This window comes from Pseudonaja textilis, chromosome 2 (genome assembly GCF_049901715.1).
Source record: "Pseudonaja textilis isolate UNSWEBS1 chromosome 2, rPseTex1.2, whole genome shotgun sequence".
NCBI classification, from domain to species: domain Eukaryota; kingdom Metazoa; phylum Chordata; class Lepidosauria; order Squamata; family Elapidae; genus Pseudonaja; species Pseudonaja textilis.
In genome coordinates, this window is record NC_141991.1 from 218,211,156 (window position 1) to 218,499,513 (window position 288,358).

The 288,358-nt window shown below is 36.3% G+C and overlaps 2 protein-coding genes and 3 long non-coding RNA genes across 9 annotated transcripts in view; 2 read left to right on the forward strand and 3 right to left on the reverse strand.

The window, feature by feature from the left end:
• Window positions 1–24,477: 24,477 nt before the first annotated feature.
• Window positions 24,478–177,136, reverse strand: LOC148127367 (uncharacterized). The gene is made up of 3 exons (XR_015742258.1): window positions 177,000–177,136; window positions 49,253–49,390; window positions 24,478–25,223 (listed from the first exon to the last, which is right to left on the reverse strand). It is a non-coding gene; the product is annotated as an uncharacterized LOC148127367 (long non-coding RNA).
• A 108-nt stretch (window positions 177,137–177,244) lies between these two features.
• Window positions 177,245–191,981, forward strand: ARRDC3 (arrestin domain containing 3). 3 transcript variants are annotated; one of them, XR_015742257.1, is made up of 8 exons: window positions 177,245–177,782; window positions 181,851–181,932; window positions 183,875–184,022; window positions 186,065–186,167; window positions 186,751–187,007; window positions 187,119–187,275; window positions 188,106–188,295; window positions 189,522–191,981. XR_015742257.1 is itself a non-coding variant. In XM_026719028.2 (8 exons), the coding sequence occupies exons 1-8, from the start codon at window positions 177,503–177,505 to the stop codon at window positions 189,576–189,578; spliced, it is 1,239 nt and encodes a 412-aa protein (XP_026574813.1). In that variant the 5' UTR covers window positions 177,245–177,502; the 3' UTR covers window positions 189,579–191,981. The 3 variants fall into 3 exon arrangements, 2 of the variants coding, with proteins under 2 accessions (XP_026574813.1, XP_026574829.1); XM_026719028.2 differs by having other exon boundaries at window positions 188,141–188,295; XM_026719044.2 differs by lacking the exon at window positions 183,875–184,022 and having other exon boundaries at window positions 188,141–188,295.
• A 41,838-nt stretch (window positions 191,982–233,819) lies between these two features.
• On the reverse strand, window positions 233,820–236,823 carry LOC148127368 (uncharacterized). The gene is made up of 2 exons (XR_015742260.1): window positions 236,184–236,823; window positions 233,820–234,197 (listed from the first exon to the last, which is right to left on the reverse strand). It is a non-coding gene; the product is annotated as an uncharacterized LOC148127368 (long non-coding RNA).
• A 1,027-nt stretch (window positions 236,824–237,850) lies between these two features.
• Window positions 237,851–249,882, forward strand: LOC148127369 (uncharacterized). The gene is made up of 3 exons (XR_015742259.1): window positions 237,851–238,589; window positions 241,603–241,759; window positions 249,711–249,882. It is a non-coding gene; the product is annotated as an uncharacterized LOC148127369 (long non-coding RNA).
• A 22,390-nt stretch (window positions 249,883–272,272) lies between these two features.
• The window catches only part of ADGRV1 (adhesion G protein-coupled receptor V1), a 238,932-nt gene continuing 222,846 nt past the window's right edge, over window positions 272,273–288,358 (reverse strand). For all 3 annotated transcript variants that reach the window (XM_087927064.1, XM_087927062.1, XM_087927063.1), the window contains 3 exons: window positions 280,620–280,811; window positions 276,217–276,394; window positions 272,273–272,691 (listed from right to left, as the gene is read on the reverse strand). In XM_087927064.1, the coding sequence (XP_087783190.1) occupies window positions 272,573–272,691; window positions 276,217–276,394; window positions 280,620–280,811 (489 nt within the window). In that variant the 3' untranslated portion in view covers window positions 272,273–272,572. The remainder of the gene's footprint in view (window positions 272,692–276,216; window positions 276,395–280,619; window positions 280,812–288,358) is intronic.

Genomic DNA, 288,358 nt, shown 5'->3' on the forward strand with positions numbered 1-288,358 from the left:
CCTCGCCCGAGTAACTTGCAATTTTCCCTGCTGGCTTCCCTATTGACTTTCCCACTGCAAGCTTCTCATAAGCAAAGTAGTCTTTGCTACTGGAAAGACTGCAAGGAGTGTTGATAATCCTTATCAACTTTACAGTTCCTGCCAGATTCCCCATTGAATTCTGGGAAGCTATCAGAAAGCATGGAAAATGAGGATCATGTGACTTCAGATGACTGCAGCAGAAGCACTAAAGCAGCAGTAGTGTAGTGGTGCTAAAGGGGCCACAACATCCCCAAATTTCATTCAAATGGGAGTTATGGATCCTGACATCCTGAAGTTAGCCCATTTGAGTTACCTCAGTTTGGTAAATATTGTCTTATGTCTTCCATTTTTTCCCCAGATGAAACAGACAAAAATATTAGTAGTATATAGATTAACTTTTTACATTTCTTTGTGTTCATTATTCAGACAATGCACATTTTTTTCCTACAGTAGCTATAAGCCTATTTAATCTCATTGACTTCTGGGTTACTAAGTAGTGTTAAATCCAAACATTGTACTTTAACTGAACTGCACTTTTGGCTGATAATAATTGAGAAAGTAGCTTAAAAAGGAAAAAGAGGTGATGGTAATTTAGTAAGTAATTAAGTAAGAGAACTAAAACTCTTAAAGCAAACCTATTTTCTTGACAGTCTATTAATGCCTACTGTCATGTTAGAACTCAAAGTTCCTGTGTTTAATATTCAAGTTCATTTTCAAATAGTTGCCTATTAACATAATGTATGCTATTTTGCAAGTCTGGTCAGAGAATCTGTAACTAAATAATTTTCAAGTTTCTTTCATACAAATGGATTATATGCAGCGTGAAATTATTTTTCCACTCTGTCCTGTTCAGAACAGAAGAGTAAGACACAATGTATTTCATAATGTTCTTAAGTGTGGTTTGGAATTCCAAAAGGAACGCAGACCAATGTGTAATTGCTACTCTTGGGTCTTAAACATACTATTTTAGTTTCGACTTGCTATGCTGTTAAGTAATGTTAAAATCATACAACCTAAATAATATGTTCCTTCTTATTTTACCTTTTTTGAACATTTTCACATTAATAGATCTGTCTATTGTGAAACAGTCAAAAATGTATACTCTATATCTGGAAGAAAGAAATTTAAAAGATGGGCTTCAGAACTGGAAGGGCAGTTTCCTTTTAAACATGACACCTCAAGGATATCTGTAAATTTTTGAAATCCTATTTTGTAATCAGGACAAGTGAGAATTACAAGACAGTCCTTTTTCTTTAGTAACAGTAATTTTGCTTACCGACACTTCTGGCTCTTCAAAAAGGCAGCTTTATTTTCCATAAATGATCTGTACCTCTTTGTGGCCCTAAACAGCATTGGAGTACAAAACTGGCTGATGCTTCTGGTGAACATTTCCTCAAATAATACAGAATGGAAGAATTTGTGATTTACCCTGGGAAATATAGGAAAAATTCAATTTGTTTTAAAATGTACTACATTGTACCATCAGAATTTCCCTTAAAATTACATCATTGGGGAAGAACAAATATGAAGCATGACTTAGGATAATTTAAAGCAAGTATTTCAACACAGGATGTCCGTAACAAAAATTAATTTTAACTCAGTCTGAAGTTCTCATCCTTGCCAAATTCTGTTGCATAGCTCAGAAGAAGATATTATAAGCTTTAAAAAGAAGTAAAAGTTCATAGATTCCTCAATATGGCCACATTACAGAAGGAAAGAATACCCTTAAATTCAAAATATTCCAAGGACTAAAGTCAATTCAAACTTTCTAGGAGCTATTAAAGTTCACCTGACCAAATAATAGGGCATTTTGAAATATAACACATCAGATTCATGCATAGAAAAATCTCGCTAAACAAGAAAGGTAGGATTGTGCAGTGGTATTCATTGGATCTGATACCTTCATCAAAATGATGACAGCAATATTGTCCCATTGTAACACCAGCTGCAAGCAGCACCCTTTCATGCAAGCAGTACCACTGAGGTAGAGTTTACAACATGAGACTGTAGTTGTCATTGACCACCCTGTCCTCTATGGTCATCCCTGATCTCCAATATCGAGAAATTCCTTTTTCATACTTCTGACCAAAGGGGAATAATGAACGTATGATGATAGAGTGAAACAGTTACATAGAAAACCCCAAAACTCCCAATAATTATTGAAAATCCGGCTGTGCTGCTATGGAAGGAATAACTTCATGTATAACCTAATAAGTTATAACTAATCTTAGCAGAAAAACAATGATAAATCCTTTGGTGAAAAAAGGCAATCATGCAATCCTATGGAAAATAAGCCATTACAGAGACGAAAATGAAGGCCCTCCTTGATGAACAGGATAGAAAAAGAATATTAAAGAGTTGACCAAATGTCCTAGGAACTATAAGGTCAAGAGAATGATCTTAGTTTCACATAACAACTTTTGTTTGTCTTGCACAGATTTTGCAGGCATAAATAGATATGAGTTCTTGATAACAAGGGATGAGTAAGTATGGCCAGACTTTTAATAAAGGTTGTTAGAGCAGTAGGTATACCAAAAGGGGATACATTAACTAATAATGCTGTTGCCAACTGCAAACTGATGAAAATGCTTGTATTGTAGTGGAATGGTAATATAAAAGAATACTGACATTATAGCCAGAGCAGCATACAAATGTCTTCTTTGACAAAATAGACAATATAGAGAAGAGCAACTATGCATAATTTCACACTGCATATAAAACCATGGATGTTCCAAAAGTCTACTATGAACAGAGGTCAATGTTGTTCTTCAGTATGGCAAAATATTATGAATAAAAATTAGACACCAATGAGACATAAAATTGCCTCAGAATAGTATTGAGATATTTTCATACATTCTTATACACATGGAAAGGATAGAAGAGTAATTAGGCTGACAGCATGCAGAAAATCTCAACTCAAGGTTCCATGGATATAAAGTATGGTATCTATATGGATTTTCATAGCTAAGCTCAAAACTAGGTTTGGATTGTAAGTGTCTATAGCTCAGTGCACTTATAGATCTCCCTACCCTGGAATATTGTCTTAATGAATAGCCTCCAGAATCATTTTATAAATTCATTCAGATGTTCATGTGTACAATTTCCTATACACTCCAGGGCTTGGTGTGTGGAGATCTCAGAAGAAGTAGGCATATAGACACAAAGGGTTTGCCTGTGCTTTCCTATCATCATATTTTTAACTCTTGTATATGCAGGTTTAGCATTTGCCATGGAGTTTAATTTTTTTTTCCAAACAGTATTGCATTTCCAAAGATATACTTGTAATTCTAAAATCATATGTTACCAAGAAACAACTGGTAATATTTGAAGAACACCTGAGAATTTGAGCTAGTTTTTCATATAGCAAGAGAATCTATAATTCAGTGGTAAAAGGACTTTCCAAATACACACAGCAGAGAGCTAAGACCAGCTGTCATATTCTAAAATAAATACATTTTCAAAGTGGCGCTGAATGTGATCATTGTTAGCATTTGTTTTAATGTACATGTTCATTCATAGACATTTTTCATCCTGAAGAGACTTATAACAACTGTGTCAAGAAAGGTCATAAAAATGGGACAAAATGTACTTAACAACTGTCTCACTTAGCAACAGAAACTTTGGACTCCATTGTGGCTGTAAGTAGAGGATTACTTGTAATTACATATTATTGCTTGGATATTACTGTAAACCTATGGAACAGTTTTGCAGAGCTACATCTATAGTGTATGTTCAGGTATTCCCTGTTAGGAGAATGAGTGCACTCAGGGAAACATAGTGAGAGTGTTGTTGAATAACACACAACCAGCATACAGATACACTGAATAGTAAAATGTAGGTTTTACTTCCAGTAAATGGGTAAACAAAGTCCAACAAACAGTCCAAATCATACATGGTTAAAGCAGGTAGTATTCAATACAATCAGTCCAGGGATAATCTAAAAACGAAGTCCGGTATCATAAACAAAGTTCAGTAAACGGAGTTTGCTAACAGGTTGCAAGACTCACAGCAATCCAAGAAGAACGATGTTCAGGCAAATAGGGAAATGCAAGAAGAGAACAAACCAGGTTTCTGGCTCCATCTTATGGCCGTCAGAGGAACCTCAGCCAATCACAATTACAGCATTCTCTTAAAGATAAAACAGTATTAAATGACTATCCTGGTTTATATATTGCCAACCCAACTGTTAGGTGATTATCATTCCTAATGTTCTTCTCTTTGGGTAGGACAATATATAAAACCTTACAGTTTAAGTCCATATTTTTCACAACAAGCCTTATGTTATACGGTGCTTTAGGCTTTCATAAAATGATCTACAGTGTTATTCTCTGACATGCAATACTCCAGTGTAATCATTTTACTTTGAACACATTGTCTCACATTCAGATATCATAGATCGGTGTGTTTTGATCTTGTTTTTACGGCGAGATTGGAAGCCATCTGAATTGCCAACTGGTTATCTTCATATACAACAATAGGTTCCTTTACATTAATTCCCATATCTATCATTAGTTGTTTATAACATACTAAGTCCATACATAATAGAGACAAACATGAGAATTCAGCCTCCATTGTTGATAAGCTTAGATGTTTTTGTCGAATAGATCGCCATCCAATTAACAGCTTTCCTAATAACACTACAGTACCTGACGTTGATTTACGTGTAGGTACGTCTGTAGCAAAACTTGCATCGGCATATGAAGTTATCTTAGTTCATCCTTAGGTTCCAAATATCATGCATAATGCATCGTTTGTTTAAGATATCTCAACACACGCTTAGCAGCTTGCCAGTGCCTTTGAGTAGGCTCAGCATTAAACCTGGCTAATTGGTTGACACAATATGCTATGTCTGGCCTAGACCAATTACTAAGATAGGATAAACTACCAATCAATGATTGATAAATGACTTTATCAAAAACAGGACTTTGCCCATCACTTTGGCAAAACTCCTAGCTCATTGGTGTTTTAGCCGGTTTACAAAGTTCCATTTTAAAGTTCTTCATAACTGGTTAATTTTATCTGCCTGTGAGATTTTGTAGCCTCCCTTAGTTTTATCTATTTTCAAACCAAGATACTGTTTAATCTCACCTAAATGTTTTATTTTAAATTTCTTTTCTAACAGTGAAATAATCCCAGTACTTCTTGCTCAGTCTTAGTGATTAATGCTATGTCATCAGTGAATAATAGCAACAATGAAACTACACCATCACTTTCTTTTTTGAATAAACATGGATCAGCCATGCCAGCCAGAAAACCTATCTTTTCTAATTCCTTCACTATGCACTGGTTCCATTCATGGCCTGATTGCTTCAAGCCATAAACACTCTTTTTTAATCTTCAGCAGTTTTGTTATCAGTTTTTATCCCCAAAGGCTTCTTTAAATATATAGTATGTTGCAACTGGGCAGGTAGATATGCCATCTCCACATCCAAATGGTTTATGTGTATTTATTCTTAGCTGCCCACACTAATGCTGCTCGTAAAGTGGTAGCCTTCAGACTAGGTGCAAACACCTCATTTTAGTCATTGGCTGACTGATCAAATCCTTGTGCTACTAACCTGGCTTTATGGGTAACAGTCCCATCCACACCTGTCTTAATTTTATAAATCCACTTACACCCTATGGCATTCTCACCTGGTGGTAACCTGACATTTTCATACACCTCCAACCTTTGTAAGGATTTCAGTTCCTTATCCATTGCTTCCTGCCAAGCAGCCTGATCCTTAGCAGGATAGAGTTTCAGCTCATTATAGTTAGTAGGAACTATATTTACTTGGCATACTATACTAGCCTGATATCTATCTGGTGGTCGTGTTACACGGGTTGAACATCTAGGCAATTCAGGGCTTGGTGGACTCTCCTGTGCCACCTGCTCCTGTTCTTCTACCTCCTACCGTGCCTGTTCTTCCTCTTTAATGGCTATTGGTGGTTTAACTATCTCATCATTAGAGACTATTTGGATGTCGATAACATTTTATTTATTTTTATTTATTTATTTTTGTCAATTGCTTACAAGATAATAGGTATAAGTAAAAACATAGTTATGAATACATGGATACATATAAGAAAAATAAAATAAACAATAGGACAGGGACTGTAGGCACATTGGTGCGCTTATGCACGCCCCCTACAAACCTCTTAGGAAAGGGGTGAGGTCAATAGTAGACAGTCTAAGGTTAAAGTTTTTGGGGTTTGGGGAAGAAACCACAAAGTCAGGTAGAGTATTCCAGACATTGACCACTCTGTTGCTGAAGTTGTATTTCCTGCAATCAAGTTTGGGGCGATTAACCTTGAGTTTGTATCTATTGTTTGCTCTTGTGTTGTTATAGTTGAAGCTGAAGTATTCATTGACAGGTAGGACATTGCAATATATAATTTTATATACTATATGTAGATCGGACCAAAGGTGGCGTAGTTCTAGGTTTTCTAGGTCTAGAATTTCGAGTCTGGTATCATAAGGTATTCTTCAATGAGTAGAGGAGTGGAGAACTCTTCTTGTGAAATATTTCTGGACTTTCTCAACTGTGTTAATTTCAGATACATAATGTGGGTTCCAGACTGATGAGCTGTATTTGAGTATTGGTCTAGCAAATATCTTGTATGCTCTAGTTATTAGTGTAATATTATCAGAGAAAAAGCTATGTAAGATTAGGTTAACAACTCTTAATGCCTTTTTGGCTGTGCAGTTACAGTGGGCTCTAGCACTTAGGCCATTAGAGATGAGTACTCCAAGATCCTTGACAGAGTTTGGATCATCAACAAGGTCTTGACTATTCAGCCTGTATTTTACTTTCTGATTTTTGTTTGCCAATATGTAGGACAGAGCATTTATTTGTTGAGTTTTGAAGTTGCCATTTGTTTAACCATTCTGATACATAGTCAAAGTCTCTTTGAAGGGTAGCAGTATTGTCTGTGGTGTTGAATAGCTTTACATCATCAGCAAAGAGAATGCAGTTGCTCTTGATATGATCACAGAGGTCATTTATGTAGAGTATGGAAAGAGTTGGTCCTAGAACACTGCCTTGGCGGACAACACTGTTGACAGGTACAGAATTTAATAGGATGTTCCCAATTTTGACCATTTGTTTTCTGTTTGACAGGAATGCTTCTATCCAGTTATGCAGGTGTCCAGAGATACCATAAGATTTTAATTTTAGGAGTAGTTTGTCATGTACCACTGAATCAAAGGCTTTACAGAAGTCTGTGTAGATTGCGTCTATTGCTTTGCCCTGATCGAGTTGTGTAGTCCATATGTTTTTGCAGTGTAAGAGTTGCAGATTACAGGATAGTTTTTTCCTGAAACCAAATTATTTATTAGAGAGTATGTTGTTTGTTTCTAACTGGAGGATGATGGATTGGTTAATAATTGATTCCATGACTTTACAGGTGACGCAGCAATTTTCAACTAGGCTGGGGTCTCCCTTTTTGAAGATGGGGATGACCGTGGCTTGTGACCATAGTTCTGGCAAGGAGCTGGTCCTGAAAGATTTTTCAAACATTATGCTTAGAGGTTCGGCTATGGCAGTGGATAGTTTTTTTAAGAAGTAGGCACATATTCCATCCAGTCCAATAGATAGACATGGTTTTAGATTGCATAGTGCTTTTTCAACATTGTCTTCTGTAAAATCGATATGTATTAGATCATTGTAGTTGTCTGTGATTCGACTAGGAAATCCTGGGCATGATCCATTGCTGTTTACAAATACTGAGCCAAAGAATGTGTTAAAGAGGTTGGCTGTAATAGTTGGCTGTCGTTGTAGTCTTTACCATTAGGTCCTTTCAGGGGTGGGATGGACCTTGAGTCTTTTAGTTTGTTGTTTACAAAATTGTAGAAAGCACGGGTGGAATTGGTGCATAGAAGATTTTCTTCTTGTTTAATGTGATAATTGGTACATTCAGTTTTTATCTGGTGGCATACATTTTTGTATCGGCTTTTGAAGTTGGCAATGTGACCAGATTTGTTTTTCCACCAAAGTGATTTCTTTTTGGATTGAAGCTTCCTTATTGTTATGGGTAATTTGTTTTTTTCTGGTTTTGGGAGTTGTTGTTGGTACATATAGTTTGATGACTCTTTTGACTTCAAGTAAAAATATGTTGTAATGATCTTCTACAGTATTGTCTCCAGTGAATAGAAATTGCCAATCAAGGATTGAGAGATCATTGTTTATAAGATCATAGTTTCCTTTTTTGAAGTTATAATTGGTGATCCCAATCATTGTTAGATTCATTTTCTCGTTTATGCCATCCAACGTGCTCAAGAAATGGGAAGAAATCCAGTTCATACGTAGAAAATATACTTAGGATTTTAAGGGTTGATCCATGTTTCTTGCTTACTAAGGTGTAAAGATATTTCACTGACCACCTTGTTGAAGATATGAATAGACCACAGTAGCAGCAGAGGGAGAAAGAGCAGATCATTTCTCTCAACACCCAAAGCAGTAATGGTGAATCTGTGACATGTGCATCAAAGATGACACACCACAACATTTTTGTTGACATACAAGCATTCCCCTGATAACAACTATTCTGATTTATTCTCTGATTATTTTGGGAGGCTGCAAAGGTTATGTGAAAACGGAGTGTGCTCTCAGGTGGCCTCAACCTCCAAAACCTCCAAAACTAATGTGAGAAGAAGGTGCACTTTCATATGGTTTTATTTCCTGCTCTTCTCATGATGGAAGTGTTTCTGTTAGGAAAATTGCAAGGAAATAATTTCTTGTACCTGCTAACAGTTATCAAAATAATATCTGCAGGTAAAACTCAAAAAATTAGAATATTGTGCAAAAGTTCATTTATTTCAGTAATTCAACTTAAAAGGTGAAACTAATATATGAGATAGACTCATTACATGCAAAGCAAGATAGTTCAAGCTGTGATTTGTCATAATTGTGATGATGATGGCTTACAGCTCATGAAAATCCCAAATCCAGAATCTCAGAAAATTAGAATATTACATGTAATCAATAAAACAAGGATTATTTAGAGAACAATATCGAACCTCTGAAATGTATTAGCATGCATATGTACTCAGTACTTGGTTTGGGCCCCTTTTGCAGCAATTACTGCCTCAATGTGGTGTGACATGGAAGCTATCACCCTCTGGCACTGCTGAGGTGTTATGGAAGACCAGGATGCTTCAATAGCAGCCCTCAGCTCTTTTGCATTGTTCGGTCTCATGTCTCTCATCTTTCTCTTGGCAATGCCCCATAGATTCTCTATGGGGTTCAGGTCAGGTGAGTATGCTGGCCAATCAAGTACAGTAATCCCATGGTCATTGAACCAGGTTTTGGTGCTTTTGGCAGTGTGGGCAGGTGCCAAGTCCTGCTGGAAAATGAAGTCAGCATCCCCCTAAAGCTCGTCTGTGGAAGGAAGCTTGAAGTGCTCCAAAATCTCCTGGTAGATGGCTGCGTTTTTTCTGGACTTAATAAAGCACAGTGGACTAACACCAGCAGATGACATGGCTCCCCAAATCAACACAGACTGTGGAAACTTCACCCTGGACTTCAAGCATCTTGTAGTGTGTGCCTCTCCATTCTTCCTCTAGACTCTGGGACCTTGGTTTCCAGATGAGATGCAAAAGTTGCTCTCATCAGAAAAGAGAACTTTGGACCACTGAGCAACAGACCAGTTCTGTTTTTCTTTAGCCCAGGTAAGACGCTTCTGATGTTGTTTGTTGTTCAGGAGCGGCTTGACAAGAGGAATACGACATTTGAAGCCCATGTCCAGAATCTGTCTGCGTGTGGTGGCTCTTGTTGCACTGAGTCCAGCCTCAGTCCACTCCTTGTGAAAGTCCTCAACACCTTTTTTTTAAATAAAGTTTTATTTGGGTTTTCACACACAAAATACAAGTAAAACATCTTTTTTGAAAATAGCATGGTCCCGGGTTGAACTTCTTTATACAGACACAAAACTCAATTTCATGCTCCTTTTTGTGTTCTATTCCATATCTTATACTATTTTACATTTTCTATATAGTTTTTTCCCTCTTTTAATTTTCTCAATTTTATTTTGATTATCTCATCTCAATTCAAATCATTATATTTATACTTTTGTCTGTTCTGTTCCAATTTCATATTATCTTTTCTCATTAAACAAATTTTCTCCTGTAGTTACTAATTGAAGTATGACACCTTTATATCTTTTAATTACATCCATTCAACTCTTATTTAAACTTCAATATATACCTTAAGTTTATGACCTTCAATATAATACATAATACATAAATTCCAATCGAATTCTGCTTGGCACATTCTTATAATACACACTATATTCTTTTTTTAAAAAAGAAAGATTATAAATATATGTAATTATAAACCCTCATTCCATTCCAGTTCAGTTCTATCATTAATAATCATTAAAATCATAACATCTTTAACACTTCTTTTCAATTAAATATCATACTTCCTTAAAAGCATATATAATCTCCATAATTAATTTTTCCCTTATTTCTCTTCACATATGTTTTATAAATCATTAAATATACCTTTTGTTACATTTATTTATTGACAAGCATTCAACTGAATTACGATAGCTATTTTATCAGACATTTTAATCATACATTGTTTCATATTTTCTAAAATTATTTCTGCTTCTAATATTGCCATATTATCTTATGTACCTTTGCAGAATCCCTTTTTCCATTAAGTTTTCACCCATTATCTCTAAATAGACCCTGTTTCTCTATATTTTGCTTCTGTCCTTTATAACTTCTTTTCCTTTCTTTCTTCCCTCTCATCTTCTCCCTCCCCTTTTTACCCCTTGTCTCTTTAGTTCTAATTCTCTCTTCTGCATTTCCCTCTTCTGTTGCTTTCTGATTTTATACTTATTTTTCACTCTATTTTTGGGGGTTAGTTGTTTTTCCCAAACCTAAACTTTTCATTCTCTTTCTCCCCTTTCCTCCCCACCCCCCCATCTAAGATTACTTGTTCATTAAAGATGGCTTCTTTGTCGCAATCTTCTTGTTCTGCAGGCATTTCTTGTTGTTTCTCATAATTCCAAATTTCCATTTCTAAAAACTGAAATACAAAGCCAAAAGAGCCTCTCCCTTCTTGTGCATCTTCTTTGTACTTTTTAAGTTCCATTTTCAGTTCTTCTAAAAGTGGAGCCATTTTAAAAAGTTTTAAACAACCACCCGATTGATTTTAGTCATTCAAAACAATAACCAAGAATCCAGAAATCATCAAGTAATCCAGATAGTCCTGAGTTATATCTTCTTATTTCTTTTTCAACTTTCTCTTCCTGGGGTTTTTGTTGTGATATTTCAGTTAGAATGTATCTTTTGGAAGTCTTGTTGAGATTTTGCTGTAAGTTCTTTTTAATTCCAGGCATTCTCCTCCCTTCCAGATCCTGCCCTTTTATTTTTCCTCTCTCCTTTCCTCTTTCCAAAAGCTTTTAATTATCCAGATATCCCTTTGACTTTTTATTTTCAGCATTAAATGCCTATTGATGTCAAAGTGGATTTTTTTCCAATTTCTTGCTTAAGTCTCTTAGCTGTCAGTATAGGAAAAGGAGAAAACCAAATCTTTTCCCTTTTCTCTCTCCTTCGCAGCTTAAAAATCTTCTTAGGGAACAATGTTATTGTTTTTTAACAGTTTCAATTCCAGGATACCTTATTTGTTGCTTTTGCTGTTTGACCCAGTCAACCAAAACTTTCTTTTCTTATCTTCCTCCTGCACATTCTTTTCCGGTTGAGTTCTTTTTGGTGGCCATTTCTGACCACCGCTGCAACCGCCTTCGGGTTCTCCTCAACCCTGCTGGCAGTTTCCCCCCTCTTCACCACCTCTATGGGGTGACTTAGCCCTGAAACCAGCCGGCTCGGGATGCTCCAGCGGCCAGCACGGATCGAAGCCTCACAGAGACGAGGTTTCGGTCTGTCTCTGAAGAAGCTCAAAGTGGAAGTCTGAAAGTCCCCAACACTTTTGAATGGCCTTTTCCTGACAATCCTCTACAGGCTACGGTCATCCCTGCTGCTTGTGCATCTTTTTCTTCCACACTTTTCCCTTCCACATAACTTTCTATTCATGTGCTTTGATACAGCATGTCCAACTTCTTTTGCAATTACCTTTTGAGGCTTTCCCTCCTTATGGAAGGTGTCAATGATAGTTTTCTGCACAACTGTCAGGTCAGTGGTCTTTCCCATTGTTGTGATTCCTACTAAATTAGACTAAGAGACCATTTAAAGGCTCAGGAACCCTTTGCAGATGTTATGGCTTAATTAGCTGATTAGAGTGGGACACTTTGAGCCTAGAATATTCACAATATTTTCACAATATTCTAATTTTATGAGATTAAATTAAAAACTATGAGTAAAAAATGCCTGAATTAATGACCTGTCAAGAAGAGGAGGGAGATTCAAGCTGGAACCCATTGTCCAGTTTATTTTCATGTGTGGCATATATTAAGGGATTTGGGGTTTTCATGAGCTGTAAGCCATAATCATCTCAGTTATGACAAATCACACCTTGAACTATCTTGTTTTGCATGTAATTAGTCTATCTCATATATTAGGTTTACCTTTTAACTTGCATTACTGAAATAAATGAACTTTTGCATGATATTCTAATTTTTTGAGTTTCACCTGTAAGGTCTCCCCAAAGGAATTCTTGAGAAGTTTGAGAAGATAATTCCCCTAGTTCCCATGAAGGATACAGTTCTATCAAGTAAAGGCCAGCATTTAATTCCATAAAAATTAATCTCAAACCATGTTAATAATTCCCTTAAGAATTAGAATAGCATGGAGGTTAAAGCACCCAAGTAGAACTAGACGAACTTGCTTCAAATCCCTATTTTACTATAAATCTCAAAGTGACCTTAGGTCAGTTCAACTTTGCAGCTTCAGATTTCTAACAGAGAACAGAATCACATGGAGAATTTTAGATTGCAGTAAGAAAATATAACAGATTTACAAATAGCTGACAATATAACAGCCATAGCAAATGATAACAGATTGACATATTCTTCAAATTAAGATTTGCTGCAATAGATTATAGAAAGGGAGAGGAGAACAACTTTGAATCTCTCCATAATATCTGATCTGCAGATGTTACCAAGATTGTAGGAGGAGGGGAGGGGAGGGGAGGGGGAGAGGAGAGGAGAGGAGAGGAGAGGAGAGGAGAGGAGAGGAGAAGAGAAGAGAAGAGAAGAGAAGAGAAGAGAAGAGAAGAGAAGAGAAGAGAAGAGAAGAGAAGAGAAGTTCTGTATTACAAGTAATGCAATTCCATATCAAGTTATGCTCTTGCTTTTTTTTCTCTCACCCACACATACCCACACATATAAATTCATAGAGTGATAAGCACAACACCTAAATTGTGTAAACTAGCAGTACAACTGAAATTCACTAGAAAACTTCCTCTTTCTTCTGAAATCCCTTAATATATGCCACACATGAAAATAAACTGGACAATGGGTTCCAGCTTGAATCTCCCTCCTCTTCTTGACAGCTCATTAATTCAGGCATTTTTTACTCATAGTTTTTCCTGGGATGAGTCAACTTTTCAGAAAATTCATCATTTCCTGCTTCCTTCAGAATTTAATCAAACAATTTTTTCAAACTGTTTCTGTTGGGACTGGTGGTATATTTTCTTTCCTAGTTGAAATCAACTTCAAAGGAGGGTTCAACCGGAGCAAAAGCCTGAGCTGGATCTGAGAAGTCTGAGAAAGCCTGTCAGACATTACAAAAATGGATGCCACAATGGAAGCCAGGTGTCTGATTTGCCCTGCATTCCAACCCAATTATTCATGCAGAACAGTGATGGTAAGAGAAGGAGCACAGCTTTAGTAGTCTGAAATGATCAAGAATATTGGAAATTGTTGCTAAATTGTGTCCGACTCTTCATGACCCATGGATCACAGCAAACCAGGCACCTCTGTCCTCCTCTGTCTCTGGCAGTTTGCCCAAATTCATGTTCATTGCATCAATGACATAGTTATTTAACTATTCTTGTCTTCTGCCATTCCCTTCTCCTTTTGCCTTCAATCATTCTCAACATCAAATCTTCTCCAATGAGTCGTCTTTTCTCATTAGGCAGGCAAAATATTTGAGCTTACGCTTCAGTATGTGTTCTCCCAAAGAACACTCCCAGTTAATTTCCTTTAGGATTGACTGATCTGATCTTCTTGCAGTCCAAGGCACTCTCAAGAATTTTTTCCACACTACCACAATCCAAAACTATCAATTCTTTAATGTTCAGCCTTCCTTATGGTCCAACTTTCACAGCCATAACTATCCTTGTCAAGAAAGCCCCATGGACAGTATTCAAAGGCTAAAACTGGAAGAGTCAATGGCAGTTTGAAGTTCCCTCAGGTGTGAACTAGGCAAATCACACAGGCAATATTATGAGGACATGACATGTTCACATGATCAGGGAGAATGTGAGGCTGAACCTGTGATCACCATATTAGAAGAGTACAGGGTGGGAAGGAGCGGAAAGTACAGTGAGGAGCTTAATTTTTTATATATGTGTGCAGTTCAAAGTCAACCTATGTCTTTTGGAACTTTCTGTTGAAAAATAAAATATGTTCATATATGCCTTTAATCAAGCTATACCATAGGATGATTTTAAAAAATTAATTGACAAACTACTTCAGTAGCTTTCAAACACTCCATTTTAGTAATGTTCACTTCGGAAGAATTAAATCAGATTAAAGGCATGTTCTGAAAGGGCATGCAGGGATGTATTGCTCATATTTTAAATCCAAGCATAATTTAAGAAAACAGCAGAAGCTACCTTCTTGAAGAAATGCTGTGATTAAAAATAGTTACACCACAAAAAATAAGAGATAATACATAGAGTAATATCATTCACAGCTAATGAGTTAAAAGGATACCACAGTGAATTTATAAATCACTATATAGAACCATGTAGTTTATTTAAATTCATGGTGCCTCATTATAACTGATCTATGCACCTTTTGGTCTGAGTTGATTAGAAATGCTATAGCTCAGAATAGCTTTTAATTCAACGAAACATACTCTGACCTTTACCATAATCCTGCATGAGATGCGCTATGGTTTAGACATTAATAATGGTGCTACTTCTTCTTTATACTGATAAGATGCTACTTAAATTTTTTGTGTTATTAGTTAACATGCACGAGACAATTTATCAAAATGAAATTATCCTTCTGTGTATAGCAACAGTACTTAATTCAGGATTCTTCATCTCTCATAACTATTATAGACTCTTTAAAAATGCTAAAAACTAAAATATAATAGTGCAGTGCTAAAGTGATAATTCACAGATACATACTTACTAACTCCCTATGGATTTCCACTGTATGCAATTAGGAGACGTGTGCAAAATGATAAACGTATTACAAGCTCAAGTATCTCTTGTGTGTGACCTTTGTCTTCTTATTTAAGTGAAACATTTCCTTAAATCACCTTTGGTAACTCTGCCAGCTAACTAATGACTCCTTCTTTTGTAGAATATGAGTTCAGTCTCAGATTTTTGAACTAAAGGTAGGAAATTAAACATTGTTGTTCAATGACAGTTTATTCTAAATGAGGTGCATTTTGTTATGTGATAGGTTGAATTAAAGTATATGACAGAATTGTAGAATCCAAGCGAAACTCAGTATAGCTTCCAAAATCTTTCTGACTTTCCTTTTCCTGTAAAATAAAATAAAATAATCCAAAGAATATTCTGCAAGTTGATTGAAAAAGAGAGCTAGCTTGAAATAGTGGTTAAAACACCAGAGCAGAAACAAAGAGACAATGAGACCTATTCCTGCCTTAATCATGAAACCAACAGGTGATTGTAGCTAGTCATTCTCTCTCAAACCTCAGAAGAAGGCAGTGGCAAATCACTCCTGAAATCTTGCTAAGAAACCTGTAGGAACTTCTCCAAGTCATTGCCATGAATACTGATATTGTGAAAACCCAAAAAAGTATTTTTAAAAAATGAAAGTTGGCTTGGGAAAAAAAGAAAAAAAACTGAGTTATATTTCTTTTCCCAGCACTGTATTATTTTTCTCACTTTCTTATTATCCATTTTTGTATACAGTATAACCTAAATTTAAAGGACTATTTGGGACAAAGAGTGTCTGTTAACAATGAATGTCCGTTAAATTCCAAATGGCATCATTTGCATAATTACATAACTGCCATTATAAATCTCTTGTGTCAAGTTGTACTAGGAAAAGAATAAATTGACACAAATGATATATATAAAGCTGGCTTGAAAACAAGAGACTTTACCTTTTTTATATATAAATGTTTTTTAAGTTTTAATCAGAAGATAAAATTAATATAAGGTAAAGAAATAACAGTAAGGAAGGAAGGAAATAGAAAAAACAATTACCATCAACCTGCCTCCAATCAAGGACCTGTATACTGCACGACTCAAAAAGAGGGCTGTGAAAAAATTTACAGACTCCTCACATCCTGGACATAAACTGTTTCAACTCCTACCCTCAAAATGATACTATAGAGAACTGCACACCAGAACAACACAAGGACAGTTTTTTCCCGAATGCCATCAGTCTGCTAAATAAATAATTCCCTCAACACTGTCCAACTATTTACAAAGTCTGCATTGCTATTACTATTAATCTTCTCATCACTCCTTATCAACCATCCCCTCCCACTTGTGACTGTATGATTGTAATTTTGTTGCTTGTATCCTTACTATTTGTATTGACTGTTTGCTAATATGATTTGATTGCTTATTGTACCCTATGACTATTATTGTTATGATTCCTGACTCTTGATAACATATCTTTTCTTTTATGTACACTGAGAGCATATGCACAAAAAACAAATTCCTTGTGAGTCCAATAAAGAATTCTATTCTATTCTATTCTATTCTATTCTATTCTATTCTATTCTATTCTATTCTTCTATTCTATTCTAAAAAGTTCTAATGTTCTTTACAACAAATACAACTATATCTTTATAAAAAGAAATTTATAAAAAAAATAAATTTAATTTTTTCTATTATCTAGCGTTTTTTTTAATAATTAAACCTAGAAAACAAAAGACTTTGCTCATTGTCTGGGCTGAGCTTCACCGACAAATATTGTTTATTGAATCCAAAGTCCATTGAACAGTGACCTGGAAAACAATGATTGTGATTCACAAATTTTAGAATAAATTTTATTAATTAGTTAAAATTAATAAAATATAACAAAGGTTACATAAATAAGGATATCAATTATTGGTATTAAATGTTGGAGTCCTGTATATTCAATAGAAGTATTAAATGAGCATAATTTTACCACATTAATGAGATTTCAAAATATTTGGCTAATTTTGTTGTAGATATCCAGGTGTAGTGTATATGGATTAGATCCAGATTTTGTTAAAATGAACTCAAGATTCATTTGCTTTATGATGCATAAATGCACATTCTAAGTAACAAGAACATAGTTAGCATTGGCGAACAAAAAGAGAAATGGGTAACTTTCAATGATTATATTTCTTCCCTTAAAAATTCTTCTTCTTCTTATAGATCAGATCTGTCAAGCTCCCAGCCCATGGGCCAGATGCGTCACCTGTTGGCCATGCCCATGCCCGGTTTAGTGAAAGGGAAAAAAAGTCCCAATATGTCACATAATGATGCCCTGACAATGTAAGGTTGACACCCTTGTGATAGATGGATCATAATTTCTTTCTATTGGACCACCCCAAAAGGGGGGTGGGAGAAGCAAAGTACAATGTTATTAGTTTATTTATTTATCTATTATCCTTTCCCATTATGAGTCTTACTTCCAAATAAGAAAAGAACACAATATACAGAAATATTATGTTTTTTTATAGGACAGTGTGGTTAAAAATTAGTCTGGAGAACAGGTTTGAATGCTTCCTAGAGATCTATGAGTTCCTTGCAGTCAGTCATAAGGGTGAATGACTTTGGGGTACTGCAAGAGCTACAACTTTGAAATGGGATCATGGGTCTGTCATAACTTCAAATGAATACTAAGCGACTAGTTGTTCAGCAAGGGCTATCTATATTGTATGTAACATAAATTACTTACATATATGATGAAGATGGTAGTCAACCGTTATTTAAAGCATAAATATGCTTTAAATATGCTTTTAAACCTGCTTGACTGACATAATTGAAATTAATATGTAGTGTTTAATCAGTTGATATTTTCACTTGAAGATTTCCCTTCCCATAGGTCTCAGCAGTTTGTGTTACCATTATCCGATTGATTAGTGTAGATAATCTCTACCCATATTTAGGAAAGTAAAACATTGCTAAAAATAAATAAATAAAAATGCAGATATTAGTAAAACAATTAAATTCTGGCTATAATTTTGCTTATGGACACAACTATGTATTGTTTTGCCATTAAAAAGATCTGGCATAAATATTTAAGTCAATCAATTTCCCATTCACATTTTAGTGAAAAAAATAAGGTTAGGGCTGAGATATTTTGTGTCTGTACAAACACAGACACCAAAATATCAAAATGTGCTGACAGTACATGAGAAGGCAGGAACAGTGCTAATCATTGGGTTTCAGTTGTTATCCATTTCTTTTGTCTCCCCTCTAGAGTATTTGGTGGAAAATTCACAGTGAAGCTTTATTGTTTCAGAAAGGAAGCAGAGATGTGCTGGCTGGCAGGAGGTAAACTTTCCCTGCTTATTGTCCCAGCCCATCTGGTCTGGGAAAAGGAAATGAGCAGTTTGCTTGTTGCAGAGTTTAAAGCACTCAGAACTTCACAAGGTTTGCCTTGTTTATTGAAAGAAGAAGAAAGACACTTCTCATCACAGGAAATTTCTAACCAGGTGCTAGACTAAAAAGTATATTGTTTTGTTCAAATATGACTAGATTTTCTGCTGGCATTTGTACGATGTTCAGGGAGGTTTCTAGAACTCTGTCAGTGCTTGTAGTTTGAATGTTCTGCCTTAACTACTAATACGGGCACTTTTATTGTCCTTAAAAAAGAATCAAATTCTGCCCCAAGCACAGAATGCTTACATATACTATTATTGTTAATGTTACTTGCTCTGATGTACTTGTCCTTGGAATGTGTATGATCAGGACTTTATCAGGAGAGAAAAAGGCTTTCAACTTTTGTACCCAAGCCTATGTCAACTTTCATTATTGGTTTCACGTGCTTTTTTCTTATAGAAATAGTAAACCTCCAATTGGTATCAGCCTGAGCTTGCTAAAGATTATTATAAATGCACTAATACAGCTGGAGGCCATAAATATCTCTCAGTATGAAAGCTGGCTGATGACTTTGGGCCTGTGTCAGCCTCCCATGTAGTCCAGACAGGAAGCATGTTACATTAACAGAGTCTTGCAAATCTGAAATTACAAATCTTACAAAGTCTTTTTTTACTGCGTGATAAGTTTGGGAGAATCCTTTCTCTGCCTATGATTCAACTGTGGCTCTCTATGTACATGGGAAGATAAATAATGTGAATTCACATAATTCATTGAAAATACCAAATTTATAAATGACCTGAAAGGAGAAGAAGGTTCATTTGTTCACATGTCTTGATATCATAAATGACTAATTTTAACAATTCAGAATGAATCATGAACTGAAATTGAAAAGTTGCAGCCAAATCAGCTATGAATCATGTTATGAAGTCTGAGCCTGAAGATAAGTTGGCATTTCAACCAGTTAGCGTCTTAGGAAATACCACAAGCTTCTCAAGATTATGATTTACTTTATTGTATGTCATTTATATGCTGCATTTTGGTCCTACAAATGTTCACCAAGGCAGACTTTTAAAACCTAATACATGCAATACAATAAAATCCAACTTAATTGAATATGAGAGCAGGGGGGAAAAAAAACAGTAAATCAGGAGTCCATATAATAAAACTTCCCATTAGGAGGTAGCTTCCATGTAAAAGTCGGTTGTCATTAACTATCAGGAGTAGCTGTGGACAACTAAATGATATGATCACCTCAGATGAAATCAATCACACAATATTTGGCAGCTTTGAGTAGAAGCAATTTCACATGGGCAAAAATCAATTTTGGCAATATGGAGCAGGAGGACATTATCACTTTGAACAAGATCAACATTTGGCTCCAGTTAGCACAACAAATGTTTCAATAGGAAATAAAAATAAAAATTTGGCCCCAATAAGCAGAAACATATTTTTGTAAAGTAAAAGGACTTATTTTGCAATAGTTAATCACAGCTCATTGAGGAAAAGGAAAACAGACATAGAACCCAGATTTTTAGGATGGGAGAATTAGATTAAAAGCCACATGTAATCTACTGCAATGGAGGGTGGACTTTTGTCAATGGAATGGGGAAGTCTTGGTGTGATCCAGCTGATCCTCAAGAAGGCTTTAAGTTCCTGAAAGAAAGTATCTGAAATGCGGGGGGGAGGCCTAGAAACATTCATCACTAGGTGTGGGTGATAGTCATAGGTAGTCTGAAATATTTGAAGCCATGAACTGAATCATTGTCAATAAACTCAATCATAAGTAAAGGATTGGATCAGTTTATTGTTGATAGTTTAGATAAAAATGAAATTAAGTTTGGAGGTTCAAACTGAATTGCATGGAACCCTAGAGTTTGGTAAATATTTGAGTAGGTGTTACAAGTAAAGGAAGAACAAAAACTTATATGAGAGGGACAAAAGAGGGGCAGGGATTTTCAACAGAGGATTAAGCCTTAGTCTCTAGAAAAGTGACTTTCCCCTACTCCCTCTCTGATTTAGTCCCTTGTGATAAGAGCTCCTCCCTCACTTAATTACTTAGAAAGATTGCTATAAACACCCCTGAAGAAATAAAGCAGAGGCAGAAGTGCATAGCTGCAGGTATCTATGTGTTTTCCCTCTGGATACTTACAAACAGGTTTTTTCTACCCTTCTCTTTACCAGGATTTGAGGTGGGGGGAATTCTCCACAGGGGACTAAGTAGGGGAAACCTCAAATACACTAAGTGTTCCCATTTTGACACAATTCTTTGGGCCCTTCAATTCCAATGCCCCCTGGCATTCATAAGCCTCACCTATCTTGATCAAGAGCACTGGGAGTTTTGTTTTTAATGAACAAATTCCATGACCTGAAAAAGATTACCTCAGAGCAATAGATTTAAATCTTTTTCAGGTCATGGAATTTGTTCATTAAAAACAAAACTCCCAGTGCTCTTGATCAAGATAGGTGAGGCTTCTCATCAGAATAAAGAGAGAGGTTCCCTGAGGATGGGCTCCAGCACAACTCCAAAAGCTAGGAAAACAAAACCTCTGCTCCCAGTGACTGATCTAGATTGGGTCTTGCAATATTATCCTGGGGCGCATATATTTGCCTTCATCTGTAACATTATATTCTTCATTTATTCATCTGACCATGAATTATGAGTAGAGGACAGGGAGAGCTTTGCATTCCAAAAGTTAAAGTCTTCCCCAAAACTCTTCAGAATTTGGACTTCTGACAAAGATTGGATAAAACTTGAACCAGAAAATGAACAGGTAAGCTGTCTGGGAAAAAAACATGAAGAATCTTAACCAATTAAGAACCATTCATGTTGGCCCCAGACTCATAAAAATGTACAGTAAAGCTACATGAACTGGATCCCAAGATTTCTGTGAGGAGGAGAGAGGGAGAGTATGCAATAGTCCAAGGAGATTACTGGCCAGAAACTTGGCAGAATGACAAGTGGAGCAAGAAACTACATAAGAATTGACATCTGCCCTTGCAGAGGAAATGAACTTCTCAATCAGCAAATCATCTTGCTACACAATAAAAAGTTATTCACAAAATTAATATGGTTCATAAATAATGTTTTTTTTTTCTAGCAGGAAAGTTTTGATTTTACATTAGATAGTGGTTTTTTGTAGGAAACTAAGCTCCAGGAATAAGATTGATTGTGCAGTCACCAAATCAATGGGGAGCTGATCTTTGCTTCTCCTTTTCAAAGCACATCAGCTCAGTCTGCATATTTGGCAAGCAAATAAAGTGGGTGCACTTGCGGAAGAATAATGAATGGTGTTGAGGCTTGTCTCCTACAGAATGTATCTTGCATCCCAGGTATTAAAGCTTATATAATCCAGTCCCAAAGTATCTGTACATTGAGTCTATACCTATTGAGAAATGCATTGAGAAAATTAAATAAAATTTCATGGGCTCCTCCTGATTGCCAATGTTGTATTGTAAACTTCTATACTGTCTGTAATAGGTCATCAGCATATGAACAGGACATCAAAAGTTTCATTTCTAATGGGGGTTTGGTCATGCTGTGTAGCCAGCTCACACTAGAAGAGTCAGTGAGGTTACCTATAGCAAGGGTCACCAACCTTTTGGACTTCAGGGACCACCAAATTCATAATTTTAAATCCCGTGGACCAGAGACCTTGGGAAAATCCAAAAAAAGTCTGCAGGAAAATTTCCCACCCCATTTTCCTACCAATTGATCATTCTTTATTTGGGATTGCAGGATACCGTCTCCAGCTCCATTCTTGGGGAGAGAGAGAGAGAGAGAGAGAGAGAGAGAGAGAGAGAGAGAGAGACTTTTGGCTTCATGCAAGGAAAGCAGCAGAAGCAGCAGAAGTCTTTCTTTTTCTTCCCCAAAACTCCCCCAGAAATGAGTCTTTGTGAAACTTGTCATGCCAGTGCAGTCTCTTGGAGCAGGATGCCTTGCAGGGTTCCAAAGACTCATTTCCTGCAGAGTTTGGGGGTAAGAAAGAAAGACTTTTGCTGCTTTCCTTGTCTGCAGTCTAAAGCAGAAGAAGAAAGAAGTGGAAAGAAGCACCCTGGTGGCCAGTTGAGGCACGTGGGGTGTGTGGGGCAACTTCCCCCCCTCCACCCTTCCCCCCTCCCTTCATTGCCTTGTGTTGTTCACAATGCATGTGGATGGTGCAGCCTTGTTAACTGCTTTGAGGGGAGGATGCTTTGGAGGTGACATTTTTCTGCACACCACCAAAATTTTCTCGCGGACCACCAGTGGCCCCTGGCCCACTGGTTGCTGACCACTGGCCTATAGTGCCAATAGATGCTTGAAATCTGGAAGGCCACTGGATGGCTTCAAACAGATACAGTAAAAGTAAATCTAATGGTAATTAGGGGGAGTCAAGGAGTCAGTGCGTATGACAGAGGCTGTGTTTGTATAAGACAAGTATGGATTATGGGATTTGTGCTCATTTTCTTAGGCAAGTTGTGTCCAAGCCCCACATTCACAAAAAGGACACTTCAAACTGTTGTTTCTCAGCAGCAACAAATGATTCTGAGCATTTTATTTGCATGCTTATGTACAGCGGATTGTGCTGTGTCTATGTATATACATAGTTTTATATGTGTGCATGTATAAAACTGGAGTTTATGAAAGATGGGTAAGTGGGCAATACATCTTCAAACAAAAATGTAGCATCAATTAACCTTTTTTTCCCCTGAAATTGGTTTCTAGTGAAAAAATCATGGATTCAAACAACTGTGTTTTGTTAGTTAGCTCTACCAATCAAAATTGTATGGAGAGATGAAACCAAGGAAAACAATAGGCAAAGGCCCATTTATATTCTTACCAGCCATTTTTTTTTTAAAGATGAATGCATATCCTCATATGCTGAATTCAGAGCATAGGCAGAGATACCTGTGGGAAAAGAGGGTCCTTCAAATAAGCTCATCTCAAGTGATTTAGGTATTAGTAGATAATACTCAGCACTTTGAATTGTGCATAGAAACAAATTGGAAGCCAAGGCGGGTTATGTATAAAGCAGCAAGTGCAACTTGTCCTTTCTGTAAAGAACATTTCTCATACTAGAAATACCACAGAGATAAATGCTATGTACAACTGGCCTTCAAAATTCTCTACTGGGGGTAGGGATGAGATACTATTTCACAAATTGTATCTCAGAGAAAAACATATGTTTTCAGTTTGTCAAGGTGAAACTAAATATTAGCAATGGAAGTAGCTCATTTTTTCCCAAATGTTTTGCTACAGTGTTTCCAACAGCTGCTGCAGTTGTAATGAATGACAACTGAAAAAGTATTAGCAGCCTTTTCTTTCCATGATGCCCAGGCCACCTCTTCTCCATGTTCTGACTTCTAGACCAGTTAATCCAGTATCTCCATAAAGTCTGTAGTTTTCAACAGGAAAGGAAATATATCAGAAATCTGTTTTATTATATTACTGGATAAATTGATTCCGTAAAAAGTACCTTGGCTACTAGTAGTAAAAATGTAAAAGCCTTATATATTTTTTTCATCTTTAGTGGAAGATAGAATCATTTTATCTGTAAAGCTTCCCAAAATTTCTTCTTCCAGAACTTCAGTTTTTATACCTTCTTTAACGAGAATATGAAATGGAATGATTTTTTGCCTATAATTTTTATTAAAACACTTAAACAGGAAGATAAAAACTAACACAAACTAATATAAAGTAAGAAAGAGAAAGGAAAAAAATCAAAGAAATTGCAAGAAATGCAAGAAAAGAAAAAAGTTAAAGAAAAAATAGGAAACAATGAAAAGGAATATAAAGAAATAATTTCCTTTATTCTTCACAGCAATTTTAAGTATGAATATATTTTAACTTCTCTCTTTTAAGATTATATCTTAATACACATATTAAGTTCATTTTTTTTTATTTTTATGCAAAAAGTTGATAAGAAGCTTCTAGTAACCAATAAATGTAGTTTTTTTCACTAAAGTCATTTCCGCAAAATCTGTCAACTTCAATAACCATTCCTTCATAGTAAATAGTATCAAATTTTTCCATCTGTGCATATAGTAAAGAATATGAAATTAATTGAGTGATGTGGCATCAAATCATTTTCAGTTCTTTGTAATCGCATAGATAGATTTGCTCCATGATAATCTATCCCTAACCTGGCCTTTCACGTTTTTCAACTGTACCCTTATCTCCATTACCCACCTTACTGCTGGTCATCCTCTTCTGTTCTTTAACTTTTCTAGCATTACAATCTTATCCAGAGAGTTAGACCTTCATATGATATGTTCAAAATAAATTGAACTTACTCATTTGTGCCCCAAGTAAGAACTCTGGGTTGATTCATTTGATCCATTGGTTTGTTTTCTTAGCTGTTCATGGTGTTCTCGGGAGCCTTGTCCAATGTCCAAAAGCTTCAATACTTTTCCTATTTACTTCTTCCAAGTCCAACTTTTGCTTCCATAGAGGGCCACAGGGAATATGATGGCTTGCAATATTCTGATATTTGTAGATACAGACATCTCATGGCATCTAAATATATAATAGTTTTCAAAGTCTTCATGGCTGCTTTGCTAGGTGCTAATCTGTGGTATATTTCTTGACTGCTACTTTGTTTACTGTTAAGGGAACATGAAAAGTACAGAAGACATTAAGAAATTGATTGATTTTATTTTGGGAGAAAAGTAATGATTTAGTAGTTCTTTTTAACTCTATGAATGCTATACTGCCTGTTGTCCACTTCTGGGTTTTGTAGGAAACAGCTTACAGTTTCATCAGTTAAGTATATGTTCTATGATTTATAAATATAATTATTACCTATGTAGTCTTCATCCAAGCTGACAACAAAAGGATAAATATAGTGTATAGAGCAGTCCCTCTAGTTATACCATGAACATGACATATGTCATCCTGTGATAAATTGGCTCTGTGTCTGTTCAATTTGAAATCTAAAGCTCTGGAGGCAGAGGTGTTAGGAAGTAGGCATAATTCTGGCAAACAGAGGCCTCAGATGCACAAAATTAGTGTGCGTGGAGTAGATAACAGAGAGTAAGAGCGAGACAAAAAGGAAGTTTGCACACATTTGATGACTTCCTGGGGTCTAGATGGTATTGGCAGATGTTAGGTATGAAAAAACATCTGTAAGCATGATAATGAATGTTACCAGAATTTGAAGTGACAACTGTCTCAAGCACAAATGCTACCTTGTCTCTCCATTTGCATACCAATTAAATGAAAAAGTAAATATTGGGTTCAGAATTTGTTTGACAACTGTTTACACACTTCACCTGGATCAGGATTTTGGCTGCTCAACAGCTGCAGCATCAAATAATGATTCAAGTAGAAATAGGCACCCAGGCTGCTACTAAGTGTTTCACTTTAAACTAAAATTAGAGATGGGTCAAGGTGGTTAAGAAACATGTGTGGGGTCTGCCATGGGCTCCTGAGATCTTATTACAGTATGTCATGGTTGATTTGAACTGTCTCAGTCAGTTGGAAGTTGATAATGAGAGCATGAGTGTTTCAAAATACTGATGTGCACACTTTTTGGGATGAACTGTTTCCATGTTTTTCCCAACATTTTCAAAACAATGATTTATTAACTTTAGAAATATCCTTCAGTCTGCACATATGTGCATAGCATTACAATTGTTTTTTTTTCAGACCAAGAACAAATAAATTCGTATTCATTTTCTATCAGTCTTTCAAAGTAGACAGGATCTGCATAACAACTATAGAACAATATTTTATCAAGATAGGCTGCAATAAAAGAATCTTGCAAGTCTATCAGTGTTTTTCCTTCTTTCCCTCTTTGAAAAGTTGGCAGGCTGAGAGTCTCTTAATAACACAGCTTTTTTGGATTTAACACATTTCTTTTGCCATTCTTCTGCATGGTTTCTATATTCCTTCTTCAAGGTCAGTCTCCTGGCTCCATGTATTTTCATTCTGAAGCAGGTGTAGAAAGTAAAGTAGAAGAAAGCAAGATGGACTTCTCGTATCATGCAAACTGCATGCAAAAGCAGCACAGGTGCAATCATGCTAAACCTCACATGAGTTTAAACAAGCAATTGAGTATTTTAAATTTTAATTTAAGCAATAAATTGTGTTTTTTTCTAAGTACTATAGCAGGGAGTATCAAACCCTCAGCGTTACAGCGGCATCACAGCAGCATCATGAGACGTATCAGGACTTTTTCCCCTTCGCTAAACCGAGTGGGGCCAGCACATGATGAAACTGGCCCACAGACAGCAAGTTTGACACCCCTGTACTATAGGTAAGCTAGTGAGGAGCAGGCCATGGAACAAACAAAAGGGTGGTTTTCTTTTCTCCCTTATCTTCTCTTTGGATGTGCACCAGAGCATCCACTACTTTTGTGTGTTGAACAGCCTCAATAACAACACATTCTGTCTTTCTTACAGGATTCAGTAAGATGATTTCTGACTGTGTGTAGAGTCTGTGGGTCTGAAAGAGTGGCAACCATCTTGCCATACACAATGCCTTCAGTATAATTTTGGACTGAAATATCACCTATAGGAAAGATGAATGACATCATTCACTCTGGGCCAAATAACGGTGAAGACATTCAACAACTCCAAAGAAGCTTCTCACTTCTGGAACAGCTGACACATAGCATTGTTCAGGATGAAAGTGAGACTGTCAGCAGCACAATGGATGCGTGTAAGTCTTGATTATCTACTATAATTCTAGCTTTGACACCAATCTACAGTCCACTCATTGTTCCAGTTCCATTATAACCTTGGTCTATTTTGCTGTGTCCAGTCCATTATTTCCAAAGGTGCTTAAAATTCTATGTGTCAAGCAGCTCCTGAGTGATCTACTTCCAAAAAGCCACAGAAGGACTCTTTATACTCAGGCAATACTCACTTGATGGCTATCTGTAGTTACATTGTCAATCACCTAGTTAAGCTGACCTTTTAAATAATATCTTGGGTTGTAGACATGATTATAAAGAAAAATTGACCTTTCCTTATACATTTTATGATTCCATCCCTGACAGAGTTAAAAAGAACATTAATCAATTCATTTTGCATGTCATAAGACAGGTATGTTATTGTTCTCTCTTTCATACTCAACAGTTTGCCCATCACAGGATCATATTTTTCAAAGAAGCTAATAACTAGGAGTGTCATGTATAAGGAAGCAGCCATGAACACTGAAATTATAAATACATTATAAAGTAAACAAATTTCCTAGATCTACCTGAGTATATATTATACTTCTAGTGACTTCCAAAGGTAAGGTAAAGTCAAGTCAGGATCAAGATACTCATAATTGGATTGTATAGGACAGTAGTGGACAGGGAAAGAGACAAAGATCAGATTGCCCTGATCTTCTAGAACAGGGATGTCAAATGCAGGCTGACAGGCTGCATCCAGCCTGTGGGATGCTTAGATCTCATCCACAGGGTTGCCCTGGAAACAGCAAAGCACCTGACTGTGGTGCCTCTGCCAGAAAAATGGAGCTCAGGAGGGCCACGTGCTTTCTTCCTGGGCTTCATTTTCCCCGACAGAGGATTGCAGGAGGCTGTTGCAGCTGGAAATGGAGCTCATGAGGGCTGTGCATGGCCCTTCTCAGCTCCGTTTTTTTTCTGGCAGAGAGTTGCAGGAGGCTATCGCAGCTGGAAACGGAGCTTGGGAGCCCATTTTTGCTGGCTGAGTGCTTGGGCTGCCATAACACCACCGACATGAGTGTTGTCAAGCTGGCCATGTCCACCCTGGCCACCCCCCGCCCAGGACCCCAAGGTTAAGCACAACTCTGATGTGGCCCTCAATAAAATCGAGTTTGACACCCCTGTTCTAGAAGCAAGAATGAAATAATAGCAATAACCAGAAATCCACGAATAGAAAGTCAGAGACAGTCTACTTTACAAAGTATTGCATGTAGATCTTACTGCTTATATATGATAGAAAATTTATTGTCTTAGAGTTCATTGCAAATATTGTCTATCTACAACTTTCTTACTCTTCCCCTTCCTCTCAGCCCAGTCACTCTCCTTTCAAATAATTTGCAATTTAATTCTTCTAGTATTTCTTTTATTCTGGTCAATCACTTTTATAATCATTCCATATTCATTCAGCACCCATTCATTCTTGATTGTATCCCTTCTTGTTTTACCACACACATGCTTCTGAAGTTCCTACTGTAATCATACTCAGTTCTCATTTCTAAGTAGCCAGGAACACAGTCTTACATATACCTTTCAACAAACATTTATTTCTTGCAGAAGACAATGTACCTCCCATTATATTTCTAACATTTGCACATTCTAAAATATCCCAATTTTCCATATTTAATAAGCATTCTACTCACATATCAATTCTTTTGCTTTGCTTTTTAATGTTTATTTACAACTTGCAATTGTTCTCTTCATGTTCCCATGAAGCACAACTACCTTGAGTTTTGACAGACTAATTTTCAGGTTCTTATATACCTCTGCATTAGTCAGTTTAATAATTCTTTAAAATAACTCAGGTTATTAGTGAAGAATATCGTAGAAGGTTCATACAGTTTGGAAGCATTACTGCTTCAGACAGGAAGGAGGTACATAGAGTGGTAGGATGGCAGAGAAGATCATTGGCAGTTCACCTTCGTCTATCCAGGACATAGCATGTAAGCGATGCTTGAGCATGGTCCGCAATATTGTCTGGGACATTGTACGTCCTCTTCATGGCCTGTTTTCCTTGTTACCTTCTGGGAGGAGGCTATCTTATCTATCTATCTAAAGTTATCTACAGGTACTATCACATCCCAAATTAAATTTAACATCATCATACGCATTCACTGTATAACTATCCATAAACATATTAAACAGCCAGGTGGATATCACATATTCATGCCTTACTCCTTGCTCAGAATTTGCTATTATTATTTCTATCAAACTGCAACTGAAAAGATTCTTAGTGGCATCCAAAAACAAATAATTAATTGCTGTCCTTGCCCTCTTAAAGAGCTTCTCCCAGAGAAATTCATGGTATCCATGAGGTTCAAAAAAGCCCTCAAGACCTGGCTGTGTTCCCAATCCCGAGGAGCCCATATTATGTTTTTCTTGGATGTTTGTTTTAATGGTATGACAAGATTCTTTTTGACCAAGTTGCCTTGTCTTATTTTATGTGTTTTTAATTGTCATTCCATTATTGGTTGGATATTGAGTTTTTTTCTGGGGATGATAATGATGATGATGATTACGCATGCCCCACAACTATATCCTACCTGCATGCTATCTATAATAAATAGCATTTATTCATACAAAAAAGAAAGTATATATATATAAAAATTATAAAAAAGTTTATATAAAAAAGAAAACAAAAACCCAAACATGTAATTCTACTGTATAGCGCAGAAAATGAAAAAAACCTTGAAAAGCTACATCTATTTTGTTTATTTCAAGAGAGGTGCTTCATGTGTTCCTTCCTCTGAAGGATTTGCATAGTTCCAGATTGTAATCAAATACTATTCAAAATATGGAAAGGGGAAGAAAAATCTCATTTTATTTCCCAGTTTTTACTTGTTTCTCTATGTGTCTGAGTGTACATTTTAATATCTATAGCAAAGTGAATATGCTTTTTAAATATCTTAACATACCTTAAATGTTATGGAGGCAATCAACTTGAATACACCTAGATGTGTTAAATATGTCTGTATTCAAATCTTACTACAAATTAAGATAAACTATATCTTTTAAAAAGCGAAACAATAGAGATTAACTCATTTATATGGCACTTTACAAATCACAAAAAAACAATATGTCAGTGCAAAGTTCCAACAGTTTCATGATTTGAAAGCACAAATACTGATAACAGATATCTTGAATTTATTGTGAAAAGAGTCACTACTCTGTAATACATGCCAGCAACAAAAATGTTATTGTTCTTTTAGTGACTGTAGATCTTTGGTTTATTATTAGCATTTTGCATTTTCTAATGCTCTTTTTCCTTAACTCTTACAAAGATGTTGATGTCTTAACCATTTTTTCAAAATGTGAAGAATAAGAATTTCCTAGGGAGTTCTACTATATTGCAAGATCAGTGTAATAGACTGAGCTTATTGTAGGTGTGCATTATCTTTGCCTTAGTCTTCTGCCTGTTTAACCTTTCATTTACTCTAGTTTTTATTTTATTTTATTTCTAGGGATGTAAGTAACCAAGCTCAGCAGAATCATACAGAGAGCTGGGAATACACCTGAGGAAAGAATTCCATTAATAGCTGTTCAAATGTTTCAATGCATTTGCTTTGAGCTTTGCCATCTACCTCCTGTGCTCATATATGTTGTAAAGCATTTGTGATCAAACCAAGTAAGCAGAAACAAGATGTTAAATCAATGTACTTTAAAGATTCTGATAGATTTATTTATCATATTAATTCAATTCAAATATAGCATGCAACACAAAAAGATCCACTGCAATATTCATAAGTACCATTGATGACTCAAACATTTTTTTAACCACTAAATCTAAAATGTGACTTTGTTTTGAAGCCCCTGGTGCAAATTAGAATAATAGGGGTGTCACTATTGTGATAGCAGGCATTGTTTCGGGATTGCCATCTTTGTTCTGTAACAGTGTTGTGACATATCACTCAGAGACATTGAGATTACTTGAAGGAAGCCAATTGTTGCTATAGAGCAGGAGTCTCCAACCTTGGCAACTTTAAGACTTGTGGACTTCAACTCCCAGAGGGTTCCTTGGCCAGCTTCTGGGAGTTGAAGTCCACAAGTCTTAAAGTTGCCAAGGTTGGAAACCCCTGCTATAGAGGCCATGTATGTGTAAACTCTCACCATTTGGCACGCCAAGACAGAAGAAATTATTGTTTTTTGTAAAACGCATGTTACCCATCATAATCTAAACCAATTCTGAGCACACTGAAGCACTACAAACAACAGAGACTCAAAAAACCGATTGAGGAAAAGATTGTGCAATGCATCAAGGCAATAATGTTGTCTTCTCTGTACAGCCCCAAATCAGATGCAATCACTGAAAAAATTAATATTTTTTCTCTTCCTGAATGCTACAACATAAATTTTCAGTTGGCATTTTTATAATGTCTTATCAGTTTCAACCTTTGACCCATGCTCAAGCTGCTTACCATCAGGGTTCAGCATACACAATCATTCCTATATCATGGTACATCATGAACTTTCACAGAGGACAGGATTCTTTTAGGTGTAATATATCAAGCACATGGAATACTCTAATTCCATGCTTCTACCAGCATTAATGGAAATGCTGGTCAGGTATGAGAAAATCTCTCTCAGAATTTCCTGGAACTGACCTGGATTCATCTGCCTTTAAGGAAACAGGAAACTACTATAAGAATGTTACTTTACGTAGCCATTCAGGACAAGGTACTTGGATTGAAAATTTTTATACATTCAGTTAGTCTAAGGCAGTTTCTCAACCTTGGCAACTTTAAGATGTGAAGATTTCTTGCTGTCTGAGTAACTATGGGAGCTGAAGTCCACAAATCTCAAAGTTGCAGAAGTTAAGAAATACTGATCGAAGATATACAGTTAGATCCAAAGTTGACACCTGATACCAATCATTAATTGCATCATAAAAGCAAATTAGCTTTATGTAACATATAACATAACATATGCAAATTGTGAATGTGTTAGATTAATTGCCACTTGTATCTATACATATGAATGGAAAAGAATACAGCTTAAAAATGCAGAAAGTAACTTCAGAATTGACATTCGCCAATCAACAATGACAATGCCCACATGTTGACAATTGTCAACAAATTGTCAACATCTGGACATTGTCATTGTCCTACCAATTGTTCAGGCTTTATTCTCTGCATCTATTGTAGGTTCTTTGTTGCACTGATATTGTTCTTTTTATTATTTTTAATGTGTTACCAAGAGTCACATCAATGAAAAGAGCAGATATGTTTTAATAAATAAACCATATCAGTAAATCAATAAATATTATGGTCCTTAATTTGTTTGTTTCAGTCTCTGATCTCATTTATAAAAACAAATGTCTATGGGGTCTCAAAAGCAGCTTTGGTAGCCATCCAAACCAAAAGGTATTGAGGGCAGGGCAGTTATCACTGTTAATGGCCTTCGTTAGCCTTAACTTCCATGAATTGGTCCAATTCCCTCTCAAAATTGTCAATGTATTTTTTGGTAGTGCATTGTTTAATTATGCTCTCTTCATTTTTTGGATTGTTCTGTTTTATCCTTTTCTTGAGTCTGTTTATCCACAGTGTATGTTTACAACTATTTTCATGCCACTATTCCTTTAATAAACAGCACTCATATTGGTACCTGTAACACCAGAAGTATGACACTTGTCTGCTTTAATTCAGTTTTCTTATTTTAAAACTTGCTCACAAGCAGTATGAAGGTCATTTCAACATTTCAAAGAATGATGCACTTGGCATTAGGAAAAGAATTTTTTAAATGCCTGGCTTTTACAAAGTTTTATTTTCCTCTTCATTAAATTTTATGGCACAGTTATTTTCTGATGTAAAATACTTTCAAGCATATTGTGATACAAAAATATTGTAGCAGTTTCCTCTACCAATAGAGCAAGATGACTCAATAGAATCTAGTTATCGTACTGGTAGCACTAAGAGGTATAATACATAACATTTTTAGTTCAGTAAAAGTTGATTCCTCTTAAAGAGTAGATCCAACTGAGTGATCTTAATTGCATTAGGAAACTGCTCATGTGTGAAGAAAAATTTTCTTCATGTATGAAGAAAAATTTTCTTCGAGTATAACTTTTATAACTTCTATGCATTTTAAAATTATTGCACCCTGAGTCTGTTCACTAAATTCTGAATAACATTTTTGGGAAGACATCAGTATTCTAAATTATCTCGATAAAATATGCTGTTTCTAAACATTATTATTATTATTGTTGTTGTTGTTGTTAATCATTGCACAGTCAGCCAGATGTTCAGTAGTGGTAGTTATTATTATTATTAATATTATTATTAACTTTTATTCATTAAACATGAAACTCTATCAACTGAATTACTACTACTACTACTACTACTACTACTACTACTATTATTATTATTATTATTATTATTATTATTATTATTATATACTATATAATATAATAATGTGAAATTATAACTGCCATTTCTTTAGTTGGTGTTAGCCTTCATACACATCACATTCCTCCCAAGATATCATAATATTTCCTCACAGTATAATTGTGATTACAAGCAGTGAGGGTTTAGTTATTTTTAATTATTAATATTAGCAGTTAAGATATTATAACATACATTGAATTATTAAATTATAATTAGTAAACATGAATTATTATTATTTATTGAAAAGCTGATTTTCCAGTGTGGAATAAAATACTAAATGAATTGAATGGCTAGATAGATTATGGATAGATATCCATATGTGGAGGTATACACACACATATGTATACATAAGGCTTCTGGTTGTGTCCGTCTGGAACCAGAAGCCTGATAATGGCAGATGAGATTCTGCTGAAACGTTGCTACAACTTTAAAAGCACAACTATAATGACGTGGGAAAATACCCGAACAAAGCTGAATGCCATACATGTAAGTACCCGTGAAAACTTAAGAAAATATATTATAAAACACTTCTCTAGGACAGTATGCTAAGTGTGAAATGATATGCTTATTGTGTATTGTATATATATATTTCTTTTTATGAAGTACTTGTTGAAATAAATTCTTAAATGTAAAGAATTGCCTCTGTCAAAAGCCTATTCAGGGGGGTTCTGAATGATGTATAATTTAATCAATATGATAAAACATTAAAGACTTAAAAACATTAAAACATTAAAAACATTAAAGACTATCTATCATCTATCTATCTATCTATCTATCTATCTATCTATCTATCTATCTATCTATCTATCACCTATCCATCCATCCAAGTTCTTAACTTCCCATCTCCTTTACAGAGGAGTTCTGGGTGGTGTATAATTTAATCAATATAATAAAACATTAAGGACTGAATAATTTAAAATAATTTTTTTTAAATGTAAAACATTATAAAATTACAAAAGATGGAGAGTTCCAAGATGGGGAAATTAGGAATTATTAATACAAGTGAGGGGGGAGTTCTCATGGGGACTAACCAGCCCCATGTCTGTGTGGTCCCCGGTGTCCCCTGTGCAAGGTTATACAGCCTGGTTTTGACCTCTTTGCAGAAGGCCAAAAGATTGGGGGCTTTCTTCACCTGTGAGGGCAAGATGTTCCACAAAGTAGTGGCAGTGGCGTAAAAAGCCCTCTTCCTTGACCACTCCTGTCAAAATTCTTTTGACAGGGTCCATAGCATGCCCTTCCTGCCTAAATGTGTGGGACAGGCTGATGTGATAGAACAAAGCATTTCAGCATTTAACATTTGAAAAATAAACAGTTATGTAATCCTATATGTTATAGAATAAAAATTAGGTAGGTTTTTGTGTACTTTGTTTTATCAACTGATTAAAAGCTTTACTTTTTACTTCTACTATGTTAAAATTCATTACAAATATATAATTGATATTTTATAAAATTACACAGTGGAAATTGTTTTAAACTGTAATATTCATTAATGTGGTAGTTGTTTGCAATCTTTATTAATGATAAAACATTCAATAATTCAAAATTCACATAGTACTAATAATCTGCAAAATGATAAATCACATGAGTATAATTTGAACAGATTCCCCATTTTTAGTCTCTAAGGGTGCAACTGTACATGATATAATGTGCAGAATCATAAGAAAGTCCATATCCCAAATGGCATATTGATGATAAATGTTAACTAAGTCAGATTGCAAAACTTTATAAATGTGATGTGATTCACTGTAAAGATGTTCTCTGAATAGTGCAATCTATAATTGAATTGTGGTTAGTTATATCTGTATCCAGAAACATACTAGATACTTGTATTATCCTAGGCAAACTTAAATCGGTACCCTGAATTATTGCCAAAGGCAAAGTAATTATATGGTTCTCCACAGATTGCATTGATGGATGAAGTCTCTTGTCCATAAGAGATATTAACTTTTCTTCCTTCCTTCCTCATCTCTTGGATCTCCACCTTCCACGACTCCCAATAATAGAAAGTTATTTAGATGAAAACCAGAGCCAGTTGAAAAATTCTTCTGATTTTGGAAGTAAAGGGATAAGGGGGTTAGAATTTATTGAATAGACAATTCTTTTCTTTTTTGAGGGGGGAGTGATACAAGACATTTCTCACATTGGGAAGAAATTTTAAAGGCTTGAGTAAGTGCAAGAATTTTGATTTCATCTTCTAATTTCTCTCCCAAGAAAGTGTTTTCTCCTGAGAATGCCATCCCAAAGGACTATAATGTCTTCATTCTGAATTGACTGCACAGCAGAATGAAAAAGATCAAAAGAACTGAGTGGCTTCATCTTTTCTAACTTCAACAGAAAATATGTTATGAGATGACACCTAAATTTCTAAGCTTTTCTGTGTGATATTACAAAAGCACTGCTGAATAATATGTTTTGTTGTATTATGATATTTATTTTTAGCTAGATATTGGGTGATAGCAAAGGCCTGTGCATTCCACCATTTTAAAGCGCATAAGCTAGGATAAAAGTTGGATTTAGGCATGACATCTTTCTTGCTTTTTGCAAAACACACCATCAGAAGCAGGGAACAATTTTATGTTATTGCAGTGAAAAGATATCTTACAGCAAATCTCATCCTATTTTAGAGAGGTTCACTGTTTTAAACATTTAGCCATGATCTTTGAGAACTCAATATTATTTCCTAAAGCTCATTAATTCTGTTGTATCTAATGGACAACAACAAATTTAAATATACATACATTTGATACATACAGAACTGCATCTAGTTCAGTTCTGCTGTAACTCAAATGAAGAAATGTACATACATACATACATACATACATACATACATACATACATTGAAGAATGTCAGGGTGGCATTATGAATAAGTTAAATACTTATGTTTACATTCCAATAAATATTTTAAGGGTCAACCTCCAAATTAGTAGCTCTCCAAATTTGCATTATAAAGCATAGACTATGTATCTCAACTACATTAAAATTTTAAATAGCCCAAGAAAGAAGTAAAATAAATAAATAAATTGCTGCTACAAGAAAACTTTGTCACATAAAGTGGAAACGAAATAATAAACAGCTTGATACAGAGAACTTTTGATCCCATTTCCAATTCTCTGCTCCCACTTCTGCATTAGGATTTTTTAAATTTCTTTCTTCTAAATAAAATCCATTTCCATACCAAAAACAAAATAAAAAAAACCCAAAAGCTGCTTTTTATAGCATTCTCAATGTAAATATAGTGCAGTGTATATTAATTTTCATATACTGAAAATTCTAGTACAGTATGTAGTACTTACATTGGTTAGCTTTATTTCACTGTCTGAAAATATCACTCATTTACATCTTTCAAGCAAACAAATCAATCCTGTAACAAATCAAGTTTCAAATAATGTGATATACAGTATAATACCAGTATAAAAATGGAATACTTAGTACAGTAATAGATTATTTTTCTTTATTTCTTTATTTAGATTTATCAATCACTTACAAGATAATAGATATAAGTATATCATAGTTATGAATGCATGAAATGGGTACATATAAGAAAAATAAAAGAAACAATAGGACAGGGACGGTAAGCACATTGGTGCGCTTATGCACGCCCCCTACAGACCTCTTAGGAAAGGGGGTGAGGTCAATAGTAGACAGTCTAAGGTTAAAGTTTTTGGAGTTTGAGGAAGAAACCACAGAGTCAGGTAGAGTATTCCAGACATTGACCACTCTGTTGCTGAAGTCGTATTTCCTGCAATCAAGTTTGGTGCAGTTAACCTTGAGTTTGTATCTATTGTGTGCTCTTGTGTTGTTAAGGTTGAAGCTGAAGTACTCATTGACAGGTAAGTCATTGCAATGTATGATTTTATATACCATACTTAGATCAGACCGAAGACGGTGTAATTCAAGGTTTTCTAGGTCTAGAATTTCAAGTCTGGTGGCATAAGATATTGAGTATCTACAATGAGTAGAGGAGTGGAGAACTCTTCTTGTGAAATATTTCTGGACTTTCTCAACTGTGTTAATATCAGATACATAATGTGGGTTCCAGACTGATGAGCTGTATTAGAGTATTGCTCTAGCAAATGTTTTGTATGCTCTAGTCAGTCGTGTGATATTACCAGAGAAAAAGCTACGTAGGATTATTTCAAGGAAGAGCTTCTTTAAACTAAGAAGGAAATAATAGGCAACCATCTAACATCCCTTTCTGCTCTAAGTATAGCTCTTGAAAAAGGAACTTAAATAGAAGAGCCAACTTTGCAATGACGGGCAGAAAAATTCCAGTTTAGAATGGTTTATGGCTCTTCTGGTTCTACAACAAGTTGTTTCAGTCTATAAACTTCACATTTATTAATATGTGCTATATTAAACATACACAACACCTTCATTGTCATAATTCTGAGTCTTCCTGTCTGTCCATGAATGTACTACCAATTTTTAATGTGAGCCAGCTTTTAATTATGTGTCAAAAAAAAAAACTGCTTTGAGAGATTACTATTAAAATAAAGCTGAAGTGGATGGGAATCCACTTTTTAGTGACATTTTACTCCTTTTTGAGTGACAGGGAAAAAATTTTCTTTCTTACACTGACAAATGGATATAGTGAAAATAATACAAGGACAGCATTTGATCTCACTGATATTTTCAGCCAACTTTGGGTGGGACCATGATATTGTCCCATTTATTTTCCAGTTCTTCCCTCTTGATGTAGTTCACCGAGTGATGGTGCAAGATCCAGTCTACAGCAGGAAAGGGCCAAGGCCAAGAATTTTATTATATAATCCTATTTTACTACCAGTTTTTTAATAACTAGAATAGAATAGAAAGAGAAGAGAAGAGAAGAATAGAAAACAGAGTTGGAAGGGACCTTAGAGGTTTTCTAGTCCAACCTTCAGGCAGGAAGCCTTATACCATTAGACAAATGGCTGTCCAATCACTTATTTAAAAAATTGGAGCATTCACAACTTCTGGAGGCAAGTTTTTTCAGTGATTAATTGTTCTAACTATCAAGAAATTTCTTCTTAGTTTTAGGTTGCTTCTTCCCTTGATTAGTTTCCATCCAGTGCTTCTTGTCCTGCCTTCAGGTGCTTTGGAGAATAGCTTGACTCCCTCTTCTTTGTGGCAACCCCTTAGATATTGGAACACTGCTATCATGTCTCCCTTCATCCTGCTTTTCATTAAACTAGTCATACCCAATTCCAGCAACCATTCTTTATATGTTTTGGCATCCAGTCTCCTAATTAATTGTGAAATGCTCTTTACCAAAAATAAGTTTTATTAAGTTCAATGTAATTTACTCCTTGGCAAGCTCATGCAGCCTTTATTTCATGGCAATGCTGATTCTTTCCTCTTACTATTCATATTTCTGTTTCATTCATCCCAAAAACTAATGGACAGAAAATGCCCTTGGTGAATCAATTACTTTCACTATTTAAACAATAAACGTCTAACACCAATCTCCTCTATTTGAAAACAGAAAACTGTAAGGAGAAAATCAAGGTTTAGTCAAAAATCTCTGGGTCATTTTGGCAATCCAAAATCTCTCAATCTAGTTGATTTTCCATATCTTCTCAGATATGATTTCGGCCTGTTGGAAAATTACTAGTGAAAGAAGGAAACTATCTAAAAAGATATTATCTTGACTTCAATGAGATAAATGTATGCCCTTAATTTCCTTCCAAAATCAGTAAGACTTAATAAAATATTTTAACACTAGATTTATGCTTGAAGTAAGTATCCATATGAGGTCAATTAAATTACTTCACTGCCTATGAATCTCTATTCCAGAAAGCAGCTGAAGGTCATATTGTTTCCGTTATATTTAGAATCAACAATGTTCTAAGAATATTTATCAATAGTGAGACATTGAAAAATACTCAGCAACATTATAACATATGATATTCTGCTGAAGTTGAATAAACATTTCATGAACAAATGTTTTATTATATTATTACATTTTAGTTTTAATGTTTTTCATATATTTATTTACTTACCTTTTATACTGTCTCAACCACCCATTCCTGTATTATATATTATAATCATGAATCCTTGCTCTGTACTAGAATAGAAAAATCAAGTAAAGCTAATGAAACATAGCTTGCCTTTTCTCAACTTATATTTTTATGAATGTAATGCTAAAATATTTCTTAGAATTGTAACAATTTAAGAAAAAGATGTAAGTGTTTCTCTAGATAAATTCTTGGTATCTAGAGTATTTTGAAGGATTCACTTATATCATCTGATAACAAATTTTCAGTCTGACATGCATTTAGAAGTAAACTCCCTTCTGGGTTAATCAAACACTTGCATATTCCAGCAGAATGCATTCATTATTAATGCATTCATTTTATTTTTAAAAAGGTATAAAGCTAAAAATAGCAACTTCATTTCAATCAATAGAAGTTGCCTGGAAGCTTTTATTTGGAAGAAAAAATAAGTTGATCTAGCAACATTTTTAATCCTGAAAACATTATAACAATATACAGGTGAAACTCAAAAAATTAGAATATCATGCAAAAGTTCATTTATTTCAGTAATGAAACTTAAAAGGTGAAACTAATATATAAGATAGACTCATTACATGCAAAGCAAGATAGTTCAAGCCGTGATGTGTCATATTTGAAATTATGGCTTACAGCTCATGAAAACCCCAAATCCACAATCCCATAAAATTAGAATATTGTGAAAAGGTTCAATATTCTAGGCTCAAAGTGTCCCACTCTAATCAGCTAATTAAGCCATAACACCTGCAAAGGGTTCCTGAACCTTTAAATGGTCTCTTAGTCTGGTTTAGTAGGAATCACAATAATGGGAAAGACCACTGACCTGACAGTTGTGCAGAAAACTATCATTGACACCCTCCATAAGGAGGGAAAGCCTCAAAAGGTAATTGCAAAAGAAGTTGGATGTTCCCAAAGTGCTGTATCAAAGCACATGAATAGAAAGTTATGTGGAAGGGAAAAGTGTGGAAGAAAAAGGTGCACAAGCAGCAGGGTTGACCACAGCCTGGAGAGGATTGTCAGGAAAAGGCATTCAAAAGTGTTGGGGACTTTTCACAAGGAGTGGACTGAGGCTGGAGTCAGTGCATCAAGAGCCACCACACACAGATGGATTCTGGACATGGGATTCAAATGTCATATTCCTCTTGTTAAGTCACTCCTAAACAACAAACATCAGAAGCATTTTACCTGGGCTAAAGAAAAACAGAACTGGTTTGTTGCTCAGTGGTCCAAAGTCCTCTTTTCTGCAGAGAGCAACTTTTGCATCTCATTTGGAAACCAAGGACCCAGAGTCTGGAGGAAGAATGGAGAGGCACACACTGCAAGATGCTTGAAGTCCAGGGTGAAGTTTCCACAGTCTGTGTTGATTTGAGGAGCCATGTCATCTGTTGGTGTTGGTCCACTGTGCTTCATTAAGTCCAGGGTTGATGCAGCCGTCTACCAGGAGATTTTGGAGCACTTCATGCTTCCTTCCGCAGATGAGTTTTATGGGGATGCTGACTTCATTTTCCAGCAGGACTTGGCACCTTCCCACACTGCCAAAAGCACTAAAGCCTGATTCAGTGACCATGGGATTACTGTGCTTGATTGGCCAGAAAACTCACCTGACCTGAACCCCATAGAGAATATATGGGGCATTGCCAAGAGAAAGATGAGAGACATGAGACTGAACAATGCGAAAGAGCTGAAGGCCACTATTGAAGCATCCTGGTCTTCCATAACACCTCAGCTGTGCCACAGGCTGATAGCTTCCATGCCACGCTGCATTGAGGCAGTAATTGCTGCAAAAGGGGCCCAAACCAAGTACTGAGTACATTTGCTCATACTTTTCAGAAGTCCAATATTGTTCTATGTACAATCCTTGTTTTATTCATTTCATGTAATATTCTAATTTTCTGAGATTGTGGATTTGGGGTTTTCATGAGGTGTAAGTCATAATCATCCCAGTTATGACAAATCACAGCTTGAACTATCTTGCTTTGCATGTAGTGAGTCTACCTCATATATTAGTTTCACCTTTAAGTTGCATTACTGAAATAAATGAACTTTTGCATGATATTCTAATTTTTCGAGTTTCACCTGTATAACATAATGGATTAGTTCAGTTTATGGCACAATGGTTTTGACTGCTAATGCTATATATACAAGTAATCTCAATACTTATCAATGTATTAATTAAATTAATTAAATTACTTTTATTTATTTATATGTTGAGCTTATATGCCACACATTTTGCTGTCGAGCTGCTTTTAATAATTTATATGATGCAATTGTTCCCATGTTTAGGTATATTGAAATAAATTTAATGAGTTTTATGTGTATGAGATATTATATAATAGATTGGAATCAGAGTTATTTCTTTAAACTCTTAATGGACTATTTCGAAGTAAATAAACAGGATACTACAAAAGTGAGTCCATAAAATTAATTATGAATATTTTTCAAAAATTAAATACATTTTGAAGTTTGGTGATACCATGATTCACTGGAGAAATCATGTATATTTTAATAAAATATTTTCTACCTGTTATGAATGTAAATGTATGGAATTTTATAAATTGATAATTTGTAAATGTGGAACATATTATTGCTTCCAGTTTCTGGATATATTTGATTAAAAAGACAGAAGACAAAAACATTGCTTCACAGCTTTTTATAAAAAAGTCTATACAGTAGCAAATATTCTGATGCTAAATTCTAAACCTTTATTAACTATTTTTTATATACTATTGGTTTTGTCTTTCCCTCTAGAATTATATAACCAAACGATGATCAATTAATGGCCAAACTCTGAGTTTGCTTTAAGTCATTTGTATGTATCATTATTTTAACAATAAACTCCCCTTCTTGTTTCCCCTTGTCATCCCAAGCAAAGAGCTCCACTCTAGAGGTTGGATAAAAAGAAAGGCTGAATCAGTTTATACATTTTACTGAAATCCCAAATAAAGAGGGAAAGGCAATCTTTCTCATATGAAACTCGACAGTTGCTGTCACAGGTCATCCACTTTGCTCTTGATCACACAATTCTATAATTCCCAGTTGAGCATCTTTACATTTTTTGGCCCAGTGACACACAGTACTCTTGCCAACACAGCATTATCATAAAGCACCTCCATCTGCTAGTGAATTTCAGTTGATAGGACTCTTTCCACAGTTAAAAATTCAATCATGGCACTATACTTAAAAAGGATGAATAAGATTATTGTAGCCTTTCATTTCACAAACAATGACAACACATCCTTTTCTCATAGGAACTACTTGCCAATTTTAATAATAGAGCAGATACTAATGAACGAATCAGTGTTGCCATCTAATGGTGGAGGTATTACTTTTCATTCAGACCTCATAATGAGTAACATATTTGCCTCTTTTTTGGCCTTTGAAAATAGTTCTTGCTACTATATAAAATTAAAAGCTATTTTTCTATGTTTTGATTCCCAGAATTAGAGGGAAATGACCTAAGGCAGTGACCTAAGCCAAACTAGAGATTTAAAATGGAATTATCTTTTTCCTTTTCATACTAGCACATTTCTTTCTTCCTTCCTTCCTTCTGTTTTCCATTGTGTTTTTAATTTAGATCCATATTCACAATTTCATTTTTGAGTTTATTGAATGAAAGGGGCCATACATTTATCTTCCCACTATTGCAATATCGGTCTTTTGGCCATAATAAAGGCACAGAGAATCCATTTAATTTGTCTGATTGTCATATTCCATGTACTTGCTATTTGGTTCAAAAGAATATTATTCTCTGAGAATTTTAGATTTTGCCACAGTCATATTTATATAATCTACAACAATCACTCAAACATGATTAGTATAGGACACTGTAAAAACATGAGTTTTAAAGAAGCATAATCCTTATTACATTTCCAACAAAATGCTACTTGTGACTCCTTTTTTATACAAATGTAATGGAATGCAATGAATTCTAAATATTATTTTTATTGTATTGTATAAGTTATAATTTGAGGTCCATTAATATTCTTAATGTAGAAGTTAAGAAACTTAGCCACTGTCTAGGCTGTATAGGAATCTCTAATTCCTTATCCCACTTATTTTCTCTGTTTGCCGCCGCCACCAATCGCTGCTGCTGCCATTCGCTCACCACCTATCACTGCCACTGCCATTTGGTGGCATCAATTGGAGGTGGCAGCAATCAGCGGTGGCGACAATCGGCAGCAGCAGCAATGGTAGTCATGGGCAGCAATTACTGCTGGCGATGATGGCAGAGATAGGCAGCAGCAAATGGTAGCAGCAGAGAATGGCAAATGGCAGTAGCAGTGACAGCAAGCTATGGTGATTGGCAGCAGCAGTGATCAGTGGTGATAGAACAGTTGATCAGCAGTATTCCAGGAAGCCGATCCAACCGCCAATCAGCTACTCAGCAGCAAAGGGTCCAGCATACTTTGGCAGCATGAACAGCAGCAGCAGTGACATCCCACTCCCCTTTCCCCCACTGCAGTATTCACACTATAAGATGCACAGACATTTCCACCTACTTTTTTGCGGGGGAGTATATCTTATAATGTGAAAAATACAATATATATTTTTGGCATAAATCAACAATGCTAAATTAATTAAATACTTCCTTAGAGTAAGGCTTACTATATTCATTTATAGCACCAAACCTCAAACTTAAATATAAAACATTATTTATTTAATTTTAGCAACCAAAATAATAATTGCACAAAGACTGAAAAACTCTAGGTAACATGAGATATGAATGAACGAAGTATTTTCAATTGTCACTTTAGAAAAAAATGACAGATAAAATTAAAATATGAGACACAGAGGCAGAAAACACCATTTAATCAAATTTGTATGATTTATTCAATAACAATAGATTATTAATATGGCACATTTTACATATCAGATACCTTTGTATATGTGCCTTTCTCCATTTATGTTGCAGTATCTCCTTTTTGTATTTTGTACCATTTTGGAGTTTTTTTTATATACGTCTTGGTTTTATGTTGCAATTACTTGATACCGAAAATATATTTAAGAGTTAAAATAATAATAAGCAAGAAACAAATTGATGGTATACCAATACATTTCTGGGGATCTATTATCACTTTTGCCTTAGCAAAAAAAGAGAGAGAAAGAGAATCTGAGATTGTGTTGTTATGCAGCTGGAAAAGATGGTTGAAGATTCACTCTTGTTATATGCCAGAAACCCCACAGATGAATCATATCAAATATTAATAGCAGCAAAATTTAAACTGAAGCTACTACAGTCAGAACAATTTGAATATTCTTTGAAATGTTTTAATCAACACTACTGGAAATCAGGTAAGAAAGGTGGAGAGTTTGTCACTTATCATTTGAAACCACAGCAACCACCACAACATAATTCTATATCTGGAATTCAGAATAACAATAGACAGCTATTTACTGAGATAGAATATATTCATGATTGGTTTTATGATTTTTATAATCAATTTCACAAATTTCAGAATTCTGTCCAGGAACAACAAAATATTAATTTTCTGGAAATAATTAAAATGAAAAAGATTTTCAAGAGGATAAAAATAAACTGGCACAACTAGAGACAATTCAATGTATGAACACGGGAAAGCCTGAATTTCCAGCTGAATGGCACACAATTTTCAGAAACTTGGTGTTTATATTCTTAGATCTACACGAAATGTTTTCATTTGTCTATATTTCATTTATTTTTATGAGCCTTATAGCAATATTAAAGTCTAAAAAGACCCTGCTAGATATGTAAGTTATAGACCAATATTTCTGTGTGAGTACTAAAATATTAACTGCAACATTCACCATAGTTACAGAAGCTATTCATCTAGAATCTAGACAGACTGAATTTACTAAAAAAAAAAACTGATATGCCCTTGACAATGCCTAGTTATTTATATGCTAGATATCATAACAGATAGATTTCAATCAGCTATTCTAATTTCACTGGACACTGAGCAAGTCTTCACTGTGACTTCAGATTCAATTTATAAAGTGACTTTCTAAGAATTACAAGATTCTACTAAATTTTTTGTCACTGGATTTCAATTTGGTATCATTCCTTGGTACCTAGAATTATTACAAATGATTTTTCTCTTAACCTATGAAATTATATTATATTATAATTTATGAAATGTCTCTTGTTTCCTTTAATCTTCAGTTTGGTTCTTTCTATTAGACTGTTTCAAAATATTAAAAGTATAGTGGCATTTGGCATTGAGCATAAATTGCTTTTATATGATGCTGATATAGTTATTCTAAATAATTATGCAATGTCATTATCAAAGCTTATTGAAGTTGTACAGCAGTATAGTTTATTATTCTGGTTAGGGGTCATTAACTAGAAAAAGTTTAATTTTCTATCTTTGAGGGAAACTATATACTATAAGATATTAGCATCTTCGAGCATATAGTACTGTCTGATGGTACTCCTCCATTGGGTCTTTGGGACCAGTTTTGAGAATTGACTGTAGCTAGTTTATTGACTGTAGCTAACATTAGCTACTGTTCTCCATAGTGGCGGGGTGGCAGTGATGCTCCAGTTCCAGGGGTTGATTGCACATCAAATTGTTCTTCCAGGTTTTCTTGAATCTGCTATATAAGGTGAAGTTAGCCTATCTCAAGTTGTCAGAATAGCTTCCTCTTATCTGTTTTTCAGTTAGTGTGGATACAAGTCTTCTGTTCATTCATACTTTAGTCATACATTTCATATATCCCATCTCATTAAATCTACCATTGTATAGCATTCCATCAATTCTAGGTTTTCTTGTCTTGTTCCATTGATAAGAAATGTTAAACAAATATTTCTTATAATTTAAAAGTGACAAAAATATTGCTTATTTAAGTGCATGTTATTAATATGTGATAATAGCTGGAGCCTATATAGCAAGTTTGTGCATTTAAATATCAAAATTATCTCCCCATCCCTCCTTTTCATTCAGATAATCTTGGGGAATAGTCTTAAGTCTTCTTTCAATTCAGTCCAAATTTGATTTGGGCACAACTGACCTATTTATTTCCAATTCCATTTTAAGCCATCAAATTCAATGTAAACCTAGAGATTAAATAAAAACCAACTATTCCTTCTTACTGCCCTGGAATTCTTTGTCTAGTATGTAGCCCAGGGGTCCCCAAACTTGGCAACTTTAAGACTTGTGGACTTCAACTCCCAGAATTCTCCAGCCCTTATGTTAACTTTGGAGCCTCTGATCTAGCCTAATGAAAGATTAAACACTTGTTTCAGTTTGTTTGTTTTTTGAAAAAAAGAAAAAGAAAAGTTAGTTTAAAAATGAAATTGCCTCAATTTTTCCTAGAAACAAATGCTAGAGTATTTATACTTATTGAAAGACTTTTATACTACTCTTGAAGCTAATTCAGAATACTTTTAAAAAGATTCTTTGTAGTTTGATTTATTCCACTTCTTTTTCTATCTCTTATTTAAGGTCTGAAAAAAATAATTAAAATGTATATTACTTTTGGAAAAACAGAATTTTATTAACTATACTTTAAGTTTGTTATAAACCAATTATTTAACATAAACATCTAGAAAAAGTTTAAACCTCATATTCTTATTCTTTTCCACATAGCATTTGATCTAATGCTACAACATGGGGAATGGTAGAAAGAACTATAAATATAATCGTATATAATGTAATTTTCTATCAGCATTGGTAACTAAAATTGTAAGTGCAGGAAACATTCCAAACTGATCAAAAGATCTATCTACACTATACATCAATTTGTAATTTTAGCTTATTGTTTTCATTTTTTTCTGGAGGCATCATGCATAAAATGTATTGATACTGCCTTATTTAAAAAGTAGATTAACAAAACTAAAACAAAGATCTCAACTGTAAAATTGGAATGGAATACTTGAAATGCATTCTAGACCTTAGCCTAATACAAAAAGAGTAACCTGTTTGTTATCTATACAAATATAACTCAGTTAAATTAACAAAACCATCCATCCATAACATGAATCAGTCTCATGGAAAGAATATATTTATAAGCATTAACATATAGAATACACATACCAATACTGCAGTTTGCTATGGCCAGTAGGGCAATTTTAATTCTAACATTACAGTAATAATGTAAAAAGACAGAAAATACCAACTATATTAACATATATTCTATTAAGTATTTAACTTCTTACATTTACATTATATACTTATAATACTAATTAGTCATATCAAAACATCTTAAATATTAAGTAGGGAAATTACATCATCATTATCATTATTATTATTAAATATGGTACAGGAAAATTAGTGTTTGCTGCTTATTTATTGTAGATCACTAGTGCCCCCTTCTGCTATGAAATATAAACAAATAGAATCAGTCATTGTCTATTCGACAGCTTTCCCTTTTTAAGGCCGGTCAGGTTTTTGTGTTGCTCCCTACTTTATATAATCATCTCACCTTTAAAATATATATTGGAATAAAATGCTATTCTTGTATTATCCCAAATTCCTCTTACAACTTCTAAATTTCAAATATATACAAAGATTCAGTTGTCTACAGTATATGCTAAGTATTTCCCAAGCTGAATGATAGAAATAACAATTTGGCAGTATTTTCTTGAAGATTTACTGTAAATAGCAGAAATCGATATTCTTGTCTAAAATACATGTTTTCAGCTCATTGCTCAACATAAAATTTCATTTTATTTATATATGATACACCTATAAGGTAGCAATTGCATTTTCCATTTTTCCCACGTGGATTCTAATTCTTTATATTGATCATTGACCGGCTGTTAAGGCTGGAAAGTTTAGAGCCAGTTAGTTTTTTAAAAAGTCTGTAAAACAAACTAATATTAATAGATGCGTTGGCTGAAAAACAGCTTTTTAAAAGCATAAAATTAAAATACTTTGTATAGGTAAAAGACAAAAATAATATCTGGAATATATTTTCTTGATTTTTTTTTCCAATAGCTTCAAAATTTTCACTTACACTAGTTACTTGAAATCATTTACTTTTATCATATGAAAAAGACTGTATATCTGGATGTAGGAAGCATTGATATGCTGCACAAATCTTTTAATGAATTTTCAGAAGAAGATCAAATTTAAAGAAAAGATGAGTTACTTTCCCCAACCTCCCCAATGCAGCTCCATAGCTATAATAAGCTGTTTGGGTACCTTATGTTTTAGCAATTTTTTAGAAAATAAAAATATTTATTTATTATGTATTATTCATGAAATGTGCTTGGTTACATGAAATCATCTGGAGGCTAGAAGGCATAATTATTAACTCTTAAGGATTAGAGGGGAGAAATAAAATATAATATTCTACATGTGTTGCAGTGTAATAAATATTACCACCTGTGGAATCTGTGTAAAATGTTGGTTAAATGAGATCTGTGTATAGAAGTTTCCATAAAATAATATCTGAAATTAAATTACCATCAAATTTAGGTTCTTTATAAACTGACTACCCCATATAGATTTTTGGAGTGCAACAACAATTTATTCTACATTATATGATTATAATGAACTTTAATATCTATTGCTCAGCCAACTTTTTATCTTCCATTAATTAGTTTGATCAGAAAGACTGGATAAGCATATTGGCATAATATCATGTTATCATACAAGAAATTAGTTACCTTTACAGCAATTTTGAAAAATCCATCTCATAACCTATTTTTCTCCACTGAGTCAGTCTTGACTTCTGGCAACTGAATTAACAAATCCAAGCATTGTTTAGGGGATTCTTTGTGGTTTGCACTGCATTTTTCCTAAGGCTGAAAACACAACGATACAAAAAAAAATATGTCAACACTTGATGTACCTAATAGTAACAGTAAACAATACTTCATTCTTATTAATGCAAATAAGACTTGAACACTGGGCCCTATCTAACAAAATGAAATTCCAGCAGGGTGCAGAGGCAGCCAAAAAAGCCAATGCAATCCTAAATTGCATTAACAGAACGATGCAATCAAAATCAACCAAGGTACTAGCCTTAGTAAGACCACACCTAGAGTACTGCATCCAGTTTTGGTCACACTATAAAAAGATGTTGAGACTCTAGAAAAAGAGCTAAGAAGAGCAACCAGGGTGATTAGGGGACTGGATACCAAAACATATGAAAAACGGTTACAAGGACTGAGCATAGGTGGTCTAATGAAGAGAAGGACCAGGGGAGACATGATAGCAGTGTTTCAATATTTTAGGGGCTGCCACAGAAAGGAAGGGATCAAGCTATTTTCTAAAGCACCTGCAGGCCAGACAATGAATAATGGATGGAAACTGAACAAGGAGAGTTTTAACCTGGAAATAAGGAGAAAATTTCTGACAGTGAGAACAATCAACCAATGGAACAGCCTGCCTTTGCAAGTTGTGGGAGTGCCATCACTTGACACTTTCAAAAGATTGGACTGCCATTTGTTAGAAATGGTGTAGAGTCTACTTGGGCGGGGGATTGGACTAGATGACCTACAAGGTCCCTTCCAACTCTGTTAATCTGTATATCTACTTTTGTATCAATAGCAAATGTATTAGACTTGCACTTTACATTCAGTGATGATACTATTTGTCATCTATCCCCACTTGGAAATATTTATTTTAAAATGGAAAGCTTTCAATGTCTTAGAATCTTATGCCCGTGAAGTGCTTTTTTTCCAGTGCAAGAAGGCAGTATATAAATCAATTAAATAAATAAAAAAGATTGTAATAAATAAAAAGGTAAAGCCTGGTTGTTAGAACAAAATCAGTGAGTGTATTTGAAGATTAGTTATTAAGGCCCCAAGAAGAATGAAATACATCTAATCTTAAGATTTAAAAATACCCTGACGGATTCTCCTTAACAGTAATGAGAAGCTGCTCCTTACACTAATAACATCATTACCTAATACTATATTCTTTCTCACAATCTATTATTTTCTCCTGTTGAAGAACTTAGCAGATTGGCTACAGTGATAAGGAGCTGGGTCCCCAGTGGCAGTCCAATAAAACTTTAAAACTCACATCCGTGGTTTGTTTTGAGGTTCAGCAACCTATAATGATTGATGCAAATGCATAGGCTTAAAATGTGGGTTATCTATTAAAACCGGAGCTATTCCTTCTTTAATTATTTAATTAAATCTAGCATAGCATATTTTGCTATCGAGTCAATTAAACTGAGAGGGGCAGCTATAAATATTATTTCATTTCCACTATGGACATTTTGTGGACAATTAAATATCCCAAGGCCTTATTAGTCCTCGTTTTAATGTTCCCTTATGATATTTTTCTTCCTTTTGGTTTTGTTTTTATATTTCTGTAAATCCTGACTTTTATCTAACTTTGTCCTCTTGTTTCTCAGTAGCTTCATTTTTTTTACATTGCTGTTGGTACAAAATACCTGGAAACAATATTAGAAGGTTACTGTTGATAAACAGGGATAGAGTCTTCTGGGAATGAAGGTAGCTCAGGCTTCAGTTGAAAATACAAACAACTATGCAGAAGGATTCCATGTACACATTCTATCTTAATTATCATTGCTGAGTATTCTAGTAAGAATCTTGTAGGGAAAAAAGGTCCATACCTAATTAAACCATCATGTATTGGAAAGTGCTAACACTGCTAACACTGGAATGGTTTCCTTTGATGTGAATCCAAAGGCTAGCAATGAATAAGAGGAAAATAAACTGCGTATGTGTCCTAGAAGACAAATAAAGAATTGAAGTGATTAAGATGATACCTTTCATATTTTTAATAATATTTTCAAACACTATTGGCTTGATTTAAGAAAAGAAAAGCTGCAGTAACATGAAACTAAGGAACGTCAACCCACTTACAAATAGACTACAGCCGGGGTCTCCAACCTTGGCAACTTTAAGACTTGTGGACTTTAACTCTCAGAGTTGAAGTCCACAAGTCTTAACATTGCCAAGGTTGGAGACCCCTGGTCTACAGGACAATTTTGAACTAGAAAAAAAAGTTCTTTTGTAAGGGTGAAGGGATCATGGATGGGGTAGAGACTAGTGCTGCACACTGATACAATAGAGTAATGGAACAATTGAGGAGAAGAAAGTATCTAATGCCCCTAATAATGCCCAGAACATTATCTATATCTTAGCCAGCAAGCATTGTTGCTAATACTGAGTAAGAGGTGTTAGCAGTAAATAGTGTTGTTTCTGAGAAAGTTCCCATTCTTTTCTTTTCTGGGTCTCTGGAACACAGCACAATTTCTACTGATTATCTCAAAGGCAGGAAGAAACCAGTTATTCAAATATCATGGACAATATCCTTAAAACAGTTCCAAACTTACCACTACCCCTTTTTCTTTTCTCTGTAAATAAATTAGGAGGTGTGTTTGTTACTATAAGTTGGTCACATACTCCCACCTTAGCAAAAAGCCAGTAGAAAATTGTGGCTCTTTTCACAAGTAGTCCCATAGAAAGCATTAGGCAGTACACCAGATGTCAGGGGATGATGACATTTCATTTAAAGGCAAGGGAATTTAATTTTTTTTAAAAAATGGGAAACTAATAAATAACCTTCATTTAGTAACAGCCTCACTTAGTGACTGCTGTGGTTATGATAATGATGAAATAATAATAATAATAACTTCCCGATCAATTCTCATCTTTTGTAGGTCTGTAAAGCAAAAGAAAGCTGATATAGGATCATAAGCAACAGCCTCTTAGTAACCAATTATGGTGACTAAACAAAATTATAATGGACAAGAAACTGAAATACAAATCAGAAAGTTTCCTGTTCAGCTTTATCCCGATATTAACCTTTCCAGTCACACTCTGATTCTTATGCCTGCAAAAACAAGAAACAGTATAGAATAAAGTATATGGGGAGCATATTTTAGCATACTAGGATGCTATATACATTGTAATTTAAAAGAATGCCATTCAAACCTTTGCTTTGGTGGCATCACATATATTATAAGTTGCTTAGACTTCAAATTATAGCTGATACATGAAGATAAAAGCCATCTTGCTTTCAAAAGAACCTGTTCAATATATGTTTCAGAATAATATAAATGGAGTCCTTATGAGAACATGTCCAGGGCATCTGCAGAGGACAGGGGTCAATTTAAAAAGTTATGAGGGCATTCATGAACTTACCTGTTTTGTACATATGCCAATAACATGCATGTGCAAAGGAACAGGACTTCGGTCACAACTATAACCATCTTTTTAAGCTCTCTTGTGGACACTGCTGAATATGTCTATTAAAATTTACTACATTGTAAGACCAAAAGTTATTTTATGCCATGCCACATACTCAATTCAATAGTAAGCCTTTTACATATAACCTTGAGACTTTGGTTATATATATTGCTTTGAGATAAAATGGTATTTGGAGCATAAACCTGGAATTTAGTATATGAGGAAAAGTTCAACTATTCAGTTATGGATATGAAATTCTTGAATATTTTATTTAGTATGAATCTATAGCAAATTGTTTCTTCATTAGAACACAGATCCAATTCCTATTTATACTTGTCCAGATTTTGCAACATCAGCTTAAAATGCATAAAATCAATGTAAAATCTATATATTTAAAACAATATGTATAGCATGAGAGAATGGACTAAAATATACATCAGAATTTAAATGTGATTTTTTAAAAAATACAGTTGTATAGCTTGTATCTGGTGTAGAAACAAGATAGAATCTATTGTGACTACATGTAAATCTAACATCTAAAAACAAATTAGGTGTTAATTTAGGATATACATTAAAGATTATATCCTAAACTACTTTAACTGAATTAAACTATATTACATTATACCTAACAGTCTTTGAATCATGTTATTAGTTTATATTTCTTCCTACTACTATGCTATATACTAAAATGCAAGTATGCAACAGTTAACCATTCAGCAATCATGCAAAATGTCTGAACCATTTAGTAAAAAATTAATCTGTTTATTCTATTGTTTTTTTAGAATAAACAAGATATCCAAAAACAGGATATGCCTTTCCCTAAGGAATGGGTCACATTGTACTTAATTTTATTTAAACTACTTTGTCACTTTCCAAATTAATATTTTCTAAAAATAATATTTCTTTATAGATTATGATTTTAGAACCATCTACAATGTCACTCATCTAATTAAAATAAAGCAACACCAAAACTGAAAATATACTTCCCATATTTTAATCTATAATTGTAGATAAATACTTTGTAGGTCAAATAAAATTCTCATTGTAATGATGTAGGCAATTACTTAAAAAACCTTTTTAAGGCCATCAAAAAAAAGTTTCAAATTAACCTCTGAATCTCCTGTCCATATGTGGTAGTTACAGGAGTGGATGGAGGAAACGGTTATAAGGATAACTTTGTAAACCAAAATAAGAAATGGGTAGTAGAAATAATGAGAAATAAAAAAGCAAAATAATGTACTGCATAATTTTTCAACAAATAAAAGCAATACAGTTTAAAAATAACTAAAGAAAGATTAAGCACTTGAATCAGCTTTCTATATAGTAATTTGACAGGATGTCAGGAATAATCAAATTTGTTGCATTTATTAGCAATGACAGAAAGAACAAAACATGGCAATACAGTGCTCATCAGTTCAACTCACCTAAAAATTAATTATAGCCATCAAAGAATAATTTTAAAATATATTATTTCAATGTAGCTAAGACATGTGTATATTCAGATAACTCATAAGACATAAATTTAGAAGTAAGACATCTTTGCAACATTTGAGATTCCTGTTTAAATAGCAGATTATATTTTTATATTTGTAGTTTCTTTCAGTGACACTAGTGCTCTCTATTACAATAACCTTGGAGAAGGAGGTTAAAGAGGATAGGAAAGCATATGATGGTGAAAAAGAGTTTATGATGTACAATTGAAAATAATAATTAACTTCAATAAAAAATCTTAACAAGAGTTCAACACAGACTGGATGAATTAAATATTGTGATGTATAAACCTAATGCCATTGTTTGACTCTTCAAATCTCAGCCTCTTTTTCTTCCACATTTGCTGATTAGGCTAAAGATTAATATGAAATAAATCCTGACAGAAATATGATAGACAAATTAGTCCATATTCACAGAGGGCTAGTTTTGCTTCTCACAAAAAAGCAAACATAAATCTTTCTTAGGTGACTTTATGTTGAGCAAAGACAAGCTTGTGTCATCCACAAGACCATAGTTCCTATTAATTGTAAATTAGCTACAGCCAGAACATCTGGAAGGCACTGTTTGTTGATCTTTCTTACCATGCCCGTTATTCTTGAAGCACGAGCATTGTAGCTGAATACAGATGTCTATTGTTACTTATCTTTCACTACAGCTTCCCTTATTACAAAGATAAAACTACTGATTTCATAGTAACATCTCTCACCTTTTAAAATGTCTAAAATGCCCATATTAGTTTGCATTAAAAATGCTAAGTAAGTCTGATCAGTCTAATCAGAAGACTACTAGAAGCCATATGTAAGTTGCTCTGATTCTCAGGATACGTCTAATCATAGATGCAACTTGACTGCTGCTGAAGCCTCTACGGAGGGCTAAATTTGATAATATATAGAAGCATCAATCATCTCATTTACTGACTGGAACTGGTCAGTGAGGGCACATTGTTATTTTGTGTCTAAAAATATAAAGTGCTAATTTTAACCTTCAAAATATAAATCATCCTATCCTCCCACACACTTACTGTCAGAAAAGAACAACCTCATGATTATACTGTTTGTTCACCAATTCTAAATGGTGAAAGGCACTTAAGACAAGAGGGCTATTTGTGCTGGCCGATTTAATAAAAACTCCTGGCATTAACTTTTATTTGGAATAGTTAGTTTACTAAGTACAACTTGGATTATATAGTTATCTTACATGGTTTTAATTTATGTCACCCAAAATGAACCTTCAATTAAATCATTTCAAAAGCGCATAAAACTTTATAATTTTATAATCTAAACATGACTCTTATTTGTAGCTTATATGGCTATCTACAAAGTTATTCAGTGTAGTGCTGTGATAAAATGAAGGAAGGGAGTTATATAATAGAAACAAAAGTGGTGCCATAAATAGCCTATTACTATAATCCAAAAATTATTATGAGACCTCACATACACATGGAATTTCACAATGGAATTTCAAATGTAGATGTTTTCACATTTGAAATATAGGACAAATTGTCAGGCAGCTTCTGATATCACGAAAGAAACTTACAACAGAAAAAGAAGGAAAGCCAGTCTATATTACAAGAGCAATGTTTTCTTTTCCTGTATAAAATTTCTTTTATTTTTGGAAGGAACTCCTGGAACAGTAACTAAAATGACAACAAGTCAGATGCAAATTCATATTTATTTAGAATTGCATTGGCCATCTCTCTGACAGTCCCCATTCCCTGAAAATAGTATTTCTGCCAACAGTGCTCTGAACCATTCTAAATTCTAGTGATATTAAATTAATGGATTATTAATTTAACTATTCAATTATGTTTTAGCCCTCATGCTTGAATTCAAGAAGAAATGCTTAGCAATAACCCTGCCCATTTGTCCTTCTAACATATAGCAGATGGAGAAGTCAGAAGAGCATTTTCTGAGGAAAACCTTCTATTTATATTCCCTGTGAAATTTTATAGCCCTGAAAAAGTCACAATTCTTAAATCTCAATAACTCCAAGGTACACAAGAATGAGAACATGCTGCAGTAGAAAGCAGTGAAGCTAGTAATGTCAGAAAGGTTTCACTGACAAATGTGCAATGCTAACATTTCTGTTGTTTGGTTAAAATTTGATGAAAATTTCATTTAGCCCTATGTTTTAAAACACACTTCAGGTTTATGCTAAGGTTCTTTTTTTTTCCTTTTTTAAGGTTAACAATCTTCCTACCTTCATATTCTGAGAGAATTTTATCAATGCTTAATCTCAGGGAATTAAATGAGTTTGAAGTTGTTTTACAATAATTGGCCTAAAGGTGAAAACCAGGGTTTTTTGGGGTGGGGAGAGGTTGGTATCTTTATAGGAGATCTACACAGAACACCAAATTCCTATTCCCTCAAAAAGAGAATTTGTTTTCATTTGTACCAGAATATTTCAATTATAGCTTTTATGCTTTGAAACTTGAGAACATTAAATGAAATAGAAAGGTCACCTGGTTAAATCACAAATTCCTGTTATGTATTATTATTTTTCCTTCAAGCAGAACCTTAATTATTTAGAAACACCTGATTGCAATTATGGTACACTAATTGAAAGGAAAATATTTTTATAATTGCATTATTGTGAATACATGATCATAGCTTTCTTGTTGCCTTTTGGTTTGGAAGTATGACATATTATTCAGCCAAGGTCCTTTGATGTGTTTTTCTTCTATCCATCTCTGCTCCAACAATTCTGTCATACAGGGAACTGAAAATTAAGTTATTCTCACCAGCAATACTCCCTCACAAAGCATCTTTCAACCATAGATATAAACCACAGAACAATTCTTGCCAGGCTTCTCATGCAAATGCTGCAGAAAAACTTACAAGAGCACTTTAAAATATTGAGAATCCTTCAATACAGCCCTTTATAATAACTTTTACTTGCTAATTTCTATGGGTCAGTTGCAAAGGAATAGACCTGTCAATCTTTCTCAGATGTAGCAGAATTTGTCTGTCTACAAACAGGGATACTTTGTTGTTGCCATAGAGACTAATCCTCCACTTTCCTTCTGTTGACACAGCTAGTCACTGTCTAAACTACCTGATCACACTTTTAATAGGCAGCTGACTGGAGTACCATAAAACGTGCAAATCAAGTTTGGAACATTTGACACATCTGCTTTTTAAAATGTGCCAGGAATTCTTTCTTATTTGTTATAATACTAAAGTGTAGAAGGAGAAAAAAACATGACTTAAGTAACAATTAATTTGCCTGAGTTCTAAGTTAATTATACCGTTCAGACCAGCTAAATTGTTATTGTTCAGGCATTATTATTTCAAGCATCTTGTTTTAATGGACTTGAACAATCCTAGGCAATAATTCATCATAAATATGCACATTATTAGCAATATCTGTGTTCTCTTTCTCTGCCTTCATTGAGATCAGTAATGCGAAATTATCATTTTCTAATGTTTTGTTTCAAAGCTACGGAAGCAGGGCAATCTTTGCACACACTGATGGTCTGCAGTTGGGAGACCTTGAATAAATTGTCACTTCTATTATATTTCACAGAGTTTGAATCAGCAAACTGAGTTGTAGTCTATAATCTAAAGCCAATTAAGTAATAATATGATGTTTGGAATATCAAGTTCTACATATTAAGAGGAAAGTAAAAAAAACCTGATTAAAATTAGTTCCTCAATATCTTTACATGCACAGAAAAAAAAACCACAATGTTATTTGGACATGGGGGGGCAACTAATTCACAATACTGTCTGAAAATAATATAGTCCTTACAGAATAAGGACAATTTATATCCAGATAGTATGCTCAGAACTGCACATTAAGGATACAATGTCTGTGTATATGTCTTCCTATAAATACATTTTATTAAACTCACTGGGATTTATTTAGACATTCATAACATTCTGAAGTATGCCTTTTATCACCAGTATTACCAGTGTTAACTTTACGTCTCTTGCAAGCTTTTTTTTACTTCCCAAATGTGTTCATTATATTTTGTTTTTAAAAATATAATGCTAAATATAACATCACTAATGGCCTATGTTTTGCATCCTCACTTAATGTGTAACAGAAAAGAAGTTTCTTGTTGTGCCTCCTTCAATTAACAGGAAAAACTGATGTGTATCATTAATTACGTCAGTGAGAATCATAAATCATCAGTGAGTGCTGCAATTAATTATTTTTAAGTCATGTGAAGAACCATGACAGGCACAAGATAAATTCACAGACCTTTCATACTAGAACGATGAGGCAGGAAAAATAGAGATGGAGAGAAAAGAAGATTATCATCAGTTTATAAATTCTAGATAATGTTAGTACACTAAACAGATTTTATGGCATGCCAAAACATTCTGCTATAAGCCTTGGATGTCGAAAATATCCTGTTGAGAAGCCTGGGTTTAAAATACAATATGTTATAAATGCTGTTCTAAAACCAATTAGCTTCCAATAGAAATGAATATTAGTTTTCACTTATTTCAAAAGTAGTTTTGATTTTGAGTGATTTGTTTTGTGTCTATAAGTATGTAAATGAGTGATTGGATTAATTAATTAATTAAGAGCTATAGCAGACAAAAAGCAGTGTCTGTGTATGTGTGTGTAGTGCACATATATTGTGTAATACATAGAAAATAATTTAAAAACTAGACTTCTTTTCGGTTTAGTAACAGTTTTAAAAAGTAGTTGGAAGTATCCATGCACAATTATGGTAAATAATACAGTAATCATATCTGGATTAATTGAATTTGTGTAATTAAAAGAATAGATTTTTCTGAATTTTGTTTTTTCACTTGGACATATATTTACATTAAATATTGTGAACATTTTAATATTCTAATACATTTTAATTTATTTATTTCCTGTCCTTTTAACTGTTCAAGTCATAGTTTTTCTAATTATAGAACTGTCTTTAACACATTGTGTCCACTTATTCAAATTTATTTTTATAATGCAATTCTTCCAAAAAAAGTTAAATGCTTTACAATTTATATTTGGAAAATAATATTTTTACACACACGCACACACACCCCAAAAAAATATTTACTGTCAATGTGTTTTGAGCATGATACTTTATTTTTCAAATAGGAAATCCTTGAGTACTCTACTATAAGCTGACAAGCTTATGATATAATTATTAGTAGAATAGTGAGTATCACTATGTTTTCACAATAATATCCAGTCTGGTGGATGACTATTGAACATTGCATAATTATTAAATGTTGATACTATTTATTTGACACAGAAGGGGACATTTACAGGTGCAGCCCTTTTAAAGAATGATATACTGTAGAAATATTCTATTAAAAAAACTAAAAGGGTAAGGTAGCATTAGCAATATTAAGCAGAGACAACCAAACATTAAGGTGTTAAAAGTGTCCAGATCTTTGACCCAGAAGCATCTGCTAATCATCTATGGAGGTAATTTCTTCAATCCTTTTTATGCAAATCTATGCCTGGTAAGTGAAGCATGTTTAGTAAGGAAGAAATAATAAGGAGGACTATTGCAACATCAAGAGAGCTGGACATCCTCTTGTTTTTATTAGTAGGAGATGTGAGCCAGGGAGCTATAATGAGGTCTTCACAGATACTCACAGATACTTTATGCAACTGTTGTAGCTATAAGCATCCAAACATGTATACAACTATAGTTCCATGATCACACACTGGCTCAGTGGTAGCTGAATATTTGCATATATCTTGAAACAACACATCACCTGTCAGCAAGCAAGGATGGGAGTATACTTTTCCCCTTGAGATGTGACATTATCACCAATGGCATTAACTCACGAGATACTGTCTTGACCATAGGTATCATTAATCTAGATAGTCATAATGATAACAGATTATTTTTGAACCTGAAGAAGGTATATTGCAGATATTAACACACATTTCATATTCAAGTCTTATCACTTTGCAGTTTTCATCAAAACTGGAAAATCAATATTAGCCATGAAAAGTTTTCAATACAGTAGGCACTATCAAAAGCTTCTGAGGCTAGATTTCTGAAAGCTTCAACATGTCTGTGCCAGTCCCTTGCTTAAAATTGTAATGCTCCCATGGCATTAACAGTTACAGCATTTGCATGATCAAAAGCCAGATTCTAATCTTTATCCTAACATCAGTTTCCAGGCCTTCTCTAAATATTTGGGTGCCAAAGCTTACAGTGCACAACAGATCTAGTGCTAAGAAAATTGCAAATGTAAAAATACAACCAAGTACATTAATTAGCATCAACACAGACTTTGCCTATATCATTGTCACATCACACTGATGGTCTATTCCTACAAGCTTTTTCACCGTGGTCATTTAAAAAAAAAGACCATTTAAAATTCAACCAGTATGAAAGCAACATAGCAAAACCAAAAAGCCACAGAAACCTTTCCTTCTCAAAACCATAAGTAAAAAAAATATCCTGGGAAACACAAGATCTATATCAGAAACAGTAACCACTTCTCTACAAAAGGCAATAGAAATATCTGGAAGAATTCTTATTATTGTGTCTCTGCCCAGAACTACTAATTCTTCACTTATTTTGGAGCACAGCACAAGCTTTACAGATGTTTCTCTGCATCCAACGCATATAAAAATGTCATCTTGACTTTTTAGAGGCTTCCTATGGCTGCCTCTGCAGTTCAAAATTAATTGTGCAATGCCAGATATTCTACCACACATTTATCACTATGTAATCCCTGTCTTTCCATTTAAATTATATACTTCTCACTGTATGAAGTAATCTGAGTTTCATTGTTGGTATAAAACAGATATTGATATACTGTATAATCTCATAACTATCAAGGAGCGATACTTTGTAACGTTAAAAAAATGTAAAGGTTAAAGTTATCAGGATGAAAACAGGAGATTGTGAGTTCTAAACCTGCTTAGGCACAGAGTCAGCTGGCCAGTCATTCTCTCTCAGCCCTAGGAAGAAGGAAGTAATGGCAAATCTTTTCAAGAAGGTACCAATAAAAATAAAAATAAAAAAGGTTATTTTATATTCAGGTTAGTCCAGCTCATTATCTACATCCAGATCAAATCAAAGTAATCGTACAGGCTATTCTATTCAGTTACCAAAAATTTAATTTGATATTTATTTATTAAATATTAGCAAACATTTTAAAACGAAAAGTTAATAAGCAAAATGAAGATCAAAAGGCAGCAGAAGCAGAGAAGGAGAGAAACAAGAACAGGGGAGACATCTAAGAGATTGGTTATGCCAATCTTTTTTTTTTTTTAGATATATAGAGGAAGGTAGAACAACAAGTGATGTTCCTCTAGTTTCTTCCATGAAATATATAGTTTGTAGGATGAAAATCCTGTTCTTTAAACTCTAATAAACTGATATTGACTGCTCAATCTGAAGCATTTTCCACTCCCCAGCCCCAATACATGAACATGCAGTTTATTGTCAGCCAAAAAATATATATACCAAGAAAAGAGTCCTACTGCCACAGAATGTACAACATGGCAGATACTAGTTCAAAACTTACCCAAATAGCCAAATCATACCTTATTTATTATATAGATTTCTATTTATATTTTTCTCTTATTGCATCCTCTAATCTTAGTAATTGATATATATAGGCATGCATATAAATAATACATGCATGCACACACTTGCAAACTAGAAAATAGAAAATGTGTACAGAATATGCATATAATACACACATAGAGAAATGGGAATCTAAAAGAAAAGCTAAATTACTCCTTTCATATTTATGTTATGCTCTTAATTCAGTATTTGGTGACTGTCCCAAAACAGTGCAAAAACTGTTGAGATTTTTCTTTCTTTTGAAATTTAGCATAAAGGAATCCTTTTTCATGGTAATAGTCTATATCCAGGTGGTGAACACTAACAAATAACATAATAGATAACAGAATAACGGAAGGCACCTTGGAGGTCTACTAGTCAACCTCTACTAAGGCCTACAGATACTACTTTTCCTGGGCATATTCCAAATGTCCATGTAATATTGTCAGGGATGGGATCCGACCAGTATAACTACCGGTTCTGTTGCTCTGCATCATGCGTGCATGCGTGAGTCATGTGAGTGCAATTTACAACCTGCTGAGCTGCTCGGACAGCTGAGCAGTGCTGCGTGCAAGTGCGCAGCAGTTGGAAAAGCCCTTTTTTCCTGCTTTTTCAACCACAGCTGTGTCGCACAAAGCAGCTGTGGTTGAAAAAGCAGGAAATAAAGGTCAGGTAAGAACCCTGGTGGGCCAAAACAGCAGCAGACATAGAACCGGTTCTATGTATGCTCTCTTTTTGCTGCTTTTCAGAGCAACCGGTTCTATACAACCAGTAGAATCCCAGCCCTAAATATTGTACATTTTTATATTTCCAATTTGTGAAACTATAAGCATCCTTCCACATGAATTGAAAGACATATGATTTAACATAGTGCTCCAAATTCAGTGTCTAACAAATCAACATAGTTTCAATCTTTCCACCCCAAAACAGGTTACTAGTTCACAAAATAACAGAATATCAGAGTTGGAAGGGACCTTGGAAGTCTTCCAGTCCAGGGATCTCCAACGTTGGCAACATTAAGACATGTGGACTTCAACTCCCAGCTTTGCTTTGCTGGCTGATGAATTCTGGGAGTTGAAGTCCACAAGTCTTAAAGTTGCCAAAGTTGGAGACCCCTGTTCTAGTCCAACCTCCTGCTCAAGTTGGAAACCATATACCATTCCAGACAAATGATTCTCCTGTCTCTGTTTCATACTCTGTTTCATAAACTATTGAAACTCTATTTCAAAGTCTCATAAATTGTAGAAAACCTTAACCTTTCAATTATCCTAACTACTAACAAATTAGAACACATGTTATTTAAATGCTTTCACATGCTTCATGAAAAATAGTAATGTGGCACCATAGAAATAGGATGTAATCACAAATTTGTATCTAAATCTTCTTAGTACTACAATTTATTCTTCCCAATCCACTTTTCTTAGTATATAAATAGATGTGGAGCACTGAATGCATATCTCCTAATTTTTTAAAAAAAATTGAAACAAAACTATCACAACCATGCTAGAAAAGGAAATCACTTCTTGGTTTCGCAGTTGATGCTGTTAGAGTTCCCTGCAGCTATTTACACAATTAAAAATGAATTCGTAGATGAATTGTGTAATTAACAAAATGTCTCATCCCATCCTTCTGACCTTCCATAAGAGCCTAACGACCTGGCTCTGCCAGTTAAATTGGGGCCGAGTGGGATTCTTTTTTTTTTACTACCGGTTCTGTGCCGTGGCTTGGTGGGCATGGCAGGGGAAAGATACTGTAAAATCTCCAATCAGAGGTAGCATTTGCAGGTTCTCTGAACTACTCAAAATTTCTGCTTCCAGTTCTTCAGAACTGGTCAGAACCTGCTGAATACCACCTCTGTTGGGACCCCAATGGGGGGTGTATCACAATGGAAGTAGTTGATAAATTAAGAAAAGACCTCATCCACCTCCCTCCACCCACATATTATGTTCCTTTCTTCCCCGTCTTTTTGATTGTAATCTATATAGTTTTTAGAAATATTTACTCTTTATAATTTTATTGGCTTTTATTGTTGGAAGCTACCCAGAATCGCCTTGAAACAAGATGGGTTGCAAAATAATAAATAAAAAACATATAATCTAGGTCATTTATTTTTTTCCCCTTTTCTTGCACTTTGTTATGGTACCTAGAATTTTTTTTTCTCTTTAATTTAACAGCAAATAAGACAACTTACATGCGAAAATATAAGAAGTGACTGAACAACTCATCTCTTTAAATACAGGACCATCTTCTTCAGTCATATTGGACTGTAGAGTGCATCGCTAGGTCAAATTGTAATTCTGAAGTTCTGAACCTTTAGCATCCTTTTTAAATTACTACGTGCTTTCTTCTTAGATGTTACTCTATTTTTAATTTTAGCATTCAAGGAACAACTGTGTTCAACAGATAGAATTTCAAATTTTGCTTTTTAAAGAAAACCCTTTGGGATTAATTTCTCTAATTTACATCTGACATGTAAGACAGTCAAGTCAAGAATGAAGATCAAAATACATTAAATGGTGTTTAAATGCTATCAACCTACAACATCACTTAATTTACACTCACTTTTAAGCACAATTATTTAACTGGAAGATTTCTGTTTCACCTTTTACTCATACTTTTTACATACATAAGCAATTCATAGGAATCAATTCTTTGCTGTCTTCAAATCTTTTATTTTACTTGGTGTAAACTGAAGTGGTCTCATTAAGCAACTTTCCACGTGAAACAAGAAAAGATTTCCAAGATTAAAGAATATTGATCCTTATTCCAAAGTCAATGTTACATCCCTCAACCTGTGTATCTAGGATGACTAGTTAATTTGCTATTTGTCATGTGATACTGGCTAAAGTGAAATTTATTTCAACATAAAAGGGCATGTTTAATATATTATTTCAACAAATTGATGCATTAAAAATAATTATATTTGTAATTTTCTAGGTTTCTTTATTCTTGAATATTATAGTCAAACTTATCATATAAGTATAAAATCTTCTTAAAAGCAGCAACAGATGCAGAGGTTTTAAAGTTCATAACTTGCTCCAAAACAAAAAGTTATTATAGCTAAGTTATCAAAACTATGATTGGGAACTAAGAAATAACCCAGTTCAATCTAATTTCAACCACAATCTCAACAATTGACTCTTGTCAAGACAGCTTCCTTCAGGACAGGGGTGTCAAACTCAAGGCCCAGGGGCCAGATCTGGCCTTGGAGTACTAAGATCTGGCCCATCGGGCCACCCTGGCAATAGTGAAGGACTGGCCCACTGTGTCTCTGCCAGTGAAAACAAAGCTCAGGAGGGCCGCCCACAGCCCTCCAGAGTTCCATTTTTGCTGGCAGTTGGTTGCAGGAAGTCATTCCAGCCAAAAAAGGAGCTTGGGAACCTGTTTTTGCTGGCAGAGCGATCGGGCCACCACAGGTGCCACTGAAATGAATGATGTCATGCTGGACATGCCTACCCTGGCCACACACACACCCTGGCCCCCTGAGGTCAAACACAACCCTGATGCGGCCCTCAATAAAATTGAGTTTGACACTCCTGTTTCAGGGCATAGCTACACTTACCATTTAAGATGGTCATGTTTTGTGCTCATGCCCTCTTGAGCTTAAACTTGAGCTTAAGAAAATCCTGTCTGTACTGAGCACTTTCTCAATAATTAACATTAGGTTCAGTCTGGACTGCAGGCTACCATGCCCTCCCATTGGACAATTCCCCTACTGCTATGTCCGCCCACCTTTCTGTGGGAGGAATTTTAATTGTTTTCATTCCCATGGATAGGTCTTCCTGGACTTATCTCTGAAATACTACTCCCTGTTTGTATCTACAAAGTTAAATTAAGATTTTTTGTATGTACAGATGCCTACAAAGTTAAGTTAAATTTAAAATGAAAGTATGCAAGTACATACAGTTGCAACAAACAGATTTTTTTAAATCCTTCTTCCCAGCACTATCTATAATTCCTATGGGAGGCATGGTGACTCAGTGGCTTAATGACGCTGGCGATGGTCTCTGTTCTGGCAGTTCAAGCCCAAGCACGGCATGACAGGGAAAGCTTCTGTCACTTGCCTCAGCTTCTGCCCACCTAATAGCTCAAAAGCATGTTCGATGCAAGTAGATATATAAGGACCACTTCAGTTGGGAGATGAGCTGGTGCTCTATGCAGGAAGCCAGCTTACCCTCCTGTGGTGCACTTTGGGAAGTGCACAAGCATGTTCTGTAACAGAGATGGTACTTTGGCAAGCCAGACTACTACCTGAAATAATAGCATTGTGGTCTCCTGGCTTCCATAACAAGGCTATACACTAATATTAATAATAATATAGTTCCTTTTACCAGCACTAAGGGAATAGCATAATGGTTAAGATCTTTGATTATCATAAATAAGGCTGTAAGTTCAATTACATTTTTTTTAGCACATGTAGTTTTTCTTCTCTGTTTTTTTTAAATAACTGCAGATTTTTACCTTGTTTCCAGTCATCTGACATTGAAAGGTTTCATCCCATCTCTCAAATAATTCAAATGAACGTGGGCTTATTGGAATCTGGAGTAAAATTGATCTGGACTTTTTAAAAAGAAAAAAAGTGGATGGGGAAATTACTTATTCCAGAAAAATAATTAATCTGCCAAATTTAACTACCAAAGTAACTTTGATGAACCAAAGTAACCAATGAATTGCTAGAATTAGGCTCTAACCCAAACTGATATACAAGATAGAGAAATATACGTGTACTTGAAGTGGCACATGTTGAAGTTGCTTTGAGGAAGTCTGCAGCATCAATAGAAGGTGATATCAGCTATTTTGTCCCACTATCCACTGCTAATGTCAAGACTAGAGGTTAACTTTAGCCTTCTAATCAAATATTACCTTCCAGATGCAAGAATTAACCTTTGTGATAAAATTATACATGAAATAATGCTTTATCAAATACTTCCATGCAAAACGAAAGGGCATCTGCTGTATTTAATTCAAATTTCTGCCTTTTAACCAACCTATACTTTTAAAGGGAGTATTAATTGAGTAACCAACATGGTATGCTTAATTTTTTTTAAAAAAAAACCTGATAGTTATAATTTCGTTATGTGTGTGTATGCATTATATTTAATTAATCATATTCTGACATCAGTAAAACAGTAAAACAGTTGTCAGCTTATGATATCAAAACTGTACAATGTCAAATTTCCTTAAAAATCAGTTGATAGGCCTATTCTGGGATAACCAACATTTTAAACATCATCATTTTAAAAGCTCCCCTGTAGACAGAGTTGGTATTTGGCATAAATATAGAAGAGAAACTGATTATTAGTAAACAGAGCTGAAGAAGCTTCTTGGATGAGAAGCAAAACATCTTCAAAGAAAAACCATGAAGTCCAGTTGCCTCTTGAAAAAGCACTTTGGGGCAACCATGACCCGGATGACTGAGAATCTGCATAGACATTTAGCTATGTTTATTTGTAGGTTTATTTGTAATAGCCAATATAGGACATATGAAAGCCTATAATTTCCAGTTTCCAGGAGATTCTCAGACATAAACTTCTTGGATGAGAAGCAAAGCATCTTCCTCAAGGAAATAACAGTCTATCTAGTGTAGTTTATAGAGCCTTACTTTGTTTAATAAGATAGTCATGAAAATAATATTGAAACCAGAATTAAGCAGTGCTGAACTTCTAACTAGAACTTCTACACATACTGTAGTTTTTAAGCGATTACTCCCTTTGGCAAAAATCACAAAAGCTGTTACAGTCCTTCTTTTTTGTATAAAAAAACTCAACAAAAACCATATTCGTCACCACAAAATGCTTTTCAGAATCACTATGTGCAGTGATAGAGTTGCAATCCAAGATGCTTCTTAAATAGATAAGTGGCTATAAAAAGGTAAGATGTCAAGTTAAAGAATAGAGTGCATTTTGTAACCCTTTTTCAGCCATCTAATACTAATTCCAAGTTGGTGCAGACAGTTGAAGTACTAAAGTGTTGCTAAAAATAACACCCCAGATGATTGTGTTTATTGTAGCTTGTTTACAGAGGAATCTTTAGTATAGTATGTTCCACACACTGTGGACTGAAATTTAAATCACATACAGCATAGAATTTCAAGTCAATAATGGCAGTTATTTGTTTTTATGCAGGAAAGGAAGGGGACATTAAGCAATAAAATATATAAATCCATCATAATGCAAATGATCGGACAATCGCAATAAATGCAGATGTTTCTAAATTTAGGAAACATTAAATTAGTTGCCAACTGCACGTGACAAGGAAGCCTACTATTTTAACCACTGAAGAAGGCAATACACAAGAATCTTGGGTAACAACTACAGACCAAAACATGCCTATAAAGAAGTTGAAAAAAGTAGGTTGAAAAAGTTGAAAAAATATTTTATTCCTTTGCGCTGTTTCAAATAAATTTTTACCAAAGAGATTATTGCATTAAATAAAATTACAGATAGCTGATAAAATTGTGAATGGCACCATTTCTCACTGAAGGATTAGAAGGAGGTTACAATAAAATGTTTTCTTTTCTATTGTGCTGGCCTACATTTTTATACAAGGATAAATTTAACACTATGCACCCGGAATATAGTCCAGAAAATTGCATAAATTATTACCAACAATTTAGAAAATAATCCATTAACCTAACCCTCCCCCACAAAAGAAATAGAATAAAGTGTACAGATAAAAGTGCTAGTCCCTATAATTAAAGGAAGAGAATAACATTTGTGATTGTTTCAAATTGTATTTGTTTGTCATGCTGAAGGTTGACACAAATATCTTTATCTACACATTCCTCTCTATACAATTTAGAAAATAAATTTTAATAATCTTCAATTAAGCTAAATCCCTTAGCTCATGTATTTAGTTAGCAGTAAGCTCTTGTATCTCATACTTTTTGTACATTTTTATTTGATATTCTCCTTGTCTGTTTTCAGATCAACTCAATGTTGTTTTTATCAGAGAAAGTAAATAATAACCAAGCTTGAACATTTCATCTTGATAATTCAATGTTTTCAATAACACAATCTATATGCAAGAAGAAACCTATTTAGCTGATCTCTCAGAGCTTTAGCAAATACTTTGATTTCAAGTTAGGGTAGAGAAAGCAGCAAGAGAGATTAGAAAATAGTAGATATAAAAACACAGATTTTTTTTCTCCTTTTAATGTTGATTTTAAGATCAGGAAACAATTCATGCCTAATAGGTCCACCTCATTAGTCACAGCATCATGACCTCTCACCTTGAGTGATAAAGTACACAGGTCAGAATTGACAATACCTACTCATGGCTGATCATGGCTGCCAGTTATTGATCCAAGAAGGGAGAAAATCCTTTGTAGGAAAAATACTGCTCTGAATTACAAACATGCACTCTCCTGAGGTGTTGCAACTCTCTCAATATCTCCCTCTGGAACTGAAAAGCAAGGAGTGAGTTCAGCCAGTATTTAATATCAAGTGAATGTGGTGTTTAATCAATACTATTCTACTTTTGTCCCACGATGTGGAAAGCAGTGTCTATTCATTCAGTAAAGGTTAATGCCAAGGGTCAAGTGATTTCACACTCTCTGCAGGAACCACAACATTTCAGTAGTTAGATGCCTCGGACAATGATGACTCAGTTGGACTGATTTATTGCTACTCTAAGGCTCTACTTAATGCTAAAGTGCTATCTTATGATAATACCTCAGAAAATAGCAATGATAAAAGAGGAGGCAATAATTACGTTTTGAAGTAATGTCTTCATTTCTAACATTCCTATAAAGATGTAAGGACCATTTAAAATGAGCTGCTTCTTGTATTAGCCAGTCAGTTAAATACAATATTATCCATGCTCTCTGTCTATGCAAAAGAAATCTGCTGACTGTGTTATGAAAAAATTGCAAATTGGCAAGCAAATGCAATCTAGCACATGACTTAACATGGCTTTTAAAGAATAACTTATTTGATGCCTGCTTGCCCAGATGAAGATATCCTTTTTCCAAAAAGGAAACAATAACACCTGATGCTATGGATTTTTTTAAAAGGAAGACATTGAAGCTCTAACAAGTTAATAAGTATACCTGTTTTTCACATTTATAATATTCTTCAGCTATTTTTTTTTTGAAACGTTGGAAAGTAAGAAGACGTGAGAAAAAGAATATATTCTCTCTCAGTATGATACAGTGAAAATGGCATTAGTCAAGCTCATTGTCAAAATCAGAATACATTTGACTTTGTCAGAGTCTAATTCTTACTATGTTAGCATCCCTGATTATTATTCAGCAATGTCTTATTCAAGATGTGTTTTATATAATGAAAGAAGTTCAAATGTCACTGAGAAAACTGTGTGAGAAGAATTAATTGGAAGGCTTATCAGAGGAAAGTCATTTATAATCCAGCTCTACCTAATACATCCTTGACTGATGAATATACCAATCAATTAGTGCAATAAAGTAAATTCTGAAAATTTGACTGAAGATATCGTATTATTATAAGAAGGAAGGTATTTATTTCAGTTAATTATGCTTTGTTTTCTTCTTTTTCTTTTGAATGTGCAAAAAAAATCCTTTTAAAGAATATTCAATTTGCCACAAAGAAGAATATTTAAAATGAATTCAGAGGCATTTTGAATTGGCTTGAATTATACTTCTAAAACACTATAACTCAGAAAATAGTATTTTGTATGGTGGAAATAGTCACATTTGCTGAAACTGCACATTGAGTTATACAAAAATGACAAACTGTCCTAAAATGAACATACAGTATATAAAGCTTCTACATATCGACACATGGTAAAAAGAACAATGAAAGATACACAGATAGCATAACTTCTTTCAACATCAATAGAAAATATAGATGATAGATAAAATTTGAAGCTACTTGCCATTTTTCATTAATATAGATCTATTTCTCGTGTTGGGTTTTTTTTAAAAATAAAGCTATATATTTTCTATGAAGGCCTCCGGGAATCATATACTGTATGGAGTTTTGTAAATTGGGGATAGGCATCTTTTACGCTAATGTGCTTGCCGTGAATATTTGAGGAGGTACGAAAGCAGTTACTTCAAAATAACTGCAATGAAAGGATTATTTACAAACTCCAACCCTCCCAATTTTATAATACATTTTAAAATTCATTGGCATCCAAAATTAGTCTGTTTTCTAAATATACCTCATATTAGCTTTAAAAATTATTTTACTCTCTTCCCATTGTATTTACTATTTCTGCCATTTCAAAATCCAGCTTTATAATAAATGCAAAAACTACAAGAATGGAAGCAGTATAAGAAAGGCTGTTCTATTCTATGATAAGCTCTTCTGTTCTGTTCTGTTCCATTCCATCCATTCCATTCTATTCTATCCAAAAGATGACCACTAAATAGTAGCAAAGTTTTTTCTCCATTTTTTCCCTGCCATCTGCAGCTACCCTTGCAGCCAATACAGGGTAGTCATGCTGAAAGACAAGTGATAAAGAAGTGATATAATGATGATTGCCTGATTACTTTCCAATTTGATTTCAAAATATGTATTCTTATTCCACAGTTCCCTCTTCCAAATGTTTCAAGTAGCCAGTGACCCATCAAAACTGTGCCATCCTCACATATCCTCAACCTCCTCTTCACTTCTTCCAGGCTTTTCCTTGTATCTCACCATAATCTCCCTTCTCTAGGTCTCAGTGCAAAAATAAATGGCAACCCACTTAAATGTCTTTAAGAATGTCATTAGCCAAGCTATTGCTTCTGTGTCACCATGGCAGAAAATACACTCTGTGGAGAAGTTTCGGAGCCACAGTAAACAACTCACATATTGAGTAAGGAAGTGACAATAATCAAATGCAAAGGAGAAGATAGTTTTTCTCCATATTGAGAGAAAATTCAATAGGCTGTTTTTCTCAAATCTTCTTGAGAAGTTCCAATGAAAATACTGTCTTAATTTGCATACACATATACTTATCTGGTTTCTACCAGATGCAACAGGCAACTGCCCATTTCTGTGACTAAAAGATGTAGGCCTTATTTAGGACCACAATATTCAAACTGAAAGAGCTAGAATTTTTATATTAAAGAGAAATTTCCACCTCTCCGAGGAACTTCTGAACATTGTATTGAGGAAGACTTGCTGGGATATGAGGCAAAATGTCCATAAAGAATTTGCTCAATTTATTTTGATCTTGCAAAACCCAGAGAAACAACACTAAATATGTATAGCAATAACTCTTTTCTAAGAAATCCATTAAGAAAGCATATGTAGCTTCTTTAAATTGCTGCAGGATAATTCCTATAATCCCGTGTATTGCAATCTACAAAGCAAGGAATTTATACTGTTTATAAATTTCAGAGTGTTATTGTCCACAGAACACTTTATGTTGACAGTTGTCATATATGGTTATATTATTTCATTGTTTTTAATTCTCATTTTCTAAATGTGAAATAGTCAGAACAGAACTCTCCGGTATACTATAAAGATAAAGGTTCCTCTGCACATACGTGCTAGTTGTTCCTGACTCTAGGGGGTGGTGCTCATCTCAATTTCAAAGCCAAAGAGCCAGCACTGTCCAAAGATGTCTCTGTGGTCATGTGGCTGGTATGACTAAACACCGAAGGCTCAAGGAATGTTGTTACCTTCCCCCCAAAGGTGGTCCCTATTTTTCTACTTGCATTTTTACCTGCTTTTGAACTGCTAGGTTGGCAGAAGCTGGGACAAGTAATGGGAGCTCACACCATTACGTGTCACCTATGGATTTAAACCACCAAACTGCTGACCTTTCTGATCAACAAGCTCAGTATCTTAGCCAGTGAAACACCACATCCCCATACATATATTATACTGTAATTATTAACACTAGTACCGTGTTTCTCCAACAATACGCCCCCCCAATAGGAAGATCCAGCAGGTTTTCTAGGCATAAAATGAAATTAAGCCCCTCCCCCCCAATTTAGGCCTATTTTAAAACATGTGAAATTGGGGGGGAAGGCGGAGGGAAACTTGCCATTAGGAGTGCCCCGCAGGCAGCTACACCTCGCCATCAGCCACTCCTAACAGCCGATCATGGCGGAGTGTGGAGGGCTCCCTTACCCCTGCCTGCTGCAGACCTGGGTCAGCAGGCGGGCGGCGTTGGCTAGATAGGCGTCAGCACCGGAGGAAAGCGTGGAAGCTATGGAGGCCTGAGAAGCAGCTGAAATGCTGCCGGCAGACATCCCTGCCCACCCACTGACCCGGATCTGCAGCAAAGGTGCTTGGTGGGGGTAAGGGAGCCCTCTGCACTCCACCATGATTGGCCGTTAGGAGTGGCTGGTGGTGAGGCATAGCTGCAGGTGGAGCACCTTAGGTGAAGGTGCACGGGGGTGGGGGAAGAAATTAATTCACCCCGAAAAGACGTCCTAGCCATTTTTTCGGAGCTCAAAAGAAAAAAAAAAAAAGACCTGGCCTTATTATATGAGAAACACGGTAGTAGTACTACTAGCAGCAGCAGCAACAGCAAAACATGTGGTACTAGAAATTTCAATGGAGATGTCTTGAAAAAGACATCTAAAATATATGGAAACTGTAAGGCAATTATCTTTACTTATATACAATACCATACAATACCATTATGCTGTACTAAGTATGCTTCCTTAGAATTCTAGCTATAATATCCAGAATAAATTTAACAGCAAAATGCATATACAATTGTATAATATTTATATACAATTACATGCAGTGTGTACAGTTCAACGGATCTACATTCATATGCCGTTGATACAAATCATGAATGATCTTGAGCCTTTGCAATGTATTTGCTTCAATTTTGAACAGTAATAGCTTCTGCCATCTAGTTAATGTATTTATGAGGATTGGACAAACAGATTAGATTCTTTAATGGATCTTCTGGCATTGACATAATACAGCATTAAAACTCCAACTCGTCTAATGATAGTGACACAGCAATGTAAACAATGAATGTAAAATACAAGGCTGAGTGAAAGTTAAAGGAATATTATTTTGGTGAATTCTTGAAGCTACTTTTTGAAACATTCAGCCCCAACCCCAAGCATGTTGAACTGACTTTACTCTCCTTTGCAGTCCCTCCTCAGTGCCAAATCTGAACAGAAGCCTATCCAACTCTGACAAGTGCAGCAATGTAAAGAATGCTCTCCAATTGTAGCCTTAATAAGCAGCATTCCTAAACTGAAAATCTTTTTCAGCCCTTATGCAGCTCTTTCACCTTTTGTGAGTGAAAAAAAAAACACAGTGAAACATCAAAACAACACAGAGAGCTTTACTGAAGCCAATTGCATTGTCTCTTTGTTTTGATGAATAGAATCACAACACTAAACTCTTTGTCCAGGGAAATTAACGTTGCCCTGTATAGGCATAGTGGAATACAAAATACCAGTAATGATTACATTTAATTCCAGTGTGACAATATTATCTGATTTAGTATGTTAATGTCAAGAAAAAAAATTGGCTTATTTGCCAAACATTTATCTTTGAATCATTTGAAAAACTAAATTTAATCCACCTGATTTGATGTTTTGAATTGGAGCATGTGGTCATTTAGTGTTCACGTCTTTCTGAAGTGTCAATTCAGATCAAATCAGAACTAGTCTGTATAAATGATATACAGGTTTAAATAATGCATAGGATATTTCTTGCTGTTTATTTTAATATTCTACTTCTGGAGAAGGCTACCCTTTCCCTTCAGTATTTCTCCTTTTTCTCTCTGTTTATGTTACAATTGAAGAAAAGTGAATGCAGTTATTTTTTTCCTCTTATAGCAAAAATTACCATAGGCTCATAAGGATGATTCTTTTATATATTATTTATTTACATTTCATAATTCTAGACTTCCTGTTTTCATCAGAGGGATTCTGGGTGATACATGATATACAAAATAAAACAGTATATAAAAATTAAAATATTTAAAGTTAAAAATGTGAGTTATTTTTTAAAAATTATTAAAAAAGATTAACCAACCCCGCAAATGTCTGCACCTTTGGGCTCCCCATAAATGTCTGCACCTTTGGGGCCCCCCCACAAGTCCATAGGGCCATGTTTAACCCCTTTTTGGAAGACTAGGAAAGGGGTCCTGCCTTATCTCTGAGGAAAAATATTTGATAGAGAAGAAGCGATGGCAAAGAAGGATCTCTTTCTAGACTCTGCCAGCCCCAAATCTTTAACTGACGAAGTCTGCAACGTACTTTAGGATGTACTTCCCTGCTTGACTGGGTGGGATGGGCCAATGTGATGGAACAACGCCTGGGTAGCCTGCCCCTATATCATGTAACACTTTAAATTGGATCTGGAAGCAAACTGGCAGTTAATGCAGTTCACAGAACAGAGATATTACATGTTCCCTTTTTGGGGAACTGAGTATAGCTCCTTGACTGCACTTTGCACCAACTAATGCTTCTGGATACTTTACAAGGGTGCATTGCAGTCTACATTAGTCCAAACAAGAGATGACTGGGACATCAATGACTGAATGGAAAGCCTCCCTGTCCAGCAAAGGGCATAACTGGTGCAAACAGAAAGTTGAGCTAAGGTCTTTTGGTGTAATTAATACCAAAAGCCTAAAGCCACAATTATTAAACCCACACTTTATTCAATTTTTTCAATATTTGTTTTTTATTGTTGTTATTTTAACTGTGGACTATTTGATTTGATTAATGTTTAGATTCTGTACATATTTATCTATAAATTGTTAATTAACAAGAATTGGCTGACTGATGATCAAGTGTTGTCAATTTTTTATTTCCCTTCTCACTTCTGGGAAAGAACTAAAGGCAGCTCAGTGAAAAGCAGAGCTGACAACTGTGGTGGAACAAGGAACCAGTGAGCAGATTGTTGGAAGTAAAACAAAGGAATATAAAGGTGGTTTATTTTATCAACATTAAAATATATATGTATGAATAATCCATTTAGTAACTACTCCCTTGTCTTAAAATGCAACCAATCTTCCCATACCCCATCTATATTCTTTTTCTTTACTATATTCTTTATAATATGCAATAGATCATTGCAGTGATCCAACATTAAAAAGAAACAATAGAATACAACTTCTGGATGCAACAAAATATCTGTGCATGACTGTATCTATCAAGCTTCTCTCTCTCTCTCTCTCTCTCTGTGTGTCTGTCTGTCTGTCTCTGTCTCTGTCTTTGTCTCTCTCTCTCTCTCTCTCTCTCTCACACACACACACACATACACACACACACACACACACACACACACATGTAAAATTATTGTGGCTTGTATTGGAACCACCTGTAATATATTGATTAAATCTGTACTTAATATGTATTTCTATTATCTTTTTTATAATTCTACTAACCAGTGACATATGCCTCCGAATACTCATTCCCTTTTCCCTATTCCCTCAACCTAGCCAGAGCTTTAGAACCAGACCAGAAGACCCAACTTCTGAATGATGCTGTGCAGTTCCTACATTATAACAAAACAAAACTGAAATGCTTCTTTGACATTCTTGAACAAGGCCTGGACTCTATCCAAATTCTAAACCCTTGGTTGCAGGGCTTCTCTGTTCTATCCTCCTCTTGTTTATTTCCCCTTTCTGTCTCTCTCTTTTCTTATATGTATATATCCCTCTAAATTAATGCTATTCCCCACTGTGTGAAAGCACTATCCTAAATCAGCAGATACTATATTAAAAATCCACTATTTCAAGTTGTATGTGAAGGCCAACATGATCAAATGCATTGTTATATAGAAAACGGCATGTCAAGAAGGCATTTCCTCGCTTTACTTTTCTTTTTTACATATTCTATATATAGAATTTTTCAATAAGTGTGTGCATACAGTTCTTCCCTGTGGGTGAGAAAAATCAGATTAGCAATCACCCTTGAATCAAATGACTATGAACATAATATGAATTCTTCATATTATGGAGAAAATGTAGTTGTGAATGTTAATTAGTAAAGAGTTAACACCAAGAGTGAAAAACACAAATGAAATCTAAATCCAATCATTGCTCTTTACATAGAACAGTAGTTGTTATGTGTCACTGCTGAACAGCAGTCTATGTTCCCCCTTTGTTTCACTTGACAATTCAGTTCAGTTTCAGTTCTGTGGTTCCATGTTCACTTTTCTTTATTCCAATATCTAATTTGCTTCCTTCTTTTTCTCTTCTTCCTTTCCAACCATTAATGACTGATCTCTTAATCTTGGTGCTTTAGCAATCATTTTATAATGGTACACAAAAAAATGCAATCTGGTGGCCAAATGTACCTCTCTTTGTTAGCCTTGGTCACACTAAATGTGCTGATACATTTTAAAGGGTTTGGGTTTTAAGCAGTGAATAAATTTCTTTTTCTGCAATCTGAAGCTAAAAGAGTTCATGCACAAGGAAGCAGAGCCTACATTTTGTGAAGCATTAAGCCTCACCAAACGTACAGTATTTCACCTCCAGTTTTCTTTTTCCTTTTTGAACTCACTCACCTTTGCTTTTGTTGGCAATTTGTTGGTATATAAACCTTTCATGTTTTTAAGGAAACTATTGCCTGTTGTAAGACCTATTCTATATTGACATTTTCAATTTTTTTCAAAAGTAAATTATATTATCAATATTCTCATCAAATCTCCTTTTTTCCTATTTCTACCTCTCTTAGTCTTATAATTCTACTTATTCTTTGTTTTGCTCCTATAAATTAATGACTTTCTAACAATTTCAGATGCCCCACTCTTTTTAAAACCAAAGTTAACTTTATTCTACAGTCTTTATGTTTGTAACTTTCTTCTAATTCTGCCTTTCTTACTTATTTGCATATTTCCATTTATCCATGCAGTGAGTTTTATGCGCATACTTTACAGATGTTGCACACATGTGAATCTCATACACCTTTTAAAAAATTAACCGAAGTGGTGGAGGGATGGCTCAATAATATTGACTTAAAGGAATAAAACAGCTAAAAGTAGTGTGTGTGTGTGTGTGTGTGTGTGTGTGTATGCCTTCAAATCAGAATTAATTCACCAAGTTTTCTTGAAAAAGCTTTCCAGAAATGGTTTTGTCATTGATGAGAAAGTGATTAGTTCAAGGCCATCCAACTGGTTTTGTTCCTAAGCAGAACTAGGACTTACAGTCTCCTGGTTTCTAGCCTGATGCCTTGACCATTACACTAAATTGGCTGGCTATAGAGATATATCAATATGTAACATCAATCAAAATAGATATGCACCCAAAACCTAGAGACAACTAAACAATAACTCTTGATGACTTTGTGTCATTTTTTTTTTCATATTTTATAGCTTTCTGGTTTCAGAAAAGCAAATTATGAGCAATTTAGCACTGATTTGACACACAAACACATTTCAGAATATGTAAGGCCTATATACCAGATGTCATCCACTCATATAGTTTCCATTTTACTCAGGAAGGCAGTGAAGCAAATGGAAACTAACACTGCAGCTATTTTAAATTCAAGAAGCTTATTCAAGAAGTGAATTCTGTCGGTTATGATAGGTAAATGCCAAACAGGGAAATGAAGGGGGTGGCAAAACACAGGTAGGGGATGTGAAAACAGGACCATTTCACCATAATGAAAATCTCAATGAGAAAGAAAAATATTCAATGACAGATTTGCTTTAAGTTGTTCCATTTCTTGTGTTCTTGATCATGTCAGTTAATCTCAGTAAGTCTGATCTGCACTCAAAGCTAACATAACATTAGACAGGGGATATGACTATTATGGAGATTTTATTTAAAAAGACAAAACAGCAGCATTATTGTGCATTATTTATTGCTGTACTTTTCTTCCATTCTGATGTGGAGAAAATACACAAGAATGCAATTCTAATTCCTTTCTCAGAGCTTTACATAATGGAGGCTAGCCTCCATTATAGACTGAGGATTGAGGACAGATTGTATTTCCAGCATGTTGCTTTTCTTAAAAAAAATGAAGAAATACTAATTAAGTTCACATAGTCTCTCCATTTATATCCCAAGCCCATGCTCCTCACCTAAGCCATGTCATTCCTCCTGACCATCATTCAAACTTTTTTCTTTTTTCTTTAATCTTAAAGTTTCAAAAAATTTGGAAACCTGCTTTTACAAGCTTGTGAAAAAATAAGAGACAAATTCTTAATTTTTCAGCATTAAATAAGGACTTCTGGAATTCTATTCAAAAGATTATTCCATTTGCCTCCTGTCTTTTTTTCAGTATTAAGAAGAGATAAAAGGATATTTTTCATATTTAACGTATTTTTCATATCTAAGATTTCCTAAATGATAGTTGTAATGGCCTAGTCCAGCAAAACCAAAAGAAATATACTGTATAGGAGAGTTCATCTCTCAAGATAGTCTAGCCATCCTAACATAAGTAGCTATAGAAAAACATCGAATACTCTTAACAGTAACATGTTTTCCAAATTTGATCTCCAATAAAGACCTAAACTGTACATATTATATGGAGAAAAAAACATACTATATGTCTTCTATGTTCGGAATGAAGAAGAAATACATTATGATCCAAATTATAGGACATGTTCATATCCAAGACACAGCATATGTAAGGATGGAGAGAATAAGCTATGTTGAAGTCATATAACACTTCAATGCTGCTCCTTTAAATTGCTCTGTCTTATCTTATGCTAACATCTGGTCTATATAGGCCTTATATATTCTTTGTTTGTTATCGGGTGTGTTTTTGTCAAAAATTGGAAGTAAATGCTGTATTTTAGCAAAGGGTTATAAATCATGCTCATGTGACTGTGGGATGCTACAAATGGCCTTAAATGCAATCTAGTTGTCAAGTGCCTGAAATGTGATTGTTTGATGTGGGGGCAGCCACCACAACTTGTAACGTTGGAACTTCAAATGATCACTAAGTGACCTGTTGTAAGTTAAGCCCTATCTGCATATTTGTGATAGACTGTAGCCAAAAAGAGAACAAATCATCCACTCCTACCTTCCAGAAACAGTGAATGTCCTGTATTTATAATGGTTAATTTGGCAGTAATAAGAAGAGCTCTTTCACAGCTATATGAAAGCAGGTTAGCAAATAAATCCAGTTCTCTAATGCTGCAAATTTTGCTAAATAAAAAACAAAATGGAAGAGTAAGTGGCTATGTGAATCAAAACCACATGAAATTGTTCACAGAGCAATATCATTATTTCCATGACAGAAGATTATAGAGACAGTTATCCAGCTGTATTCATTTGTAAACTGTCAGATGTACCCTATAGTAAAATATAGAAGTATCACTTTTGCATTAGTGAAGTGGCATGGTAATAATCCAGAATTACTCTGAGTTTATCAACAGCCATTTACAGTGTTATGTTTAATTATAGTTTGATATTTTGAGGAATGTATTAAACAATGTAATTTAGAATAAAGATAGCTTATCTAGTTTGCTATCTTTCTTATTTAAAGCCTTCCAAGTCAAGCTTTCTCATCCCACACTTGTGCAAATATTCATAGTTAATGCATTAAGGTGGCAAATTTACAGTGTCCCATTTTCTTAATATTTTAACACATCATTATCACAATAATATTAGCTAGAGTGATGACGACATTTGTTATTTTTGAGGATTGCAAAACTGCAAAGCAATATGACTTAACAAAGCCAGACAACTGAAGAATAAATTTCTTCTGCGTTTCCAATGCAAGGATTATGGGAAAATTTATTTACCTATCACGCATGTGACAAAAATTTTCTATAAACCTTAGTGACAAGCAATGGCGATTGAAGTTCATCACTAACCTACATTAGTATTTGGTACCTTTTTATTTTCAAATGAACAAATTATGTTAATGAAATATATAGTCAGAATAATTACCAATATTACTAAAATCAATTTAAGTTTAGGGTCATTAGTATTAAACTTCTAAAATATTTTTCATAGCTGACACAGAGCTTTCATATGATTTTAATTATATTGGCCTGCAATTATACACACACAGAGAGAGAGAGAGACACACACACACACATATATGCAGGTCTTGGCATGTTTGGGGCTTTTCCCATGTAAGATTGACAGTATCTTGGTGACGTTTCGATTAGGTCCCACTCACCATCTTCAGGCTGGTGCTTTTGGCTTTCTGCTTGTGTGAGCAAAGCGTGATCTGAGCTGCTGTCTCTCTATAAATACAGGTAGGGAGGTTGGCTGTGTTGTCATTTCTTGATAGGTTGATGGAGTTGATGTTTGCAGATTGGCTGGCTTTAAGCTTTAAGCCCTAACCCTAACCCTAACTCAAAAGCAACTTGCACAAAGAGGAACTAAAAGCCCTGCAAGCCCTGAAGAACAACAGCAGCATAATCATACTTCCAGCAGATAAAGGTAATGCCACAGTAGTAATGGATAGAAAAGACTACAAAGCAAAATTGACAGACCTACTCCAAGACGCCACATACAAACCCATAAACACGGATCCAACCACATATCTGGAAAAAATAACCAAGAAGAAAATTATAACCAGCCACATGAGCAAAGAGATCCAGCAGACGATCATCCCAAGAGAAAAATATTCCAGGTGCCCCAAACTATACGGCTTCCCAAAAATATACAAAGAAGGCATACCTGTCAGACTCTATGCACCCTGACTAAAGTACTGACAGCCAACGGCTTCCACAAAAGCAAAATCACTGGCTTGATCCACAAAAACACACTGAGACATAATGGAGACCTAGAAGATGAACAGACCTATGGAACAGCTGTCCTGCCCTACATAAGAGGTACTACAGACAAAATCAGCAAGATACTACACAGGCATCACATCAAGACTGCCTTCAAAACAGACAGAAAAATAGCAGCCATCCTAAGAAACCCCAAAGATAAAAGTGACCTGGAAAACCAAGGCATATATGAAGTCCCCTGTGCATCATGCCCTGCCACATACATTGGACAGACCAATAGAAGAATAAGTACCTGCCTGGATGAACACAAAAATGCAGTAAAAAAGCTGGAACACACTTCCTCACTAGTCCAACACATGAAAGCAACAGGTCATAGCATCGACTTCAATGGCACCGAAACCCTAGCCACTTTAGAAAACCCCAGCTACAGAATTATCAGAGAAGCCATAGAGATTGAAAAAAGACCTGAAAGCATGAATAGAAGAGAATTAGTTCATGGTGTACAAATCAGGACACAAAACCACCAGACTGTCAATTATTTGGAAGCCTGAAATCACAAACAAAAAAATCTCCACACCACAAGCCAGGCAAACACCTGGGCACAAACAGATCCCCCCTGATACCTCCACTCAAACACACCCCAACCAGGCACTCAGATGAAACCTAGCTTCCTAATAAATGATAGCCATCCATTTACTCGGAGCCAAGCCGCACTAAAAGCCTCCAATACAGGAAACACAACGTTGCCATCCAATCAAGACAAAAAAAGCTACAAAACAGACAGAAGATATTAGAAACACCAATCAAGCAGAACACAGAAAACTCCAAAACCAGTAAACACAGACCAAGACTCCCAACCAATCAGGATGAAGATAAAACCATTCTGGCACAGCATCGGCTAGAACCAAATTTAAAACAGAAACGGCTGTGAAAGTCTGACTCACAGGCGAATGCAATACAGAAGCCTGATGCTGGCAGATGAGATTCTGCCGAAACGTTGCTACAACTTTAAAAGCACAACTATAATGACGTGGGAAAATACCCGAACAAAGTTGAATACCATATACATACATACATCATACATACATACATTCAAGTTATCATTATGTACAATTCAATCATGGTACATTTAAGAAATTCTACATCTGTAAGGTAGGGATGGATTAATCTTTCTTTTTATAATATACATATTTTGTCATCTCATTTCTGCAAAAATTCATAATATTCTTTTTAAAATTCTGCATAACATCTGAATGCAATTGATTAGAATTTTTCCAAGGAGCAGTCCCTAATATATGCAAATACATTAGAGTGCAAATTTGTATTTTAATCATAAAAACTACATTGAAATATTCTGAAAATGGAGATAATTTAATTTATTATAATCCAGTTAAATCCAGTTCACACATTAGTTCCTGGTGTACAAATCAGGACACAAATTCATCACATTAAAAGTTGAATGAAAAATATCTTTCCATTCTTTCCTACTGTTTGAGAGTTTGTCATATTAAAAATGCTTGAAATGAAATAAGGAAATAAGATATTTGTTTGTTTAAAAATGAACCACAGATAGAATAATACTCTTTCTCTTAATAGAAAAACTATCAGTGTTCTTGACAGTAAAACTACCTACAGGTCTATTGTATATGTTACCATTTATTCATTAAATGGAGAGCAAAAACATCTTACAGTTCTGATTATCCGGTCCATACATTTACAAATGACATACATGACATGCCAACCTCCTAAATGCATTTGAAATTCTGCACAGCTTTGAAATCCTGGGCATTTTCTAAGGGCAGATGGTGAGAGCATAGCTTTCAGAGCATTTCCAGTATATACGCCGTGGTGCTCATGATCTCTTCTGGATCGCAGCCAATTGAGCTAATTGTTTTAGAATTATGTAAAACTTCTAATCCATTCACCTGCTTCAGATTTATTCTGCAACAACACAGATAATCCTCAATGTTCTTTTTATGGCTTGAAGGGATCTCAGATTTAATAGCTAAATTACTCTATATTGAATAATCTGCAAAACAACAGGCCTCAAAGAGCCTGCACCTTTTATTTGAGAAAGGTTTTCAGATCTAATATAAAGGAGGTTTGGAATTAATTGAAGGCAGTATTGAAACATGACTTAAAATTCAGGAATCCCTGAACAATCTGCATGAAAGTCTTGAAAACTGTACATATGTATGTAAGTAGACATCTCAATTTAGCAACCAGACATACATTAAACAGCATTAATAGCCAGGCTCTTAATGGATCAATTCCCACTGTTTGTGTAATGTGGAAATAAAAAAGCCTTATTAAATGACAAGCTTTCCCTGGTTTGTGCTAATTAATTATACACTGCCTCTGACTGCTAATTTAGTGAGAAAATGCAGCCCTAAACCATGGTTTCTGTTTGAACTTCACCTCAGATCCACCTAATTCAACACAGAGTGCAGCTGCGACCCACGTCAGAACGATGACAGTATTAAATTAGAGCACAAGGCCATCAATTTAATAAGTACTGGAGGAGGTAATTTGAATAAGGACAGTATTAGTATTCTGCTGGTGCACGGCTAAAAGCAGCTGACCTTTCAGACTAGAAAGATCCTTGAACACATCAAGTGAATCACTAATAATCTGACCATGTTAAGAGTGCCCAAAGAGAAAAAGACTTCCATAGACTTAGTTACCATATATACCTTATATGTACTTTTCTATAATGTGTAATATTTTATTAATATAAACACACATGTGTGTGCCTGCGAAGACACAATATTACAGATTTATAAATAGAACAAGGACAATGCAAAGGTAACATAAGTTATACTGGGAAACACTCCTCATTACTCTGATTTATGGGGTAAAAATATAATTAATCAGTACTTACAAAGAAGCACAATGCAGTAGATTTTCATCACAAATTAAGTACTATGAATGTATTGCAGCATTTTGCAGCAAAAAGTGCACTCTTTGTGCATGAGAGAGTGTGTATTACTACAATATTTCTGAAAACTGCATGAAAAGAAAATGAGCAAAACCAGATAATGCTTTTCAACAAATAGGCAACTTTTCAAATGTTTACAGCTACAATATAATATAATTTCCTACAAAAAGCAAAATTCTGATGTGCAGATTGAGCAGTTCATGTAAGCATTATAGAAAACAAGCTGTTTTGAAATAACCATAAGCAGCAATTGGCAAAGCTACAAATTCACTACATCTACACTTGCTGCTTGAATTTTTGTCGTTGTTCCTTTGGCCCATCCCAGCCGCCAAATTACTCTTTGAACTTGAATGGGTACTGTTTATTGAGACAAGGAGGACTCGCAATAATATAGGGAAGCAGACAAAATAAAACCGGAAGTTGATTGCTTTTTCTTTGTATATACTTTGTACGTACATGTTTAAATTATCTTTCTGAATCCCACTATTTGGGGATACTTATTAAAAGCATTTATATTCTGCTAGTCATAATAAGGATAAAACTGAGTAACAAGAACACCAATGAGTCAATGAAATAGCCTGAACAAACTGACAATGGAGAAACACAGCTAGAGGTCTGAGGTTTTAATTATTATTATTTCTGTTCATTCCAATGGAAGAGTCATTGTATATGTATATAAAAACGTACTGCACTTGGAATGAATTACACGAAGCCCATATTTCATGCAAGGACACAGAATTTCTGGATCAGGCAAAAGAATTTAATTCCTTAGCATAAAGATGTTATTATATAACTGCCACAATGTGGGTGGACCCTAGAAATACAGAAGTGTAACAGGGTCTTCATATACCCCAATGACAGACTCCAGAAGGATTATCCTACTACAACCCACTGTAACCCACATGAATTCCTGCATGACTTTTAAATCCTAATTTCACACAGATGCTGATGTGTCTTAGTTGCCTGTAGCTAGCCAAGAAAAAGCAACTTTAGCCATGATAGCTAACATGAAAATGTTGGCCCTGTGTGCAGAGTTTATTAGGAAAGGTATTAAATAACAGTACTTGCATCATAATGCACATGGTATGACCCTTGTTGAAAACTTACAAATGCTTTAAGAAATCTGTGTGATTGGAAGAAGAATTGTTTTTTAATCAGAATTAAGAACAAAGACTTTTAGAAGTAAAATGAAAGAATATACAATTGGTTTATTTGATCAAGGTTAAAATAAGAGTATTGTGAGGTTCCGTGTATTTTTATTAATTTTTTTTCTGTTGTATTCTCCAAATTTAGTCTGTATTGATTTTTATTATGTAATCAAAATTATTAATAGCAAATATAAAAAACTGGAAATAATCTTTGAAGAAAGATTAAAAAGTTTAGTTCTTAGTTTAGAAAATGGGATAAAAATGATGATTACTATAATAGCATTGTTAAATAATTAATCACAGTACACTGATGACTAAAATTATTCAATAAAGTAGGAAGTAAAAGAATATCTGAATAAAATTAAGATTCACAATGTTGTTACAATGAGTTGTTCATCATCAGTTGATTAGATAAGAAATTGTGCAAATTTATAAAGGGCAGGCTGATATTTTGAGATTCTGAGCACCCAAAAAATAACAGTAGGAAAAAAAGAGTTATATAACTCTATATTTTTTTGTATATCTTTCTGCCAATACAACTGAGTATCTGAAAAAAAGAACAATAGCATCTTTATCAATAATAGTGTCCATTCAAATTGAAAAGCTAATCAATTCAAATAATAAATAAATAGTCAATTTATTTTTGTATCCATACTGCTTTACATAGCCATTTTTTCCTAAGAAAAAGTTGAAGTAAATAAAAGTTGGTGAGCTATATTATAGAACAGTCCAGATTATCCAATTAATTTATACTACATAATAATGGAAAGTAAGTGGGACTTGATTCATTCCTGAATAGGTGGCTTTCTAGCAATGAGCATGGTATTATATGCATAGTTATGACTAAGAATACATCAAATTATCTTTGCTGCAATTATTTAAATTCTTTTTTGCACCTTCCAAGTGATCTTAATTTCAAGCACCAGAAATCTCCCTAGTGAATCATTCCCATCAAATATTTCACACGTAAAATATTAAATATATCTGCTAAAAGAGGGATAGTACTAACAATTATTTTATGATTTCAGAACATACAAATATTAATAATATAATCACTTACTTTAATAAAATTTGGCAATAAAAGGCAAAATATTTATACGATCTGAAGAGAAACCAGAGATATTACACAAGACCCAGAAATAAAAGGAATGGAGATTAAAAAGGAAAGATATAAATTATAAGCATTTGCAGATTATTTAGTTTTTATATTAGAAGAAACATTTGAAACTGGTCCTAAATTGATGGGGAAAATTAAGGAATATGGAGAAGTGGCAAGATTGAAAATAAATAAAGAAAAAACTAAAATAATATTTGAAATGTTATGATAAACAAAAAAAAAAGAATTGACAGAGAAAATAGACCTTCAGATAGTAAAAAAAAAGTTAAATATTTAGGCACCTACTTAACAGCATGCAACAATCAAAGATGGTAACTATTTAAAATTAATGCAAAAAATTAAGTTGGATTTGGAGAAATGGAAAAATCTACATCTATCTCTGTTAAGGAGAATAGCCACTACAAAAATGAATATACTACCGAAACTACTTTTTTTATTTCAAACAATACCGATAAAAATAGAGAAAAAATACTTTGAAGAACTAAATAGAATAATATTGAAGTATATTTGGCAAGAGAAAAAAAGCAAGAAAAAAAGTGAAAATGTTACAGGAATCTAAAAGCAACGGGAGTTTTGGACCAGATTAGGAACTATATTATCAAGTATCTGTGCTTACATGGGTAAAAAAAAATGGATAAATCTGAAACACAGAAGATTATTATTATTGGAAGGACATGATCTTCAGCTAGGATGGCATGCTTTTTTATGGTATGGAAAGAGTATGATACATAGATACCTTCAAAGACACTATGTGAAAATGCTTTGCTTCAAGTATGGGGAAAAATTAAATCACAAAACTACTGTATATGAAAATACCAGTCTGGTTCTCTGCAATGGGAGCATTGAAACATCCAAATCTTATTAAATTGGAAAAAAGTTATTTTATAAAGATATTTTAAATGAGAATGGTGAACTTAAAACTAAACAACAACTACAAAATGAAGAGGTGAATTTGGTGGCTGCATCTGCAAATACAGTCAATCAGGGGTAGGATTCTCCGAGTGTAACAACTGATTCACTAATCGCACACTTTATTCTGTTATATTATTACTATTGTTATGAGTATATGTATTAATACTTCTGTTTGTTCTTTCTTTGTTTTTTATGTAAATGATATGCCTTGACAATACATTGTATTCAAAATGTTTATGAATTAAAAAAATATACTAAAAAAAAAGATTTGGCATAATACTTTGCTTGGCATGCTGCTTTATCCATCTAGCATTAGAAGAGTTTTATAGAACAGTTCTGTGCAATTGGAGTACAGCATACAGCTTTAATTGGGCCTAGTGCCTTTTTGTAACATTAAAGGTGTTTTAAACAGCAGAACAGGATGTTGCAATAGTATGAAAAATTGTATAAAATTGTCTTTTATTGAGGTGCTTCCCTGGTCTCTCTAGCTAGCTTGATGATAAAAGCATGAACAATTTTGACTGCATTGAATATTTCAAGATTTTTCCTTTTCTAGTCTAGCTTTCTGAGATGTTTTAATGAGGGATTGAAGCTAAAACTTAATACATAGAAAGCCTTTGGGCTAGTATTGGTACATCTCAATAAAGCTCAGAGGGATAATTTTAAAAATGTCCCATTTAGGCTTGATCGCCTGTACAGAGATAAACACCTTTAAATCCAATATTGTCAATAAGAAAAAAATAGTTTGATGAAATGAAGGGTGAAAATATATATTAATCAGCACTGCTCTATCTTGGCAACCTGGAAGGTATGTGGACTTCAAGTCCCAGAATTGAAGGCTGGCTGGGGAATTCTGGGATTTGAAGTCCACAAAGCTTCAAATTGTAAGGTTGAGAAACACTGCTTTTAGAAAAGATAAAAGTTTTTTTTTTCCTGCTGAATATTTCTCTGCTCCAAATCAACCCATACCCTCATCCCCAGCTGCTTTATCCCATAGGGATTCCTTATACATGTTTGAACATGTGTTTGGCACCCTAAAGAGGAAGAACAGATGGAGAAGAATGATTTGGAATAGAAAACAGCTTGTGGGGGAAATGTTAAACATTCCCTTCCTCTCCCACCATTTCTCCTATGAAAACTGTCCCCCAATTCTGCTTGTTTTTCTTATTAAGAGCAATCACCGGGCTTCAAATGTAAACACAAGAAGGTAATGCATAGTCATGTCCAAAAGATGTGAATCCAAATCTCAGATTGACAAAAATATTCCACATTTTGCAACCCAAAGTTATTATTTTTTATTCCCTATCTCGACAAACCAAGCACACAGCTTCAATTAATTAAGGACCAATTACATGTTATGCTAAACTGTGAAAATCTGGAGAAGTACAAGATGGCAGCAAACAAACACCTCTTTATTGCCACCTGGTGGTTATCTGAATATTTGCAGTTTGTAATTTTATACTAAATGCTCTTCTAAATTAAAATACCATTATAAGCAGGGGTGGGTTTCTACGGGTTCTGTCCACCTCTGTAGAACCAGTAGCTCTGAAGAGCAGCAGACATAAAACTGGTTCTATGTTTTTGCCCACCAAGGGTCTTATCTGACCTTTATTTCCTGATTTTTTTCAACTTCAGCTGCTGTGCAAGGCACAGCTGCAGTTAAAAAAGCAGGAAAAGGGTGCTGTTTCAAAGGCTGCTTCTCTGCACGTAGCATGCTGATGACGATTTACAGGCACGCGCCGGCAGCGTTCAGGGAAGCACATCATAAATCACCGAACCTCGTAAATGACCAAACTGGTAGTTAACCCTGTCGGATCCCACCCCTGATTATAAGCTCTTCAATCAAAACTTTAAGATTTAGATAACCACATGAATCAATATTGTGAATTAAATGTTACAAAAAAAACACAAAAATTCTTTTTTGTTCATTTGTTCCATATTCCAAGATCTTCCATTTGTAATTTAATGAAGAGGGGAAAATAACCTATTCCAAATCATGTATGTAAAAAATAGTCATCATTCCATACAAGGTACATGCAGTATTTGAAGCCAACAAGTTCCCAACCCCATAAACCCTTTCAGTAGACAAGCCAATGTAAGAACTCATAAATGTGAAAGATCTTAACTGCTCTGACCTAAAGCAAATTACACCAAACAATTTCTTCAAAGGTCAGAAATTGTGCCTTCTGCCTGACCTGTGACAAAACTCCTGTTATTCCTTCCTTATAATTCTAGTGGCAATAGTGACATGAGTGACAGTTATTTTCTGGTTGTGCACAAATGGGGACACAGGTAGAGTCCATGTTATTTTTAATTATAACCTCAGCTTAAAATTGGGCTTTGGAAATGAGACTGTTAGCAAACTACTGACACTGATAATACAAATGTGGATTTATTTCTTGTTCAGTTGAGACTGTAGAAAGTTAGCACTCATCCCTCTCCTAGAAGAATGAAATATCTAGGAAATATTAAAAAGGCAGAATATTATACCTCCCTGGATGAGAAAAGGAGGAACATGCTCTTGGAAAGCAGCCTCCACCTTTGTTAATAGCCCTAGAAAGCCCGGTCCATCCTATCTACAAGACAAAAGGCCTTCAGCTCCAGAGGATTTGTCATCACTCAAGATCCAAACCAGGACAAAGCCATTAAGCCATAATAGGAATTGCCCAACACAACAGGACACAGCCCTCTTCATTACATCATCACCCAGCATGATACAACCAAACCTGAGACACAGATAGCCTACAACTGTAATGGCGAACCAATGGCACACGTGCCAGAGGTGGCACGCAGAGCCCTCTCTGTAAGCATGCATGCCATGGCCCAGCTCAGCTCCATCGCATTTCTCCATCACATTTCTTGCTGTCCTTTGCAGGGAAACAAAAGTTTGAGGGACTAAAAAAAATGTGTGAAACAACATTCAACCTTCGTTGCGGTACATTTGCTGTTGCTGCCTCTATGGCCTGCCCCTTACTGTTACAGCACCTTGCGCAGCACAGTGAAATTTACCACGGAGCCACAATGCAATCCTAACCCTAACACGGATGTCAGTTGTTTTTCCTGCAGAGCTGCCTGTGTTGGGATGCCCTGCTTCCCTGCCGGCCAGCTGAGCTTTGGCACGCTGTTCTTGAGCTTGTTGGCCTCCAGATGTTAGATTCCCACCACCCAGCACCACTTCAGGGGTTTCTTCCCGCCCCCCAGGTGGAGGAGAGAGAGAGAGGGTGGGGGGAGAAAAAGAGAGACTTACAATGAAGAGGTGCTGTGTGTATATAGGAGAAATAATAATAAATGCTGCAAGTAAGCTGAAATGAGGAAATGCTTCTAGGGTCTGGAACCCAGATGGACATTTCTTCCAACAAGATAATAACAGAAGTATGGAAAGGAGTACAAGTAGACCACCATATTAAACTTCAGAAGATAACTCAGTTCAAAATGAGCATATGATCCAGTTAGAGTTCAAATATTTTATTTTCATTGCTTTCAATACAAAAATATAAAAGGAAAAGACACATAAATTCAACAGATTACATATGAGTTCATAGGAATTTTGGTCAAATTGCATTTGGCTACTATCAGTTAAATTAGATCATGATAACACACACTATTCCAAATGTGCATTTTTAAACGCCCACATATTGTATTTTTTTTCTAGTTTGTAACAGAATTATTTTATCATTTTTCTTTTGTGCCACATATCAGATACCCATATTGGTTTCCAAAATAAAATAATTGAATATCATTCAAATATGTTACAGCAAGAAATAAAAACAATATTCAATGAAAACTGCAGTAGGAAGTAGTTGGAAACAAAAACCAAATGTCAGATCCATGAAAATTAAGTTATACTAAACCTCTTGTCCCAGAGATGATCAATATTAAAATCTGTTGGAAAATTTCTGTAGGTAATTTATGCTTAGTTTGCACCCAGCATACTCTCAGTCAATTCCTATATTCCAATCCGAGAAAGCATAGATGCACTCAGTTCAGCTAGTAAAAATGTAGCTTGATGTTTATTCATGAAACTTCAGCAAACATCAGAAACAGTTAACTGATCAAAACAAGAGAAAAGTCAGGCAAAAGCAGAGAAATAGAGACAGGAACAAGAGACAAGCGATAAAAGGGAGAAGCCATGATAACAACAATCTACATTATCTATATCTGTACCTAATAAAAAAAACAGAACTGTCAGAGAGCCCTGGGAAACAAAACTGTGAATTGGGAGTTGGACTTGAATTAACTCTTTTACATACACAATGGCAACAGAATAGAAAGAGGGCCACCAGGTGACCATCCTCTAATTTGCACCATGAAAGTAAAAAAAAAAAAAGATGGATAAAATAATGCATCCAACAAAATCTAAGGATGATCATCTAAGAGAATTAGATGCTAAATTTCTCCAGCATAAGAGCCTTAGCATGGCAATGATTATCCTAAGATAATCACCTTAGGACCATGATGGCAAACCTATGGCACGCATGCTGGAACTGGCACTCAGAGCCATTTCTGCCGGCACATGAGCCATCAACTGGAACTGATCCACTGCGCATGTGTGAATGCATGCATGCATGCAACATGCCCCCTGCCAGCCAGCTGATTGTTGGGTATTCGCCATGCATGCGCAGAGGGAGATGTACATGTGGGAGATGCGTGCGAATGGACAGGGGGTGGGGCATGCTGGGAGGTCATGCATGCATGTGCAGAGGCATGTGACACGGGGTGTTTGTGCACACATGTGCATAGGTGCAGGAGGGCAGAGGGTTTGTGTGCATTGCATTATGGGTGCAGGCACATACATGGGCACACTCACGCAGTTTTGGCACACGATGATGAAAAGGTTAGCCATCACCTAAGGAACCCCTACCACCACAATTAGTGCTCCCTTATTTTAGACAGTTCAACTACTGTTCAAACTCCAACAACTGTCTTAGGGTTCCCTCAAAGCCCTCTGTGCATTACACCCAAGCCATTTGTGAAATAGGGATAGAAAGGGCCTTCAGTGGCAATGTCAATACACAGAAACCCATTTTCCAGCCTAAGAAGAACTGGGCACTCTCTTTCTTTCACCAATGTGTTTTGCCTGTTCAACTTTTTCTATCCCTTTTCAGTACATGCTTACAGTTTAAGGGTACTGCTTTACTTCTAAAAAAAAGTAAACACATGAGTTATATTTATATATTCTAAAGCTTCCAACTTTTTAACATCATTTATCTCATTTATGTCAGTAATTTTGGTGCTCTAGATGGAAAATAAGTCCAGGCCCAAGGTAAACTAGGCTCAATAGCAGTAACTGTAAGAGGGATCTTGGAGTCTTATTGGACAACCAGCTAAATATGAGCCAGCAGTGTGCAGCAGCAGGCAAAAAAGCTAATGCAATCCTAAATTGTATTAATAGAGGGATACAATCAAGATCAAGGGAAGTACTAATACCACTCTATAAAGCCTTAGTAAGACCACACCTAGAGTACTGCATCCAGTTTTGTTCACCATATTATAAAAAAGATGTTGAGACTCTAGAAAAAGTACAGAGAAGAGCAACCAGGATGATTAGAGGACTGGAGAATAAGGCATATGAAGAACGGTTACAGGAACTGGGCATGACTAGTCCTTTCAACTCTGATTATCTGTTATCTGTGAAACACATTAAGACAAACTAGTAGTTGCAACACGATGTGGAGTTTAAAGTGAGAAACTTGATGTATCATCTTGGACCAATTGTTCAGGTTCAGACAACACGTGATTTTGGCCAAGATTTTGCAATTGTTGTATTTATATAACATGGTATCCTCAACAGCCATATTACGCATTTATATTCATTATAAATAACTGTGACTCATACTAAGAGTCAACACAATAGAGGGGTTCCCTATGAATCTCAAATAATTTCAAATTATTAAACCTCAATTTAGCCTCATCATACATTTCATTCAAATTTTTGAAAAAGAGACACTAAAAAAGGAAGGGAAGCTTCCTTTATTATTTATTTTTATTATTTATATTATTAAATACATAATATTAATTAAATAATAAATAATAACATTATTTATCCTAATTAATAGTAATAAAATATCACATAACCTATGAAGATGTTCATTTAATGGACTGTCTTTGAGATGATGCTACTATGACTCTTACTGTATATGGTTGGATTGATATACAATATAATTATCATCCCTACAACTGAAGGTCTCACAATGAGGCCAGGAGAAATTATATAAGCTTGCTTGTATTTGCAAAAACATTCTACATAACCTTATTTATATTTATTGCATATTTATTCAAAATGGAAGCTGCCAGTTGAAGCTTTAAGAAACCACATTTCTAAATATAAAACAAAACACAGAAAATTATTTTCCAGTTAAATACACCAAAATCCAAAAGCACTCACTAACTTACCAATAATGGAATATCAAAATCAATATAAAAAAATCTGTTGGTATACAAGTTGTTCTAAAATACATTAAAACATATATGAATAACATTAGATTTCTTTTGCAATAAGCAATAATCAGCAATAAACTGATTAAAGCATATACAGTATTTGTCAATAACTCTCCACCTGTGAAAAAAAATCAACTGCTATGTTCAAATTTGGACTGATAATAAAAGTTTACTTGGAAATTCTGAATGTAGCCTGTCTTCAGTGCAAGAAAATCAGTGTTGATATAGCTAAAAATAGTGGCCACTTTGACAGATGAACACAATCCTGTTTGATTTCTCAGTAGCTTTTAATATTGTCAACCATAGTATTATCTTGGACCAACTTCATGTAATGGGAGGAGTTTTGTTAGAGTAATTCCATTCCATTCCTGTTTGAAGAAACAGTCACAGAGTTTAGTGCAGGAAGCCACAGGCCATTATTTTGCCTTCAATGCAATCTAACGATATGAAGCTGCTGGGGCTATCCTCAGTTTGAGGAGCAGATGTCATCAGTGTCTGAAAATATTCAGCTCTATTTCACTGTAAGATCTGAATCAGGAATGACTTCACAGGTTTTGATATTGTAAGTACCTGCTGAAATGATAAAGTAGATCAGGATCAATGAAAAGAGGTTGAATTTTGACATGATGGGATCCTAATGGGAAGATTGTTCCCACATATGAGAAATGGAAGGTTTGCCTGTTTTAAAAATTGTTGCATTTATTCAGAATGGACAAGTACTTAGTTTAGGATATCACTAAAACAGGAGTTCACAACCGTTTCTATGCCCTGCACCCCTAGAACACTTCTGTTACATTCTCAAACCCCTTAAAAATAAATAATTATATGCATATAATTATACATATCACTATAACTTTGAAAGTTCTAAACCCAAATTTTCGCAGCCCCTGGAATATCGTCTCACACTCCCAGTTGGGAACCCCTGCCCTAAAGTTACTGTTTTCATTGGAGAGCCAAGTGGTATCTGTAGCAAGGAGCATTTATCGCCTGCTTTGTTTGTAACACAAATTAGTCAAAAATACATTTATATACTGTAGTTCTAGCCCAGTGCTGTCAAATTTGCAGGCCATGAACCAGATGTATCACGTGCTGGCCATGCCCACGCCGGGTTTAGCAAAGGAGAAAAAAATCACTATACATCTCGTGACACTGCCGTGACAACACGAGTTTGATGCCCCTGTTCTAGCCCAATGTCATCTAGCCCACATTGATGGCAGGGATATTTTCCACCAGGAAGTCATGTGTTTATATTAGTCCCAGGAGACACTGTAAAAGATGGTTAGTTGTTTGAATAGTGTCATATTCGCAAAAGCAGTGGTTTTGTGGAAAGTTGTTCATATTCTGTTTCCACTTGTTTTTGTAAGCTGTCCAGAGTTATGTATTTGAGGTAGACACCTATATAAACTGAAATACTAAATAGTCATAAATAGCACAAAATATAATGACAGAACACCCAATTGTGTAAATGTTGCACCTTGGTTCATGCAGTTCTGTGGGCTGGTAGCTCCTGAGCTAATTTAAAAATTTGGCTTAAAATGTACAAAGTCTGAGACCAGACTGAGACCCAGGGCAAATGATGGATTTCTTTCATTCTTTCAAGAAGATTGCTGAGATCTTCGGGGATTGCCACCCTAAATTTGATCAAGGGCAGGTGTTTTCTGTAGTTGCAACTTTGCTGTGGATGGATTGTCTCCTGAGTTTCATGACACATAAAAGATTATTATTTTTAAGCATTAGCTTTCTTTTTTCTCAGGTCTTTTCTATCTGATTTTTTTTTTTCTTTCTGAATTATTTTTTTATTTTTCTCTCTCATTTTTATTGAATATAGTTTTATATTGATTTCAATTTATTATAGAGCATTTTGTAAACTGCTGGCATAAAAATATATCAAATATGTTTGTAAAATATGGGGCCATTTGTAAAATATGTAATTTTTTTGTTTTAAAAAAAGTATTTTTGAATACTACTGCAACTATTACAATTTATTTAAAATAAATCTTCACAATGAATCCCTAAATGCAAAATCTTCAGAACTGTGGCCATCTCCATTCAATCTAATTATGAAAGTTGTGGAATTACTATATTCTATATTATGGAAACATGGGATTTAAGATATATGTGTTTTGGTTTGTGATCCCTACTCTCAAAGATATATTTAGTGTGTGTTTGAGATGATCTCAGAGACCTTGACACAACTTATTTTTAGATATTTGAAGACAAAATGAGAAAAGGGAAGATTGGTGTTTTTGTTACCCTAGATGAGGAGGAGGAGAAGGAGGAGGAGGAAGAGGAAGAAGAGGAGGAGGAGGAAGAGGAGGAGGAGGAGGAGAAGGAGGAGGAGGAAGAGGAAGAAGAGAGGAGGAGGAGGAGGAGGAGGAGGAGGAGGAGGAGGAGGTGGATTTGCCATCAGATTTGTATTATTCTTAGTGATGACACAGATATATTTTCTTTAGGATGATCTGTCCCTAAGCTGGTCCTATAGTCCTTCCAAAAGTCCACCTATCACCACTGTAATTGAGACCATCCATCTTGGTACTGGTTGCCCTTCTGTCTTTACTTTCACATTTTCCAACAGTATAGACTTCTCATGGAAATTAAAAATGAACATAACGTGTACAAAATATAATAATTTTAGCCTGATTATTTTGCCTCAAGTGAGAATTCTGAACTGATTTGTTATATGATCCATAGAAAAAAGAATAAGAGTGGTAAGAGATCTTGGAAGTTATCGAGTCCAACTGCCTGTTCAAGCAGAGGATTCTATACCATTTCAAGCAAATAGCTGTCCAGTCTCTTCTTAAAAGCCTCCAGTGATGTAGCACCCACAACTTCTGAAGGCAAGCCTTTCCTGTGGTTAATTGTTCTCACTGTTAGGAAATTTCTCCATAGTTCTAGGTTGCTTCTCTCCTTGATCAGTTTCCATCCATTGTTTCTTGTCCTGCCTTCTGATGCTTTGGAAAATAGAGTGACCAACTGTACTTGTGGCAGCCTCACAAACATTGGACAATCTATTTGTTTTTCTTGACTATGTATGGTATTTTTAGGAGTCTTCTCCAACCCAAAATTCAAAAACATCAGTACTCTCCCCTTCTTTAAAATCCAACCTGGGATTTCATAGACTGTCATGAAGGGTAAAAAATCCTGTATAATTCTGCTTGCCATATGGAGACATCATGGCATCTGACTATTTTTTTCTGACTTTATTGCTGCTCTACCACAAACTTATCTATGATGTTGTCAGGACTCCGATACTTAACCCCATTTAAATCATGAATCTGTAGCCAAACTCCAAAAGGATTTATTGGGAGTTAAAAGATGTGGCATTGCCTGGGTGTAGCCGACTCTGAGAGCATAATTCATTGTCACTTTGACCTTGGTTTTCCCCCCACCCCCTCGGTGTATCATAATTCATATTCTCCAATGGGACACATCCATAGCCAAGAGTCATCAATCATACTCTCCAGTTAGAATTTTGTGCGGCATAAACCTTGGTCATCTAGAAACTATCTTTGAAAATATTTATGGAATACAAGCTGCCCACTGCTTCTCCCTCCCTTTCTGTTGGCAACTCTAAAAGACTACAGTTATATTTTATGAGTTGACAGATGTATTTATTTACCACACTGCTTTACTATTAATAGTCATTTCTCAAAAGCAGAAGTTTTCTACCACTTCAGTATCTTCACTGTCAGTTCTAAGACCAGTTGCTGTACCTGTTGCCAATTGTTTGGCATTTTTTATATTTAACATTAGTCCTAGTTTTTCACTGTGTTCCTTACTAGATTTTGCAGATAATTTGCATTTTTACCTCTGCGTCATTATTTATGGCAGAGTAGTATTAGTAGCATTCCTCATATTGACACTTCTTCCTCCAGTTTTTGAGCCATGCTCATATTTTTCTTACCTAACTTTCCTTCATATATATTCAGCCCTTAAGTTGAATAGATGTAAGTATTGCTCAAGTTACAACTGAAGTCAGCAACGGAATTGCCATTGCTAAGCAATGTGCACATAAAGAACAGGGTCACATGATTGCATCTCTTAGCAAGGGCAATCCAGGCCATCCTACTTATTATCATAACTGCATATGCATGAGTCATTAAGTGGGAAGCCCGGGCAGTCCCATGTATTGTAAAAAGTTATACAATATGTATTCCTATTTTAAAACAACTGCATATTTGAAAGACATTCTACAGAACAATGTCTTTCTACATTTTACTTTATAAAGCACTGCAGCACCATATATGCTGAAATAAATGACTAGGCAGAGATGAAAAAAAAGCGCTTTGTAATATGTTTCTGAAGTTTATGACAAAAGCTGCTCCTTGTGGTTTATTAAACCCTAATCATTTTTCTTGAGGATTAGTAGCAATTATCATTAAGGTTCAAGCATTTAACTGTGACTGCGGCAATAAATCTTACTGAAATAACGGAAACATAGTTTTTTTTGCATGTGGCAACCTGTCTCTGAATCACAACCATCTGTACATAGTTATTGCTTGATGCACACAGATGGCAGTAAAATCACTATAAAGCTATACTATTCTTTAATCATAAGTTCTATCAGTCCCAAACAAAATGAAATTGCAATCAGGCTATTAGCATTTGAAAGACTATATGATCACTGTAATTAACAAATATGTTTTTTGAATCCTGGTACAATATTTCTGCAGTAGTTTCTCAACGAACAAAAAATAAATAAAAAACCTTAAAACTTCAGAAATATTTAAAGTGGGCAACCCTTGTTTTAATCGCAAACAGCACATTAAAAATGAATGAATGAAAACAGATGTTAACAATAGGATAGCAGCCTTTGAAGTTTTTGCCATGCACAATTCCTCTGCAGATTTAAAATGACAGTAGATAGCAACAGGATAATTGATCCCTTCTTGCTCAAGGCACAGAATCATGACTACTTAAGATCAGCAACTGGGGGGAGAGGCTAAATCCTTGTCACTCCAAATCAGTTACAAAGAAGACTTTTGTATATTCCATTTAATTTTCAAGGAAAGAGGATGTCCACATGTCTTTAACAGGCCTGTAGTCTACAAATAAATGACTTTCTAAACTGGGGGAAACCGCTGATCATTTTCAACCCAAACAACAGTGTTGCAGTTTACACTGTGGTTGACAATCTACTTCATTAATCACTATATCAGCTTCTATCAACTGTCCTGCATGCATTCATTACAAGGGAAATCTTCTGAGGTTAAGTGAAGGACAAGGAGTAAGTGCATAGTGAGAAAGCTATGACCCTCCAATTGTTGATAGACAACAACTGTATCCTTGCAATTGGCCTACTGGTGGGGCTACTAAGAGATGTAGCAATACTAGGAAAGCCACATGTTGTTGCCTACTCTGGAAGTAGAACTGGGGAAGAAGTAGAACACTAAGTCATTTGTAAAGTCTAAGTAGGAAAAGGCTAAATGCTGATCTGACTGGGCTCATACGTAGCCAATTGAGAAAGAGAATATTGTAAAATTACTGGCAAAGTGCAACCTTCTGTTTACTTGATCTTGTCTTGTTCTGTTTGAACCACCTTGAAATCAAAGCTAGTTATCTTAAGACTGCCGACATTAATAGCAAGATAGGAAACAGCCTTGACTGCAGACTAATTAACTTATATTTATAGAATTGCATCCCAAGTTGCTTAGCTGATGGCAATGAATCTCCACTGGCGTTTTTCATACTGCATTAATAAGCTATAGTTTGGCCTGCAGTATGACTTGTATGCATAAACAGAAATTGAATTTGTAGATGCTGTAATTTGGAGCAGTGATCTTTCTCAAACAACTCTGATTACTCTCTAAAAATAAGGAATGTGATATATTCCTAATATATGAAGGGATTCTTATTAAGTTTTTGTAAATCTAAAAATAACTGCACACTGAATTTTCTACAAAAGAAAGCTCATTATGAAAATATTCATTGAGATGTGTATTCTGTTTTATGCTTGCTTTGTTTTATATTAAAATGTGACTTTGCATCTCAACTGTTCCATAAGTTTTGAATACCCACTCCCCCCCCCAAAAAAAAATATGAAACAGATGTGATGAATCTAACATGAATCTTACAGAGCATAGCTGTGCTTTTTGATGGGCTTAAGCAGTTGCCCTCCCTGAGGCACATGTTAACTGTTTGAGATTTGATGCTGCCAAATGCACAGCTTGCTATCTGCAGGAAAGGACAATTGGCAGGGAACAGCTGGTACCAGTCAATAGATGTGCCATTTCTATTTCTTCCATAAGAACTGTAGCACAATAAATTAGCATAGCTCTAGATGGCAAACCAAATTCAATGTCTAATTAAAGACCACCAAGTGCTATTCATATGTTTTTGCTTTTATTTTAACCTTTCCCCAACCATTCTGCCAGATACCAAGCATTCATTACTTTACCTTAAAAACAATTGTTAACAAATTGTTAACATAAAGAAAATCTCTGTCAAATTCCAAATTACTCAAGTAGTTTTTCAGGGTTTTTTTAATCTCCATATTTAATAAATTTCCACTGGAAAAAAACCACTAATCCCTTTCTTTCAAAGGAGACCTATTTTTTCTTAAGTTTTGACAGCAAGGGAGGATGACTCTTGGGTTGATTGCCATATTTTGTTTTTTTTGTTTTTTAAAGGCTGGAGAGAAAAAGGATGTCTCTGTCTGATAAATTACTTCAGCTTTAACTCATAGATAAATATTTTAAACATAGGAAATATGTAGCTCTTCTTCCAATTTACTTTCAAAATGTCCACATCCCTAAGACTTTCAGCACCTCTCGTTCCTATAACAGTCTCTTCCTTTCTTACTATTATTACTAAATAGAAATGGATTCTTAGGCTGATGTCCCAGATGACATTAATAAAAATAAAAGTAAAAAAAACTTGTATAACTCTAGGTAGCCAATATACCTGACTCTTTTGTAAAAGTCTTCTCTGATTTATTCTTTACCTTCTGATCCTCTGATTCAGCATGCAAAAACTTTGGTATGACTATTAGTCAGAGGTGCATAAAAAGGGTTACTGCTATTAGAAGAGGGATACATTCAAAATTAAGATTTTGTTATGAAGCTTACAACTCAGCCTATCTAGGAAGGATTCTCTCACATGAAGCTCTTTGCTATACAATGCTCAAATATAGAAATTATGTTTTAATGAAGAAATATTTCACTGGTATAATGAATTCAATGAAGCCAGTGGACAGTCTAGATCACTAATGTTACATAAAAGAGGTCCCAATCAGAATCAATCTGTCATTTTTTTCCCCTCAAGCTGCAGCCTCAGGACCATAATCAAAGACAGTTCCATATAAACCTGAATATAATGATATCCCACATTAACTCTATATGAATGCTGATTGGCAAATCAATCTGTAGGATAAAATGGGTGCAGTTTCTCTTTTTGATTAGATGGTTAAATACCAGTGTTAGAACCTGGTAGCTTTAAAAGGAAAAGTAACTTGGTTATAAAAGAGCACCAAAGTCTCCAGTTACAGAAATGCTATAAATATCCCCACAAATTTTAATCTATATACCTTTCAAATATGGAAGATTATAGAAGGAATACCCATAAAGTATGTCACTCATCATACTTTCAAGGTAAGAGAGGTAATACTATAACAGGTAATACCATATATAGTATAGGCTAAAAGAAGCAATTTTAAAAAAAACGAGTAAAAACAAGTAATAAAGATAAAGAGCAATAAAAAGTTTTGCAGTGATAAATTCAGATTAAGACATTTTGTGGGGAAAATAATGACAGAACACTCTGTAGGAGCCTTTTCCAATATGATGATTTCCTGATAGTGTGATAATTCATATCCTTTAACTGTAGCTAATGTAACCAAAAGGAAAGTCTTAGCAAAATAATACTTTGAATATATTGAATTCTAGAATATTGTTACTGTTCATGCAATCCTATTCTAATAAATGAAGAGGCAGACCATAATGGCTCAACAGACCATTGCTTACTTTTTATATTTTTCTTCTTATTGTAAAAGGTGCATATATGGGATATGAATACCTGCTGTAGTATCTGGTTGTATCTAGCTGACTGAAAAACAGAAGTAACTCAACAGAAAAGTCACCTTGTAGCATGCTAAAAAAAATGGACTTAGAACCAGTCCAAGGCATTTTGCTTGCTTACCTGAAGGATGAAGTAGTATCTCCTCCATTTTACCTCTGGAAACTAACAACTCACAGTTGGCTCTTACTTTAATATTGAAAGAATGTTCACATTTTTCATAATTGCTTGGCATTTAAGTTTCTGCAGAGCCCATATTTTTATTTCAACAGAAACTGAATCACTAGCATGGAACATTTGATACTGGTAAATTTTAACAATTTTTTCTGTTTTGTCAACACAAAGTTTAGCAGATATCCTTTATCACGTACACCAATTTCCACTCCTATCTATCTTGTCTTCCATAAGCATCTAGCCTGCAAACTGATACTGAATCGGTTGCATTTTGGACACTTAAATGAAAGATCAGTTTTTCTAATGCTCTGAGAAAAGACATGGATGTAAACTGGATGTAAACGTTTATAGCATGTTGCCTGAAAACAAATTGCCAATGCTTTCAAAATATCCTAACAGGCTTGGATAATGGACTATATTCAAAATATGCTAAATGGTAAGAAATACAAGGAAATATATCAAGACAGGAAAAATCAAACTTAGAGATACAGGCGGGGGTGGGATCTGACAGGGTTAACTGCCAGTTCGGTGATTTACGATGTGCTTCCCTGCACGATCCACGCGCATGTAAATCTTCATCAGTTTGCTGCCTGGACAGCTGAGGAATGCTGCATGCAGGGAAGCAGCATTTGAAAAAGCATGTTTTTCCTGCTTTTTCAACCATAGCTATGCCTCGCACGGCAGCTGAGGTTGAAAAAGCAGGAAATAAAGTTCAGGTAAGAGCCCGGGCGGGCAGGTGGGCCAAAACAGCAGCAGACATAGAACTGGTTCTATCTCTGCTGTTCTTCAGAGCTACCGGTTCTACAGAGCTGGACAGAATCAGTAGAATCCCACCCCTGGTACAGGGATTGGAGAGATCTTCCTTGGTAAGCAGTATGTGTGAGTAGTAAAGTATTAGTAGACTCCTAACAGAACAAGAAGCAAATTTGGGCTCTTTTACAGAGAACTGTACTCAGTACAGTGGTTCCATTTGCGGTAGCTAGATTGAGCTTGAATACTGTGTTCATTTTTGGACATGTGCCCATTAAAAGGACCTTAACAGGGTCTGAGGAGAGCTATCAAGATGTTCAGATGACTTGAAATAATGTTTTACAAAACAAGAAATCCAAGAAGAAACCAGCATGGCTGCACAAAGATAGTATGCTAGAATTCAACATAACACAAGCACAAGCAACAGAAGATAATGACACCAGAGTCTTGGATTTTAAAAGAGCTGATTTCAATAAACTCAGAGAGAACTTGGGAAAGATTCCATGGATAAAAATCCTAAAGGAGAAAACAACTCAAGAATCTTGGGAAACTCTAAAAAGTATGTTCACAGAAGCCCAGACCAGCACAATACTACTGAGAAAGAAAAACAAGAAATCCAAGAAGAAACCAGCATGGCTACACAAAGATCTCTCTGACAAATAGAAAGAAAAAAAGGACAAGTACAAAAAATGGAAAGAAGGACATACAACTAAGGCAGAATATCAGCAGATAGCCAGAATCTGCAAAGATGAAGTTAAGATAGCAAAGGCTCAGAATGAACAAAGACTTGCAACAAAAGTCAAAGATAATAAAAACAAGTTTCTTCCAACGTATAAATAACAAGAAAAAAAATCAAGGAAACAGTCAGTCCACTAAAGAGTGAAGGTGGCAAGGAAGTAACAGGCAACAGAGAGAAAGCAGAACTGCTTAACTCATTCTTTGCATCCGTTTTCATGCAAAAAGTAACTATAACTCAACCCACCAAAAACATAACTGTAAAAGACAGACCAGAAATAAAAGTTAAAATAAGCAAAAAAAGTAGTAAGAGAACACCTGTCTGATCTTGATGAAAATAAATCACTGGGGCCTGATGAATTACATCCCAGAGTTTTAAAGGAGCTGGCAGAGGTCATCTCAGAACCACTGCACCATATCTTTCAAAAATCCTGGAGCACCGGGAAACTATCAGAGGACTGGAAAAGAGCTGATGTGGTTCCCATCTTCAAAAAAGGAAAAAAAACAGACCCAGGAAACTATAGAACAATCAGCCTAACATCAATACCTGGGAAGATATTGGAAAAGATAATAAAAAACAGATCTGCCGTCATCTAGAAACAAGTAAAGTAATAACTAGCAGTCAGCACAGGTTTGTTAAAAACAGATCATACCAAACCAATCTTATTTCATTCTTCAACACAGTGACTAAATTAGTAGACCAGTAAAATACTGTGGACATAATATATTTAGATTTCAGCAAGGCATTTGATAAAGTAGACCACAACCTACTTCTTAGTAAGCTAGAAAAAAGTGGAATAGATAGCACCACCACTAGATGGATTCGCAACTGGCTGGAAAACCGTACTCAACAAGTAGTCCTTAATGGGTCCAAGTCTACATGGAGGGAAGTAAGCATTGGGGTGCCACAAGGTTCCGTCTTAGGCCCAGTACTCTTCAATATCTTCATTAACGACTTAGATGAGGGAATAGAAGGGGAACTTACGAAATTTGCAGATGATACTAAGCTGGCAGGAATAGCTGACACCCAAGAAGATAGGCTCAAGATCCAGATGGATCTTGACAGACTAGAACACTGGGCCATATCTAATAAAATGAAATTCAATATAGAGAAAAGTAAAGTCCTACACTTAGGCAAGAAAACCCAAAACATATAGACTGGGTGAAACCAGGCTCAATAGCAGTAACTGGGAGAGGGATCTTGGAGTCTTAGTGGACAACCAGCTAAATATGACCCAGCAGTGTGCAGCAGCAGCCAAAAAAGCGAATGCAATCCTAAATTGTATTAATAGAGGGATACAATCAAGATCAAGGAAAGTACTAATACCACTCTACAAAGCCTTAGTAAGACCACACCTAGAGTACTGCATCCAGTTTTGGTCACCACACTATAAAAAAGATATTGAGACTCTAGAAAAAGTACAGAGAAGAGCAACCAGGATGATTAGGGGACTGGAGGCTAAAACATACAATGAACGGTTGCAGGAACTGGGCTTGGCTAGTCTAATAAAGAGAAGGACCAGGGGAGACATGATAGCAGTCTTCCAATATTTGAGGGGCTGCCACAGAGAGGAAGGGGGTCAAGCTATTTTCTAAAGTGCCTGTAGGCCAGACAAGGAATAATGGATGGAAACTGAACAAGGAGAGATTTAACCTGGAAATAAGGAGAAACTTTCTGACAGTGAGAACAATCAACCAATGGAACAGCTTAACCTCGGAAGTTGTGGGAGCGCCATCACTTGAGACTTTCAAGAAGAGATTGGACTGCCATTTGTCAGAAATGGTGTAGGGTCCCCCGCTTGGGCAGGGGGTTGGACTAGATGACCTACAAGGTCTCTTCCAACTCTGATTATCTATTATCTGTTATAAGGAACAATTAAAGTACCACACAGGATTTGGTCACAAAAGACTGGGTGTATATATAGCACATATCTAAAAGACTATGCAGAAGAAGATGTTTCTGTTCTCTGTTGAAACCAAGAGAAGAATAAAAATTGAAGCTAAGTTACTAAAAATTTGACATGTTTTCCTTGACTTTGCAGTCTTATCAGCTACCAATGCACCATTTAGATGACACTGCTGTAAAAATATATTATTTATCAAAACACAGTAAAATAAATTTTAATTATTTTAATCAGTACAGGGAGTCCTTGACTTAAGACTGTTCTTAAGTTCTTCAAGACATTGAAGAACTATTCAATGTTCCAACAGACTCTCCAGAGCCACTTACACTCTGGTTTTGAAGTTCTAGCAGCCTCCCTCACAAATTTGGGTATTTCATAACCAGCCTACATTTATGGCCATTTGCAACATTCTGCAAGTCACAGATGACAATTTACATTTTTGCTGGAAACCAGCATTTAATTCCAGTTTGACTACTGAAATGTTTTATACAACTTTGCTTTAAAATGGCAAGTAAAATAGGAATTCATATAATAAAAGAGATCGTCTGGTTTTGTTTTAGTCCTGAAAGTGAAGGCACTTCAATATAGCAAAGTTTTAGGGCTGGCTTCTACTTATACTTCTAGATTGTTCGTGGCTTTCCTAAGGTGATAAGTATTTCAATTACTTAAAAGACAACACTGTGTCTCATTTCCATAGAATGGAGGGCAAAGAAATTATGAGCAATCACTATTGATTGACAGCTATACAAATAATACCAAAGAGATCCTTTTACTTCTATCTAACCTAGACTTTTCAAACCTCTACGCACATTAGAGCCACCATTATAAACAAGCCAGTCAATAAATGGGATTATATATAATATACCTTATAAGGATCTAAATACTTAACAAATTCTAAGGATTTCTGTAGGTCAATTCTTAACATAATTGCTAGAGCTAAATCTGCTGTTCTGCCTCAATGATTTTACATCTTTAAGAACAATATATGTACTACACCAAAAATTACCTGGCTTAAAGGATTAAAGAAGATAATTCACGTGTTTGTTTGTTCAGTAAATAAAGAGCATAAGAATTGTCAGGAACTCAAATTTGGCAGCTCATTATATATTGAAATTACTTCATAATTCAAAATGTATTTAGAAGCAATTATTTCAATAACTTATTCCTCAACTTTGAATCTCTTTAGGTATTGAAAATTGAGCACTGGATAATAAAATATAATATTTGGTATTCATTATACAAATGCCTTAATAATATCTAATTGATGTTGATATAAAAATAATAATATTTGGTATAAAAAAGCAAATATGTTGAAATGCAGTAAATAACATGAGTGGAATTTATTGACCATAATCAAAATACAAGATATACTTCATATATATATTTATCATTCTCTTGTTGTATTTTTCCTATTTCATGATACTATCTGAGTAATTGTTATTTCTTATATATCATATGCTTCATTATTCCAAAATTCCAGCTAAGATTCAAATAAAGTGCAACAATACTGCACCATTTTTAGCTACCTGCCAGAAATCTTCAGAAAATAAGACCTAACAGCTTGAAACACCCGCAATTTTACTAATTGAACTGAAAAATATCAACTAATGCTGATGATGTTATGCCTAATCCATTAATATAAATGCTTATTTAAGTAAGTCTAATTACTTTGGACCAGAAAAAAATATTTTTATTGCTTAGAAAGCCAGCGTCCCTTCATTTGGAGAGAGGAAGCCTAGAGCATTAGGCTCCCTGCAGTGAACAACAGCAGAAGGTCCACCTATATCTAGTTTTACCCGGCATATCAAAGGCTGAGAATAAAATAGTCCTGACACTGACCCTACAAAGACCCAGCAGCTGAAACAACCTTAACAAGGTATTAACACAGCAATATGGTCCATAAACTCTCTTACTAGCTATAGGGAGAGAGGAAGAAAAACGATAGAAAGGAAAAAAAAAGGGGGAGAAGGGGGAAACCTGTGGGAAAATGGAACAGATAGTTTTACAAGGAAAGTTTACAATAGTTATTAGACCTCAACTGGAAGTTAAGATCCCATGTGTATTTTTCATTTTTGTGGAAATAAACATCGCGAGGTTAAATGGAATTACTCTGTTGTATACATTAGACTGTTCCAAAGCTTAGTAATGAGCCCACATTTTCAATGTAAGATTAGAACTATGTTCTGAATTAAGTTTACTTCATTTTTCATGCTTAGGTTCCCTGAATTATTTCATAAATATAGCATAAATAAGTAACATAAATTTTGACCCTTGATCAAAGAATCCTCTCCTGAATAATTAATACGTTACAGGAAGGCCTTGTAACAGCTATAAACAGGTGCTGTTTATTACATACTGTATATGTGAATGGAATAGTTTCCCACTCAAAATGTGGTAAACTTTATTGAAATTTAGAATAACTAAATTCTGTTCGATGATGCATGTGTGATATGTATAAAAATATGGCAGGACCTATTTTGCTAATAGTATTTTCAGTGCCAACTTATTTTAGTTATTTATTGTACGGTGATGTTACATTATTCTAAAGACTGCAATGCTAATACAGAGGAGTAGTTTTGTTGCCTACGACTGCTAGCCCTGTTTGCTTGATGCTCATGTGCTTTCCAAGGTGCGCTACAGAAGGCAAGCTAGCTCCTGACCAGAAAGAAAGATGACAGCATACTGCACTGTCATCCATGGTCCTCTCCCGATTCCAAAGCTGCATCACAAATGGGTGTCACAACTGGGAAGGTTCAGCATCAGTAGAATTCTGACCATCAACATGAAGCACTGGCTCATCTTCCTACCAAAATTAATTTATCAACTCACATATAAAATGCCTTCAAACTGCTAGGTGGGCAGAAGCTGAGGTAAGTAACAGGAGCTTACCTTATCATGCATTGCCAGGATTTGAACTGCTGGAGCCAAGATCATCTCCCGTGTCATTAAGTCACTAAACCACTGTGTTCTGAGCTAGGCTTTCCAAAAGCACAAAGCCAACTCCTCGTTCTGATAAAACCCCTTTTATTTAGTTTAAAGTAAATTCCTCTTCAGCAAAGTCCCGGCCAACAGTCTTTAAAGTGATTTCATAATTACATACCTTTATCAGGCTTGGAGAGCTTCGAGGCCAGGGGTGGGATGCAAATATTTTTACTACCGGTTCTGTGGGCATGGCTAGGTGGGCATGGCCATGTGATTGGGTGGGTGTGGCTTTTCTTAGCTCCTCCCTGCTTTGTTTTTTGAGGTCTTTTTTGCCTCCTGGGCCTAAGGGAAGCTTCCTGGGCAAAGCAATAAGACAGCGAGTGGGATCCTGGCACAGCTGATCATCAGAATAGGTGATCGTTGGGAGGGAAAAAAGAAATACTGGTTTGGCTAAACCAGTAGCTGTTTTTTTATTACTGGTTTGGCTGAACAGTAACATTTTTTACTACCGGTTTACTCAAACCGGGCCGAACCAGTAGAATACCACCACTGTTCCAGGCTGATACCAACGCTACTCTATAGCAGACAATACTTGGCAAGAAGTCAGGAACAGATCCTCACCCTAATGAATTGAACTAATTGTCTCCTGCAAACACCACCACCCTTTCACTCCTCTTTATTCCCTATGGGAGGGACCATTCACCATCTACCTGTGGCTTTACTCCCAAGTCGACCCTTGTTCTTTAGTTGTTCCCTTCTCCTGGCAGTTCTGCAAATGCACACACTGGGAACAGGCTGCAGATGTTCTTCTGCCCCACTGATGTCTGACTCTGGAGGCAGCTGATAACTGTTATATGGCCCTCAGAACATTCATCAGAGCCTTTCCCAGACTCCAGGACTGACCCATGTATTGTGATCCGCCAACAGCCTATGCAGACGGCAGCAGAATTGGACAGTGGGGAGGAACGTGGGCCAGTCCGGGAGTCTGGGTAGGACTTGGACGAGGGTCCTGCATTCGATACAGAGATAAGGACAGAGATAGGAGTTATGTGCTGACTCCATAGCCTCCAGAATCTGATAGCAGTGAGGCAGAGGAACAAGGGAAGCATGTTCCCATGTGCATGTGTGCAGAGCTGCCAGAAGGCAAGAACAGTTAAGACAAAAGGGGCGACTTGGGAGTAAGGGTTGGAGGTAACTGGCCCTCCCATAAGACATAAAGGAGGAGCAAAGGGACATGAACCTTTGCAGAAAACAACTTTGTTCATACTGGCCGGTTTGAAACCTGAAGCTCTGTGTTGAATTTATGCTCCGGTTGGCCTTGTATAACTAATTGGAAATTTAGTCATTTCAAGGAAGATAAAAGGTGCGTGCTTATCAGACCTATCCTGAAGGACTTTGACAGACTTCCATGGCACTATTTCAAATTGTTTGAGACTCATTACAGGCTGTGAATGACTAAAATTCACAGTTGTTGAAATAAAGGGGAAAGGGTATTGGGACTAACGTGTGTTTGTTAGTGTCTCAATAAGCCGTGGTCAGGACAGCATGTTCCTCCCCAACCTCCTCACTGTCTGAGTATGCTGCCAGCTCTGCTGGCCGCTGGCAGGCCACAACACACTTTGCCAACGAGTTATGTTGCACTTGGCTTTCTGGCATGTGAATGTGTGCCGGCCAGGTTTCCAGTGCTCTGCTGCATGTGAAGTCCAGCTGGCTCACATGCATGTGTGCACCAGAACCCAAAAGAGCAGCCGGCAACAGCGCAAAGGCCATAGAGAGGACTCTGCGTGCCACCTCTGGCATGCGTGCCATAGGTTTGTCATCACGGAACTATTTCTTATAAAGTGAACAGGTTTGAATTTTGATAAACACAGTAGTCCTTGTTTAGTAGTCACAGTTAGGACTGGCAATTTGGTTGTTAAGTGAAGCAACCCCCCTTCTCATCTGCATGTGATCTTATTTCAGCTTTCTTTTGCTTTGCAGACCTGCAAAGGCTGTAAATGTGGGGTCCCAAAGATATATTTTCATCACCATCTTAACTGCAGTTGTTAAATGAGGATTTCCCGTAGAACTTGTTCATATCAGGAGACTGTGAATTGGAACCAATCCAGTCTGCAGTAAGAAATGAACGTCCAAGCTTCCAACCTAATCTTCACATACAGTATACCTTGGATGTGATGTTGTTTGAATGTTATAGGTTATGCTGTTTATTTATCAAATTTATTTGCCACCCATCTTGCAGCTCAGGTGACTGTGAGAGGCTTAGTTTATAGAGCAGTTTTCTGCTCCTTTCACACGCGTTGATATCTGCAGGTCTTTAACGGTCTGCTTTTAAATTACAGTGCTCAGCTTTTGGTAGGAAAATCAGAAAATAAAAAGAATCTCTCCATAATTGGAATTTTGTTTTTAACATAATTTTAAAAATAAAATTCACTAGAAACAGCTCTTCCCACACTTGGTACCAGAGCAATGAGCTAGAATTAATGCAGAATTATCTCATCTGCATTTGCATGTTATCACTGGATTATTGATCAATTATTGCTTCACTGTATAAAAACAATTTAAATGTATCATCTAAATGGCACAGGATGCTATGTCCCTTAAATGCTATCACCACACAATATTATACTGCTTCATGATTCAGGTATCTTGCTGAAGATAAAAAGTTCTGAGTTTGATCGATTTCTGGTTTGGAAAAAAGATGAAAAACACATACATCTCACTTTAAGTTTTTTGATCTAAGCAATGTAAGTTAAAATAGTATATTTTACTATGTTACAAGCAATGAAAACTAGGAAGATATTCTAATTGCTCTCTTATCCTCTCATAGTTCACCAAAGGTCTTTTTGAAGCAGGGTTGTGTTGAGAGCCCAGGAATTAAATTTATATTGAATATTTTTAAATCTAGAGAACCAGAGTGCTGTAGCAGCTGGACTGCGATCAGGGAAACATCAGTCCAAATCTCTATTTGACTCTGGAGCTTGCTGTATAATATTAGCCTGTTAGCGCATTTCAGCTCAACCTGCCACACAGGATTGTTTTTGTAAAGATAAAAACATACATTATTTTGAGCTTTCAGAAAAACCACAAGGAATATAACTAACTATGCTGTCATGTTCTCAAAAAAAAATCATATGCTAAGAAATTGCAGCAACTCAATGAATCTGATTAGAGATTTCAGTATGCATGTATACAAAATGTACATTAAGAATGCACATACTATATACTGTATATTATGCTTAGCAAGACAGCATAAATTTACCTGAATATAATTTGAAACAGTTAGGAATGTTTTCAGACAAAAAATAAAGCTCCAAGCCATTGCTTCATAATTGCATTTTCAGTATATTAGTTTATACTTTTGTATCTTTAATATCATTTGAAATTTTTATTACTTGCCCAGTATTGAATTAGCTTCTTTAACAGAGCTCACATAGATGACACATTGCACTGATGCAGTCTTCTTCAAGAATTGCAGACTTTATCTTACAAATACACTGGCATTTGTTAGAGCAAAATATATATTCAGTGCACCCCCAAAAAATCAAATGTATATATATTATTGTGCTGCAGGACAACCGTTGTACAATGCTGTTAAATTTCAAAAGAAATATTTATGAAACACTATAAAAATCTCAAATATTCATTTAGTTATTACTCTACCTCATAGAAGATAACTCACTTTAAACAGAATTAAAGGAAACAGTTTCCAATCATCTCAATTTTTTTTTCACTGTACACATTATATAGATTGTAAAAACAAAACAATTGGGAAGAAAAAAATATTCATCATGAACAATATTTATGCACTAAGATTTGTTGACAAAATGTGCTGCACTGAAACCTGAGGCTGAAATATCACTAATAAAATATTAAAACTATACAATCAGATGAAGATGGTGAAAACAGCAAATACTCCTGAAATAATCATATATAGGAATGATGAAATTTAGATAGATGAAAGGAAAGTGGGAAAGTAAAGACATAATGAATTGTAAACTACTCAGGGTCACTGACTCACTGAGGTAAGCAGCTACAGGCATTTAATATAAATAAATAGATTTCTGTAAATAACAAAATCACACAAAAAAACTGGAAAAATTTGTGGGAAGACATAAACTGGTAAAAATAAATAAAACGATGTAAAGGTAATGTAATCCTACATTATCAGTATAATCATACAGTGTCTGAGAATATATTTTATAAGGACAAAGAACACAATGAGAATGTATCAGTAAAAAGAATAATGATATTGTAAAGGATAATAATGACTGAACAGCAATATAAAATGGTTTGTTCTTAAAATAAATCACCATTAAAACTTAACATTAGTTTTAAACTTGAATAATGTGATAAAATATAAGGTAAAATATTAAAATTAACACATCAGAAGTATAACAACTTGCTGTTTCTGAATAAATATGAATATAATTGTGTTGTTAACACTACTCTGAAGCAAATCAATGAAGGAATGTTATGACTATGGTGTCCTTAAACTAACATGGTGTTTTAGATTTAAATGTATCCTGAGAAAAATTTTACTGACAGGTTTTCTACTGAAAACATCTCCAATTTAAATGCAACACTTTAAAAACTGATGAGTTTTAGGCTACTTCTGTAATGTTGCCATTTCCATTCTCCAGTCCCTCAGTCTGTCTCCTCTCCTGCAGATCTCACAATGTTGAAAAGGAGGAAAGAAACCTACCCTGCCATCCTGAACTGTTGCAGGTCCTGAAGAAACTAAGACTCCCTTGCTTCTACTCTAGACAAAGACAGCTTATTTAGCTGTATGCAAATAAATCTGAGCAATATCTACAAAGTAAGCTAGTTTTTTTTTCTCCTAAAACACTTGGACAGCAACTAAGATCCTCAAGATTAAAAAGTCAAAGTTTTTGCAATGGATAAACAGACTATTCTACAGGGACCCAGCATTTCACAGCAGAGATTTTAACTGCAGTTTCAGATTCACAGAATCTGGATGAGCCAGAAATCAGCTGACTCACTTTTGATTACCATGAGTATCAAGGGCTCAGAGAAATCTGAGGCAGGTTTCAAACAGGCCAGAGACATTGTACAGATACTGTCTTTAATCACAATGCAGATTTGTATTAAGGAGTTACTAGTATCTGTGTATCGCAAACATCTTTAATTTCCATCACAGCACATGTACACGTGGCAAACAGACAGTGCAAACACTAAGGCAAGTTCCTACGGTATTTTTAAAATATGTGGTAGAGATTTCAGTTTATTATATTTTAAAAAGTCTAGATTTCTGTTTTTCACTGAAAATCTATTTTAGACATAATGAAATTGAGTAACACAACATCTGCATTTGCAAAAAAAAAAAAACCTGATTTTTTTGTCAGTATATATTTTATTATGATTTGTAGAAACGTAAAGCAAAAATTGAAATTCATATGCTTTTCAGAATGAGCTTATTTAAAATACTATGACTATTGCATGTACATTCTCTTAACCCAGCAAGTTAAAGATATCCAAGTGAAAAATTGAGGAATTTGCAGTGAAACTTTTAAGTGTTATTTCTATCCTGCACTGACACCTACTGTCAAAACAGGGGATACTGCAAGATGAATATAAACCTTTAAATATTTTTTCTTCCAAGTAAAGGTTTTTAAAGTAAAGTTTTTAAAAAATTAAAGGCTTTTGAGAACTAGATTCCTGTAATATTCCTATGGTGGTAAGTCAACAAGACAAAGAAAGCAGATTTCAGGAACTAGATTTAGGCCCTTTTCATACATTAAGACTAACAAGATACTAAAATGGTCATTTAAGCGTCAAATAACAATGTGAATAGCTTTGCTGCCTATCATTCTGGCCATCAATAAACATCATTAGAGTTCATGCATTTCTTAATTAATTCTCATTAAAACTGAGAACTTTTTCTTTCCTTTGAGCATGCAAGATATTTATCCAATGAAAAAAATCTTTGAATTTTATAATTTTATTAAAAGTTTTAAATATGGTAGTAAAAATTAATATAAATTAAAATAGAGGAAGAGGGAGAAGAAAAGGAAGAAACAAAAGAGAAAGTTAAAATGAAAACAAAATTGCAAAGAAATACAAAAGAAAAAAGATATAAAGAATTGGCTTCCAATAATTTTAGAGTAGTTATGTACAACTGTAAATTTATATCTTTCTCTAAAGTTACATTGCCTAATCCTTTCTTTCTATAATCTATCCTATCTAATTTTCAAAACCATGAATCATAAATTCTGTTCTTTCTCTATTATGCAAAGAGCCCATAAATGATTTCAAGTCAGCAATAAACATAGATTTTTCTTTCTCTAATCAAGTCAATTTGACCATCTGATCAAGTTCCATCATTTTTACTAACCATCCCTGTTTTTTTCATCTTTGTGTGTACAATAATCTTGCTGTAGTTATCATTATATAACCAACTCCCATGAGTTTTTCCAACTGTTTATCCACGAGTTCCAAGATGAAGAGTTCTGGTTGTATATTCATCTTTAATCTTCTAACTTTTTCTTCTTATTGTTTATATCCCGCCTTTATTATTTTTACAAATACTCAAGGCAGCAACATATCCAACACACCTTCCTATTCCTATTGTCCTCACAACAATACTGTGAGGTGGGGGCTGGGCTGAAAGACACTGAATGGGCCAAGGTTACCAAGATTGCTTTCATGGCTAAAGTAGAACTTGAATGCATGGTCTCTTGCTTTCTGGTCTGATGCCTTAACCACTAGATCTCTTTTCTGCCTATCTATTCAGCATGATAAAATGACCTTTCTTGTTCATATTTACAACACAGATTTGAAGCACCTTTATACATTCTGGATTATTTTTCTAGTGTCTTATATCAATCGTACATCATTAATGTTCTCCTTAAGATTATAACAATGTAAATTTCAATCCTTTCAATCACATATTTTCCTATTATTCCATCTGTATACTTTTACCAAAATGTTTAATCCATTTTACTATACATTGTTTCATTTGTTGTTCTTCTGTTTCAAATAATGTCAGCAATCACATTTGTCAACATTTTCTAAAAGATCTGAATTAAATTGAATGTTCTGCAGCAACTATGAAACCCTTGAGGGAAAATAATTATCTAGTTGAGTCCAAGATACTGCCTTCTTGTTCCATGCCTTCTCTCCAGAAAATTTCCAGGTAATATTTCTCCTATTTCTCTCACAAACTGAGTGTAGTGCCTTTTGCTGTTGCCCTCTCTAAGCCAAATCTTCCACAAAATCCATTAGATTCCATGCTTATTGTCTTTTAATGACTATAATAAAGCAACAAGAGCAACAATAATAGCAGTAATAGCAGAAAGCTAGAAATAAAATAAATATTTATTTTAGCCTAAGTATTATATGAATGATCAGATTTATATCTCTGAAGCTTATTATACAAAAACTAATGCATACTGGAGATATTTGTTGAGGCCAGGAGTACAAATTCTTAATATTTAATACTGACCCTATATCCATGTACAGTAACTTCTTTAAAATTGAAGTACACCTTGAGAACACAACCAGGGGTGGGATTCCACCTTGTCAGATTGGTTCAATAGAACTGGTTGTTACGATTCTGCGCAGTTCGGAGAACCAGCAAATTGCACCACTGCTGGCCCTTCCCTGCCCTTCCCCACCCACTCACTTCTTACCTGGCATGCGCGCCATCCAACTTACCTGCCTTGTGCCTTTGCCTAATTTTTGGTAAATTCCTATTTTTCCTTTTTTCCCCACATCATCAACTTTTCTATCAGCTATCAGCTGTGTCATTTAGATTAGCTAGAAAGCAGGAAATCGTTGGATTTCTTGCTTTCTAGCTAATCTAAAAGCAGAGCTGAACCTTCCTTAGGACTAAAACTTCTATTTTTCAGTGCAGACTCAGGCAATAGATTGCAGAAAGGTAGATCTCTGAGTGAATCTGTGATTTTGTGAGCAACTCAATCTGACTGCCTATTTTGCCTGATTTTGGGTAAAAGTTGCTCTTTTTTTATAACAAACTCAATATTTACATAAATATTTACAATATTTACATACAAGCCATGCCCAGCCAGTCATGTGACCACCGAGTCACACCTACAAATTAGGCCACACCCACAAAACCAGTTGTTAAGAAATTTGAATCCCACCCCTGAACACAACCCACCTCACAGGATTATTGTTGTGGGGGAAATAGGGGGAAGAAGGAGTATTAATTATATTTACTTTCTTTAGTTATTTATAAAAATAATAAGGTAGAATATAAATAAATACGTATATAAATATTCCACTCAGTATTATGAGTGACTAATCTTTCGTACTCTGTTATAAAATATAGAATTGTGTATTTGAATGTTTTTAATATGGAAAGCTTCCCTGATATGGATATTCAATATTGATAATCTATCTTAAAATCAATATTGTACATAATATGTTGAACAACATTATTATGTTGCTTTAATCAATATGAATGCAAGCATTTAATGATATTAATAAGAATCCTGACAGATGAAGCTTTAAAATTAAATGCCTGAGGAATTACTCTTAAGCTCTAAATTGCTATTAGGAAACTTGCTGTCTAATTGGCAGTAACCATCATCTAAATTCACAAACTTAGCTTGATCTTTTAATAAAGCAAATCCAAGAACAGACGCCATAATGTATTCCACTGCATTCCATTACAATATTAATATCTATACTTTAATAAAGATACAAAAAATGTTATAAAATTATCAAAAGTTTTTTTATTTTAGAAGGTTTTTTTAATCAGCAAAGATCAGGGACATTTATTAGAAAGGCTTATGATTTTGATCAACATTTAAGTGTACAAGGCAGAACCATTGAGAACAGTAAATACTTCATAGCTGGCACTTTGTCAAAACTCTAAGTGGCTCTGCCTTAGAATTTTACATCATCATTGAATTTACAGTCATTTGATAAGTAGCACAAGGTAAGAATTCCTTCTTTCTAAATCTAAATCAAGCCATAAATCTAACATAAGGGTTCTTTTCAGTGTCCGTTATCGTCTGATGACAATGCCTTTTACCTTCATTGTCTTGACAGAAATATGACATGGAAAATTGTAATGTCACATCACTCACCGTGATTTAACACTATGCAGCCCAAACCATTTTAATCAATCAAAATAGTCATTTTTAGTGTAATGATTTTGTGGTAGGTTTTCTGTGTTTAATGTGATACATAAGTCAGATTAGTGACTTGATTTATTGTCTAGCACCTAGAGTTTAGTGCCCATTCTTGCCTCCTAAAGAATTAGAAAATGAGTAACAATTGAAATATTTTTAAAAAAGAGAGTGTAATTGTTGAAAAATATAAATCAAGGGGAAAACTACAAAATACAGATTAATTTTTTTAAAGAAAATGCATCAAATTCAGCCAGGAATTATTATGGTAGGTATGGCAACAATTTAAAATTAAAGCAAATGTTATTAAAAACAGCTTCTACTGAATTTTAGAGAATTTACTATGAATAAATGTGTGTGTGTGTGTGTGTGTGTGTGTGTGTGTGTGTGTGTATACTATATATATTTCTGATCTGTATCTCCAGATTTAACTACAGCACTTAGCATTCCATTAGTATATTTGCTGCTGTTAAAGGTACTCCTTGACTTAAGACTATTCACTTAGCAACTTCAAAGTTATGGCAGATGGGTCAGCTGTCCCAAAGCTACTTATGATCTGGTCCTGAAGGTATGGCTGCTTCAATGCCCTCATGGTTGTTTATCCTTACAACTGACTCAGGGATGCTGTAGTGCTCCCCACCTATCTTCCATCTCATCCTGATTGTCCACAGGCCTGTGACCTGTTGCCATCCTACTGGTCCCCATACCTTCCTTTTCATCTTTTGAAGATCTCCAAAACTTGTGGAAGGAGGACAGCACATTCTATTGCTGGGCCACATGGTGTGATCCCAGAAGTGGCTGCCATTTTCCAGGCAACTACATTAAATTGTAACTGCTTGGAAAATGGTGGCTGCTTCCACAATTGTGCTGTGTGGCCTAGCAACAGAGTGGTTTGCTTTGCTGCTGTAATGTCTGCAACCCTACAAATATTACTATTCTTAACCCAACACAAGATAAAGGAGACAATATACAATGCCATATTTGCCTCGAAACTCCTAACTGTTTCCAATCTTTTCTTAATGCAGGCCACTATAACATAATTGAAAGCTTTTAAGTTGTCATTGTAGAAAGCCACTGATGGTTCAAGCAAACTCTTCATAAATGCTTTTTCAACCTTTCTGCAGATGAACCAATGGCTTATGAACATTTAGCCTGCTCAAGGCTGAACATCTCTACCAGTAACCTGAAAACATCAAGTGGTTAAGTCAAAAGCTATCAGAATGATAGATAGGTCCAACAAAGAGGAAACAGTTTACTGTAGTATTTCTGGAGCTATGCCTCTACTTCACGTGATGCTATTTTGAGAGTCCAACTTTTGTAGGAAGCCTACAGAAAAGGTGACAGAATGCTATACAACCAGGCCAGAAACATATTAACAAGAGAGATCAGAGCAGCAAAAAGAAGCTACTCTGAAAAGTTAAAGAATCAATTCTCAACAAATGAACCAGCAAACATGTGGAAAACTCTTTAAAACATCACTGGCTTCAGCAAACCTCCTTCCCAGGCAGAAGGAAATCAACAACTAGCAGATGACCTGAATGTGTTTTACTGCAGGTTTGAAAAGAAACTACAGCCACCTATCTCCATAACCCACACCTCAAACACACCAACAACAGCCAAGCCTCCTCCAATTGGCCCCAATCCATTGGGCTCACAACCTCTGGTGATGACAGAAAAAGAAGTGCAGGATCTATTACACAGACAGAAGCCAGGAAAAGCACCAGGGCCAGACAAGATAACTCCTTCTTGCTTAAAAGTCTGTGCTGACCAATTGGCCCCCATCTTCACCCAAATCTTCAATAGATCACTAGATATGTGTTATGTTCCTTCCTGCTTCAAATGTTCTACCATCATCCCAGTGCCAAAGAAGCCCTCCATCAAGGAACTGAATGACTATAGACCAGTTGCTCTAACATCTGTAGTTATGAAAATCTTTGAAAGGCTTGTGCTATCCCACCTGAAAACCACCACAGATCTGCTGTTAGATCCCATGCAGTTTGCATACTGAGCAGATAGATCAACAGATGATGCTGTTAACATGGCTCTGCATTACATCCTACAACACCTTGAATCTCCAAATACCTATGCAAGGTTCCTCTTTGTAGACTTCAGTTCAGCATTCAATACCATCATTCCAGACATTCTTCTAAGTAAATTAAACCAACTAGCGGTACCTGAACACACTTGTAAGTGAATCATAAGCTTCCTAACAGACAGGAAGCAGCAGGTGAAGCTAGGCGGAATCACATCCGATACCTGTACAATCAGCACAGGGCCCTCCCAAAGCTGTGTGCTATCTCTACTTCTCTTCTCCCTATATACCAATGACTGCATCTCAAACAATCCATCTGTTAAAATACTGAAGTTAGCTGATGACACAACAGGATTGGTCTCATTCAAGACAACGATGAATCTGCATACAGACAGGAGGTTATATAATTTGTTCCGGTATAACCGGAACAATCTGGAACTGAACACACTCAAAACAGTAGAAATGCTGGTAGACTTTAGAAGAAACCCTCCTATAGTACCACCTCTTACAATACTAGACAATACAGTATCAACAGTAGAGACCTTCAAATTTCTAAGTTCTACTATATCACATGACCTAAAATGGACACCTAACAACAAAAACATCATCAAAAAAGCACAACAAAGAATGTTCTTTCCGTGCCAACTCAGAAAGCTCAAACTGCCCAAGGAGCTGCTGATACAGTTCTACAGAAGAATTATTGAGTCTATCATCTGCACCTCTATAACTGTCTGGTTTGGTTCTGCAACCCAAGGACAGAGGATAATTAGGACTGCAGAAAAAACAATTACTACTCACCTGCCTTCAATTGAGGACCTGTATACTGCACGAGTCAAAAAGAGGGCTGTGAAAATATTTACAGACCCCTCACATCCCAAACATAAACTGTTTCAACTCCTTCCCTCAAAACAACACTATAGAGCACTGCACACCAGGAAAACTAGACACAAGAACAGTTTTTTCCCGAAAGCCATCACTCTGCTAAACAAATAATTTCCTCAACACTGTTCAACTATTTACAAAGTGTACACTACTATTACTGTTAATCTTCTCATCACTCCTTATCACCTATCCCCTCCCACTTGACTGTTTCCTAGTATGATTTGATTGTTGATTGTACCCTTTGACTATCATTAAATGTTGTACGTATGATTCTTGATTCTTAATGAATGTACCTTTTCTTTATGTATACTGAGAGTATTTACACCAAGACAAATTCCTTTTGTGTCCAATCACACTTGGCCAATAAAGTATTCTATTCTATTCTATTGAGAGTTCCCTCCACTCTCCACTTTACAATCTAAGCCTGTGTGTCTAATTATCAGTATGCATATATCTTCTCTCCATTCATATCTATGAATGTGACTGCAAAGAGTCACCAATTACTTGATGGCACACAATCAATCAACCCTTTCATAGTCTCAATAGTTCCAGATGCCCGAGCAAGGAATTTTTATGCTATCATCAGTTGCTCGATGTCTGCAGCAGTCAGACTACATTCCCCAGAACCTCAAGGTTCCATGTGAATCATCCAGGGATTCAATGTGAACAGTTTCTGTTTATATTGTGTGAAATTTATTATTGCAACATTAATTGTAACATTTTGTTCAAATACAATGTATTTCATGAAATGTACTATTTTATGGGTTCTGTACTGATTTTTTACATTGAGAAGGGTCCCTTGGTATCTTAAATTTAAAGACCATCTGCCAAGGTGGTGATTTTGAAACAATTTCCTCCTCTAAATCAACTTTTTACAATCATACTGATTAATATCACCATATCATCACCTACTTTGACTACAAATATATTTGCCTCATTTTAATTGACTGCTCATCTAAGTTTGTAATATGTATATCTGTCACAATGAGCAATGTATAAACCAGTTAAGCAGTGCAAGAATATAGAAGAGAGAATGGTATTACTGTATAAATAAAAGCATTCCCCCGCTACAGACCACGATAAAAGAGCAGATGGATGAAGATAAGATCTGCTGGGCAAAATAATACACTCACATGACTTTGTTGAGTAGTACCTGTTGGCACTGTGAGACCAATACCGGAGAAGGAAAGTTTACACCTGGCACAAGATGAGATCATGCCAACTGGCTCTACCAATTTAGATACACACGCATAAAAAACCAAAATCTGAGAACATATTAAGATTATATGAGGAAGAACACTTCTTTTCTGATTCACAGCCTAGGGATTGATATCTCCATTACAAACATGCCATCCAGACCAAGGTTAAATAGGCTTAGTTTCTATCTTATCCTAGATACCAAATGCAAAGATACAAAATGTCTTTCAGGATCTATGTTGCTAAAGCATCAGCATGGACATCACTTATACAGGTAGTCCTCAAGTTACAACCACAACTGAGCCCCAAATTTATGTTGCTAAGTGAAACATTTAAGTGAGTTTGCCCCCTTTTATGACTTTTCTTGTCACAGTTGTTAAGTGAATCATTGTATTTGTTAAGTAAGTAACACGCTTGTTAATTGAATCTTGATTCCCCATTGATTTTGCTTGTCAGAAGGTAGCAAAAGCTGCCCTAGGACACTGCAACTGTCATAAATATGTGTCAATTGCCAAGCATCTGAATTTTGATCATGTCATCATGGGGATGTTGGAACAGTCGTAAATGTGAAAAACTGTCATAAGTCATTATTTTCAGTGCCATTGGAACCTTAAACAGTCACTAAATGAACTGTCATAAGTTGAGGACAACCTGTATCAGCTAGAGTAGGTAAACCATTACAGTTTAATAGTACAATGCCTGTTCTGAAAGGTGCCACAAAATTGATGGCCCAGAATACTGGAGATTAAGTATATGGTTGAACAGATTATGGCATGAATTATTAGCCAATTGCATGGTGGAGAATTTTCCTTCCCAACTAAAGACATCACTTCATGCATTATTTCAGAAGGCAAAAAGCACTTTCACTGTAAGGAACAAGAAGTTGGACTCAACATCATTATGCACTTCACCTCTGATAAATAATTAAGTCAGTTTCTTGTGCCTGCTTACCTCTTTATCATCACACATTGATGAAATAATGTGAGGATGTGAATCTGCTGCTGCTTATTAGTATCTCCATACTTCAGGACCATGTATATATATAGATATGATTGTTTATATAGCTTTTGGTTGGATTTTTCTGGGCTTTGGGAGATTAATACTACAAGGTAGCCTAATACCAATTCTATCAGGACATGCAAGAACACCATCTTTCTTCTGATTATGTAGCAGCTTGAGAAAGAGGTGGGATTATATGACATGTCAAGAAAACACTGATGTATCTCCTTAATTTTGAGGATATCACGGTATTTAAGTCATTCTAAGTATTTTGAACATCCTAAGTACTGAGGCATGTTTCATGGAATGGGATTCCTGCAAGCTTTTTCTTTGATTTTATAGAGCAAACTATTCAATGCCACCTTGGCAAGAGTCCCAGGCACTGAAAGCAGACAGACTGAGATGCAAATTACAAGTCTGTGCACTTTAATTGGCTTGTTGTAAATCTCTTATCGAAGAGGAGGAAAAGATAAGCCCTTGCTGCGGTTTCTTCCCCAAACCCTAAAAACTTAAACCTTAGACTGTCTACTATTGACCTCACCCCTTTCCTAAGAGCTCTGTAGGGGGCGTGCATAAGCGCACCAACGTGCCTATTGTCCCCATCCTATTTTTTCTTTTATTTTTCTTATATGTATCCATGTATTCATAACCATGTTGGAAACACCTTTTTTTGGTTGGACAGACAGTACTCAACATGGATCAACATATAACCTATTAAATTTATAATAAATTTATATTATAGGAATACAGGATGAATGGGAGGAAGGCACTTGTTTAAAATTCCCAGTGTTCCCTAATATGGAATACATTTTGTTCTGTTAGAATGGAGAATATTTGATACATGTATATATTGTTCCATTATATTAAGAATATTTCAAATGGGTATTTTAAATCAAAATCACAGTTATTAATTCATGGTCTATTGGCCATCTGACTTCTAAGCTAGGAGTAACTAGAAGATTGCAGCTTTTAAATATAGTAATTGGTTTTCTAAGAAGGCAAAGAAACACAGAACAACAAAATACAAACTACAAAATTTTAAAAAAGGGGATGGAAAATTTCAGTCGTACCTTCTCTAGTGAGGTTAATCCCTATTCCCTATGATTACTAGAGAATGAAAACAAAAAGGGTGTGCTACTCCTGTTTCTTTGTGCTCCTGTTTGCATGAATTAAAAACCCTAGTGGTTAAATTCACACAACACTATGCCAAAACAAAGCAAGCCACATTAAGTCATTGCCCAGTGTGCAAACCCATTTCTAGAAATATAGAAGCATAGAAAATTAATGGTAGAAAAAGCCTAATGGTCCATCAAGTCTGCCTTTTGAGTTTTTTTGGGGGGGGGGTTGTTTTCTTTTTAATTTATTTATATATTTATTATTTGTTTAATCCAATAGATTGAATTTGCAAGTTAGCCTATGATGCTTAAATTGTCATAGGGCAGGGCTGTCAAATTCCCAGACTGAGGGCCGGATGCATCATGCAAAGCAAAGGGGGAAAAGGTCCCGATGTATCATGAGATGTCGTTGTGATGATATGAGTTTGACATCCCTGTCATAGAGTAAGAGCACAATACCACAGCAGTGGAAGCCATGTTTAAAAAAAAAATCTGCAAAATCTTTGGAGACTATTATGGGAGTGACCACATTAATGAGTTCATAGTTGGAACAACTAAGCCAGATTCACCAGATAAGTCACAATTTGTTTTTCATGCAGTCTTTAATATAAATAGACTTAATAACCCTTTTAATTTATACTCAAATATCTCACTGATAACTCTGAATTTTCACCATATTTGTACACTGGGTTGTGCAGCTGGACTACTTGGAATATGAAGCTATGAATAGCTTCTAGAAAAAAATCATGGCTCAAATTTTAATGGGAATAATAGATCTGCTTAAAGGGAACTGAAACAGCTGTGAGCTTATGAAATGAAAATAAATAGTATACTAAAATATTGCACAAATCACATATATTCCAGCAATGACCTTAAAATAATTAAAAATTGATGCTTTGAGCATAATAGGGCTCTGCAATCATATTTAAATTTAATAACTTTTTGGAAAGAGGAAACTTGAATCAAAAGGTCATAATACACTTTAATTGCATGACAGTCTATTTACTCTATTCCCAAAGTGAAAAAAGTCTAATTTCTAAAAGACCAAACCAATAATTACATATTATGAAACTGTTTTACGGTAGTCAATACCTAATTTCTAGATATCGATTAGTATTTAGACATTTAAAAACATACCCTATAGCAACAATAATGTATTTATCATACTACTTCTCTCTCCTTTCTGATTCTTGTAAACATTAACAATATTGATTAGAAGCATGTGACCAAAAGGTCAAACTATTGGAATGATTATAGTATAGGACTACAATCATTTAGTTATTTCAGCAATGGAGTTATTTCTACAAATTTGGATTATTTGTCTTCTGGAATACTAGAAGCCTGATACAAAAAAACCCTCTTTACTTTAAAAAAATAATGTTTTAAAATGTAAAATTGTAGTATAAGAGTTACCAAGTTCAAGGACATTTCCACAGTATTTGAGTTCAACATACTTGGGGCAAGGGGTATGTTCAGTTGTACAAATTCTTTGTGTGAACAGTCTTTTGTAATAAATCCAACTAGCTTTAAATGTGATGAGAAAAATATTACAGCTGTTACAAAATAAATTAGGTCAACAAGTTTGATTGTACAAATAGAAATCTTGTTTATTGTGTGTTACATGAATAGAATTGGAGCTAATTCACAGGAGCAAATATAAAAACAGTGAGGAAGAATGGGGGTTTTTTTCTGTTCTTGCTGCACAACTGTTTACTAATCAGGAAAAAAAAAAAGTCTGCTTCAGTAACAGTTCTCTATTTTAGGCAGTGAAAACTCCTCCCAAGAACATGGGGCGGGGGCGGGAACCCTGAACTTCTGGTATTAAGGACAATGCATGAGGTGAACACAGATTTTGTCGGCCAGCATAGTAGCCACAGCATGGCAGTAGCCAAGTGAATCTTCCCTGCTATTTTCTGAAAGATATCTGGGCCTTGATGCCTTTTAATTTACAAATACTGGAAAGAAAGGTGAACTGGGAATGACCAACAAGCATATGCATACAAAATTCCAGAAAGTTCATGATCTGGATGGTTAGCTAATTCCATTTTCTCAAACAGTAATTTCTAAAAGATAATGGAGATAGCAAGAGATTTATTATCATAAAACAGTCTTTTAAGAAAGAGGGATTTGACTTTGAAATTCTATTTCAGTTTCCACTCTATCATTTGGCTTGGACTTTGTAGCCACTAAGTGTTTTTTTTAAGTGCCCCAATTAGCCCTTATTTAGATACATTTTTTTTAGTTTGGGCTTTAGAACCACATATACACTTAATAAGTCATAATATTCATCAATTAGCTTTTACCCATTATTGAGATGCGTTTGGGGGATTTAGCCTGCTCGCCTTTGACAAGTACTGCTTCAGGCTGTTACCTCTAGTAGGAAAGACCAGAGGAACCATCACTAATTTAATGAGTCATTTGCAGTCAGTGTACATACACATGCATGGCTTATTCTTTGAGATAAGCCTACTTTAGTGCCTGTTACCAATGCATGTGAGTTGGTAGGAATAAATAACATTATTACAGCATAGTACATTAAAAAAAAAACTTTCTGTTGAAATATGGTAACCATAAACCAGCATAGTTTTCTACTCAATCTAGATTTTGTGCACAACTTTTTCCATTAACTGAGTGAGTACATAGAGATTTATTTATTCCTCTGCAACTGAGGATAAAAACTGGATGGTAATACTGCTATGCTACGTCCATAGAATTTGGATCACCCTTTTTCTGGCATTGCAAAATTGCCTGTCCAAACCAGCCGAACAGGTTTGTTTGCTCCCATGACACACACAAGCATGGGATTGGACTGGTGGCAGTATTCCAAGAAGGCCTGCAACAGGAACAAACCTACTTTGGATTTATGTTGTTGTTCATTGTTGTTCTTGTTGTTTACCCTTATCTTGCCCTGTGCTGAGTCCTCTTTCAGTCCTCATTACTTTATCTCCACCACTTGTTTGTTGTTTCCCATAAGTCTTATTTTTCAGGCTACTGGTTACCATGTCTCGCTTATTCAACTATTCAGAACATGCAACATCCTTATATATGTGCTATTAATTTTTGTCAAAGTCCATGCTTCTTGTGGTTTAGTACATTTAGTGCTTGTTCTAGAAAAATTTCCCTACCTGCTCCTTAAGGTCCTCTCTTTTTTAGCCCACTCCTTTTCTATTCTCTTCTATTCTTTTCTATTCTATTATGACTTGCTTCACATTCTGGTGAGGGGGTGGGGGGGCGAGGGATGGAGGGAGAGAGAGAACAATAACAACAACAACAACATTAACAACAATAAACATCTCTTCCTAAATTTTGGCTTGTTTGCATGAGGTTAGCTCATGAGCTTCTGTTCAGAATACAGAATACCCATTGCCATGTTTTTCTACAATTCCTCATCTTTACTTCCTAGGAAAGTGACTCTTGCAAAGGATAGGATAGGACAGGAATGAAGTAGGAAGAGGCCAGGGGTCAGTCCTGGATTCATCTTTAGACGGACTTTACAGGGCTGCCACAATGGGGATGGGCAAGCTGTGGAATGGGAAAGTAGCGAAAGGAGTTTAGTCACAACAACATTCTTTTACATGAGCTCAAGGTCAGGCTACTGGAACCTGGAGAGGAGTGACTGAACTTTGGTGGCACCTGAGAAAGGAGATTGATTGGGCCATGTGATGTGGATGTCGCTGGACAAGGAAGCATGTGGGTGGGGGAAACTGCAGGATTTCAGATTCGGGTTTTCCCCAGATGTGCCAACATGACTTCTCTAATAAATTCTTACTTTGATGGACTTTGTCTCAGAGTTCTGAATTGTAATGAGGGGTTACTTGGAATGCTGACACCATGTTTGTTCCCTTCAGTAGGCCAGACATGTCTGAGTAGACCATATGAGGTTTACTAGATTTGTACTTTTCTGTGCTTTTCAACAGCACATTCAAATAATCACATATCTTTCAATCTAAAATATTATGTTTTGATCATGGAAAAGTAAGTGGGCATAGAGCTGTTGTTAACAGATGTAGAATAGGATAGCTGGCTTAGGGATACATAAATGGAAACAAATCATAAGTCAGCTAACAATTATAAAACAATTTTAAGAACTTTTTCTTGCTACCATGAGATTAGCAGAATGTAGTAAAATCATGCTGACATTAACTTTAAAGGTTAATGAAACATTTTTATACTAGCCAAAAAAGTTCAAACAATATGCCTCCCTACTTTGCACAAATATATACATAAATATCTGAAATAATATAAAACATGCTAATAAAGTAAAACTCATAGGGAATATCAAAATACTGTTATAGGTGAGTGATAAGATTTTTATAAAGTTTTATGTTTTGAAGAGCTAAGCGGAGATCACTAAAAGAATTATCAATTCACTGGGAGCATTTCCTTTCCAAAATAATCTAGAATATTTTAAAATAGTGGCATATTAAAAAGTAGAGAGAAGGGGTTTCGAAAGTGAGCAACTGACCACATAAATGGCAATCCAAGAAAGAAATCTTCCTCAACTATGGACTGAGCTAACTACATAGAAGACTCCCATCCACAGGAAGGCTGCATGTCACACAGCTGGAAAGGAAGCATTTGATAGTCACCTTGTCAGTCTCCTGAGGCAAAGGGGAAGCGTGATAAAAGCACCCAGTGGATTACACATCCAAAACTGAAACCAAAACCACAGAAATTAATGGTGAAGTATAAGGATAAGAAGTACTCAGAGACTAGTACAAATCTATAAGAAATAAAGCCACAAGGACACAATTCACATGTTAGATGTTTTTACACTAGTTTAAAATATAGGAAACCAACAGGTAGAACTTGATTTCTCAACATGGGAGATCAAATATGATGTCATAGACATCATAGAAAGAAATTGGAATATGTACAGGTAGTACTCATCTTACAACTATAATTAAGCTAAAAATTTAAGTTGCTAATCAAGACAATTGTTCAGTGAGTTTTGCCCCATTTTGCAACCTTTCTTGCCACAGTTATTAAGTGAATTGCTGCAGTTAAGTTAGTCACCCATTGTTAAGTGAATCTGGTTTCTCAAATGACCTTGGGACACTGCAACCATAATATGAACCAATTGTCAAGTATCCGAATTTTGATCATGTGACTATGGGGATGCTACAATGGTCATAAGTGTGAAAAATTATCTAAGTCACTTTTTTCACTGCCATTGTAACTTCGAACAATCACTAAATGAATGGTTGTAAGTCAAGGACTACCTGTAAATTATTTGAGTATGTTTGGGTAGGAAGAATAAAAGGAAAGACAACAATAAGTTTATTTTAATCTGGGGACTTCCTGTTTTGAGCTTCCCCAAAGACGGACCACAATAATGCATGGCTTTGGTTCATGCTTTGGTGTCAGAGAGCCCCAATCCTTTGGATTCGGGGCAGAAGCTACCTCGTAGGGGTGGCGGAGGAAGGGGAGACCATCAGCTGGGTAGAGGGGAGTCACAAATCCCTTCCCTGGCTTGGCAATTGCTCCCTCCCGAAGACGCCTGAAGTGGTGGACTAAAATAGCCACCCTGAAGGGGAAGACTAGACTGGAATAAGATTGTGCAGGAGAGAGAGAAAGAAGCAAACAGCAGGAGGAACGGGACGATATAATCAAATGGAAGATACCCCCAGGATTAACATTTCAAAGAATCTTTAAGAAAGGATCTAAGCAGCGAAGAGAAAGAGAAAAAAAAAAGGTGTGAATTGCTTTTGATAGCAACGGGGCTTCAAAACCACGAAAGGTAGAAGCTGGAGAAGGAATTATATAATCAACTTGGACAAGTATACTTTCATTTTATATTGGCACTAATAAAGCTGAACTATATACTGTTAAAGAGGAAATTTAATATCAACGGGATTTGATCTTTTTCTTGTTGGAAAATTGTGGTTTAAAAAGCTCTGAATAATAGAGAAGAAAAAAGAAAAGAGGGGGTGAAGAGTAATAAAGAGTGCCATCTCAGTTAAACTCAACTTTGTTTTTCTTTAAAAAAAACTCTTGTTTCTTGAAATTGCATGGAAATTGATACAATACAGGAAGAACTTTGAAAAATTGAAACATTGTAACAAAGAAAGAATTAGGAAGATTTTGCCTTTGGATTAGTTGCTGATTCTGACATGAATTTGGCACTGGATTAGCGGAGACTTAAAAACTTGAGAGGAAGAAAAGTTGACTGTTGGAAATAAACTTTAAAGATACTATTTGGATTAATTGCAAACCAGAAAGTTGTAAAATGGCAATTTTTCTTCTGGCATTAAAAATGGAACTCAGAAAAATGAAACAAACACTACAAGAATGAATCGCTGGGTTTTGCTTTAAAATTTATTGAAAATGCAACAGCAGAATATGAACAACAAAGACAAAAGGCAGAAGAGGAGGTGGAGCAAATCAAAGAAGAGACCATCTTTAGTGATCATCGAGAACCAAGAACTCTCGAAAGAAAGAAGAAAAGAGTTGGAAATAAATACAGGAGATTTAAGAAATTAAATAAAAAGGGGAATATCCAAAAAATTAAAAAAGGGAAAAAGAGTTAGCAGAAATTCAGAGGGCGAAAGGAAGCTATAAATAGAGGGATAAAAACTGGAGTGAAAGAACGAAGGAGAAAAGACAGGGGGAAAGAAGGGACAAGAAACAGGATTTGGAAACAAAAAAATATGGGAATTGTAAAAAAAAATGGGGAAATCCTTAATTGGGCAGAGAGATAATAGGTGATTATTATATATAGAAAGGGGATTCTGCAAAGTATTGAGGGGTAATATAAATAAATTTATAGTTACAAAATAGGGACATATAGACTGACAAGATGGAAAAACAGAATTGTTATTTTTCGGATAATGGAATCCAATGCTTTTCCTCTTTATGTAGAGAGATAATTGTAACAAATAATGGAATAAGTATATTAGATATATTGAAATATTTTTAAGATTGAAATGTTGGCTTTTCTGGTTTAAATAAGAATGGAAAAATTAATGGAATATGTGTATTAAAAATATGGAATTAAATGAAATGATATAGGAGGAGAGCTGAACTGCAATTACCTTTAGGGTTTAGGATTGTTTTACTGTTTGAATGAGTAGATTAATATGTCCTTTTGGGGGGGGGGGAATTTAATGAAATTTAAAAGGAGAAAAATCATGCAGGATCTGTTTTATATATGCTATGTAGTTTTAAAGGGATTATTAAGTTTAATGTTTTAGGTAATAATGTTAAATGTTTTAACGAGATTTAAAAGGGGTGAAAATAAATGAATTTATAACTTAGAGGTGGCGCACTTATATTGAGATTTCAGGAGGGAAACCAATTTATAGAAGAAGTGTTTTTTTTTAAATTAGAATATAAGATGAAATATACAAATGTGACAGTTAAAAGTACTAAGTATAATGATTATGAAGTTATCATAAGTGAATGAAATAATGAGATAAATATTTGGTAATACAATAAAATAGAAAATGTATAAAAGCACTCTTAAGATAAGGAATTGGGTATAAAAATTGAATATGTAACCATGGTCATATTTGTATGTATATGTGAAACCTGTAATCATGCTGTTCACTAAAAAGAGACCTTAAAATATGGAAAACTGAATAAAACATTTTAAAAAAATAAGTTCATTTTAATCCGGGCAGAAGATATGAATGAGGTCTTTATTCATTCAATACCTAAACTTCCAGCAAACTTCTGTACTTTCTTGCTGACAACTTCATTTGTCAGAGAGTGGAAAAAAAGAGTCTACTATTCGGGATCTTTTTCCTAAAAAGAAAGAATTAGTTAAAGAAGTAAAAAATGATTAGACTCTTGGGGAAAAAAGTGATCATGCTTTTTGAGTTTGTTATATCAAATAGAAGAATGAGGCCAAAGAGGACACTTACTGGATTTCAGAAGAGCAGATTTTGGTTAATTTAGACAAAAGGTAGATCATATCCAGTGGTTTTAAATCCTGACAAAAACCGGTGTCCAGAAAAGATGGAAGATGTTGAAGGTAAAATTTCACATAATTATTGCAGAAAAAATCTAAAAATAGAAATAGCAATAGCACTTAGACTTATATACTGCTTCACAGTGCTTTACAACCCTCTCTAAGTGATTTATATTGTCATCATATTTTCCTCATCAATCTAGGTCCTCATTTGAACTGCTGGCAGCCAGCAGTCAGAAGAAGTAGCCTGCAGTACTTCATTCTAATCACTGCACCACCACAGCTTTAACCACTGTGCCACCACGGCAATGTGGATGTGCACAAATATTATGAAATGCTGAAAAGAAAAGGGAATACAATATATACAGGAAATGGAAGGACGAATGTATAACCAAAGGAAGATACAACCAGTCATCAGAAAAATTGGATACTATATCAGAAAAGTTAAAGCTGAAAAATGAATTAAAACTTGAGAAAAGTGTCCAAAACAACAAAAGAAAAGCAGAGGTTGTAGGTCAGTTGTGAGGAGAAAGGGATCAATTGGTAATGACATATTGAGAAACTGTAGAGCATCTTAGTTGATATTTTATATCTAACTTCTCTCAGAAAGAAAACAAAAGACTAGCTGGAAATTTTGGGACCGCTACTAAAATCAGTGACCTGCACATCCTGACAGACAAAGTGAGTTAAAAGAAAGCATAACTACTAATAAATTCAGGACTAGATGAATTATATCCTAAGGTGTGATAGAAACTAGTAAAAGTGATCACAAAACAGCTAAGTACTGAGACCTGCTAGAAAATGGCAAAGTCCCAGAAGACTGAAAGCGACCAAAAGTTTATATCGTCAAGGGAAGAACGACCTGGGAAATTACTGAACTGGGAAATTTATTCAACAATATAGTAAACAGCATGTTTTTATGCTCATGTTGTAAGAGGAGAAGCTTGTTAATCTACTATGACCAAAACAACAACAACCAACCAGAAAGAGTCTGGTAACATCTTTCAACTAACACAACTGACACATTGTATTAAGCTTTCATGAGCTACAGTTCTCTCCAACTGATGCCTAGAGTGGCTAGACTGTAAAGTTTACATTCAGATGTAGCTGGAGGAAATGGAGGTAAAAACAAGGTTGGTCAAGTGCTAAAAGTTATAAGTAGAAACATAGTTAAGATATTATCAATTCACAATCAAGGTATTAAAAACCTATTGTATTTGTTGAGAACTGCTAAGATTATCTGAAATATTTTGTTATGTGTGAGTCCAGTTAGCATCTCACTGTCTTCTTGATGTTCTATAGATCTATGTTTATAAAATAGAGATTCCCTTGTCTATATAAAAATAATTAAATTTAAGCAAATTGTTGATACTGTGACATTCAGGCCACTAAATGAAGTACAAGGGTTGTCAAGAAATTTTGCTCTTTGGGCAAAATTTGAAATTATGATTGTCTGTTAGAACATTTTCCAGAATAAAAGAAAGTTGACCCAATTGCTAAATGTTGCTTTAAGGAGCTAAACAATTGTAAGTTTAGGCTAGCTCCAGAAATTTTGAATGTTTTATTGTCACTGCTTTTCCAGAGAAAGAGTAATCTAATGAGGCACATCATCCAGCATGATAATAAGATAAGAAGTCAATACCTAGGAGGCTCAATTCAATGGAGTCAAAAAGCTAAAGCCTATTAGAATCATAAGATACTGGTTCTTCTGATACCAGTCCTCCATTCAGATTTATAAATGTTTTCTGCATCCATCTTTTAAGTTCCAGAAGAGAACTGTATTTTATATCAGATGAATAGCTAACTGTGACATCTCTTTTGGAATTAATAATATAGATTAGATCCTGCTTAAATATTTCTATCCCTCCTTCATTATTTTTATAAATAACTCAAAGCAAAAACATACCAAATATTCCTTCCTCCTACTTTCCTCACAGCAGCAACCCTGAGTGATGAGCTGGGGTGAGAGACAGTGACTAGCTCAAAGTCAGCCAGTCAGCTTTCACACCTATGTTATGACTAGAACTCACATTCTCCTGATTTCTAGCCTGGTGCAAAGTATAAAGTTTTTTTTGGCTGAAGAATCAACAATATGCAAATTTTTCCCTGTAGTTACCAATTGGAGTATGACACCTTTATATCTTTTAATTTTATCCATTCAAACTCTTATTTAAGCGTCAATCTATACCTTTAAGATTATAGCATTCAATATAATACATAACTTCCAATCGAATTCTGCTTGGTACATTCTTAAAATACACACTATATTCTTAAAAGAAAAATGTATCTATATATCTATATATCTATATCTATATCTATATCTATAGATAGATAGATAGATAGATAGATAGATAGATAGATAGATAGATAGATAGATAGATATAGATATATGTATGTGTGTGTGTGTGTGTGTAAATAAAACACACATTCCATTCCAATTCAATTCTATCATTAATATTCATTAAAATCTTAACATCTTTAACATTTCTTTTCAATTAAATATCATACTTCCTTGGGAACACTTATAAACTTTCCATAGTTAATTCTTTTTTTTCCATATTTCTCACTTATATTTTTATAAATCATTACTAATAATTAAAATGTTTCCATTTAATTCTCTCAATCACTTTAATTCATTTATTTATTAACAAACATTCCACTACATTACAGTAAATATTTTATGCATCAGTTTAGTCATATTTTCTAAAATTATTTCTCTTTGTAATATAACAATGCTATTTTATGTACCTTTGCAGAATCCCTTTTACAATTAAATTTTCACCCATTATCTCTAAACAAGCTTATGGTTACAATCCTTATATCTTTTCCCTGTTTCTCCATGTCTTGTTTCTGTCTTTTACAACTTCTTTTCCTTGCCTTTTTCCCCCTCTTTTTCTCCCTCCCCCTTTTACCACTCATCTCTCTCTACTTCTAACTCTCTCATCTGTAATCCCCTCTTCTGTTGCTTTCTAATATTATACTTATCTTTCAAATTGTTCTTCCTCTTTTGGGTTGTTTTTTCAAGTCTTAAACCTTTCACTCTCTTTCCCCCCTTTTCTTTTTTCCCCCCACTTAAAATTATTTGATCATTAAAGATGGCTTCTTCTTTGTCCCAATCTTCTTGTTCTGCAAGCGTTTCTTGTTGTTTCTCATAGTTCCAGATCTCCATTTCTAAAAATTGAAATATGAAGCCAAAAGAACCTCTCCCTTCTTGTGCATCTTCTTTCCATTTTTAAAGTTCCATTTTCAGTTCTTCTAAGAGTGATACCATTTTAAAGACTTTTAAACAACCACCCGGTTAATTTTAGTCATCTAGATACAAAAACCAAAAATCACCAAGTAATCCAAATAATCCAAGGCTGTTTCTTCTTGCTTTTTTTTTCAGATTCTCTTTCTGGGGTTCTTTTATTTTGTTACCAAGTTTCAGTTAAAATGTATCTTTGAGGTATCTTGTTAAAATTTCACTGTTAGTTCCTTTTAGTTACAGTTCCATTCCTTAGTTCCAGGCAGTCTCCTCCATTTTTCCAGATCCTGCCCTTTTATTCTTTTTTTTTCTCCTTTCCTGCTTTTAAAAACTTTTAAATATCCAGAAATCTTTATTATCCCTTTGACTTTTATTTTCAACTTACATGCCTATTAATGTCAAAGTGGATTTTTTTCAATTTCTTGCTTAAGTCTCTTAGCTGTCAGTATAAGGAAGGGAAGAAAAAAAAAACCTAATCCTTTCCCTTCTCTCTCTCCTTTGCAGCTTCAAAATCTTCTTTGGGAACAATGTTATTAAATTTAAATTTCAGGGTACCTTACGTTGTTACTTTTTCCATTTAGCCCGGTCAACCAAAACTTTCTCTTCTTATCTTTCTCCTGCACATTCTTTTCCGGTTCAGTTCTTCTTTGAGGTGGCCATTTCTGACCACCGCTGCAACCGCCTTCGGGAAAGGGAGTAATGGCCAGCTGGGGAAGAGAGATGTGGCTCTCCTCAACCCTGCTGGCAGTCTCCCCCTTCTTCACCACCTCTATGGGGTGGCTTAGCTCTGAAATCAGGCAGCTCGGGGCGCTCTGGCAGAGAGCACAGATCGAAATGGGCATGATCGCAGATTTCGGTCTGTCACCAAAGAGACTCAAACAGGAAGCCTGATGAAAATAATTCTGTTCAACTGGGAATAAATCGGTACATAGTGATCAACAAGTATAATGTATAAATGTACATACTATTAAACATTCTGATTTCTATACTTTAGATAAGAAATTTGTAAAACATTTTAACATGTATGAATAATTTCCTTTTACATGCATATTATGGTGTGCAAATTTATACTTCATTTGGGAAAAACTGCAAAAAACATTTTTTTAAAATCACAGCAAGACAGAAACTAGAGGAGCATTGCTTGTGAAGTGGTATATTTCCCGCTTCATAGAATATGGCTGAGAGACCATCTGTCTGAAATGCTTTTGCAGATTCCACACTAAATTCCAACTCTAATGTTTTAAGAAGTGTGTGCTACTTCAAGGATCACAACTTGGCTTGTGCCAGAAGGCTTGGCTAATAAATTCAATTTCTAACCATGGTTTATTGATTGCTACGTGGTAGCTAAAAACTATGATTTGCTCCTTTTTTGACATACCAGATTCAGAAGTTAAATTGTTTCACATAATTTACAGATTAAAGATAGTATTATTCATTCTCAAAAGGTAGTATTCTTTATTCTTGAAAGCAGACAAAAGCATTATTTCAAAACATTAGATTTTACTTATAAGGATAGTGCTCTATTTATTTATTAACAAGTCTCCTTGAACATGACCATTTTCAAAAGGCTGACCTAGCCCTGATTGAGTCTGAATAAATCACAATGTGATCCTGAGAATTTGGCAACAACATCAATGATTTTATGTCTAGCATCATACATTGGCTGCAGTTTGAAGAAATGAAAAGATTTTTTTGGCTTTCTTTACCTCACCCCATTAATCATAGTGTGGCAATGCATGCATTATCATGTGCATCCATTCTGAAGCTCCCAAGACAGAAAGAAAGCCAGCAATGTTATAAAATTCATATATTCCTTGCTGTGCTACTGATTATTTTGCAGTAAGCTAGTAAGATGATTAACTCTTTCGAAAAATGCATCTATAAATGGAAAACTGCATATTAATATTGTATGTTTCTATAACCCTTTAAAAAACAATTAATAAAAGAGTAGCCTTCACCTGTCACAACCACAATATCAGCATGTAAATCATTACAAGGAAGGAAACAATGCATCCTTTGCCAAAGTGGAGTCCACAAACACTTTTCAATTAGCTGCTAGATGAAGCAAATCTATGTAAAGAGCCATGTGATTAAATCATTTACACGGGTTTCAGAAACTGCATTCTGAAACAAAGAGATGTTGTTTAATATAAATGCAAGGATTAGCATATTTAATAGTCAAACTAAAATCTTATTTCATGGATCAAACCCCACCCCCATATTTCTCAATCCAGTAACTAAATATTCAAAATACTTAATGAAATGTTTTTTAAAAAAACATCTTAAATATCCTTTTATGGACTATTAGATCAGATCAACTTAGTTCTCATCTGGAAACATAACTATTATTATACTTTTCTGTCACATTTCATATTCTTAATTATTAGTAATGATTTATAAAAATATAAGTGAGAAATATGGGAAAAAAAGAATTAACTATGGAAAGTTTATAAGTGTTCCCAAGGAAGTATGATATTTAATTGAAAAGAAATATTAAAGATGTTAGGATTTTAATGAATATTAATGATAGAATTGAATTGGAATATGTGTTTATATATATATATATATATATATATATATATATATATATATATATATATATATATATATATGTTTTCTGAGGTTCTCATGGGTATTTGTATGTGGATCTTTGGTTGTTCGGGTTTTCTCCCGCGTAAGATTCAAAGTATCTAGGCAACGTTTCGATGAAGTTGATGAATGAGACTTCATCGAAACGTTGCCTAGATACAGAAGCCTGATGATGGCAGATGAGATTCTGCCGAAACGTTGCTACAACTTTAAAAGCACAACTACAATGACGTGGGAAAATACCCAAACAGCCATACATGTAAGTACCCGTGAAAACTTTATATATGTGTGTGTGTGTGTGTATGTATATCTGAGAAGCATAGAGCCGAAGACACAAGCCTGAAGATGATGAATGAGACTTCATCGAAACGTTGCCTAGATACTGCCAATCTTACGGGAGAAAACCCGAATAACCAAAGATCCACATACATACATACATACAGACAGACAGACAGACATACAGACATATATATAAATTTTCCTTTTAAGAATATAGTGTGTATTTAAGAATGTACCAAGCAGAATTCGATTGGAAGTTATGTATTATATTGAATGCTATAATCTTAAAGGTATACATTGAAGCTTAAATAAGAGTTCTTGTTCTGCCAGCGGGTCTGAAGAACCCAGAGCAAATGGAGCCCATTAAATGACTTGTATGATCTGCTTGTTTTATTGTACTATATTAATTTATTTCAATTTTTTTTGTTAGTTTTATTGTTTTAAATGTAGTTTTATATTCTGTAAGCTTCCTTGAATCGCCATGGGCAAATAGGAGGCAATATGAATTCAATAAATAAATGTGGAGCAGACTATTGAATAGAATAGCAATGGAAATATTGTAGCACGGTTCCAATATTTATGCAGCTATCACAAGCTTTTGTAAAATGTTACCTTGAATGAACATATACCAGTAGGTAGTATATATTACCAGTAAATGGTCTGGCACTCTGATTTTTTTCATGAAAAAACCCTCTTCTAGCATTTGTTGTAACTGTACTCAGTAAAGTTTGTAGATGACTTTCCTTCAATTATCTGTGCAGAGTAGAGCTGTGTGTCTTGTGGCTCCAGAAAAACCTGGCATCTTTCCAGCATCTTTACACTGAATAAAGCTTCACAGCAGGTGTTTTATTTTCACCTGCTGCACTATATGATTATCTCCTGCTAGTGATGAGAGACCTTGAATCTCTGTTCCTTAGATAGGAATACTTTTGAAGTAATATTGTTGACTTTATTGAATGTGGTTTTTTTATTACATATACACTGGAAGTCCAAGTCCCACAGACAGAATGAAAATTAAATCTGGCTGATTTAAGCTAGAGATTTTCAAAGCATGTTCAATATGTTGTTTAGTATGCAAAGGGTGGGGTTAGAGGGTTTTTTTTCACATCTATTTCCAGTGAACTAAAAAATTGCTTGATTGCACATAATCCAATGATGAGTAATACCTTAAGCAATTGTGCCAATATTTGTCTCACTAAATTTAGAAGGGCAGGTAGTATTTTTTGATGTATGTTCAACGAGAATCTGTCCTGTTCTTTTAAAACTGCTCTCAAATTACAAGATTGACGTCCAGGAAAGAAACAGTGATAAGGCTACAACAGTTATGCCAAGCCACCAAGACTAAATGAGTTTTTAGATGTGCAAGAATTGCAGTGGTTTCTTAATCATGCAAATTTGAAAATACAATCATAGTAAATGCTGTAAGAAATCATAAAACCAGAAAAAATGGTTTGAGCTTCTTCAGTATATCAATAACTTTGAAATCAAAACAAGTCTTCTTTTCCCTTTTCAGATCCAAGCTAGAATGATGACAGCTGTTAAAATGTTAACACTCTCATAAACTGGATAATACTAGTTCTAAATAATCTTTAAGAAAACCAAAGCAGCTTAAAAATCTAAAGGATCTTAGCACCAATATTTATTATAATTTCCAGAATTTGTGCAGGGATACACTGGCATCTATGAGACAGGATAATACTCATTGCAACATCATGACAAAGAACTCTGCTGTTTTAAGTATTTGTATGTGTGGCAGTAAACAGTACTTCCTCCCCAATATACATGTGAGTTGCATTGACTACCAAATCCCCCCTTTCCGCATACATCACACCAAAGATATGTAAGGTCTGATTCTGCCTTCATTCATTAAGTGCCAAACCTTTGCTAGGAGATACCACAGAGACACACACACGCGCGCGCGCACACACACACACACACACACACACACACACACAGATATTATTGATTACATGCTAATAACATTATGTTTTATTTTCAAAGTAATTTGGTTGCTTTAGGTGAAAGTGAGAGAGTGAAGCTTATGTCATGGCATCATGAGATCTTTCAATGTATTGGTGTCAAGATAGCTGGGAAGCAGAGGGAGTTACAGCAATTAAATAAAGCAGAAATTGCAGACATCTGTAATCGATTCTTGCAGATCTTAATTTTCCCTTTTCTATTTTTTTTAAATCTATTTGATGTAACTACATAATTACCATCTTCAAGGTGTTTCTTCCACCTTTATTGCACAGGCAGATTGCACAAAAGCTATCTACCAGTCATGAGGCTATTATTCATCAACAGAAGAAAAACAAACAAACAGATAAATAATCAAGTAATTAAGATTGGAACACAAAGATATCAAATGCAATTCCTTCTCATTTAAAAGCAGCTTTATGGGACAGTTGTACTATTTTGCTTTTTCCAGAAAAATGTAGATTTTGATATCCTTATCTCATGTTTTCAACAAAAAGATACCCAAAAGGATTCTCATGAATATATAAAGTATGTACAAATGTTGTGAATCAGAAAATTAAAACAAGAAAGAAAAAATTAAATGATTTGTTTAAAAAAACCCATTGTTAAATAAAAATTATATAGACACACACACCTTCACCGAAACTGTTACAAATAATTCATCATGCCAGGTATTTTTTAGGAAATATATTAACACCACTTGAGTCTAAATAGACTATGCTATAAACCTCTCTTTGGACAGTTAATTAAAATCCATCTTTTTAAAAACTCAGAGGAATTTCAGCATTTTTCCAATCTCATGGGAAATATTAAATGGGGGTTGGCGGGGAATCACAGAATGCCACAATACTTAACATTCAGAAAATGAGTCACTTTAAAATAGTTTGCATGGAATAAATATTCTAAGATACTTGAAATCCTTGGGGGGGTATGGGGGATGTAACAGGGTATAACCATAGTGTGAAATTGCTATTGGAGTGGTGAATACCAATTATTTGTGATTTACAGTAATTTACTTGCAAACCCAAGGGCTTAACCTAAAGCAGTTGATATATGTATTAAATGAAGCATCGAGGGGTAGGGAAGGGAAATAAACTGGAATGTAGAAACATTGTATCGTTAAATATTTCCCACATTTATCCAGATACTATATGGAATCCAGCATACACTGTTACTAAAAGACAACCATAAAAAAATAAACTGGCTTAGAGAACGCATTTCCTTTGATCCAAGAGACATTACGCTGGCCACTATACTAGAAAATATAAATTATTTCCAAGAACTGAGGAGGTATGGGTGCTGAAAAACAGCCAATGTAGAAAAGGAAGAGAAATGCCAAGTAGCTGATTTCAGGGCTAAATTAGACATGGCACAGATATTTATGAATAATGCCTTATATGCATTTTAGACACATTTATAACTTTTATTGGTCAGGAACTGAGTACTCTTCCACCTTCAATTTTTGTGGGCCTGCAAACTATGACCAACAGAGAGTAAAACCAGTCAAATGGTTTTCCATGTCACTTGCATTATTGCAATCCACAGATTGGAAGGCAAGACATGTGGATAATCAGCTTCTCTAACTGGAAAGCAAAATCATAGATAAATCGGAATTCTCAAGTTCTGAGTATTTAGGGCAGGGGGTAGAGATACCTAAGTCTTAACTAGAAATAAATGTATATCATTCTGAACATTCATTCATTTATCTAACCTGACAGTTAGAACAATTAATCAGTGGAACAACTTGCCTCCAGAAGTTGTAAATAGGGGGTCTCAAACTCAATTTCATTAAGGGTTGTGTTTGACCTCAGGGTACCGGGATGGGTGGGCATGGCCAGCCCAACATCACTCATGACAGGGGTGCCTGTGGTGTCCTGAGCACTCTGCCAGCGAAAAAGGGCTCCCAAGCTCTGTTTTCATAGCCTCCTGCAATCCTCTGCCAGCAAAAACAGAGCTCAAGTGGGCCGCGTGTGACCCTCCTGAGCTCCATTTTTGTTGGCAGAGGTACCATGGGCCAGTCCTTCACTGTTTCCGGGCGGGGGCAGATCTAAGCAACCTGTGGGCCAGATCTGGTTCCTAAGCCTTGAATTTGACACCCCTACTGTAAATCCTCCAACACATTTTAAAGAAGAGATTGGATAACATTTATCTGAAATGGTGTAGGGTTTCTTCCCTAAGCGGGGGGTTGGACTACAAGACCTCCAAAGTCTCTTCCAAGTCTATAAATTCTATTCTATTCTGTCTAAGGTAAAGGTAAAGGTTCCCCTCACACATATGTGCTAGTCATTTCCGGCTCTAGGGGGTGGTGCTCATCTCAATTACAAAGTCAAAGAGCCAGTGCTCTCTATGGTCATGTGGCCAGCATGACTAAATGCATGTTTCCATCTTTATCTTTCCACCAAAGTGGTCCCTATTTTTCTATTTGCATTTTTACATGCTTTCGAACTGCTCGGTTGGAAAAAGCTAGATCAATAATGGGAGCTCACTCCGTTACATGGTGCTAGAGATTCGAACCGCTGAACTGCCGACCTTTCTGATCGACAAGCTCAACATCTTAGCCACTGAGCCACTGAATCCCTTTCTATTCTGTCTATTTACCATCAAATTTAAAGTGCTGTGGAAAACTGGCTAGAAACAAGAATTTTATTTTTATTTATTTATTTTTGTCAATTGCTTACAAGATAACAGGTATAAGTAAAAACAGTTATGAATATATGGATACATATAAGAAAAATAAAAAAAATAAAAGAAACAATAGGACAGGGACGGTAGGTACGCTGGTGCGCTTATGCACGCCCCCTACAAACCTCTTAGGAAAAGGGTGACGTCAATAGTAGACAGTCTAAGGTTAAAGTTTTTGGGGTTTGGGGAAGAAACCACAGAGTCAGGTAGAGTATTCCAGACATTGACCACTCTGTTGCTGAAGTTGTATTTCCTACAATCAAGTTTGGTGCGATTAACCTTGAGTTTGTATCTATTGTGCGCTCTTGTGTTGTTATGGTTGAAGCTGAAGTATTCATTGACAGGTAGGACATTGCAATGTATGATTTTATATACTATACTTAGATCGGACCGAAGGCGGCATAGTTGTAGGTTTTCTAGGTCTAGAATTCCAAGTCTGGTGGCATAAGGTATTCTGCAACAAGTAGAGGAGTGGAGAACTCTTCTTGTGAAATATTTCTGGACTTTCTCAACTGTGTTAATATCAGATATGTAATGTGGGTTCCAGACTGATGAGCTGTATTTAAGTATTGGTCTAGGAAATGTTTTGTATGCTGTAGTTATTAATGTAATATTACCAGAGAAAAAGCTATGTACGATTAGGTTAACAACTCTTAATGCCTTTTTGGCTATGAAGTTACAGTGGGCTCTAGCACTTAGGTCATTAGAGATGAGTACTCCAAGATCCTTGACAGCATTTGGATCATCAACAAGGTCTTGACTATTCAGCCTGTATTTTATTTTGATTTTTTTTTTTTGCCAATATGTAGGACAGAGCATTTATTTGTTGAAATATGAAGCTGCCATTTGTTTGACCATTCTGATACATAGTCAAGGTCTTTTTGAAGGGTAGCAGTATTGTCTGTGGTGTTGAACAGCTTTACATCATCAGCAAAGAGAACACAGTTGCTCTTGATATGATCACAGAGGTCATTTATGTAGAGTATGAAATGAGTTGGCCCTAGAATACTGCCTTGGGGGACACCACTATTGACAGGTACAGAATTTGATAAGACGCTCCCAATTTTGACCATTTGTTGTGCTTGACAGGAATGCTTCTATCCAATTATGCAGTTGTCCAGAGATACCATAAGATTTTAGCTTTAGGAGTAGTTTGTCATGTACCACTGAATCAAAGGCTTTACAGAAGTCTATGTAGATTGCATCTATTGCTTTGCCCTGATCGAGTTGTGTAGTCCATATGTTTTTGCAGTGTAAGAGTTGCAGATTACAGGATAGTTTTTTTCTGAAACCAAATTGTTTATTAGAGAGTAGGTTGTTTGTTTCTAAGTGGAGGATAATGGATTGGTTAATAATTTATTCCATGACTTTACAGGTGACGCAGCATAAAGAGATTGGTCTATAATTTTCAACTAGGCTGGGGCCTCCCTTTTTGAAGATGGGGGTGACCGTGGCTTGTGGCCATAGTTCTGGCAAGGAGCTGGTCCTGAAAGATTTTTCAAAGATTATGCTTAGAGGTTCGGCTATGGCAGTGGATAGCTTTTTTAAGAAGTAGGCACATATTCCGTCCAGTCCAATAGATAGACATGGTTTTAGATTGCATAGTGCTTTTTCAACATTGTCTTCTGTAAAATCGATATGTATTAGATCATTGTAGTTTTCTGTGGTTTGACTAGGAAAAATACTGGGCATGATCCATTGCTGTTTACAAACACTGAGCCAAAGAATGTGTTAAAGAGGTTGGCTTTAATAGTGTCGTCATTGCAGTCTTTACCATTAGGTCCTTTCAGGGGTGGGAAGGACCTTGAAGTCTTTTAGTTTGTTGTTTACAAAACTGTAGAAAGCGCGGATGGAATTGGTGCATAGAAGGTTTTTTTCTTGTTTAATGTGATAATTGGTGCATTCAGTTTTTATCTGGTGGCATAAATTTTTGTATAGGCTTTTGAAGTTGGGAATGTGACCAGATTTGTTTTTCCACCAAAGTGATTTTTTTTTGGATTGAAGCTTCCTTATTGTTATGGATAATTTGTTTTTTCTGGTTTTGGGAGTTGTTAATGGTACATATAGTTGACTCTTTTGACTTCAAGTAAAAATATGTTGTAATGATCTTCTACAGTATTGCATCCGGTGAATAGAAATTACCAATCAAGGGATGAGAGATCGTTGTCTATAAGATCATAGTTGCCTTTTTTGAAGTTATAATTGGGGATTACGTCATTGTGATGATTTTTGTGTGGACGTATGTTGAGACAAAAGTCTGTCATGTTGTGGTCACTGTTGGAAAAGGGTTCTTTAATTTGTATTCCGTAAATTGAATTCAAACTATTGCAGAAGATGAGATTGAGGAAGTTGTTAAGTCTAGTGTTCTTGGTTACTAGTTGTTCTAGTCTCAGATTTGTTACTGCATTGTAGAAGGTTGCATGTGTGGGTTCGGTTGTACATTCGTTAAGGGTCCAGTTAATATGAGGTAAATTGAAGTCACCAAGAAAGATAAAGGCGTGTAAGCAGGATCTGCCCATGTTAGTAGTGGATTTAGCTTGTTTACATGTTCGATGTCATAATCAGGGGCTCTGTAACATAGTAAGAACCAAAATGTGATATTTAAGGACAGTTCACAGATGATGGTCTCAGGAATAGCAAGCTCCTGGGTAACTTGGATATTTTTTAGATGTAGGGACTTTTTATAGAAGATAGCAACACCACCTCCTCTACGGATTTCACAACCTGATCAGTAAACATGATAGTCTCTTATTTTGGTAATGGAGTCAGGGAGAGATGCATTAAGCCATGTTTCACAGACAAATATGTCGAATTTAGCCGTATTTAGTAAGAGGAGAAATTCAGGTATTTTATTTACAAGGCTTCTTGCATTGAGTAGCTTGCATTTAAGGCCTAGTTTTGAGTGATGTTGGATTGGATGGGGTGGGGTTGGATGCAGAGTTGTGGGTTGTGTGACTTTCTTTTGATGCAATCACCTCAGTAGTCAATGTATAGATCCTTTTCTCCATTGTCTGGATGGTTTTTAAGTTCTTCGCAGAGTTCACAGGAGCAGATTCTCTGCAGTATGGATAAATCTGGTCTTTTTTAAAAAAAACAATTTTATTGTTTTTTTAACAAACAAACAAACAGACAAAACATAAAAACATCAGCTCTCCCGTATTTATATACAAACAGTGAGTCGGTTGGTTCATCAGTTTTGTGCATTCATTTCGTAGTCGCAATTACAATTACCTTATATAATAACTCTTATTATTAATCCAAACTTATATATCCTCATATCATTATTAAAGAAAAAAAAATTGATTATACTTTTATTCAATCATGCCTTATGAGATAACTATAATTTAAGTAATTTATTCTATAACAAATCATATAGTCCTACCAGTTCTATCCTAAATAAAAGAATAAAAGAAAAGAAAAACCATTTTATAAATATAATATCAAATACCAAAAAAAAAAAAGAAAAGTGAAATCAACATTATTCCTTATTGTCTAACATTCTAAATATTCTATTTTTGTATTTCATCATTCAGCCATTGATAGAAAAGATCCCAAATTATATAAAATTGTTTATCTTCTTGCTCTCTAATTTCAAAAGTCAATCTACTCATCTCAGCACATTCCAATATTTTCTTTATAACTTCTTCCTGCAATGGAATTTTCTCATTTTTCCAATTTTTTGCAAATACAATCCTAGCCGCAGTTAATACATTTACAATCAAATATTTCAAATCTTTACTATAAACATCTGGTAAGATTCCCAATAAGAAAAACTCCGGTTTCAAGTCTATATGCTTCTTTGTCATTTTTTCCAACCACATGCAGATTTTAGTCCAATATTTTCTAGCATCCTCACAAGTCCACCACATATGGTAGTATGAACCAGGTTTCTGATGACATTTCCAACATTTTTCCGATTTGTTCTTGAACATTCTTGCTATTCTTGTCGGGGGAAAGTGCCACCTGTAAAACATCTTATACAAGTTTTCTTTATAGGCTGTGGACATTGTCATTTTATAGTTTTGCAACCATAATTTCTGCCATTTCTCTAGGTCAATCCCGTATCCAAAATTCCTCCCCCAAGCAATCATAGTTTCTTTAACTTGTTCTTCCTCTAGCTTAATTTCCAATAAGTAACCATATAGCTTTTTAATCACCTTTTCATCAGTACCCATCAAAATCTTATCTAAATCAGTCTGTTTATCATAAAATCCCTCTGTTTTGGAATCCTCCTCATACCTTGAGTGTATTTGCACATATGAAAACCAATTCATCTGTATACCTTGTTCCTCTGAGTTTTGTATCGATTTAAGTTCACCCTTTTCATCTAGTAATTCCCCATAGCTAACTGTTTGTTCCTTTTTATAAATTATAGGGTAAGAAAACGCTTCTATCGTCGATAACCAAACTGGAATTTTCAAATAACGTTGTTTTTTTGTCTTCTCCCAGTTTAACCACATAGACTCCCGTATATAATGTCTTCTAAAATAACCCTGTGTTTTGGTTCCCTTATACCATAGAAAAGCATGCCAACCCAACAACAAATCATGACCTTCTAGTGTCAACAATCTAGTCTTCCTTAATGTTATCCATTCTTTAACCCACATCAAATTTGCAGCTTGATAGTACAACTCCCAATTAGACAAGCCAAACCCTCCTCTAGTTCTAGCATCCTGTAAGAGCTTTAGCTTTATCCTTGCTTTCTTGCCTTGCCATATATACTTCAGCACAATTTTATTTAAGTCCTCAAAATAGTCTTTTCCAAGCCTAATTGGTATTGTTTGAAACAAAAATAAAATTCTGGGTAGAATATTCATCTTAATTGTTGAAATCCTCCCTATTAATGACAGTTGTAGGTTTTCCCATTTCTTCAGGTCTTGGGCTATCTGTTGTTTAAGTTTAATGTAATTGTTCTCTTTTAATGTACTACATCTTGGCGTCAAATATATCCCCAAATACTTAACCTTGTTTGTAACTTGGATTTTTAACAATTCTGCCAATTCTTCTCTTTGTCTTAGTAACATATTCTTTGACAAGATCTTTGTTTTATCTTTATTTATTTTCAGACCGGCCACCTCACCATATGCCTCTATCTTTTCCAGCAGCTTCAAGGCTGTTTCTATAGGATCTTCTAAGATAAAGACTAGGTCATCTGCAAAAGCTTGTAATTTAAATTCTTCCTTTTTAATTTTCATTCCTTTTATAGTTTTATCTTCTCTGATATTTCTGTTCAACACTTCCAAAGTCAATACAAATAGCAAGGGAGAAAGAGGACAACCTTGTCTTGTGCCTTTTCTTATATTAATAGGATCTGTAAATTCTCCCTCCATCATTACCTTAGCTGTTTGTTCATTGTAAATTGCTTCTATTGCCTGGATAAATCTTCTAGCAAAGCCCATCTGTTCCATTAAAAGTAACATAAATCTCCAATTCACGTTATCAAATGCCTTTTGGGCGTCTAAAAATATCAAAGCCATTTGCTTTTCAGGATGCGCCTCATAATATTCCAAAGTATCCAGAATTACTCTCATGTTGTCTCTAATTTGCCGCTTTGGCAAGAACCCATTTTGGTCTGGATGAATAAAATTATTCAAATATTTTTTAAGTCTTTCTGCTAGTATTGAAGCAAAGATTTTATAATCTGCCTTTAATAAAGAGATCGGTCTGTAATTCTTAATTTGAAGTGGATCCGCCTCCTCTTTTGGAATAAGTGTAATATAGGCCTCTGACCATGTTTTAGGTATCATCTTTTTTGACATAGCTTCATTCATAACTTCTAACAATGGAATACACAGTAATTCTTGAAAAGTTTTATAAAGTTCTACAGGAAACCCGTCTGGACCTGGTGCTTTTCCGTTATTTTGTTTCTTAAGTGCTTGACTTAATTCCATCATTGTTATATTACTTTCTAGCATTTCTTCAATCTCTTTAGGTATCTTAGGTAAATTTGCATTCTGCAGGTACTGTTTAACTTTCTCCTCATCAATATCTTCTTTCTTATATAAATGTTTATAAAAATCATGAATAATTTCTTTTTTCTCTTTGCTGCCATGACAAATTTGACCTTGGTCATCTATTAACTGCAATATTTTCCTCGACTCTTTCTCCTTTCTCAACTTATATGCTAGCCATCTACCTGGCTTATTTGCATCTTCAAAATAATTCTGTTTAGCATTCCTAATTTTCTGTGCCAGTTCTTCTTTCTCTATTAAGTCCATTTTATGTTTAGTTATATCCAGTTTCAGTTTAACGTCTTTTTTCTGTGGCGTTTTCTGCAGTTCTTTTTCAAGTCTTTTATACTCATCCTCCAAGGCTTTGAAAGCTTGCCTTTTCCTAGTATTCTTTTTTCTTGTATAGTCTATTATCAAGCCTCTGGCATAAGCCTTCATTGTATCCCAAACATTCTGTATTGAAGTGTCTTCTTTTCTATTTTCTTTAAAAAAAAAGGCCAGTTCTTTCTCCATCCATTGTATAAATTCTTTCTCCTTTAAAATAGTATTATTTAACGTCCATCTCGATCTTTTTTTTTGTCCCTTCCATTTAATTGTCAATGGGTTATGATCAGCCCAAGTACTTGTTTCAATATTTACTTCTTGAACGCTAGATATTAAGTCTGTTGAGATCCAAATCATATCAAGTCTGGACCATGATAAATGTCTATTTGAACAGAAAGTATATTGCTTAAGTTTAACATTTCTTTCTCTCCATATGTCTTTTAAAGTTAATTCATCTATCATTTTAAAAAAAGATTTAGGAAGAATTTTTCTATTATACTTTGCTGTTGTTGCAATATAATCGAGTTTATTGTCCACGATTCCATTGAAATCTCCCATCATAATTATATTAACATAGTCCAGTCCAGCCATTTTAATATGTAATTTTTTATAAAATTCTTCCTGTTTATCATTCGGGGCATAAATTGCAGTCAAAAGTATCTTACTATTATTGTCCATTATTTCCACCATTAATATTCTCCCATCTTCATCAGCGTAAATCAGTTTTGCTGGGGTAGCCTCTTTGATATATAAAACCACCCCTCTTTTCTTACATTGAGTCAAAGAAGTAAACAATTTCCCTAATTTTGGTTGTACTAACAATTGTTCATGTTGCTTTTTAATGTGTACTTCTTGTAAGCAAATTATATCAAACTTTAATTTCCCTAATTTATGGAAAATCTTCCTTCTCTTAGCAGCTGAATTCAGTCCATTTATATTTATTGTAATCAGTTTTTTCTCTTCCATGGTTATATTTTATATTTAGATTTAACCACTCTCGTGGGTCTTAATTCACGCTGATCTTTAATATCCACCTGTCCACCTACTGCGCCTTCTTCTTTTCCAATCTCCATTTGTTCCTCTTGAGGTTCAATTAATGAGACCTCCTTTTCTGCCTCTTCTTCTCTCCCTCCAAAAAATTCTGCGTAGAACAGTTCTGCTTTCTCAATTGAATCAATTCTATGTCTCTGTTCTTGCCATGTAAACATCAATCCTTCTGGGATCAGCCATCTGTAAGTCACCTCCTTTTTCAATAACATTTTGGTCAGGAATCGATATTCTCTTCTCATCTCTCTCACTCTTCTAGGTATTTGTTTTAAGACCAAAATTTCTTTGCCTTTATATTTCAGCGTCTTCTCTCTTGCTGCTTGTAAAATTCGTGTCTTCATGGATTTTTTAGTAAATCTAATATGGACTTCTCTGGGCAGGTTATTTCTCATCGCGTATCTTGTAAAAACTCGATATATCTCATCTATTCCATCCATCATCTTCTCTTCTGTTATTTCCAAGGCGTCCGCCAAGATTCCTATCATTATCGCAGCCAAATCTTGCCCTTTTTCTTCTTCTATATTTTGAAATCTAAGATAAAATTCTGACCTCTCCATCTCCCACTTCAGCATCCCACTTTTTTCTTGTTCAATCACTGTTAATCTGTTATCAATATTTCCAATCTTCTCCTCTCTTCGTTTACCCCCTTCTTCAACTTTTTATAGTCTCTCCTCATACTTTGCCATCATCTGTTGAATATTTTCCACTTTTTCCTCCATCCTCCCTGTTCTTTGTTCAATGGTATCTGTTTTTATCTTAAGATCTTGAATTCCTTGCATAATCATCTGTAAAGTTACTTTTTCTTGTTCTTTTTCTTTATCTTGCTTTAACATTGCCTGAATTGAACGTTGTCCAGATGGTGGGGAGGCAGAGGTGGACACAGAGGCACCCGAAGGTATAAGTTTCCTACTCATTTTAGATGGTTCCAGATCTTCAAATTCTTTCAAATTTTAATCCAATTTAAAAAAGAGTGGCCAATTATAATCCAAAATAAAAAAAGCCAATAATAAAAAACCCAATAATAAGGGAAAAAGAAGAAAAAAGAGAAAGAGAAGCAGAAAAAAAATATAAAAAGAAATTCTTCAAGTTCTTCCTGACCTTAATCCAATTATAAAGTAATCCACAAGAAAAAAAATAATAATAATAATAATAAAAAACCCAGTAATAATAATAATAAACAAGACTAAAGCCAAAAAGAAGAAAAAGAAAAAAGAACAAAAGGAATAAATTTCTTCAAATTCCACACCTTAATCCAGCCAAAAAAATCTCAATTGAGAAAAGAAAAAAAAGATAGTCCACTGGTATACATTAAAAAGAAAAGCAAAAGTCCCAATGGAAAGGAAAAAAAGGATCAAAATAAAATAAAAATGAAAAATTCAAAGGCTTCCCCTTGCAAATAAATAAAAGTTAAAAATAAAAACCTTACTAGAATAAAAATATAGAGTAATGCTGGTGGAGGGGGTGGCGGAACTAAAAAAAGATTAGAAAAAGAAAGTAGAAAACAATACATTGCACTCTGCTTAGTTGTCCAAGGCTCTAATTATGACTCCCTTCTCTTTCCCACAAGCTTCAAAGCTAAACCATAAATATTTAATTATAGACAGAAATCCAGAAAGGCACCTGTAATAATATTCTACAGGGCTCTTCCCTCTATCTTATCATGAAATGTCCTTGAGAAGGAGTCTTTCACATCTCTCTCCAGTTCAAGTAAAATATTTCCAAGCCTCTAGTTGGCAGTGTTACAAAGTTTCTTAGTTCTCACTTTCCCCCCTCCTCTCAGGACAGCATAATTAAAATAAAAAAAAGCCCGCGGGAAATATATACATATATATATAAAAAGCAAAAAGGAGAAAAAAGGAAAAATAACCAAAGGGAGCCTCTAGCCTTAAAAAAATTAGAATATAAAAAATCCAAAGGAGAATAATATATATATATATATATATATATATATATATATATATATATATATATATATATATATATATATATATATATATATACATACATACATACATACATACATACATACATACATATATATATATATATACATATATATATATATATATATATATATAAAGGAACAGTCCAGTTATCCAGTAAATAACAATGAAGTCCGGTAGCAAAGAAAAAAAAAGCAAATAAAGCCTCGCTTTGACGTCTCCCTTGGAAAAAACGCCGCTTAATCAGTTTTGTCAAAAAATCACACAGGTTTCTTCTAATAATCAGAGTGACCTTTCAAACCTCAAAAAATTAGAAAAAAAAAAGTTTCTCACCCAACCGACAGACTTTCTTTCAGACCCGTTCTTTCTGGAGCTGCCCCGACTTCAGCAGCATGGGGGCTGCCTCTCCGCTGCCAGCAAAAAGAGCTTCTCCCGGGTCATCCAGGGACTTTGCGGTGTCCCCGGAGTCCACAGGGTACGCTCTTCACAATAGCCATCCCTACGGGACGGTTTAGGTCCGTTTGGACCGGCTGGAAACGAAGATATCGGCTGCAATTGAAGAGCTCGATTGCAAACTGTATCATCACGGCGCCAGCTCCTCCCAACTCCGATAAATCTGGTCTTGAGCGAAGTTTTTTGTGGTTGGGATTGGTTTTTGCAATGGTGTTTATTGTATGAATGAATATGCGTTTGCTGGACTCATTTTTGCATACAACTCTACAAAATCTTGGGGCCACAGAGCTGTCATTGTATTTATACCCAGGGCCCAGCAAACAGCGAGACTAGTAGCACTCTGGCAGAGGAACTAAACAGCTTTTTTGCATGCTTTGAGACCACCAAGAACCTGGACATACTGCCTCACGAGGACCACGACGCTGCACCTCTTTCTCTTCAGATGCATGAGGTGAAAAAAACACTGAGAGCAGTAAATCCCAAGAAAGCTGCTGGGCCTGATGGCATTCCTGGTGCAGTAGGTAAAGAGTGTGCTGGCCAGTTGGCAGAAATATTTACAGAGCTGTTCAATCTATCTTTAACACATCCCATCATCCCATAATGCCTGAAGGCTTCAACCATCATCCCCATTCCCCCAAAAACAAATATAAACACTCTCAATGACTATAGGCCCATAGCATTAACAAGCTCCATTATGAAGGTTTTTGAGCGACTAGTTTCACAGCACATCAGAGATTGCCTCCCACCCTCCTTTGATCAACATCAGTTTGCTTATAGAGCAAACCGATCTGCAGAGGATGCTGTGGCCATCATACTTCATAGAGTGCTGAGTCATCTGAAGAACAAACAGGGCTATGTGAGGATGCTGTTTGTGGACTACAGCTCTGCATTTAACACTATCATCCCAGATATACTAGTAACCAAACCTTATAATCTGCAGGTCCCCATCCCCATGTGCTCCTGGATTAAGAACTTTTTGATAAACAGACCACAGTCTGTTAGACTTGGCCCCCACCTTTCTTCCACTATTACACTCAGTAGTGGTTTCCCCCAGGGTTGTGTCTTGAGCTCCCTGCTATATGCCTTGTACACCTTTGACTGCTCGCCACGCCACACAACAAACACCATCATAAAGTTTGCGAACGACATGACCGTGATTGGTCTCATCTCTGGAGAGGATGAGACAGCATATAGGGCAGAAGTAGAAAACCTGTCTATCTGGTGTTCATAGAACAATCTGTCATTGAATGTCTATAAAACCAAAGAACTGATTATGGACTTCAGGAAACATGGACAGGACCATGCCCCACTCATCATCAATGGAGAATGAGTGGAAATTGTCCCTATGATCAGATTCCTTGGCATCCATATTTCAGCTGATATCTCCTGGTCCCCTAATACCCAGGCCATAGTGAAGAAGGCTCAGCAGCTGCACTTCCTGTGGGTTCTTAGGAAGAACCATCTGGATAAGAAGCTGTTGCCGGCTTTCTATAAAGCCTCTGTGGAGAGCACTCTGACATATTGTCTGGGTGTGTGGTATGCAGGCTCCACAGTTGAGGACAGGAAAACTGTACAGAGGGTGATAAACACAGCTCAAAAGATCATTGGTTTCCCTCTGCCCTCCCTGGAAGACTTAGCCAGATCCTGCTGCCAAAGCAGAATCAAGGCCATCATAGAAGACCCCTCACACCCTGGCAATTATCTTTTTGACTTGCTGCTGTCTGGACAGCATTTTAGGTCAATAAAATCCCACACCACTAGACTAACAAATAGTTTCTTTCTCTGGGCCATTTGAACTGCAAATAAACACTAAGTCACTACCTTATTAAGATGTGAAAAGATGTGAAATCTCAATACCCCATTCAGATGTATAATAACATATTACAGTACAATCCATCTCTTGTGTATTATACTCGGCTAAGCATTACAGTCAGTGTTGGATGTATATTTTGTGTATATTCGTAGATATTGTACTCTCAAATTGCAAATGGAGACGTGGGTCCTCTATTTTTCTTATCTTCATTTTTAAGTGCTTTGGTTTTATTGTATTGCGAACAGTTGCTGGAGTGCATCCACAGTTTCGCTGTACTTGTACAGTGACAATAAAGTTCTTCTAATTCTAATTCTATTTCAATGATATCTTCAGGAGAGATGTTTGTTGTATTTGAGTTGCTTATGATATTGTGAACTTTGGTGATGTCGTCTGATTCGTTTGTGTCTTCAAAACCAAATAAGATGGCATTTGGATGTTTCTGTTCACGTTCCATGGTGTCTCTGATGAATAAGGAGATACTATTTGTGGAATTATTTGAAGGGATAGTAATTGTTTGTGGCTGTGGTTTGGTGATTATTTTTGGTTGTAGTTGTGATTGTAGTTAAGGTAGTGGTTGTGGTTGTTGTGGGATTTGATTTTGAGCTGATAGGTACTCACTTATCTGTGCTGTATTTTTTTTTCAAGAGAGATTAGGCTTGTTTGTATTGTTATTTCAAAACGTGTTGCTAAGTGTTCTTCTATTGAGTGAATGAGTGATTCTATGATTTCAACTCTGTCAGGTAGGGTACTCAGTTTTTTTAGCTTAGGAGAACATGATGGACATAAATAAAAGAATGTATCTGAATTTTTAACCATATCAGCTAGGCTTTTGTTTGTGTTTAAGCAGGCACTTTCATTGATGGTGTGGATCATTTTTCCACTTTGCACGTATAAGAAATATGTGTGTAGGAATGGTTATTTAGCCATTGTCTGTACCTTAGCAAGCTTTGTATTGCAATTTTTTTCACATTTGCACTTAGAAAGTTACTTAGCAAGCTTTGTGGATTTACCATTGTGTTGTTAATTACTTTTATATGTATTTCTGCTACAACGTTTACATTACAATTATATTTCTACACTGAAGGTTCTTGTTTTTAGGGGGAGGGATTCACTTTTTTTTTTTGAGCCCATTGACTCTGAATCCTAAAAACCATACTGACTTCTGATCACCAGGATGCCAACATACATAGTCAAAATGCCCAGCTCCTTAATGATTCATGTGATTTTTGTAATGTGTAGTGATGGTATAAAATATAACAAATAAACATCAGATATCAGAATGGCATATGGCACTCACAATGCAATGAACACATTTAAGATTGCAGCTCGTTTCTCTTTGAAAATATTCAGCTTTGGAGGACACTTGAACATTGTTAAATATATTTAATAAGAACTGAGGCAAATAATAAAGTTTTTCAGGTTTTTTTTAATCTGTTGTCATGAATGTTCCATGTTTCTTAGGAGAAAAATAAATTTGTATCCATTAGGGTTGCAAAGATAATCTTGAAACTACAATAGAAAGAATTCTTGATGCACCAAACAGCTTTCTTATTTGGGGATTGAGAAAAAAATGCTGCTTGAGAATCTGTCCTTAATAGAATACGAATATAGCTTTGTAAATAGAAATTGTACAATAAATGCACTGAAATTTTAATAAACACTAGGCTTCAAATAAACCTCTGCTTTATTTTCAAAGTGATGTGTGGAAGTATATAGCAGCACCAATATGTATATGAATATCAGGAATATAAATGCCTAAGCAAAATAAAAGTAATTATATGCACATCAGTGATAGGTCTTTGTTTTCCTTGTTCATAATTTTGTTATGATAATTGGAAGCTTTTATGGGAAGGCAAAGAAAATTGTGCTAATTACAGAAAAAGAAATGCAGAGTAGAAATTCAAACAAGGTTACAAAAAGGCTATTTATGCATAGTCACAGGTGGAACTGTGATATATTTTGCCAATGATCTACTCTTCTTGGTTCTACTGAAATTCAGTGTGACTCTATTTAAGAATGATTCCTTAACTAATCTTGATTAATTTAAAACATATCTAAATAAGAGCTTTTTCTACAATGCTGTACCACAATGCAGTTTGGACACAAGGTATGTAAAATAGCTACTTGTGAATGGGAACTTGTGAGACATAGAATAGCCCCATTTGAATTCATAACTGCCTTTGCCCTTTTAATATTGAGAGAAAGAAGACTTATGCAGACTAATGTATGAGTATTATATTTTATATACCGTATTTATCGGCGTATAACACGCACTTTTTCCCCCTGAAAATAGGGGGCAAATGATGTATGCGTGTTATACGCCGATGTCCAGGGAGCGGAATCCTCTTAATTTCCCTCTTAAAATGAAGATGCGTGTTATACGCCTGTGCGTGTTATACGCCGATAAATACGGTAGATTAAGAGTCTACAATTGCTACAATTGGTATTGGAAGGACAATAGTGTTTAGGCTACAACTGCTTTTTCACCAGGCCTAATATTCGATAACTATTTTTATGAATTGTGCAGAAAAAGGATTTTCAAAAAGTGAATTAGGCAAATCTAACCTTTTGAAATTCCTGGCTGCTCAATGTTATTAAAAATGCAAAGTTCTGTACCATTTTGTATGTGCCACTACAAAGATACATAGAGCCCAAGATCTATTAAATATCTAAATGGTCACATGGAGTTTGGTCAGAAAACTGAACAATGATTAAATCTGAACACAAATAAAAATACAAAAGTATACAATTAAAAAAGATCAAAGGTGTGTCTAGGATTTCAGCTTACACTGCACGAAGATTTGCATATATTCAAAACTAAATCCACGGAGTTGGCTATCATACAGGTGAGAAGAGAACTTCAGAGTCCCCTAACAAAAAAGATGCAAGAGGACCAGGTTCAAATTTCTGTACCAAGTGCAAAGGAACAATTACTTATGAAAAACTCCATTGAGAGACAAAGGACATTCTTCCATATAGTGTTCTCAACCTTGGAAATTTTAAGACAAGTAGACTTTGACTCCCAGAATTTCCCAGCCAGCTTCCATTCAATGATAAGCAGAATTTTTCAACAGGCCCATGCTATTTAGCCGTTCTTAACTAGCTCCATCTGAATTTTTTCGCTATACACAAACTAAAAAGACCTGGGAGATTTAGCTGTCATCTGGAAATTCACACATGTATTTTAATCTGAACAACATAACTTGTGGTTGGGCTTTCTAAGCTTCAGAAGATCAATACCTCATTATTAAGCAGGATTTGGGCGTGTTGTTGTCTCCATTTTGATTGGCCATTCTCAAGACCTATCTACTGTGGATGTTTTGGATTAGAGGCCTGAAAAGTAGATTGTATCCACGTCAATGGATTTCTCTGAGTGCTAATTTCAAAATTTTTTTTGGCTTTCTTGCTATTTGTGTGATGTATGACTTCAGTATTGCCCGTCTCAAAATGTATTAGTTTTAAGGGAATAGGTAGCTGTTAGATATTGTCCATCCTGGTTCATTATTCCAGTTTTGTCTTCTTTAATGTTTGTCTAATGTAGTAAATTTTGGATACCACATTAATTCTGTCTTGATGTGGTGTGCCATGTTCGATTGGCACAGAATTCTTTTTAGTGTTTTTGTGAGCATCTGTAATTGCCAGTCATTGATGTTTATTTTATTTTATTTTATTGTCATTGCACCTCGTACAATGAAATTAAATACCATCTTCAGTGTACATTATGACTATGAAAATAAACACAAACATTTATCCTTCACATTCTATACATTGAATTGAAAACCCCTGATATTGGATTAATATTGCACTATACAGTAGAATTCAGCAGTTACTGCCCTGGGATAGAAGTTGTTTTTCAGCCTATTTGTCCTTGTTTTTATTATCCTGTACTGTCCACCAGATGGTAATAGTTCAAAAAAGGGGTGCCTAGCAGATGGATCTTTGAGAATATTTTGACTTTCTTAAGGTAGTGGGAGCTATAAAGCTCTTCCAAAGAGGGGAGAGGGCAACCAATGATCTTCTGGGCAATGACGTTAACCATCTGGAGTGCTGTCCTATCTGCCACTGTGCAATTGGCAAACTGTATATTGGTGAAGTAAGTTAAGATACTCTCTATGGTGCAGCAGTAGGTCACCAGCAGTTTTTCACTCAGTTATTGTTTGCTGAGAAGCCTCAGATACTATAATCTCTGCTGGGTCCTTTTGACCAGTGCTGCAGGTCTTTTATGGTAACACCCAGAAACTTAAAACTGGCCACTTGTTCTACTCGGTCTCCATTGATAAGCAAGGGTTGGATATCTGATCTGTTCCTTCCATAGTCCACTATAAGCTCCTTGGTCTTATTGGTGTTGAGGACCAAATTATTGTCTCCACATCATGAAAGCAACTGGTCCACCTCATCTCGGTAGGCAGACTCACACCTTCCCCAGAGATGAGTCCTACCACTGTTGTATCATCTGCAAATTTAGTAATAGTACTACTAGCGTGAATGGGAATGCAGTCATGCACATGTAGTCTACTAATGTGATCTGATGGATTTTATATATATATGGGAGCGTTATCTTAGATGTTCTTGAATTGTCTCCCTGTTTCATTTTTTTAAAATGAAATTAGGGAGATAGATACTCGAATATTCTGAAAGTAAAGAATTGATGAGGTACAGCATCTTTCTGCTTTGTTGTTGAGGGTTCTCTGCAGGGGTGGGATTCTACCAGTTCTATCCAGATCTATAGAACCCCTGGTTAACTTTCTAAGCATTTTGGAGAACTGATAGTTAGAAGCAATCTCCCTTTGTTTTTTTCCACCCTTATTACATTCTTGGCAGACAGCCTAGACTTCCTGTCTCTGGAGCTTCTGAAGCTTGGCTTTCTTAAAGGGGAAGGGTTGTTTTAAGATTTTTACACTGCTTTTGAGAGGGAATACTTCCCTGGACAATCAGCACTTTAAAGAAATAATTGAATAATGAAGCAAAGCTTTTAGTGACAGGGAACCAAGATGAATGACATTCAGCAAGACTTCTTGGCTAGCTAGAAAGATTGACATTCAAATGTGAGTTTACATATCCTTTTTGAATTTTGGTCTAAAACTGGTTTTTGGTGAAGGTTAATTCTGTGCTTGGTGAAGTTTAATCCTGTGTTTATTGATGGGATAATTTTCCCTATTCAGCTTCAACAAGCAACAGCTACTGTTGTGATTTAATTATTTGTATTGTGTTTGAATTTTTTCCTGCCTCATGGTTTCTTTTTCTATCTGGGCAGGGGGTCTTCCGCACTGCTTTAGTACTATCTGGCACTGTCCTTTGGGGTATATTTCCAAGAGGCAGGATGCAAGTTTGGCACTGATTTTTTTTATTGCCTTTCTGGGGGGCATGTGACCTTTCTTTAATCTGGATGGTTTCCTTAGGATATCTTGTGAGATAGCTTTAAGTGATGCAAATGGATCTAAGGATTGCTTTTCCTGAGTGTGCTTTTTCTGGAGAGCTTAAATGACCTCTCTGCTAAAGGGTTTCACTTTATGAGCAAGAGTTGGCTGCTTGATAGTTATCACTGCATTTTAACTATTTTCATTCCTCAAGGTGCTGTGGCACTCTGCCTGATTTGTAACTCTGGCTTGCAGGTATTTTTAATCTAATTATTAATATTTAGGGCAGCTTTTTGCAAGCAAAGAAGCTTTTTGTATTTTTGTACAGGTAATCCTTGACTTACAACAGTTCATTTAGTGACCATTCAAAGTTACAATGGCACTGAAAAAAGTGACATGACCATTTTTCACACTTATGACTGTTGCAGCATCCCCACTGTCATGAGAGGCCAGGCGAGGAGAAGCACCCTTGACATGAGTGATGTTGAGTTGGCCATGTCCACCCAGTCACATGACCACCAAGCCACACCCATCAACTACACCACGGCCACAGAACCAGTTGTTAAAAAAACTGAATCCCACCCCTGGTTTTCTGCACTATAGCAAAGAAAGTCCACCTCTTAGGACCTGCCAAGTTCCTAAGTTCCTAGCAAATGGGACCCGAAGCATACCCTTCTGCCAGATCTAATAGTATAGGCAGGTGTAATTAGACAGAGGCAGTTCCTTAGATAATTAAGGATAATTATTTTCCATTTGATTGAGAAATATAGTTAGCCACCAGAAATAGCTCATTTGTTGGTTTTAAGCAAGTCTTTGATTCTATTTCCAGGGCAGTTCTCTGGAAGAAATTGAAAGCTTCTATTACTTCCACCAGTAGATAGTTAGTTACCATACTACTCTGGGAAGTGTCTTATGCTGATTGTTCAGATTGCTTCAAATACCCAGAGCAGTTCAAGCGCAAATATTTCTTTCTTCTTCTGTAGATGTATCCAATAATACCAACTGCCCTCAAGCTTTTTGAAGCCAAGACATTATTGCAGCTGTGATATGGAGCCCAATTAAACCCAGGAGTTAATTATCAGTACAGTCAAATTTCATAAGAATACTATTCTAAGCAGCAAAACATGTGCCTAATGTTGCCCTGCAGTCAGAGGCAGAAGTTATTAAAGTTGACAGAAAGGCATGGTTGTCTGGGTTTAAATACTGATTAAAGATACTCATTTCATAATGTTCATAAATAAATTTGCAGTATCTAGGTCTGACACAGCTAATATTAATTGATAAATATGATTCCTCCTGGATACTCTAAATTGAGAAAAAATATATAAACTGGGCTTTTCAAATTCTCACACCCTTGGAATAGGATTAGGGAATGACTGTACTTAACCAAAGATCCTTGATATAGAATTACAAACAGAATGTAGTAAACTCTCACCCAGAGTATAACTGGGTTACAGAAATTCATGCTTCGAATAAGATGGTATTTAGATCAATTTACAAACACTAAATTTCAGCAAGCATCTACATTACTATAGTTTAATATTATGCCATCAGCAGAGCTGGATGAGGAAAGGTCATGTGCCTTTGTAAAAATGGTAAATATTGAAACCTCAACTCTCATTTGTTGCACTGTAACTTTTATAAAGAGCTACTAACACTTATTTTAACTCATTTTCCGGGGCTGAATCAGAAATTTTATGTACAAATTTTACTGGCAGTTAAGGATAAGAAAACTTTGCCATTCAAAGTTTCTTTCTGCAACTTATATATGCAGCTGCTAGAAAAAAATAATGTAGATGTGATTATTTTTTTAAAACTTGTATGCCTTTTCTTTTATTTCGTATGATCTGTTTTGTAAGTTTTATTTAGTAAATTTTATTTTGTCTGGAACACTGATTAATGTGACTTCTTCAAGGCAGACCAGACTAGAACGTCATGCATGCTAATACTACTTGTATTATAAGTTTATAGTAACAGAATCTTTCAAGTCTAAATGTCCTTCCCTCTTCCCTCTCTTTATTTTGTCTAAGGAGGCAAGCATCCTGTCAGTGTAGGAAATCCAATATAAACCCAGATTAGAGGAGAAATATAAAGTTCAGCACAGAACAGAGCAAACCTGTCATAACCAGCTACAGCAACTAAGTGCAAAATACAGCAACATAAAGAAGTCTGTAACAGAATAAATAAATAAAAGAAAATGGCCAGTAAAAAAGCTGAAACAAAGATTTCAATTGTAAATCAGACAAACCAAAACTACTTGGAAATTCAAGATAAAAATGCTGCTAATAAGAGAACATGGGTGGAAGGCTATATGAAGCCAGAACATCCTTCAGATAGACAGACAGACAGACAGACACACAAAAGTGCTAAAGAAATGTGGGAAGGATTACAAACAGTGCATGAAAGAGCTAATCTCAGCAATTAACTATATTTTATTAGAAAGCTAAACCAAACCAAACTGATAAAAGACCAGAATATGCAGGATTACACAAGGCATACCTTGGAAATGGTTGAATGTCTCAGAGGTATAGGAGAAGAAATAAAAGATTTTCATGTCACAGCACTACTTAGCACTACTTACCAGAAAGTTGTGAAAGGCTTGTCACTGTGCTTGATGCATGTCCAGATGATGAATTAACATTGAATAAGTTAAGGACAAACTTAGAGATGAATATAAGTGTAAAACAGAAAGCATTAATAGTAACATGCTTCTGTCACATGGGCAAGAAAGACGTGAATACTTTTGTGCAAGAAAAAAGGGTCATTTAAAAGTAGATTGCAGAATCTGGAAAGCTAGAATGCAAAAACTACAAAAAGCCAAAAGTGTGAAGGAAAAAACGGATTTTTCTTCAGATAATGAATTTATTTTTTCAATACAAAAGTCTTTGAAAGTATGATGTGTTAATTCAGGAGCTGAGTCACATGACGAATGACAAAAATTTCTTTACTCACCTTGACCAGAGTAAAACAGAAAAAATCACCACAGCTAATGGGCAAATAATAGAATCAGAAGGAATAGGAAATGGTTTTCTTTACTGTGATATTTCTCAGAGTATCACCAGAAAGAACTTGTGAAAAATGTATTGTATATCCCTGCTCTTGAAACTAATATTTTTGTCAGTGAAGAAGCTCACAAAACAAGGCAATGTAGTAACCTTTAATGGGAACAGTTACATCATCACAAAAAGGAAAGGCTAAAATTTCTGCTACCGGTTGTCCAGAACTGGTCAGAACCTGATGAATACCACCTCTGGCTCAGATGACTTGGAAGTCTGGATATAATAAATAAATTAACTGAGAATGACTATCCAAGAGGAATAAAAAAAGAAACCAGGCCACAAGAGGATTCAATCAGGGGAAGAGGTTTCAACCAGAAGCAATAAAGGCATCCTGACCAAATGTCTGTCCTATGTTGCTCACAAAGCATTAAAACCCAGAGATACGAAGGAGAATCCAAAAGAGACTACAGCTGTTGCATTCAACAGACTGACCCGCAGTCTTCACTCCAGTCCGTGCTTCTGGCGGGAGTGCGGACCGCTCCCATTGGTCAATGCCGTTTGACAGCCGGCTATAAAAGGAGCTGTCAAACGGCATCAGCTGTTGCCACCAGCTGACTGCCTGTTAGCCCGGTAGCCGTGGCAACCCTTTATTCTTTGAAATAAAGTTACTTGACGTTCGCTCCATGTCTGCCTCAGTGATTACCGCCGCTCCACAACACTGGTGACGAGGGCGGGATACAAACAAGAGGCAGCCAGACAAGAACAGCTGAGCTCAGTCACTTTCAAAAAGAGCCGAAACCACTACGAGTTGACTGTCACAGCCACAGACGCTATTTGCAAGCGCAAAATTCAACCTCCCCGCTGAGGAGACAGACACCGCCGATACGAGATGACTTCAAATCCTGCATTCCCGCCTTTTAGACTAATGGCTGAGACTTGGGAGTCCTACAGGAACTGCTTTGACTGCTTCCTGGACGCTATAGACCTCGCTGATGCTACAGCCCATAGGAAAAAGTCCTATTTCTTAAGTTTTTGCGGAGCCACAGTATTTGACACTGCCACAGCGTTGGTAGCTCCGCGTTCTGTCAGGGCTATCCCATGGGAGGAATTACAGGAGATCCTCTCCAGTCACTATTCCCCATAGCCATCCCAAATTGCCAGAAGGCATGCCTTCAGGAGATGAATTCAGGCTGAGGGAGAATCTCTCAGTGAATACATGGCTGCCCTGGGGGCAGCTGCCTTGCATTGTGGATTTAGAGACTATCTGGAGGATATGCTTTTAGACCAAATAGTCTGTGGAGTCAGGGACTTAAGGCTACAAAGGTGACTATTAGACAAACGGGACTTAACCCTGGCAGTAGCCATTGAAGAATCACAGGCTGCTGAGTTATCTGCGCTTTCAGCAGCAGAAATCCAGGGAAACCCAATTAGACAGGGTAGCTCAGCAATCCATTATGACAAGGTTTCTCTAGAAGAAGGCTCTGAGGAAGCTAACAATATAAATCGCCTCAGGCAGCAGAAACCCCTTCAGGAGGAAACAAGGCCAAAACCCAACCTACCCCCCTGCCCCCGGCAGCAGCCCATCTGCCTAAGCTGTGGAGGAAACCACCTCAGGGCATCCTGCAAGTTCAGGAATGCCATTTGCTTGAATTGCCAGAGGAAGGGTCATTTAGCCAGGGTCTGCCAAGCAGGGAAAACTTTTGCACAGAGGCCTCAGACAACCCCCATCTTTCAAAGGCAAGTTGAAGACTGTTATACCTGTTACCACTCCAACCAGACAAACAAAGGCTCTAACAAAATCAGTATTTTTGTTTCCTTAGAAGGTTAACCCTGCAAGATGGAAGTTGACACAGGCTCTGCACTATCCATCATTTCCTGGGAGACCCTAAAAAGGCTACTTCCAAGACTGACAAAGAAGCTCCTCGACTGCCACCTGACTCTGCGTGACTACCAAGGCAGAACCATCCCAGTCCTCGGAAAAGGCAAGTTTTTTATTCAATTCAAAAACTTTAAAGGTTACTTGCCTTTAGTTGTAGTGGATGGTGTCCTCCCTAGCCTATTAGGATTAGACTGGTTCCCTGCTCTTGGCCTCCACGTAACAGGCATCCACTCTATTTCAAATACTGAAGTGGATACCTTATTCAAGGACTATGCTGATGTATTCAGCCAGGGGCTGGGATGTTACTCAGGAACCCCAATATCATTAAATTTAGATCCTCAGGCAGTACCAATCCACTTGAAGCCTCGTAGGGTACCCTTTGCAATCCGCCCCAAGTTGGATATGGGACAAATTAATCAAACAAGGGGTATTGGAGCCTGTGGACTTTGCAAAATGGGAGACCCCCATAGTTACTCCACTAAAGAAAGACGGTAGCGTGAGAATCTGCGCTGATTACAAGACGTCCCTGAACAGATATCTGCAAATCAGCGCTTATCCAGTCCCTGTTATCCAGCACCTTCTGCATTCTTTCGAGCCTGGAACCATTTTTGCTAAACTAGACATGTCACAGGCCTATCAACAGTTCCCTGTAGATGACCAAGCTGCAAAACTGCAGACTGTAGTAATGCACAGGGGTGCTTTTAAATGCAGGCGCCTCCAGTTTGGTGTAAGCGTAGCCACTGGGATTTTCCAATCTTTAATGGAGAGGCTACTCCAAGGACTCCCAGGTGTAGTCCCCTACTTCGATGATATTTTAATTTCAGCCATAGACAAACCCCAATTATTACAAAGAATCAGAGCAGTCCTTGATCCTTTCAGACAGCAGGGCCTCAAGCTTAAAAAAGACAAGTGCACCATTGCCACTAAACAAGTAGAATTTTTGGGTTATAGAATTGACGCCTCTGGTATACACCCAATTGAGTCCAAAGTCAGGACTATCCACAAGGCACCCACACCTTCCAACAAGACTGAGCTCCAGGCCTTCTTAGGGCTTCTCAACTTCTATGCTGCATTCCTGCCTCACAAAGCTTCCATTGCAGAGCCTCTACACAGACTTTTGGACAAACAATTCCCCTGGCATTGGGGACCTAGGGAAGCCCATGCCTTCCACGCTGTCAAATCATTACTCATATCCAATGCGGTATTAATACAGTTCAATCAACAGCTGCCTTTAGTTCTAGCTGCAGACGCTTCTCCTTTTGGCATAGGGGCTGTTTTGAGTCATAGACTGCTAAATGGTTCTGAGGCACCCATTGCCTTTTTCTCTAGAACCTTTTCTTCAGCCAAGCGCAATTACAGCCAGATTGACAAGGAGGCTTTGGCTGCAGTTACTTCTGTCAAAAAATTTCATGAGTTCCTCTATGGACACCATTTTGAATTGATCATGGATCACAAGCCTCTGTTAGGCCTTTTGTCTGGTGAAAAACAAACCCATCAGATTTTGTCTCCAAGGATAACCAGGTGGACTTTATTTCTGGCTGCCTATTCCTACACACTGGTTCATCGTCCTGGAAAAAACCTTGGCCATGCTGACACTCTCAGCCGCTGCCCTCTGCCTGTTCCTGTTGAAGATCCTGCACCAATTAATGCTGTTTTTGAGATCAACGATCTCAATCTTCCCATCACTGTCCGTGACATTGCTACCCACTCCTCAAGGGACAAGATAATTGCCCAAGTTCTGGACTGGGTGGGAAGGGGGTGGCCAGCAATTCCATATGCCCCTGAATTCCTGCCCTTCAAGACTCACCAGCAAGAACTATCATCTTTGCAGGGCTGTTTACTGTGGGGAACAAGGGTAGTTATCCCTTCCAAGCTGCAGGGCACTGTTTTGAAGGTCCTGCACGAAGGCCATCCTGGCATTGTCAGAATGAAGGCTCTGGCTCGCAGCTACATGTGGTGGCCAGGCATGGATGCCCAGATCACTAGCTGGGTGAGCGCCTGCCAGCCATGCCAAGCTACCAGGCCTGCTCCACCCACATCTACTCCTGGCAGGTGGGAAGATGCTGGGGCCCCTTGGTCCCAGCTGCACATTGATCTAGCTGGCCCTGTACATGGGTGAACATTCCTGGTAATGGTAGATTCCTTCTCAAAGTGAATAGACCTGGCCTTACTGAACACAACAACCACACAAGCTGTTACAAAGGCCCTAACTAGGGTATTCGTTACCCATGGCCTCCCTGACACCATTGTGTCTGACAACGGCCCCCAGTTCACCTCCTGTGAATTTGAGGTTTATTTAGCCAACCTGGGGATCAGGCATGCCCTTACAGCCCCCTTTCATCCTGCCAGTAATGGGATGACTGAAAGGGCAGTTGGGTCAGTTAAGGAGGGCCTGGAGAGGTTTGGCCCAATTGACTGGCACTCCAAACTTTCTAGATACCTGCTTACCCAACACACAACCCCCTGTGCCACTACCAACAAATCCCCAGCCGAGCTCCTTATGGGCAGACGCCTAAGAACCACCCTGGATAGGCTCCATCCTCATTATGCCCCATTCAACCCTCTGGGATCTGATAGCCAGGCCAGGGAGTTTGCCCTGCATGACCAGGTCTATGCAAGAAATTACACAGGCCACCCCTTATGGGTGCCAGGGCAAATCGTGGCAGTAACTGGGCCTAAGTCCTACAGGGTCTTGCTGCAAGACGGTTGTACCTGGCGCCAGCACATTGACCAGCTAAGAAGGCACTGGAGCGTGGCTACCGACGACCCCAGTTACATGCCAAGTGAAACGGACCCACCGACGCATGCTGAGGCTTCCCCGGGGCATTTCGAGCAAGGGAGCCTGCCTGGACTGCCACCTGTCCCTTGGCCAGAATCACCCAACAAGGCTCCAGTTCCTGCAAGTTCCGAAGCGGCTCTGGAAGCGGAGGACTTCTCCCCTACGGCAGATCCACCCGGACTAAGGTGAGCCGGCCGCCTGCGCAGACGCCCGGCCTACTTGAGGGACTATGCATGCTCCTTGCTAGGGGAAAGGAGTGTTGCATTCAACAGACTGACCCGCAGTCTTCACTCCGGTCCGTGCTTCTGGCAGGAGCGCGGACCGCTCCCATTGGTCGATGCCGTTTGACAGCCGGCTACAAAAGGAGCTGTCAAACGGCATCAGCTGTTGCTGCCAGCTGACTGACTGTTCGCCTGGCAGCCGTGGCAACCCTTTATTCTTTGAAATAAAGTTACTTGACGTTCGCTCTGCGTCTACCTCAGTGATTACCGCCGCTCCACAACAACAGCCACCATCCTGGTCCCCAGCCCCGCCCCGCCCAGCCTAGCCAGAGCCAGAACCAGAGCCCCAACAGCTCCAATTCCAGCCCTTTTGGACAGCCAAGACCAAAGTTGCAGCAGTGCCAGCTCTGTGGACAGCCAGGACAGCAAGGAGGAGGAGTGGGAAAAAGGACAAGAAAAATTATAAGAAACAGGAAACAGAACTAAGTTCAGAAATGGGACTATTATAAGGAGTAGTTGAGTGTTACAATGTATTTTATATATAAGGAGTACAGAATTACTCAGCCAGTAAATGAGTGTTTAGTTTGCCTCTACAGTTATAAACTATGATTCCTTTATGTTATGAGGACAGTTTCATTTTTGACAGTTGAAACCGTTAAGCAGCAAGGCCCATGGTGACTGTACACTGTACATTTTATTTGATCTGTTCTGTATGGCTATGTATCCATCCTCTGCTACCATTTTTATAGAATAAAACAGAATTATTAAGAGTCAGAGCTGCTTTTGCTTAGGTTACAGTTCTGTGCCAGTCTCAGGGTTTCTTTTATCTGACTGTTGTCTTGGTAGTAGCTTTTCTTCCGGTTTCTCAAGGTCATTTTTTTCTACCCATCTGTAATGTCCTATACATATATAAAATCATTAAACCAGAAAGTTTTCCCCATAGGCAAGACCTTCATGCTTTGAATTTCTTTGGAATTTGATTTCTGATAATTAACAAGAATGGTCAGAACAGATATTATAAGCATTGCTTGTCTTTTTTATATAATGTTTGGGCCTCTGTTTATTAAACTAAAATATTTTTGTTATTATTATTGTAAATGTCAAGTATTTTGTTCAATCTAAATATTTATTGGATAGTTCTTAAAAGATGTAGTTCTGATGGAATCAACTTGTGTATTAAACTTATTGTTTGCTTCCATTTGGCTGGGCTTATTGTTTTCTTCTACAGCTCTTTGTGTTCAACTTGTTTTGTGATTTGCTTCTCTTTATTTTCCTTGAATTTGCTTCAATTTCTCCCTAAAATATTCAGCAATTCTTCTGATTGTTTTCCCTTTTTGCATTGTTTCCACAATATGCAGCACTTGTTTAGCTTGAACCTTTTGTTGATCCGGAAGTCTGCAGGTTTTAATGTTTTCACTTTTCTTGATTTGATTTGCCTTTGTAATTAGCTTTGGATTTTTGAATGTTTTTATTGTTTTCTAGTTATTTCTATTTCCTCACAGTCAAAACTGGGAATATGGGAATAGCAAGTAGTATTAGCATTAATCTTCCTATCACTCCTTATCACCCATCCCCTCCCACTTGTGACTATGACTGTAACTTTGTCACTTGTATTCTTACAATTTATATGGACTGTTTCCTAGTATGATTTGATTGCTTATTCTACCCTATGACTATTATTAAGTGTTGTACCTTATGATTCTTGCCGAATGTATCTTTTCTTTTATGTATACAGAAAACATTTGCATCAAGACAAATTCCTCACACTTGGCCAATAAAAGAATTCTAATTCTAATATGCCCTACTGTAACTGATGGATACTTCACTTGGATATCTTCCTGTTTGTTCTTTTCCATTTATTATTTAAGTGTTAATTCCATCAAACTTTGTGGAAGGTTTCTACATGCTGATGAAAAAGATTTATTCATGAAGGTTTGTCTGTTTAAATCCTGTGGTTGTTTGCTAAATATATTTGTTAAAATTAGCAAATTCAATCCTAATATTTCATTAGAATTTCCAATTAGCCCTGGATTTGGATTCATTCATATCTTCAATATCTTCACCTCCCACCAAAACTCAATTCCTCTTTATGGGAGTATCATTTATTGTCCATTCATAAGATTGTTGTCTTATACATAATTTTACATAATACATAATTATACATAATAAATAAGCTTGTTGATCAGAAAGGTCAGCAGTTTGGCAGTTCAAATCTCTAGCACCATGTAACAGAGTGAGCTCCCATTACTTGTGCCAGCTTCTGCGAACCTAGCAGTTCAAAAGCACGTAAAAATGCAAGTAGAAAAGTAGGAACCACTTCGGTGGGAAGGTAACAGTGTTCCATCCGCCTTTGTGTTTAGTCATACAAGCCACATGACCACAGAAAACTCTTCAAACAGCGCTGGCTCTTTGGCTTTGTAACAGAGATGAGCACCGCTCCCTAGAGCCAGAAATGACTGGCACCCGCATGTGCGAGGGAAACCTTTAACTTTACCTTAAGATTGTTAGTTTATGAGGACAAATCCTTTGGTTAGGTTTACTTCATTTTCAACCAGCTCTGATGTAAACATGTAAACCCTGTATTAGTGTTGTGGGGACCCAAATAACCAGACATAAGATGACTTCACTATAGAGCCTTCATTTGCAATAATTGAGCCATTATCTAATTAGGTGACCATCTTGTTGGAGGGGAAAAAATCTGTAATTGTGGCTTCCACTTCTTTATAATGTCCTACTACTCTAATCTCTGGCTCTAATCCTAATCAATATAACCACCTCTTGTGAGAACCATTTTAGGTACTTAAATAATAATAATAACAGCCCTCTTATGTTCTTAATCATTCTTCCAGCTACTTGCAGCATATACCCTCAGCTTTACTAACTGGCTGCAATATAGTCGGGAGAGATAAAATAAGTTTTTTTAAGATAAGACTCTTGGAGTTCCATGTTTCGTTTACATTCTTTGTTATCGGCATGCCACACTTCTGCAGTAAACATAGCTGTAGCAGTCAAACCATAGCTGATAATGATGCTGTGCACTTCAATTGAAAAAAAAGCTCTTACCAAATATTTATGGAATACATTTTAAAATTATTACATGGAGCTGACTACATGTACCCCCCTGCATCACCATCTCACTGGAAGTCCTGAAAGCCCTTCAAAATCATATGCAATAGCTAATTTCTTATATCTAAACGTTTTGTTAACATAAAATGCATCATTTAAAATCTGAGTAGTGTGAATCTTTTGGTAGTTACAAAATCCACGTAGCAACACCATATATGTTGCTGAAAAATAGAGTAGACTCGGTTCATAAGTTTTATTTCAGAGATGACAAAGAATTGCAGACTAGAAAATGTAAATGTCTTAATTCCGTATAGGCAATATTATCAACCATGCAATCAGGAGTTCGAGTCTCACTGGCTCAAGGTTGACTCAGTCTTCCATTCTTTTGAGGTCGATAAAATGAGGAGCCAGATTATTGGGGGCAATATGCAGACTCTGTAAACCACTTAGAAGATTGCAAAGCTCTGTGAAGCAGTATATACTTATATACTGCTTCACAGTATATTAAGCAGTATTGCTATAAGTACTGCAGATCACAATTGCCAATTCCTTGCCATTCATCTTCATTTCTTTTACAGCACCATCAGCAAGAAAGCTTTTTATTGCTTTTGTTGTTGTTATTCCTTTCTCCAACACTCGGATTAGCAAAGTCTACATTTTTTATTTATAGAATTCCCCACCAAACCTGCCAGGCAAAGCCCTATTAGCTCTTCTATTTTATTTAAAGTATGACTATTGTATCATATATAGATTTTATTCTACTGAAATGATTATTCCAGCAATGTATAATAAACTTGGTGTCTGGAAAAAAAAACTAATGCCAGCAATTCACCACAAGGTGGCATTGCAATACAATGGTTAAGTGAGAAGGAATGAAACCAACCGAACTATCAAAATGTATCTTACTGTGTTATCAAGAGATGTATCTTACTATGTTATCAAGAGAAGTAGTACTATATATTTCACTAAAAAAAATATTTAAAATACTTATTCAATCAAGTAAGCTGCATATGACTATATTATTTAGCACAAAGATGTCAAACTCGCAGCCTGCGAGCCAGATGTGTCATGCGCTGGCCACGCCCAACCCCGGTTTAGCGAAGGGGGGAAAAGTCACGATACATCACATGACGACATGATGATGTGAGTTTGACATCCCTGATTTAATATATATTTCCTATAAAAGATAAATGTCCCATGTAGGCAAATTCAACTGTTGCTAACTGCATAGAAATAATCATGCAGTATTCACAACAACAGTACGAAAGTATTTTGCCACTGCCTTTTTTTAGGATATTTTTTTGGGACTTTGGGTTAGCCTACAGTCCTGATATTCTTAAGTTGTCTCCCATCAAAGTACCAAGCAGGATTAAGTCTAATCAGCCAGGTTAGCCAGATGTATCTACCAAACTAAAAGTGTAAATATTTTCTTCGAAGTGAGCACCATGTTCATGTGCTAAAGAATATTTGGATTATTTAACAACACCAACATATTAATGTGATACTGCTAAGATTTTCAATCTTGCCTTCATCTGTGCAGAAGAACTAAGAACTGCCAGAAGAACTGCAAGTTGGATTCAAAAGTGGCAAAAACAGATTATATTGCTAACATTTGCTAGATAGCAGCAAACACACAAGAGTTCCAGAAATATATTTAATTTTGCTTTATTGGTTATAAAGGAATTTGACCCCAAACCACATTAAATGGTAAATAGCTCTTAAAAACATTTGACTATAAAAGAAATCGTATAAAAGAACAGGAAGCAGCAGAATGAAATGATGAAGTTTGTATTTGCTAAATGTATGTGATTATTTTAGGGCTCTGGACCTAGTTTGCTTACATCTGGTTTGAATGAAGTTATTTACTGGAATTGCCTATAGCTAAGACTTGTGTTACGGGGTGAAGAGCTCTACACATTTGTTAATTAAGAGGAAGTGAAATGATAGTGAAATTGTTTATATTTGTTGTGATGAGGATAGAAAGTTGTTTTCTTAGAATTTTTTTCTTTTGTATTCTCTAATCTTTTTTTCACCTTTTATTTAATCTAGATTTAGATTTAGCTTGGATTATCTCATATTACAGTACTTAAAATTTCAATAAAATATTATTTAAAAAGCAGCAATAACAACCTTGCAAAATAATGCATTTGAATTATGCAGGATAAACATATTAAGAATATTTTGGATAAAAAGAATGAATAAATCCGCATAGGTAGACCTCAAGACCATAAGGGACTCTCTTTAGTTATAAGTCGTGAAGGTCATTAAATGAAGTGACATGTTCATCTCATATAACCCCACCTCTGTTCTCACTGATGTGGTTCTTAAATGACTATGCAGGTCTTTAAGCAGGGCATGCAGTGACTCAGGGTTAGGGGAGATCCTGGGAAGCCTTGTGCAGGACCAGACCCCACCTGCCCAAGGACTCTTCCAAGATGACCTGCTACTTGGATGACTTGCAAAGACGTTTAGCCAAATTCATACAATATAACACTTCCACTAGCTACTATAAACTACCTCCAGAACAACTGGAGGGCCCTCTTTGAATTCCAGTTAATAAAACAATCAAAGAAATACATTATTTTTCTATTTCTGTATTTAAGATTCTCTAAGTGTAGGAGGCACCTAGCTGGTCACCATAAAACAGACTGTGAACTGGGTGAGCTTTCAGCCTGATTCAGCTTTAAGGTTGAAAAAAGTCATGTTCATACTCCCTTGCTTTGAAATCTAACTTAAAATATTTGTGTTTTAAAACTTATAAATTCCACCCATTCCATTGATAGAATTTTGTGCATTCTAAATTGAAATGTGCATGTTTTATATTATCCACAAGATGGCACAAAAAGACAAAATATTAGTATATGCACCAGAATTTAAAAGAAAACAAGAATGACGTTTTTGACTAATTATATGCACATACTATAACTCACCCTTAAATTTTTTTACACATCTGTCACTGAATTCAATGAAATTTGTTTCCTCATTTGTATAAGCAGAATTTCAGATCTGCAGGATGATTTCTGCGTGTTTATTCATAGGCATTCATAAATAGTTATTTTTGAATAAGCTCAATGAATTCAGTGACCCTTGATTAGAGTAAACACTAAAATAATCCTTCACTGGAACCAGAACTGTCAGTTTCTTGGCCAATATCAATTTGCATCCCCAGACTTCAGCCACCCTTCCTTTATAATCTTACAAATTACAATGTATGATTTTACAAAACCTGCACTAGACATTTACTTACATATTTAGGGCATGTAAGTTTTAGTACTATCATTAATTCTTGAGGTTCATAATTCTTGCAGGAAATGACATATGAAAGCAAATAACTTCAATAAATCAAAAATATTAATTTTAAAATTAATGAACCAATAATTTAACATATGCCCCCTTTTCAATAAAGGTCAGTACTTCTCCTTGTAGCTAATGGGCCATTGTTAAAAGATATGAACAAAATGTATCTTTTGAGATAATTACTATTAAGACAGCTCCATCCCATCTGAACCCTGTGTAATTTTTTTTTAAGGATATGCAAAACCACAAAAATGGGCCTGCTTGAGTCCTGGTGACTGACCAGATTGGATCCTGCAGTAAAAATTCAGGTGCTGCAAAGCAATTGAAAGAGAATCAACATCATACTAGAAGCCAAAGTTCTCTATAGAAACATTCATAAGAGGAGGAAGAGAATACTCCATACAGCAATGGAGAAAACCATCTTGGTTTATCTATATTGTCCCTGTGAAAAATAATGTTGATTTGTCCTCTTGGCACTTAAAGATGAATTTTCATTTAGACAGCAGCTCCCTACATATTCAAACAGCTCAAGAATAGTGAGATAGGAAAACAGACAGATAAATATAAGCCCATATTAAATATAAGTCTTGTGGTACTGACGAAAATTTGGATTTCTTAGAACTAAGCATATGCCAATTATCTATAGTTGCGAATTAGTTTTCTCTGAATTATGAATCGACACATAACTTGCCAAGTCAGAGAATTTATACTGCCTTAACATAACTTCTATTTGACTCCAGTAGTACAGCATAGCAATGAAATACATTTCCTAAATATTTTCAAACAGGATCTGTAGTTTAGTCTCATTTTTTTCTACTTATCCTAATAGGATTATAGTCTGGTTCCAGTAAACTGCAAACGCCTCTCCCTATTCCGCAGTACATAACCTTAATCCCAGTAAAACAATACTGCAATAAATTTCAACAAGTATGTTTAAGTTCCAACCTGCAAAACTATTTGCAAATATCCAGAGTAGATACATGTCTTAACTGGACAATGGAAAACAAATGGTGATAAAATGATAAAATAGTTAATGTTCAGTCATGAAGCTAAAAATCGTGACAATGAATAGCAGTTTCTTTTGACAGTGAAAATGAGAAATTGTATACATGAAACAATGTTCTTTAGTACATTTAATCATTTTAAACAGGGTCACCAGAACTGGGCTACAAACACCAAGCAGTCACTAGGTGGCAGCAAACATACAGAAAATTATATATTTAGTACCATCCCATAGACTTCTGCATTTTTGCAGTCTATATTTGGCAGGCAATTCTATTTGAAAACTATCTTACCTTCCTGGACCATGCAGAGGATAGATTAACTCTGAAATCCCTCCCACCTCCAATTTTATTTCAGTGAGGATTTACTTCAAGTAGATTTGCCTGAGTTTTCATTGTAACAAAACAAACCCAAGTGAATTTGACACTTCTTTTCAGCAGGGAAAAAACTATCAGCTGCATCTAATGTATTCATGTTTTAAAGAAGGCAATGGCCACATCGGATGGATTATAAATGTAGGCAGAATGAATCCTGCTACCAATCCCCCAGTCAGAAGGCTTTCTCCAGATTTCCTCTTTAAATTGAATTGTTATATATAACAATTCAAAGTAATAGTAAAGGAATTGTAGCCTTCTCAATGTTGGTTAGGGTTATCAGAAGTTGCATATCAATCGCATCTGGAATGGCAGGATCCCTAGTCTCAATCAAGAAATTAGATGGTTTGGCTTCTATTGTCAGAGTGTCAAAGATCTCCACAAAAGACTAAGCTGGATTTTTAATGGGAGAAAAGAAACATTGGAAAGATCACCATTTTATATTTTTAATTCATTTATTTCAACAGGTTAAATCACAGATTAATCATAGGGAGAAAATGGTTCAGAGACCTTCTGGCATCCATATTTCTTTTTTTTTCTTTTTCTTTTTTGGTTATACCCTACACTACCTTCTAAAACAACATAAATAGGAGGTAATTGGTTTTTGAACCAAGGTAATTGGTTCTTTTCAGCCATTATTTTGACCTAGCTATGTGTTGCCATTCTATTTAATGAATTGATAGTGATGTTATAAAAATGTTAGTTCAAACTCTTTAGGACCATTACACAGATCTGCTAAAATATTTGCCCCAGCATCTCAATCTTGTCTACAAAGAATGGCAAAGAAGCAAGGAAGCTGGGGGTGGGGAAGAGGAAGAAGAAGCAGTTCAACATCAGCTTGAAGCAAGTGTGTCTATAATTATGGCCAGTGGCTTCATACTTACACACAAATGAAAAGAAGTGGGGCTTCAATCACCCAATGGTTATCATCATTATGAAACCAATGACCATCAGGGCAGCTGTCCTTGGCCTGCATATGTTGCATGGCAGCATTAAAGTGCCACCATGCAGTTCCAAAGCCAACAGAAACCATGTTCAACCCCTACTCTAATTCAGCAACAAAGCAAACTAGAGGTGTATCTGTACTAGAAATTGGGGAAGGAGAAAAGCAGAGGTAGGAGAGCTCTCCTTTGATGCCATTTAGTGGCAACAGATGTATCATCAGGTCTTCAATCCTGGGCAATTGCTCCTAGGAATCAAAGAACTGGTTGCACAGGAGCTGTTTTCCCCAGTTTATTTCACCCCCAAATCTGCCAATCAATGACTGGCAGAAGCAGGAAGAAGGGGAAGATGACTGTGTGGATTGAGGATAATGTCATGCATTCCTGTTCTAGAAAAAAGTTAAGTTGGACACCTTTCTGCTGGAACAAGGAAGAAGGGTTTATAGATCAAATTGATTTGATTTGCATTTTGGGAATAAACATGATTGTATCTCTCTCTTCTTTATACTGAAAACTCCCAAACTATCACTGTGTCTTATGTCATAGGTAAAACTCAAAGGTTTTGATTAATGAATCTTTCTTTTCCTAGTATTGATTCTCTCTTTGTAAATTCTAGTCCTCTTATTTCCAGTTGTTATAAATCGGATTTGCTCATTGCTCTGTTGGAAATAGGCACAACTAAAAAATGACACAAGAGCTGAAATCGTAAGAGAATTTTTCAAATTAGTACAAATTTCTAATGAATAGCACTTCTGGATTTAAAGACCCCTTCCAACAGTGTGGTGTTTTAACGTAAGTTTGAAGCCATACACTAAATAAATACAGATTTGGAAATTTATAGCACCAGTAGAATAAAGTGAACAGTTCCTAATTTTTATCAGTCTTTTTTTTCCTTTGAAATTCCAACTAAAATTTGAACTAAATGAAGATCTAGCTGTGGCTGGTTTATGCCTCCATCTGCTAAACTGATGCATTCTGCTACAGTGAATTCTTTCGTTACTTTCCAGTTAATTTTAGTTAAATCGTTACGGGGAGGGGGGGAGGGAGACTGCAAATGTTATACTCACTGCACCATGACACAATGTCCCCCAACTATTTCAGAAGATCCTTTAGAAGAGATTTATCCCTTTACGTTCTTCTTTCCCCCATCACCCTGTTTGGCAACGCTGAGGTTTTTAACACGTACCACCTGTTTGGAGTTCAGACTGCAAACCGTGATTTGATCAATGATTGCTTTCACATTCTAAAGCAAACAGCGATTCTTTTCTCAGCATTATAAAAGGCAAAGCACCTACGCTGTGAATCATCCTCCTTCCACCAAGGAACTAGGAGAACAGTAGCCCTGTTACGCTAAAGGAGCAAAGCGCCACGCATGCGCACTGGGGTTGTTTTCCACAAAGCTTAAAATGAGCTGGCAGCAGTAGACTACTTGTCTTTGTAGAGAGACCACAGAGCTGGCGGGTAGCAGCTGCGAGCAGCATCTAATGCTGGTACTTTTGAAGAAATCCCCGATGAAGTGCTCGTAGAGATCACACTGATCCTGCCTGCAACCTTTTTCGCAGAGCAGAAAAACTGATCAGTGTCAAGTGAAGATCGCATTTTTATATGAGATCTTCACTTTCCTTCCCCTTTTTTTCTTATAGTGTATTTTTATAGACTTTTATTATTAAAAAAAAAAAAACTAGTAACATGGTGCTGGGGAAGGTGAAGAGTTTGACAATAAGCTTTGACTGTCTTAATGACAGCAATGTTCCCGTCTATTCTAGCGGGGATGCAGTCTCAGGAAGGGTGAATTTAGAAGTGACTGGAGAAATTCGAGTCAGATCACTTAAAATCCATGCAAGGGGACATGCGAAAGTACGCTGGACTGAATCTAGAAATGCTGGCTCCAACACTGCCTACACACAGAATTACACTGAAGAAGTAGAATACTTCAATCACAAGGATATCTTAATTGGGCACGAAAGAGGTAAGTCTTATTTTTTAATTATTCTTGAATGTGAAGTTCTGACAACCTTGGGAGACTGTTTAATCCTGAGCGTAATTATTCAAAAGAAGCTCCTTAATGCAAGGGAATTTTTCCTCCTCCAGCATCGAACTTCAGAATAGAGCTGTGAAAAACATCAAGGTTATATTAAGGAAGGAACCCCGAGATCGTTGGTGCAGCTGCAAAGTGCTTCCATAAAGACTTTTTCCACCCAACTCACCCCCCCGCCCCCATTTTCTTTTTATGGAGATCCTTTCACTAGAAGATGAAGAGGGCTGTTGGGGTGGTTTTTTTTTTAATGAATTGATTTTGGAAGGATGTATGTTGGAATTTGTTCTTAAGTATCTGATGACCTCCAAAAATGTGGAGACTGATTTATTAATCCACTTTTGAGAGCTTGCGAGTAGATCAGTGATGTCTTTAGGTTAAGAGAAGTGTTGATAGAGAAAGGGCTCCCTGCGGCTTATTTTGACACTTGCTTTCAGCACCCCACGTGTAGATCCGCGTTCCCTTTTATCCAGAGGCTGGAAAAGTTGGTAAATTTCGCCGTCTTCTTCTGTAATGCTTCAGCCGTCGAGGCGTAGGAAAACTAATTGGGGGGGGGGGGACCCCACTCTTAAATGACCCTCATATTGAATTAGTAGGGCATCCTTTCTAAGTTGAGGAGTTCTATGATGTATGAACCTGACAGTGCCAATGCAAAGAAATCTGCAAATGGAAAGAGGTTAGCAAGGGGAAAATACTTTATCGAAGGGTAAATTAGTCTCCAGATTGTTAATCTATTGTTTGAAATGGTGTCAGTATAAGTATAGGAGAGTCTAACGTTGTTTTTCTGAAGTTTCCACCCTTTGTTAAAAGCGGTTCAATCCTGTTTGGGACCGGTACTGGGGAGAAGGGAGGGGTGGTGCTCCTCACAGCAGATTGGTTAGGCGCGTCAGGTGGTGGCGATGACTTAATTCCTAGCACAAGAAAATGTTAAAAGCAGGTTATGTAATTTTGGCTTGTTCTTTTTATATTTATAGATATATATGCAGAAAATTTGCTGCAGATGGGAGAGAGGTTAGACGATTCATCTTAATTCGGTAGTATGATAGGTTGGATGGTTTTTTTGTTTTAATCTGAAAGAAGTTCTATGAAATTGCTTCCAATGCAAGTGATATAAGGAGGGCACTTAGCTGAAAGGTACAGAAAGCAAAAACTTATATTGCGAATCATTTTTGAGAATAAAATACAGCTTTCCTCCAGCGGTTGTGCAAAACGCAAGCCCTTCCATTCATAATGGCAGGCTTAAAAATGCCCTCCCCCACAAGTCACTGAACTGCACAAATACGTGTGCAGTGTTCCCGGGATAAGTAAGGTTAGAGCCCAGGGAAAAAACAAATTTTCAGTTGCTTTTCAGATGCCCTTGTGATTGCACCTGCTTCTATGACAAATAAGGGTAAGGTTTCAAATCAGTATTTATTTGTAAGAAACAAAGACTGATGGTGGTGTACGCTTCGTAGGGTCGGGACCCTTGACCCAAGCGCGTACTTGTAACCGAGATAACTCGGCTGACTTGTCCTTCTGCGGAGCGGCTCTATTTCTTCCTTCTTCGCCGCATCGCTATCCCGACGGCAAGCGGCTTCGAAGGCTTCATTTCCCCCAACCCAGAGCGGGGGAGTTCCAATGGCTTAGCTGAGAAGGCAGACGGGAAAGAACCCGGCAGCCTAGCATGCTCACCGAAGCCACGCCCAGCGCTCATATACTCATTGGCCCGTAGAGGTTTGTTAGGCTGTTGCTAAGGCAATGCCACTTTTTGATTGGGAGGTGGGGAGCCGATAAGAAAAGGGGCGGGATTAAGAGGCGAGGTTCCTTGCTCGCGGAGCTTCTGTTACTCCTCAAGTGGAGTTGCGCGTGCTGTCGGAATGTGTGTTCTTGGATGGCTTTGGTGGAGGGCTGTCCTTTGTCCTCGGCCACGCGAGGCTGGCGTTGCTGTGCGCGTGCAATCCGTGCACCAATATAATAAACTCTTGGCCCAGCGTAGTAAAAGCCTGGCCCTTACTTGGGAGTTAGTAATGAGTCTTCCTCAGGCGCTACCTCTGCTAGTTGTGACTTCCGTTTCTGGATAGCACTGGGTGGAGGGCTGCCTAGGTTTCATTCTCTCTTGCCTCCCTACTATGGGGTTTATTTTGGAGGAAGCGTGCGTGCGTGCATAGATGTGCAGCAAGCGCTTGGTGCCACGTCGTTTCAGTTGGGTTGAAAATTGGACCCGACTTGAAAAGGGGACCCCATGCGTGGGAGCCTGTAGGAAAGGATGTGCATAACCCAAATCGGATTGATTTTGGGGAGGGGGGGTGTTCAAAATTCTTTATAGCAAAGGTCATCTTATTTCACCAAGGAACAAGTTTATTAACACATTTACCGCAGCAACAATGAAAAATGCCCTACATTTTGCTCGGACATCGATTTCGCCATCCTGAACCCACAATCTGGTATCGTAAACAGCGGGTGCTGGCTGGGCATTAAAGCCTGTCGCTCCCGAAAGATACCCGTAGTTTGCCCTAAGAATTGCCAGCTTTTCTTCCCTGTTGCCTAAAATGGGAAACAGATCGGAAAGTCGATCCTCGTTGCAGAATCGAGTCTCATTCCGTAAGATCGTGACTTTGGAACCAAGTAAATGTAAATGGGAGGGGAGTTAGATTCCTGCATTAGCCTGCAATAATAGATTCCTGCAATAGCCCCAAAGCAAAAGAGCAGGCTTGCAAAAATTAACCTCGGTCCCTCGTATTTGTACTTCTTTACGTTTTTGTGTAATTTACCAGAGGGCAAATAGACTCTTTCCAAATTCGGTCGCGTTTTCACGAAACGGCCAAACCGGTCTTGCCAATCCTTGCCCAAGGACTGGCACCCAGAAGGCGAGGACTCCAGAGCAGTTGCTTCTTCCTTTGCTCCTTTCTCTCGGTCCTTCATGACGCCTGCAGCTAGCAAGCGGGGCGGAGCTGCTAAGCAAGTAGGCTGGCCGAGCGAGCAATGTATACTGTATGCATATGAGCGGCTGGCTGGGGTTCTGCTCGCACCGGTTTAGGCCGGTCCTCTCCTGCTCTAGACTAGTCTGTGATTGACAGCCCAGCAGTTGTTTACCTCAGCCTGGCGGCGGCGGCTGCTGCTACTCCGAAAGCTGAAGGGAAACTGCTGAGTTGGCAGAACGAGAGGGAGGAAAGCGGAAGGGTTTTTTCTTCTCAGTATTATAAATGGGGACAGGGTCAGCGTGAAACAACCGTCAAAAAACACGATTTTAGGCATCTGTATAGTTGGCTTTTTTTTAAAAAAAATCCGCATGTATAATGAACGGTGATTTTGAAGATGCCTTCAGCTATACCAGTATGAATGAAGTCGTGTGGCTAGTGGTGGTCCAGATTTTCACAGCCCACATCTGTAAGCTTCAATTAGTGCCAAATCCTATATGTATAATTTTTGAGAATGGGAAAGAAGCAGCTCTTCCTAAAGCTGTAGAGGAAGAGACCATTGTCACATTTTATTCACTCCCTGACTGAATAATTCAATTCCAAGACATTAGTAACAGTGCTCTCTGGCTTGTTAACTAGTGTTCTCTTTTTTATGTTAACAGGGAGAAGTTATTTACTGGTCTTGCCAATGCTATTATTTTCTACTAGGACATTTTCTCATCTTTTAGGACTACATTATATAGGTTTGGGCCCTGGCCTGAGAAAAAAAACTATATCTGAGGACAGGATAGGATCTGGATTTGCAGTGTAATTTCAAGAAAAAAGAAATAACAGCTCACAAGTGTAGAGCAGAAATTTACCCATCCCTTTATGGTAATGCTAAGGAATTCTAAGACAGAAAAAAGTTCCTTTTTAAAGGAACCTTGGATCTTTCTTTGGTTTGTGAGAATCAAACTGAAAAAAAGATTTTTCAGATATTTATGTACAATATACCAAGTGTACTACTGTTAAATATCTATTTTCAGACTCACCAGTGACAAGTATATGGGATGATTGGAGAAAAATGCTTAAAGGTGAATTAGAATATTGAATGTTTTCTTTCTAGATGATGATAATTCTGAAGAAGGCCTCCATATCATTCATTCAGGACGGCATGAATATGCATTCAGCTTTGAGCTTCCACAGACGTAAGTATATGTAATACTCAGCTGTGACTTTTGGGGGTCACCCTGCAATAAATCTATAAAAAGCAGCTTATAGAAGGAAATGGGATAGAGGAAAAAAAAACCCTTTTCAATGGTCACATGGATTGCACTAAAATATGCTGCAGGGACATCGTCCTAATAAACAAGAGGTTGCTTTGATTCAAAGTGGCAAAATCATGAAAAATCTGGACAAATACTGTCCTGCCTAGTAATGACCTTAAAAACATGGTTCATTTATTCAGTTATTACATATTTAATTTCAAACAGGATCACTAGGCTTTTAGAGAGGTTGGTATTGCTGATTGTTTCTATTGAACATACCTGTTAAAAAGATGTAGAACAAAATAGTATGAATAATATGGGAAATTTAAATTTAGCAATGGCTCTCGATTTGTAAAGTAACATATAAGAGGCAAATGGAGGGGGGAAGGACTGTTACATCAAACAAGAAAAAGCCATTATTTCAGCATAGATGCGTTCTAAACATTCTAAAAACATTTTAAATTAGTGATATACTGCAAAAGAAAAATAGAATGAGAATGTCATGGAAATATACACATTTTTAAAATGGAGTTATTTGACAATTATATATATATATATATATATATATATAATTAAAATGAAAGCCAGAAGGTGGAAAGAAGGAAAAAGTGACTTCTGTTAAAGAAGTTGTACATTGATAAGAGATAGAAAATGTTTTAGCAATATGAGACCTCATTGTCACACATTTTAAAATTATGCAATGGGTCTAGTGACCTGTGTAGAATTTGCAGGGTGCATTTCTTCCTACTGGGTTTTTTTCCCAAAGAGGCAGTGTGACAAAATTTAATTACCCCAACTAGAATATTTTACAAACTCTGGAGTTTGATTTAGATATAATTATCAGTAGCAAATATATTCAGTGAAACTATCTCAACTAAGACTACTTATGATATTAGAAGTTGTAGAAATATATACTTTTAAACTAAATGTAAGCATAATTTATTTAATTCATATGTTTCTGAATTAGTATGGAAATAATTGGAAACAGACTTCATCATTTCATAATATTTGTTTTTAATAAATATGTTTTAAACATAATTATGAACTTAAATGGATAGAATACATTAGTGCATTAATTTGCAGAGAATGCAAATAAATTATTTTGGACTGAGCACATATTTATTTTTAATAAAGACCTGAATATAGAAAAGTTTGCAGTTCTCAATAATGATTGTCATAGTAACTTTCATTTAAGAATACTAACTGAAAGGAAGTAAATAAAATAACTTTGTAAACCTGAACTCTGTTCTCTTCTGCAATGAAAGGCAGAGATCTGGAATATTAAAAGATGCCATACATTACATGAATTAATATTTTTTGTACATTTTTATACATGATGTCAAAAGCATCTTGAAAAAGTTAGTTCCTGGTTTAATTCTCATATATAAATTGAGACCTTTGGAAACTAACTCTGCAAAAGCAATTTATGGACCTGCTTTATATTTCATGGTTTCCCTTTTTCTAAATTTAAAAAGTGATCTCTTCTAAAATTAACATATATCTTAACTTGATCCTCAATATATTCAAGCTGGAGCACATTAAATTCAATTACAGTTCCCAGTCAGCTAAATGGGACTTAGAGTGAAAATGTAAGTCCTCCTGCTTAACCAAATTGTATTGGGCAGTTGTATCATTGTAGCATATTTCAGTGCAATTCTAGTACAAATATGGTCATACTTTGTAAGTCTGTTTAGCAATCAGTTTAACTACAGAGATATTTCTCCCAAACAAATTTAACATGAAATCTTAAAAATAAACATTTCATTATATGATGCATTAACAGTACAGTACAACTTACTAATTATTACTTTGACTGTATATTTACGTTAAGCAACAACAGAGCTAAAGATTTATTTAGTTTTGACCTTTGTGTCCTGAACAGACCACTTGCTACCTCATTTGAAGGCAGACATGGCAGTGTGCGCTATTGGGTGAAAGCAGAATTGCACAGGCCTTGGCTTCTACCAGTAAAATTAAAGAAGGAATTTACAGTCTTTGAACATATAGATATCAACACTCCTTCATTACTGGTAAGAATTGATAGAATTACTAATTCTTTGTTAGTAGCATTTTAAAAAATAACATCACACATGGCCCTTGAATTATACATATATAGATAAAAGTAACAATAATCAAATCTATGGAATACTTAAAATATATGCAATGTAATATCCATAATATGGTAGCATATTGAGTAATAATTTTTAAGCTGCTTGTTTTTAACATACTAAACTGTTCCAGTAAAGATTAACTTTTTTTCGATGTGGGACAGTTTTATTTATGAAACAAATTTCACCTTAGAATTTGCAGCTTGGCAAAGCAGTGTTCTTTTTTAAAAAATGTACTGCAGTGCATTATTTATCACACTACTGATAATTTACATATCAAGTGGGGAGAAATAATCATAATTCTGTATGTTATCTTAACATACTTATTTTAATGTATCAGGGATTTAAGATTCTTTCAATCTGATCAAAAACCATTATTTTTCTTTAAAAATATTCAAAAATGAAACAGAGAAAATGTCCATTGAAACAGGGTTCTTTTGCTTTGAATAAAAATCATATTTGGGATGATATAGGGCCTTGTCTAAAACCAAACACAATCAGCAGGAATATTTCTGTGCATTGTGTAAGTTTGAGATAAAGCCCATTTCATACATAATTTGAAAAAAAAAAATAGTACTTTGGAACCACCCAACCATTATTAGATGATGCTACTAGTTTTGATGGATTTAGAGCAGGAATTACAACAACCTTAAATTAATGGTGTTAAAGAATATGGACCATTTGGAGTACTCTTCATATGATAAATGCTTAAATGAGACCAATTTCAATTATGATTTAAATATTTCAGGACAAGTCTGTGATTATAAGAAGTAAGTCCCATTGAAATTTAGCTTTAAGAAATATATCTATAATTTGGAGCTAAAGATTCACTAAAAATTTAATTGACAATTCAATTTATGATCAGTTAAACTAGTTTGTGATCCTAAACTTAATAGTTTAAAATATAAATCGAAGATATGTACTTCCATCATGTAACAGTATGGTCCAAATGTTATTAGTCCAAAACCAAGTTCCACTTGCTCAGTAAGTTTTTACTTGACTGGTAATGCAAACATTTCTGTGTAAGAAGCCTTTAGTGGAATTTATTCTCAGATGGCACCGCATCACAGACTGATTTAGCACTGTGGAACTTCTGGGTAGATACGAATAGAATCTGGCGCTGTTCAAAATAAAGTCCTTTAGCTGAACCCCACTACCATACTGATTTGGGATTTTCAGTGACCCTATTCTAAACCTACATACTTGGAAACAGATCTTATTGAAGTCAGTGAAGTTTGCACTGAAATAAATATAGTTAGGATCATGCTGCAACTGGTCTGTATCTGAATTCTTAGGCCAGATACTTTCAATAAGACAGGAGGCTTCAGTATTTCGAGTCAGACTATTAATTTATGAAGTTTACTTCTATCTATATAGAATGACTGGTTCTATAGGATCCATCTGGGGATAACATGTTGAGCAAGGTGTTTTGTTTTTTCAGTGCTAGTATGCAGACTGCAAAAACTTGAGGTACTGAATAATTGAAAACTAGAATTTCAATTCTAATAATTGAATTTCAGTACATTAAAGAATTGAAAAACTACTAATTGAGGAGTATTTTTCTGACTTAGTTCCATGGTAGAATTAATAGGTGATAAAGTTCATTTTACTTATATAGATATTTTGTATGTTGGCTTATTCATAAAAAAAAAAGCCATAGAAGTGTTAAGATACTTCTAGACAATGATTTTTTTTGTTTGTTGTTGTGTTAATAATATAATAGCCAGGCAGACAACAGGTCTGTCCATCTCGTGCTGTTAGCTGCTGATTGGGGTCCACTGATAGAATCAACAACCCAAATCACAGTGGAACCAAACCCTGATGATAGGTTATTGGGTTTTTTTTCTTTTGGATATCTGAGTTTACATTATCTAACAGGAAATTTACTATGTCAAAATCACCCTTCAAATCACTTCATTTACACGAAGCTAAAAATGTAATTACTGTTTTTGTTTTTTTTTCAGTCACCCCAAGCAGGCACAAAAGAAAAGACTCTCTGTTGCTGGTTTTGTACCTCAGGCCCAATATCCTTAAGTGCCAAAATTGAAAGGAAGGGCTATACCCCAGGTATGTAACATGAGTTCTAAGGAAATAGGGTTTATGATTTTTTTTTCATTTAATTAATTTAAATCAATGATTGTTTTTTTTCTGGGATAAATAAAATGCAGTGGCCTACTAATGGGTGATTTGCATGTTAACATCAAATGTTATGATTATCTGATTATAAAAATACATATGATAGTTTTTTTAGTAATTAAAATACAAAATTTGCATGGACACATATAATGTTGGCTTGGTATTATTCACATTAAAATTATTGAGTTGTCTTGGACTCCAGTCAAACTGAGTTCCTGGCGACTTAATGAAAATGTCCATATTTTTTCTTAGATACAATATAGAAATATTTGCCCATTATCTCCTGGAGAATTTTTTTCAATTTCCCAGCCTGTAGCCCTAGGATTTTCAGAGGGTATAGATGTACCAGATGGTTAGTGTTTGGGTCAGTCTACATTAAATGGGTGGTTGCCATTGTTGTGGCTTCTTGTATTTCCTTAATTATTGAAAATAGTATAATCAATGTGTAGTAATGCTTACATTTTAACAGATTCGTGATTTCCATCTGATGTGCTTATTCTTGATTTCATTCAAGGTGAACCAATTCAGATCTTTGCAGAGATTGAAAACTGCTCATCTCGAATGGTGGTGCCAAAGGCTGCCATTTATCAAACACAGGCATTCTATGCTAAAGGAAAAATGAAGGAAGTAAAACAACTGGTTGCCAACTTGCGTGGGGAATCTTTGTCATCAGGGAAGACAGAAACCTGGAATGGCAAGCAGTTAAAAATTCCACCTGTGTCCCCATCCATTCTTGACTGTAGCATAATCCGTGTAGAATATTCTCTAATGGTAAGAACTTAATTTAATCTTTTAATATTTAACATAGAATACAATATATAGAGAGAGTAGATGACAGGTTTTCATTGAGTTTTGAATAATTTCTTGTTATTTCTTTTCAAGGTATATGTGGATATTCCAGGTGCAATGGACTTGTTTCTTAATTTACCACTTGTCATTGGTACTATTCCTTTACACTCATTTGGCAGCCGAACATCAAGTGTGAGCAGCCAGTGTAGCATGAATATGAATTGGCTTGGTCTGCATGAAAGACCAGAAGGTAATTTAACCATATATTCTGTATTTGTGATTTTCTATAGGTCTGTTATTCTAGTAGTATTGTAGTTAATACTGCCCTAAATAATAATGTTGCATAAACAGTATAGAAATAGATTTTTTCATTAGGTAATCCCAAAATATTATTCCAGATGATCGAAAACCCAGACTTTCTTGGGTATGGAAGGACAGGGTAGAACAGGGTCCCAGATCTGTTAAGTTATAACTATATAAAACATTTACAAAATTTCAGTGGCATTGCAGCATTGATTTTTGTCATGAATACCACTAAAACTGGTCACACCTGGTATAACTTGATTTTATTGCTTTTTCTTACCTAATATTGCTGATTTGACACAGGCTCAGCACTTGTGGCAAGTGGTTTGTTGATTTAGATTACTGTTTTTGCAAACCAGCCAGTTATGGTTTAATCCAGGAATGTCAAACTTGCATCATCAGGTTGTCGTCATGTGACATATCAGGACTTCTTTCCCCTTTGCTAAATCGGGCAGGGCCAGGGCCAGCAGAGGACGCATCTAGTCCTTGGGCCATGAGTTTGACACCCCTGGTTTAATCAGTAAGCTGTGGTAATAAGCAACAAGGGTTTTAGCAATGTGGGAACTCACCAAATCTGTAGCTAGTTTCTTCTTAGAGAGCCCTCTAAATTATAAATGGTTGTACCATTATAAAACATGATTTTTTAAAATTATAACCTAATTATTACTTACCAAAACTACCAGGTAACAGTTGAAATTATTGTTGTCTCTGCCTTGTACAAATCATATAAACAAAGTTTAATATTCCTGTCATGTTATATGTTCTGACATGCATAAGAACATAGTTCGAACTGCGTGTAATTTTCCCTTCAGCACCTCCTAGCTATGCAGAAGTGGTCACTGAGGAGCAAAGACAGTCCAGTCTAGCACCTGTAACTGCTTGTGATGACTTTGAAAGAGCACTTCAAGGACCATTATTTGCCTACATCCAAGAGTTTCGATTCCTGCCTCCTCCACTTTATTCTGAGGTGAGATAACAAGTAGTTAAGGCTCCAGGATTCTATTTTTAAATATGTTGTATTATCTCTAATTCTTAAATATCTCCCACTACAATGAACTAATGCATATTACATGATTACATAATATCTACATATCAGGTGGTTTTATGTTATCTATTCCAAATAGTTCTTGCAGAGTTATATAAAATTGGTTCCCCTTCCTAGATTTATCCCTATCTTCTATCTGATATTGCAACTTTTATTAAATTAGAACAGGATTTAAATCAGTAGAGATTATTTCTAAAAGTGTGTACTTAAGAGACTTTGTATTTAATCATTGTATAATATACAACAAGTATGTATATACTAATAAAATACCAAGCCCCATTTAATTTTACTACATCTTCTGGTCTGGTCTGGTAGATAACCTATTATGAAAAAAATCAAAGCAAATAAATGGTTCATGCTTGCTTTTAAACTCTTTTACTGTAATTGAATGTAAAATGCTGTTTTAAATACTATGTATGCTAGTTACTTAAGAATTAGCATTTTTCATGTCTCATTTATTGAAGAAGCCAAATTGACAGTTGGACAGTACATTTACTATACCATGCTAGTTGTTTTTACTGAAGGAGTTGACCAACTTAGGATTTGGTCCTAAAATGATTTGGAACTTTTTTTTTAAAGTTGCAACTGTCAGAAGAAAAAGAGTTGGGTAATATTTTATTATTCAAAATGATCCTACTATACACATATTTTCTATCCATTTTGGATTTTTTTTTCCTAACAGAAGATCCTACTGTATTGTTTATTGGAAAAAATGGTTTTGTCTTTTTGCTTTAAAAATATGCATTATTTCATTTTATTTCATTCCAAGATATATCAATGCCATTGTCTATAAAAGAATGGAATTCAGTATTTCTTGAAGATCTTTAGAAAAGTAATGATTACATTAGGATACTTAATATTAGACACAAAACATTGAAATTTGCTATTCTCTTTCACCCAACTGTTCCCCTGCTTGTTCTATACAATGCAAAATGTTTTGTGTATTCTAAAATACATATAAGTTAAAAATAAAAATAAAAATTCTGAATATTTTGAAATAATTAAGGGTTACTGGGAATCAGGCAGCATGTAAATTTAAATCATCATCATCATCCAATCTCAACATCTGTGCAACCAACCATAATAAGTATTATAGTTTCTTCCTTGTTTTTAAAGATGTCTCCTTTTTTTGTTTCTCTTTCACTTAGATTGATCCAAATCCAGATCAGACCTCAGATGACAGGCCATCCTGCCCCTCTCGCTGAAAGAATGTCTCCCAAAAACATTGAGATGGGTCTGAATCATATTTTAACTGTGTTCAGGATAAAGATGTCCTATAGAAACAGGCTTTGAAAGGAAGTTGTTGCCTAAAAGAAACGGAGAAATAATGAAACATCCTGTGATTATGCTTTTGAAGTATACAGCAAACATCATAGGACTGCTCCACATGCTTGAAGACCTGGGCTTTCTCTTTCTGTTCTATACTGGCACATACTAAGAGCAGCCTTAATAGCCTACACATGTGTCAAAATACTTACCATGTTGCAAGAGGGATAACATTCTCCTTTTATTTGAAAATTTGCACATGCTCAATGCTTTTGTTGTGCAGTTCGGTGTCACTACAGCTTTTTCTCATTTATGTTGGACTGTTAACCTCTTCTAACTTGTTTGTGGTCTGCACAACAAGGAGCAAAAGAAAGCTTTGAAAACTTTGATACAGATGCACTGACTTTTTTATTTAGATAAACAATATAGGTTGGACTTTTTCTGCATATGCACATGCTCAAAATTTTCCCAATAAGACTGATCCATGCATCACCTCTTCAGCTTGGATCCTCTTGTGGATTTATTACAAACATCAAATGCCTTCAATCAATCCTTGCTGTATGTTTCACAGCCTACTATAGTAGACAAGCAACAGATTTGAGGGGCGAAAGTAACAAAAGAAAACAATAGGATTTTTTGTCAGGAGTGTGTATCTTAATTCCTTTATAAGCATTTGTTGCCTTTCTACTATTACTGCAAAGAAGAATTTTGTTACAGACTGCCTAAAATCACTTAATCTCAGGTGAACTCATCACTTGCCAAAATGTTGAAATGCTACTTGTGTTTATGTTGCACTGTTAAGATCTTTTTCCCTCTTTTGTTTTTGTTACTTTGTTTTCTTTCAAAAGGGGGACTTGGAAAAGGGACATACATATATTAAGACATCCTCATTTCTTATTATCTAGCCAAAACATGAAACATAATTAAGAGTTTGCCCAAATTCCTAGAAGACCCAGCTAGGCAATAGCACCAAACATCAGCAAGAGTTGAGGAGGAAAGTTGTACATGATTTATAAAATTACTCACATAGGGGTTTCTTAGCTAGGTGGTATGGGTAAGGAAAGTGAATTTATTTTTATATATAGTTAGCCCATGACCAGAAACTTGTAAAAAATTTATAATGAAACTAGTAAGATTAGGGAGGGCATCTCAAGTGAGCAGTTTGTCTTTTAAGATATTTTAGAACCTCTTTTCTGGGGACTGCTATTTCAAATACATTCTCTACTAAAAAATGAAAGTGACTCAGTAAAATAGTTGATATAATTAGCAGGTTTGCTTTGCTTAATTTGGGGATGGATAACACATTACAAGGAACTGACTAGTAAGTGATTGGGGTGGAATCTCAGCACAAATGCTAAAATATTTAATTTTTAAAAAGTCACAGCTATCACCTGGAAAACTCAACTCATTTTTTTACCAAAACAACTATTGTAATTTTCAAGTGGCAAGAATTGAGTTCATGTATTGCTGATCAAGTATTGATTTTATCAATAGATAGGCTTTGGATTGGTGCAGCTCATCCCAAAGCCTGTCTTGAGGATTAGAGCAAGGAGGATAGGCTTGTGCACAAGTGGCCTTTAAGAAAACATGGACAACAATTCATGTTTGCATATTAACAGGGTGAAAAATGAACAGTATAAAATGAATCGCGTTTTAAGTGATTCTTTTAAATGAGTTTGACCTTTAGTAAGCAAACTTCTTATGATGAAATAATAAGAAAATTGAGTGATGGAACTTTAAAAAATATATTGTGAATGTCCCTCTTCCATAGAAGATTAAAGTATACTTTAACAGGATAAAGACATAAAAGGGCATTTGGTGGGCTTTTTGTTGTTTTTTGTTTTAATCAAAGAGGGAACAATTGTTATGCATAGCATTACATTTATCACAGTACGATAGAAGGTTCTATATTGAAGCAGGATTGACCAATATTGTAATAATTGGCATTTCAATGTACCACTATTGTGATGAGATTAAAATTTGCAAACACTAATTTTTTCACAAAATATTACATGTGCGGCATTACTATTATCTCTGACTTCAGAAATATTGGTCATTGTCTGGACATTGTATAATATTGGATTTTGAGCTGTAGTCCAGTATTCAAAATAACAATTAAAAAGGGGGGATGTCCAAAATGTTAAACAAAGTGCAATATTTAATGTTTGCTTTATAGATTATATTCAATGGCTGTTTGTACTTTATTTTCTTTCTTTTTTTCTGTTTTTAGTTTGGTGCTGAATATGTCTCTGTAGATTCTGTTCAAGAAAACAAATTGTGGAAAACAATTTAATTTTTCCTATTGCTCTTCCTTGTGGATAATAAACTTTTTTTTATATAAAGCACATTTGACTGTTTTCATCAGAAAAAATAAAAGGCACTTTCTCTTGAAATTATATGCTGCAGTTGTAACACTCGCAGCAAAGAAATCACAGAGTTTGAACCTTCTACTCATCTTGGATGTAGTAGACTGGTCAATACATAAACCTGACATTCTTTAAAATCCTCACTGGGCTTTTAAAGAATGTCAGGTTTATGCACACATTTATTTTATTTTACCAAGTTTCTCAGTACATACTAGCTTACATAATAAGAGTAATGGTCTAGCTCAGCAGTCCCTAATCTTTCTGGCACGAGAGACCAGTTTCATGGAAGACAATTTTTCCACAGGCCGGGGAGGGGGAATGGTTTTGTGTGCAACCTAGCTCCCGCACATGCGCAGATGAAGCTTCACTTACTTTATCCGCCACTTGGGCAGCCCAGTTCCTAACAGGCCACGGACCTGTCCATAGCCAGGAGTTGAGGACCCCTTGTCTAGCTCATGAATATCTAACATAAACCTCTTAATACCTTTGTAATTCCCATCATCCATTAGCTATGGAGCACTGAATTGAAAAGGTTTTATGTTGCCAGTTTGGATTTAATGGGAATTTGAAAAGAATATGAATACATACTGGCCTTGCAATGTTATTTATGTTTGGTTTTCTGTAGGTACTATATTCTGCATCACTATGAGAATGGAAAATAAATAATCTGATGCAACTAGCTCACATCAAAGTAGTTTATTTGAACAGTTTAATATGTATAGCCATTGCATATATGAGCGAGAAATATAGGGGACGTAAGAAACTTGTACTTTAAAAAATTACTACCGTGTTTCTCATATAATAAGGCCGGGTCTTTTTTTTTTTTTTTTTTTGAGCCCCGAAAAAATGGCTAGGCCGTCTTTTGGGGGGGGGACTTAATTCCCCCACCCCTTGCATCTTCCGGCGACGGCTTGGATGTTGACCTCGGCATTGGTGGGGCACTTTGTATCAGGGTCAACGCAGGCAGCACCATATCCAGGTGTGCAACAAAAGTACTTCCTAACAGCAAGCCCCCCGCCATTTCCCCCCCATTTTGCATGTTTTAATATAGGCCTTAATTTGGGGGGAGGGGCTTAATTTCATGCCTATAAAACATGCTGGGACTTCTTATTGGAGGAGGCCGTATTGTTGGAGAAACGGTAGCAGTAAAATAAGAGCAAAACTACATATGTAGTAAAAAATGGTCCCACAAATATTTGAAAACAAGACCTCAGTATGAGCAATCCAAAATAAGCATAGTTTGAAAAACAATGTAAAAGAATTTTAAGAAGCAGAAGGTACTGAAAACAGCGTGGTCTCTAGTAGGTACTGAAAGTACTGAAAACAGCATGGTTTTTACTAGTAATTTTTTAAAGTACAAAAGTTAGCTAAAGGCTTGGAACAAATTCCTTAGTATTCTGGAAGCAGCTGTATCTGGCTGACATAATGTACCCTAAATATTTTATTGCAAGTTCCAGTTGCACTTCAGATTTATGATTCTTAGGAACTCTAAAAGTTGATAACTAAAAATTGATAGTACTATTGCATGGTCATGCAAAATTTCTTTATAAATGTGGCAGTTGATAAACTACTGATTTATATAAAATTCAGAAATGACTGAGCATTAAATTAAAATTGGGGTTGTATATGCAGCTTATATAAAATACTGAGCACTGTTATAAACAAAAATGATCTTTCTGTCATTAAGATTTTAAAACATTTCATTTAGAATGATCTCTAGTTTAAACTGACACCTATATTAAAGCTGAAATGAGCATTGTTCAATGTAATATAAAATATAGTTGTATAAGATTAAAATGTGCTATTAGATTATTCATTTGCTTTAGTGGATTGTATGGAAGTATTTTCATTATTAGCCAGATATAATTATGCTATAGAGAATTTGATTACAAATTCCAGGGTAATTTCATTGCTTTTTAGGGTTCTTTATAATTAATTTTCAGAGTTTAACAACATTAACAGCGAGTAGAAAAGAGAACCACCCTTCTTCCCTTCCTCTTTTTTATGCAATAAGTAACAGGCAGATAATATTATAAAGTCATGAATTGCCTAATAGGTCACATGTCAAGAAAGCAGTTTTTGTACAGTGTAACCTAATTCTAAATAATTCTAAAGTAATGCACTGTATGCAGGGCTGGGAACACAGGCAACTACATTAGTAGAATGGTGGGGATTGTGATTTTGTACTGGTGCATTAAAATAAACACAGGAGTTTGATATCCGAGAAATCAAGTGGAGCTGATCGAAGATCATACATCAGTGAAGTGATTGATTAATTTTTTTAAAAAAACATGCATTAGTGCAAATCCATCTCACTAAGTTTTGCATGCTGTTAGCATCCCCCATAAATTCCCTCGATATCTATCCTTCATATAGCACTACTGCTTCCATTGAAAAAGAGGACCAAACATCTCACACAGAACATGTAATAGAAATGCTATGCTAAAGATATGTACTAGCCAGGTACCAATATAATCTGATATGACCTAATTCAAGTGCCATTGGAATGTAATGTTTTTTTTCCACGAGGCAGATTATTAGAGCCATTTTACACAAATAAGAAACCTGCTTGTTTTCTTGTGTGGCTGATAATAGTGAATGTGCATAACCTGATTTTAGAAGTCTGAACTTTTTGACCCCCCATCTCCCCACCCCAAGGTTATTTTCAGAACCTTGGTTTGACATTACCAATAGTGGCAGGAAGACCCAAATAATTGTACATTATTTGTGTTCTATTGTGGAGAAATGGATGAATGGATAGTTGGATCAAGGAACAAAGAGAGAAAGAGAAATTGTTCTAAGAGAGAATAGTCTCTTTTATTCTTTTTTAAGAGAAAGAGAAACTTTGATTACATGATCTCACAAAGCCCAACTTTTTCATTTTCTAGTATACTAACAATTTCACTATCTTTAATTATCAAAACCGTAGCAAAACTTACAAGTGAAACTTATATTTTTTTCCCAGGAAGTTAAAAAGAAAACTAAACTTCACTTCTCAGATGTAGCCATTTTGTTTCAGGCGTGCTTTTAAAATCTCAGGCTCCTAGCATTACAAAAAAAAAAAACCCTTAATATCTTCTTGAGCAAAACAAACACAGCTATATACTCACCAAAGGTTGCATTAAATCTTGTCTATTCATTTAAGATTTCTTCTTGTGTTTCCTAACAGCAATGATAGCAATTGATACTGAAAGCTCTATTAAAAAATACTGTTAGTAACACACTTAACATTTTATGGCAGCTAAACTCAGCAGCATTTTCAGTTGCCCCAGCTGCTCATTTACTGTACTTCTTTTACTTAGCTTTGCTTACTTTTGTCATTCTATCCACTGTTCTTACTCCAGACACTGTTCTTTTCAGATATAGACAGATATGCTATTAACAATTTCCCCCTCAGAATATAAAGGACTGAATGAGAAGGGCAGAAACTGGCTTCTGAGACAATCTGGAAGCTTTGACAAGGAAATTGAAAGGAAAAATAAAACATCAAGATAATGGCTGCAACTGCACAATAGAAGTCCCACCCCATTCCTACATGTGTAAAATGTTCCTTCTGTCAATGGGGTTTGTTAACAAATACTGTCTTTTTTATTACTTTTTGGAACTTGGCACCATTCTGCCATTTTGCCTATTATTTAGGCTAATTCCCAGGGTTGATGGCCATAGTCACTATTGGCACTTCCCTTGTAATACTAATAAAGAATGGAGCTTGTTTTCGTCAGTTGATCAGTTCTGCTTCACCTATATTGCTTCTTCATGCTCATAATCAGTCAGCCATGGTTTTTTTTAATATATATATATATATATGGGGGTATCACATTTTCGGAAGAGTATTAAACCCATGATCAGCCTGACTGATAGGTAACAGACATGAATCACCTCTACATCTACAATCTGTTAGCTAGGCAAAAAAATAAAAATAATAGTACACAGCGTGTCATGCTGAGATATCTAATTCCCAAGTCGGCCTATACAACAATTCTTGCCAATGTTATCACAACTAAGTGTCAAATAGCCTGGGAAGGGAGGGCAAACCCCGAGGACCTAATATTACACTAAGGCCTACAAAACCTTCTGCACAGCCCCAAGTGGTCTTCTAAAAATTGCAGTGCAATATATTAGAAAGGGAAATGTACTGTTCTGGTAAGGAATAATCAGGTCAATTATATTTCATTAATATCATTTTTAAATGACATATACATATTGGAATGGAAAACTGTTCATATTCATAACCCTGTAATTACAAGAAAGCAAACTCGTCTGTTTAATATATAGATTCTTTTAAAGGCCATTTTAAATTCATCAGTGACAGATCTTGATTTTCAGTCCTTTGTTTAGCAACCATTTAGCAACCATGCAATGGCGCTAAAAAGTGACTTAAGACTGGTCCTCACACTTCCGACCATTGTGGCATCCCCTGTCATATGACCAAAATTTGGGTACTTAGCAACCAGCAATGGTTGCATCATTCCAGGTTCATATTTGACCTTCCCAGCTGGCTTCCAACAAGCAAAGTCAATGGGGTAAACTGGATTCACTTAACAACTTCAATGATTTGCTTAACAGTTACAGTAAAAGTGATAAAATTGGGCATGACTCACTGAACATCTACCTTGCTCAGCAATTGGAATTCTGCTCCTGCTTGTGGTCGTAAGTTGAATAAAAACACCTGTACTCTAGGTTAAGAAGCGTGTTTGTGTGTACAGTATTACTATTTAACTGAGTAATGGAACCAAGCTAAACCTTTGAAAGTCTAAATTTCAGTTGTATGTTACACATACCATGTAATATGTTTTCTTTTTCTACTAAGCATAGAGTTTCCCATTTTCTTTTCTCCTGACAGAATTCCTGTGCTTTTTAACAATTCTGGGCCAAGATAATATTCAGCAGGGATGATTTTTTTTTTCTGAGCATTCACATGCAACCCTCTACGTGGGTTGTCCTCTGATGAATTTTTGTTTGCTGTACAGCTCTTAAAAACATAGAGCCTACTATAAAAAGAAAAAAAAATAAACAAAGTGGGCAGCTTTTAACACAGAACAAAAAGGATAAAGAATACACATTTCAGGTACTCAAGAAATGAACATTAAAAAGTGATTTACTGAATAAGAAGAAACAGTACCCTTCCTTCCACTGTAACCAATCAGTTGCCTCAAACAAGATGTTCACAATAACTTTCTTCCATGCTTGTTTCCCAGGAAGCTGTCAGTTTAAGGTAGTCTTTCAGGTTCAAAGAAGGCATTTCTGTTATGCAGTTCATCTCTGGACACTGAGGTATCTCTACAGTCCCAGCCTGGAATCATAGGGTCTAGCACAGTGGGGACATTGGAAGTCCATTGTTGAAGTAACTGTGGGTGTCATTCTTAGATGTCATTCAGTCTTCTATCCATTTTGGAGGAACCTGTTTTTAAAGTCAATGAGTGGAGGCTTCATAGCACAGAGCTTACCAGTAAACGTGTCAGCAGCTGCAGCTTCTAGTTCCCTATGCTGGATATGTCACAGTGGCATTGGATTTCTTTTAAGTATTTTGGTGTTGTTTGTGCGGCCACTTGAATACCATTTTTTTTTGAAACTATGTTCCATGGAATCTTAGGATGTCATTGTTAAGTTTGAGCAATGAGAGGCTGAACCAGAGCATGAGTGCAACAATACTTTATTAAATAATAAAGGGCTGACCGTGCTTGCCAAGCCTGGAACTGGCTCGCAGCAATCAGCGACTGGTTGGACCCCGCAGCCTGCTTTTATAGCTGGCTGCTGGGGAGAACCAACCAATGAGGAAAGGGAAAAGAACGCCCACTCAAAGTGAGTGGACCTGAGTGAGAACTCCTATAGTTCTCAGGACATAACACCCCTTCCCCCCAGATGCGAACATGCATAGTCTTTGAGGTAGGCAGGAGGTTTATGTTGGCGCCCGGAACGGCGTAGTTCTGGAACATTGTCTGTCCGTCCGGGGTCTGCCTGGGTTGGCAGAGTCGGCAAAGTGTTCCCAGTGTGCCCTTCGGTTTGGGCCTGCCCTGGGCTCGTAGGGTTGCTCTCTGGGAATGTGCTCTCGCAGGCTGGATCGGGCTGGTCAACTGTCTGGGCGCCGCTGTCTGTGTTCGGGCTTTCTGAACCGGTTGAAGGTGTGAGCTGATCGCCGGGCGTGATGTGGATGTGAGGCTGAGGATGAAACCTTCCCTCGTCTAGAGTCTCTGGGTCCCTGCTGGCGATGGTGCTGAGGCGTCTGCACAGTTGGTCTATGTGCCTTCTCCAGACGCAGCCATCCTCCAGTCTGACCCGATATGATCGCGGCCCGGTGATGGCTACGATCTCGCCCGGGATCCACAGGGGGTCTCCAGCGAAGTTCCTCACGAAAACTGGCTCCTGTAAGATAAAATGTCTAACCCCCGATGAGGAAGCGAGGGGCGAGTCAGGGCAGTATTGTGGGTGTAGTCTGTCCAATACAGTCCTCAGGCGCCTGCCCATCAGGAGCTCAGCTGGGGACTTATTGGTGACTGAACAAGGAGTTGAGTGCTGGCTCATCAGAAACCGCGAGAGTTTGTGGTGCCAGTCATCTTTGTTGAACCTTGCCAGGGCTTCTTTGGTGGTCCTGACGGCCCTTTCAGCCAGCCCGTTACTGGCAGGGTGAAATGGGGCTGTGAAAATGTGGCGGATACCCAGGTTGGCAGCGAAGCGGCTGAACTCAGTCAATGTGAACTGTGGGCCATTATCGGAGACGATGGAGTCGGGTAGCCCGTGCGTAACGAACAGGCGTGTCAACACGTTGGTGATTGCTAGTGTGGTGGTCGTGGATAGCTGCGCTACGTCAATCCACTTGGAATAAGCGTCCACGACCACCAGGAACATCTTCCCATGCAGAGGGCCCGCTAGGTCGATGTGGATCCTAGACCAAGGGGCGCTGGCGTTTTCCCATCTAGTAGGGGTGGCAATGGGGGGAGCAGGACGGGATTCCTGGCAAATGTTGCAGGAACTTACCCAATTGACAATGTCCTCGTCTAGACCCGGCCACCACACGTAGCTGCGTGCTAACGCTTTCATTCTCACGATGCCAGGATGTCCCTCGTGCAACACTTCCAGAACTCGGGTACGTAGTTAGGCCGGGATGACCACTCGAGTGCCCCATAGTAGACAGCCCTGCAGACTTGACAGTTCCTGCATGCGAGTCTTAAAAGGTGTGAATTTGTTATCAACATTGCCACCCGGCCACCCCCTCCTCACCCAGTCGAGCACCTGGGCAAGTGTTCGGTCTGTGTTGGTTTTAGCAGCAATGTCCATGGCCGTGATGGGTAGGTCCAACTGGGTAATTTCGAAAATAGCGTGGACAGGAGCGGGGTCTTCAGCCGGGGCCGGCAAGGGGCAGCGACTGAGGGCGTCAGCGTGGGACAGTGTTTTGCCCGGGCGGTGTACCAGTCTGTAGGAGTAGGCTGCTAGGAAGAGAGTCCACCTTGTCATCCTAGGGGAGAGGACTTGAGGGGTCTGCTTGTCCCCGGCTAGGAGACCCAGGAGGGGTTTGTGGTCAGTGACCAGCTCGAAAAAATGGCCGAAAAGGAATTCGTGAAATTTTTTCACGGCCGCAACAGCTGCTAGGGCTTCCTTATCAATCTGGCTATAATTGCGCTCCATGGTAGAGAGCGTCCTTGAGAAAAAGGCGATGGGAGCTTCGGCGCCATTGGGAAGCCTGTGACTTAGTACCGCCCCGATTCCAAAAGGGGAGGCGTCAGCTGCCAGTACTAAAGGGAGGCTAGGGTCGAATTGAATAAGTACCGCCTCTGACGTGATTAGTGATTTGACGGCGTTAAAGGCATGGTCTTCCTTGTCCCCCCAGTGCCATGGTGACTTTTTATCCAGTAATCTGTGTAGGGGTTCAGCTACTGATGCTTTATGGGGCAAAAAGGATGCGTAAAAGTTCAATAGCCCTAAGAACGCCTGCAGTTCTGTTTTGGAGGTTGGAGTGGGTGCCTCGTGGATTGCCTTAACCTTGGACTCCAGGGGATGAATGCCAGAGGCATCAATTTTATAACCCAGAAAGTCCACCTGTCTAGTGGCAATGGTACATTTTTCTTTTTCAACTTGAGGCCATGCTGTCTGAACCTCTCTAACACAGCTCGAACTCTTTGGAAGAGTTGGGGTCTGTCCCTGGCCGAGACTAAGATGTCGTCGAAGTAGGGTACTACACCAGGGAGGCCCTGCAAAATCCGCTCCATGAGGGATTGAAAAATACCCGGGCCACACTTACGCCAAATTGGAGACGCTTGCATCGGAAGGCACCCCTGTGAGTGACAATTGTCTGGAGTTCCGCTGTTTGGTTATCTACAGGGAACTGCTGATATGCTTGAGACATGTCCAATTTAGCAAAAATGGTGCCTGGTTCGAATGTGTGTAATAAGTGTTGGATGACGGGCACAGGATAAGCGCTAACTTGCAGAAATTTATTGATTGTCGTCTTGTAGTCCAAGCAAATTCTCAGGCTACCGTCTTTTTGAGGGTGTGACAATGGGCGTCTCCCACTTGGCGAAATCTGTTGGCTCAATGACCCCTTGTTTTAATAGTTTATCCAATTCTGCATCTAGTTTTGGCCGAATAGCGAATGGGACCCTACGCGGTTTTAGTCTGATTGGGACTGCTTGGGGTCAACCGAGAATGAGATGGGGGTACCCTTATAACACCCCAGCTCTTCGCTGAATACGTCTGGAGTAATCAGCAAATAAGGAGTCAGTGTCTGAGGTTGAGACAGCATGGACTCCTGTTAGCCCTAGGCCGAGATGGGGAAACCAATCGAGCCCCAATAAGGTGGGTAGATTGCCGTTAACTACCACTAGAGGTAGGTGGCCTTTAAAAGCTTTAAAACTGACAAGGAACTTGCCTCTGCCGATTACAGGAATGGTCTTCCCCTGGTAGTCCTTCAGGCCAAACTGGCATCTCTGGAGCCGGCTAGTGGATAGGCTTGGTTGGAGCCTCTTAAGGGTGTTCCACGAGATAATTGAGAGCGCTGACCCGGTGTCAACCTCCATGCGGCACGGTTTACCTTCTAGGGAAACGGAGAGAGAAATTTTACTAACAGTGTGGCACGTGTGTTTGGCAAGGTGGTGCGTGCGACAGTTCAGTACTTGCCTCTGTGGTCCCGAGTGCGAGGGAGGGTGCCTTTGTGCTGCGCTTTGGGGGGCTTGGCAGACTCTCGCGATGTGTCCCCTTTTATGGCAGTTATTGCAGGTGGCTCCTTTAAACTTGCAGGTGGCCCTCTGATGAGATCCCCCACAGGCTAGGCACAGGGTGATGTGCTTGGGAGGACCGCTGTTTTCTTGTCTGGCTCCTACCTGCGGCCGTCTGTCATTGGATAGGCGGTGGACTTCGTTTTCATCACTTATGGGTTCCTCTGCTACCACCTCCTCGGAGTGGACTGGGAGTGATGTCAGCTTGGCGCTAGGGCCCTGGATTTCGGTGGCTGATGTTGTTGCCAACTCGGCTGCCAAGGCTTCCTCGACTGCTTGTGCGAGGTTGAGGTCTTTCTTTGCGAGGAGTCGTCTTTGCAGGTGGAGGTCCTTGACCCCGCAGACTAATTGATCGAGGAGCATGTCCTCCAGGTAGGTTCCAAACCCACAATGCAGTGCTGCTGTTCTGAGGGCGGCCATATATTGATTTATGGTCTCCTTGCTCGATTGCTTCCTCATACGGAAGGTGAATCTTCTGGCAATCTGTGAGGGCCTGGGGAATAGTGGTTAGTGAGAATTTCAAGTAACTCTGACCACGGGCGTTTTCAACTCACGAGGGGCCACGAGCGCTGCGGCCATATCGTAGAGCGGTGGCCCCGCAGTAGATTAGGAAATACGATTTTTCTGATGCTCCCCGCATCCGCCAGGCCAACTGCATCGATATAATGATTGAAGCGGTTCTTATACGATTCCCACTTCTCCTCGTCTGGTTTAAACGCCGGGAAGACTGGATTGGAACTCATGGTGCTGGAACCGGTTGAATAACCTGAGGAAAAAATCTCTCTGGGGCAGCAGACAATGTTTTAGAGCCCGTGGTGGGCAAGTGCTTCCAGCTCGGGAGAGGCTGTTTTAAATCCTCTCTTTCTCTCTGGGTTGACCACGTTAGACTGTTAGCCGTTGATGGCGTTTGGATTCGCGCCTGAGTGGGCGTCAGTGACTGGCTACAGTGCTGTGCTGTACCTTTATGGTTTGAAATTCAAATGACAACCGTTTGAATTTCGCGCCTGATACAGAGCGGCTGCGGCTCGCAGCGCTTCACTTTCCCTGTAGCTGGGCTAACAAGCAGCTACAGACGCTTCTAACTTTCGATTCTGACCGCTCTCTCTGGCTGCGGATCAGCGTTTGCTCTTTTTGTTTGCTCTTTTTGTTGGCTGACCGCTCTCTCTGGCTGCGGATCAGCGTTCCCTTATCGCCGTCCGATCGCTCTCTCTGGGCTGCGGATTGGCGGCTAGTGACTCAGCGGTTGCATGGTGCTACTGGTAGCCATCCCACCCTCGTCACCAGTGTTAAGTTTGAGCAATGAGAGGCTGAACCAGAGCATGAGTGCAACAATACTTTATTAAATAATAAAGGGCTGACCGTGCTTGCCAAGCCTGGAACTGGCTCGCAGCAATCAGCGACTGGTTGGACCCCGCAGCCTGCTTTTATAGCTGGCTGCTGGGGAGAACCAACCAATGAGGAAAGGGGAAAGAACGCCCACTCAAAGTGAGTGGACCTGAGTGAGAACTCCTATAGTTCTCAGGACATAACAGTCATGATTCAGTGACAAACTAAGTGGGAGAAAAAGGTCACTTAGACACAGCCAATTTTCTACTTTTGCCTTTTGATCTGGCTTCTGGAATTTAAAACTAACTTAGACTAAGATGTCTTCCAGTTTGAAAAATTGTGGAAAACCTCTGGCCTAGGGAAATCAGGATTGTTCCCCACCCCACCCCCGATAGTTATATAAGACTTGGACTACTAGAATATTTTTCCTGATTTATTTTTTTTTAGATGATAGCAAATCTCCACATAACAGAGCAGGAGGAGATGAGGGTGAGTGGAGGGGGGGTGAATAACACTAGCTTGATTTTTACAAGGTATGTCTAGTTCGGGAAAGGAAGATCAAACTGTAGCTATTCGTTTTAATTTGGAAATACTGCATCATTTCTTTCTTGTTATTTTACTCAGCTGAAGAGGAAATAGATGCCTTCTGTTATGCAAAGGGCAAGAAGGCAAATATAACTTTCTAAATCCTATTGCTTACTTCATAGCTGTTTCAGAGTTTACAAAAGCAGCAGATTCTGAAACAGGACCTTTTTAATATGAGGGAGTTATTCTTAAAACAAGTAAACTCTCCATTTTATTGCCCAAAGCAGAAATCCTGTCAAAGAAAAAGCTGCTCGGGTCACATTCCATCTGAAACGGCAAGCCATCTCTGATTCCTGAAACAACTTCCTTCAGTGACAAAAATGACCTCATCACAGTGCAAGAATTAGCTTCATTATTGGAGTCCCCTCTCTTTATTGGTGATACAAAATATAGATCTTGCAAGTTGAAACAAGGACCCTAACTCTGGGCTTAAGACACTGTGTTGTCTTTTTTTTAAAAAAAAAAAATCTTGTAGAAGTTGTTTTGTTTCCGTAGTTCAGGAGTGTCAAACTCATGGCCTGCGGGCCAGATGTGTCATGTGCTGGTCCCACCCCCTCCCAGTTTAGCAAAGGTGGGGGAGTCCTGATATGTCATGTGACACCACCGTGACAATGCGAGTTTGACACCCCGGCCATAGGTCATATGTCTTTCTAAATATGGTGACATTTCTGATCAGAGGTAACAATAATTATTATGGGATTATTCCAGAATGCTGAATTTGACTAAATGACTTAAAGTTTTCTCGGTTTAATTTTATCCTTGGCCTTCACTAATGTAACGTAACCTGTTGACATCATAAAAAGCAAACATCACAGTGAAGGGTGTTCATTTTGGGATAGAAAAGGGGGCACAATATAATTCTGCCACTCCAGTGCCTAGTGTCAACAGCTGAAGATGTAAAAAGTACAAGGGAATATATTTTGAGCAAGCTACCCAGGAAGAAAAAGGAAAAACAAGAAAAAATGACATTTGTATGCTGCAAGGAAACCAAGTGAATAATTGCTAACCATGATGGCATTTCACATGTTGAAAGGCAGCAAATACCAGCTGTCAAAATTCAATGTCATTCAGGAAGGCCAAAAAGTTTGCAAGGACAGTTACATCACAGTAAAGCAAGCCTCAATTTCATATTTACTTTATCTTAGAACAATAGTCATGCTCATAACCACACACCCACAAACACAGACATGCACACAACCAGAGACAAATTTTTTGTGTGTGTACACAATGATATATAACATTATCATTATATCATTATATTAACTAATATCAACCAACAGAAAAGGGGACTTAAGACTGTAGCTGATAAAAGGCAACTATATGTTACTATCTTTTAAGAGTTGAGTTCTTTGTTTAGGATCTTTATAATGGGACCATATCAGAAATACTGCATAGAGTTCTTTTAATCATACCTCAGGAAGAATATTAAAAAGCTGGAAAACATGAGCAAAACTTGCTAATATACTCAAAGGAGTATATCCTCTGATAAGCCTTCCCTTATCAGCAAAAATTGCAAAAAACAAACGAACCACAGTAAGATGAATAATAAAGATGAATAAAATGAATAAATTTGAATGGTGAAAGATTTGATATAGACAGGTCAGAAGAAGTGTAGCTGCCATATTATTATTATTATTGCTGCTATACATTTTTTTTTTTTGCACTGGGAGGTAATTATGTACTTGAAGATCTACAAGTATTTGAAGCCAAAATAACATCAAAGCCATCCTATGGCTTCCAAATACAGGTAGTCTTCGACTTATGACCACAATTGAGCCCAAATTTTTTGGTGTTAAGTGAGATATTTACATCTAAACAGGAAGAACAAAATATTCAGATTAAAAGTTTAATAACTCTCTATGAAAGCTTTTAGACATGTTTAAATAAGAACCCATTTGACTTTAAGATCAGGCCACTAAAGATAATGTAACACAATCACTCTTGAAAATTGGAATCATATTGGGACTTATACTGTCAGGGCAACATTATGATTTCAAAATGTTCTATAACGTGAATCAAGCAATCCTTGCTCCCATCCTTCCAGATTCAACTAGGCAGCTAGGCAGGAGAGATATAAAACATTGTGAAATTAAATATTCTTTAAAAATTGAATAATATTAATGGAAATGTTATGTGTAGATGTAGAACAACAATTGAGATTTTAGGAAACACCCATCCATCCCCCTCTGCTCCAGGTCCTCTTGTAATCAAAAGGTTTATTGGCCACCAGTTATCCTTGTCTTGTTGAATCATGATCGAACTGGCAAGAGTTGTCGTCTTAAGAGAACTAGTGGTTGTTTTCCTACAAACTTTTAGTTCTCAAGAATTATAGTGAGAGTTGGCTTGGTGATTGGTTAAGATGCTGGGCTGAAAACCTAGAGACCGTGAGTTCTAGTCCTCCCTTGGCCTGAAAGCTGTCTGGTGTCTTTCATCAATCACACTGTCTGTTTAATTCATCTCAAAAGTGTGTTGCTTTGGGGAAAACAGGAGCAGGGAACATTATGTGCACTGCTTTGAGTTGTGCCTAATAAAAGCAGGATATACATCTAATAAAGAAAATAAGTAAGAAGGGATCTTTGAAACACTATCCCATGTTCAATACTGTCAGCTTTTGACAGAGTAAAGCAACTACCTCAGGCTCAAATGCTAGAAGATACCAGGAGCTGTCCCATCTGAATTATTTCTGCTGCAGAAGTACATCCTACACATCCCTCAAAATTGCCTCTAGGGTGCTGCTATTTCATCAGCAATATTTTTTTTTAATTAACTTGCACTCTGGTCATATGGAGACAGGAAATATGCTTTTGCTTTTTGCTCTAGGCCATAAAGGTCTCTTGGGATGTCCTACCTTGATCTATCTAATCAGGATGAATCCACTGCAGGACAATATAACTACCTTTGTGGTGTGTTCAAAATTCAAGTGCTAATCAAAACTGATGCTCAGTTAAAAGGCTTTCCTATTGAATATTGAATCTCAGAAGTGTGCTTCACTCCCATACGTGTTTTCCAGGGGTGGGATTCAACCGGTGTTAGTACCAGTTGGTGATTACATTTTGCACGCAGTGATAATACACCCAGGAGTGGGATTCAAATTTTTTAACAACCAGTTCTGTGGGCGTGGCTAAGATGGTGGGCTTGGCTTGGTGGGTCATGTTATTAGCTGGGCGTGGCCAACTCAATATCACTCACATCTCCTTGCCTGGCCTCTCATGACTGTGGGGATGCTGCAATAGTCGTAAGTGTGAAAAATGGTCATAAGTCACTTTTTTCAGTGCCATTGTAACTTTGAATGGTCACTCCACACAAGCAAAGTACCCGCAAAGGAGGGGACAAAAACTCCAGAGATGTTCCTGAGACAGGAAGTCTAGTCCTGCCAACAATGTAATAAGGGTTAACGGAGAGGCAGTTTCTGTAAGCAACACCAAAATGTTTCCTTCCTGCCTTCCTTACAAGATTAGGCCAGTAATTTCTGCTAACAACTGATTCTCCGAACTGCTTAGAATGTTAACAACTGGTTCTAGTGAATAGGTGCGAACTGGTAGAATCCCACCCCTGAATACATCTAAAGCTGTGCTGCCTGGACTGCTGATAAGCACTGCGCACGGATGCGCAGCGTTTGGAAAACCACTTTTTCACTGGTTTTTCAACCTCAGTTGTGCTGCACAAAGCAGCTAAGGTTGAAAAAGCAGGAAATAAAGGTCAGGTAACAGCAGCAGACACAGAACCAGTTCTGTTTCTGCTGCTCTTCAGAGCTATCGGTAGCATTCCATCACTGGTGTTTTCCCTTTAATGGACAGGTAATATGTTTCTATTATAACTGGATAAGGCGGAAATAGTCAGACAATCTCAATGTTTAATATAGTTTAATAGTGAAGCAGAGCGCTACAATAAACCAAGGAATATAGAATGCAAGCAAAGGGTACTACCACTTGTTATTGTTATTGGGCTGTAGAAAGTACTTTTTTAGATTGCAGCTGTAACCAGTTCTAGCACTGAACACAGGTTTAGAAAAAAATTGATCACACCTTTACTGATGATCAGATAGAAACTCTTTCAGAATAACAAGCAGTTTCAAGCTTGTTTTAAATTTCCCAACATTATGGTCTGTTCAAAATGTGATCTTTCTGCCATCAGTATGCATGTTATGTTCAACTATCTATGCAGACTCAAAAAAATGACACACTGTAGGTGAATGGCAACATCCAGATTGACCTTCAGCTGCAAAATCCATTTACTAGAGTTTAATAGAATTATTGGGCATGAAGCAAATTCAAGTGTTTGGATGTGGGCAGATTGCTTTCCAAGCCTTCAGGAATAAATTAAAGAAAACCTTTTTTTTCCTAGCAACATTTTAGCTGAGTATGAATAGCACTTTAGACTATGGTTTTATTAAGTATATTTTGCTGTTAAACTACAAATGGCATTTGCTTTAAAGTCCACATATCAAACTTAGGCTGAACATTTATTTAAAAAATTATTTATTAAAATGTACGTGCTGTCTACTCTTTCAATAATGTATTGTATTAGGTATCAGCAATCCCTTATAAATGAAAATTGATTTGACCTACTAACTCTCAGAGTTAAATGTCATGCTGACTTAAATGTATGGCTGCGTTTAGGCAACACACTCAAGTCAGTCAGTTTTTGTGCAACATGATTAACGCATCCAGGCTGCCTGGCTAGTCTATGATTCAATGTCTCATGCATACAAAGAACTGGGTTAAATGTGTAGACCATAGCTAATTGAATCATGGTTAGATATCTTATATGAATACAGCTTTTGAGATCCAACATAAGGCAGAAAAAGCCACAACTGGATCAAATGAATACACAAGATCAATGAATCACTTGGGAGAAACATTTTCAACCTCAGATGTAGTCACACTAGGGATACCATCCATATATAATTTCCTCTGTGAAATTGCATTTCTTTTCAAATCTTTCTTGTAGCTAACACAATTATTTATTCAGTCTTAAATACAGCAGTCCAAGGACTGTACAGTCTATTTCTGTGCACTTGAACTGACATTTACAAAGTCCCCAAAGAAGAGAAATATCAGATCTGCATTTGGATAAAATTCATCGATTATGTTTATTTTTTTATTACTGTAATCATAAAATTATAGACCAGAAAGAATTACTAAAAGTTGGACTTTGACAGAGATGGGGGTGGTGATGATGAATAAACTCAGAACATTGAAATGTAAAGGAAAAAAACATGTATTTGCAGGGTTTATTGAAGATTGTAGTGTTTGAAGAACAATGCCATGTATGCAAGCATTCCCCTTTTATATGGCATGGTTTTTGAAGATTGGTGTTTACCTTTAAATCCCTTCCCCTTCATTTTCTCAGTAGAAGCTCTAGAATTTTTATCAGGAATACAACTTCAAATAGCAATTAGTGTGACAGTTACCATCCAATTATAAAATATATACACCATTAAGTGAACTTCTGGTACATTTGGAAATGAATGACATGATATCAAATATCCAAATGAGAGAAGTAGCATATTTGGCTAAAAACGCACTATTACAATGATTGTTTCCTTATTTGTTAAAAATTCTTTTTAAGTAAAGGGAAAGTAGGCAGTTATAAGCATGGTAACATCCATCTAGGTACAGTCTGAAATGGCCTGAACAATATTCAACTGGACAGATGCTTGGCCTGCTTTTTTAAGGAACCCAACTGTCAGTGATGATTACAGCAGAATTGTGATCTTCTGTGTTTTAAAGGAGAAAGAAAGGAAAAATTTGGAGTTCCTCAGAAGCACAACTTATATTGCCTGATCTTTCCTCCTGACTTTTTCTAGCTTGTTGGCAAAAGGCAACTTTGCTCTGTTGTTTTCAGTTGCCTACTTCTCCCTGCCTGCCAAGGCAATGATACAGCTTGTCCTTACAGTTGATAATTATATACCTCTGTCTTACCTAATTAAAATGGTGTCATCAGATAGGGGCTGTAGCAGGATGCTGTGCCATACCGGGTATACTTCCCATAGAACACATGGCTTACCAACATGTGTGGTAACTGAGAAAATGAGAAATAATACCATATAATGGTTAAAGTATTAGAAGTAGATGGAATGTGAGAAGAGCTACATTCAAGTCTACCTTCACTCCTAAAAGCTTCCTGAGCTAGTTACTCTCTCTCAGACCAGCTTGGCTTACTGTGGTATTACTGTGGAAGAAAGAAACTCTTTGTGCACACCTTGAATTCCTAAAGGAAAAGCAAGATATAAACCCAGTGCAGAAATGTGAGAAGTCATCCTCCTGAGTGGAATGCTTCTATTACTGTGAATTTCTTCTTACTGTCAAAAAATGATCTTCAAGCAACAGCCCTGTCATTTTGCAACAACTGTCCTCTAAGGCAGGGGTCTCCAACCTTGGCAACTTTAAGACTTGTGGCATTCTGGGAGTTGAAATCCACAGGTCTTAAAGTTGCCAAGGCTGGAGACCACTGCTCTAAGGCACTGAAAATTGAGAATAACTTCTACAGCGCTATTTCTTAACAAGACTGACATCATTTCACTGTATTCTCTTTCAAGAATATAGCACTTCAGTAAGAGCAAAAGCCACGGAAAGAAAAGGAAGGAATATGAAGGCTACCCTCATTCATTCAATTTTAATCCTGCCTTTATTTTTGTTCAGTTATGATTAGCTAGCTCCGGATCCAGAGCCTCAAAAGCTCAGATAGCTGAGAACATAGTGTTTCCTTCAAGCTTCAACTTTAATCATTTAAGCTAGCTAGAGAGCCAAAGCATTTCACCTGCTGTTTTTCTATTTCCGAGCTATCTATTAATTTTTTGAATCTTATCAATCCAGCAAGGATTTCTGGTTAATTAACTTATTTTGCTCTGATTAACCAGAGAGGTTATTCCTGAACTGGCAAAACTACCAGAAAAGGTGATTTCCCCACCTTACTTATAGTTCTAGTAGATTTTGCAAAATAATTGGGATTATGCTGAATGAGCAAAAGCAAAATGGTAGTCTAATTTTTCAGCTGAGGAAAGAAGACGTGGTAAAGACAATCACTTCTGAAGATTGATGAGGGGGATTCTTTCTTAGAACTAGAAATTGGCACTTAATCCTAAAATCATAAAATGTCACGTTCCATGTTTGCTAGTTTCTCATTCTGAAACTTCTCATGGTTCCATATAATTAATAGACTGGTGGAATCAACTGACGGAGAAGACACAAATTCCAGGTTATAGAAATCCAGTTTATTACTAAGTAAAGTGTCATCTAACTCATGATCAATTCTTGATGTCTTCACGTACATGCCCACAATGTCTTCTTGGCACCAGTACACCAGTGGATTACCACTTTCTTCTGGGATTTTTCTGACTTCCTACAGTCCTAGTGACTGTCAGGGGCACCTCTGATCTTGTACCCCCACTGTATGACATGACAATACAAAATAAACTTATTTTCTTTAATAAGTTATTTTCAGTTATTTTTTTAAAAAAATTGCATGGACACTTGGTAAATCAGTATTTATTTCAATTTGGACACTTCACAACTTCAAGTGACACTGGGCAGTTGACAAATAGTAAAATAAAAACCCATAACAAATCAAAACCAAGGTGATTTGTAATATCAACATTGTATTATAATTGTGATATACAAACATAAAACAATAGTGACAAACACATTCAAGGAACCCCATCAATGTCACTTCAAGGCCTGGCAGTACATCCAAGTGCTCGACACTTTAAGGAACATCAACAGGATAGGAGCCACATAGATTTTTAGGAAGGATCTTTTCCCAAAGGACAGGTATTAAAACAAAGCAGACACACTTCCTGGGACCAGATAGATGAGGTTGTTTAATAGAAGGGACTCAAGCTGTGCATTTTTTACCAAAATATATGGGCCTGGCAGAAAGCCAGCATCTTGAATTATAACTGGAAGCGAACTGGCTACTGGTGAAATGGAGTAGACGTGTCACCTGGATACACTGAGGCATGTCCATTACTGCCCACATTGCTGGACCGCCTGAAGCTTCTAAGTTATTTTCCAGGGCAGTTTCATGTACAGTGCATTGTAGAAGTCAAACCTTGAGATTACCAGGTCATGAGTAACTGTATTATTATATTTATATATCATCTTTTCCCTGAAAGATCAGGGCAGTGTGTGTGTGTGTGTGTGTGTGTGTGATTTTGCAATTATTGTGACAATCCTGTAAGGTGTATTAGGATAAGTATGAATGATTAAGGCAAAGTTACTAAATATGCCCTGCTTCTTGAATCTGGGACTCCCAATTCTTGCCCCAAACATTAACAGTGTCAGCGTTCCAAAATGTCAGAATCAGTCAAACAGCTTTATGATAAATAAAGCTTAATAAATGCTTTATTAAGTTTAAAATAAGTAAGAACATGTTGTGAATACTTTATAAATAAGAAACTATGTACTACAGCTAGTCCTTGACTTACGACCACAATTAAACCCAAAATTTCTATATTAAGTAAGACAGTCATTAATAACCTTTCTTGCCTCAGTTGTTAAGTGAATCACTGGACTTAAATTTGTAATATTGTCATTAAGTGAATCTGGTTTTCCCTTTGGCGTTGCTTGTCAGAAGGTCACAAATAGTGATTATACAATTGAGGGACCAGAGGTGGTATTCAGCAGGTTCTGACCAGTTCTGGAAAACCAGTAGCGGAAATTTTGACTAGTTTGGAGAACCAGCAAATACCACCTCTGACTGGAGATTTAACAGTATTCTTTGCCTGCCATGCCCACCGAACCAGTAGTAAAAAAAAAATTGAATCCCACCACTGCCTGAGACACTGAATCGTCATAAATATGGACTAGTTGCCAAGTATCCAAATTTTGATCACGTGACCATGGGGATGCTGCAATGGTCATAAGTGTGAAAAACTGTCACGTCACTTTTTTCAGTGCCATTGTAACTTTGAATGGTCACTAAATGAATGGTTGTAATGCCAGGATTACCTGTATTCATTTTGTGAGGATTACCCATACGTCACTGTCTATAGCAGGGGTGTCAAACTGGCGGCCGATGGGCCGGATGCTTCATGCCCACCCCAGCTCTGTGAATGGGAAAAACGTCATGAAACATCACATGGCAGCAACATGATGCTGTGAGTTTGACACCCGTGGTCTATAGGAACATCTAAGAAGATCATTGCATTTGATAGCTGAAATAGCCAATTCTAATTTTTATGTTTTATAATTCAGTAATTTATGTTTTTCCTATCCTTACATGCAGCACAATATAAAGTGGGAAGAGATACAAAGATTTATATAGGTATCAACAGCTCCAAGTCAAAGTGCCATCACCAACTCTAACAACTTTTCTTCTAAATAGATCAAAATGGAATCAAATGCCATGTTACCATGTTGTGTAATGGCGTTTCACAAGGGCTTGCTGATAAAAACAGAGTGATATTTACTTGAACTGGTTTCCACTCCTTCCCCTTTTTTTTCTGAGTCATCTTGTTATCTGCTCACTGCCAGGAGAGGCAAAACCAGCTGGGCACAGCCATCATCCAGATACCACACAAGGCAAGGATTCATACAACTTGAAGAAAGAAAAGCAGAATAGCTGTTTTCATAGAAAGTGTCTGGTTTTGTGCGTTTGTGTGTAACATATTTCTTTTTAAGCAAGCACTTACAGCTAACTTCTGCATTTTGATAAATTTCCCTTAAAAAGTGCTCATGATACAATATTGCCAAAATTTGGCCTTATAAAGTAGCTTAAAATTTATCACGCAAGAAATGATTTCCTTGAAAATAACTTGACAAATCTAAACGTTTAAACAACGTCAAGAAGCAAGTTCAGATATACTCCGATATGAACGCACTAAGAAGTCTACATCGGCTTGTCCTTGAAGACCACTTGGAAATTTCAACTATTCCAGTGGAATGTAGTGGAACAAGCCTCACTATGTCCATATAACACCTTCCTCCATGAGCTACACTGTTACTGGTCTGCTCATGGTTTTGATTTGAGTTGTTGGTTATGACCTACAAAGTCCATTATACATAAGCTGATTATTTCCCATGATGTCTGCTTGGCCAATATGACAGAATCAATATGCTCTGGATTCAATTAAACAGTGTCCTCTATCAGATAGAGCTTCTCTGTTGTGGCATTGGCCTTTTGGAATGAGGTTCCCCCTTGAGATCTTTGTGATCCGCATCCTACTGATATTGCAGACGGCCATGAAGACCTGACTGCTGCCCTAGTGATCAAGGGTCCAATATCACTGAATGGTGGACACAGCTGCCCCAGGATTTTGGGTAAAGCACAGGAAGCCGCTCCCTAAATGTCCTTCCAAGCCAGATTTGCCATCTTGCTCCTTTCTTTGTTTGCTTTTTATTCACTGTTACCTTCCTAATTATTATTTTTTAAATTCTGTTTACTATATTGTGAGCACCCAGAGTCATTCTGGAGTCAGGTGGAACTAAAATAATATCAAGACAAACAAGTAATAAATTAAAAGCTGATAGGTCATTTTAATGTTGGTTTCGATACAGGAGGATATTTGAAGTGATGGGTCCTTGGTGCTCTCTGAGCTTGGTGGTTTTCTTGCAGTCATTTCATTAACCAAAATAGATAATATCATCAGTGTATTTGTTGCCTGGTTTGAGTAATAAAACATCTGCAAGAAAACTACCAAGCTCAGAGAGCACCAAAGGTGCTAAAGCATATTAATGTTGATTTAAATATAATTCTATACATTGGCAAATTTTATTTTATGCTTTTATTGATCACAGTGCTGTGCTGAAAAGTGAGATTAAAAATATAGTACAAATAATATTTTAATTTCCTCTGAGTGTCAAACTACACAATACTTTGTGCAGCATTCTGCTTCAGGTTGTGACCTTATGTATTTTTGAATATTCTATCCAGTCCATTTCTTCCTATTAAAGCTTGTTTGAAGTAAGTAGTGCATTTAATTTAATTAACTATAAGCCCAAAACAGCCTAGTCTCATATAGTTGTAATGGAAGATTATAGTTGGCTTTAAACCTTTATCTACACAGGGAAGGTGTTTTTAAAAAAATACAAAAAGGATTAAATATCTTCCAATTTCAGTGCAATGGTTACAATCCTTATTAGGCCGGTATGCAGATAAAATTAATTAAATAAAATTATCCATTGGAACAGGACAAACCTAATATTTGTATATATTTTATAGTCACTCTAAATAGGTGCCCACCAACTTGGAGTAGCAAATTCCATGTATATGTGAAGGAAAAGTTCTTTTTATTCAGGAGGGGAAAGTCTTCATATTATTGAAACATAACTCCCCAGATCCTTACCAGTACTCACAGGCTGGAAATACTAACCTATGAAATCCAGGCTAATCTGGACATCCACGGGAGCATTGAATATAAAAAGTCTACGCATCCATGTAAAAATACCAAGGTTTTGAGATGTAAAAAACAACCAGACCAAAATAAATCATTTTAGAATCCTCCCCCCCTTTAATACATAAACTGTACAAGTAAATTGAAAAACAATCTGAAATATTTCAGGGTAAAGAAGCTTACAATAACATCGTAAAGATGCAGACCCTTACATTGATACTTTATTGAAGCACCAGTTTTGTTGAAGACAGCAATCAGTCTTTAGGGATAGGAGCCTATCAACTTGGTACATCTTGTCTTGGAAATCTCTGCCCCCTGAATTTTAGTTCCCTTGTACCATAAAAAAGCATGCCACACCAACAACAAATCATGTCCTTCTAATGACAACAATCTAGTATTTCTTAATGTTATCCATTCTTTGACCCACATCAGGTTTGTAGCTTGGTAGTACAACTCCCAATTAGGCAAACCAAATCCTCCTCTAATTCTAGCATCTTGCAAAAGCTTTAACTTTATTCTCGGTTTCTTACCTTGCCATATGTATTTCAACACAATTTTATTTAAATCTTCAAAATAGTCTTTTCCAAGCCTAATTGGAATTGTTTGAAACAAATATAAAATTCTGGGTAGTATATTCATCTTGATTGTTGAAATTCTCCCTATTAGTGACAGTTGTAGATTTTCCCATTTCGGGTATTTTAGAAGACATCATATACGGGAGTCTTTGTGGTTAAATTGGGAGAAGATTAAAAGACAATGTTATTTGAAAATTCCAGTCTGGTTATTGACTACCGAAGCATTTTCTTATCCTATAATATATAAAAAGGAACAAACAGTTAGATATGGGGAAATATTGAATGAAAAGGATGAACTTAAATCGATGCAAAATCTAGAGGAACAAGGTATAAAGATGAATTGGTTTTCATATGTGCAAATACATTCAAGATATAATAAAGATTTTAAAACAGAAGGTTTTTATGATAAATTGACTGATTTAGATAAGATTTTGACAGGTACTGATGAAAAGGTGATTAAAAAACTGTATGGATATTTATTAGAAATTAAACTAGAAGAAGAACAAGTTAAAGAAACTATGATTGCTTGGGGGAAGAACTTTGGATATGGGATTGATTTAGAGAAATGGCAAAAATTGTGGTCTCAAAATTATAAAATGATAATGTCAACAGCTTATAAAGAAAATTTGTATAAGATGTTTTACAGGTGGCATTTTCCTCTGACAAGAATAGCAAGAATGTTCAAGAACAAATCCAAAAAATGTTGGAAATGTCATCAGATACCTGGCTCATATTACCATATGTGGTGGACTTGTGCGGACGCTAAAAAATACTGGACTAAAATCCACATGTGGTTGGAAAAAATGACAAAAAAACATATAGACTTGAAACCAGAGATATTTTTATTGGGAATCTTACCTGAAACATATAGCAAAGATTTGAAATATCTGATTGTAAATGTATTAACAGCGGCTAGGATTGTATTTGCTAAAAACTGGAAAAATGACAAAATACCATCACAGGAGGAAATCATTAAGAAGATATTGGAATGTGCTGAAATGAGTAGATTGACATTTGAAATTAGAGAACAAGAGGATAAACAATTTTATAAAATTTGGGACCTTTTCTATCAATGGTTAGATAATAAAATACATTAATGAAATATGTAGACTTTTAGAAAATAATAAATATATAAAGATGTATTTCTTTTTTATTATATCTATAAAATGTTTTTAGGATAGGTTTGGGAGGATAATATGAATTGTTATAAAATAAACTAAGTAAATTGTGGTTATCTCGTAAAATATGAATGAATAAAATTATAGTCAAATGATTGATTAATAATGATATTAGGGAATTTAATCTTTGATTGTTAATATGAGCTTTTATGTAATGTAACTGTAATTGAAGACTATGAAATGGATGCACAAAATGATTTGTAAACCAACCAGCACACTGTTTGTATATGGAAGAAAGTTTGATGTTTTTATGTTTTGTTTGTTTGTTTGTTTTTAAAAACCAATAAAATTTATACACACAAAAAAAAAGAAATCTCTGCCCCCTCTTCCTTGCAAAAGTGTTCCAGATCTGTCAGATTGCAAGGGCACTTCCTGTGCACATCCCTCTTCAGGTCAACCTACAGATTCTAAAATGAATTCAGGTTTAGGCTCTGGTTGGGCTATTCCAAAACTCTGGTCTTCTGGTGAAGCCGTTGATTTGGCAGTATGCTTTGGGCCCTTGTGTTGAAAGGTAAAATTCCTCTTCATCTTTAGCATTTTAGCAGGAGCTTAAAGGTTTTGTCCCAGAATTGACTCATATTTGGAACAGTTCATAATTCATAAACAGTTCATAATTCACTAAAGCTCCAGTTCCAATTGAAGAAAAGCAGTCCCAAAGCATACACTATACACTGTGGGTATGGTGTACTTCTGGTTATGCTGTGTAGTTTTGGCAACATACATACTCTCAAACTAGTTTTCATCTTGTTCTTTTTCATCCATTTGTGACAGATATCAAGTTGTTGTGCCATATTTTCTCCGCTTGTTGATGACTGCCTTCACTGGGTTCCATGGTATAGCATTCAAACAATAGATCGCTTTGATGCTTTGTAAGCTCTTTGTAAATCTTGATTTTTATTATAAGTGGCAACTGAGTAAATGTCAGAAAAATCCTACTACAACAGCTGAACTTTGTATAGTCTTGATCAGTCACTTTAATTGATGGTAGGTGTGCACTACCATTGAACATCAGTTTGAATATGATTGATTAATTCTGAACACAGCCACACCCTTGCTTATAAGAGGATGTGAATTCTTATAAAAGCATGTTATTGTCATCACGTGATGATCATTTCTAAAATAGGGGTAGGTGTGGTCAGTTGTGATGCATCCAGCCCATGGGCCACAAGTTTCACACCCTTGGTGTAGTGGCTAAGGTTAGAAACTAAGAGATCATGACTGCTGGTATGACTGCTGGTTACTGACTTTGGATCAGCCCTGCTCTCTCAATCCAACCTACCTCACAGGGTGATTATGGGAAAAATAAGAGACAGGAGCATGAAGTATAAATATTGCCTTGAATTAACTAAAAATAAAGGTGGGATAAACATCCAATGAATACATAAACCACCAGAGGGCCACAAGTTTCCCATTGCATATTTAGATAATCATTTACTCTAAATTAACATTTGGTAATTTAGAAGTTTACAAATAGATTTGCACTTTGGTAAGGAAATATGTTACAAGTCTTCTATTAATATAATCAGTTGATTAGGAGAAGGTAAGAACTAATGTAAATTTTCTACATTCGTCCTTCAATTTGCCTCAAGGCCACTGCATCACACTTCAGTGAACTCTGATGATAGCCCACTTATTAGTGCAGTATATATTGCACAAGTGTCTTGCCCAAAGCACCTAATATTCTGTGGAACTAATGTTGGCTTGAAATAAAGGAATACAATTTACTGTATGCAAGCTTTGCTAAAAATCATGGTTTGTGAGCACAATTGTTTCATTACAATTTGAACAACAGACCCCATGTTAATTAATGCAGTCAATCAGATGTGCCAACACTTCCCCACTGTCTGGTCTGTCTGGTACAAACCAAGGTCAAAATTGTTCTGAGTCTCTCTCCTCAAAACAATGCAATCTCTCTTTATCATCAGCCAGAATTTGGGGGTCACAGAAGAAACAGCACATTGATAAAAATACTACTTTGCTATTTGTAATATGCCTCATTTCATATCTGTGTAAAATGATCCAGTGGATTCAATTTCAGTATTACTGGCTATGACATCATATGCATGGGGAGTTTCTGCAAATGGAGAATTAATGAATTATTTGGATTCTTGGATGTATAAGAACTCACCAGCTAAAAAGACAGTGAGTATTGCATTCTTTTCAAGGGAGGGAGACCTAAAAAAAAAGCAACAAATTTCAGGAAATAGTGTTGGTGATTCATGAAATGCTTAAAACTTTCTTCCATGGCTTTGACTAAGAACTGACTCAAAGTGCCTAGCAGCTGAAAAAAAAAAGTTACTCATTAAAACTCGCTGACATTCTAATATTAAAGTCTTCTTTCCGGTTATGGCCAAATCTTTGTGCATATCATGACATTCTGCTTGTGTGTGTGTGTGTGTGTGTGTGAGAGAGAGAGAGAGAGAGAGAGAGAGAGAGAGAGAGGAGGAGGCGGGAGAGAGAGAGATGTGTATTTCAAACAGGAATATTTTTCCACAGACCAAGCCTAAGCCAAATAGTTTACTTTCATAAGCATGACATTTCCATTCTGCTTATTAACACTTAAACAGTTTCTAAATTGTATTAGAATATTAAAAACATTGCAAAAGCTTTTAAATGTAGGCTATTTATTTATTTCATCACTCATTAAAATATATTAGCTTGAGCCATCAGCACTCAAAATATTCCCCATCATCCATTTCAATGGACCTGTTTACAAACACCAATGGATCTGAAAACATTTTTTAAAACCATGAAAACTTTAATATTTAAACTATAATTTCTTGGGTGGTGAGATCTCTTTTACTATCTTAAACTTCCCTTAGCATTATTTCTCTCTGTAAAAAAAGACCTTGTTTTTGCTTAACACATAGAAGCTAGGAGAACAGAAATTTGCAAAGAGGAAGTGGTTAAACAGGTTATGTCGTTTATAAAGGCTGAGATGTTTGCCAATGTAAATAAAGGCACAGAAAGCGTGGCATCAGAATGACATGTTATCTGCCTTAAAAATATGTCTGGAGATATAGGTAGAAAAATACTGCGGGTATCTACCTACCTTTTTAAAAAACAAGCTATTAATTATTGAAAGTCAGAAACAGTGCTCCATTTAAATTTCTTCTGTTTTAACGATTGTCTAATCCGAGTCTAATTTAAAGCTGAAAAATTAAACCAAACAACAATCAAGAGGGAGGGAAAGTCTTAAAACAACTAGACAGTACATTTTGGAGTAGATAAAATAGCTAGACTTTCACCCAGACTTTCTTGCTATGATGAAAATAATTCCATTTAAATTTAGTAATTCATTCATATATATACACACATACACATATTTGTAGCATATGAATTGAAAAAAGCATGTTCCCATTCTTGGATACTTGGGGATTACATTCATAATATAACTGGTGCTACTACTTTTAGCTACCTTTGGTAGGTTTACATTTTTAAGGCAGTTCCATGACTGCTTCATAATTGAATAGGCCTAAGAACCATGATGCCTCATCCTGCATTACAAAATGTTTAGTTGGTAGTTAAAGAATATCCTGAATGAGACAAATCCTAATTAAGACTGGAAAGGTGAGAAATGAGAGTTTCACAGATTAATTAAAGGGAAAAGAGGTCTAATCTTGATCAATCAACTAGGCTTTCAGTCCAGTGACATGGGAACCTCAGTCTCCATTGCCAATCTAATATTTATAATAATTAAAGAGGGGCTAGGGTTTATTCCTCAACAAATAGAATATTTGCTTTTCACAATATGCCATTAATTTAGTGGAGTTAATATTAATATTTTGGATAGGTTATATTCAAACCTGCATAGAATGAACTAGGAGAACTAGATCTGAGCTTAAATCCATGTATTACCAGGGAAGTTCACTGAATTCACTTGGATTAATCTCTCTTTGCCCTACCAAACCACTTGTAAAGCATTTAAAGAAATACCTTCATTTAGCTCACTATTCTCTGGAGACTTTGATAATGGAATGATTTTCCAAGATGAGAACCTCTTTATAAGAAAAAGGCTATACTTTAAAAAACTGGGAAGAATATATTTGTAAGTTGCCCTGTAGACCCAGTGGTGGGATTCAGCCAGTTCACATCATTTCGGGAGAACCGGTTGTTAACTTTCTCAGCAGTTTGGTAAACTGGTTTTTGGAAGAAATCATTAGGGCAGAGAACTGGTTGTTAAATTATTTAAATCCCACCACTATGTAGACCTGATCTTAAAGCTTTAAACTAAAGCCCTCCTATGAGGAGGGGGGAAAGTGATCAGAAAACAGTGAAATACTTAGGGAAGATATCCAGTTGTAAACAACAACAAAAAACTCACAGAAAGAAATGTCAACTCACATGACCCAAGGATTCCAATATTTCTATACATTTATTTCTATACTTAGAGGATAATTAGGACTGCAGAAAAAATAATTACTACAACCTGCCTTCAATCAAGGACCTGTATACTTCACGACTCAAAAAGAGGGCTATGAAAATATTTACAGACCCATCACATCCCGGACATAAACTGTTTCAACTCCTTCCCTCAAAACGACACTATAGAGCATTGCACACCAGAACAACTAGACACAAGAACATTTTTTCCCCGAAAGCTATCACTCTGCTAAACAAATAATTCCGTCAACACTGTTCAACTATTACAAAGTCTGCACTACTATTACTGTTAATCTTCTCATCAGTCCTTATCACCCAATCCCTCCCACTTGTGACTGTATGACTGTAACTTTGTCGCTTATACCCTCATGATTTATACTGATTGTTTCCTAGTACGATTTGATTGCTTATTGTACCCTATGACTATCATTAAGTGTTGTACCTTATGATTCTTGATGAATGTATGTATGTATTTCTTTTATGTATACTGAAAGTATTTGCACCAAGACAAATTCCTTGTTTGTCCATCCACACTTGGCCAATAAAGAATTCTATTCTGTTCTGTTCTATTCTATTCTATTCTGTTCTATTCTATTCTATTCTATTCTATTCTATTCTATTCTATTCTGATTTACTTACTTATTTATTTATTTTCTAAGAGATCAACTTGAATAGTGGAGAATTTCCCTTTGTTTGAAGATTTGAAGCAGAGAGAACCTACCATAGTTCTATAGTTATAATTTCCTGCTTCAGCTTGGATCAGATTAGATTACCTTCAAAGTCACTTCATTCTCTATTCTGTTGGCTTCTTTCTTTTTAAAGATGTTCCCAAAACTGCATTCTGTTAGTCTTTTATGAAGGAACATCTCTTTGATATCTCAAAGCAAAACATAGCTTGGATATATTGTACCAGCTACAAGCCACACCCACTGCAAATTCTTATTGGAATTCTAAAGCATTCTTATTTTCCTTTTATAATTAAGGGTAGTCAGTACCCTATGTACTGCTATCCTTTATTCTGAGTAAATAGGCATTATATCAAGCTGCATATAATCCACAGGACTGTGAAACAAACTTAAGAAAACCCTCACTTAATGATGTATATATAACATGATAGCAACAAACATTTCTTCAAGCATTCTTGTCATGAAATGGTTAACAGTTTCCCATTCCTCTGTCTCACTTAAATGTCAACTTTCTCATACTAATGACGTCTTCAGAAGTTAGGAAATCTCTAAAGGCTAAGAGGGGAAGCCAATAATGCAGAACTGTTTCAGCCAAGTTAAATTTCATAAATTGCTTTTCCTTGCTTTCTTTGAATTCAGGACAAAAAAAAAAATGTATTTCATCTTACACATTGAATAAAGGCTCAAGTTCTGGGAACCAAGAACTTGATCTCCAAAGGGAGAAAAGGGTGGAGGTTGCTACTGACAGACAAATAGTTCTGAGTTTTCTAATGTGCATGTTTTTAACCAGCTGGCTTGAATTTTGCTGTTGTTTCTTGTGTCTTGAATTTAGCTATGCTGAAACAATTTGTCCTTAAGTAAGTCTAAATGTTGGTTTATACAGTAAAACAAATGTATGTTTTTGGAACATATAAAACCAATGTTGGATATTGAACTAAGAACCTACGGAGACTTTCACTATGCTAATGAAACTTTTTTCCTGTTTAATAATAGTTTTAAATGTGAGTCTGGAACTTACAGATGACATGATTTCTTCTTACCAGCAATCTTTAGCAGAAGGCTGCAGCAGCAGCATTCTCTACCAGTGAAGCTTTGGGAGTCTTCAAGGGCAATCCCATGTGGGATCCTGGCCACTCCTGCTAAAGTTGTCCCTTGCCTTTCAAAACGTTGTATTTACAAGTAAAACAATAAATACTTTGGAATACTTTTTCTCAAACAATTTCTCTGAAACATCTGATTAGTATGTACACAAATTCATTTGAGGCCAGTGTTTCAACACTATATACTCTGTCCAAAAGAACACAACTGTGGGCTGATTTGTATAGGTTAATTCACACAGGGTTTGTCAGCCATTACCATGGAAGCAAGTCAGATAACCGGAATGCAGGGGCAAAATAGGGATCAGAGTGGAACAGCAAATGTCCCCCTGATATAGTTTCTGCCCACTCAAGGGTGGGTGAGAATACTTCAGCAATGGAAAAGGTCTTTGTTGTATGATGGCTTAATCCCTTCCCAAATTGGTTTCTTATATATTTTTATCATATGCTCCCCAAATTCTAACTATTACTACTACTACTACTACTACTACTACTTCTTCTTCTTCTTCTTCTTCTTCTTCTTCTTCTTCTTCTTCTTCTTCTTCTTCTTCTTCTTCTTCTTCTTCTTCTTCTTCTTCTTCTTCTTCTTCTTCTTCCTCTTCCTCTTCCTCTTCCTCTTCCTCTTCCTCTTCCTCTTCCTCTTCTCCTTCCTCTTTTCTTTTCTTTTGACATTCCCTACTATCATCATCCACTTTTTCTGCCAGAGTCTGTGCTCTATTTTGTTTTTCTCATTAGGATACTTTCAAGAAACGACAGAAGTTTTCTAACTTTTAAAGCTTGCTGGAATCCTCTAGAGAACCATCCTGGGCAGTGGTGGGATACAATTTTTTTTACTACCAGTTCTGTGGGTGTGGCTTGGTGGGCGTGCCAGATACTGTAAAAACTCCAGTCAGAAGTGATATTTGCCGGTTCTCCGAACTACTCAAAATTTCCGCTACCAGTTCTCCAGAACTGGTCAGAACCTGCTGAATACCACCTGATCCTGGGTCTTCTTGAACGCAGATGGCCATTTCTTAGACTGTATATTTTACAGTCTAGAGATATATTGTACAATCTAAGAAATTCAGTATTTTCAGTATTCTTCAGGCATAATTAAAAGTTTGTTCCACCTAACTTTCTTTTTGCTGTCTTTTCTACTAGTTCTCACTCTCCAATGTAACTGTTGGGTCTTGCTTACATTTTCCTATTTGCACATATACTAACAGTAGTAACATTTTGAACCTTGTTTCCCATTTCCACAATACTTGTATCTTTCTTTACTTGATTTGTTTTTCACTAAAACACAACTGCAGGTTAGATTGAAATCTAGGATTTAGCAATGTCCCTAGAATACTGGACTATAATGACTATAACACAGGGGTGTCAAACTTATGTCATCATAGTGGCATCGCTTGACCTATCGGGACTATTTTTCCCCTTCGCTAAACCGGGGGAAGGCATGGCCAGAGCATGACACATCCAACTCATGGGCCAGGTGTTGATAGCCCTGAAATAACATATCTATGATGATGCCATCATTCAAATGTGATTACATTCAGGAATCAGGATACATGATGCAAATACGTATATAACCGGCATTTGTGTTATAACATCTATTGCATGGGTCATAATTTGCCCACTTTGTCCCCACAGTTGCCATTTCTATGGTCAATTAGCAATAGCAATAGCACTTATATACCACTCCATAGTGCTTTACAGCAGGGGTCGCCAAACTTTTGGACCTCAGTGACCACCAAATTAATAATTTTAAATCCCATGGACCACTAATAAAGCTGGCTAGGGAATTCCGGGAATTGAAGTTCACCAGGCTTAAAGTTGCCAAAGTTGGAGGCCCCTGGTCTGGATGACGGTCGATGTAGTCAGACTTCTGAACTTCACTTAAACAGCTCGGAATCCCTTTTTCAGATTTAGGGAAGAGAAGGACATATCGTCGGCATACATACATCTGCCAGACTTGCCACAGAAGCCATGCCTGAGTTCCATCCAGACAGAGAACTGGAAAGTGAAACTCTAAAAAACCTGCCTGGGCCATTGAACCCCTCCCCACTTGGCCAATGGCTCCTCCACTGAAGTTGCAATCCTGTTGCAGAGGCCACCAGTCCATTCCATGGCTGTGAGAGTCTTTCCACAGAGCGGGGCGGGAGCGGAGCAGAGAAAGCAAAAGGGAGGGAAAATCCACAGTTTCTCCAGCCAAACCAGCCATGCCTTGTTGACGCAGAGGGGGGCATTTGGAGAGGATCCCTAACTTGAGCCGAGAAACAGTGTGTGTGTGTGTGTGTGTATGTTGTGTATTGGCAGTGGGGTAAGTGGAGGTTGGGTGGCTCCGACTCTCTGACAGCAGTGACCCCAAATAAATCCAGGCGCAGCGGCGGAGCAAGAGCTTGGCTGCTCAATGGCAGCGACACTCTTTGGAAGCAAAAGCAAAAAAGACAGAGCGGCAGCAGGTGAGACTTTACCCACCTGTCCAGCAGCTGTGATGCACTGTTCAGGTACTTTTCACAGTTGCTTTTCCTTATTCCCTTGCCTCACCCCTCATGGACAGCTGCTAGTAAGAGCTGGGCTTGGGCTACTCTTTCTGCCTCTGAGCTTGTCTTCTTCCTTGAGGAGTCATCCCCCCACTTTGGTGTACTTTCCCCTCCCTTTTTCTTTTCTGCCATTTCCTTGATGGCTTCTGGTCTGCACGAAAATCCCCCACCCTGTTTTCCTACCCATCTATCATTCTTTACCATCTGCACATTCTCAAGGAGAGAGAGAGAAAGAGTGAGAGAGAGACTTTTGGCTTCATACAAGGAAAGCAGCAGAAGTATTTCTCTTCCCCAAACTCCGCCAGAAATGAGTCTTTGTCGGCACAGCCTCTTGGACCAAGATGCCTTGCAGGGTCCCAAAGACTCACTTCTGGTGGAGTTTGGGTGAAAGACTTTTGCTGCTTTCCTTGCTTGCAGCCAAAACAGAAGCAGAAAGAAGCACTTGGTTGCCAGGCAAGGCGCTTGGGGCAAGTTCCCTCCCCTCCCCCCTTCCCCCCTCCCATCACTATGTGTTGTTTGCAATGCAAGCAACGCAACCCTTGTGTTCCCACGCAGCTTCGATTGCTTTTGGGAGTGCTTTGTGGGTGACATTTTTCTGTGGACCACCAAAATTTTCTCACAGACCACCAGTGGGCCGCAGCCCATCAGTTGGCGACCATTGCTTTGCAGCATTGTCTGAGCAGTTTATAAATGTCAGCATATTGCCTCCAACAATCTGGGTCCTCATTTTACCAACCTCAGAAGGATGAAAGGTGGAGTCAACTTTGAGCCACTCAGGATTGAACTTTGGGCTATGGGCAAAGTTTGTCTGCAACCCTGCATTCTAACAACTGCACCAATAGGGCTCCCTTACAGAATTGTTTTTAAACAGTTGCTGCCTTTGTGAGGATAGCTCACATCAGGGACATCAGAGAGTAGAGGATCAAAGCAATCAAGACAGTGGCCATGATCTTTCATCTGAAGCCCTGCTTCTTTTTAATATGCGTCCTGTGTGTAATGCACATAAAAAGTGGGGGTGGGCTTTAATCATATGGTCATAGCCACCATAATGACTTTTTAAAATTGTACTTCTTCCCTTTGGTGAGCACCCTAGTTTGCATTTTTCTCCATTTTTCCCCCAGATGATCATAAATTTTTCTTGTGCATCTGCCTAAGTTGCCATTATGAACACAATGTCCCACAAAGAAATACAATATATTTGAGGTATCTCTAAATTTACAACAGAATCTAGTCCTCTCTTTTCCTCCAGAACTTCATAGCTTTTGGACTGTAAGAAAGTAACCAATAACATACTGACTTTGCTAGCAAATACAGGAAATCACTAAGGATTGAAGAGGTATGATGAAGAGGCACGGGATCCAGAAGTCCAATCAATCAATCAATCAATAATAAATAAATGGAGTACTGTGCTTTTTTCAGTATATAAATAAGGGAAGGAATTAAAAAATACATGAAATAATTTGTGTGCTGTTAGTGAAATAACATTAAATGAAAAGAACATGAGTGATTCACTGATCTATTTATTGAAAACACACTGAAGAACATTGGGAAGAAAAGAAAAGAACAAAACGTCACTGCCATGAGAAAATCACTCTTCAAAATTTTGTGCTGGTTTTGTGCTGGTGGTTGAAAATGTTTTTTCAGATTAATTCAGTGTGTACTTAAGGATTTTTTTTTCAAAATTGACCCTCCACAATATGAAAAGAAAATTTGTCAGCTGGCTTTTTATGGGATAACTGCTGATGTAAATTTAAACTAATTTACATTTAAAACACCCAGTCAAGTCTTCTCATAAACATCTATAGCTACTTGTTCAACTCAAAGCGCTGATAGCAGCTGTGAAGGATTTTCTTCTTTTTGCCCTCTTCTTTTTAAGACTGGATTCTTTAAAATCAAAATTAATATCAGTCTGCAGAACCTGAGTTTTTGAAAGTGCACTACAGTGAAGTATATATTTCAGTAATTACTGATTTTTCTACAGCTAACAAAGAGCAAGTGATAATGATGTCAACACAACATAAAAGCTTTTTACCTTGGTACTGTAGTCAGTGCATCCAATTTGCCAACCGATTTAGATATTTTTTTTTAAATTATCCACACATTTATGGAAGCTTTTAGTGTAGAAACACCACTTAGCCCAGCTAATAACCATTTTTTAAAATATCACACTATCATTACAAATTGCAGCATAAGAAAATAACCAGGTAGATACGTCAACAATTGAAGAGCTGCCACATGCATAAAGCCAATGCTGTAAGAAAAGGCGATGAAAAAGGGGAGAAAATTAAATACACAAGAGCCAATAAAAACCCTACAACTTATACAGAAGCAAACCCGGTTTGTAAGAATTTATGAAAATTCGCTTGTAATCTTATGGTGAAAAGTAACGTTTTACAAGATCTACACTAAATATTACAATCCAGTCGACTAGTAGCTTTGCCTTCAGTTGAGCTTCATTCAATTCAGGGTCAGGCTATCTTGTGGTGTGTGAATACAGGGGGACTGGTGGTGGTATGAACGCCAGCGTTGGGGGATGACAGGAAGTGAACAAAAGATGTATTGTACACGTGTGTGAGTTGGCGGGCGGAGGGAGAGCGAGTAGTCGTTCGAAGCCTGCTTTGGATTGACGCTGCCGGTTTTAATCTCTCTTTACACGTTGACGTTGCAAACCGCACCGCAATTCCAGGCTTTCCCCCACCCACTGAAATTGAGCTAAACATCCAATGGCGACCGCCTGTCATTGCCTCCGAGTTCCTAAGCCCCTTTTCCCTGCCACTTGATTTGGAAATGAAAAGCGACGAAGGGAACCTTGCGCGCGATTGCTACGGGGGCGACAGCCGACTTCCTCCGAACGGCCGAGATCCACGTGGAAGCCCCGATCAGCCGCTCGTTCCTCCTCCCCCCTCCCCCCCGTGCGCTTTCGCACTCCCGACCATTCCATTGGCCTCGCGCCTGTCGCCGCTTCTGAAGCCCCGCCTTCGAAAGCTGCGCAAGCCCATTAAAGCGCGGCCGTGTGCTTTCCGCTGTCACGTAGGGAAAAGTGACTCAGTGCTGACTCACTGAATTTTCTGCCAATGGAATTCCCAGCCTCTCAGCTGTTCCCGGGCAGCCTATCTCGAGCGGCTGAGAGACACTCCTCAGCCGCAGTAAACCGGTCTCTCCCAAATCCACCTCAATCCAGTTTGCTGTTCCGCGCGTCAGAAGCGTTTTTCGATAAGGCGGGACTTTCGCGCTCTTGCAGACAGAGCTCAGCTTGCAGAAAGGCAGCTGAGGGCCTGAAGTGTTCGGCCCATCATCAGCGAGGATTCTCTCATATCAGTTTGCAAGAAGGTTGCCCGGCGAAAACTCCTCCTCCCTTGCCTGCCTTAGGCGCTCTCCGAACTGCTCCCAGCTTTAGAAGGCTGGCTGTTGGTCAGTTTCAGAACTGACCTGTGGTACCAATCAGTGGAACATAGTATAATAAGGTTGGAAGGTACCTTGGAGGACTTCTAGTCTAACCCCCTTGCCTATGGCAGGAGATCCTATGATTTTTGGATCTTACGGAGGAGAAGTAAAGAATGTCTGACAGCATTTCCACATGTACATGCCCTCTTCTGTGTCACCTTCAGTCAATATTGATACACCACTGATTCTTAGATTTGGGGGCACCATATAAAGGGAAATGTAAGGGCAGGGTTACAGACATTTTTCTTGCAAGTTAAATCCTCATTGCCTATAAATGTTCTTTCTATTCCCAGTCAAACATGGCTTGCAATGTGTACAAATCGGTTCTGTGATTTTTCTGTATCCAAAAGAAAGCACTGAGAATCTAATTCGATTCAGGGGTCCTTGGTGCTCTCTGAGCTTGCTTATTTTCTGGCAGATGCTTCAGTACCTTAACTAGGTAACATCATCAGTGCTAGTAAGGAATGCTGTTCGCTATCAGTTCGATTCAGCAGATACAAATACAGAGGAGGATATTTGAATCTTGGCCTGCAGAAACCAACATTCCTTCCCAAGTGCACAATAGGAGACAGTAAAAACAATCTCCTGTTACTTCAGATTATGAATCATGACAGAGTACTATAATCCATGCTACAAATATTCTAAATTTGTTTTTGAAAGGCCTTTTAACTCATTTTTATAAGCTATTGACTGGTTGTTTGATACACTAGGACAGGGGTAGGGAAACTTGGCTCTTCTGTCACTTATGGACTTCAACTCCCAGAATTCCTGAGTGAGCCATAAAAGGTTCCCCATCCCTGGACATGTATATCAAACAGTCCCATTCATGTCAAAAATTGATTTCCCCACAACTGAAAAACCAGTAGGCCAGGGATGGGGAACCTTTTATGGCTCACTCAGGAATTCTGGGAGTTGAAGTCCATAAGTGACAGAAGAGCCAAGTTTCCCTATCCCTGCACTAGGATAATAAGGCAGAATATACAGGCCATAGTTATGAGGGAATAGGCTAAAATTTCTGTTTCTTAGGGGCAAACAAGTTGCATTCTTTTACTTTTCAAAAGATTATATTTGCCACTTCTCCAAAAGAATATGCTCGCTTTGCCCAGATCCTGCATTTCATTTTTAGGCTAACAATAACATTAGGAGATTGTTTAGACTGCGAAAGAGTGAGTGATCATAGATCACCTAGAAGTTTCGGTACTGAGGACTCTTTTCCTAGGCTTAGTCTAGCACTCTACTTGCTACCAGCTAAGGTGAATGGAGTTGCTAAAACTCAGAACTGGATGCCTCATGTGGCAAGCCTTTGAACTGCATGTTAAGCTACATGTCTAAGCCATGATTGCCCCAGTCAGTAAATATGAGCTGTTAGATTATTATAGAACATAACAAAGGGTGTCCTGATGCAATTAAGCCTTCTTTTTGAAACAATCTTATAACTCTGAATTCAAATATATTCCTATAGCCTTTGTTTCAATCCTGACTTGTTCTTTATCAGAATTTGATTCTGATTTGTTTGTTCCTGGTTTCTGAATCACCTTAGAATGCTTCTTACAATCAGGCCCTGCCTACTCCATATATTCCTTACTAGCTCTGCAATTCTTATTTTCTAGCATCTTTAAATCAGTAGTTGGGAGCCAGTGGCCCTCTAGATTCTGTTAAATTCTAATTCTCAGCAATTCCAGAAGACCTGACCTTACTCTTAAGTGTAGCAAAGCAAATGTTTTGGTTGACAGACTGGAATGAAGCAACCAATTAGGGCTAAGTTGTACCTACTTCATTCTCAAAATCCACTATCTAGAGCAGCCACTTCATTTCACGAAGGGATCTCATAATTTGTTGTCCTGGGAGCCTCCTGGGAGTGTATAATAGTACAACGATCACCAGCCAGAATGTGCAGAACAGTGTGACTAGCTACAAGCAATTACCAAACAATATCAGTAAGACTTCATGAATAGTTCGTTAATGTGGTATGCATCCAAGTTTGTGCTTCAACCCCTGATGCAGACAAAGAGCAGATTGATGAGTTTTATAATCAAATTCAATCAAATCAACACAAATTAAAGCAAATTTTGCTGCTTGTGATTGGGCACTGGAATGCCAAAGTTGCAAATATTAAGGAGCAAACTGTAGTTGGATTGTATAGTCTAGAAAATTGAAGTAAAGCAAGGAAATGACTCATTAATTTCTGCCAGACAATTATTTTTTTAGTCGCTAATGCGATTTTCAAATAACCAAAATGACATTCATATATGTAAATCTTACCAGGAGAAGTATATGATGTGATCAGGGCTTAACTCTAGAACAGATCACAACTGGTTTTGAGAATGTAATGGCATTTTTCACTTCTTTACTATATACACTAGTTCAGGAGTGGGATTCTACCAGTTTGCACCTATTTGCTAGAACCGGTTGTTAACATTCTAAGCAGTTCGGAGAACCAGTTGTTAGCAGAAATTACTGGCCTAATCCTGTAAGGGAGGCAGGAAGGAAGAAACTGCCTCTCTGTTGACCCTTATTACATTCTTGGCAGGACTAGACTTCCTGTCTCAGGAACATCTCTGGAGTTTTTCCCCCTCCTTTGCTGGTACTTTGCTTGTGTGGAGTAACCATTCAAAGTTACAAAGGCACTGAAAAAAGTGACTTATGACCATTTTTCACACTTACGACTGTTGCAGCATCCCCACAGTCATGAGAGGCCAAGTGAGGAGATGTGTGCCTCGATGTGAGTGATATTGAGTTGGCCACGCCCAGCCAATAACATGACCACCAAGCCACGTCCACCAGTCACATGACCACCAAGCCATGCCCACCAGCTAAGTCATGCCCATATAACCGGTTATTAAAAAATTTGAATCCCACCCCTGCACTAGTTGCTATTTTTCTTTTAGTTATAGAATTTTTTTTTACAAACAAAAACAAATAAAACCATCTTCCAGCTCTATAGTGTGTCGGTTGGGTACATATATCTTGTGCACATAATGATATAAGAAATGATACATTTCTTATTTAATTACATTTATAACCATTCTAATCAACGTTCTATATCATATGATCTAATTATTATGTTATCATTGATATTATAGCTATTATCTTTCATAAATATATTCCATCCTTACAAAATTATATTCCTTCTCTTATTCATTCCAATATAATACATCAATCACATATAATATGTTATTGCTATTATCACATGTTTCAATTTCTTATTTTTCTGACTAACCATTCATAAAATAAATTCCAAATGTTAAAATACTCTTTTTCTTCTTGTTCTTTAATTGCCATTGCTAATCTATTCATTTCCGCACATTCCATTATTTTCTTAATTGTTTCCTCCTCTGTTGGAATTTTCTCATTTTTCCAATTTTGCACAAATACAATTCTAGCTGCTATTAATACATTGATAATCAAATCTGTTATTTCTCTATTGTAACTTTCAGACAAAATTCCCAATAAAAATACCTCTTGTTTTAAATCTATATATTGTTTTATCATTTTTTTCCAACCATGTATGTCCAATATCTTTTACAGTAGCATCAATACATGTCTACCATATATGGTAATAAGATCCAGGCGTCTGATGACATTTCCAACACTTCGCCGATTTGTCTTTGAACATCTTTGCTATTCTTGCTGGGGGTAAATACTTAACTCTGGAACAGATCACAACTGGTTTTGAGAATGTAATGGCATTTTTCACTTCTTTACTGTATACACTAGCTCTATTTTTGAACTAATAGAGAACTATTCTGGCATGAAATTTGTTGTCCACCTATGTTTTCTTTGTTTAACAGCAATAGCGCTTAGACTTATATACCACTTCATGGTGCTTTACAGCCTTTTCTAAGCAGTTTTCAGAATCAGCATATTGCCCCCAACAATCTGGCTCCTCATTTTATAGATCTCAGAAGGATGGAAGGCTGAGTCAAGCTTGAGCCTGGTGAGATTCGAAGTTCCAAATTGCAGGCAGCAGGCGGTCAGTTGACTTTCCTCCAAGGTGACTAAGGGATCTTTTGCATGTTGTGTTAAGAAGGATTTCTTCAGTGTTTCAGTTAGCAGGAAAAAAAAGCTGAAATAAGTTATGTTATCCCATATATTGATATTTTAATCTGTTACAGCAATGTGTTTGTGAGTGATCTGGTCCTTATAGCTTACTGCAAGTCAGTTTCAGGGAAGCAATTGGTAGATTTCTTTGGCTTTGCATCCTTTCCTCTCACATATTGTTAGTAGCTGCTGGGAAAAATCATTACCAATCACTCACCCTAAAGAGTGAAAAAGCACGACCATGCAAAACCCCTTGTCTGAAGAAGCAGCAGAAAGTACTGTATGTGCTCATTTGAAATAGAACTAGCAATACATCTCTTTCCCAGCTTTAAAAAGATCTACCCTCGCCCTTCACTTCAAAAAAAGACAGTTCTTTGGTCTTTTGAAACTCTACTAACACATCTTTAATAATAGGTCTAGTAGTTTTCTAGAATTATTGTACATAAGGAATATTTCCATTGCCTGAACAGCACTTTGTAAATGAGAATAAGATACTATATGGACAGATGCATCTGTAGAAACCAGGTATACATTTTTTTAAAATCCAGCCAAAGCCCAAATGGCCATGTAAGGCAGTACATGGTGACCCTTAGAGGAGGATGTGTGCCCTCAGTAGCTTCAAGAAGCTAACTACAAGTTAAGTAGCTGCTAATCCCTGCTGCATCAGCATCAAGATTATGAATGAATCATTTGTCAGGAAAAAATGGAAAATGCTACTTTAAATATGGATGGATTTAGCTTGCTTCTAAATGTCTGTGGAGATTCTCGGTCATTCAGGTCATAGTTGTCTCAAAGGTGCTTTTTTCAAAAGGCAGCTGGACTGTTTTTTTCCCTGAGGAAGAAGAATAAAACTGTTCTTCTTACTCAAAGAAAGTTCCCCATTGAGATAGCTTGCTTCTACTGTTTCATGTGCTACTCACCAGAGAAAGGTTCTGTCAGGAGGACATGTTCTCTACAAATGGTAGTGGGGCCCATCCAAGACATAGTTAGAGGATCGTGTAGAATAGCCAAAAGTTTAACAGAAGTTGGATGGTATCAGAAAACAAGGGAAATTACAGCTTTAAATCCAGTAAATGTCTGACATGAAGGCAGGAAAAAAATATTTCCATGACATGTTTGTATTGTGTGTTAGGTAAAATAAGGTAAAACTTTAATGTGTAGTACTAAAAAAAAATCTGCCTCAAACTTCCTCCCCATGGTAGATGAGAGAAGGACATTCTAGGATACTTATACTGAATTTTAAAGTATTTAAAATTGAAATTAAATTAAAAGTTAAAAAAAATAGACAGTACAAAGAGCTTGCGCAGTTTTGAATTAAACAGCCACATGTTTCACAGAAAACAAGATTCTGGGAACTGGCTGATTCCAGTCAGATCTTCTGAAAAACCACGTTTATGCAATCTTCAAAATTGCATAATACTATAAATGTATTAGGATGCTTGTGGCATTTTAATGAATAGATACTTTTATAGTGACCTTTTTTGCCAATCAGTACAGAGTCTAATGTGAAAAACAGTTTGGTCTAGAAAATCAAGTCATTTGGGTTTTCAGCGAGAGTCCATAGAAAATAGGCTCTCAGTGAAATCATTCTACAGGCTTTGAAAATCCAGATAGGACCAGTTGAGATTGTTTACCAGCTTGGCCTGGAGTTCTCTATCAGACAGTGAGTCACTCTGTTTGCTCATAGTATCTCTGCTTCACATTAGACATTTGAAACTCAAATTGCCAGAGGGTACCGAAACTGGGAAACGGCGTGCTTTGTTGTGATTACATGATGTACCAGGATGCCCCTTCTAAGAAAACAGCACCTGTGTTTAACAAAAAAGAAAAAGAAATGCTCATTAAGAAGTATGAGGTTGAAATCTGATGGCTTTTCTTACGGAGACTTCTATTTTATTCACCCCAGACAAGAGGAATGCAGAATTCTCCCTTTTGCCTGACATGGGGTCAAGTGCTCTTACAGAAATCGGGGTCAACTGCCTGCGTAATAATACAGGCGGAAGATATGCAAACATGACTTAGAGCCAAACTCCAAGTCACATTAAGGTTGTTTAAAATGGCCCACTCAATTACTTCAAAAAGGATAATTGTGGGAAAGGGCACTATATGACATAATAAAGAATGGGAAGGAAGAGGAAGATATTTTTTTCCTATTGTAAAATAGTTTCAATTAATCTATGATGGGGCGGGGTGGGGTCCAAAGTATATAATAGTATTAATGCTAAGTCTAAGACTCTTGCATTAAAAAGAAGTAGTAAACCGACAGATTAATGCTACAGCCCTGCAGAACGGACAGTTAATTAAAAAAGGTGGAAAAGTTTGCTTCTGGTTTTTTTTTTCATTTGTTTAATTCCCCATTACATTCTTTCCCTACGCTTCTCTCTAGACGCAAAGGACTTATCAGGGTAGGAAAATCTGATGAAATCACAGCGCTGGTAATAAAAGTACTACTTCATTAAAAAAGGAAGGCAAAAATTGACATTATTTATTCTGGGAAATTCTATTAGGGACCTGACCTTCTCTAATATATCCAGTGTTGGGGAAATTCTGGTTAGTTCAGTTGTAGCTCATTCCAAAGAGTTGGTTCTGCAGGCTTGTTAAATTATAATTAAGTAGTCTAACTGAGGATGTGTGGATCTCTCTGTGGCAAAGGCCATGTTCAGTCTTTGAATCAGAGGCTAGAGATTTATTGCCAAAAGTATTGGGTATACACCTATTATAATTAGAACATAGAACAACAGAGTTGGAAGGGACCTTGGAGGTCATCTGGTCCAACCCCCTGCTCGAGCAGGAGAATCTATTCCATATATTAGGCTCTACCTAGGATCACACTCACAGCCTCCTGATATCTAGTATGATTATTCTTTATTCTCTACTTTTTTTAAAAAAAGTTACCATTTGGCAACTTATCCTGGAGACCACTCTCATGGTTTTTTGGGGTTAGCTACCTGAAGTTCTGGAGCCTTAGGATGTCCCCCTCTCCTTTAAAAGATAGTTTCTCCAATGTACTCATAATTTTCTTTTTAATTTGAAAGGAGAAAGGAAGGGTCCTTGTTACTGGTCTCTGGTGCTAGTCTCTGAGCTTGGTTGTTTTCTTGCAGATATTTCATTACCCAGCACTGATGATGTTACTTAGTTTGGGTGATGAAATGTCTCCAAGAAAACAACCAAGCTCAGAATTCAGCAAGGACCCCTCATCTCAACCCTGAGATACAAATATTCTCCTTTATTGAAAGGAGAAGCATTTGAGAAAGGGAAGAATTCTACGAACTGAACACTTGTCCTGTTTTTTTTCTTATAATCTATCAATATAATTATGGTGATGTAATATATAGGATGTAATATATAGTGAATAGTCATTAGATTTTTGACTTTTTGGTCCAAACTGTCCAGTTCAACTTCTATCCATCAATAATTCCAGCAGTGTATCATATAACAATGTGGCACTTTTCTCACATTTTGGATATGTTCTCTTCTAATCACATTTTTAATTTATTCATACTTGATTTATCCAACTCTAAAATGTCCAGATACTTGTAGGCTTCATCCTATTGAGGAAGGTTGAGATAGGAGAAAATGACTGGCTTAAAGTACCCCAGCCAGTTTTCATGGCTAAGGAAGAACTAGAACTCAGTGTCTTGCTTTCTAGGCCAGCACATTCACCTCTACACCAAACTAGCTCTGATTAATTTAATTTAATCTTAGTGCAATGCTTTCTGATACATCAGTTGTATTGTAATACAGAACCACAAAAATATATATGCTTCATTTTAATTAGGAATAAATGCTCTAACCTTTTTTGAAACCATTTCCTTTCAACAGTGCCTGCTTGGTGCCTCTGTGATGTGTCAGGGTTTGTTTCTTTGGTTTTATGATATGTTTATTCACTTACAGGAACAAGAACTTCTGGGGACCAAGTAGTTTCATGGTTGTAGCCAAGTTGTGTTACATGACCATCTGTCTAGTATGTAATTGGCAGGCTCTGGATTCTCTCAGTGGAAGACTAAGCACAGTAAGCAGCCAGCCTCCGGTAGGAAAGTTTGATCTGTTCCACTGCAGTTTGCAAAACAAATGTCTAATAATAACTTTGCAGTAGCTTTTATGTATGGGAATTCTGGATTTTCCATCAGCATATCTGTTGATTCCAAGAGTGACATAAGATTATTACAGATAGTCCTTCTTTAGTGGCTGCTTTGTTTAGTGGCAGCTCATAGTTATAGCAGTGATTAAAAAGTAACTTTGCAATCATTTTTTGTCTTTTGCAGATCTCTAAAGCAAAGCAAAGCTGAAGTAAGACAGCAAGTTAAAGCTGTGGTTTTATTTAATGATCACTTTGATTAATGACTGAGTTATTTGTCCCAATTGTGGCCACTAAGCAAGGACTACTCATATATAGACTACTAACTATACAAATAGGATTACCAGGAATAAACCTAGAACTTGGCCCCTAAAATCAGCACTATGAATCTTTGAAATGCATCTTTGAAATAAAAAGAAGGCAGAGGCTTGTCTTGAAATTATATTTTCTTCCTTATCCTAAAGAAGCTGAGGACAAAGTGAAAAAAAGAAAATACGTTAAGTGCAACATTATTCTGTAACAAATCCAAACTCTTTTAGAAGTTCAGAGAAAAAGAGAAAAGAAAAAGTGCAAGATTTCTACCAAGCAAATTAAGGAAAATAAGAAGAACTAATGAATAGAATAGTCTCCAAACTATGAAGATCATAGTTTCCAAAATTCTTAGTCAACGTGACTAAAGACAGTACTGAGTAGGAATGCTGGAAATTGTAATTGCAACAAATATGGAGGATGTCTGAATGGGGGAAGCTAGAAGAGAGGGAGTACACAGATGTGGTATACTCAAATGCTCCCGCCTATGTAATTCTCTCCCCCTAGAGGTCTCTACTCTCCTGGCCTTCTGAAAAGGAGTTAAAAGATGGCTTAGGGCTGGTTAGCACCCTTAGAGCCCTGCCTTTGCCTTTCTAACTAATTTTCAAGAGGGTTCAATCATCCATTAACCTTTAGTTCTTTAAAATTCTTATATGCTGTTATTATATTTTAACATTTTATCGTATAACACCCAGAGTCCCTCTTGGAGATGGGTGACTCAAAAAATGTGGGGGAAAAAAATTAAACATGGGTAGGGAAAAGACAAGAAGCAGCAAAGAATGCCAGAAAAGAAGTAGAATGAAACATTAAGGAGTGCAAATGTGATTTCTCTAGATCACCCCCTAACCAGGGTTCTCAAATGAGATTGCATTACTGCAGATCTTTTCATATTTTATAGCAGAACATAGCTCATATGCAATAGCAAATACTGTACTGCAGGGGTGTCAAACTCAAGGCCCATGGGCTGAATCTGACCACCAAGGTGCTTAGATCTGGCCTTAGGGGCTGCTTTGGAAACAGTGAAGGACTGTCCCATGGAGTCTCTGCCAGTGAAAACAGCGCTTGGGAGGGCCTTATCCAGCCCTCCTGAGCTCTGCTTTCACTGGCAGAGTGCTCGGGCCACCACAGGCTGCCCCAACATGATTGATGTCAAGCTGGCCATGCTTACCCCAGCCCCCCGAGGTTAAACACAACCCTGATGCGACCCTCAATGAAATAGAGTTTGACACCTTTGCTGTTGTACATACTATCCCAGATGCTATCTCTTCAAATATAATAATGAATTGATCTCTATGGTTTTTAGTTAAGAACCTGACTTTACTTCAAATCATGAGGTAAGTCGCTTCTTTTGGATGCTATCACAGCTCTTAATTCATGAGGACTCTAGGTACGTATGGGAATTGTCAGAAGGTGAACCCTATCTATCCTCCTTGAGGCATTGTGCCAGTGGAAAAAACTGACCTGAAGCAGATCTCATTGGCCATGCAATGATGAAAATCTAATGTGGGCAGCTGTTCTTCTGGGAACTGTCACTCAACACAGTTTTATTTCACAGCTTTGAATTAATCTTTTCTAAATAAAGCACTGAGGGGAACAGAGATAGCTTTTGCTTTCATTGCAAAAGGCTTGGAAGTGAAATGAGGTGGAATGTTTATAGATTGCATTTTGTTTTTGAGGAAGGTGATTGTTTAATACAGGAACACTAGAGTCCTTGCTATGGAGCAACAGGACTCGGAGAGTTGGCAGCAGCAGAAAAGTCTGATTAAATATTTGTGCCTGAACTTGTGCAACATAATCTAATCAACAGCAAGAGGTTAGTGAGTGCAAGACTGTATTCTACACTCTAAAACGAGTTTTTATGAGCAAAAGAGAAAAGAGGACTTTCCTATAAAGAGTACAGTCCAGTTTAGGATGATATTCATTGTTAATGCTTCTTGATTTCAGTGAGGCCATTAACATTTTGCTGAAATGTTCGTTATAAAAACAAATGAGTTTACACTGTACTTATCTCTAGTGAATTGTATCCCAAATAATTTCCAGGCAAGCTATATAAAAGTGATGCTTAAAATACAGTATAGAAAAGTAAATATTAGAAATAAAGACAATGTAATAATCATGTTAATAATGGTAAAGGTTATGTGGATTATTGCAGAATAAGAATTCAGCTATTTTTACAAAAAAAGAACTTAAACTTTGTACTTTTTACAAATATGTATAACTTCATTTGCAAAACTTTGGGCTTTCTTTTGGACAAATTAAATTGTCTTTTGGTGCTAAATTTGTGAGGCTTATTGGATGATTTGCAGATGGAAATTAAAATTACATTCCTGTTTGCATGGACATTTGACAGCTTGCAATCATCTCAGTTTAAAAATTATCGATAGGTACATTTAAAAAAATATTTGGATACAAAATGTTATTAAGCAGCTCATTGTTTCAAAATATTTGACATAGACAGTGTTAAATATATTTCTTATAATATTAAAATGAGACAAATTGATCAAAAGACTCATTTTCTTTCAGCAAAAGGATTGAATGTCAATCTTTTTATGCTTGAAATATTTAAGAGGCCTCTGATATTCAGGCTTGTGCTTTAAAAACATAATTTAAAAGTTCTAATACTGTGTGAAATAATGTACTCAAAAATATCTGTTTATGAAGAACTTAGGACTTGACATGTATTTATACTGATAAACTTATGCTGTTGGAAAAATATCACAACTTCTAACTAGGGTTGGAAGCTGACCAGGGCATGAATGACTAGGAGTAGAGCCTTTCAGTCAAGGAATGGGTGTAACTTGCACACAACTTGCAACTGTATAAATGTTCTCCCTCTTTGAGCAGGACTAGTGAGTTCAGAAAGCCCCTGATTTCATGCAGGTCTATTTGAGGCAATTCAGCCTCTCCCAGCACCGATGATAGTACATTTCCTGAGCTGGAAGGTCCAAAACACAAATACTCTGTCATGCCAGGAATGAGCTGGGTTCCCCATCTAGATTCCCCACCATACACACAGCCTCTAAAAGAGGACATCAAAAGCATTGCTTAGTTCACTAAGGAGCAGAGATGTATAGTTGGATATGATCAGCTTACTGATGATACTTTATCCCATGTTAATGGATGATCCCACCCAGTGGCTTCATGTAGATGTTAAACAGGAATGGAAAGAGTACTGAACTCTGAAGGACCCTATATAGTATGGGTGAAAACTGAAACCGACTACATGAAAATAATACACTTTACCCAGGAAGGCATTACTGGTATAGAGAAAACATTTTCAAAAGATTATTTCACAATACCCATGCCTTAGAGCAGTAGTTCTCATCTTTGGCAACTTGAAGATGTGTGAATGTCAACTCTCAGAATTCCCCAACCAGCACAAAGTCCACACATCTTAAAGCTGAGGAGATTGAGAGACATTGCCTGAGAAGCAATAAACAAGTACAGTCTCACACCACTAATAGCAATACTCAAAATTCAGAGAAGCAGCATTTTAACTCCCCAAGACAAACTGTCACTGACATCAGACTGAGATAAGGAGATTAAAGACCAATTCCTTCTCAAAACTGCTGAACTAGAATTGTTCAGGAGATTTAATACCATTTTTGAGGATTAAACAAAGGCCAAGCGTTCTTATTACACAAAAAGTATTAAGTAGCTGTTCAATTCAATATTGTCTGTCTCCCACCTGGTGTTCTCTCATATTTGGTCACTTCTAAATACATGTTATTACTCACCTTTCTCTTCATCCCTTTTTTTCATTATCTCCATTTACACCTCATACAGTGAACTGGGATCCACAAAAGTGTCTGAGATAATACATTTATAAAGGTCTCTTTAATATCTTTATAAATTGCTATAAGCATTTTGGTTGTTTTATTAAGAAAAAATCTTCTAAATAAGCATCAGCCCTCTTCCCTTTTCTTCCACATGGCAGCTTTTTGTGCTAATATACCACAAGACATAATTTATTTTCAGCCAATGTTCCAATTTTTGGAACAGATGAGAGAGTTCTGTTCTCTGTTAAGACCTTCCATTATAATTTTATTTTGTTTGATCAAAGTAATCAGCCAATAATAGAATATTCACTCAGACATATGTAATTTCTTTTACCTTGTGTTTGTGGACTAGGCACTCTTTATATAGAAAAAAAAAAGAAAAAAAATGTTCTTTGCCACAATCTAGTGGTTGTCTGGATTTTTGCTGCCCAGGTGTGATAGCCATATTTGTTTGATATCCATCCAAAAATTAATATGCTTCTTTTGGCATTGATCACAATCTTTAGTGTGTGAAATATCCCCTTTATTTCATCTTGTAGATTTAAAAAAATTGAAAAGAAAGAAAAATCTTTTAATTACTTTCACTGCTATTCCACTATACTCTTCAGGGCAGCTATTTTAGAAGCAACTGTCCTATATGCCAAGGACACTCACGATTATTATTGTTACCTCTGCTTCTTATCAGAGACAACCTTTTTATGTCAAAGACTGCACTCAGTTTTGCGTCATGTACTAAGATCAGACTTCAAAAATAGGTTTGGTCATTGAAAGAAAACAGCCACGGCTAAAGAAAACAGGTAAAGCTTGAGAATACCCAACCAAACAAAATACTGGAAAAAATACTTTTCATTAGTTGAATTAATATTTTTCATTAGTTGAATTAATATTTTGCCAGCAAGCTACTTCAAAGGAAGAGTGCAAAATGGATATTTTCATGGTCACTGCACTCTGCCTAATGGTAGAAATGCCAGAGACACAAACAATTATGTATCTATTCCCCCATTAGGTTTTGTGATGCATAATCATACCCAATTTCTTTCTGTTAAGATATGGACCAGTGACAATATATGAGAAGCACCAATGAAACAGGATTAATATCCTATGTGCATTAAGTCCTAAATATTAGGCCCTGATGATATTCCAAAATGCACTGAAAATGTGCCTGTTCTCCCAGATACTGTGGCAGAATGATGGGTGGATCTTGGTAAGAATTTTGTTTTACTTTTATGGTTGCATGTCTCTAATATTAAGGGATAAACCACATTAGATAGCCTGATAAACATTCTTCATTAAAACAGTGGAGATATAAATACTCTTTCTGGGACATTTGAGAACTATTTCATATACGCAAGTTAGCATTTAGCCCTGGGATCTTTATGTAGACTTGTTTTTGGTAGACTGTCTTGGCCAAAAAACATGTAATGAAGAACCAGCTGAATTTGGAAATAAATAGTGCTTGCTTATAAAAGCCCATTTTGGAGATTCTACTATTTAAAGCGCACATAACTATCCTCAATACCAAGGAAAATAATAGTAGCTTCAGGTTAAACTGAACAATTGTTGAAACAGAATTTGCAAGCAGCTGAGGGAAAATAAGAGCCAGTTTGGCTTAGTGTTCAATGCACCAGGCTAGAAACCAGGAGACTGAAAGTTCTAGTCCTGCCTTAAGCATACAAACCAGCTGGGTGACTGGATCAGTCTTCTGGATTAGATATAGCACAACCCACCTCACAGGGTTGTTTGTGGGGGAAATAGAAGGAGTAAGGTATGTTTTCCACCTTGAGTTATCTATAAAAATAATAAATGAGACTAAAGAGACCACTGTAGGTGGTTGATGGGGTAAGAAAGCCATGACAGAGGGCTTTAGACATGTTGTTGAAGGCCAGTTACAGCTCTAAAAATGGAGATTGTCCAACTCTCCCCTAAATCATGTCATTGATAATATATGACACAGGACTATTAATTCAGACATCTTTCAATGCTGGCTCTGGAATAACAACTATGAGATACTCCTCATATTATGCATGCCTGCTGTTAAGTTACAATGGTATACATTCATTCACCTCAAAAAATATCCATGTGCCAGGAGACTAAGACCAACTGCAAGTTCATAACTTGTGTTTTTATGTAATGCTGCAAATACTGTATGCCTGCTACATTATAAATAATAAACACTACCACATTTTTTTGGTGTTTCCTATGTAAGAGTCTTGGGACAGGATAAAGGATGGTCCCATCTATGATGCGACTTCTGTCTTCCTGTCTTGAGTTTTGCAGCACTGTGTAAAAGTCTGGAAATAGCTTAGAAAATTCAAGAATCTTTTTTACCATCTACACATATCTGCACATATTCTATAATGTTCTAAGTCATCCTCTAGCAGTATGTTTTGATCTAAATTAAAAAGAAATTGCTTGCTCTTTATGTTCAATCTTTTTTGAAAACAATATGTATAGCTATAATATCCTTTTCTGACAAATAACAGGGACATCATATTTACAGTATTTGATTTTTCCTTCAGTAATATCATGTTCCCTTTCCTGTTCCTCCTTTTTCCTGAATTTTCCTGGCATTTCTCTCCCAATGTGATTTTTCCAGGGCTGAAATATATATATTTAGAAAATGGACCCATTTCTCACCCCTTCCTGAACCACGTACCTCTAAATAACTATGATTAGATCCTTGCATACAGCTATGTAGTGTTTAACTGACAGAAATACATCATATGTGCAGGTGATGTATCAAAGCTGTGAAATGGACATTTTGCTCATGAAAAGTTGAATAAATCAACACCATCTAAATCTGCTTCTGGTCCCAGTATAACAATGTGGATATTTGGAACATGTTGTTCTTGGCTAAAGTTTATCTAGAAGTTGACTGAGGAGATGAGGAATCCATTCCATTTCAACCATGAACATATTGGCTATCTCTAGACAAATCACTTAATTTCAGCTAAGCCTGGGAGCTAGACTTAATTACTGACACTTATTGTTATGTACGATGAGAAGATCAGAAATTATTTGCATGCTGAAAATTATTCTGATATTATTTTGCAGCACATGCCACTGTGAATTTCTTGGACTAGTGATTAGATATTATTGGCTTGATCTAATCCAAATTCACTAAGAAAAGATATACATCTCAGGTCTCTTAACTGTGCCAGACCAGGGTCTCGGGCAGCTGCACTCATGTCTAGACATGGAGGTATGTCATATTCCCAAGCTCAGGATTTTTGAGGTCAGTGACTGGACCTGGAACAATCTGAAATCAGAGAAGGTAAAGCCTAAGCAAGAGGCATGCCTCTGTTGACAAGCAAAGGGCTGAAGGCCAGTTCCTTGTATTTATACCAGATCAGACTACATCCAGTGTGTGTGTGTGCGCATGCGCACGCACGCCTGCACGCTCACATATGCATGTGCATGTGTACGTGTGCATGCACACACACACCAGCTACTCAGAAAGCAATGAGTTTATCATCATATTCTCATCTACACCTGCTGGAGTCATATAGTATTATCTATATAACTACAGATCAAAGGCTCAGATTCTGGGTCACTGCTTTAAATCCAATATAGCCTCTCCATACCCTGTTTAGCTTCTGATGGTCAACTGATGATAACTACTTCTGTTGTCACTTTTGCCTGAAAATCTTTTGAAAAGACTTATAGACAGGTAGTCGGTCAGAGTACAGCCACAGATACATGTTGTAATAATGTGACAAAAAGCATGATTTGCTGAGAAGATATTCCAGATTAGTTGCTTTTTCTCAAGATCTAACATGTCCATCATCATCTCTAGTATAATAAGGTAATTATAATACCCCACATATAATAGTTCAGTTGTATAAGTAAGTACTAACTGCAGACCAGGAAGATTTTACTTTTGCTTGTTCACTTTGATAGTTTTCTCCCAATTAAATCTGTAAGCACATTGGCAGGCCTTGGAAATTCCATGTGTTTTTTCAGCTGACTCAATGCTATCACTTACTCAACACTATCACATGTAATTATTCTCCACTCAGTAATGAATCCCTTAACAAGATAGAGAAGTTGTTCCCATGTTCAGTTGTCCAGATGCAATATGGTCTAACCGTCCAAGATTTATAAACATAGATTAACACATTGATTTTTCAGGTACAACTTGCTTAAAAGTCAGCTAACTTATCTAACAGTCACTTCCATAACTAGCTTTTAGTGTATCCCTCAATGGTGATCTACTGAGACATGTACAGGATCTTTCACAAAAGGCATTTGAAGAAAGACCGATGCTTCAGGACTATGTGCAGTGATAGATGTAACCTGTGCATATTCCTGTATTTTTATAACTCATCTTCCTAGTTCAATCAGCGAACATGACATGCCCCTGCACAGTATCAGGTTGTGGTTTTCTAAGCAAAAAGCACTTCATAGAGGCTTTCAGGTTAAAACTGGTATCTGATGACTCATGGGTTCCTGCTATTGAATTAGGAACAGGAGCAAGAAGCAAGAAGGCTAACAGTCAAAACCAATATTTATCTATCCTGTGATATATATATATATACTTTCCAAGGAAATTATGCCTTTGAGGGAAATGCTGTTATTCTTGTAAAATCATGTTATGCCCAAATGCTAGTAATTAAGTCAAAGATATCCTGCTGCTTGAGATCAGTGAAATAAGTGTGTGAGAGAGAGAGAGAGAGAGAGGGAGGGAGGGAGACAAGGAGGGAGAGAAAGAAATAACTGAACTCAAGATCCACTGGCTGTGTCAGAGTTTCTTTCCAGGATCATAAGGAGATCTCTGGTACTAGAGTGAGGATTTGGTATCACAGTCACATTCCAGTCTTCCTGTTGAGTACAATGAGAATTTTAAAAGAAACTATGTTGGCGGGGATTAAGGCAGAAATGAATATCCACTGAGTAATCAACCCATTTCAATCAATAATCAACCCCTAACTGCCAATAACATTTCTACTAACATGAGAATGGACACAAGCTTTTCCATTGTTCACAATAGGAAAGATAATCCCTCCCTCTCAAAGAATTAGCTGGATAATAACAACAAGGGCAGTGAAGACACTGCCCATCTGTTGTCAAACAGAGTGCTGAGAATAGCAGGCATGATTTCTCTTTCGAATAGGCAGAACAGAATATTAAACTTGCTTTGCCCATAAGTGTGCAAATTTGTGATACATACTTCTGGTCTGCATTGTTTTTCTTGTAATAGAAACATAATCTTCTTAAATAATCCTTCTGTTTCTAATACTGCATTATTTTAATATAATTGTAACTGTGTTTTCCTCTTCGAAATGATATATTTAAATACATGTGATTTCAGTGTGTTTCAGGTACAAAAAACAGTGTTCAGTAATAAGAAAAATGAAAAATCCATTGAATGCTTAGGTTTGATCTACGGTATATTTTGAGCTATAATTCAAAGGTCATATAGGAAGAAAATAAGACATATTTCATATATCCTTGTAATGGATTACACTTCCTGTACTTGGCTATGCTTCTCAGGACTCAACAATAGTTGAATGAAGATAGGTCTGCCTGTTTCCTCTCTAACCACATAAAGTAGATTAAAAAGAATTAAGTCTTCAAATACACCTCATACAAATATTGGATTTACCTTTTCTTATACTTTCTAGGTTTATAAAAAGAGGGCTTTGTCTTTAATACCCAAAGGTACATTTGTAAAAGGCAACTGGGTTTTGTTTGTTGAAAAACAAAGTCAACTGGCTTATTGAAAAAGCCCCTTTGGGGCAACCATGAGCTGGGTGATTGAGAATCTCCATAGACATTTGTTTTTAACAGTCTCCCCATATCTTTCTTACATTGAATAAAGAGTGACACCTCTTTTTGATTTGATTTGATTGCTGATTGTACCCTATGACTATCATTAAGTGCTGTACATTATGATTCTTGAATGTATCTTTTCTTTTATGCATACTGAGAGTATTTACACCAAAACAAATTCCTTGTGTGTCCAATCACACTTAGCCAATAAAGTATTCTATTCTATTTATTTTATTTAAAAACCAGACTATCCACTTTGTGCTTGTTCTGCTCGGAAAAAACACCCACTCTCTCCTAAATATTTGGTGCTGTTTCTTTCATTCAGCTTGCAGTAAACAACCAGTGGATTGGATCCATCAGTTACTCTGTTTGCCAGAGTAGCACTGAAACATTTTCATCTCTTCCTCTATTGGCTCAAAAGCTTTTAAGAGACAGAAGCCTTAATGGAGGCCTGGCCAGATGTTTGTTTGTTTAATTAATTAATTAATTTGTATTCCACCTATATTATTTTTACAAATACATGGCAGCAAACATATCCAACATACTTTCCTCCTCCTATTTTCCCCACAGCAACAACCCTGTGAGGGGAGTTGGACTGAGAGAGTGACTGGCTCAAAGTCACCCAGCTGCTTTCATGGCTAAGGCAGCACTTGAACTCAGAATCTCTTCTTTCTAGCAATGGTGCCTACATCTTTAGATCAGATTGGCTTTTAGTATATGCTGAATAGATACAGGCACACCTATTGTATGTTGTTCAGTAGAATTATATTTACCACATTATTCCTGTATTAATGCAGTGATAGAAATTCATTCATATGGTGGTACAGTGATTAGAATGCACTACTACAGGCTACTTCTGCTGCCTGCTGGCTGCCTGCAATTTGGCAGTTCGAGTCTCACCAGGCTCAAGGTTGACTTGACCTTCTATCCTTTTGATGTTAGTAAAATGAGGACCCAGATTGTTGGGAGCACTATGCTGACTCCGGAAACAGCTTAGAGAGGGCTATAAAGCACTGTGAAGCGGTATATAAGTCTAAATGCTATTGCTATTATTCACGTTATTTATAAAGTCTACTCAGCTTACTGTGCAATCTGTTTATGCTTTAGACATGACTCCAATTTGCTGCAAAACAAGACTTGAGCAACATTATGGATGAAAACAAAACCAGAGTTAATAAATATCCAAAGAACACATTAAGATATCTTATCACAATGTAAATCAAACCCAGCTACCTTTAAAAAAGTGGATCAAAACCAAACATCATATTCTGAAATGAGTCAATAAGAAACACTAGCTGGAGACCCTTCAAGCATGGTATTCGTGCATTGCCTGCTCTTAATTTGTGTCTGGGAAACATAAGATTTATAAGAATACACATGAATTTACTCACATAGACTGCCTCCAGGACTTCTTAGCAAACAGGGTTGTAAATAAATTCATTCTCTCTCAAATGTCGTAAGAACAAAGTGTTATTTTAAAATAAATTAGGTTAAAAATCCAAGTGGAAAAAAATTAAAGGGTGTAAGAAATACATTACCTATAATAAAAGATTGATTATGTGTTCAGCAGATTGATACTTTGTTGTTTCCATATTTCAGTTTATTTAAATATATATTTAAATAGCAATAGCATTTAGTCTACAGCCCCATAGCATTTTACAGGATTCTCTGGATAGTTTACAAGGTAAAGCATTATTTACATATTGCCTCCAACAGTTTGGGTCCTCATTTTACTGACCCCAGAAAATGGAAGGCTAAGTCAACCCTGAGGCCTGTCCATACTTTGAACCACTTTCCTGAACTGCTTTACCAAAGAGGTACCATTAATGGACAAGCAGCACATAAATCAGCCAAGAGGTAGAAAATCTATGTCTTGCAATGCTTCTTGGAAGCTCCAAGGAGGGAAACATTCTCTTGATAGACAACATTCCACAGCCTTGGAATTAGGTTACACTAGTGAATATAAGGCATAGGGTTGGATGAATAATGTCTTGCCCCCCAATTTTATGGAACTCTAAGTGACATCTGTCAAGCTTCTACCATGTTTCTCCAACAATACGGCCTCCACCAATAGGAAGGCCCAGCATGATTTCTAGGCATGAGATGAAATTAAGCCCCACCCCCAAAATTTAGGCCTATTTAATCCATGCGTTTCCCCGCCATTTCTCACATCGTTCGTTAGAACTACATGAGGTGAAGAGAAATGGGGGGGAGGGCAGGGGTGGGTGGGTGGGGAGAAAACTTGCCTTTAGGAGTGCCTTGCAGGTAGCCTAGGCTAGAATACTCCGATCTACCGATAGAACATCAGCCGATAGATGCTCCTTGAAGGCAGAGTCCCCAGCTGCTTTGGGTGAGGCATGGCTGCCCGTGTCCCCTCGCCATTAGGCAGTGTCTTTCAGGCAATGGAAGCTCCCCAAGGGCAGTCACCAGCCACTTTGATCAGCTGGTAGAAGCCTTGGGGCAAGCGCACACACACACACTCCCCTCGCCGTGAGGCTGCTTCTATCAGCCAATGAAAGCTCTCCAAAGGCAGAGTCCCCAGCCGCTTCGGGGCGAGGCATGGCTGTCCATGTTCCCTCGCCATTAGGCAGTCCCCAGTCTCTTTGGGCGATGGAAGCTCCCCAAGGGCAGTCACCAGCCACTTCGATTGGCCGGTAGAAGCGGCCTCGGGGCGAGCGCATACACACACTCCCCTCACCACAAGGCCACTTCTACTGGCCGATTGAAGTGGCTGGTGACTGCCCTTGGGGAGCTTCCATTACCCCAAAGACACTGCCAAATGGCGAGGGGACAGGGGCAGCCACGCCTTGCCCTGAAGCGGCTGGGGACTCTGCCTTCGGGGAGCTTTCATCGGCCGATAGAAACGGCCTCGTGAAGAGGTACGTGCATATGGGCCACTCTAGGTGGGGGAAGAAATTAAGAAATTAAGATGGCTAGGCCGTCTTTTCGGGGCTCAAAAAAAAAAAAAAAGGCCCAGCCTTATTTTGTGAGAAACACAGTACATTCTAGCTTTCAAGCAGGCTTGGGTCTATTCACCTTGGTTTTGCTCTGAGTTGGACTTGATGGACATCTCTGTATATTGTTATTCAATTTTAATTATTCATTTGAGTTTACTTTTTATCATTTTGATGTAGAACCATCCTTATTAGCAGCCGATAGTGTCACCCAGCCACTTTGTCACATGGACATCTCCAGAGTAATAGCTCGCATATTCTATGCACTGCCAGTATAGATAGCTTTGTATTTTAATGTTTTGTGTTGTTGCTGCCTTGGGGGATTTTGGGTCTATGAAGTTGCCTATGAATCTTATCAATCAATCCTCCTAATTTTAGTTCCTAATTTGGTTATTAGAGCTGAAACTTTTCTATTTAATCTTTTTCCAGAGGCATCTGGTGTTCTATTACAGTCAAATGTTCCTGCAATCAAGATAAAGAGTTCTTCTTTTGATCTTTAACTTCTTATGCTTCCCTGTCACATATATTGCAAAGTTTGAGCCCCAATCTGACAAGTGCAGCTGGCAATAACTTGTGAGTTCTGGGTTCTAGACTGTGGGATAGGCGCCTTGGTTACAGAAGAACGGTTTGATCCTACTGAATATTTTGATTTGCATTTAGCTTAATCAAATGGATTCCAATAGGCTTTACTATTACATGTTATCAATATTCTGTATTATTTTTCAGGCTCAACTGTGCAAAAATCAAGTGGTTGTAGTTTTGGAATCTCCTGGATTTTGGAGAGTTTTGGTTCTGGATGGATTGCACTGCCCCATTAGTACAGAATTTGGGGATCTTCCTGGACTCACAGCTCCTGCTTCAAGAGCAGGTGGTAGTTTGTCTTTGCAGGATTTTGTCCTGTGTGCTCACTGTCACTCACACTCTAGTTAACTCCTCAGTGGACTACACAATGTGCTATAGACGGGGCTCTCAGGAAAACCATCCAGAAGCTACAACTGTTTAGAACACTGTGGCATAGTGACATCACTACTGTGAGAGCAGCAATGGCTTTCTGTATGCTTCTGGCTCCAATTCAAGGTTTTGGTTATCACTTAATTAGCTTTACATGAAAGAGAACTGAGTTGTTTGTTGGATTGTACCTGTCCAATGTTATCTGCCTGTCCCACATACTTCAACAGGGTGGACATGCTTCAAGTTTTTTCCCATCTACGTGATGGAAACCTGGAAGTATGTCTTTTGCATTGTGGTATCTGCCCTCTCAAACAGTCCTCTGACATATGGTTGGCCCTCACCATGGCCTTTCTGAAAGGCAATCAAAATCTGGCTTTTTCCTCAGATATTTTGGGCAAAATGATTGGGATTTTGAATGGAGCGGATGTCTCGTTGATTTTAAATGTCTAATTGATTTTAAATTGAATTGTTTATCTTGTTCTATTTTTTTGTTTTTTATTCACTTGTTTAGGATATGTGGCCCAGAGTTGCAATGTCTGTGATGAGTGACATATAAATCTAATAAATCAATATATCAATACAAATATGTATATTGTTTTATTTGTAAATCATTTGAGAAAATGATTTTTACAATTGAAGGAAGATAAAGATGCAAAGGAGATAGAATATCATTCTAATCATATGGAGCCACTGTTTTAACTGAAAAACTGTTCTAGTTTTTCAAGGAAAAATCTTTTAATTGGATTTGTTGCAGTCACCACTTCTATTGCAGTAAAATATTTCATCATTTCTGGAAAAAAATATTTTTTTAGAGTGATCTGATTGCTTGCCCAACTATGTATGTCTACAACAGTTTTTCTCAGCAGGGCTTCTGTGGAACAGTAGTGGTCATTTTACTCAATATTAAATATCAAATATTATATTAAATATCAAAATTTAATGGAGCATCCTATCAAATTCTGTACCTGTCAATAGTGGTGTCCCCCAAGGCAGTGTTTTAGCACCAACTCTCTTCATACTCTACATAAATAACCTTTGTGATCATATTAAGAGCAACTGCATTCTCTTCGCTGATGATGTAAAGCTATCCAACACCACAGACAATACTACTACCCTCCAAAAAGACCTTGACTATGTATCAGAATGGTCAATCAAATGGCAATTTCAAATCTCAACAAATAAATGCTCTGTCTTAGATATTGGCAAAAAAAATATATCAGCAAATAAAATACAAGCTAAATAGTCAAGACCTTGTTGAGGATCCAAACTCTGTCAAGGACCTTGGAGTACTCATCTCTAATGATCTAAGTGCTAGAACTCACTGTAACTACATAGCCAAAAAGGCATTAAGAGTTGTTAATCTAATCCTACATAGCTTCTTCTCTGGTAATATCACACTACTAACTAGAGCATACAAAACATTTGCTAGACCTATACTCAAATACAGCTCATCAGTCTGGAACCCATATCATGTATCCGATATTAACACAACTGAAAAAGTCCAGAAATATTTCACAAGAAGAGTTCTCTTCTCCTCTACTCATTGCAGAATACCTTATGCCACCAGACTTGAAACTCTAGACCTAGAAAACCTAGAACTACACCACCTCCAGTCCGATCTAAATATAGTATATAAAATCATACATTGCAATGTCCTACCTGCAAATGAATACTTCAGCTTCAACCACAACAATACAAGAGCACACAATAGATACAAACTCAAGGTTAACTGCACCAAACTTGACTGCAGGAAATACTACTTCAGCAGCAGAGTGGTCAATGTTTGGAATACTCTACCAAACTCTGTGGTTTCTTCCCCCAACCCCAAAAACTTTAATCTTAGACTGTCTACTATTGACGTCACCCCTTTCCTAAGAGGCCTGTAGGGGCCGTGCATAAGCGCACCAATCATGCCTATCATCCCTGTCCTATTGTTTCCTTTAACTTTTCTTATAAGTATCTATCTTATGTATTCAAAACTATGTTTATTCTTATACCTGTATCTTGTAAGCAATTGACAAATCAAATAAATACTAAAAATACTAAAATATCTAACAAGGGTTCTGTGAAAGTTTCTAGGGTTTTTGTGAGAATTGTGGAGGGGGGAGCATCATTATTTTTGAAATTTGCAGCATGATAGCACTTGTAATTTCTGTGCATTGCTACTCAGCTGTAGCCTATTGATCTACCAAGGGTTCCTGGAGAGAGCATAAAGCAAAAACTAAAAATAAAATAACTTTTTGAATGTTGTGCACTGTGCAGTGCTACCTTTAAAGATAACAATTTTTATGCCATGGTTTCCCAAGAATAGAAAATGATTTCAAGAGTTCCTCCAGGGTGAAAAAGTTGAGAAAGGTTGGTCTAGAATATATCTCACATAATTAGATAGAGGTAGAGATGGGAAGGTAGTCTGTGTAATGGCTTGAGCGAATTATTTTAACTGATAAAGTCAGAACTCTGGGGAGAAAGCAACAATGCAAACCTCTATGGCAGAAGTCTCCTATGCTGGCTGGAGAATTCTGGGAATTGAAGTCCACAAGTCTTAAGGTTGCCAAGTTTGGAGACCCCTGCTCTATGACTTAGAAGCAAAACAAAACATATACACACATACCAAAACACCTGATAGTATGAAAATGAGTGAGAATGAGATAAAGAGAGGTGACAGGAGAAAAAAGAAAAGCACACATCAAAAAGAGTGTTCCATGGTTTTCTTTAACGCCCCCACAAAGCCTATGAGATTATACAGAGAAAAGGGTGGCCCACATCTTTTTCTCTCCCCCTCTCTGTTTTATTCATTCTTTTTTTCTACCTATACACAGATTCTTTTGCTACAGTCAGAGTGAGGGGGAGCTTTTTCAACTTGTACATATGAAAATTCATTTAAGATCTAGGATTTGCTTGTCACATATCTGTGAAGAGCACAACTAGAACATAAATATGACAATCTATTGAATTGGCCGGAGGTATCACTTCTTTGTTAAAAAAAGGGGGGGTATATGAACAACCTATTTCTTAATGGTAAAACATCAAACAACGGTGCACACTTTTAAATGCTTTACCTATAAATATATTGTAAAATTAACCTCTTCCTACATAAATATGTGGCATGTTAGCATAATTTTGTGAATATAAAATATCACTCAACCAAACATTAGCACACATTAATGTGTAGATCACATACAACAGTGGTTAATTAGTCCCAGCCAACAGGGATAGGAATAGTCCAATATATAGAGACATTAACTTATTTTGTTTTTTAAAAAAACTGTATTAAAATATCTTTCAACAGACTCCTGCAATGTTCATAATGAACTTTCATGAGAACAGACTCACTTGTTATATAATGCAACTGTTTGCAAAAAACCAATCAGGAAGGGCAAGGTTAAATGAATGTGATCATCCACTCCTTTTAAGTACTCTAATGTTATGCATGAAATAAATCATACATTTGAATCTCAGGTAAATGCATTTATTGTATGCTTCCCAGAGTCACTTTGGGTGAGATGGGCAGCTATATTGATAAGTAAGTAAATAAATATCGACAGCTCTATGCTTTATAAATCAAAATACAGAAATACCTTGGGCACTTTGCTTTATTGCATTTCCCAGATATTGGGGGTGGGTGGGTGTATAATATATATATATATATATATATATATATATATATATATATATATATATATATATATATATTTACAAATGGTAGCCCTTTGTTGAGCACATCTATTGGTGCTATAATGTTCATTTCTCTGTAATTTTGATAATTCTTGCAATTTTTCAATTTTTTTCTTTTAATTAATCAGATAATAAGTAGCATTTTATCAATACTGTTTTAATTAAGATATGTACATTTCTTTTAGACAAGATAATATTACTCACTTAATAGACTACAGTAGTGTAAACATAATTTTTATATGTCCTGGAAAACCCCAAAAAACTGTGACTCACTTTATTATGATGCCTGTTTTATTTGGTGGTTTGGAATTAAACTCGCGATATCTTCAAAGTATGCCTATGTTTGTAAAAACAATACCAATACTATTTTAGCCTAGAGTGAGGTATAGCTGGAAAAACTTTAATTATCCTGTCAGAATCCTGAATTAACAAAACAGGAAATGGTTTCAAAAGGGACTGTTTAGTTTACTTGAAGCAACATGAATATGACTCACAGTAAACTGTAATGTTGGTTTTCATTATCTGCTTCTGGATCTTCTGGACCGAACATTTTTCATATGAATGAGAAATCTGTTCCACCAAATGATAGAGTTCCAACAGTGAAACTACTTCATTCGATTTTACCCTATTTTGGGTTATCAGCAGCTTGACAGCAAGTTCAGCAGTTATCTTGACAGAATCTACACTGGAAGCCCTTTCATCTGAGAAACAGAGAGATAATGGTAATTTTCTAAAATGTGGTGCCTATTCAGTAATCATATGATAAATAATACATAACTTAGAAATTAAGCTTGAAGCACATAACTATAGGAAAAGTTGGAAATACTAGAAAAATAACCACCTGTTAGGGCAATCAGTAGCAATAAAGTTGCAAGATCCAGTAGCTACTATGTGAAATTCTGACCACACAATCCTTGAGAGTGGAAATAATACCTTTCTTTACCTTCTTGTCTCTTGTCAACTTCACAACCCTAGTTTACCACCAAACTCAATCTTAACCCTTTCTAATTATCTTCATAATGTTTATGGAAAAAGGCTCAAGTTGACTTTTCTTGCTTATCTAAACAATATTCATCTTTCTCAACCAACATACCATAAGTGCAATGGCCAGCAATCAAATGTTTGCTAAAAGCGGTCAGAGTTATTTTCAGTGGGGGTGGAGGACCTCAGGCAGATTAGCATGTGTTTCTAGAGTGAGGAAGTTGACATAATGTGTAGATCCAGTCTGAATTACTGTTTTCCCTAGTGTGAGATTTATATTTAATGTATGCTTACTCTTTCTAAAAAGAATGACTCTTTAAACTCAAATCTATGTTCTCTTTCAATCTTCTCTTTGATGATCTGTAAGCAGCCACACATACAGCCAATTCTGTGGCAGCCATAGAGTGAATTGCTCCATCACCACTGGGCTCCCTCCAATGATTCTCAGAATATTTAACATGCACAAGGAAAGCTCACTGAAACTTCTACTTTAGGTGGAGAAAGGTTTTTCTTAAAAAAAAATAATCATGCAAAGTAGTTGTTGAACTTACAGGAACAAAAATGAGTGAGAGCATCAGAACTGATTGTTAATTGGACTTTCATCTCCTTTGTCACACTGCCCAAGAACGCTCTTCTCTGCAGTTATTTTACTGATGTTATGAAATAGCCCAGTGGCAGTACTTTATATTTCTTCTGAGCAAGTAAAAAATAATAAGAAAAGCCCAGAGCAATAGAGAATAAAAACAAACTGGTAACAAGCAAGTGACTCATTAATGATTTGCTGGTTAAGACAGAATAAATTCTTATGGCTGACATTTCCATTCTATTTTGCTTATTTTGCAAGAAAATTGAAGCAAATCCTTCTGTTCTTTTTAAATTGATTTTGGGGAAATTGGTTGTGCTAAAAAATTGCCAGAAAAGAATTTGTATGTTAATACCATTATGATAATGAACATATTTAGATTAGTCCTTAGACTGCCCAAAGACTGTATTTAAAAAAAAAATTTAAAAAGTGAATTGCTTAATATTGTAGCTCAATAAAATCACTCTGTAGTTCAGAAACTAAGGACAATATCAAAATACATAAAAAAGCATAAAGGAATAATTTGCCCTATATGCCTCCAGAAATTTTCTCACTCCTTAAACATTCCAAATTGCCTTTATAAAACAGATCCAACTCAAAATGCTTATCACAGCTTTCTTTAACCTTGTGATTTCCAGAATGGACATATTGATTAGAAATTCAGAGAGATGTAAAATAAGAACAGTTGACTAAAACTATGCTAGAGAACATTTATTTTGTTTGAGACCAGGGGTGTCAAACTCATGTTTTCACAGTGGTGTCATGTGATGTATTGGGCCTTTTCCGTCTTTGTTAAATTGGGTGTGGACTGCAGGCCGTGAGTTTGATAGTCCTGGTTTAGACTATTCCCCAGGCTGCTTGGGGAATTCTGGGAGTTTAAGTTCACACATTTTAAAGTTGTTGAGTTTGAAAAACACACATATATGCCAGTGATGGGCATGGCTTGGTGGGCATGGCGTGGCTTGGTGGCTGTAGCAGGGGAAGGATACTGCAAAATTCCATTCCCCCCCACTCCATTAACCTGCTTTCCAGCTCCGTTTCCTGTGCAGGGCAACAAAAGAAGACCCAGCTGATCAGCTGGGACTCGGGAGAGAGCAATAGATGGGGGCGGGGCCAGTCAGAGGTGGTATTTGCCGGTTCTCTGGACTACTCAAAATTTCTGCTACCGGTTCTCCAGAACTGGTCAGAACCTGCTGAATACCACTTCTGATATATGCATATAAATACAGAAACAGCAAAGATATTTTTGGGATTTTTTTGTTTGTTTGCTTGCTTTGTTTTGTTTTTCTTATTGGAAAATTTAGCCATGTTATGTTTCTTCCAGAGGAAGTATTCAGCAGGTTCTGACCAGTTCTGGAGAACCGGTAGTGGAAATTTTGAGTAGTTCAGAGAACCAGCAAATACCACCTCTGACTGGAGATTTTATAGGATCCTTCCCCTGCCACGCCTACCAAGCCATGCCCACAGAACCAGTAGTAAAAAAAATTTGAATCCCACCACTGGTTTTTTCCTTTTGTTTTTTTGTTTCTGGGTGGGATGGGTCTGAAAATGTGGGGTACTTAAAAATACTGATGGTCTTTTATTATACTTAGGGGAACGGTAGCATGAAATCTGTTTACTTACTAGTGTATCAAAAATGTATTTTGTCATTTTTTTAACATGAAAGAAACTTCAAAGCAGTTTGTATTAAAATCATGCAAAACAGAATTAAGTAGGCTAGCATGAAAGTTTCCAATTTCCCAAAATATATTTTAGCAAGAATTTATAACAATTTGAAAGATATGGAGTATAAACCAGTTTGTGTGCTTGTACAATATATTTCCTGGATTTCAATAGGATCTTCCATATAGATGAATATATGTCCACAACCTTCTAAGTATATATGGTCCTAAAAGATAGCTATACTTGCAGCCTATCATATGTAACTGCTCTTTCCCAGAGGTCAGATTTTATTAACAATTTTATTGTTGGCCAATCCCCAATTAATTGTCAGCATTTTGAATGCCATTGTGAAGAAATCATCTAATGCCCTCAAATAACCTCTTGTTTTTATTACCCAGTGGTTTCAAAATTCAGGAAATGTGTCTATGTGTAGTTTTTTTCTTTTCCTGAACACAAGACAGAAATGTTGATAATGTTTATATGTAGTGGCTTCAGAAAATCATTATTTTCCAAAGGAGACAAGCCTCCTTTGAAAAAGTAAATGGATAAACTATGAAAAGATTTGTTTAAGGTACCGCTGCCCCAAAGCTCAGTTGGAGTGCCACTTATGGGTCATTTGGTCTGATGCATAGTTCTGGTCCCAGTTTTGAAAATTATCTAAGTGTCTGACATTTTCTAACCTTCACAAAACACAAAGTTTTCTTTCATTAAAAAAACAACAACAACAAAAAGACTTTAGAAAGAATAGCATTTGGGGCCCACCAAGCTAAATGCAGTTGACAAGATCTTTGAATTTCTCCACAAAATATTTCAGAAGCGCCCTCCCTTTCCACTTACCTGGATGTACAAAAGTAGGCTGTGTGTTTATCAGACTTCTACTAAAACAGGCTACATGACTTATAGTGAATCCTTTGTACTCGGTTAGAGTGAGATAGTGAAACAGAGAAAAGAGGCATGGGAAATTGGAAAAGGAGGGGAAGAAAAGGAGGACACACTAACATTCTTGGTATCTGCAATAAAAATTACAGTAAAAAACTGTAAAACAAACAAAACAAAACAAACAAATAAATAAATAAAAGCATTTAGACTTATGTATATTTGAAATTATTTTTTTCTATCATCATCAGAAAGTTTTTTCAATTGCAGTATTTTTCCAGTGAATTTTTAAGATCATACGCTAGAAATAATGTAGAAGTGATGGTGACTTAACCACAGAAACATAAGGATGGGTCACGTGATCTACAGAATACACTGATCATACATTTGAAAGGTGGCTAAAAATGATTGTTGGGATCAAGAAATAAATGACATGACATAAATCTAACCTTGAATCTGTCAACAGATGACGGAAAGAAAGAAGCAGACTATCTACAAGGTCACAATACATGAAAGTTTGAATTGACTACAGTTTTGAAAACTGTCCAAAAAAAGAAAAGGACATTCAAAAAGCCAGACAATATTTGATTTTAACATTGTGCCTGCCAGATGAAGGGCATGAAGACAAAAAGGAGGGCATTTCCTCCTTTTGCCGGATCTCTGGTAGCCCTACTCTGTCAATTATATGGCAAATCCCTCATTTTCTTGGCAACCTTTTGGAGGTGGTTTGCCATTATCTTCTTCCTAGAGCTGAGAGAGAAGAACTGGCTCCAAACTGATCAGCTAGCTTTTGTGGAGAGCTCAGAACCTTTAACCACTAGCCCAAATTGCCTCTTCTACTTCAATTAGCTCATTATAAATGAGGATGGCAAATTCCTTCTGTGGTTTCCAAGACTGTACCCCAACTAGCATTAAAGATACCTTACTAAATTTCATGTAATTATTGCTTCCTTGAACTAGTCCAACTGGGGTTTGTAAAAGGGGTTTGACACTGAAATAAGGCAATACCGTTAATCCCTCAGCTTTTAAAAATATAATGCAACTTTACCCCATACTTTAAGGATAAAAACTTTCATAAAACAGCCAACTCCTTGTGTTTCACACGTTCAGCATTTGCATATAGATAAGGGATGGGTTATAGAAAGAAGAGTTATTTGTTTGTAATATTTATTTGTTTGTCTATCATCTATCTATCTATCTATCTATCTATCTATCTATCTATCATTTAAAGGGTCAATAAACATACCTAATATTCCTTCCCTTTATTTCCCCCACAAAATCACCCTGTGATATTCTGACTTAGGTTGAGAGAGAATGACAGGTCTAAGGTCACCTAGTTGGCTAAGGCAAGACTAGAAATCATGCTCTCTGGCTTTCTAACCACTTGACCAAGCTAGGGCTAAAGAGTGATTACATTTGCTCACACTTGTGGTGAAGATTTGAAGGCACTTCTTTATTTCTTTTTTTCTTTATCTTACTTCTTTTTCTTGCACTTTCTGTTCTTATTTTCTACCTTTAGTTTGCATTTCCTTTTATTATTGTAATCAAAGTCTTTAATAAAAATATTTTAAAGATGACTTTTGTATTTTAAGTTATCTAGAATACACAGCAAAGTTTATGCTCTAGAATAAACAAAAATGTACCTTCTTCCTCATAGTAATAAAAGATGTTAAAAATATAGCTTAGATTATTCATGTTAGCATAAAAATCCATGGAATCTAGTTATGACAAACCTATGATCTTTTGGAGTGAATATGTGTCTCTCGGTCTATGTGTGACACACATAGAAAAGACAGTTGCTTAACAATATCATTAAATTACATTATTACTTTATAATAATCTTTCCAAAGTTTCTCTGCAAGAGCATCCATGGAGCAAATAAATCTTAATGGTGTCCACATGATAAAAATTCTCTCTTTTATATGTGTTGCACCTGCAATGCACATACAAAAGGTGGGTGGGGCTTCAATCATATGGTAATGGCTGCCATTTTTACTTTTTTCCAAAAAACAAAAAAAACAAAGAACCTTCTGCAACCCATAGAGATTCTCCTGCTAATCTAGGTGGCACTTCCTGCAGATCTGAATGGGTTTCTCCAGCTTTGATTCTAACTAGAACTATTCAGAACATTTTTTCACTAAGTTTAGAATTGTTTAGTTTTTAATAAATGTAGATAGAATTTTGATATTCCTAAATGTAGGGGTTACCACTTATTAAAATTCTCTATAAAAGTTCCTAATTGTTCAGCTGACTGATCAAGAACAATTTGTTGAATTTTGAAAGTCTTCAAAATATGAATTTCTTGTTCTAAAAATTCCATTTATTGTGTTCATTTTCTGAGTGCTCTGTTTCAAAATTCAGGCTGAAAATTTCAATAAAATTATGCTTTTCTCAGTTTTCTGCAATCAGCTATCTGGATGTGGTTCTACTTAAGTGATTAGAGTTCAAAATCAAAATGGAACTCCTCTGATGCAATAAATGCTATTTTATTACTCCAATTACAAAAGGAATACAAGGCTAATCTGTGCCTGGTAAAAGTGTGTCTTTAAAGGGCCAAGGGTATGCTTACCAAGGGCAATGATAAGCATATCACTTGGGTGCAGCCAATTCTCATACAAGGCTAATATTTGGTTGTGACAGCCCAGTCATATGCCCTGATTTCATAGCTATGAAAAAGCTCTTTGGAATTGTCTGCCTTAGGATTTGGTGTGGAGCAATCTAATGGTCACCTTGTTAAAGCTAAGAAAACCTGGTCAGATTGAGACATCAATGGGACACTCTGGGCACTCTACATACAGTACAGCTCCCTAGGCCAGCGATAGAAAAAAATGGAGTGCAAATCATTTCTACATCAAGATCATGGTAAGGTTAAATAAATATACTGTGGTATCCAGGCACATTTAAACCTCAAAAGTTAACTTCTTTAATGAATTACTACTGTTGTTGCTGATGTAACCAATGTTAATAATTTTTCCCATTCTCCTGATCTGTGATGTAAAATGAAAGATATAAAAATGATGATCTATTTCTATTGCCCATTTGTAAGAATTAATCCAAGAGAATTTAGCCTTTCCAGATAACCATATCAGGGACCCTTGCAGCCAATTAGCTATGTATCAGATACAAGATTAAACTTATGGCTGTTGGCTAATACTATGAAGATAAGAGTGCTGCCTTTCTTTCTGCAATTGGCAGCTACAACTAACTTAGGGTATCAGTTAGAAAGCGGAAGGATCTTAGCGATAACCTTCCCAGTCCTGCTTGCTTTTCACTCTGTGTAAACACCTTTATTTCTGTATCAGCATTTCCTCCTTATGTCTGCATGCAACTAAAAGTATGCAATAAGAGAGATTCTTTCTAAATCACAAAAAGGAAAATCTCATTACCAAGTCTCCATCACTCAAAAGAGCAATATGTTGAGTTTCTTTCTATCATTGATTGACAGTACAGTTACCCCTTTCTGCAAACCAGCAAAGAACAGCAAACCCACATGTATGAATACTGTCTCACTATGGAGAGATTTGAAGTACTCAAACTGATTATCTCTTATAGTGACCTGAGGATCCAAAACATGATTGATTCGCTTAACACTAGATAAAGAAAACCCAATTAAATAAATGTTTCTATTTTTTCTATTTATTGAGGGAAATGATTGAAAGCTACAAATTTAGGGATTCAAGAGACCTGCAGAAAACAAAATTGGTGCACAGCCATATATACATGCTAGATTTAAGTAGGTTTAATTTCCACAGGTTTAGAGAAGTACTTGGTGTTTATTCCTAAAGAGAAAAGGAACATTCTCAAAAATAAGATATGAGAAACACAATTGGACCTATTCTAACGAGATCAGCTGATGGTATAGTTATGGATGCATAGATGACTTTTAACTGAAGAAAGAGTTAAATAAGCTAAATTATATCAGCAAATACCTTTGGTCAATTTTTGCAAAAAAAAGAACAGAAAATCAAAAAGGTAAAACAGGAAAATATCTTTGGCTTACGAGTGACAGTCAAAGCAACAAAACATGTTAGCTATGTCAATTATGCAATAAAGAAAAGGAAAGAGGTAAATCTGCTACTTAGAGAAGATAGCATTATAATAGGTGATGGAGGTAAGGCAGACCACTCCTACTTATTTTCAGCCATCTCCCCAAAGCAGAACAATTGACAGAGGGAGGGACAGACAGTCTAAAGTAAGGCAATGGTTAGGGTGAACTGCTACTATGAACAAATTTAATTAGTCTCCAGTATCAGACTAATTACTTCCAAAAATAGAATATTTGCTTTTGAAAAACCATTCAGAAGTCATTGAAGATAGCAATAGCAATAGAACTTAGACTTATATACCGCTTCACAATGCCTTCCAGCCTCTCTAAGCAGTTTACAGAATCAGCATATTGCCCCAACAATCTGGATCCTCATTTTTTCTGATTTTAAAAGGATGGAGGACTGAGTCAATTTTGAGCTGGTGAGACTCAAACTGTCAAACTGCTGGCACTGGTAGTCAGCAGAATTAGCTGCAATACTGCATTCTAACCATTGCGCCACTGCAGCTCTTGATATGAGCATAATGAAGGCGGAATGGGGACTCACAAATGTTCTTCCTGTCTTCAGAAAGAAGGGAAGAAGAAAAAATCCAGATAACACTACTACTATATATGATTTTGCACTTGGTTAATGTGCATTACTTGGCAGTGGATTATGCCAAACTACTCTGAACTCCTTTTTTGATAGAATGACCATTTCAGCTGACTGTAATAATGTATATACATAGTGTATCTTGACCTTGTAAAACATTAAATGAAAACTCCCATGTGATCCTAGTTGATAAGATGGAAAAATGTAAGCTGGATTATGCTACCATTAGATGGATCTTAGGAAAAAGATTGGTTGGAAATCAGGAAAAAGAATAAAACAAAATAAAATTGTTCAGATGGAAAGCTGAAGGCTGGATTGCCATCTCTTGGAATGCTGTAGTCAGCAGATCTTGGAACAGGGCAGGAGATTAGGTTAAATAACCTCCAAAGTCTTCCAGTCCTGCATATGATTCATATGCACCATTTTAATCCTTTTATTGGATAATTGTTTAGGCGAGAGTTATTTTTGCTGAACCTTTAAACCAAAAGTTTACTTAGTCAGTTGAGGTGATAGCGTGTGTGCGTGTGTGTGTGTGTGTGTGTGTGTGTGTGCAGTAACACGTTAAAGTTAAACACAAACATGGGCGCGATATAGTTCCTCATTTTTTTATTATACATAACAAGAAACTTCCTACAGTAATAAATGACAAAGTCAAAGATTACATGGAGGCTCTGAATGTTATATTGTTTAAACTCAGTCTCCCGGTCTTGCACAATATACAATCACTAATGTTAGCTTCTGTTTTTTTACCTATTTCTAACATATCCTATTACAGCATTGCATACTTTTCTTGTTTGTTATGGTAAGAACTTCATACTGGTTGGGAATAGATACTTGCAAGAAACCACTTTTTCTTCTTTTTGATTCTAAATAATATTTATTTTTAGATATTTAAGATATTGTAATTCCTAAAAAAATGATGTGCCCCATAATATTGCTGAGAAGAGCATCTATTAAATAAGTGCCAGGGCAAATGAGACCAGAAGCAAAAAGAAAACACTAGATATTTTAATAGGTTTACAATGTTATGTAGCATGCATGCAATACTTTGGGTCCATATTCCTACTAAAAAGCAGGTGTCCATTCTTTAACCTACACACCATTAACAGAAACCAACACAGAGTGTGAGTGCAGGAGATCCTAACATTCTGGATTCACATTAATGGCAAATATCTTTGAGGATACTAGTCAGGGAGGAACTTCAACTTTGTTTCTTATAGTTCTAGATCTGAATTCTAATTTGCCTACCTGTAGAAAAAAATGTTAAAAATAATCTTTGCTTTTGTAAGGGAGGGGAGAGTTTGGCATGCCTGAGGCCTATACATAAGCAGTAGCCCTATAATTCTTCCTGAAGTATTTAATAATTTATATAGCAAGTTAACTGTACATTTTTCTTTGAAGGATGGAGAGCATGACCAATCCTCCCACATTCTAGCACTCTGAGCACAAGTCAACTATCCAATAATTTTTTTGAATCCAATAATCCAAAAATACTTTAAAAACCAGTAATAGGTAGTGGTTAGGGAATTGGATTCAGAAGACTCTGGTTTTAGTCTGTCCTAAATGAAAGATCCAGGTTCAATTCATCTTCAGTCAGGTATACCCCTTGAGTAAATATGAGTCCATCATTATCTCTCAGCTTAACTTTATCTCACAAGCATTTTATCATGGCAAAAATTAAAGGTTTTCTCTATTTGCTATGGAATTGAGGCTAGAGAGATAATCCCACTGTTGGAAGAATAGGTAACATGGTTTCTTCTCTAAAACAAAGTTTCAGATAGTGATTAATTAGTGAAATGGTAGATGATTGCCGTCATGCACCACTGACCATCCTATTCTATGCTTTGACATAAGCCCATTATAAAGAAGCAAAGAAATGGCTGAAGCAGATACTATACGTGACTAAAATTGTTAGCAGTCCAACTGGTATTTTATCAAAACCACAGAATTATAATCTGTTGTTAAATTTGAGACAGCATTTTTGCAACTACAGTGACATGGCTGTTGGTCCTGCTGTTGGTGTCATATCCCTCTTGTGTCACATGACCTTGCTCAGAAGAACACCATGTTTCAGGGCTGACTTTAAAGCAAATTACTGTTGAATGAGGTGTTGTAGGGAGCCTTGTACATGTTCATTTGTTTGTTTATATCCTAATTTTCTTTTTTCAAATAACTCTTGGCAGCAAACATGCCTAGCACACCTTCTTGCTCTTATATCTTATTTTCCTCTTGACAGCAACCCTGTAGCGGGAGTTCGGCTGAGAGATAGTGACTGGCCCAAGGTTACCCAGGTGACTTTAATGGCTAAAGTGGGACTGGAACTCATGGTCTCCCACTTTCTGGCCCAGTGATATAACCACTAGAGTCTAGACCAAACTGGCTCTAATATATCTAATAACTATAGATTATATATAAAATTAACTAGATTATAATAAATAATATAATAAATATAATATATAATATAAATTATATAATAATAGTAAAATATTATTTCCTGAGGTAAAGGGTGGACTGTTTCTTTGCAAAAATTTAATTGATAACACATTTGGCAAGAGGAGGAAAGGAGTTTAGGATTACGCATTTTTAGGTAGTCCTAACCCAATAAACAGGATTAGTCAGGAACCTGGAAATGTTCTATTAACAATGTGTTTTAAAAAACATGAGCAAACTTTCAAACATGCCAGCTTTACTGCCTCAGATGTATAACTCCAGAAAGCTGTTCTGTTTTATATTTTTGGACGTCTTGCTCATCTCTAAATTTGTCTGCCATGTTCCTGCTTTCTGTAACTGTTTTATTTGTATTTTTGTAATCTAATACTACAAAACATTGATCAATCATTCTTTAAGAGTTAAGTCTGACAGCTGTCATATATTGTTCTTGAGTAATACTATAGTAGCATCAACAATATATGGGTGAGCTTTTATCAAAGGAAAAAAGTGTGATATCTTAAAAATGCAGTATCTCTTCAGTAGAATTTATTGTTAAAATGCAATACTTTCTGAGAATTGACTCTTCTTTGAACATTAGCAGTGTCCAGAGAACTGTAATATTCACTAGTTTCATTTTGAAATTTGATTAGATATTTGTTTTTCCTGGTCTCCTGATTCCTTTGTATTGTCCCTTTTGTTTTTTGGTAATTTTTGCCTCAAGCCTCAGTGGGTGGATGTTGAAGGAAAAATTCTCACTGTCAGTTTCCAAAGCAGATGTTTTTCTTCAACCAACAGTTTGTTGAAACAGTTTATTGAAACAACTATGCAACCTTTTCTCTTAAAGAGCAACATATAAATAGTGCCTGTCTTTTCTCCACACGGGAATTGCTGAGTAATCCCAACAGCCAGACTAAAGTTAATTATTATAGAAATTCAGACCAAGCCTGGCCTTAGTTCTACGTTTGTTCCATTTTTTCAGGAACGAGTTGAGCTAGAGCTCATAAGAACAAAGAGGATGAATAACTATTATTCCCTCTGCCAGCCCCATGCAAAATCATGGGTTTTTAATGTTTGTTTGTAGAGAATACTTGGCATATACATGAGAAGGCCTCTAGTGAGGAACGTTCAAGTAAAGTAATCTTAAAAGAAATTACATGGGTTGTTTTTTTCATGGAAAGGCAATAATTAACTTTATGTAGTTCCTTAATGCTTGAAGTGATGACTGATTATAGCCAGGTGCTGTCAATTCCTTACCTGACTTTTTTACATGCTTGATAAATGAAGCACGTAGCAGTGATGTACAAACCGCTAGATTCTGTGCTGTGAGAAAGCACATAAATGAGGAAGTATGCAAACATCTGGCTGCTGTTACAGGAACATCATCTATAAGCAGTGCAGAGGCATATGGTGCACTTCTTCAGAACAGTGGGAGGCTAAATCTTAAAGCACCAGTGACAGGGTTAATCTGATTTCCTTTCTTCCATGAATCTGCTGCAGGCATCTTTCTTGGTAGATGAAGCAGATTCTCTGGAAAATAATAGCCCAGATCCATCAAAAGAAGTAACACTCAGCCTTCCTAACACCAGGGGCATTAACATCCAATGCCAGTCAGGAGACTGATGTTTGTTGAGTCCCCAGGAACCCCAACTCTATTCACTTACAGAAAAAGTCACCAACCAGTTTCCAAGAACAGCTATCTGGGTGATTCAGATAGCAGCCCCCATAATGTTCCTTTTCCCCGGTGTAGGGTGGGCACAGACAAATTGTCTATGACCATGAAGATCCCATGGGCAATTCTATCTAATTCTATCTATTCTATGAAAAACTTCATGATATTTAGCTGTGATCACCATTGGTGTTAAAATGCAAACTTATTATATGAAGAAGAATTTCCTTTGAAGGATGCAAAGGACACAGTTCATTCATTCACTAGGGATAGATAATCTTTTGGTGATTAGAAACATTGCTTGATGTGTATTTCAGGCAAAGAGTTTGCAAGCAGGAAAGTGGTAATGCAGCCGGAGAGACTGTGATTTTCATTCCACTCCCCCACCCTACCTTTGGTTGTGGGAGGAGTTTTCTGTTGTTGTTTTTTATCATATTGAACGGACTCGTTCAACACTTAAACTACTGTTGTTTGAGGTTTCCTGCATTATAATAGCAGGAAACCAAACTTTTCAGAGGGTCATGTGGCCCCAGTCCAATTTACATCTCCAGCTTAGGGTTATGAAAGAGCATATGGTAATATTTCCTGAAGATTTGCTTCTGAGGGCTGCCAGCTAGAGATATGTACTCAAATGTACTCAAAACAAATATCTCATATGTACTCAAAACAAATATCTCTTAGACAAACCATTTTGTGTTTTTCAAATTGAAAAGTAGTATAAAAATAATCTTGTGTAAATGAATGTCACAGAAGTAATATGAGATATGTACCATATATCCATCTGAAAATAATATGAACAATAATAGTAATAACTGCTGAAGTTTCTCCCAAAGGATAAGGGCAGATATTTTGGCATCAAACAGATATAGAATGATGGCCTCTTCCTATGGCTCTCAAGTAGAAGGCTTAAAGAAGATGTGGTGATCCATCAGGTCCACCCAAGTTGCACAAAACTGCCTTGGGTGAGTTATATTCAACTCCACACTAGTGCCACCTTGACAAAGGGAAATTGTGTCCCTGGACTAATGTACAAGCTTTAAAAGGACCTGAAAATGTTACTGAAAATGTCATTGTTTGACATGCTATTATAGAGACCACAGTTACAATAGGAGGCAGAGGATCCTAATTATTGATGTGGATGGAAAAGTGTGCAAAAGAACTCAGAGACTTCTGGACTGTCCCAAATAATGAAGGATATATGGTTAAAGTAGTGGTAGGTTATGGGATGCCTTCCAGATATTTTGATCAATTCTCATCATCCCCAGCCAAGATGGCCATTGTCAAGGGAGAATAAGAGTTCAAGTGTAATACATCTGGAAAACTTTGGGTTTTAGGTTGTCACCATGATCTAAGCAGCTTGATCTATAATTGGAATCAACATTTTAATACTTCCTGGTCTTGTAGCTGCTTCTTCTTACTGCTGTTTTATGACTTGCCCCTTTGAATTTTACCTCAGATGTGTATTTGATTAGAAATCTAGAAGTATTGCAAATGCCTCCTCCTGTTTACCTGAAAAATGTCATAAAAAGCTATGTGTGTAACAATTATATGAATGCCAGTGTTGAGCAGTCAAGATTTCTAGTGATTTGGTTGACTTTGATCTGAATACAATTCTCTGGATTATTTGTTATGCATGCCTGAAATATGATTGCATAAACTTTTAATTAAATGTTAATAAAATATATTTTTAAAAATATCCCCTGAGAATTCTTTGGAGGAGAAGTATTTGTTTTGAGATAGTCAGCAGCAGAAGGCACCACTAAACCTACTCTTATGAAAAATGTTTTGTTGTGGATTTTTTCCTTATTATGTTCATGACCCAACATTTGTAGTGTTGTTATGTAATTCTTTCTTTGTTCTTTATGTCTTTAAGCAGCTCATGGCCTTTTAGTATAGCAGGAAATCAATTTTTATTTGATGGATCAACTCATTTAAGGAGGTGAGAGAAATTAAAAGCTGACTGCCAGCTATTCAGCTAATCTTCGGCAAAATTACCAGTGTATACTACAAGCAGTAACACACTCCTACCAGGGGCAAAGCTGTCATGATCTTTTAACCAATTCAATTGTGCACCATGACAAAATATCAGAGCAGTTTGTACTCTGTGTTTTGACTGAAAATGATATCGGTTTCTTGTCTGTTGATAATAATGGTGAATTCGTGTTGTAGCATGAATTTCAGGTCACTCAACTATCTGGGCCAATGTTATTGAGTAAGAGAACTGGATTGTGTCAAAATTTTCCACTAGAACAAAAGTTTGTGTAAAGGTCTTTTAAGGGACAGATGATCCCTAGATACATTGACAAATGCGAAATAATTCAATTTGATTACATAGAAGTACCTTTAGGTCTAGGTCATTGAAGCTATTTCATACAGAAGGATTTCAAGTACATGCAAATCACAAATGGATTTCATTATCTCCTCTCCCCCCATTAAAGGCTGATCATTGCTAGTACACATGACAAGGCAAGGAACTTCAGCAGTATCACATTGACTATGGCACAAAGTTCTGGATATACTTGTCTGATTGGACAGGCAGTACTCTCACTTCATTCATGGCTCACTATGACAGTGCTAAAAAAGCTTTGGAAGGCCCTGACATCTGGATAAAGCTTTGCCAGCAAAGGCCAAGTAATAATTGGGGATAATTGGGGATGGTATGTACTGCCTTTCTCTCTCTCTCTCTCTCCCTCCCTCCCCCCTTTCACTTGCACGGGGCAAATCAGAACATTACAGGTACTCCTTGACATACAACAGTTCATTTAGTGACCAAAGTTATAACAGCAGTATAACAGTAACTTATGACCCTTTCCATTTGAAACATCCCCATGATCATGTGATCAAAATTCAGATGCTTAGCAACTGGTTCATACTTATGACCACTGCTCTATCCCTAGGTCTATCCCCTTTTGTGACCTTCTGACAAGCTAAGTCAATGTGGAAGCCAGATTTACCTAACAACCATGTGATTAACATAACAATTGCAGTGATTCACTTAACCACTGTGGCAAGGAAGGTCGTAACTTGGGACAAAACTCAGGTAATACATGTCTCACTTAACAGCAGAAATTTGGAGCTCAATTGTGGTCATAAGTCAAAGACTGCCTGTATTATACCAATGTCTCAGGATGTTATTATGGTAGCAGTAGAGAAGAAGCAAAAATGGAAAGAAATAGGGGGATCTGCATGTAGTTGTAACAGCTACACTCAACATGGAAGCAGACCAGGGGCAATAGTTGGAATGGGGGCACTGCAAGGAAAGAGGTGAGAATAGTTCAGCTTCAGATTTTCTAAAATGTGCCCTTGCTGCTTTGGCTCTGGGTCTGTGGGCGAACATATTAGAGTGTAGCTTTTCCTGGTTCAGCAAGTGATAGTTTTAAAGCAGGACTTTTGAGGAAAGTACTACCAATACCACTGACAGGCTGGCAACTGCTTGTTCCTCCTCCTCCTCCTTCTTAACATGGAAATATTGATCCCTCAAGCTCCTAGAAGTTAAGGCTTTTTTTAAAAAAAAAAAATTCTTAAAGACTCTGAATGTGATTACTGAAATTTGGAAAGAGATTGATGGATTTACCCAAGGTTTGTTTCAGGTGTGTGTGTGAGAGAGGAGAGAGAGCGAGAGAGAGAGAGAGAGAGAGAGAGAGAGAGAGAGGGAGAGGGAGAGGGAGATGGGATTATCAGTCTCCTAGGAGATCAACAGACCTGTTCCCTGTCCTTTGCCAAATCCAGATGAATATTCAGTAAGTAGGGCATAAGAAGATAATGGTATGATGTGCAAGATTTTATCCACTATCCAATCACGCCCCACCACACCATTCAAGGAGCAATTGGTGGTTATTTTTCTTGTATGCTAGGGACTGAGAAGGAGGGGAAAGAAAATTAGGGCATTCACCAATTGTTGTCCTAAATCTCCACTTATTACATGTGTAAGGACAATGCCATCCCCAGCCTCCTTATTGTGTATCTAAAGATCGGCCATGGGAGCAGTGCAAATTAGGTTTACCTACTTTTCTGCTGCCTCAAGCATGGGAGGAATACACGTTAACATGTAAGTGGGGAAGTGCCCAAAGTGTGAAAAGCAGTGAACAAAAGAAAATAAAGGCCAGATATAATAAAAAAAGCAAGGGAAAACTAACTAAAGCTTCTTTATATCAATACCATTCACTGTACTTCTCCCTAATTTCTAATCTTATAAAAATTTCCTTGCTTCCACCTTGTCTGCACTGATTCATTTATTGCCCTTTCTCTTTAAACACATTACCTTTTGTTATTTGATGATCTCATCAACTCAATCCAACCATGATTTTCTTGGTTTTTCCCTGAATCTTTCCCACTTTTTTGTTCATGCAATTGTTTTGCAATTTAACTCTAATTTTCTATGTAACCAAAGTGCCTGAGAACACTTCTTTTGTAATAGTTACTCACTTTAGTATTTGTTACACATTCATTCATTAACCATTCATTCTTGACTCTATGTCATCATTTACTACCTAAGCACACTTTAAGTATCTCAGTTCAACTGTATTTCTGAACTCTAGTGGGCAGAAACACTTTCTTATATGGAACCATTTTCTAACCAATACAGATATGCATTGAGATCCATTTCTGCACAATATCTTCTTAATTATCTCATCATCTAGTGGTATTTCTTCATTTTTCCAATGCTGAGCAAATACAATCCTCGCTGCTGTTCATACATGTAATATTAAATATACACTTTATTTATCAATTTTTTCTGATATTAAATCTAATTTTAAAAGTTCAGGTTTAAGTTCTATGTTTTCCTAACATCTTTTCTAACCATATGTGTATTTTTGCCCCCCCCCCCACTTTTTTTTGCTTTAACACAAGTCCACCACAGATGATAATATGTGCCAGATTTTTGGTTACATTTCCAACAGCTTAGCATCCTTACTTCTCACAATTTATGATGCATGAAAAAGCTTGAGAATAATTCTGTATTCTCCTGGAGCTCTAAGCTATACTGGGTCATATGTGAAGATTTTTCTTTTAAATGCAATAAAAATTTTCAAAAACCTCAAATGCAAAAGATTATAATATCTATAATATCTATCTATCTATCTATCTATCTATCTATCTATCTATCTATCTGTCTATCTATCTATCTATCTATCTATCTATCTATCTATCTATCTATCTATCTATCTATCATCTATCTATCTATTCCATCAATCTCTATTTATTTTCCTATTTCTTAACTACCCATCTCCCTTAGACAGGGGCTTTTTAGATCCTATACTCAGGAAGGATCAAGAATAGGATACTATAGGTCTTTCCTTTTTTACTCCAGTCTTAGTTCATACTGGGATATGTGTTTTCAAATTGTCTGTGGGATTATCATCTGTGCATGTGAATTTCTGATTATAATATGTTCTCTCTTGCTTGGAATGTAAAATAACACTTCGTTGTGGTCAAAAGAAAACAAAGCAAATATCTATAGGAATAAAATAAATTGAAGCTTAATAACTATCAAATCTTTCCCATAGATAAACACACCATCTCCATCAAACTGATTATATCAATTTTTATTAAAACAGAAATACACATAGTCATAGGAGTTAATTTTAAAAATTAGTTGACTTGAATAGATTCACCTAAATTAATAGTTTAAAACATGAGTTGTTTATAGCTTACTGTAAAAAAATTAGAAGGTTATTTCATTTAAAAAACCAAAACTTGTTAATTCCTTAATGATATAATTCACAGCATTCTGTTACAGAGCTATATGTAGTGAGATTCTTTTGTTGTTCAAAGAAAACACATGTATAAAAAGCAGAATGCAGTACAGCATGTTAAAAAGATGAAAGGATTAGAGATGAGTGTCTGCTATAGGTATTCTTCTAAGTTCAACAATTTGGGAATTAGCCATTGTACTTCCATCCAGGCTGCCATGACATGACTCAGTGTCACTGATGTTGAGGCCAGCACCTTAAACAGAAAAAGGAAAGCAGAATATTTGCAAGATTTGAAAATGAGACCATTGCTTCCATAGAATATGTTTATCTGATGATGAAGATGACGATGATATCAGCTTTCCTATTCTTTGTGGTTTAATCATTATGGCTGGATTAGTGACATATTATTCAAAATTCAGTCATACCAAAATTAGGCAGCTATCTTATAAAAGCTAAACTCTTGTTAAAATTAATACAGCAGATTCCTCCAATTTAAAACATTGTAGGCCATAATAAATAGTTTCTAGTTCACATCTGAATCCTTGTTCTTTCTTAACTATCGTTTACCTTACTGAATTTTTCATTCATAAATCACAGTTAAAAATATCACATTAAATGCTGAACCAACATTACATCATTACACTACATCATGGTGCATAAGTGCACCATCGTGCCTCCTGTCCCTGTCCTATTGTCCCCATTTAATCGTACCTATTTTCTGTATTCTTACTCATGTTTATACTTACACCTATTATTTTTGATAAATAAATAAGATGGGTAGGGTTGACAGTGTAATGCCTCCATATTTTCTCCACAGAGGTACAGTTCTTCTGGTATAGCTTTTTAGGATGATGGAATAAGCATTTTAGCATAGTCTGAATTCTTCGTGAACAAAAAAAGGTGGAAAATCCCCCCACCACACACATTATCTCGTCTTCTAGTGGCACCAACTGATTGCTTTGCCTGAGTGAACATACTGTGCTTTTGGTCTTAGGACAAGTAAATAAAACATTTAAAAACTGCCCAACCCCTACTTAGACATTTCGAGACTTGCAAATCCTATTTAAGCAGAAGTGCAGAAGTGCATGCAAGCATAATTAAACATGATAATGTCAAAAGAGATTAATTCCAGACATTACTTGCCAGTAAAACCAGCTACAAATGAGCAAAGGCTGCAAAGATTCAATGGACTGGGCAAATTTATTTCTTCTGCAAATGCATAGGTTTCAAAGAAGCTGTACCAGCAATAAACCTGGCTCACTGCATTTGGAATATGCTATGTTTGCAGGAAACCAAATGCTTCCCCTTTTTTACCTAGCAATTAATAAAACACATAAGACAGAAAATGTGATATATTAAGTTGCTTTGAACAAAGATTATTTGTCTGCTTTTAATTCTAAGACACAGCAGAAGACATGATCAAATTACAATAGTCTCCATCCCATCAAATGACTGTTAAATATGCTTTACAAGATGGGTTCCTACAGCTATCATTAGGCAAGCAGTGCTCCTTTTTTCAATCCTTTCCTTCTTCACAGTTGTTTAATGAGAAGATAAAAAAGAATTGATGATTGAAGGCCCAGGAAGATTAAAATGGAAGATGATAATGAAATATGTCAGTGGGGGGGGGGTTGATCAGAATACGTTCCAAACTGTAGTTTGAGGGTAGAGAATAAAAGTCCTGAAGCAGTGAATTCACTTCTAACTTCTAAAGCCAAGTATCACTGTACACAAATCTTTCCTAGAGCATAGGTCCCCTCTATTCCTTGACTCATTTTTTCCATTAAAGAAACAATAGGCAAAGCCAAATGGATTGACCTGCCATTTCCCATTTTATATGTGTGCTTTTGTTGTGTTGCTGATTGTTTAGCTTGACTATATTTTTTCATGCCATGAATGTATTCTTAAGGATTTGATAATCTTTTGAAATAAAACTAAAGTCCTCTATGGAAGAACCTTTTATCTAGAAACATTTACCACAAGATAGTTAAGAGTTCTTAGGGGCAGCATGTCCTCAAATTAAAGCAATGGGATCTGTAAGATGGCGTAATGACTCCACACTGGGACTTTGATTTTTGAGAAAACATTGCCTGTACATTTTCAGCACTAATGCTAAAGTTGGTCTCTCATGCTCTCTTGTGAAGAACTACTCTGTCAATTGAGCCCAACTTTCAGTCAAACAAGGAAACTCTGAGATACATGTTTAACACTGCTTACCAGTCTAACCAGAAATTATAAATCTGAAATATGTTTACAATCTTCTGGGCTTGCAAAATCAATGTGCTGGTACCTACTACAACAGAGGGTAAATGAATATTAAATATCCTCTTGCCTTTTTGTATGTTTAGAAACCTACGGTATATTATTGGTAGTTTCTCACCTGTTTCATGTTTACACAGACCCAACAAGATTTTTTATGGGAAACATAAACAATTAACTGTTATTTTCCATTTCAGTAACTTTAGCAGAACTGAGAGTTTCTCCTTTCATTTAATATTTTTTTAAACAGTAACTAATTTTAATTATTTATTTATTTTTGCCTAACAAGGGAATGAAACACTATAGTTCAGCTGTGAAAGTTTCATGAATAAACAAGGGCCTATCTTATAGTAAAGAACACCAATGAAACCAAATGCAGATTATGGCTCAAAGGTCTCCCAGCTGCCTGTTTGCCTAAGAAACTCACAGTACCTGTAAAGCAAGTTTAAGATGAATTTAGTAGCCAATCTAGTCTTTCTGCCTATGTGACACAACGCACTTAGAAAGATTTCTTCAGGGCACTCATAGTCTGACCCTAGTTTAATTAGCACTTTTTAAAAAGTTACATAACTTGGCACTTATTCTTTTCGCACAGCAAACACATATACATATACATATATGTGTGTGTGTGTATGTGTATCAGTTTATGCCTTTCTAAGCAGTGCTGCAATCATATCATTTGCTGCCTTGTCTCACTGTGAAACCATGATTGTTCCAAACAAATAAGTCTGAGAATATGTTATGTACTGAGTGACCCATGCAAAACATAGTCAGGCTTGGCTCGTATTCTGCTACGTGTAACCAGGATGTATATAAACTAGAAATACAAGTGCTCTTTTGAAGTCAGTAGTTATACTTAAATTTGTAAGCTTGAAAACCTGTCCCTTCAAATTAAGACAGCTGTGAGGCTGGTCTTATCTTTGACTGTGAATCAAAGTGCAAGACATCTGATGAGTGGAATGCTGGCTTGCCACTCTTCTAAGAGATCTGTAGAAATCCATAAATTTCATTTTCTGCATGTCCAAGAAATCTCAACAGTGTCTTCTTTGACATACTTTGATGCTCTGCGACTGGATTTTCTTGAACTTTTACTTAGAATTAATCTTAATCTGGTTCTTGGATGATAGCTAATCTTCTTCAAATAGCTATGGGGAAGCCTATCTCAGCAAGATGGCATAATTGCACAGTACATGATCGTATTTCTGATTCATCTGCAGTTGCTTCCATATAATTGTGAAATTAGATCCATTTCTATATCTGAAATAGTAGCTTGGGGTTTATATAAGAATAATATTTACTTTTTCATCCTAAATTTTAAACACCATAAGAAAACAAATTCTACTTTCCTGATATAGGCTAAAAATGTGTTTTCATTCAATTGCCTTTTTGTTCTTTAAATAAAATGCATATTAAGTTCAGCACAAGGCAGACTTTTTACTTTGATGTGAATAGTTAGTCAGAATACAATTGCAAAAAAATCACATCTGATTATTAAGAAAGGAGGATATATTGTACTTACCAGTTTTTAAAGCAAATATTAAATCATCAAACTCTTGTGATTCTTCATCTGCCATCAAAGAACTGTTCCTAAATCCTCCAGCAGCTATGTAGGCATTGCCATTCTGTGGGCTTTGCTTAAAGACAGTCCTGGCCTCAGTGCCTGTTCTTGGAGACGCCCTCTCCCAGTCCGCTGGAATCTTTAGAAAAAGCATTAAGAAGTGTATAGTTTTTTTATATAGAGTGCCACAAAAATCACTCTGCACTGTCTTCCTAATGATGTTATTGATTCTCTAGACTAGAAGATCCCTCAAATAGCAAATGATACCATCATCATTATTGACTTATTTTGGCAACTAAGGAAAATATTATCTTGATTTAGATGCCCTAGGGTGACTCCAAATATCCTGGCCCTAGCAATGTGCATGCAGTCAAAATAATTAGAGCAACAGGTTTTTCCTTATGCATTATGGCATTTCCCAATGACAATATAGCAGAGGTGGACAAAACATTTTGCCACCTGATGTGAAGTAGCAAAGTGGTCAAATTATGCTGGATCCTAATTATACAATTCAACAAAGCTCTCTCCTTTCCCAGTGAAAATCAGTTCAGTATTGAGAAATAAGAGTTCCAGACTTTTAATGACACTTTACCTAATGACTAGTCAGGTCCACAAATTAAGTGGGACTAAGGTTTGATATTGCCAAAAATACCACTGTCAAAGGAAGGCTGTTTCTCTAAGTCTAGCCACCAATTCCTTTAGGGATCCACAGACTGTTCTTGATAAAATAATAATGTAGTAGATTTTCAAGATAAAAGTTACTTTCTTTGTGAAATAATAATTGGTAGATCTACAAATACAGAAAATATGGAATGCATAACTGATATCAAACTGGCTTTGGATTTACGTGTATCTTATTGTGGATTCTGTAACTCCACAACAGATGTTCAATGAAAAGGAGTCAGAGCTGTCAGCATTATAGTAGCAGCAACTACAAGGCTACTTTATAATCTGAGACCGAGACCCTCTGGATATGTGAACACTGATTCTATTTCAGCCAACACTGATTGCCTGCCGAAGTGAAAGTCAAAGACCCTCCTCCATCTCTGAACATCTCAGGAATGGTAATTAGTATGGAGCAAGAAGTAGCACCTTTTCTGTGAAGTAGCACCTTTTCTTGTGCTGGTTATTGTCTAAGGAAGCCTTGTGTTATCACCTCTTTAATGGCTTTTCAGAGGATGGGTAAGTCTTGCTTTCTGCTATAATGACTACTTATTTCAGAAGGAATGGTTAGTAATAGAACTATTTTTAAATAATTGGATCTACTCCCCAAGAGGAGCTCCTCTTCAACATGGCTGCTGAATGCTAAGGATATTTCTGTCTCTTATCGGTAATCTGCTGATTTTGCTGCCTAAGCTGGCTTTCTGATAGTGTTGCTCCCTGGATTTGAACGGGAGCACTTAAGAATGACCCAAAGATGACTTTTGGATGTCCATGGACCCATTTGGAAAGGGGATCTTAAAGATTCAAAGATCAAAGAGATGTCAAATGCACAGAAGTAGAATGGACTTGATTCCATACAACTCTCTGAACTTCTAGTCTGCATTTCTTTACAATAGCAGAAGCCTGACATGGAGAAATGACAAAGCAATATTTCTTAGGAGGATGGGAAAGATTGGGGAATGGATTTATTACTCTTAATTGCAAACCACTTTTATCTGGACTTTGTTGGGAAGATTGTAGTTGGGATGATTGTAGAAACTGAATGTAGTATATTTAACTAGACAGAAACTGATAACAAATGATAACAAAGATGAATGTGGATATATGATCTAGGATAAGTTACTCTTAACTCTTGGGAGATTTGGGATAGATAAGAGACCACAGTAAATTTTCTATGAGTTGATTACAGTAACAGTTTGTTAACAGAAGGTTTTGAAAAATCTAATCTTATCCTTTTCGTTAATATTGTTCTTCCTGTTAAGTATTTTGTCATTAATATAGCATATGGATGACAGGCCAATAGTTTGCAAATTATTATGATTTTTTAAATGGAGGGGTTGGATTTACAAGGGATGGAAACTAATAATGTATCAATGTATTAATCAGTATTCAACTGGGAGAGGGGAAATATGAAAAAAGGTGTTTTTTTTAAATGCACTTTTTAAATATCTTGTATGCTTTTTTTTGCTTTTTGTTATTTTAAATTTCTTAGAATTTGGTATTTTAGCTTTCTTTTTAATAAAACAAAATTTGGTAAAAATATTTTTAAATAATTTTGAGTAGTTTTATTCTCTTCTGCTGTATTATTTCAGTGGAGCATTTGGGGAATTTGTTATTTAAAATAAAGAGTAAATAAGTTCTGTTGTTATTTAAGAAAAATGAGCTTGTTTGAGGAAAACAAAAAACATAACATAGCTAGGCAAAACTGGGGTATAAATGTTTAAATAGTCAATAAACACAAATTTTTGTCAAACATGGCTTATGAATAACATCCATATATTGTACACTGATTTTCTGGTATTGTGACAGATCCTGCTACTACAAGTATAGAATAAATTTACAACAACTAGGCATGGGATATGAATACCCCAAATTCAAAGCTCTACTGAACTACAAAGGTCATACAGAAAGAAGCTAAGCAACCTACTTGATTGAAATTCTTGCTGAAAGTAGTAAACAAAGTCCATAAAAAATGGTACTCAGCCCTTGCCACCTACACGTAGATATTTTTAATAATAATAATAATAAAGGTAGGATAAAAATAAAATAAAACAAGTAAATAAATAAATAATCCTAATTCATCCCCCAGTCTCTAGCTGGGCAGAAAAAAACTTTCATTTAATGCAATGAAAGAACTTCTAAAAGCAAATTCTCTTTTAAAGAGAAGTTCTTTTGGGTGGAAGGTTGTATACTTGCTCTTTTAAAATTATGAGGTGGCCAAGATGCATGACAGAATGTTCTGCCTCTCATAATATAATCATCTTTCTGACTTCCAGGGCTTCAGTTATATTCAAGGAAGGTTGTCATTATGGAAGTCCTTTAATTTTTTTTATAGTGAGGCAACTGTCATCAAGAAGGAACAGCCAGTCCATTAAAAATGTTGAATAATTTTTCTTTTTTTGAAGATAGTTAAAGAAATTTCCTATTCCCAGCTACTTTGCCACAAATTTAGTGGAGAATTTTTGAAAGCCTATTTGTACCCAGCTGCAAAAAAAGATTCCAGTTACTGGCATCTTGGAGTCTGAATCAATTAGCTCCAGTAACATAAATGTTAGTTAAGACAATAAGCATAATGTGCTATGGAAATATAGCAATGTGAAAATGCTGTATGTATATTATTTTATAGAAAACTTGTCATAAGAATGTTCTCTAAGATCCAACTTTCCACCATCAAGAGCATATTCTCTCACTTTTGCCTAACTCAAAGTGAGATCCCTTTCTGTACTTTTAAAATTTCTTAATCTGGCAATTATAATAGAATGTTAATGGGTTGAATTTAGAAATGGAATAAAGGTAGCATTTGAAATAGAGCAGAATTGCTGAAAATAATACATGTAGATGCTTCTGACATGTATACTTTACAGCTTTATTTTCTAGATAAAACCAATGACTTGTTTATATGAAGCTTGAAATGGCCTGGAGACAGAAGGTGGCACCTTCTTTGCTTTGCTCATTCTCCTGACCTGTGAATTAAGATGAAGCAGAAACTAATTGCTCAGGCTCATATGATAGTCAGCATGAAGTTCGTCCAGAGTAAAGGGATCACTACAATAGAGCTCCCAAGAGAGACCAATACATTCTTCCAATGAGATATTGGTTAATTTATAAAGGAGAACGAAAAGCTGCTGTTGTTCCTTGCATTGTCATTTAAACTTATTTTTTGTGCAGCTGTTATTGTTGGTATTATATGCTGGGATACAAACCACACTGACTACAAAGCGGGGGTACTCCACCAAGCAATTGAGTATATAACTGCAATCTAAATTTTGGGATAAGAACTACTGGATCCAGTGAGATTTCTTAGAAATACTAACATTCAACTATGAACTATTTAAAAAGGAGATATCTACAAAGTTGCACTGTAAATCTTTTATTATTTACAGTTGTGTTTTACTGTACACTTTATGTTTTGAATGTCCTTTTTGATCAGAAATTGACCTTGTATGTAAAAAGATTCTAGTCTACCCTCATCCATAGAAGCTTACTGGGTGACTTTGGGCTGGCTACTCCCTCCCTGTCTAATTTATCTCACGGGATTCTGGTTGTGAGAAAAAAAAAACATGTGAGAATGCTTGCTGGATGAGCTCCTGACTGAAATGTAAGATGTAAAACTTATCAGTTAATAACATCAATGTGGAAACATACCACCTGCATATGAGGGGTTATTGTATTTGTTTTTAAAAATGAAATAATGAAGGTACCTCTTCCATAGCAGCAATAAGATTTTGGGTAGATTTGCTGATCTCTTCCCCTGCCAAGGGCATGCCACTTCCATGAGTGAAAAATGTAGAACCCGAGCTAGTATTTCCATTCATTTCAACTGTATAGCTGGCTTTCACAGGGCAGCAGAGTTGGTTGTGTAAAATGAAATATACCACAAAGACATAAAGACCCTAAAAGACAGAAGAGGGAGAGAAGAAAATTCAGGCATCTATGTATGAAATGCACATATGTATGCAAAACATATTTAAGAAACCTATATATTCTGGATATCAAGATGCAGAACAAGATTTTTTTCCCAGAATCCCAACCAATGACTGTTCATATGATTATAATGGAAATCAAAACACAAGAGAAGCTGTCAAAATAAATTATTGCCTTGGAAAATAACCTCCATGAACATAATGAGATAGTTTAGTTTAAGATGATGTGTTTCTTTTTAAAAATCACTTATTATGGAAGCAAAGCAAAAGTAGAACAACGGTTCAGCAGCTCCAACATAACAGCAAGGAAATCAGAAATGGCTGATAGAGAGCCAAGCTTGCAATGATTTATTGTCAGATAATACCTCAAGTATTTTTACTGACCCATTAGTTTCAAACCGTAATTTCAACATCAGAAAAACACTGGTTAGGGTTTAAAGAGCATGTTTCAGCTTCAAATAAGCACTATCTTAAAACTGTTTTGCCTTTACATTTATTACCTAGTTTAAAATATTTTAAAATATTTCTGCACCATCTTAACAGTAAACTGTTCATAATTATAGGTTCATAATATAATAAAACATACAAGAAAATATAATGCATGCATTTAAAATTTTGCTTGTGCAGTTTTTACCCTTCAAGCTTTTTAACATTCAGCAACTGTCACGAAATCATTTTAACCTAATATTGAGGCTCTAAATTCTAGGTCCTTTCATTCAGCTTCTTCCTGATTATCTTTTTGAAGGAGAAAGCTGTTAAGGAATAACAGAATAATAGAGTTGGAAGGGACCTTGGAAGTCTTCTAGTCCAACCCCCTGCTCAAGAAGGAGACCCTATGCCACTTCAGACAAATAGTTGTCCAATCTCTTCTCTAAAAACTCCATTACTGAGCACCCGCAACTTCTGCAGGCAAGTTGTTCCACTGATTAATTGTTCTAACTTTCAGGAAATTTCTGCTTAGTTCTAGGTTGCTTCTCTCCTTGATTAGTTTCCATCCATTGCTTTTAGTCCTGCCTTCAGGTGCTTTGCAAAATAGCTAGACTCCCTCTTCTTTGTGGCAGCCCCTTCGATATTGGAAATCGCTATCAAATCACCCCAGTCCTCCTTTCCATTAAATTAGAATGGTAGATAGGTCCATTCCCAGCAGCAGCTTTTTTGCATGACTCTCTCACATAGGCAATACACCTTTACCAAGACCGATCCACCTTCAATACTTTGAACATAGAAAAAGCACATCTGGGTCTTGAATTCATACACACCTTGTTTATTTCCTTAGATATAATCCCTTACAGCTAGTCCCAAATTTTACAATACTACATGAACTGTTTCCATAGAGGAGAAAGTTAACATTATCATTCAAGCTTTTTACAAAAGCAGGAAAAAAAGTTAAAAAATCAATTAGCAATGATTTTGCCTTCTTGAATATTTTGGCAGTATTTTGGATTTATTTATTAAATGTATTTTGTGGTTTTAAATGCTACAGTTAGGATACCATGCTGTTATTCTTATAATTACCAGTAGTAGCATTATGTATGAAAAACACTATGATATTATGCTTCCAACTGTAAAGATGGATTAACAGCATGGGAGATAGAAAAAAGAGTAACTTTAACAATCTGCATAGAAACTGTCAGAATTTAGTCCAAGCTTGTAAATCACAATAATTTCTGATATAGTAATCCAGACCACAACTAGGTCTGTGCAGTTTTTCCAGCCATTTTGTTGCTGAAACTGTTCTAAAAAATTCCATCACCATGGGCTATCTACTACAGAATGACATCTTCAAAAATTATGAACTACTTGTATTTACAGTACAAAGAAAATATATCTAATGTATGCATCTACCCTCAATACTTCTAAATAAAATATTTTATTATACAGTACTATTGTGGCTAATTCTAGAACCTCCCCAAGATTGGTTTCTACTCCCAATTAGAAACATTGCAAAAGGCAAAAATAATCACAGTCTATTGGTTTTATTACTGGATTAAGTGTCCCCAAGTGTAACTTCTTTTCCAAAGCATTATATAATCTCTTTAATTAATATAACTAATAATATTTGCTAATATATTTTCAGCCAGTACTGGGAAATAATCCTCCAGAGGATGATCAAGGATACAGGTAGAATCTGAAACATGTCTGAGATTTGCATATAGTTCCTTTCCGGTTTCATGGACTAGATGACGTTTGTGACTGCCATTCAATGGAACAGAAACACTAATACCCACCCCACTGGATTATTTCCCATACATCAAATTGGAATTTGTCTTCATTCTTACTTAGTGCAAAGAAACACTCACCCACCCCACTTTTCTCCATATATCAGATAAACATGGAGAAAAATCTACCAATCATTTTAATTGAATTTTAAATTCATGTTCCTTATTTATTATTTTAATGCTTTATAGTGCATTATAATTGAATATATGTAACCTGCCTCTAGAAAGATGAGTGGCAAAGAAGTTTAAACAAACAAGCAAACAAATACAAGAACAAACAAATGCTCTGCTAGATGTCTATATTTGGCTGGCATGCAGAAAATAACACATAGATTCATTTATTTATTTATTTATTTTTATTTATTTGCTTTGTCAATTGCTTACAAGATAATAGGTATAAGTATATACATAGTTATGAATACATGAAATGGGTACATATAAGAAAAATAAAAGAAACAATAGGACAGAGACGGTAGGCACGTTGGTGCGCTTATCCATGCCCCCTACAGACCTCTTAGGAAAGAGGTGAGGTCAATAGTAGACAGTCTAAGGTTAAAGTTTTTGGGGTTTGGGGAAGAAACCACAGAGTCAGGTAGAGTATTCCAGACATTGACCACTCTGTTGCTGAAGTCGTATTTCCTGCAATCAAGTTTGGTGCAGTTAACCTTGAGTTTGTATCTATTATGTGCTCTTGTGTTGTTATGGTTGAAGCTGAAGTATTCATTGACAGGTAAGTCATTGCAATGTATGATTTTATATACCATACTTAGATCAGACCGAAGACGGCGTAATTCAAGGTTTTCTAGGTCTAGAATTTCAAGTCTGGTGGCATAAGGTATTTTACAACGAGTAGAGGAGTGGAGAACTCTTCTTGTGAAATATTTCTGGACTTTCTCAACTGTGCTAATATCAGATACATAATGTGAGTTCCAGACTGATGAGCTGTATTCAAGTATTAGTCTAGCAAATGTTTTGTATGCTCTAGTTAGTAATGTGATATTACCAGAGAAAAAGCTACGTAGGATTAAGTTAACAACTTTCAATGCCTTTTTGGCTATGTAGTTACAGTGGGCTGTAGCACTTAGATCATTAGAGATGAGTATTCCAAGGTCCTTTACAGAGTTTGGATCATCAACAAGATATTGACTATTCAGCTTGTATTTTATTTTCTGATTTTTTTTGCCAATATGTAAGACAGAGCATTTATTTGTTGAGATTTGAAGATGCCATTTGTTTGACCATTCTAATACTTAGTCAAGATCTTTCTGAAGGGTAGCAGTATTATCTGTCATATTGAACAGCTTTACATCATCAGCTAAGAGAACGCAGTTGCTCTTAATATGATCACAGAGGTCATTTATGTAGAGTATGAAGAGAGTTGGTCCTATAACATTACCTTGGGGGACACCAGTATTGACAGGTACAGAATTTGATAGGACACTCCCAATTTTGACCATTTGTTGTCTGTTTGACAGGAATGCTTCTATCCAGTTATGCAGTTGTCCAGAGATACCATAAGATTTTAGTTTTAGGAGTAGTTTGTCGTGTACCATTGAATCAAAGGCTTTACAGAAGTCTATGTAGATTGCGTCTACTGTTTTGCTCTGATCGAGTTGTGTAGCCATATGTTTTTGCAGTGTAAGAGTTGCAGATTACAGGGTAGTTTTTTTCTGAAACCAGATTTTTTTATTGGAGAGTGGGTTGTTTGTCTCTAAGTGGAGGATAATGGATTGGTTAATAATTGATTCCATGACTTTACAGGTGATGCAGCATAAGGAGATTGGTCTGTAATTTTCAACTAGGCTGGGCTCTCCCTTTTTGAAGATGGGGATGACTGTGGCTTGTGACCATAGGTTAGGCAAGGAGCTGGTGCTGAAAGATTTTTCAGATTATGCTGAGAGGTTCGGCTATGGCAGTGGATAACTTTTTTAAGAAGTAGGCACATATTCAGTCCGGTCCAATAGATAGAGATGGTTTTAGATTGCGTAGTGAGTTTGATGACTCTTTTGACTTCAAGTAAAAATATGTTGTAATGGTCTTCAACAGTATTGCATCCAGTGAATAGAGATTGCCAATCAAGGGAGGAGAGGTCGTTGTCTATAAGATCATAGTTGCCTTTTTTAAAGTTATAATTGGGGATTACGTCATTGTGATGATTTTTGTGTGGGCGTATGTTGAGAAAAAAGTCAATCATATTGTGGTCACTGCTGGAAAAGGGTTCTTTAGTTTGTATTCCGTAAATTAAATTCAAACTATTGCAGAAGATGAGATTGAGGCAGTTGTTTAGTCTAGTGTTGTTGGTTACTAGTTGTTCCAGTCCCAGATTTCTAACAGCATTGTAGAAGGTTGTATGTATGGGTTCAGTTGTACATTCATTTAGGGTCCAGTCAATATGAGGTAGATTGAAGTCACCAAGAAAGATAAAAGCGTGTGGGTAGGATGTTGCCCATGTTAGTAGTGAATTTAGCTTGTTTACATGTTCGATGTCATAATCAGGTGCTCTGTAACATAGTAAGATTTGAAATGTGATATTTAAGGATAGTTCACAGATGATGGTCTCAGGAAGAGCAAGCTCCTGGGTAACGAATGTTTTTTAGATGTAAGGACTTTTTATAGACGATAGCAACACCACCTCCTCTATGAATTTCATGATCTGATCGGTAAACATGATAGTCTCTTACTGTGGTAATGGAGTCAGGGAGAGATGCATTGAGCCATGTTTCACAGACAAACATGATGTCGAATTTAGCCATATTTAGTAAGAGGAGAAATTCAGGTATTTTATTCACAAGGCTTCTTGCATTGAGTAGATTGCATTTAAGGCCAGCAGTAGTTGGAATTGAGGTAGTTAGGGGCGTGCGTGTTTCCTTGTGTTTCCTGAAGGAGAAATCTTCTTTAGAAGAAGGGGCCCAACCCAAGAAGCACTTGCAAGTATTTCAGATGGGTGATGCTTCTGGGTTGGGACAGACTTTCAGTCAGCATGTCTGTTGGCTCCAAACCTGAAATATATTGCTTTTGTTTGCAAACTAGGTCATGGGTTTGAGGTTCATATTCTTGATCTCGGAACAATTCATGCCAAAGTAATTGAAATAAAGAAATGGATTGGGAAATCATTAAAAGCTTAATGGAATACATAGGGCAGGTTAAACATGTTATTAGCTTGCATGCATATGAGTGTGTGCGTGTGTGTGTGTGTCACCATTCTGGGATCCACTTGTAAGGGAAGTTCTCCATCTAATATTTAGTCATCTCCTTTATCTTCTGGGCCTGCATGCAAAATAGGCCCCAGTGACTCTGCATTTAGTCTGCAAGGCATTGTAAAAGGATTTGATTGAACAAATTCTCATACTCATGAATCCTGATAAAATAGGGTGGGACTTGTGTGCACTTGCACATCTCCTCTCTGGCTTACATTTTACTCACACAGCTAGCAAAGAACTCCTTGGATGTGTGAGTCAAGGTGATATTCCAGAAGAAAATTATACTAAGAAAAGGGGCATACTAAGGAGAAACAAATGAGAGGTAGGAGGGAAGCAGATTAGATATCAGCAGTTCCATCTGCTAGATGGATTGAGAATGAAGGAAATAATGCATGCATTTGTCCTTGATTATATGTCAAGTTAATATTACTTTTATTTATATATTCATGACATGCATTTTAGGTTACATTTCATTATTCCTAATACTTGTTAGTAATTTGCAGTTTTCATTTGCCATGTTTAGCTAACATTAATGTTAAGACTGATCCCTGTTGGAATAGAGTAGTTTGTCTTCCAAGAAATGTAAGGCAGGGGTTTTATATAATATTTAAATAAATAATAAATTTCAATATTAATTATTTATTTAAATACTAATATTTATTCAATATGTTATTAATTTATATGTTACTGTATTTTACACCAAATGAAAGGTATCTTCATGACATGACAGATACTTAAAATAAATAGTAATTGCAGCACTTTATACAGATTTCTGGACTGGAAAAGCCCAAAGGTAAATTACTTTACATTAAAGAACTTAGAAGCACAGAGGCAAGAGAAAAAGTTTCCAAGAAAATGAATAAAATACAATTGCATGCATGTTTTGATCAGGGTAAGATGTACAAGGATGGGTGATGGTGTGGTTTGCCAAGCTATTTACATAAGCATGAATCAAAAGAATGCACTGGATGTTAATGAAAAATAATGAGTGAACTGATAGGATCTGAGGATGCATTCAGAATAGCCATAAGCAATAATGTGTTGTTAATATAATCATTCCAGTGTTTCAAAAGTGGCTCAAAATTTACACAGAATTAAAGAAAATTCTGGACTTCTTTAAAATCTTGACAAACAATATTGATTGCATAAGGAGAGAGATGCAATAAAGGCTTTGCTACATTTTCATCTTTCCTATTAATTTCCTAATAAAAAAACTGCCAGTCCATAGTTCCAAATGAAGATGTAAAGGAAACCAATGCATTGGTAACATCTTCCAGTTTTGACTTCATTGAAACATAGATAGATATTCTTGGCAAAAACACATGGGAAAAGTTGGAGAGAGAGAGGGAGAGGGAGGGAGGGAGAGAGAGAGAGAGAGAGAGAGGTTTTGTTGGATTTATTTACCACCGTTTATACATGAACTCAAGTCAACCTATACTCTCACAAGACCTTCCTAATGATTATACTCCAGTTAAGAGATATACTATTTTCCACCATTTTCCCCCTCAGAAATTGCGGTTGTTTTCTGACGCTCACCTTGTAATCCTCTCACATACGAAAATGTTTAGAGGAACCCTTTCTGATTTCCTCTAAACACATTCATATGTGAGAGGATTCCAAGATGAGCCTCAGAAAACAACCACAATTTCTGAAAAAAATTAATGTAGATTGTAGAGGACACTCCTCAAAAAAATTCAGTTGGCAACTTTGTTTTAGTTTTAGTACACATTTTTAAGACAAAGGGTTTTAAATGTATAGCTTTTGTTGTTCTGTTGCTTTTATTTATCTGATTTTCTAGCTATTTTAATTTATTTGGTTGTTCTATTTTGTTTGCCACATGCTTCTATATGTAATGCAAAACAGTGAGTGTAAATTTTATTGTCAGCAAACAGATAAGCAAATTTTCTATGCAAACAAAAAGGAAAAAATAGAAAGAATGGACAAATATGATAAGAATGCTATCTTAAGGCCTTGGAAGATCTTTTCATCTTGAAAGGCACTCCTCTGTTAAAATAATTTAAAACTGATTACATATAGTAACTGCTCCACGTAGTGGCCATAAGATAAAGCTTGCCAGATGACTCAATTTCATCTCATG

Excerpts from the sequence above, each read along its gene's own strand:
- ARRDC3 (XM_026719028.2), top strand. The coding sequence starts at position 177,503 with ATGGTGCTGGGGAAGGTGAAGAGTTTGACAATAAGCTTTGACTGTCTT. Across the intron at positions 181,933-183,874 it reads AGCTTTGAGCTTCCACAGAC|ACCACTTGCTACCTCATTTG; the intron begins GTAAGTATATGT and ends TGTCCTGAACAG. Across the intron at positions 188,296-189,521 it reads CTCCTCCACTTTATTCTGAG|ATTGATCCAAATCCAGATCA; the intron begins GTGAGATAACAA and ends TCTTTCACTTAG.